Genomic DNA, 238,733 nt, shown 5'->3' with positions numbered 1-238,733 from the left:
TATCACACTCTGGGGACTGTGGTGGGGTCGGGGGAGGGGGGAGGGATAGCATTGGGAGATATACCTAATGCTAGATGACACATTAGTGGGTGCAGCGCACCAGCATGGCACATGTATACATATGTAACTAACCTGCACAATGTGCACATGTACCCTAAAACTTAGAGTATAATAAAAAAAAAAAAAAAGAAGTTTACGGATAAAAGAAAAAAAAAATAAAGTTTAAATAAAGTTTATAAATTAAAAAAAAAAAAAAAGAAAACACAACCATAAGTCAAAACATTAATTAACCTATTTACATCAAAAAAGCTTTCCAACACCGAGGTAATACTTCACACCCACTGGGATGACTACAAGTGAAAAACAAAAACAAAAACAACAACAACAACAACAACAACAAAAAACCACCAGAAAATAAATGTTTGCAAGGATGTGGAGAAATTGGAACCTCATACATTGCTAGTGGGAATGTAAAATGGTTAGCCATATGATCTAGCATTTACACTCCTAGGTAAATGCTAGCACTATATGCTGCAAATAATAAAAACAGGCACTCAAATAAGCACATGTACACACATGTTCATAACAGCACTATTGATAATAGTCAAAAGGTGGAAACAGCCCAAATGTCTATCAGTGGAAGAGTGGATAAACAAATTGCAGTATATTCATAAGCATATTTTTCAGTGATTAAAAAAAAGGATGAAGTACCGTACCTAATACATGCTATAACATGGATGAACCTCTAAAACATTAGCTAAGTGAAAGAAGCCAGACACCAAAGATCACATATTGTATGATTCCATTTGTATGAAATATCCAGAATAGATAAATTCATAAAGATAGAACACAGATTGGTGGCTGCCAGGTACTGGCAGGTTAGAGAGAAAGAGGAGAAACTGTTTAATGTGCAAAAGGTTTTACTTTAGAGTGAAGAAAATGTTTCAAAACTAGATAGATGCGGTGGTTGCACAATGCTGCAAATGAACTAAATGTCACTGAATTTAAAATAGTTAATTTAAAAAATCTTGGTGGAGGCACACACACACACACAAAAGCTTTCTATCCAGGGAAAAAATTAATGGACAGCTAATAGAATTAAAGAAAATTATTCATACCATTTAAAGCTGACTATGGGTTGATATCTAGAATATATAACAAAATCTTGCAAATTCACAAGAAAATGTCAGCAACTTCATTAAAATAATAGGCAAAAGATATGAATCAGCATTTAAATAAGGAACCAAAAGTTGATAAATATGAAGAAATGTTTAAACTCATTAATAATCAAAGAAATGCAAATTGAAACAACAGTGAAATAGGGAAGAATTAGAAAGTTGAATGATACTAAGTGTGGATGGGGCAATGTGACTTAGCTCATGTTCGCCAAAAGCCAATCTTGAGACATAGATTTATTTTCAAATAACTTATTAAGAAAGTCATCCCAGCATAAACTGGTAAGGAAGTTGGGGATGAAGGACAGAAAAATAGAAGAAACTAAAGAAAGATGTACTGTATTTCAGACAGAGTCCTAGCCTTAATCTGATCCTATAAGGGAGTTCTGGAGAGGAAATTATGCCTCAGCCTGAAAGAGTCTAAGGCAAAGGAGCTGGGCTTTCATCCTTATACTGCAGTGGTCCATTGACTACAGATGTACTGGGGGTACCTAATCTCCCAGACACTTCCTATTCTCTGGGATAAGTGGCTCCAGTAGCCCAAGGGCAATCCTTCAAAGCAGATATTTAAAAGAGGCAGCCATTGTGGAGTGCAATTTGGCATTTCTTTCTTTCTTTCTTTTTGAGACAAAGTCTCACTCTGTCGCCCAGGCTGGAGTACAGTGGCACTCTGTTGGTTCACTGCAACCTCCGCCTCCCGGGTTCAAGCAATTCTCCTGCCTCAGCCTTACGAGTAGCTGGGACTACAGGTGCGAGCCACCACACCCGGCTAATTTTTGTATTTTTAGTAGAGATGGGGTTTTGCCATGTTGGTCAGGTTGGTCTCCAACTCCATGTTGGTCAGGTTGGTCTCCAACTCCTGACCTCAGGTGATCTGCCAGCCTTGGCCTCCCAAAGTGCTGAGATTACAGGCAGCAATTTGACATTTCTCAGACAAATTATATTAAACAAATATATCTTATGACCCAGCATTTTTATTTTTTAGACATATATTCCCCCAAAATATAACATGAGGTTCATAAGGAGAATATTTAGTTGCCCACAGGGTGTGGCTTTTTCCACAGAACGCTGCAGGTCACTAATGTGATCCTACCTACTGAGGAGTCACATGGGCTGGTTTCGTCATCCCGACCTTTTCGCATCATTGGATCTACTGAATCATAAGAGCCAAGTGACAGAGCTGCTTGCTTGCAGCCTGAACCAGCTGAAGGAACTTTTCTTGCTTTAAGTCCCACTAAAATTTGTCAGTTTTTCAAAGTCACCTATTGGATTTGTCAGTGTAACACACCCAAATGTGCCATTGGTTGCCACCAAAAATTTTACATTTTTCTTACTGTAAGGCAGGCCAGTCCACTGAGGAGGAGATAACCTGTATACTCCTAAACTGGACCCTCTAGAAGATGCATTAATGTAAAAGCCCTCAGATTTTCTTCTTCCTGACATTCATGAGTTTTACCAAAGCTTTTAGGATATTCCCTGCTTTCTTAGCCCTCTCTGTAGTGGACCAGCATAATTTTCTTTGGAATGGTGAGAGGATCAAGGTTCTTCTATCAGTCAGAGTCTAATCATAAGAACGTAAACCACACTAGATATTTCAAACAAAGGGTAGTTAATAAAGGGAATTGATTACGCAGGTATTGGAACACCAAACAAGCAAAAATGAGAGGTTGAGGCAACCCACAGATTAATCTCTTTAGAAGGTACCACCTTAGACCTGGGGGAACAAAATGGAAGAAGTGATATTACCAGAACATACAGAAGAGGATACTTTACTTCTAGTGCTTAGACTGCTGAGGAAGTGTAGGCTGCACCACTCAAGGGGCTATGGCCAAATGGATAAAAGTGAATGATGGGCTTGGCTGCTACTAGTATCTTGATGGGGCATAGTGAGAATATTGCTGGGAATAACAAGCTGAAGGCTGGAATCAAATCATAGCTGTCTGCTGTAGCTGGAGAGTAAGCAAACTAGAACTGGAAACTGGAAGACACTACTTCTTACCTCCTCCACTTTATGGTTTTTGGAAGTGCCTCCAATTGGCAGAAGCTAGCTAGCAAGGGGCTCTGGAATGTGAAGTTTGCAGTGTCTAGTCACAGTGTCCTAGTGCAGAGTACAGAAAAATAATGGGCAAATATCTGACACACTTGCCGCAAAATGGTAAAGATGTATTGTTGTCCCTGCCAGATGAAAGCGAATGGTTTCTGGTATTTTTTAATCCCAGCCAAAGTAACCCAATACCTCCTAGATTTACTTGGACATCTCCAACCTGCTATAATTGGCCCTCTTGTTTGGTAGGAGGCTCTTGGACGTCACCTGTAACATAGAGATATGGTAGCACAGGAGGCAAAGTAGATAGGGGTGAAGGAATTTTTTTAAAGAGGACATAAAGAATGAGAAAAAACTCCTAGGACTACCTTTTTCAGCCATTATGTGTTACTATATTTTTGATATATGTAGGCAAATAGTACATGGCCATATTTTTAAAATCCACCCTGAGAATGTCTTTCTCTTAGGTGAACTTACTCCATTTATGTTTAATATGATTATTAATTTATTTGAACGTTTAATTTTTACCATCTTATTTTGTGTCTTCAATTTAACATGCTTTTGTTTTTGTTTTTATTCTTATTCTTTTTTAACTTATGCTACATCAATTTTTAAAATTCATTTCTATTTGTTTGAAAATTATAAATGTTCAGGCATCTCCCATTTAAGTCAATAATACTTTCCTGAAAACCAGATGTTACATATAAAAATGCTAAGTGAGGGTGTACTTCCTATAATTTTAAATGGAAATTATTATAATGGGTTACATGTCAACAAAAGTCCCCCAATCAAGTTCCTAAAACATAACTTAAGTGTCCATATATCATTAACACATTTTCATGTTAGAGAGGAAAATGCTTTAGAGTTGCTTTCTGATGAAAAACAATGAATATAAATGTTAACAAACAGTTGGTTTGATGCAATACTTTGGCCTCTCAATACCAGCAACATCTGAAACTCATATGACCCTTTGTCAATACTTGTGCTTTATAAAATGACTACATATGATTTCCACACTCTGCTAATTGTATTTGGAACGTAAATCAAATGATTACTTGCACATCTTTAAAAGGCACGTTTTTAAAGTGGTATTGAGTTTTAAGGCCATGAACATAAACTCTTCTTAGACAAATAGTGGATGAAAAATATTGTATTGAGAAATATATGTCTATAAAATTCATATTGTTTTTTGAGATGGAGTCTCACTATGTCACCCAGGATGGAGTGTAGTGGCGTGATCTTGGCTCACTGCAACCTCCACTTCCCAGGTTCGACCAATTCTCCTGCCTCACCCTCCCAAGTAGCTGGGACTACAGGCGCGCACCACCATGCCTGGCCAATTTTTTTATTTTTGTTTTTATTTTTTTAGTAGAGACAGGGTTTCACCATGTTGGCCAGGCTGGTCTTGAACTCCTGGCCTTAAGTAGTCCACCCACCTTGGCCTCCTAAAGTGCTGGGAATACAGGCATAAGCCACCATGCCCAGCCTATAAAATTAGTATCTAAAAGCAAGAAAGGCTGGGCGCGGTGGCTCATGCCTGTAATCCCAGCACTTTGGGAGGCCCAGGCAGTGGATCATGAGATCAGGAGTTTGAGACCAGCCTGGCCAATGTAGTGAAACTCCGACTCTACAAAAATACAAAAAAACTAGCTGGGCCTGGTGGCGGGCGCCTGTAATCCCAGCTACTCAGGAGACTGAGTCAAGACAATCGCTTGAACCTGGGAGGCGGAGATTGCAGTGAGATCGTGCCGCTGCACTCCAGCCTGGGAAACGGTGCAAGACTCTGTCAAAAAAAAAAAAAAAAAAAAGGCAAGAAAACATTCACAATACTAACAAGCAAGAAAGCAAGACTTTCTGTGGGATATATTTGCACATTCTTTTAGGAACTGCCTTTACAATTTCAAAATGCAATTTTTTTTTTTTTTGAGATGGAGTCTCGCTCTTGTTGCCCAGGCTGGTGTGCAATGGTGCCATCTCGGCTCACTGCAATCTCCGCCTCCCAGGTTCAAGCAATTTTCCTGCGTCAGCCTCCCGAGTAGCTGAGATCACAGGTGTACACCACCACACCCAGCTAATTTTTGTATTTTTAGTAGAGACAGGGTTTCTCCATGTTGACCAGGCTAGTCTCGAACTCCTGATCTCAAGTGATCCACCCACCTCGGCCTCCCAAAGTGCTGGGATTACAGGCGTGAGCCACCACACCCGGCCCAAAATGCAATTTTTATAAAGTTAATTTCAGGTGAAAATGGGAGACCTGGGTCAGAGTTTGCCTATAATGCCCTACACCTATTCTGTTGTGTTTCTGTCTGGCCCATGTTGGTGTATTGCATTTCCTTAGAGACCTAGCCTTGTACATTACCTGAATGTGCCCCTCGTGGCATGTGCTAGTCATGCTTTCCCGCCTACAAAAACCACATCACCTTGAAACCCACAAGAGAATACCTAGGGCTGGGCTCAGTGGCTCACACCTGTAATCCCAGCACTTTGGGAGGCCGAGGTGGGTGGATCACGAGGTCAGGATATCGAGGCCATCCTAGCCAACATGGTGAAACCTCGTCTCTACTAAAAATACAAAAATTAGTCAGGCGGGTGGCATGCACCTGTAGTCCCAGCTACTCAGGAGGCTGAGGCAGGAGAATCACTTGAACCCAAGAGACGGAGGTTGAGGTGAGCCGAGATTGCACCACTGCACTCCAGCCTGGGTGACAGAGTGAGGCTCCATCTCAAAAAAAAAAAGAAAAAGAAAGAAAGAAAAAGAAAAAGAAAAAATAATACCTAAAGTACTCCCCAGTCATGTTTCTGGCCTTCTTTTCTTAAACCTAAGTTTTCTGTAACCATCTTGGGGAGTTGTCCCTATCATCAAAGGAATGTCCCCCAATTGTTCTTGTTAAGGACTTTCTATCTGTCACCATCAGAGGGCGACTTTCAATAATTTCCTGGATCTAGGCTCCCTCTTGGGGTATAATTCCAAATTGCTCCCTAATATCATTTCATTCCTCTTCCATTAAATCTCTTGGGACCCAGGCATTTTCCCAGGTCCTCTATCATTAAAAACATGTCCGCAACCCATTTCTAGCCTCATCCCCAAATGTAGAGGCAGTTAGGTCCAGATTTAAATTAAAGGGACACCCATCTTTTTCTCTTCTATGACTAGTTTTAACGTTTCTGATCTCATGTCTTCCCCAATTATCATTCTCTCTTCATTCATCTGATGATATATCCCCAGTCTGCTTTCTGTCATCTCTAAAGCTATCCTTCTCAAGTCATCGTTTTCTGTTCATCTGAAAGATAGGTTGGCCTTGACTGCTGATCAAAGCCCTTCCACTGTTTCTGGGCAAGCCTGACTCCATAAGCAAAGGCACAGCAGATGCAGGCTCCCTGAAGTGATTTTTCTATCTTTGGGATGGGACTGTTTTTTTTGTTTTGTTTTGTTTCGAGAAGAATCCTCTTTCTCTTCAACTAGCCTTTGTTACATTGCTATCGTGGTAACAAGTGTGATTGGGTCATCAATAATGGACATGTCAGGGCCACGTTGAAAGCACAGAGCGGAGGGTGAGTAGGTAGGGAAATGCCTCATAGAGGCTGTGGATACACCATATAAATGATATTGATTCAATCTGATTTTTCCTTGGATCTAGTATGTCTTCTTTCAGAACAGGATAACAAGTAAGAAAATTTGGGATGGCTATCAAGTACCACCAACAATGACCAGAACTGATAAATCAAAACCAAAAATCTCACATAGTGTACATGGAACCTTTCAGCTGAGTTTTCAATCACTCATTCAATCAGCAGATATTTGCTGACTGTCTACCTTGTGTCAAGTACTACTGCTTCAGCCACTGGGGGTATAGTAAGGAACCAAGGTCCTTGCCTCATTAGAGGGTACATCTCATGACGGAGATGAATAATAAATAAACAAATATATGAGGGGTAAATCTAAGGGCTTTAAAAACAATAAAACATAATAGGCCGGGCCTGGTGGCTCATGCCTGTAATCCCAGCACTCTGGGCGGCTGAGGTGGGCGGATCACCTGAGATCAGGAGTTCAAGACCAGCCTGGCTAACATGGTGAAATCCCGTCTCTACTACAAATACAAAAGTTAGTGGGGCATGGTGGCACACATCTGTAATCCCAGCTACTCAGGAGGCTGAGGCAGGAGGATTGCTTGAACCCAGGAGACAGAGGCTGCAGTGAGCCAAGATCAAGCCACTGCACTCCAGCCTGGGTGACAGAGCAAGACTCCATCTCCAAAAAAAAAAAAAAAAAAAAAAAAAAGCAAACTGACAACAAAGACCATTTATCAATACCTAAAATTAAAATACTGAGGAATACTACAGATGGGCCAACTGCCTTTGTCACAGAGATGCTGATAAGAACTAGAAAACCAGGAGGATTTTTTTATTCCTTTTACCCTCCAATCTCCCACTAGCCTCTCCTTTTGTCAGAACCTAACAGGAAGTGCATTGGCCAGAGGCTGTAGGAAATGTAGTTTGCATCTCAGAGTGGAGATTAGAATGGGGGGCTTAAAGCTGAGAGACAGTAGGTGAATAGCTGTCAGAGGAGGCTACTCACAAAAAGTACAGAGTCCAGCGGGCCCATCTCCACTCTGAATTCAAACCTGAATTTCTCGATTGGGCTGACACATGCAAGAAAGGAGAATGAAGAGAGTGGAGGGCAAGAGCCTGAATAGAGGAGCAAGCCAAACCGATTTATATGAACTTTTAATATATACAGACTTCCCCCAAAGAACCAAAGCCCAAATAGTGATAAGAATTTCCTTCTTGAGAGAAAGCAAAGTGGGAGAGTGAGACAGAAGAGACTTCCTGAAGAGCTTCCTTCTCACCCCTAATCCCCATCACCCTAACTCTACTGATATTGATGTGTTTAAAGTTTTGGCCAGTGTTATAATTCAATGTATAGCTTGGTGTGAAATTTTAATATATGGGAAGATATACAGGGTAGTATGATTATGTATGATCCTGTATTGTTATTGCTGGCTATCACACCATGCAGAGTCTGGAGTTATTTGGAAAAACTAGAAGGACCAAGAAAATTTTAAAAATGTGAGGATGATGGGTACAAAAACGTTAGAAAGAATGAATAAGACCTTCTGTTTGCTAGCACAACAGGGTGACTATAGTCACTAATAACTTAATTGTACATTTTTAAATAACTAATAATATAATTAGATTGTTTGTAACACAAAGGATAAGTGCTTGAGGGGGTGGATACCCCATTCCCCATGATGTGATTACTTACTATGCTTTGCATGCCTGTATCAAAACATTTCATGTACTTCATAAATACATATGCCTACTATGTACCCACAAGAATTAAAGATAAAAAATTTAAAGAAAAAGTATGAGGTTGGGGAGAAGCTTCAAGATGCCAATAAATTAGTGGTAGTTGCTGGGGTCCACCTTTTGTGGGTAGACTCAATTATGACATTCAGTTGTGACTCAGTTGTGACACTACATCTCCCCTATCAGGGTAGAAACCTGTAATACTAACAAACTGTCTTCTTTGTTAGACAGAGGCATCTGAATTGATCATATCTATTTTCCTAAATCAGTCTGTCTTACAATTGAGTCCTTGATACTTGAACTTAAAAGCTAAGAATTTGCTACTTTTTTTTTCATATGATTGTTGGCCATGTGTATGTTTTCTTTTGTGAAGTGTCTGTTCATGTCCTTTGTCCACCCTTTTTTTTTTTTGAGATGGAATCTCGCTCTGTTGCTCTGTTGCCAGGCTGGAGTGCACTGGCGCAGTCTCGGCTCACAGCTTCCGACTCCCTGGTTCAAGCGATTCTCCTGCCTCAGCCTCCCGAGTAGCTGAGATTACAGGCACGCACCACCATGCCCAGCTAATGGGATTGTTTGTTTTTTCTTGTATATTAAGTTCCTTATAGATTCTGGGTATTATGCCTTTGTCAGATGCATAATTTTCAGTTTGCAAAAATTTTCTCCCATTCTGTAGGTTGTCTGTTTACTAAATTCAACATCACTTAGCATTAGATAAATGCAAATTAAAACCACAATGAGATATCATCTCACACCAGTCAGAATGGTTATTACTAAAAAGTCACAAAATAACAGATTCTGGCAAGATTGTGGAGAAAAAGGAATGCTTATACACTGTCCTCAAAGACCTAAAGACAGAAATACCATTTGATCCAGCAATGTCATTACCAGGTATATACCCAAAGGAATATAAATCGTTCTATTATAAAGACACATGCACATACATGTTCATTGTGGCACTATTCATAATAGCAAAGACATGGAATCCACCTAAATGCCCATCAGTGATAGACTGGATAAAGAAAATGTGGTACATATACACCATGGAATATTATGCAGTCATGAAAAAGAATGGGATCATGTCCTTTGCAGGGAAATAGATGAGGCTGGAGGCCATCATCCTTAGGAAACTAACACAGAAACAGGAAACCAAAAACAGTATGTTCTCACTTATGAGTGGGAGCTAAATGATAAAAACACATGGACACACAGAGGGAAACAACACACACTGGGGCCTATCAGAGGGTGGAAGGTGGGAGAAGGGAGAGGATCAGGAAAAATAACTAATGGATACTAGGCTTAATATCTGGGTGATGAAATAATCTGTACAACAAACCTCCATGACACATGTTTACCTATGTAACAAGCCTGCACATCCTGCACATGTACCCCTGAACTTAAAATAAAAGTTAAAAAAAAAGAGGAGGAGAAGACATGGGATTTCTCACTGCTGTCGGCAGAGAATGTCTGAATGGGGATGCATATCCACTGCTCCTTCATGTATCATCCCGCCATGTTGGAAACATTCAGAAATTTGCCATGTTGGGCATCTTCAGTCCCAGAGTTTTTCCTGAGACCACCTTCTATCCCTTGCTGTCCATCTTGTACATTTAAAACCTCATTTCCCCCCCACCCAGTTTTGTTTCTCCTTTGGTCCCCATTTTCCTGACACTCCAGTGCTAAATTGAATGTAAGTACTGAGTGGAGAGACAGCTTCCACTTTCGTAAGTAGATTTCCCCACATTTTTAATAGACAAATCTACAGAAAAATTGGATGGCCTTGATTCCTAATTCCCAGATTCCCAGCCTCCTGCTCTTCTCTGTATTCCTCCACTTCTGGCAGCTTCTTAGCTCCCTATTCTTGCCAGAGCAGCTATTGCTGCTGCTATATTCTACTCCTCATAAAATGCATTAGCCCTAAAAATCATTTTCCATTCATTCATCTCTGAATAATGCTAGCTTTGTTGAGTCTTGGTGTTGGTCAATACATGAGATTAATGAATTTATAAACTCTGCTCCTGCTTTCTTACCAGAGATGGAGGGCAGGTTGCTAGGCAAACCTCCCTGCCCAGTCCCCAGTTTCTATCTGGCTTTCATTTTTTGCTTTGCTGGGGAGATAACTTTCTCAAATTCCTACTTACATATTCTCTGGTATCTGAGTCTATGTAGACTATGTAAAATAACAGTTGTAGCATTCACTGTAGTCAGGATGTTGATTTAGGTTGGTGCAAAAGTAATATTTGAGGTGCCAATTACATCTCTTTCCCTTACCGGTTCTGAAGCAGTTAGTAAACACATGCAAAAATCTGGTAAGTTCAGAATATCAGCTTTCTGCTAGAAGTTGGTTTGGAGACTGGCTGGGGCCTGAACATACATTGGGCTTCCTAAAACATCCCCCTGAACTGGAAAGATTTACCCAGCCACTGATAAATGATAGGCCTCTCCTCAAGAAAGCAAGAGCTTCATGTGTCACCAGCAGGCTGTTTAAGAAAGAAAGAGTGGGCCGGGCACAGTGGCTCACGCCTATAATACCAGGACTTTGGGAGGCCGAGGGCAGATCACGAGGTCAGGAGATCGAGACCATCCTGGCTAACACGGTGAAACCCTACCTCTACTAAAAAAATACAAAAAATTAGCCAGGCGTGGTAGTGGGTGCCTGTAGTCCCAGCTACTTGGGAGGCTGAGACAGGAGAATGGTGTGAACCCAGGAGGTGGAGCTTGCAGTGAGCCGAGATCATGCCACTGCACTCCAGCCTGGGTGACACAGCAAGACTCCATCAAAAAAAAAAAAAAAAAAAAAAAAGGAAAGAAAGAAGGAAGGAAAGAAGGAAGGAAGGAAGGAGAGAAAGGAAAGAAGGAAGGAAGAGTGGCTAGGTATAGTAGCTCATGCCTGTAATCCCAGCACTTTGGGAGGCTGAGAGAGGAAGATTGTTTGAGGCCAGGATTTCAAGACCAGCCTGGGCAACACAGTGAGACCATGTCTCTTTAAAAAAAAAAAAAAAAAAGCTGGGCATGGTGGTGCATGCCTGTAGTCCCAGCTACTCAGGAGGCTGAGGTGGGTGGGTGCCTGAGCCCAGGAGTTTGAAGCTGCAGTGACCTATGATGATGCCACTGCACTTCAGCCTGGGTAACAGAATGAGACCCTGTCTGAAAATGCAAGAAAGAAAGACAGAAAGAAAGAGAGAGAGAGAGAGAGAGAGAGAGAGAGAGAGAGAGAGAGAGAAGGAAAGAAAGAAAGAAAGAAAGAAAGAAAGAAAGAAGGAAAGAAAGAAAGAAAGAAAGAAAGAAAGAAAGAAAGAAAGAAGAAGAAAGAAAGAAAGAAAAAGAAAGAATGAAAGAAGACAAAAATGGGGCAAACTACCCTTGCTTGGCATTCTGTGCCACTACCTTTTTTCATGAAGGGTAGATGCTTCTTTCCACACTTCCTTACTTTCCATACCAATACTTCCATAAAGGTAGCCGTTTCTATTTTATAAACAGTTAGAAATGAGAAAAGAGGACAAAACTGTTCAAAAAAACAGTTCCTCCCATCTTGTGCCCTTCCTCCTGCTCTTTGCTCCTGAGGTCACATCTCTCAGAATGCACTGTGCCACCCCAGCACCCTGTCCTCCCTGCCCAGCTGTTACCTGGGGTGTGAAGTCTCCATCTGAATGTGGAAAGTTATGTAGGTGAAGGGATAAGGGGGAGCTGTTCTTAGGCCCTGTCATAGATCAACACCCAAGGAGTAGTAGGCAGGGAGGATCGCCCTGAGTTTTGATCAATGCAGCCCCTGTATCTCTGAAAAAAGAAGACAAACAATGGGGATTCACATTCTCTTTTACCAGATGGTCTCTGTTTCTTCAAGCAAATCCTGGCATTTCCATGAACCCAAGCCTTGTAGGTTTTTTTCAGTCTAGATTTATCTGCCTTATAAGTGGCAGCATTGGATTGCTTATTAAGCTTTTGGTCATTTTTGCAAGTTTTAATCTTTTTCTATACCTTCAAAACTTGCTGCTTGAAGCTAAAAAATTTGTTTCCTTTTTCATAATAGCATCCCTTCCAATGATATCATCCCACCTGTGGCCACTTCCTCCTAGTTCTCTTTCAATCTCTGGCCACTCCTTTTCCATGTTCTTTACAAAATTCATTTATGATGCTCTTTTTTGGATGTTTACATAGTCTGGGGCATGGTTCTATGCTTTAGTCTCTTGTTAGTCCACCATTTTTCCTACTTGATCTTATCTAGTCCAATGGCTTCAATTAGCACATAATGCTTGAGGCTGACTTCCAAATGCATAATTCTACCCAAATGGCTTAGTCTGTTCAGGCTGCTATAACAAAATACCATAAACTGGGTGGATTATAAACAACAGGAATTTATTTCTCACAGTTCCAGAGGCCGGGAAGTCCAAAATCAAGGTGCTGGCACATTCAGTATCTGGTGAGGACCGGCTTTTTGTTGTGTCCTCACATGGCAGAAGGAGTAAAGATGTGCTTTTGAAGCCACTTCTATAAGTGCACTAATTGCCCCCACAAAGGCTCCACATCCTAATACCCTCATAATTAGGGACTCAGTATCAACATATGAATTTAGGGAGGCAGAGGACATAAACATTCAATCTATAGTACCAAACCTGTCTCTCCTGAGCTCCAGTCCCATATTTTAAACTACTTACTAGACAACATCCTCACCTCTGCCTCATACTCAACTGACCAGAAACAAAATTCATCATTTATCCCCCAAACTTGCTCCATTCCCTTTGTTCTCTAATTTGGTAACTTGCACCTCCATTAACTCAGGTAACAAAGCTAAAAATGTGATTATATTCCTTATCTCATGTATTCAACTAGTTACCAAGTTCTATTAATTCTACCCTCCTAACATCTTTCATATATCCTTTTTTAACCCTCTTCACTGCCACTACCTTGCTTTAGAGCAAGCTTGTCCAACCCATGGCCCATGGGCCACACGTGGCCCAGGATGGCTTTGAATGCAGCCCAACACAAATTCAAAAACTTTCTTAAAACATTATGAGTTTTTTTTGTGTGATTTGTTTTAGCTCATCAGCTATTGTTAGCGTTAGAGTATTTTATGTGTGGTCCAATACAATTCTTCCAACGTGGCCCAGGGAAGCCAAAAGATTGGACACCCTGCTTCAGAGCCCATATTAGGTTTTTTTTTTTTTTTTTTTGGTCATAAACTGCAGAAATGAACCCTAAGAAAATAAAGGATTTATTTGAAAGAATATTAGGAAAGCTCACAGAACTGAAGAGAAAATTGTGTAGTCTTGCTTTAGGAAGGACTAGATCTGGGGCAGCTCCGGGGACCTCAGCAGGTAGAGCTCAGAGCTCAGAGTCTTCCAGCCTGGGATACCACATGAGGTGGCTCAGGTGCAATCATCTTACAGCTCTGTGGGTCATTAGCAAACTTTCAAATTCTTAGTATAACCTGGTTGGCCACCTTTGAATCAATCATCCAGAGCTAGGATGCAGGAGTGAATGGCACTAATTGGTGATGGCTATAGACCCTTATAATTTCTCAACCCCTCCTCAGCACTGTCATAGACTTCTCAAGGACCTCTTTGCATCTTTCTAATCTATAGTTCTTCTGTCTTTCCAATCTATAGTTCACATGCCACTATTTTTGTATTTCTAAAATATATATTGTTCAATAAGGAGATTATACCTCATTTAAAATCTCTTGTTAGCGCTTCATTACTCAGAATAACCCACAAACTTCCTATCAAATAGTTCATTTTAGGATTTGGATCCTGTCTTCCTCTCTAGTCTCACCTCTCACTACCCTTCCCCTAAATCTTATGTTCCTGGCATATTGCAATTACAGTATTTTCAATTCCCCTAAATAAGCCAGGCTTTGTTGTATTCTCATGTTTTTGCCTCTGCTTCTCCCTCTTTCTCAAATGTCTGTCCTCTCATCACCTGGTTAATTCACACTCATCTTCCCCAGCTCAGTTTAGGCAGTAGTTCCAAATCTCTCTCAGTCTCTTCTCAGTATGGGTTAAGTCCCCTTCCTCATTGCTTCCATAGTACCCTAAATTTAGATCTAATTTGGCATTCTACTCTGTTGCAATCAACCGTTTCTTTGTCTCTCTTCCTGGCTAAACTGTGAGCTCCTAAAGGAGCTCAAGAATTACATCTGATTTATGCTTTGTTCTCATCACCTAGGAGAGTGTCTAATATGTCATAAATGTTCAGCAAATATATTGAAATAAGCAAACACTAGTTTTGAATGCATAAGATACAAAGCACTGGGAGGGGGGCACAAATATGTTTAAAATTTACATTTCCACTTTTAAGGGACTCACAGCTTAAGAGGCAGACAAGACCCGCACATAAGAAAAGTGAAAACAGAACTACAAGACACTATACAATGACATGCACAAAACCCAGTGACTATAGTCTAGAGTTTGGGATTGCATTAATCTAGAAAATCTTCTCTTTAAAGGAATGACCTGAGTAGTAACATAAAGAAAGAAGATTCAGGGCTGGGCATGGTGGCTCACGCCTGTAATCCCAGCACTTTGGGAGGCTGAGGTGGGTGGATCACAAGGTCAAGAGATCGAGACCATCCTGGCCAACATGGTGAAACCCCGTCTCTACTAAAAATACAAAAATTAGCTGGGCATGGTGGCAGGCGCCTGTAGTCCCAGCTACTCTGGAGGCTGAGGCAGGAAAATCACTTGAACCAGGGAGACAGAGGTTGCAGTGAACTGAGACTGTGCCACTGCACTCCAGCCTTGTGACAGTGTGAGGCTCCGTCAGAAGAAAGAGAAGGAGAAGGAGAAGGAGAAGATTCAAATGGCTGAAGAGATTGGGGACAGCATTTTAAGTATGGGGAATAAGAAAAAATGCTCACTGTATTTGAAGAATGCAGTGAAAACATTGGCTTAGGTAGAGGTAGATTAAGAGATGGTGAAGATGTGTGTGTGTGTGTGTGTGTGTGTGTGTGTGTGTGTGTGTGTGTGTAGAGAAGTCATAGGCTGGCAAAATAAGAGATTGGCAGATTTTGTTTAAATATGCCTTTAAGTTTTGGCCTTTTCATTCTCTGTCTCCAACACAGAACACCTCAGCATTCTAGATTGCCTATTCATCACAAATTCCCTCTGTCTCCTCCAGAATCCAGAAAAGAATAATTACGATATTTTCAAAATGGAAAGTTCCCATGCCAAAGACTTTGCCTTCTTCACCAAACTATGATTTCGTGATGTTCTTAAAGGTAGTGTACACCAGGTTTTTACATTCTTATTTTGAATGTAGTTTTAGTGTTTGTGTGATTTGTTTTTCAGCCTGGCCTGCAGACTAGCAACCCAAGACTTATACTGCCCAATTTGACAGCTCATTTTTATTTTAGTTTCACCATATACATGAATTGGACTTACAATTCCAGAAAAATTAAAGGTGAGAAAAGGGTGAAACGCTTATTACTCTATTTCCCTAGAAGGGAACTTTAAGGGTTTAGCTCAGTCTTGTCATAAACTCTAGAAATCATCTTTAGGGTTTGTCTAGACAATCAAGTTAGACATAAACCCTTGTCTATGGGCTTTCCACTAAACCTGTGGGCTTCATAGGAATTTGGGCTGATGTAGGTCTTTTCAAAGTTCTACTTAATTGTCAAGGCCCCTATAATGTGACTCCATTCGACCTACCTGCTTTTATTTCTTCCTACTTAACAACGACAAATAATCTTCCAATTAGACTACTTCATACACTATCCTGCGAGGTTCTGCTCAAGCTCCACAACCTTTAGGAAACATCCCAAGGCTCACTGACCTTTCTTTTCTCTAAATGGTTGGTTCTACCTTATCAGCTTGTATCTTCCATTTCTAATTGTCTATATCAAAAAGTATAGCAATCCTCCCATTCCCAATATATACACACACTTTTCCCAGCTTCTCAGGCCTAATCTATGAATGAGCATGGCTTTGTTGACAGGAGGAGAAAATTGGAAGATGGCTGCTTCTCCACCTTTAGCCTTCTACGGACATATGTGAATTAATTTTATTTCAGATCTTTTTATAGTTAAATCTCATCACTATCATGGAATTAGAATGTCACCTTTAAATCATTTAGTTAATACTTTCCATTTTGCAGATAAGGAAATTGAGACCCCAAGAGATAAAGTGACTTACCTAATATATTAGCATGTATTTGTCACTATTGTTTTACATTGGATAATCGCTTTCTCCCACCTCCCCCGTTTGTGAAATAAATTTAACTTCTAAGAGCAAGCATCATCATGTCTTGTGCATTTTCTACATCTACAATAGCACCTATCAGTCTTTTCTTGTTTCCCATACAGGCTCAAGAATGGGGCATGAGTACACACTGTGTGCTAAGGAAAGAATATTTGGATTGAATTGAACCCCTGCAGAACGTGGACTATTTAGAGACCTGAATTTGGCCTTGGGTGAATACCTGCCTTGGGTTGGCCAACTAGCAGTCAACAGCAATGAGCCAAAAGAGACAAACCAAGTATGTAGTCTTGTTTGCCCAACTAAGTTATAAACACCACTTTATATTAACTTATTGCATAGCCCACAGCACGTTGAATGGTGCTGGTCACAGAGTAGACTCTCATTAAACATATTTTAATTGACTGATTGTCCCTGGATCAAAAACCGGATCTTGGTCTGTATTTCATGGTTGCTTTTGTCAAAAAGAAAGCACCAGCTTGTTCCAGATGGACGCTGTTGGGCTAAAGAAGCGCTTTTCATATAGTTCTATGCCTTAAATTGGCCCTGAAGAAGAGTATCCGGGATTCTGTGCTTCCTTTTAGGTATCAAAGAATCATTTTGAAAAGTGCTACAATAAATATTATACTGTATTACTAATTATTAGATAACTTAATGAAAGGGCACAAACTTTAAGATGTTAAGTTGGGATGAATTTTGGTCTCTCCATCATGGGTCACCTACTCTGTTGGGACCGTTTTTAAGACCTCTGACCTGAGTTAATGGTGCAACTGGTGGCCAGCAACAGATGGAAGGTAGCTATGCTTGAATGGGATAGAATCATGGATTTGGGGATTATTTGTAGCACGCTATAGCCAGTTGACCTACAAACGACATAGCGTGGCTATTTCTACTTTTATTTTGGTCCTTATTCTGCTATCCTCATTTTTAAAGGAGAGAGGTCTAGTTGAGATAGTTGCATAATTCTTCTTACTTTGAGCTAATTTAACCACCCAATGGAACTATCTCCAAGGAAGAAGCAGGCCATTTATCTTAATCATTAACCAAATCTTACTGAGGAGCATTTTACATTATGTTCTGGCAGCAAATGGGTTTAAAAAGAATAGCAAAGAATAGAAGCTGCTTCACCCTATTTTCTGCAAAGAGAATTGGTATTAGGGTGAGGGTAACAGAGTAGAGTACAGAAATATTTGCCATTGTTGATTATTTTTACTACCCTAGTTCTAAGAAGAGAAGTCTTCAGAGATGTGGTTAGGAAGACATGAGAGCCAGTAATCCAAGCAAGGTCAACAAGAATTGGAAACTTAGTTGTGAGGTTCTATTAACTATATTCCTTCTCACAGATTCATTGGCTAATCATTGGCCAATCACTGGCAAAAACAGGGCAATTTCCATGTGGAAGAAGAATAGGCAGGTAAGTATTCAAAATAGTAGGTGGTTTTTAAGGGTATTGTGAGGATCTAACTTCCCAAAATAATTTCCTTAAGCAGTCGTTAGAGCACTTCTGTGAATGGTCTAAAATCCTTATTTTAGAAGAAACCAACTCAATGGATGTCACTGAGTCATCCAAAGGTCCCACTTGTTTAACTCTCCAAACTGAAGTCTTGCTTTTCCCTAGCATGCAGGCTGGATAATGAGTCTGATTTTTTTGCTACTTAGTCAATTACTGATGTGATCACCTAAATTGGACTTGTCTGAGTTAGGCTTCCAAACTTTGTTGAGGGAGACTGACAATATGCAGAAGTCCAGGCCTCTGAGCCAGAAAGTGCAACCGGATGTTCTGCCTCTTTTTCAGGTTTCAAAATGGCAAATCAAAGACTTCAGAAAATAGCTCAGCTAAACGTGAGAAAGGAATGGTTGTCAATAGCAAAGAGGTAAGGAGTGTTAGTAAGTGTTCAATGTTTAATTTTTCTTTGGAGCTGCTTAGTGTACTTAATAAGCTGGATATCACAAACTTCCCTATTGAAAAGCAAAAAGGAGTAAAAATGTATATGGAAAACAAGGTTAACTTGTCAAATGTTATTGAAGAGAAATAGAGCACAGAAAAAGAAGGAACAGGACACATCAGCAACAAATCAGGACATAAAACCCAGGAAGCAGAAACCTATCTTAGGGAGTAAGAGCGTGTCAAACCCTAACTTACGCAGACTTTACAACTACCTCTTGTAGCAAAACTCCACTGGGTATCTTGGTTGTTTTCCCATGTTTACCACATTCAAGTGAATTTTCCAGGCCAACTTTTATTTAATCAGCCACAGATAGTGAAATTCAACATAACAAAACTAAAAACACATTCCAATTTGGACAATCTTGTGGGTTTAGTCAACTGCTAGAGACTAATTTGGAACAGATATGCAATACTTCAAAAAACTTCAGGAGTAAAAACATTTTCACCAGGGAATTTCCCCCTAAAATTATTTTTTTTAAAAAACCTGTAAGAGAAAAGGTCTTCATACCTTTCTCCCAAATAAGTTTTTCCTAACTTCTATGATTCTAAATATGTCATACATTTCATAGTTGTGAAGCAGGTTTTTCATATTTCTGTTTTCAACAAATGAACTTTAGTTTTCCATAAGGTGGTAAAAAATTAAATGATTGAGTCTTTGGATCCATCCCACCATCTCATAGTTCATCCCACCCTCTCTAAAGGAATTTGTGGAGTGGCTTTGCTATGCTTCTTCCCGCTCCTTCTCCAACTGCCAAGAATTGCCAACTTCTGGCCTTTTCTTCCTGGAGCATAGCAGGGCCTCCTCTTAACTCATAGTTCTGTCCCATTCTGACTGCTTCCCTCTTCTCCATTAGCCCTCTTGCTTTATTAACTTTTCAGTGCACGTTCCCTTTCCTCTGTAAGGTGGGTAAGGCACCCACCTTACCATACTGCCTCCTGATGGGGGAGGTATAGCAATCTTTAGAAATGCTGAGCCAGGCTGGGCGTGGTGGCTCATACCTGTAATCCCAGCACTTTGGGAGGCCAAGGTGGGAGGATCACTTGAGCCCAAGAGTTAGTCAACACAGTGAGACCCTCATCTCTACAAAAAATAAAAAATAGGCCAGGCATGGTAGCTCACGCCTGTAATCCCAGCACTTTGGGAGGCCAAGGTGGGCGGATCACTGGAGGTCAGGAGTTCAAAACCAGCCTGGCCAATATGGCGAAACCCCATCTCTACTAAAAATACAAAAATTAGCCAGGTGCGGTGGTGGGAGCCTGTAATCCCAGCTACTCAGGAGGCTGAGGCAGGAGAATTGCTTGAACCCGGGAGGCAGAGGTTGCAGTGAGCCAAGATCATGCCATTGCACTCCAGCCTGGGCAACAGAGCGAGACTCAGTAGCAAAAAAAAAGAAAAATTAATAAATAATAATAATAGCTGGGCATGGTGGCACGTGCCTTTAGACCCAGGTACTCGGGATGCTGAGGAGGGAAGATCACTTGAGCCCAGGAGTTCAAGGTTACAGGGACCTATGATTGCACCAATGCCCTCCAGCCTGGGGGACACAGTGAGACCCTGTATTTAAAAGAAAAAAGAAAAAAAGAAAAGAAAAAAGAAATGCTGATCTGAACACAGGATAATGATGCACTCTTCTTTTTTTCCGATTTCTGACTATGCCAAGCCAGAAGAAGATAATTCAGAGCTTTTATATCCTTGTGTTCCTATCTCCTTGATTCATCCTTAGGCAGGGCTATGCAAGAGGAGAAGCAAGAACACTAGGTCAGCAGAAAGGGAATGGAAAAGGCTCAGCTCCTCTACTATCAGATATGACACTCAAATAATCCACTAACATCCAGGACTACCCACCAGCAAAAAAAATAAAAATAAAAATAAAAAAGCAAAGTGGTAGACACAAGTGTTACCAAAATTCAATTATTTTTTGCAACATTTCTGGAAGAATTTCATACTGCAGAGATGTTCAAAATTGTAACATGCACTGCTCTTCTTCCTTTCTCTGTGAGTAGGTCGGCTCCCAGCTCAATTGGCAGAGTTGACCCTAGGGCTCCCTTGCACCCACAACTTTTAGGTTAATGCCCTTTTGAAACTTGCTTTTCTCCTTAAAGATTTGTCCTGCATGTTGATTTTCACCTCATTTCACTCCTATAGCTATGGAAAAGGCATAAGAAAGAAGTGACTCCTTGGAAAGATTTGTCGCAATCTGAACTGATGCTGCCCTTGTCTATTTCCCCTCCTAACGGCTTTCCCTGACATTTCATAAGGCTGGCCCCATTTCCGCTGACAAGTGTCACGGTCAGGAGGTCTTAGAATCCAGGTCTCCTTGCTGGGGCCCTTGTTCCAGAAACCTAGAGTACAAAATCTGAAGCACTTCTAACTGTACTTCTCTAACTTACTTAGTGTAAGTTAGAGACCAGTTCTCCAGTGAGACTAAGGTGAGGTAAGGAATGGAATACTGTTTAGGATAGGTGCAACTTCAAACCACTAACTTTGATTATCCTCTTTAGATTTCTGATGCAGTCGGGCAATCAAAATTTGTTCTAGAGAACCTTCGGCATTACACAGTCCATCCAAATTTGGTAGGTAGAGAAAGCATTCCCCCAAGATCTCTAAGGGGAAGTTTCAGCAGTGGTGCAGATGCCCACTGCGAGTGTCCCTAATGCCTCCAAGTGTCCCCAGCTTCTGTGACTGTGCGTACTCTTAGGACAGGCAGGCAGAGCTGCCTCTAGGTTATGATGCCAGAGGCAGTGCTGAGGATTGGGGTGGCAAAGTGGGAGATGAGAACTGGGAAGAAAGTGGGTCCCCACAGCTGATTTTTTTTAAGTTGAGGAAACATATTTATGATCAGGAAAAAAATATATTTGTAATCCATTTTCTCCCTTTCACTTCCTTCCCCCCAACCCTCTGCCTTTCTCCTATTGAGAGAAAGGCAAATTTAGTGGGACCGTCCCTTCCTCACCCACACCTTAAGTGACATGCTATCTTTTGTGGCTGCTTTTACTTTTTTTTTTTTTTTTCTGAGATGGAGTCTCGCTCTGTTGCCCAGGCTGGAGTGCAGTGGTGCGATCTCGGCTCACTGCAAGCTCCGCCCCCTGGGTTCATGCTATTCTCCTGCCTCAGCCTCCCGAGTAGCTGGGAATATAGGCGCCCCCCACTACGCCTGGCTAATTTTTTGTATATTTAGTAGAGACGGGGTTTCACCGTGTTAGCCAGGATGGTCTCGATCTCCTGACCTCGTGATCCACCTGCCTTGGCCTCCCAAAGTGCTGGGATTACAGGCGTGAGCCACCGCACCTGGCCTGCTTTTCCTTTTTTAACATTGTGCTTGTGAGTGCATGTCAATGTGGTTGTGCCTGAGAAATGTTGACGTAAATATGGAACATTACGTGGAAGATGTAAATATGGGAAGGTGTTGCACTTGGCTGTGCCAACTTCTGAAGAATTCCTTAAGCGAGATTTGGTCCCTGGTAGCTTTCCCTCGTACCTTAGAGAGAGTTGTAGAGACAAGGCCAATTAGGTTTAGCCATGTAGAAACTTCTCTGCTTGTCCCATTATATTGGAAGAATTAAGTTACCTGACTCCTTTTACCATGGAAACCTTTCCATCACATTGCGCCAGCCCCTTAGTGTATTTCCAGGGGAATGCCCCAAGGGAAGAGAGGGACTGAGAGCTTCAGACAGTTTCTGATAAACACATTTTAGGGCTGCGTGTGATAACTCACTTCTGTAATCTCCATACTTTGGGAGGCTGAGATGGGTGCATCGCTTGAGCCCAGGAGTTTGAAACCAGCCTGGGCAACATGGCAAAACTCCATCTCTACAAAACAAAAACAGAAAAACCCACAAAAATCAGCTGGACAGGGTGGCATGTGCCTGTAATCCCAGCTACTTAGGAGGCCAAGGTGGGAGAATCACTTGAGCCCGGGAGGTCTAGGTTGCAGTGAGTCATGATCATGCCACTGGGCTCCAGCCTGGGCACCAGAGTGAGACTCCGTCTCAAAAAAAACAAAAACAAAACCAAAAAACCCTACAGATTTTGCAGCAAGTCTGTCCAGCTTCTGTTCTTACCCCACAGAGGCTAAGTATCAGCCAACCGATTTGTTAACCTGCTCTTGGCCTAATCTCTTTTTCTCTCTGGAAACCTTTCTGTCTGTTCAGGCCCAGTACTATAAGCCTTTGAAGGCCACTGCCCTGCAGAAATTCCTGGCTCAAAACAGGAAAAACACCAGCTTCATGTTAAAAGTAACACAGTATGACCAGGATAAGACGTTACTGATTATGACCAACAACCCACCTCCCTGCTCAATCACCCAGCAAGACAAGGAGAGTGCATCAAAATATTTTTCCAAGGAGTTACTGCTCAAGGTCATGGTAAGCAGAAGTCTCCTGGCACCCAAAATGTGAACCCTGACGAATTAGGAGTTAGCATTGAGAAGGAAGTTAACTTAACATGGAGAATAGTACTCAGAAAACCTCTTAATTTTTTTGTTTGTTTGTTTGAGATAGGGTCTCACTCTGTTACCCAGGCCGGACTGCAGTGGCACAATCATGGCTCACTGCAGCCTTGACCTCTTGGGCTCAAACAATCTTCCCATCTCAGCCTCCTGAGTAGCTGGGGCTACAGGTGTGCATCACCATGCCCGACTAAACTTTTTTTATTATTTTGGTAGAGACGGGGGTCTCACTATGTTGCCCAGGCTAGTCTTGAACTCATGGCCTCAAGTGATTCTCCAGCCTCGGCCTCCCAAAGTGCTGGGATTATAGGTGTGAGCCACTGCACTTGGTCTATCTCTTCCTTCTTATTCCTGATCCTATGCTTCACATAACAGCATCTGGAGAACCTGGGAATCAGAATTCAATAAGCTTGGGTGCTGAAACTTCATTGCAGGGAGAAAATGGGGTCTTCACTGGAAAGTGTTCTTCTTTGGCCAAAGATATTTAATTTGTAAGTAACAAAGGGTAGACTAGCCACTGACTTTCTAGTTGAGAATAAAGTAGTAAAAGATGAGTCAGGAAATGAGGAATAAAAACAGGGATGAATATCTAAATGGGAAAGGAGTAAAGAATGATGCTTTAGTACACATTACTTTCCAGTTTCAGAAGACGGAATTTGCCATCACAGTAGCCAAACCATTTTTTTTTTTTTTGAGACGGAGTCTCGTTCTATCGCTCAGGCTGGAGTACAGTGGCGCGATCTCGGCTCACTGCAAGCTCCGCCTCCCGGGTTCACGCCATTCTCCTGCCTCAGCCTCCCGAGCAGCTAGGACTACAGGTGCCCACCACCACGCCCAGCTAATTTTTTGTATTTTTTAGTAGAGACGGGGTTTCACCGTGTTAGCCAGGATGGTCTCGATCTTCTGACCTTGTGATCCACCCGCCTTGGCCTCCCAAAGTGCTGGGATTACAGGCGTGAGCCATCGCGCCCGGCCTACACAGTAGCCAAATCTTTGAAACTCCTTTATAGACTAAAGAAATTCAAATTCCATTCAACAAGCAATTGCTGAGGATACAGTAAGCTAAAAACCAGAATATAAAGATGATTACAGGACAGTTTCTGTCTTAAAGGAACTTGGAATCTAATAGGAGAAAGATCAATAAATGAGGTATGTTAAAGTAATAGAAGAATATACAAAATACAGAAGTAATGTAGAATACAGTATTTCTGTTGGGAAAAAGGGAGTGAGTAGGGAAGTGACCCATGACAAAAGAACAGGAAAATATCAAATCAGAGGAAAGAGCAAAAGCATGAAGACATGGGAAAATGAGGTGCATTCAGGAAGATGTAAGAGAGTAAATGGCAGGGCCAGGCGCAGTGGCTCACGCCTGTAATCCCAGCACTTTGGGAGGCTGAGGCGGGCAGATCACTTGAGATAAGGAGTTTGACACCAGCTTGGCCAACATGGTGAAACCCCATCTCTCCTAAAAATACAAAAATTAGCCATGCGTGGTGCTGCATGCCTGTAGTCCCAGCTACTCAGGAGGCTGAGGGAGGAGAATCGCTTGAACCTGGGAGGTGGAGGTTGCAGTGAGCCAAGATAGCGCTACTGCATTCCAGCATGGGCGACAGGGCGAGACTCTATCTCAAAAAAAAAAAGAAAAAGCAAATAGAGTAAATGGCAGGAGACAAAAGGATGTAATCAAATTTGCATTTTAGGAAGACTGTTTTGGAGGTTGAAGAAAGGTGCATTAGTAGTTGTGGAAGAGACAAAACCCAGAAAGATGAGTTATAATGTTACTAAAATAGTCAAGGTGAGAGATACTGAAGACCTGAACTAAATCATTAGCAGAGGAAGTAGAGAAAATTTAATTATGAGATATTTAAGAATCAAAATCTGGCCGGGAGCAGTGGCTCACGCCTGTAATCCCAGCACTTTGGGAGGCCAAGGCAGGTGGATCACGAGGTCAGGAGATTGAGACCATCCTGGCTAACCCAGTGAAACCCCGTCTCTACTAAAAATACAAAAAATTAGCCGGGCGTGGTAGCGGGCGCCTGTACTCCCAGCTACTCCGGAGGCTGAGGCAGGAAAATGGAGTGAACGTGGGAGGCGGAGCTCGCAGTGAGCCGAGATCGCACCACTGCACTCCAGCCTGGGCGACAGAGGGAGACTCAGTCTCAAAAAAAAAAAAAAGAATCAAAATCTAAAAAAGGTCATGATAGCCTCAAGAGCGGGTCTAATCTAACAAGAACAAATTAAATAAATGAGTTAAGTGAAAGTGCAAACAAAGGATTCTAGTAGAAATTTTATGCTGGGCATGGGATTACCCAAGTGAGACCCTTATAATAAAATGTGGTGAATTTGGAGTTAGTGTTTCCATAGTTCCTAGATGGATGACAGTGAGAGATTCTCCTTCAAGTGGAAGATAAAATGCTAATATCCAATGGCATGTACTAACAAAGGAGTTAATGAATTTACCGCATGTGGTCTCTTGGGTCTCAGAATTTGTGCCCTTTGAAGGTAAGCTCACTGGTAGTTTCTCATGGCAGTGGGTGGACCATACATTGAGAAAGGGATAAATGCCAGGCCAGGATTGCCCTGCTTAATGCGCAGAAGGAAATACAAAGCTATCATGTAAACTGGGTGTGGGAAGAGCTTTCTTCCAACAGCCTGCACACTTTGTGAACCCTCCAGTTCAGGTGCAGAATCTAATCATATTGATGAGCAAATTGTGGTACCAGTTAAATTGTACTAATGGATAAAGTTAAGGCTCAAAGACTGGCACCATGGTAATTTTATGGGGCTATCAGACTGGAACAAGCCCAAGAAGATTGAAACGTGTGATATCTACAATGCCTCTTTAATATTCATGCAGCATCCTTTCCTTCCCTTGCTGGACAAATGTGATAATCTTTTGTAAACCTAGAATCATTTACAAGAAAAGCATTCTTTGTTATGCCCAGGCATGCATCCAAAAAGACTGTGAGTTCTAGTAGGCAAGTTATGGAATGTACTAGATATATCTATTACAGTGATTGTCATACTAACAGCCCCTTCTAAGTGAAACTGACCCTACCACAGTCTCCTGAGTAAGGGAATATCCTGAGAAGTTCTATTTTGTACAACAGGACCGTGTCCCCACTCCTAGTTGAGACCAGAGGAGGATATCAGACCCAACAAAGCAAAATTCATAGGCTGGGTAGTGACCTGTGATGTGGATTGGTACCCTAAAACCAAAACAAACAAAAAACAAATCAAAACAAAAACCAACCAACCTACCAACATCCAGAATCCCTGAGCTAATCAGATTCTTGTTTCCAGGTCTCTGAATTGAGAAATGAAAAGATTGAAGCAGTAGGAATGAAAGCTAAAAGGACACATAAGAGTAAGGCTAGAAGACTCAAACCGGCCTGGCGCAGTGGCTCACGCCTGTAAGCCCAGCACTTTGGGAGGCCGAGGCAGGCAGATCACGAGGTCAGGAGATTGAGACCATCCTGGCTAACGTGGTGAAACCCTGTCTCTACTAAAAATACAAAAAATTAGCCAGGCGTGGTGGCACATGCCTGTAGTCCTAGCTACTCCGGAGGCTAACACAGGAGAATTGCTTGAACTTGGGAGGTGGAGGTTGCAGTGAGTGGAGACTGTGCCACTGCAGTCCAGCCCAGGCAACAGAGTGAGATTCCATCCCCTCCCCACCCCACCCCCCCCAAAAAAAGACTCAAACCATGAGGAAGAAAGGTAGTGAAGAGGCCATGAAGTCGAGTATGGGAAGGCTGAAGTTATAGGGAAGTAGGAAGTAGAAGTAAATAAGCAGAAGCTATAGGTAGAAAAAAACCCATATATATATACATATATATATATATACACACATATTTATGGAGTAAAGGTGAGGAGTGAACAAGGTAAAGGGAGAAGAAGGAAGCAGATAGGAAGAAAGTAGGAGAAACATGTGAGTGATATGTTTGCATTAAGACAGTGGTCCTTCACTAGTGCTGTCTTGGATTCCAAATAACTTTTCAGTTACTGTTTTTCTGATATGAGGTCCAGCTCTCCTAGGGTTTTGCTTATGGCTGGATAGTTATCTATATCTTAGTTATTAGGCACATGTGCTCTTACAGTAAAAAACCTATTATTTAAGATAACTCAAATGGATTTCTTTCCCTTAAAATTATTAGGTTGACACAAAAGTAAGTGCAGTTTTTGCCATTATAATTGCAAAACTGCAATTACTTTTGCACCATCCTAATACAAGAGCTTAAAGAGAATAAGTTCAGAATTGAAAAGACATGGTTCAGAAGCAGCAAGTATTAAAGACAAAAAGTCTTTAAGATTCTGATAGCAAAAGCTCAATATGTTAATTAATTAGTTTGGTCATTTATTCATTCAACAAATATTTATTGAACATCTACTATGTGCCAGGCACTATTACGGGTGCTAGGGATATATTAATGACTAAGACCCAGTCTTTGCTCTAATGAAGCTTAATTCTAGTGACTTAGACCATAAACAAATGATCACACAGATAATGTAATGTGATAAATGCCATGACAAAGCAGGATAAGGAGATGGAATGTGATGGATGTGAGTGGCAATGTTAGATAGTGTAGTTAAGAAGGCTCTGCTGGGCACGGTGGCTCATGCCTGTAATCCCAGAGCTTTGGGAGGCCAAGGCAGGTGGATCACGAGGTCAGGAGTTCGAGACCAGTCTGGCCAACATGGTGAAACCCCGTTTCTACTAAAAATACAAAAATTAACTGGGCGTGGTGACACGCACCTGTAATCCTAGCTACTCGGGAGGCTGAGGCAGGAGACCCACTAGAGCCCAGGAGGCAGAGGTTGTAGTGAGCCGAGATCACACCATAGCACTCCAGGTCTGGGAGACAGAGTGAGACTCTATCTCAAAAAAAAAAAAAAAAAAAAGAAAAAAAGAAAAAAAAGAAGAAAAGAAGAAGGCTCTCAGAATTGATGACTTTTTGTTGTTGTTGTTGTTTTACTGAGATGGAGTCTCACTCTGTTGCCCAAGCTGGAATGCAGTGGTGTGATCTCGGCTCACTGCAACCTCTGACTCCTGGGTTCAAGCGATTCTCCTGCCTCAGCCTCCCAAGTAGCTGGGAATATAGGCACGCGCCACCACGCCCAGCTAATTTTTTTGTATTTTTAGTAGAGACGGGGTTTCACCATGTTGGTCAGGCTGGTCTCGAACTCCTGACCTCATGATCCATCGCTTTGGCCTCCCAAAGTGCTGGGATTACAGGCATGAGCCACCGTGCCTGGTTGACTTTTGAATAGACACTTCCATGGGGCCAGGGGATATGCCATGCAGTTACTACACCTGGCATATTGTTTTCATTTCAGATTGCCGCACATTAGTTAGAATATGAACTGTAGCTTTCTCCAATGAGATTAAAAAAAGAAAAAGGAACCCAATGCCATGTCATATGAAAAAAAGTTCAACACATTGGCAATGTTTAGCCTGGAAGAGACAGAGCTTAGGAGGAATGTGATGAATTCCTTCAAAATGTTTAAGGACTCTATGGAAGAAGGACTAGATTTGTTCCTTCTGGACTATAGGGTAAAAGTTACAGGGAGATATCTATTGGCTGATCAAAGGTGAAATCTTTTTTTTTTTAGGTAAAGAAAGATTGAGCACTTGATAGTGAGATTATGGAAGGGCTAGGAGGGACAGACAAACAGACTGGATGACTTAAGATTCTTTCTGAAAGACTTTGATTCTATGACCTTTAGTAATGGTATAATTATTACTTCACAACATCCCATTCCATGGCCTTCTCATTAAGGAGAATGGAATGTGGATGAGGCAGCCATCTCCAAGAAAGGAAGGTAAAGTCCCATGGATCTATTTCCCAATTTATTGCCAAATACTTACTTCCCCAAGGACTTCACTGGTTGAATCCTTCCCCAAACTGGGTAACTTTCTCTGCCATTCACTTCCAAGGGCCAGTAGGCAAATTTAATCAATTACTTAGGAAACTGAACAGGTTTTGGACAAGTAATCTGGCAATGAAAAGAGTGTTTTCCCTCCCAGGGAACGGCTTCCTCTGATTCTGGTTTCTGAGTTCCCACTTCCCCCTCTGACAGGTTTTGTTGCATGATTGTAGGGGAATTGGAACTTAGTCCAGGAACTTGGTCCAAACTTAAAATCCCAAGGGACTCAGCTTACTCCCTCACTCTTCTTCCCTCGTTTCCCTACAGGAAAGTCATCATCAGCACAAACCCACTGAGAACCTCTGGCTGCCCCGCATGCCTCAGAAAAAAAAGTTAAGATCTAAGCTGAAACCAATCTTCCCTTTGATACTGTCGGATGATCCCACATCCAAGCGAGAACAATGGTTTAGGTGAAATCTTGCTTCTTCTTGTACTTGCTTTCTTTCCTATCTTTTCCCTATTCACGTTTCTGGTTCTTTGCCATACAATTTAATGACATATTCTTTGGTCGTACAAAGATAGTAAGACACGACTTTCCCTACATGACCCTAACCTCATTGACACATGAATCAAAGAGAAACAGTCATGCAAAACTAAGGTTTTGCACTGGCAATGGTTTCAAGATTGAGGGGAAATATTCCAAGGTCTGTGCTTTGAAGAAACAGGAAAAAAAAAAAAGTACCCTCAATACAAGTTAGGCGCTATATCACAGGAACCATGTGCTATGAGAACACATTAGACAAAAGAGGTTTTATGTGAAACTACTTACAAGAGCAGCCTATGTGTAGTTTAGAGAGGACAGAAGAGATTCTGGAGTTCCTCCAAAGGTTTACAGTGTTAAGTTCAGAAGCATCCCTTGTCACGGAACAATATTCCTACTTGGCACCAATCAACAGGCTCCTATCATTGTCTTGTCTTCTCTGAGAATGTAGCCAACTTTAAAGTGAATGGTGGGGCTGGGCGCGGTGTCTCATGCCTGTAATCCCAGCACTTCAGGAGGCCAAGGTGGGCAGATCACTTGAGCTCAGGAGTTCGAGACCAGCCTGGCCAACATGGTGAAAACCGTCTCTACTAAAAATACAAAAATTAGCCAGGCGTGGTGGCAAGTGCCTGTAATCCCAGCTACTTGGGAGGCTGAGGCAGGAGAATCGCTTGAACCTGGGAGGCAGAGGTTGCAGTGAACCAAGATCATGCCACTGCACTCCAGCTTGGGTGACAGAACAAGACTTGTGTCTCAAAATAAATACATAAAATAAAATAAAATAAAATAAAATAAAATAAAATAAAATAAAGTGAATAGTTCCATGAATCCCCCTGCCCTAGGATCTACTAAACAAAGAACTTTCTTTGTTAAGGTTTTCCACTGACAATGATTTCAAGAGCGAAGGGAAGTATTCAAAAGTCTACGCTTTGAGGACACAGAAGAAAATGTACCCTCAGCTCACCTTTGCTCCAGTCCATGAGAGAGATATGAGGAAAGATGGTAAGCTCCTCTCTTTCAAAGCAAAGGCTTACTGGACTGAGATTTGGGCTGGAGATACAATCCATGAGGATTATAGATGTGGCAAACTGGCTTCTCTCGTGGTAGTCCTGGAGACTATTTTTCCCTATAGCATGGAAGTTAACAACAAATAGAGGCTCAAAAGGTGCAAAGCTCTGGACCCTGTTTAAATCCTCAAATTTCAAGAAAGCTCTAGCAGTGTTTACTAAGCTATATCACCCAGCACTTTAATAGTTTTTGCCATATTGATGTATTATTTGCTGTTAATTTACTTAGCATTTTTTAAAAGGATTTTTAAAAAATCTTGTCCTAATTAATACTATATCATTGATATCATGGTTTTGATGTACAAATTATATGCTTTTCTGAAACACTTATATCAAATTTATAATAATGAAATTTTAAAATGTTTATCTATGTACCACCTAGAACCACCCAGTGGTATGCATATTATACTTTGAAGAAAAAACTGCTCTAAAAGGGCCAAAGGATAAGTCTGTGTGTCTTAGAGGTACAAAAGTCTCTGGGATTGGGGTAGGGAATGGGGTAGAAGGGGCTTGGAATAAGGTTGTATGGCAGAGGGTACAATGAGAATCCTCCTCACATATTATCATTTATTTAACAGTATTTCAAGGGTTCCTACTAAGTGTCTGACACTTACCAAGCACCAACAATATCACTTTCAATATGTGAAAGAGATGAAACAGATCATAAAAGGCCTTGACAGGCTGGGCGTGTCCGTAATCCTAGCAGTTTGGGAGGCTGGGGCAGGAGGATTGCTGGAGGCCAGGGGCTTGACACTAGCCTGGGCAACATAGTGAGATCCTGTCTCTACAAAAAATAATTTAAAAAAATTTAACAGGGTGTGGCGGCATGCACCTGTAGTCTGAGCTACTTGGGGGGCTTGAGGAAGGAGGATTGCTTGAACCTAGGAGTTCAAGGTTGCAGTTAGCTGTGATTATGCCATTGCACTCCAGCCTGGGTAACAGAGTGAGACCCTGTCTGAAAAACAAACAAACAACAATAACAAGAAATCGAAAATACCACAATGCCTTAAATATTATTTAAATAAAGGTTTGGGTTTTATCCAGTAGGCAGTTTGGACCCAATGAAGAATTTCAGGGCACTGAGTACACATTTGTGTATTAGATATATATAATTGGTGGGTCCTCAGACTTCACCAGCTCATGGTTTTAAGATAAGGTCCATTTCTCCTACTGGGTTTCTCTCCTCAAACAATTCCTGAGACTCCCTAAGGTATCCTTGCCTGTCCCACAAAGCCATTGCAGTGATTGCTCAACCCGTCTGCCAGCCATCCTCAGTCCAAATAGTCCTGATACCGAAGGCCTGGGGTCATATTATACCATCCCTTAACTGGCTTCTTCAGGCTTCTCTGCTCCTGCTATACCTATCTGCCACCACATCCCATCCCATTTCCACCTACTGATGCTCTTAACTCCGTAAATACTGCACAGCTAAAAACAACCTGTGGTATTAAACAAAACTTCATAGATATACAGAAAAGCTGAAGAACAGCAGAGAATGATTGATCTTGCTTTACAAGGGGCTAGTCTTAGGGTCAGCCCCAAATCTGAACTCAGGTCCTTCTACTTCTCAGCAGGTCTCCGGGGCATTACCCACCTTGAGAACCTCTGGGCCTATTATCTACACTGTCTCTGCCTAGGTTCCCAATACCCTTGGGCCAAGGAAGAGGAAGAGGATGTTTCCTTCCCCAAAGCCTGTTTATTTTCACCCCCAGAATAAATGAGTGCAGACTTCTATTTCCTTCAAAGAAAACTCCACCTACAAAGTATGACTTGACCTTTACAAGCCATATAAAGCAAACATAGTAGTTAATAGTACATTTAGTCAAGTCGGAGTTAAATCTTAAATGATACCATATGTAGGATATCAACAGTTCATCTTAAATCTGTATTTCAGGGAAAGAATTTCTCTAGGATGTAGAATGTAATCTAGGTTAGAATTTCTCTAATTTTGCAGGGGCACGATCCTGTTGAGTATAGACCCAATTTACATTTCTAAACAAGTTATGCCAGTGAAGCCAAAGGCAGACAAAGTTTCTTAGCTACACTCTTAGACAAGAGAACAGAAAGCCAGCATACACTCTGAGAAAAAGAGGAACATGAGTTAGGAATGAATGCACGTTAATTTAGTGAGTTTCTTAAGTGTCAATATGGTTTCAGATGGAATCATTGAAAGAAATAGGCTTGAACAAGGAAGACTCTAAACTGGCAATGAATTTTCCACTGGGTTTTGATGAAATGAAGGAATCCAAAAATTATAAAATAGGTTGGGAATGGTATTACACGGTCCAAAATCTACCCTCTAAAGACCAGCCTCTGGTCCCTCCAAGTGCGTCTCCTTTACATCTCACATTAAGTATCCTTCGAGTACTTCTGAAAAGCCACATTCACCAGGGTGCCTGTGCTTTGTCGTAGCTTCCAAGAAGTCAGCGAGTGAAAGGCCAATTTCCAAAGTGATTCGGGAACCACTGACACTCGCATCGCTCTTGGAAGACATGCCCACCAGAACCGCGCCCGGGGAGAGCGCCTTCCGCAACGGGAGGGCCCCGCAGTGGATTATCAAAAAGGCCACGGTCATCGGGTGAACACAGACCCCTCAGTCCTCCCGCCTCGCTCTCTTGAGACTGAGGGGTCCGCAGAAGTCGCCACCCAAATAAAACCACATTCCTGCTGCTGCGGGCGTGGGCTCCCGGGTCGCAAGCCGGGAGGGTCGAGCCGAAGTCTCCGGCGGGCCGCAAGAGGAGAAGGGGGCGTGGCTGCGTCCCGGGGGCCGAGGGCGGCCGGGGAGGGCGGGCCTTGGCCCCGAGTGAAGGCGCGGCGGCCCAACCGGCGTGAGAGCGCGGGGCCGGCCTTCCTGCAGCCTCTTCCGCTCGCCGGCTGCGGCGCCTGGGACGGTTGCGGTGGGTCTGGGCGCTGGGAAGTCGTCCAAGATGATTAAAAAATTCGACAAGAAGGACGAGGAGTCTGGTACGCGCGGGGCTTCCGAGGCCCACCCTCAGCCGCGGGACGCCCCTTCCCCCGCCCGCCGCCACCTGCTTTCAGGCCGGCGGGGCTGGGGGCGTGGGCGCCGCCGTGCCAGGGGGCCGGAGCTGGAGCCGGCCCCTCCCCTCCCCTCGCGGCTGCCCGGGGCCTGCCCGTAGCCCCTCCCCCGGGCGCCGGAGCCTCCCTTCGGGCCGCGCGCTCCCGCCCCGGCGCCCGCGCGCGCCCCGTTCCCGCCCCTCTTGCGGCGCAGCCCCTCCGAGCCGCCTCCTCCCCTGCGCGCGGGCCTCCGGCGGGGGCCGAGGGCGTGCGCGCGTCTCCGCGTCCAGGGGTGCTGGTAGGGTCGGACCCCTAGTGGGAGCACCCTGTTCCCGGGGCTGGGGTCGACGGCACAGGGTGTGTGTGGAGGAACGTTCAGGTGCCTGGTACCTTATCGTTTTCCTGGGGTCACCGGCTCTGTCCAGGTCCCCGGGGGCAAGACTGTCCCGTGGGACACAGCTCGTTGAATGCTCAGGTGTCCAGAAGTGACCTGCGTCTTGATGCCCGTCTTTGGTCCAGAGCAAATGGGGAAGATGCCAAGCATCCTCAAAAAGAAAAAAATTCTCAGTGTTTGGTAGCATCTCCCACAGTGTGAGAGGGGGTTGGGTTAGTCAACCTCCATGGCCTCTTGCACCTTTACGCCTGCATGATTCTCTGGGAAACTTCGTTTCTGCCTCTCCTTAAGTGTTAGAAACACATAAAATACTGCTTACCTAAGGAAATCAAAAGCACCCTACTACAATCTCATTAATCTTCGTTGTTGTGGAAATGACACATTTTTAACATTCATGGAAAAAGAGGGCAGGGAAAGAAGACACTCATTTTGGAGAGGGTTGCTGCGAAAGAGAAGTCTCAGCTCTTCGAGTATGGCAGTGACAGAGCCGGGATCAAAATGATTTCATTCAGTTCGTATGCGTATTAGCCATGATTATCACTGTGCCATCCAAGTGTTCACTTCCCAAGCATTCAGTACCCTTCTCTGGAAAGTATATAAGTTTGTGTAGAACAGCTGTTCAGGACATTTTTTTGTTTTGTTTTATAAATAGGTAGTGGCTCCAATCCTTTCCAGCATCTGGAGAAGAGTGCTGTTTTACAGGAGGTATGACTGGGAAGTATCTTGTGCCCTTTCTTTTCTATTCTGTTTTAGAGTGGTGGGCAGAGAATCCCTGGGCTGCTGTGATCACGACATGCAAAACAAGAAACGTAACAGAGTTTAGGGAATATAGATTTGAGGGAAAAGAAAGAGGGGTTACTTGTCACAGGAGAATTTGGAGCTTATAGAAATGCAAAGACATGAAGACTGTCACAGGTTGGGAATTTTAAATGTAAGAACAGGTGTTTAGTGCAAGGTTATTGAAATCAGTTATCTGTATTAATCTCATTGTATTAGTATGATATAGATAAGTATTGTGATCCTTATTTAACTGGTATAGCCCATAAAGTTGAAGTAGTCAACCTAAGGGAATGAGAAAGTATAGGATGGAAAATCAAGGCCACGTGTAATAATTTATCAGATACCTTAGTAAATTGAGAACTATAGACAATGTTCTTTGGATACCGTGATTAAAAATAGTCTGTATTAAAGTTGATTTGCTATAATCTGTGATAGAAAAGGTAGAAAAGTAGCAATGTTTTTTATGTTTTTTCATAGGCTCGTATATTCAATGAAACTCCAATCAATCCAAGAAGATGTTTGCATATTCTTACAAAGATTCTTTACTTACTGAACCAGGTATATTATTTTTATTTTCCTCAGATAAGTGTGTCCTGGAATAGAAATACTGAAGATTCAGTGAAATACTTTCTGGAAAGTATATTTATTTATTTTAAATTCACTTAATTTTAACATATACAACGTTTGGTTAACAAAATAATATGTAAAACTTGAGTACGAGGACTATGACATATACAGGTTGAGTATACCTTCTTTGCAATGCTCGGAACCAGAAGTGTTTTGGATTTCAGATTTTTTTGGATTTTGGAATATTTGCAGAATACATACTCACTGACTATTGCTAATCTGAGTATCTGAAATCCAGAATGCTCTGATGAGTGTCTCCACTGAGTGTTATATTGGCACTCAAAAAATTTCTGATTTTGGAGCATTTCAGATTTTGGATTTTGAGATTAGAGATGTTTAACCTATACTTCCTTTTTATTCATGAGATCCTAAACCAGTGATGCGCATAGTAGATTCTCAATAAATCCTTTGGTTTCAATTTAATGAGTACTAGTTAGAGCATGTTGTTTACATGTATTTGGAGATCTTCATGTTTTTCTGAAAATACAGTGCAAGATCAGGCAAATTCCAGATATTTTCTTTTTTATGTGTGTAATGATGTTTTAAAGCTTTGATTGTTAATATTCAGATTTTATATTTATTATCCCTATGCTACCATTACTAGCAGAATAATTCTGGGCAGTAGCTTAACCATTTTATGTGCCTTGATGTCCTTTTCTCTACATGGGGATTATGATAATACCTGTTACAGAGTTGTAATGACTAAATGAGATAATTAGTGTAAAGCACTGAGAATAGTCCTGAACATACAGTAAGCATTCAGGAATAGTTTTCCTTCCGTCATTCAGCAAATATTTATTGCGTAGCTGCTGTGTGCTGTGCACTGTTTTAGGTGTTGGGGATATAGCAGACAAACCAGCAAAAATATTTGCGCTCATGAAATGTAGATTCTGCTTGCTGCTGTTGTTATTAATTTTTCTTTTCTTTTTCTTTTTTTTTTTTTTGCCCCAGACTTAAAAAAAACTCATGAAATGTCTAGGGCCTTAGAAAATATGATTTTGTTTCATGGATTCATATTCCCTCAGTATCAGTGGGGAATTGGTTCCAGGACCTCCATTGGATACTAAAGTCCATAGATGCTCAAGTCCCTCATACAAATGGTGTAGTATTTGCATATAACCTACACATATCCTCCCATATATAAGTTGTCTCTGTGATTATAATACTTAGACTATAATCTCTAGATTACAATACCTGGTGCAATGTTAGTGCTGTGTAAATAGTTGTTGTGCTGTATTGTTTAGGGAATAATGACAAAAAACCATCTGTACGTGTTCAGTACAAACATAGTTTTTTTTTTCCTTGAATATTTTCAATCTGAGCCTGGTTGAATCCACAGATTCAGAACTCATGGTTATGGAGGGCTGACTATATATGTCTATACACATACAGACGGACACATAAAACATACATATATACCATATACCTCAGGTGGTTTACATATGGTGCTAAGATAACCATGGTTTCCAATTTGAATTCTAAGAGAATATATTATCTTTACTTTGTTTTGTGACTGAAGACCTCACTCAGAGATTTAATAAAGTTTTCTTGTTTACAAATGAAGACTAAGCAACAAGCACATAGATTTTTTTTATTTTTTGAGATGGAGTCTCGCTCTGTTACCAGGCTGGAGTGCAGTGGCGCAATCTCGGCTCACTACAACCTCCACCTCCCTGGTTCAAGCAATTCTCCTACTTTAGCCTCCTGAGTAGCTGGGATTACAGGCATGCACCACCACGCCTGGCTAATTTTTATATTTTTAGTAGAGACGGGGTTTCACCATATTGGCCAGGTGGGTCTCAAACTCCTGACCTTAGGTGATCCGCCCACCTCAGCTTCCCAAAGTCCTGGGATTACAGGTGTGAGCTACTGTGCCTGATCATCAAACACATAGTTTTAAATAAAATATATCTGTTCACAAACAACATAATCCCTCTGTGTCAGCATATGAGAAACATTTAAAGCATAGTCAATTGGGTTTAACTTTTCATAGCACACATTGTGTCTAAGTTGGCCAAATCCATTGTATAAACAAAAGTTTTGAATAGTCAAAGTTGATTGAGAGTAACATGTATTTTTATGTTGGTCATTACCTCTTCAATGAGGCAACTCATGTTGAAACATTTAATTATCTTGATAAGGAAATTACCAAGCACAGCATAAACACAATTAACTATATAAACAGGTTTGGGAACATAAATTTTATCTCTTTGCCTAGAACTTGGTAGAGCTTTATAGAAAGATACTTTTGAATTTCTATGAGAGTTGACATATCCATGTGTTTTCTGAGTTTCAAGTAAAAAAGTAGGATGTAAGGTTTTCCTGTATAACTAAAAAGCACACAGACTTCTGGGTATTCAGTAAATAGTTGTGAAAGAAAGATAAATCTCATGCTGATGAGCAGGCTGGATACACTGATTTAAGTAAGTATAAACTTATTGTACTTTGTCTTTTATCCTAAACTGTCAGTATTTTTCACCAAAATTTATTCTTATACCTATGGCAAATAGATTGAAGACTAGTTATATTTTATGTGGAATCTGAAGCTCTGAAAAGTGATTGAGTGTAACGTATTATATAAGATTGCTTTTAGTGAAGACATTAAATATTGAAATGGTAATATTTGAGGTAATCTATGATTTGAGATGTTTTGAAATACGTTATCTAACACTTTTTCACTGCTCAGAAAATGTAGTTCCCAGATCAGCATTTGCATCACTTGTTAGAAATGCCAAATCTCAGGCCAGGCGCAGTGGCTCAAGCCTGTAATCCCAGCACTTTGGGAGGCCGAGGCAGGTGGATCACGAGGTCAGGAGTTCAAGACCAGCCTGGCCAACATGGTGAAACCCCGTCTCTACTAAAGATAACAAAAAATTAGTTGGGCGTGGTGGTGCACACCTGTAATCACAGCTACTTGGGAGGCTGAGGCAGGAGAATCACTTGAACCCAGGAGGTGGAGGTTGCAGTGAGCCAAGATTGCGCCATTGCACTCCAACCTGAGCAACAGGGTGAGACTCCGTCTCAAAAAAAAAAAAAAAAAAAAAAAAAAGAAAAGAAATGCAAAATCTCAGGCTTTACCCCAGAGCCACTGAATCAGAATCTGCATTTTGGCAAGATCCCAGGATGAATTGTCATGCTCATTAAACTGTTTGAAGCTCTGATCCAAAGCATGTTTTTAGGGGCTTGAACCAATATTGAGCTACATAGCAGCCCCTTAAGCCTAGTTTTTTAATATGATGAATCTGGTTCCTGCCCTTTTGGTTGGTCCCCTTCTTGCCATTTTGCTGAGATTCTGAATAGATAGTTCCTTATATTTTAATATTTATTATGCTCCCATGACATGTTAGGCATTGTGCTGGGCATTATAGATATGATCTCTGCTCTTAGGCAGTGTAATAATAATGTCCTATTGTGAGTGCTGTAATTTTCTCCCTCCTTGTAAACTACAATACTTCAGGAAAATTTCAGATACTTTCTACTAAAAGTTTAGAGATCACTATGCCAGAACTTTTAAGCATGGTATGCGATACTGAATTATTTTAAATAAGGGGGGATAAATGGCTATGTGGGTTTATGCATTGAAAGCCAGAAAAATTGCAGAGGCAGAATGTTTACAAAGAGATTCTTTTTTCTTGAGTTCTAAAGGATTTTTGCAGAAATAGAAAATCCTGTGTGTGTATATGTACATATATATGAATATACACTTTTTAAAATTTAAAAATTGTTTTAAATTTTACTTAGGGTGAACACTTTGGAACAACGGAAGCTACAGAAGCCTTCTTTGCAATGACGCGATTGTTTCAATCTAATGATGTAAGTCTTTTTAAATTTTTTTTACGATGAAAAACCTCCTTTTATTTATTTTCCCCAGGGAACTAAGAGTGTTCTAAATTAGGGAGCATTGCTTGAAATGTTTTAAATTATTTAACTGCTTATAAAACTTATAAATATTCATTATAAGACGTGAAAATGGAAGAATTAAAGTATGCAGTGTAAAACTTTTCCCTGCAGATCTACCGTGAAGTCATAAAGACTGTTAATACCTAGCTTCTGGCATGACACTGTGAAGGTGGACTGATAAAGAAGTCAGTGCACATAGCTACCACATTTGTCAGTTCTTAGTCAAGTTTCTGGTGGGCCTGGGATTGCTGTTAGTCAGCAGTGCTGGCAGTTGAGAAGAAGAGCTGGATGTGGAGTGGGGAAGGGGAATAAGGAATAGAATAAGGAAAAAGAAAAATGAGTACAAACTAAACCTGCCTCTCATTACCTTAGGCCACCCTGACCTTCAGAACATACAGCTGCTGCTTTTTGTCTGTCTTCTAAGTGTTGTGTACATTTTTCTTTTGCCTAGCTCTAAGGCAGAACCATACAGGGAAGGTAATTCTGGGATATGTATTTTCCAGCTTTCCATTAACATAAATTGGCCAAATCCTGCAGTTTTTTGGTATGTATTGCATATCATCACATGTCACATTTTGTGTCAACCCCCAGAACCTCTTGAGATTTGAGTCTTGTTATGGATCTAAATAATGAGAGGTTTTAGGAGTAGATCTTCAGGAAGATCAGCAGTCCCCTGTAAGGCAGCTGTTTCAGGGGAGGCCATTATATACTCTACAGGCAAAGGAAGACTAATTTCCTCACATATGGGATAAAGGACTGATGCTTCTACTAGCAGAAGATGTCACAGAATTTAGGAGTTCGGGGTACTTGGCTTCATCAGAGTCTGTCCATATATCTTCATTCTACTTTTCAGGGCCCCATTCCTTGCCAGTCAAGGTCCTAACTTTAACATAAGATGTCCTGCAAGAGTGTGAATTCAATTTGCATTGTAACTGAGCCACCTGCAGGATATACTTTGTAGAAGTCTCAGCCCTGTAGCCACATGATATAAGGCTTTCTATGAAGGCAGTTATAGATTTCTGGCCCCCTTACCCAGATTTGAGTAGTGCTTTTAAAACTCCGAGCTCATCATTTTCTTTTCCTGAGAAAAGAATTATCCAGTGTACCTAGAAACAACTAATTAACCCATTATACAACTTATTTTTACTAAAATCTTCTATGGCATCCACTAGTTAGTTACCCAAGGCTTTGTCTTCTGTAGGTCCTTGTCTGCAGATGATGATTTTAAATATTTTGCCACTGCATGCTGTGGACTACTAGTAGCCCCTTTACCATTGGAAACTGGTCATTAATACCTTCAATCAAATCAGAGAAGCAACTTCAGGTTCATATCTTTAAGGACTTCTTTTAACCACTTCCTGTAGCAGAAATTCAGGGTTCAGACAGGGAAACAGAACCACTATGAGTATTGTGGAATTAGGTGTTTATTAGAGGAATTAGACTAGAAAACTAGGCAGGTTGAGCTGCTGGAGTAGGGTTCAGAGGGAGGCTGTTACATAAGTCATGGAAGGCTATTGCCTCTTTTGTGGCTTTGTTTTTGCAGCCAGGTGTCTTCCCAAGGCTGCTGTTACTCAGAGGGCTGGCAGTTGGGAAGAAAAGCTGGACATGTAGTGGAGAAAAGGAAGCAGAGTAAGAAAGAAAAAGGATGAGGACAAACTTTTGAAGCCTGTAGCACAGAGGTTTATATTAAGAAAAGAAGATATGAAATTGTCTTCTAGGAAATGGATTAGGGAAATGTAGGATTGTTCGATAGGACTAATAGCCTGTTGAAGTTAGTGCTTATGAATTTAAAGTATTACCAATGTTTTTCTCCAGCTACATGGTGAATGTTTTTCTCCAGCTACAGCCTGCAGGTTAAAGCACTGAAGGCTTAGAGATAGGATTTAATCAGGATTGAAGTTTTGCCAGGTTAGTGAACAGAGGGAGAAGCAAAAAAGTTGAGTGGTTGGAACATCGACTGTGGAATCTTCGGTTAGGAGGGAAGCAAGAACGGGCTGACAGGGACAGCAAAAAGTTGGTAGAACCAGTGGATTGTAGGTCAAGAGAGAGTGAAAGAAGTTTGGAGTCAGGAGTGTGAGTGCTTGGGAATGAAATTAGAAAGGGATGCTGTTACTGATAGGCTGTGGCAGTGGGTGATCATTGTAGGGAGGATGGCATCATTGGAGAAGAGGAGGTCGAGGAATGAAGAGGTCAGAGGTTTAGAGATACCATCTGTATGGATATTAAAATCACCAATACTTATTACTGGGATTGCACTGGAGAGACAGTGAACAAGGTACTGGTATTTTTTAAAAATAAGGGAAGTGACCTGGGGTTTAATGGACAACCAGCAATGGTAGCAGGTGACATAGTATAAAGGCATAAGCTTCCCCACCTGTAGGCCTGGTGGTATGAGGGTTATGGGAGAGAAAACAGCTGCTATTTCAGAGGGTTGCAGGAGGATCCCTGGGAGAGAACCAGGTTTCAGTTAAAGAAAAAGATGGGAACATTCAGAGAAGAGTTTGAGAATATAGGGGATTTTGCTGATGAAAGTGTCAGAGAATATAATGGCGCTGATTAGAAGGGTGGAAAATGGAGTCAGACGAGGTGCTGTACCCAGATGCAAGGAATAAGTCTGCAGGTTATGAATAATGACCAGAGTATTTTAGGCTTTTTGTAGTGACTGAGGTAAGTAGCCATGTACAGCATGATGTGATTAGTTTTAATGATTCCTTAGGCAAAAATACGGAATTGAGGGAGTGATTGTTTTGGGACAAAGAGAGGTAGAGATTTTGCCAGAAATACGTGGAGCTCCTTCCGTTACCAGCATTCCTTTACCAGAAGGTAATTACTGTCTTGAAGTTGGTATTCTTCTATCGTTGTTTATATTAATATATGAGGATTACATAGTTTACATCTGTAATCAATACTTTGCATTTTTGTGTGTCTTAAAATATAAAAATAACATCTTCTTCTTTTGCAATGTTGTTGTTGTTGTTTTTGAGTTGTCGCCCAGGCTGAAGTGCAGTGGCGCGATCTTGGCTCACTGCAGCCTCCGCCTCCCGGGTTTGAGCGATTCTCCTGCCTCAGCCTCTGGAGTAGCTGGGACTGTGGGCACGTGCCACCATGCCTGTCTAATTTTTGTATTTTTAGTAGAGACAGGGTTTCATCATGTTGGCCAGGATGGTCTCAATTTCCTGACCTCTTTATCTGCCCGCCTTGGCCTCCCAAAGTACTGGGATTATAGGCCTGAGCCACCACACCCAGCCTGCAGTGTTTATAATTAATACATTTTTAAGATTTACTGGCTTGTTACATGTACTTCTACTTTATTTACTTTCACTACTATATGGAATTCCAATATGTGAATATACAGTAATTCTATTTATCCATTCTCCCATTGGTAGATATAAGTTGTTCCCACATTTTACCTATTACAAATGATACTGCACATAATGTTTATGTACACAGTGAGACTTTTTCTGGAGTAGATACCTACAAGTGGAATTTCTAGATAATGCTTGTTTGTTCGTTTTTTTTTTTTTTGAGACGGAGTCTTGCTCTGTCGCCCAGGCTGGAGTGCAATGGCATGATCTCGGCTCACTGCAACCTTTGCCTCCCAGGTTCACGCCATTCTCCTGCCTCAGCCTCCTGAGTAGCTGGGACTACAGGCACCCGCCACCACACCTGGATAATTTTTTGTATTTTTAGTAGAGACGGGGTTTCACTGTGTTAGCCAGGATGGTCTCGATCTGCTGACCTTGTGATCCGCCCGTCTCAGCCTCCCAAAGTGCTGGGATTGCAGGCGTAAGCTACCGCGCCCGGCCTAAGCATATTTTCATGTACTTATTTGCCATCTGTATATCTGCTTTGATGAAGTGTCTGTTAAAATTTGTTACCACTTAAAAAAATCAGGTTGTCGGCTGGGCCCGGTGGCTCACGCCTGTAATCTCAGCACTTTAGGAGGCTGAGGTGGGCAGATCATGAGGTCAGGAGTTTTAGACCAGCCTGGTCAACATAGTGAAACCCTGTCTCTACTAAAAATACAAAAAATTAGCTGGGTGTGCTGGCAGGCACCTGTAATCCCAGCTACTTGGGAGGCTGAGGTGGGAGAATCACTTGAACCCAGGAGGGGGAGATTGCAGTGAGCTGAGATCGTGCCACTGCACTCCAGCCCAGGTAACAGTGCAAGACTCCGTGTCAAAAAAAAAAAAATCAGGTTGTCATCTTACTGAGTTATAAGTTTCTTTATGTATTCTGGATAGAAGTCCTTTATCAGACAGATGTTTTGTAAATATTTCCTCCCAGTCTGTGGCTTGCCTTTTCATTTACTGGACTATTATTTTTTTTTTAAGTGTAGTTTTACATGCGGTAAAATTCATCCTTTTTAGGGTATCATTCTATGAGCTTTGACAAACACATATAGTGGTGTTATCACCACCACAATTGAGGTTTAGAACATTTCCATCTCCTCAAAAAGTTCCCCCGTGTCTCTTTATCATCTGTTTCTCCTTGCCTCCCTCAGCCCCTGGCAATCTATCTCCTTTCTGTCCTTATAAATTTGCCTTTTCCAGGAAGTCATATGAATGATATCATACTGTATGAAGCCTTTTTTGAGTTTCTTTTCAGTTACTTAGCATAATGCATGTGAGATTCATCCATATTATTGTTTGTATCAGTAGTTTATTTTTATTTTGTCGTCGTATTCCATTGAATGGATGTACCTCTGTTTATCTGTTTGCCAGTTGAAGGATATTTGGCTTGTTACCAGTTTTTGGTGATTATAAACAACATTGCTATAAACATTCATGTTTTGATTTTTGGATGAACATACATTTTTATTTCTTTTGGATAAATGCCTGGGAGTGGGATTGCTGGGCCATATGTAGGTATGGTATGTTTAACTTTGTAAGAAACTACCAACCCATTTTTCTAAAATATTTGTAATCATTCCCGCCATCACTGTATGAGAGCAGCAGTTTGCTCTGCATTCTGGCCAGCACTTTGTATTGTCGTTTTTATTTTTGTTTTTAATTTTAGCTATTCTGATAGGTGTATAATGGTATCCCTTTGTGACTTAAATTTGCATTTTTCCAATGACTGATGATCTCAAACATCTTTTCATTTGTATTTTTACCTTCCGTATATCTTCTGTTGGTGAAGGATTTGTTAATATCTTTTGCCCATTAAAAAAATTGGATTGTTTATTTTCTTATTATTGAGTTTTAAGAGGTCTTTATGCATTCTGGATACAAATCCTTTATCAGATATGTTTCACAATTATTGTCTCTCAGTATATGGCTTATGTTTTTATTTTGTTAAAGTCTTTCAAAGGGCAGAAGTTTTAAATTTTGATGAAGTCCAGTTTATCAAATTTTTTTCTGTTACAGGTGATGCTTTTTATGTCATATCATAGAAATCTTTCCTTAACCGAAGGGGACAACGATTTTCTCCTGTGCTTTTTTTCTGGGTGTTTGTAGTTTTATATCAATTACCTTATGATCCATTTCATATTGATTTTTGTATATGGTATAAAGTAATGGTTGGTTTCTTTTCACCTCTTTTCTCTTCCTCCATCCACTGCCTCTTCCTTTTCTTCCTTCTTCATTTTCTCAACACATGGTTCTGGAACAATTGAATATCCATATGGAAGGAGAAAGGGGAGGAGGGGGAGGAGATGATGAAGATGATTGAGTTACATTGGCACGTTGGCACATTATTTTGTCTCATTGACCTATATGTCTGTTCTTACTTTAGCTCTATGCTGTCTTGATTAACTATAGGTTTAAAATCTATAGTAAGTTTTATAGTGCAAATCTTTCTATTTTTCAAAATTGTTTTGGTTCTTTTGGGCCCTTTGCATTTCCATATGGATTTTAAATATCTATATTATATATAGATAATATAGAAATATGTAGATATCTAGAAATAGACAAGGTTATATTATATATAATATAATCTTTTTATATAGATATAAAAATGCTGCTGGAACTTTGGTGGGGCTTGCATTAAATCTAAAGAGCAATTTTAGGAGAATGGACATTATAGCACTATTGAGTTTTCTGCTTCACAAACATGGTATATATCCCTTTATTCAAGTCTCTCTAACTTCTGTCTGCAGTATTTTATAGTTTTCAGTGTACAAGTCTTGCACATATTTTGTGAAATTTACCCCTAAAGTAGATAGTATGTTTTGATGCTTTTGTATTTGTATTGTTTATTGGTAGTCTCTAGAATTAAATGAACTTTTATATATTGACCTTTTTCTTGTGATCTCCTTAAATGTTTGTTAGAGTTCACTATTGCAGCTGTCTTCTTAGTGGGAAGGCTTTTCGGGGTTAATTAACTTCATTTAAAAAATGTATATATGATGCCATTCAGGTTATTTGTCTTCTTGAGTGTACTCTGGTAGTTTGTATCTTTCAAGGAATTTCAGTTAAATTGTTGAACTTGGCATAAAGCTCTTCATAATATTCCTCCATTCTTTTAATGTCTGCAGAATCCTTAGTGGTGTCTCTTCCTTCATTCTGATATTGGTAAATTGTATTTTCTCTCTTTTATTTCTAGGAAGCTTGTCTAGGGATTTATAAACTTTATTGATCTTGTCATAGAACCAGCTTTCTGTTTCATTGATTTTTTTAAAAATTAATTATTTTTCTCTTCCAAACTAATTGTGCGAAAAGAAAAAAAAAAGCTAAAAAATCAAACCAAAAGAAGGGGAAAAAAAGAGGAAGAGAAACATAGATCAAATAGGACAAACATAAATCTTATAATGACCTGGTAGATATAGACCCAAATATATCATTATCCACATTAAATGTAAATGAAGAGCACAAAGATCATTTACAAAAAGTTGATTGTATATTGAGCCATAAAGCAAGACACAACACATTTCAAAGGATTGAAATCATATAGACTGTGTTCTTTATTTACAATGGGATAGTGTTGGAAATTAATAAAAAAAGAATAACTAGATAAATTGCCATTTATTTTGATAGTAAGAACATTTTTCTGTTTTGTTTACAGCCATGATAAAGTAAATGGACTGGATTTACCCTGCTACTATAAATACCTAGAAAATCAAACAAAATTTATGACATAACAGTTTTCAGATATTGGATAATAGGCATCCCAGGACTGTGATCTGAAGAAGGGAAACTAGGTCAGCCCTAGGATTGTACTAGATCATGGCCCAGAAACAGATTACAGGCCTAGTTCTCTCTCAGAGTTGAGAAAACGAATGGAGGTTGGGAGCCAGGAAAGCTCGAATTTATGAAGCAGAATACCAAAGAAGAAGGAGCTGGAGAGAAAAAAGAGGGGCGGGGAGAGAAGGAAGGAGGAGAGGGAGGGATTCCATGATCTGTTGAGGACTATCCCTGGAGTCTTTGGTTAAGTAAAAACTGATCTGTGTGTGTAAAAAAGGAAACTACTCAAAGCTAAGGAAAGAATCCGAAAAACACAGAACTCAGAATAGTTTGTATTCCCACCAGTGAGAGTGGAAAGACCTTCTATTGCATAAGACATCTGGTATAGTTCTCAAAAGGAAACCATTCATAAGTAATTATTACCTAAGTAATGGGAATATACTATAACCTTACACTAAAACTTTAAAAAGCCTGTAAGTAAGCCTCAAAGTGAAAAAAAAACAAACAAACTAGTCCTGGTTAACCTTCCCTCACGACAGAATAGAGTTCAATACTATTTAAGATCATACACCAAAATAAACTTCACAATGTGCAGCATCTAATAAATGATCAGATATGCAAATAAACAGGAAATATTATCTATAAACAGGAGAAAAATGGATCAGCAGACACAAACCCAGAAATGGTAAAGGTGATGGAATGAGCAGATGATGTCATTAAAACAACTATTAACATGATCTATATGCTTAAGTTGTAAAGAAAGGCATAACAAGAATAAAGCATAAAATAGGAGAGATACAAAGAGATCCAAATACACTTCCCAAAAATTAAAAAAAAAGAAAAGAAATATATAAAATGAAAACTACACTGCATGGGGTTAATAGCAAATTAGAGATGTAGGACAAACAAACAAACAAACAAAAAAACCCAGGGTCATTGAAGACAGCAGTAGAAGTCCAAAATAAAGCAGAGAGGAAAAAAAGACAGAGTAGAAATAAACAGAGCATCAGCAACCTGTGGGGTAATACTTTGGAAGTTTTTTTATTGTTTATATTCAAAATTGCAATGGGTTTTTGACTTATCAAAATCAAATACTCATCTTTGTGTTTTCCCTACTCATGGGAAATTCGAGAGTCTTAGGATACTCTGATTCCTTATACGTATATGAGTATATCAACATATGTGTATATATACATACACACGTGCACATTTACATTAATATATTCTATGCCATCATTTTCTTGTGAGTCTTGTTTGCTCATTGTGACTTACTCCTGTCTTTAGCACTTTTTAAAAACTCTTCATTCCTTGCTCTATTTCTGAGTTACTCTGGAATGATTTTCCTTGTGCTTGAAGAATATACCTTTTAGAACCTCATTTTGGTAGATGTTAGATACTATATTCCATGCCAGTAAGATCCTTCTGTGGCTGTGAATGTTTGGTTGTCTTCATTTCTAGCATCTGTGAATTTCTCTTTATTTTGTCCTTGGCTACACATTTAAAATTTTTGTTCTGATTTTATTCAGCATTTCTGTGTATTTGTTTATGCAGTATGTTTTAGTGGTTAAGAGCACATTTTTGGCCAACATTTTGTGTTGTTTGTCTTTTGAATTTTCACCATTTTGGTGGGTGTGAGGTAGTTTCTGAAACGTGGTTTTAATTTTTCATTGGATAAGTAATTTTCATTTCCCTGATGACTAATAATGTTGAGCCCCCATTTTTTGTGTTTTAATGAAATTTTTTTCGTATCTCTAGTTTTCTTCTGCTTCTCACAGAACTTTTTTTTTCTTTAAATTGGGGTGGGGTGTTCCTGAAATTTTGATTCTTATTTTTTGTTTTCTTCTCATAGTAGCTTTGATCTGCCCCATGTGTGTGCCTATACTGGCTTTCTGTGTGTGTTTTTTTTCTGTTTTTAATCACCACGAGGATCCTCACTCTCTTTTCTTTCCTTAATGGGTTCAGTAGTATCAAGGTTTTCTCCATAGCTTGGACTCTGGAGCTGCGTCTGATGTATTTGGGTTTCTCTACTTAAAAGAAATTTGAGGTTACTCAGTAAGGGATGAGGCTGGACAGACTAGAGGAACCTGGTGTCTGGCTGCTGCCCATTTATCCATAGTGTATGAATAAATCAGAGATCCAGTTGAGTCGGGGAGAGTAGGTGGAGCATTGTTAGCTTAGTACTTACTTGGATCCAGGTATTCATCTAGAAATCTCATTTAGGGTTCAGGAGGAAACATTGGTATACACTGAACTGAGGAAAGTGCAGAGTTTGCACATTTTCCAGGAATGAGCCTTTAATTAATACTGTACGCCGTCTCTACTAAAAATACAAAAATTAGCCAGGTGTGGTGGTGAGTGCCTGTAATTCCAGCTACCCAGGAGGCTGCGGCAGGAGAATTGCTTGAACCCCGGAGGCGGAGGTTGTGGTGAGCCACGATTGCGCCATTGCACTCCAGCCTAGGCAACAGAGCGTAACTCTGTCTCAAAAAAACAAAACAAGACAAAACAAAAAACCTTTGTCTTTGGACTCAAGCTATCATAGTCTAAGTTTGTATCTCTCAGTAGAAAGATCCATATAATTGAATTTTTAAGTTTTTACCTATTGTGTCAATGCATCAGTTGTGTTTAGGAAATATTAGTATTCTGAATAGTTTCTCACCCAGATATTAATTTTTTTTTTTGGTAGATGAGACTCTTTTAAAGAATATCTTTCTAAAATATATATCTACTTGGGGTCCTCACTTCAAATAATTTAAAAAACCATTTCCTAATCAATAATCTGTTACCTTTTATAAATGATTTTTCAGCAAACATTGAGGAGAATGTGCTACCTTACCATCAAAGAAATGGCTACCATCTCTGAGGATGTGATAATTGTCACAAGCAGGTATGTAAATGGTCAAAATCTAGGATGAGATACTTATATATTTGCTGTTTGCTTTCTGTTGATTTCATTTTTTGACCATAAGAAAGCCAATAGGAATTTAAAAGAATATAATATCTTAAAGCATTCTTTTCTAAAATGAAGTTTTCATCATGTGAAAGCCATCCTTATCTGATAAAGCAAAGGAAGAAGTTACAAAAGATAATACTGATAGATTTGAGTGCATCAAAATTTTCATAAAAATGGATAAAACTAAAAAGTAAAAGATAACGTGCACTGAAATAAAATATTTACAACAAATACATCAAAGGCTAGCATCTGTAATATATAAAGAACTTTTAAAAAGAAACAAGTGATAATTCATCAAATAACCAATATAAAGGATCTAAACGTCTTTAGATAGTCGTTCTCACTAGTAACCAAAAAACATAAATTAAAAATTCAAGAATGAGGTATAATATTTTTTACTCATCAAAATGGCAAAAAAGCAAACAGGCAGCATTCAGTACTTGTGTAAGGGAGACATACTCTTGTACAAAGGAGACAGAGTAATAAATTGATTCAATTTTTCTAGAAAGTAATTTAGCAACATTTATTGAATAATTGAAAGGCTTTATCCCTTTGACCTAGTAAGGCCACATCTGTGGAACTATCCTTGGAAAATAATCAGACATAACACAGAAAAACTTATATATATTGATGTTTGTTGCAACACCATTTACAGTAGAAAAAAGGACAAACAACTTACGTGTCTACCATTGATAAAATTATTTAATTAACCATATCATCATATTATAAAATATTTTAAAATTTGGAGATATTTTTGAAACATCTGATATAAATAAGTCTTCATAAAGTGCTAAATGGGGGTTGGAGTCAATCTACGTATTCCATATAGTCTCACTTTAAAGAACATTTTATGTGCCAGACATGGTGGCTCATGCCTGTAATCCCAGCACTTTGGGAGGCCGACGCAGGTGGATCATCTGAGGTCAGGACAAGACCAACCTGGCCAACATGGTGAAACTCCTTCTCTACTAAAAATACAAAAAAATTGGCCGGGCGCGGTGGCTCACACCTGTAATCCCAGCACTTTGGGAGGCCGAGGCGGGTGGATCATGAGGTCAGGAGATCGAGACCATCCTGGCTAACAAGGTGAAACCCCGTCTCTACTAAAAATACAAAAAATTAGCCGGGCGCGGTGGCGGGCGCCTGTAGTCCCAGCTACTCGGGAGGCTGAGGCAGGAGAATGGCGTGAACCCGGGAAGCGGAGCTTGCAGTGAGCCGAGATTGCGCCACTGCAGTCCGCAGTCCGACCTGGGGGACAGAGCGAGACTCCGTCTCAAAAAAAAAAAAAAAAAAAAAAAAAAAAAAAAATACAAAAAAATTAGCCAGGCATTGGTAGCACGCTCCTGTAATTCCAGCTACTTGGGAGGCTGAGGCGGGAGAATCGCTGGAGCCTGGGAGGTGGAGATTGCGGTGAGCCGAGATCGTGCCACTGCACTCCAGCCTGGGTGACAGAGCGAGACTCAGTCTCAGAAAAAAAAAACATTTTATGTATATATATAAAAAATGTGGATAGAAGTTATACAGACTTATCTCTGGATAGTTGGGATTGTGGCTGATATTTATTTTCTTTTAAACTTTTTATAATTTGCAAATGTCCTAGAATAAGTATATATAATTTATAGTTCTAAGTGTGTAATGAACATTATTTTTAAAATAGTTGCCTTTTTAATTACTATAACTCATTGAAGTGAATCTGGTTTTGTATAACATAATAAATTGTAGAGGAGGGTGCTTGTGTTTAACCAGTAGTAGTATGGAATGTAGTTTCAATTAGGAAAGCTTTCAGCTGAAAATAACAGAAAAGCAGATGTAAACAGTGACATAAACAAGATGGGAGTTTATTTTTTCTCATATAATCGTAAGTCTAGAGGCTTGGAGTAGCTGGTGTTGGCTCAGTCATTCAGCAGTGTCAGGGTAGTGTCTCTTGAATTCTTTGGACATTCTCCATTGTTGCAAAATAGATGCCCAAATTACTGGCAATGTACCATATTCAAGGCTAGAGGGGTCCTGGGAAGGAAGCCAGGGAAGGCCACACCATCTGCCTCTTTCATCAGGAATCTAATATCTTTTCCCAAGGCAATTTTTAGATTTCACTTGGCACAACTGTGTTATATGACTATCCTTAGGAAGCCAGGAAAGTGAGTATTTAGTATTTTATAGCCCAAGTATTAGGGACAGAAAAGGGAGAAGGGGTTGAAAATGGATGTCGGATTAGTTAACTAATGGTGTCTACCACAAGTAAAAAAACAAACAAATGAACAAAAAAACCCAGAAAACCTTCAGTTAGATTGCTAGATTCACTAATATTTTGAAAATTTTAAAATAAATTAGTTGTTGACTGAGAGTTTTTTGTTTGTTTCTTTTAGCGCTGTCAATACTTGCCTCTGAGTTTTGCTAGGCTACCTTGAATTATGGTGTATTTCTATTAATAGTTCATTTTAAGTGATTAGTAGTTGTGGTAGGCAGGATAATAGTGACCCAAAGATGTCCACGTCCCAATTCCTAGGACCTGTGAATATGTACATTACATGGCAAAAGGGAATTAAGATTGCAAAACAGCAGATAGGGAGATTATTTTGGATCATTCAGGTGGGCCCTTTAAGGACTACACTTCTTAAAAATGGAAGTGGGATGCAGAAGAGGCGTCAGTAAGAGATGTGATGATGGAAACAAGGTCAGAGATGCAGTGTTGCTGGATTTGGAGATGGGGGAAGAGGGCCATGAGTCAAGGAATGTGGTAACCTCTAGAGACTGGAAAAAGCAAGGATTCACCCTTCTAGCCTCCGGAAAGGACTGTAGCCCTACCGATATCTTGATTTTAGCCCAGTGAGACAAGTGTTGGACTTCTAACTTTTATAACTGTAAGATAAAGAAATGAATGTTGTATTTTCCTCTAAGTTTGTGGTACTTTGTTACAGCAGCAATAGAAGACTAATGCAGATTTTGGTACCTGGAAGTGGGGTGCTGCCGTAACAAATACCTAAAAATGTGGAAGTAGCTTTGGAATTATGCAGTGAGCACATCTGGAAGAATTTTGAGGTGCAAGATAGAAAACGCCTAGATTGCCATGACAATAGAAATATGGATGTTAATGACTCTATTAGACTTAGAAAAAAGTGAGCAGCAGGATAGAGAAAACATTTATCATCTTAGAGAATACCTAAATCATTGTGAACAGATGGTGGAAATGCATTAAAGGTGCTGGCTCAGAGGAAAATGTTGGGAATTAGAGGAAAAGGGATCCCTGTTATAGTGGCAGAAAGCTCATCAGGCTTGTATACTGCAATTACATGGAAAGGAGGACTTACAAACAGTGAACTTGGATGTTTAACTGAAGAGATTTCCAAGCAAAGTGTTGAAGTTATGGCCTAGTTATGGCCTAGTTTCTTTTTGCCACTAATAGTAAAATTGAAAGTAGAGAAATAAGTCAAGAAGAGACCTGTTAAACAAAAAGGAACCAGGGCTTGATGATTTTGGAAATTCTTAGTCTACCCAAGTGGCTAAGGGTGCTAAAGTCAGGAGTTTCACGGTCAGGAAAACGTGCTCTAAAGAAAAAGCCAAAGGAGTCACTGCACAACCTTTTGCTGAAACCTCAGAAAGATGAAAAGGTCAGAGCATTCACTCACACAAAACACTGAAGAGATCAAGGGGTGTGACTCATAGATTCCCTTAGCATCTAAGTAGAAGCCAGAAATAGAGATGGGATTATCTAGGCAAGATCTGTGGAGGAGCCTCTTGTCTAATGGAGTGAGTCTCTGTACTTATACAGTAGACCCACAAGGTTTTTGAGAATTCTACGTCAGCAGCAACTCAGAGCTAGAGAGAGAGGATGAAGTGAAAGACTCAAAGAGGAGGCAAAATTCCTCTTCATCTGTGGACCTATGGAATTAGAAAAGAAATGAGAGGATGAAGTGAAAGAAGGCTATCAGAGCCCCAAATTCTATAGGCAGGAAACAAGCCGATGAAACTACTCAGCTTTAAATACACGCTGGTTACCCTTTATGAAAAAGGAAGGAAGACTCTGAGGGCAAAAGGGCAGTCCTGTAGGGTGGAACTGAGAACTTTACAGAATTCTGCCCGTGCAGAGACCTATTCCAGGTTGCCTAACTGGATTTCAGAATTGCTTGGGACCAATGATGTCTTCCCTTTCACTTTCTTTCATTTTGAATGGGAATATCTGTAACTATATCCTACGGCAGTCCCGTCCTTGTATTTTGGGAGCAGGGGATTTCTTTTCTAATTCCGTAGGTCCGAAGATGGAGAGGAATTTTGCCTCAGGATGGATTATACCAAGAGTCTCACCCACACCAAATTTAGATTTTGATAATAAGATTGAGATTTTTGAGTCCATGAGATTTAGATGAGATTTTGGACTTTGAATTGATGCTGCAGTGTGTTGAGACTTTGGGGGGATCTTGGAAGGGGGTGAATGAATGTATTTTGCTTGTGAAATGGACATAGCCCTAATGACACAGTGATTTTAGCCCAGTGAGACTTATGTTGGACTTCTAATCTACAGAACTGAAAATAATAAATTCATGTTGTTTTAAGCCACTAATTGTGGTAATTTGTTACAGCAGGAATAGAAAACTAATATTATAGATGACCTTTCTGTATGCATAGAAAATTTGTTGGCTTGGCAAGAAACCATGGAGATTAAAAAAATCTGAAGGCACATACTTCACAAAAGAATATATGCAAATGGCCAATAAGCACAATGTTCTTAACATTATTAGTCATCAGGGAAATGCAAATTAAAATCTTAGTGAGATAGGCTGGGCACGGTGGCTCACGCGTGTAATCCCAGCACTTTGGGAGGCCGAGGTGGGTGGATCATGAGGTCAGGAGATCGAGACCGTCCTGGCTAACACGGTGAAACCCTGTCTCTACTAAAAATACAAAAAATTAGCTGGGCGTGGTGGCAGGCATCTGTAGTCCCAGCTACTCAGGAGGCTGAGGCAGGAGAATTGCTTGAACCCGGGAGGCGGAGGTTGTGGTGAGCCGAGATCATGCCACTGCACTCCAGCCTGGGCGACCGAGTGAGACTTCGTCTCGAAAAAAAAAAAAAAAAATCTTAATGAGGTACAGCATACCCACTAGAATGGTTACAACAAAAAAGCTTGACAATACCAAAATAAAAAAGCCTATTCCAATATCGAACATTTGGAACAATTGAAACTCCCATACACTGTAGATAGGAATGTAGAATGATACAACCACCGTAGAAAAGTTTTGGCAGTTTCTTATAAAGTTAATTATATACCTGCCCTGTGACCAGTAATACCCCTTCTAGGTATTTACTCAAGGAAAATGAATACATATATGGCCACAAAAAAGACTGTACAAGAATGTCATAACAGCCTTATGAGGGTTCTTCAAAAAGTTTGTGGGAAATGTGTGTTATGAAAAAATATCCATGGAGTTTGTATTAGTCCATTTTCATACTGCTATAAAGATACTACCTGAGGCCAGGCACAGTGCCTCACACCTGTAATCCCAGCACTATGGGTGGCTGAGGTGGGGCGGATCACTTTAGGTCAGGAGTTTGAGACCAGCCTGGCCAACATGGGGAAACCCCATATAAAAATACAAAAATTAGCTTGATGTGGTGGCACACGCCTGTAGTCTCAGCTACTCAGGAAGCTGTGACAGGAGAGTCGCTTGAACCTGGGAGGCAGAGATTGCAGTGAGCCAGGATCTCACCACTGCACTCCAGCCTGGGTGACAGAGCGAGATTCCATCTTAAAAATAAATAAATAAATAAATATATATATACACATATATATATATACATATATATATACACATATATATATATACATATATATATACACATATATATATGCATATATATATATACGTATATATATATACACACACAAACACACACTATCCGAGACTGGGTAATTTATAAAGGAAAGGGGTGTAATTGACTCACAGTTCCGCGTGGCTGGGGGAGGCCTCAGGAAACTTACAATCATGGCAGAAGGGGAAGCAGGCACATCTTACATGGTGGCAAGAGAGAGAAAAGAGTGAAAGCACAGCAAAAACTGCCATTTATAAAACTATCAGATCTCATGAGAACTCACTATCACAAAAACAGCATGGGAGAAACTGCCCCCATGATCCAATCACCTACCTCCCTCAACACGTGGGGATTGCAATTCGAGATGAGATTTCGGTGGAGATGACAGAGCCAAACCATATCAGAATTCAAAATTTTTTTGCACTAAAATATAAACTCATGACTAACTTGTTAATAACATGTCCGAACAGTAACTAGCTTGAGACACTAATACATCCGTTTGAAAATAATCCATTTCAGAGCAACATCAATTCTGCTAAAATTGAAACAAGAACAAACATTACATTTATGGTGAACTTTGGGTAGAAGAATGGTGAAATTATCGATGTGTTACAAAAAAGCATGGCAATAGTGACCCAAAGAAATCAGCAGTTTACAAATGGATAAGTTGTATTAAGAAGGGATGAGACAATGTTAACCATGAAGCCCTTCGTCTTCAGCAGCAGACCATCTACATCAATTTGTAAAACTGATGATTAACAGCAGCAATAGCCAATGTATGGACACCTCATTTGGTTCAGCCTTACCCAATTCTGACTGATAAAATTAAAGTTGAGCAAACTATTTAATGGATGTCAAAACTATTGCATCTAGATTGGCTGCAGGCAAGAGCAGAGCTTTAAGTGGAAGTTTTAAACAAGTGAGATCAAGATCCTGAGACATTTCCTTGAGGAATTATAACGGGAGAAGAAATGTGGCTAGCAGTCCAATCCTGAAGACAAAGTATGATCAAAGCAATAGCTACCAAGAGGTGGAAGTGGAAGTGGTCCAGTCAAAGCAAAAGTGGACCTGTCAAAAACAGGGCAACAGTTTTTGGAGATGCTTGAGGGATTTTGCTTGTTCACTTTCTGGAGGGCCAAGTAATGATAATAGCTTATTATGAGAGTATTTAGAGAAAGTTGGCCAAAGCTTTAGTAGAAAAACACTTGGGAAAGCTTCACCAGAGAGTCCTTCTCCACCGTGACAGTGTCTGTTCATTTGTCTCATCAAACAAGGGCAATTTTGCAAGAGTGTCCGTAGGCATCCACCTTAGAGTTCTTATCTGGCTTCTTTCTTTTGCTTCCTAATCTTGAAAAAAATCTCTAAAGAGCACCCATGTTTCTTCAGTTAATAATGGAAAAATGGGTGAGCGTGGGGGATGTGGCTGGGTGGGTGCCGGGGCTTCACCTCCAAGGCAGTGGCCGGATCATGATTGAGGTGATTGAGCCCCTGGAGCCTCTAGTGCCTGTGGATTTTGGCAGTCTCGAGGCAGTGGTCCGGTTGGAGAAAGACATCATCTTCGCCCATGGGCTCCACCCCATGGACACCGACGGGTGGAGCCCATGGAGTCGGTCCTGGAGGGCAGATGTCTATACCTGAGATCTAACAATGTAGTAGAAGGCAACTGTGCTGAAGAATTACTACAAAACTCCCATTGCGTCGTGAAGGAGTATTTTGTGGCCCCCCAGGTAATATCTCTTTGCCAAAGCTGGATGAACAAGAGCCTTTCTCACACAGCCGAGTAGCTCATTCTGGAAAGGGGGTACTCTCTGAATACGTGGAAGCATGAGGACCATATTTTCTTACTGTGAACACTAATTTTCCTGCTTTTTCCAGTCACCTGAAAAAATGGATGCTTAAGCATTTCTTTTCTTTTTTTTTTTTTTTTTGTTTTTGGGATGAAGTCTCGCTCTTGTCCCCCAGGCTGGAGTGCAATGGTGTGATCTCATCTCGCTGCAATCTCTGCCTCCTGGGTTCAAGCGATTCTCCTGCCTCAGCCTCCTGAGTAGCTGGGATTACAGGCACCTGCCACCACACCCGGCTAATTTTTGTATTTTTAGTAGAGAAGGGGTTTCACCATATTGGCCAGGTTGGTCTCGAACTTGTGACCTCAGGTGATCTGCCTGCCTCGGCCTCCCAAAATGCTGGGATTACAGGCGTGAGCCACTGCGCCCGGCCAGCATTTCTTAATAGCAGACTCTTCTGAAGACAGAATTGGGAAATATCTGGCACCAACAAGGCAATGAGTTCCTGATGCTAACTGAAGTAAAAGGAAAGCAAAAGTCAGCTTCCAAGGAAATAGCTTCCAAGGTATTCACTTAACAGGCCTGTTCAGTATGGAAGACACTATTTATCCCCCTTTAACTCTCGCCAAAGGACTATACCAACTGCATGAAAGTGAACTTTTACATCTACTTAAATGGTAGATGGAGCACCTTGATCACTATGTGACAACCTTGGTTGTCATTTTTAGTTGCTATTTGAATTGATTTGAGCAGCCCTATCTTCACCGGACATACCTGAATTTGTTCCTAGGTACCCACTTTGTTCCTAGAAAAGGGCTAACTTTCTACTATGGTCTGAAGAGTGTTCAAAGTAGACTAGAGCTTGGGAACTCCTAACCTAGAACCATCTGCCATCCCACAAAGTGATTAGATGCAAAAGGGATACTAGTCATACCTAGTGTTTCTCTTTCTGAAAAGAGAACTTATCCTAAAAGTAGCCATGGGCCTGGGACAAAGTAGCCCTTTCCACCCCCAAAATGATTATTAGATTGACGTGAGTCCAAGATTGTGGAGTTTTTTGTTTTTTGTTTTAAAACAGATACCAAGAATAAATGAAACCTATTTAGGGATTCATTCTCTAATTAATAGATTCTAAGTAATAGAATCGGAGAGAGACTTTTTCCTCTAACCAAACTGCCAAAGTTGTTTTTGGCTAAGAATTTCCCAATGATCTTTGCACTGCTGCTCATTTCTTTTATTTTTCTGAGATAGGGTCTCTCTCTGTCACCCAGGCTGGAGTGCAGTGGTGTGATCACAGATCACTGCAACCTCCAACTTCTGGGCTCAAGTTATCCTCCCACCTCAGCCTCCTGAGTAGCCAGGACTACAGGTGTGTATCACCGCCTCCAGTTAATTTGTGTGTGTGTTTTTTTTAAATAGAGATGGGGTCTTGTTATGTTGCCTATCTGGTCTTGAACTCCTGGCCTCAGAGGATCCTCTGACATGCCTTGGCCTCCCAAAGTGCTGGGATCACAGGCGTAAACCACGATGCGTAGCTTGTTACTCATTCTTAAAAGTCTGTGTTTATTTTTCCCATTCCCTTCTTTTATCTGCAGTCCTTCTTTTTTCTTTAAGGCAGCTTAATTTACAAGCTTGGCCTTGAGTTAAAAGAGAACCCCGAACGTTGAAGTTGAAGTTCTCAAACCAACATCAGAGCAACTATCTTAATCCCCATATAAACAAAGTTATCTACTCCTGGCTCCTTAAAAAAATAATAATAATGTAAAAATGACTGCATTGACATGCTTACATTCCCAGCAACTTCAATTGTTTAGGGATGGACTAAATGACTGGTATCATCACTTTAAAATGTGTCTTGAACTTGATGGAGCTATGTCGATAAATAAAATTTATAGTTTTTGTGGGTTTTTTTTTTTTTGAGACACAGTCTCGCTCTGTCGCCCAGGCTGGAGTGCAGTGGCGCGATCTTGGCTCAGTGCAAGCTCCGCCTCCCGGGTTCATGCCATCCTACTGCCTCAGCCTCCCGAGTAGCTGGGACTACAGGTGCCCGCCACCACGCCTGGCTAATATTTGTATTTTTAGTAGAGACGGGGTTTCACCATGTTAGCCAGGATGGTCTCGATCTCCTGACCTCATGATCCGCCCGCCTCGGCCTCCCAAAGTGCTGGGAGCCACCGCGCCCGGCCTATAGTTTTTGTTTTTGTTTTGAGACGGAGTCTTGTTCTGTCACACAGGCTGGAGTGGAATGGTGTGCCCTTGGCTCACTGCAGCCTCCGCCTCCCAGGCTTAAGCCTTCCAAGTAGCTGGGATTACAGCTGTGTGCCACCACGCCCAGCTAATTTTTGTATTTTTAGTAGAGATGTGGTTTCACCATGTTGGCCGGGCTGGTCTCAAACTCCTGACCTCAAGTGATCTGCCCGTCTTGGCCTCCCAAAGTGCTGGGCTTACAGGCGTGAGCTACTGTGCTCAGCCGTTAGGTTTATTTTTTAATTCCATTTTTCCACAGATTTTTTGAAGTCCCCTCGTATTTGTGATAGCCCTAAACTGGAAACATCCCAAATGCTCATCAAAGAAGAAGGAACAAATTGTGGTATATTCATGCAATAGACTATTACTCAGCAATAAAAGGAAAAAATTGCTGATTCAGGCAACAACATGGATAAACTTCTAAAACATTTATGTTGGAAAGAAAACAGACACAAAAGAATATATGCTGGATGATTCTCTTCGTATAAACTCCAAGAACAGCCCCCAAACTCATCTGTGGTGATAGAAGTCAGAAGTCTACTGGGTTAGAGGAAATTGATTGGAAATGGGCATGAGGGAACTTTCTGGGGTGATGGAAATGTTCAGTATTTTTATTTTGGATGGAGGTTACATAGATGATCACAATTGCCAAAACTGATTTAGCATAATATTTCAGTTGTCCATTTTATTGTATAAATTACAGCTCGGTGAAAAAAAAAAGAGATGTAGTTAGTGTCTTAACTAACTAAATGTATATTGACAACCTGATTTTACTGTTCTACTCATTACAAGAAGGCATACCCTTATGTGATGGCACCCACCCAGTGAAAGTCTGGAATTGAGTCCTGAGAGAATTGAGGAATTGAGAATTGAGAGAATTGAGGAATTGAGAATTGAGAGAATTGAGAATTCTGGAATTGAGTCCTGAGGAATGATCCATCACTCACATTAGGAAGTACTCTGGGGAGTGGGCATCAGTATGTGAGAAGTTACGTCCCGGTTTCAGAAAATCAAATGAAAAATTCAAAGACCATGGTTTAGGAAGAAATAAATGGGTTGTAGAAACTGTTATCAGCTAGGCAGTTTTGAAATCAATTGTGCCGATAATGTGTGGATTCGGGTAGGGGGAGAAAGATACTTTGTGCTTCCTAAGGAAACTAAATGCTAAGTTCATCCACTTAGTAAGAAATATACAAGCCCGAAACAACTTTTCTATTTGAATGGTGCAGCTGTTCCTGAATAATTACTTCTGAAGATTTACTGCCAGGAAATGGTTTAGAACAAGAAAATGAGATACTATTATGACTTAACCACCACTGTAGTGAAACTCCTCTCAAAGATTTCCAGTAACTTCTTACTTAGTTAATTTTAAAAGTTAATTTTCTGTCCACATTTTACCTGACCTCTTTCCCAGTTTTAACATGGTTAAATACTTCCTGGAGTTGTACCATCTTTGGCTTTCAGAAACCATAGTCCTGGATTTCCTCTCCTCTTTGATTTCTCCATTTTATCCTATGATAGCTCAGAAGTGGCTGGTTTTCTTCTGCCTGTCATCTAAATATTGGTATTCCCTAGGGTTCATATCAGTGCTGTAGTTCTTTCCCAAACTCATCATGCTCTTTGATACCCTTTATATTTGTACATGCTTCTCCCTGTGCCTGGAATTATTCTGTTGCCTTTTCCACATAGCTCAAATACATGTCATTATAGGTACTGACTTCCTTCTTCTTCTTTCTTGACAGATTAGTCATTGTCTTCTCTGTTGTTCTCTTTTTTTTTTTTTTTTTTTTGAGAGGTAGGGTCTTGCTATGTTGATTAGGTTGGTCTTGAACTCCTGACCTCAAGCAGTCCTCTCATCTCAGCCTCCCAAAGTGCTGGAATTACAGGTGAGAGCCACTACCCCTAGCCTCGGTTGTTCTAACACTTGATTTTTTTTTTTAACCTCTGTTCTAGTATTTTAATATATTGTACTATAATTATTTGCATAGTTTTTCTGCCTTCTGAATTATTAATTCTTTGAGAGAAAGAAACACATATAACTTTGTATCATCAATACCTGGAAAAGTGCTTTGTATTATTAGACATGCAATAAAAGTGTTGCATGAGTTAAAAGATAATCCATTTTCTCTCTTCAAGCAAGGGAGTTGGAATCAGAAGGATTATTTATTTCCCTCTCTACCTCAGGAAAGCACTCACACAGGCAGAAGTGGAGAAAGGTGTGTTAATGTGTGTTGAGAAACCTTTCTGTCTCCTACTTCCCTTCTCTTTTTCCTGCCCAGTTTGCAAGCCAACTTTCCTGATTTATTTGGATTAACACTTATTTTATTTTAAAATGAAATTGGGGCAGACTTTTCAGGAAAGATGATGAAGTGATGCCACGTCTCAAAACTTCCTTCTCTAAAGCCTAGTGAAATGAACAACAGTGAATAAAAGGGAAAGCCAGGAGACTTCTAATTCTAGCCAAGATGAAATAAAGCTACTGGAGCCCATCTTTCCCAGTGATTACAAATAATAAATAATAATAATAATAATAAATAACAACCCTGGACAAAAAAACAAAAACAATTACCTGAAGCCTCCAAATAGTAAATATAGTAGGTGAATTAGGGAGAGAAAACAATACTTAATGAATGACCAATATAGCAACAGTGAGTTTCATGGTTAATTTTCATCTTTATACCTTGAGTTTGACCCAAGGGCAGACTGAATCAGGGAACTATATAGTAGGTGTGGTCAATAGAGACTGAGAAAGAAGCCCATCTCTCTGGCCTGAGCACAGTTTACAAAAAAAAAAAAAAAAAAAAAAAGGTTGGTGGTGACTGCAAGCTGGAGAGCTGGGGGAGAATCCTTGTTTGTTTGTTTGTTTGTGTTTTTCTTGTTTTCTTTCCCGTCCTGAGGTCAGCCCTAGTTGTGGAACAACTTTACTAGGATACGACAGCAATGTTGTGAGCACTTAAAACCCTCGGAAGAAACCTACCACTGAGAAAAGGGACGGCTGTTGGGTGAAGAGTGGGGGAAAAGCCACATCATTATTTTTTCTTTCTATCTTTTCTTACCTCTTCATCATGAAGGTGGGCCCACTTGCATAGTACAGGGAGCTGAAACTCTTGAGAGAACCCCATATTTCTGGCTGACGACCTGGGAAAGGTGTCTTTGACTGCCAGATGGTATGGGAAAAAAGATATGAGGAAAGACATGGAGGAATGGATAATTTACCAAAGCACTACATGTATGGACTATTCCTAAAGAAGCATAGCAAAAGCTTTGAAGTATAAACTGACATTGGAATCAATATGCACAGAAGGCGAGGCAGAACTTGTAATCTGAAACTAACTGGGTTGATTCCTTGCTAAAACAAAAAAGTCAGTAGTCCCCAGAGGCTTTTAATAGGATCCAGAGTCTCATGACATAATCAAAATATGCAGGATACAATCCAAAACCAGTCAACCAGGAAAGGAAATTGATTCCATTGAACCAATGTTAATCTCTACAAGTGTGTCATTTTGGGGTTGGTATCTGTTGATTGGAAAAAACTTGGAAATTTTCAAGGGAAAAGATAATCAATAGATACCCCCAAAATGACCCAGTTGTAGGGATTCTTAAATACTTTAAAGCAGCTACTGCAACCATGTACTATAAAGGCAGACACTCTTGAAATCAATGGAAAGAGGAATTCTCAGCAGTGAGCTATATATACAAAACCAAATGAAAATTCTAGAAATGACAGACTATAATATGTAAAGTAAAAAGATTCATTAGCTCAGACGTGGAGGTGTGGCTGGCAAGATGGCCGAATAGGAACAGCTCTGGTCTCCAGCTCCCAGCGAGATCAACGTGGAAGGCGGGTGATTTCTGCATTTCCAACCGAGGTACCCGGCTCTTCTCACTGGGACTGGTTAGACAGTGGGTGCAGCCCCTGGAGGTCAAGTTGAAGCAGGATGGGGCATTGCCTCACCAGGGAAGTGCAAGGGGTTGGGGAACTCCCTCCCCTAGCCAAGGGAAGCTATAAGGGACTGCACCTTGAGGAATGGTGCACTTCAGCCCAGATACTACGCTTTTCCCATGGTCTTCAAACCTGCAGACCAGGAGATTCCCTCTGGTGCCTACGCCACCAGGGCCCTGGGTTTCAAGGACAAAACTGGGCGGCCGTTTGGGCAGACACCGAGCTAGCTGCAGGAGTTTTTTTTTTCATACCTCAGTGGCGCCTGGAATGCCAGCGAGACAGAACTGTTCACTCTTCTGGAAAGGGGGCTGAAGCCAGGGAGCCAAGTGGTCTAGCTCAGTGGATCCCACCCCCACGGAGCCCAGCAAGCTAAGATCCACTGGCTTGAAATTCTTGCTGCCAGCACAGCAGTCTGAAGTTGACCTGGGATACTTGAGCTTGGTGTGGGGGGAGGGGTGTCTGCCATTACTGAGGCTTGAGTAGGTGGTTTTCCGCTCACAGTATAAACAAAGGTGCCCAGAAGTTTGAACTGGGCGGAACCCACTGCAGCTCGGCAAAGCCTCTGTAGCCAGACCGCCTCTCTAGATTCCTCCTCTCTGGGCAGGGCATCTCTGAAAGAAAGGCAGCAGCCCCAGTTAGGGGCTTTTGGATAAAACTCCCATCTCCCTGGGACAGAGCACCTGGGGGAAGGGGCGGCTGTGGGCACAGTTTCAGTAGACTTGAACGTTCCTGCCTGCTGGCTCTGAAGAGGACAGCAGATCTCCCAGAACAGTGCTCAAGCTCTCCTAAGGGTCAGACTACCTCCTCAAGTGGGTCCCTGACCCCTGTGCCTCCTTACTGGGAGATACCTCCCAGCAGGGGTCAACAGACACCTCATACAGGAGAGCTCCAGCTGGCATCTGGCAGGAGCCCCTCTGGGACAAAGCTTCCAGAGGAAGGAACAGGCGGCAATCTTTGCTGTTCTGCGGCCTCTGCTGGTGATACCCAGGCAAACAGGGTCTGGAGTGGACCTCCAGCAAATTCCAGCAGACCTGCAGCAGAGGGTCCTGACTGTTAGAAGGAAAACTAACAAACAGAAAGGAATAGCATCAACATCAACAAAAAGGACATCCACACAGAAACCCCATCTGAAGGTCACCAACATCAAAGACCAAAGATAGATAAATCCACGAGGCTGAGGAAAAACCAGTGCAAAAAGGCTGAAAATTCCAAAAACCAGAATGCCTCTTCTCCAAAGGATCACAACTCCTTGCCAACAAGGGAACAAAACTGGACAGATAATGAGTTTGACAAATTGGCAGAAGTAGGCTTCAGAGGGTAGGTAATAACAAACTCCTCAGAGCTAACGGAGCATGTTCTAACCCAATGTAAGGAAGCTAAGAACCTTGAAAAAAGGTTAGAGGAGTTGCTAAGTAGAATAACCAGCTTAGAAAGAAAATAAATAACCTGATGTAGCTGAAAAACACAGCATGAGAACATCGTGAAGCATACACAAGTATCAATAGCCAAATTGATCAAGTGGAAGAAAGGATATCGGAGATTGAAGATAAATCTAATGAAATAAAGTGTGAAGACAAGATTAGAGAAGAAAGAATGAAAAGGAATGAAAAAAGCCTCCAAGAAATATGGGACTATGTCAAAAGACCAAACCTACGTTTGATTGGCGTACCTGAAAGTGATGGGGAGAATGGAACCAAGTTGGAAAACACTCTTCAGGATATTATCCAGAAGAACTTCCCCAACCTAGCAAGACAGGCCAACATTCAAATTCAGGAAATACAGAGAATATCACAAAGATACTCCTCGAGAAGAGCAACCCCACAACACATAATTGTCAGATTCACCAACGTTGAAATGAAGGAAAAAATGTTAAGGGCAGCCAGAGAGAAAGGTCGGGTTACTCACAAAGGGAAGCCCATCAGACTAACAGTGGATCTCTCTGCAGAAACCCTACAAGCCAGAAGAGAGTGGGGGCCAATATTCAACATTCTTAAAGAAAAGAATTTTCAGCCCGGAATTTTATATCCAGACAAACTAACCTTCATAAGTGAAGGAGAAATAAAATCCTTTACAGAGAAGCAAATCCTGAGAGATTATGTCACCACCAGGCCTGCCTTTCAAGAGCTCCTGAAAGGAGCACTAAATATGGAAAGGAAAAACAAGTGTCAGCCACTGCAAAAACATACCAAATGGTAAAGACCATTGACACTATGAAGAAACTGCATCAACTAATGGGCAAAATAGCCAGCTAGCATCATAATGAAAGGATCAAATTCACATATAACAATATCAACCTTAAATGTAAACTGGCTAAATGCCCCAGTGGAAAGACACAGACTGGCAAATTGGATAAGGAGTCAAGATCCATTGGTGTACTGTATTCAGGAGACTGATCTCACATGCAGAGACACACATAGGCTTAAAATAAAGGGATGGAAGAATATTTACCAAGCAAATGAAAGCAAAAAAAAAAAAAAAAAAAAACCGGTTGCAATCCTAGTCTCTGATAAAACAGACTTTAAACCAACAAAGATCAAAAGAGACAAAGAAAGGCATTACATAATGGTAAAGGGATCAATGCAACAAGAAGAGCTAACTATCCTAAATATATGAAATATAAATGCACCCAATGCAGGAGCACCCAGATTCATAAAGCAAGTTCTTAGAGACCTACAAAGAGACCTAGACTCCCACACAATAATAGTGGGAGTCTTTTAACACCCCACTGTCAGTATTAGACAGATCAACGAAACAGAAAATTAACAAGGATATTCAGGACTTGAACTCAGCTCTGGATCAAGCGGACCTAATAGAAATCTACAGAACTCTCCACCCCAAATCAACGGAATATACATTCTTCTCCACACCACATTGGACATATTCTAAAATTGTCCACATAATTGGAAGTAAAACACTCCTCAGCAAATGCAAAAGAACAGAAATCATAAGAAACAGTTGCTCAGACCATGGTGCAATCCAATTAGAATTCAGGATTAAGAAACTCACTCAAACCATACAACTACATGGAAACTGAACAACCTGCCCCTGAATGACTACTGGGTAAATAATGAAATTAAGGCAGAAATAAATAAGTTCTTTGAAACCAATCAGATCAAAGATACAACGTAACATAATCTCTGGGACACAGCTAAAGCAGTGTTTAGAGGGAAATTTATAGCACTAAATGCCCACAGGAGAAAGCAGGAAAGATCTAAAATCTACACCCCAATATCACAATTAAAAGAACTAGAGAAGCTAGAGCAAACAAATTCAAAAGCTAGCAGAAGACAAGAAATAACTAAGAGCAGAGCAGAACTGAAGGAGATAGAGACACAAAAAATCCTTCAAAAAATCAATGAATCCAGGAGCTGGTTTTTTGAAAAGATTAGCAAAATAGATGGACTGCTAGCCAGACTAATAAAGAAGAGAGAAGAATCAAATAGACACAATAAAAAATGATAAAAGATATCACCACTGATCCCACAGAAATACAAACTACCATAACAGAATACTATAAACACCTCTATGCAAATAAACTAGAAAACCTAGAAGAAATGGATAAATTCCTGGACACACACACCCTCCCGAGACTAAATCAGGAAGAAGTTGAATCCCTGAATAGACCAATAACAAGTTCTGAAATTGTGGCAGTAATTAATAGCCTACCAACCAAAAAAAGCCCAGGACCAGACAGGTTCACAGCCGAATTCTACCAGAGGTACAAAAAGCAGCTGGTACTATTCCTTCTGAAACTGCTCCAAACAATAGAAAAAGAGGGACTCCTCCCTAACTCATTTTATGAGGCCAGCATCATCCTGATACCAAAACCTGGCAGAGACACAACAAAAAAAGAAAATTTCAGGCCAATAACCCTGATGAACATCGATGCGAAAATCCTCAATAAAATACGGGCAAACCGAATCCAGCAGCACATCAAAAAGCTTATCTAGTATGATCAAGTTGGCTTCATCCCTGGGATGCAAGGCTGGTTCAGCATACACAAATCAACAAATGTAATCCATCACATAAACAGAGCCAATGACAAAAACCACATGATTATCTCAATAGATGCAGAAAAGGCCTTTGATAAAATTAAACACCCCTTCATGCTAAAAATTCTCAAAAAACTAGGTGTTGATGGAACGTATCTCAAAATAATAAGAGCTATTTATGACAAACCCACAGCCAATATCATACTGAATGGGCAAAAGCTGGCAGCATTCCCTTTGAAAACAGGCACAAGACAAGGATGCCCTCTCTCACCACTCCTATTCAACATATTATTGGAAGTTCTGGCTAGGGCTATTAAGCAAGAGAAAGCAATAAAGGTATTCAGATAGGAGGAAGTCAGATTGTCTCTGTTTGCAGATGACATGATTGTATATTTGGAAAACCCCATCATCTCAGCCCGAAATCTCCTTAAGCTGATAAGCAACTTCAGCAAAGTCTCAGGGTACAAAATCAGTGTGCAAAAATCACAGGCATTCCTATATATCAATAATAGACAAACAGCCAAATCATGAGTGAACTCCCATTCACAATTGCTACAAAGAATAAAATACCTAGGAATTCAACTTATAAGGGATGGGAAGGACCTCTTCAAGGAGAACTACAAACTACTTCTCAAGGAAATAAGAGAGGACACAAACAAATGGAAAAACATTCCATGCTCATGGATAGGAAGAATCAATACTGTGAAAATGGCCATACTGCCCAAAGTAATGTGTAGAATCAGTGCTATCCCCATTAAGCTCCCATTGGCTTTCTTCACATAATTAGAAAAAAACTACTTTAAATTTCATATGGAACCAAAAAAGATCCCACATAGCCAAGACAATCCTAAGCAAAAAGAACAAAGCTGGAGGCATCACGCTACCTGACTTCAAACTATACTACAAGGATACAGTAACCAAAACAGCGTGATACTGGTATCAAAACAGATACATAGACCAACGGAAAAGAACAGAGGCCTCAGAAATAACACCACACATTTACAACCATCTGATCTTTGACAAACCTGACAAAAACAAGCAATGGGGAAAGGATTCCCTATTTAATAAATGATGTTGGGAAAACTGGCTAGCTATATGCAGAAAACTCAAACTGGACCCCTTTCTTACACCTTATACAAAAATTAACTCAAAATGGATTAAAGACTTAAATGTAAGACCTAAAACCATAAAAACCCTAGAAGAAAACCTCGGTAATACCATTCAGGACATAGGCATGGGCAAAGACTTCATGACTAAAACACCAAAAGCAATGGCAACAAAAGCCAAAATAGACAAATGGGATCTAATTAAACTAAAGAGCTTCTGCACAATGAAAGAAACTATCATCAGAGTGAACAGGCAACCTACAGAATGGGAGAAAATTTTTGCAGTCTATCCATCTGACAAAGGGCTGATATCTAGAATCTACCAAGAACTTAAATTTGCAAGAAAAAAACCACCCCATCAAAAAGTGGGTGAAGGATATGAACAGACACTTCTCAAAAGAAGAGATTATGAAATAAAGCTCATCATCACTGGTCATTAGAGAAATGCAAATCAAAACCACAATGAGATACCATCTCATGCCACTTAGAGTGGCGATCATTAAAAAGTCAGGAAACAACAGATGCTGGAGAGGATGTGGAGAAATAGGAATGCCTTTACACTGTTGGTGGGAGTGTAAATTAGTTCAACCATTGTGGAAGACAGTGTGGCGATTCCTCAAGGATCTAGAACCAGAAATACCTTTAGAGCCAGTAATCGCATTACTGGGTATATATCCAAAGGATTATAAATCATTCTGCTATAAAGACACATGCACATGTATGTTTATTGCAGCACTGTTCACAATAGCAAACACTTGGAACCAGCCCAAATGCCCGTCAATGATAGATTGGATAAAGAAAATGTGGCACATATACACCATGTAATACTATGCAGCCATAAAAAAGGATGAGTTCATGTCCTTTGCAGGGACATGGATAAAGCTGGAAACCATCATTCTCAGCAAACTAACACGGGAACAGAAAACCAAACACTGCATGTTCTCACTCATAGGTGGGAGTTGAACAGTGAGAACACATGGACACAGGGAGAGGAACATCACACACCGGGGCCTGTCTCGGGGTGGGGGGCTAGAGGAGGGATATCATTAGGAGAAGTACCTAATGTAGATGACAGGTTGATGGGTGCAGCAAACCACCGTGGCACATGTATACCTGTGTAACAAACCTGCATGTTCCGCACATGTATCCCAGAACTTAAAGTATAATAATAATAAAAAAAATCATTGGTTCATCTCAGTAGCAGAATGGAGATGTCAGAGGAACAGGTTAGTGAATTTAAAGATAAACCAGTAGAAATAAATCCCAACTGAAAAGAGAGAGAGAAAAAAGAAAACAAAAATAAACAGCCTCACTGGCCTGTGAGACTGTATCAAAGGGCCTAACATTTGTGACATTGAAGTCCCTGAAGAAGAGGAGAAAGGTATTGGTGCGAAAAAAAAATTTGAGAAAATAATGACTGAAAACTTACAAATTTGGAGAAAGATAAATTTACAGACTCAAGAAACTAAGTGAAACTTAGACAAGGTAAATTCAAAGGACTCTGCTCTCAGTCACTTAATGAAACTGCTGAACACCAAAGATGAGGAAAACTGTTGAAAGCACCAAGAGGAACATGATTCATTACATATACACATCACTGTGGGTTTCTCATCAGAAAATCTGGAAGTCTAAAAACAGTGGAACACCAACTTTAAAGTGCTGAAAGAAAGGAAGTGATGACTCAGAATACCATATCCACTGAAAATATCTTCCAGGAATGAAGGTGAAATAAAGACTTCCTCAGATGTAGGTAAACTAAAAGGTATTTGTCACCAGCAGACCTGCTCTACAGTAAATATTATAGTAAATGAAGTTTTTTCAGGCTGAAGGGAGATGACACTAGATTGATCCCACCAAAACAACATATGGATAGTACTTAAAGAAAACAACAACAGCTGAAAACAACTGTCAATCCAGAATTCGATTTCCAGTGAAAATAACTTTCAAAAGTGAAGGTGATAAAAAGGCAATTTCAGACTTAAAAACCGCTGAAAGAATTTATCTCTGACAGAGTCACATTAATTATAAAAGGGATTTTTTTCACCAGGATGAAAATGATAATGAAGATATGGATCTATGCAAAGAAATGAAGAATACTGGAAATGTTAAACTGAGTAGATAAACAAGAAATTTTCCTTGTTTACGTAATTTTAAAAGTTAATTGACTGCTTAAAGAAAAGAATTTAGTATGGAGTTTATAACATATGTAAAATAAAATCTGTGACAAAAATAGCATGAGGCAAAGAAGAGAAATGGTACTTTATTACTATAAAGTTTGTATCCTCTTTATGAAGTGTTTTAGCACTTGAAGAAAATCTAATAGGTTAAAGATTTACTGTATAAAGCCACCACTAAAATAACAATGCAGAATTATAGCTAATAAGCCAACAAAAGAGTTAAATAGAATCATAACATATATTCCACCCAAAAGAAGGTTGGGGAGGAAAAGAAAAGGGAACAAAATTCAGGCCAGGTGCAGTGGCTCACACCTGTAATCCCAGCACACTGGGAGACCGAGGCAGGTGGATCGCCTGAGGTCAGGAGTTGGAGACCAGCCTGGCCAACATGGCGAAACCCCATCTCTACTAAGAATACAAAAATTAGCCAGGTGTGATGGCACGTGCCTGTAATCCCAGTTACTCGGAGAATCATTTGAACCTGGGAGGCGGAGGTTGCAGTGAGCCCAGATGATGCCACTGCACTCCAGCCTGGGTGACAGAGCAAGTCTCCATCTCAAAAAAAAAAAAAAAAAGAAAAGAAAAAGAAAAGGGAACAAAAACCAGATGAGATGAATGGAAAAGAAATAGCAAGATGACAGACTCCAACCCAACCATATCAATAATTACATTAAAGGCACCTATTCTAAACACTTCAATTAAAAGGGAAAGATGGCTAGATTGGATTTTTTTTAAGAGATGGGGTCACTCAGTGCAGTGACATGATCATAGCTCACTGCATCTTTAAACCCCTGGGCTCAAGCGGTCCTCCCAAGTAGTTGGAACTACAGGCATTAGCCACTGTGCCCAGCTCAGATTGGATTTCTTAAAAAAGCCAAATCCAACTTTATGCTGCCTATAAAAACATACCTTAAATATAAAGAAACAAATAGATTAGAAGTAAAAAGATGAAGCAAGATATACCATGCTAACTGTAATCACAAGAAGCTGTATGTCTTCAGATAATGTAGACTCCAGAATAAATAATATTACTAGGGATAAAGGGGTCAGCTTACCAAGAGGACAAAGTAATATTGTTTATGGAGCTAATAACAGAGTTTCACAGTGCTTGAAACAAAAATTGGTAGAATTGAAAGGAGAAATCAACAGATCCACAATTAAAGCTGGAAATTTCAGTACTCATCTCTCAAAAACATAGAGCAAGTATACAGAAAAATTATTAAGGAAAAACAATTTGAACAAGAAAACTGAGACTCTTTGCTGATGACATTGTCTATGTAGAAAATTTGTGGAATCCAACAAAAGCTACAGGAAGTAATAAGTGAGCTTAGCAAATTTGCAGAATACAAGATCAATATGCAAAAATCAATTATGTTGTATATACTTGCCAAGAGCAGTTGTAAGTTGCAATTAATCCTGTTTACAGTAGCATCAAAATATGAAATACTTTGGGGTGAATCTGATGAAAGATGTATAAGATATATAGACTAAAAACTACAAAACATTGGTGATAGAAATTAAATAAGACCTAAATAGGGGCCGGGTGCGGTGGCTCAAACCTGTAATCCCAGCACTTTGGGAGGCCAAGGCAGGTGGATCATGAAGTCAAGAGATCGAGACCATCCTGGCCAACATGGTGAAACCCCATCTCTACTAAAAATACAAAAATTAGGTATGGTGGCGCGTGTCTGTAATCCCAGTACTTGGGAGGCTGAGGCGAGAGAATCACTTGAACCCGGGAGGCAGAGGTTGCAGTGAGCCGAGATTGCGCCATTGCACTACAGCCTGGGCGACAAGAGCGAAACTCTGTCTGAAAAAAAAAAAAGGAAAGGAAAGAAAGAAACAAAATGCTAGTAATTAAAAACAGTAGCAGAGATGAAGATTGCTTTCAGATTCATTCGTAGACTTAACACAGCCAAAGAAAGAATAAATGTACCTGAAGATAGGTCTATAAAAATGCCTAAACTGACACACAAGAAGACTTCCTAAAAAAGAATTTCAAGAGCTGAGAGAATATCAAACAGACTAGCATATGTAGAATTCCAGGAGAAGGGCTAGGCGTGGTGGCGCAAACTTGTAATCCCAGCACTTTGGGAGGCCGAGGTGGGTGGATCACCTGAGGTCAGGAGTTTGAGACCAGCCTGGCCAACTTGGCAAAACCCCCTCTCTATTAAAGATACAAAAAATTAGCCAGGCATGGTGGCATGTGCCTGTAGTCCCAGCTACTCGGGAGGCTGAGGCAGGAGAATTGCTTGAACCCGGGAGGCAGAGGTTGCAGTGAGCCGAGATCACACCACTGCATTCCAGCCTGTATGACAGAGTGAAACTCTGTCTCAAAAAAAAAAAAATGATAATAATAATAAAATTCCAGAAGGAGAAAGGAGAGAGAAAGCATTTGAGGTAATAATGGCCATTTTTTTCCCCAAAATTAATTACAGACAACAAAATGCATGTCCAGAAAGCTCAAAGAACACCACATGGGACACATACACATACCTCTAGGCATATCAGTGAAACTGCCAAAAAGAAAATTTAAATAGAAAATTTTAAAGGTACCCCCCCCAAAAAAGGACAAAACATTATACAAATAGAAACAGATTATAGTAGACTGTTTTTTTCAGAAAACATGCAAGCTAGAAGACAATGTTGTGTCAACTGATAATTTTATACCCAGTGAGACTATCTTTAAAAGGTGATAGAAAAGTAAAGACTTACTAATTTATGAGACAGCATCTTGCTCTGTTGTCCAGGTTGGAGTGCAGTGGCATGACTCCTGTGCTCAAGCAGTCTTCCTATCTCAGCCTCCTGAGTAGCTAGGACTACAGGCGAACACTACTATGCCTGACTAATTTTTTATTTTTGTTTTTGTAGAAAGAGGTCTCATTACGATGCTCAGACTGGTCTTGAACTTCTGGCATCAAGTGATCCTCCTGCCTCGGCCTCCCAAAGTGCTGGGATTACTGGGATGAGCCACTGTGCCCAGCCTAAAGACTTTCTTACACAACAAAAACTGATAATTTATTGGTAGCTGTCTTACTCTGCAAGAAATGTTAAAGGATATTCTTCAGATAGAAGGAATATGATACCAAGCAGAAACTTGGAGCTACACAAAAAGAACACTGGAAACAAGCCAGGGCAAAATCACATTCACTTTTTTCTTTTTGAAAAATTATTCTGGACAATAGCTGTATGTCTAAAACAAAAAATAGTAGTGTAATGTGTTTAAAGCATATATAAAAATATATTAGAACAATTGCACAAAGAATAGAAGGAAAGTATTGGGAATATACCCTTGAGAGGTTCTTATTCTAGCCATGAAGTGATACTCTTAGTTATTAAGTAAAGATATAAACCCTGGGGCAACAACTAAAAAAAATTTAAAGAAGTATAAACAATAAACTAGTAAAGGAAGTAAAATGGAATAATAAAAATAGTTGGTACCAAAGTTATTAAAGGAAAAAAGTGTTCAGTTAACCCAAACTCAGGCAGAAAGGGGGCGGGGGTAGAGGAGATGGGCAGAGAAACAAAGACCAGATGGAACAAATATAAAACTAGCCAGACCACAGACTGATTTGAGGAATAATAAAACTGTAGTCTCCTGCAAAACAACAACAAAAACAAAAACAGAAAACAAACTAACAAGACCACAGATTTCAATCCAGTCATAATCAGTAATTATATTAATAATGGATTGTCTAAACACACCAGTTGAATGACATGTATGGACTTCTCGTTAGTTGAAGACAATGAAGGCTGTATACTAATCAATGACTCAAAATCTCCCTAAATGATAAGAAACAATTTTACAACTACAGTTGTTCTTGGTAAAACTACATCCTCAGAGTTATTTCAGTTCAGAGAATACTGAAAAGTATGAAACCACTTTGAGTAAAAAGAAAAACTGCCAAATGCCAGTATGGTAATTCCTCATCCCTCCCCTGAACCGCACCCCGCCCCCCGAACCACACCCCCCACCCCCCGCATCCCCAAAGTCTTTGGGGCAAGCAGTGGCCAACCACTAAGGTTGTAGATAGATAGAAGAGGGAGGTTAGCAACCACCAGGCAGGAACAACAACTAGAAAGATTAAAGTTGTTGCTGTGGGTAGTGACTATCTGGGGCTGGTGTCATGAAGACGGTAAAAAGAATTGCCCAAGATGGGTGTAGGTAAAGAAAGACGGATTCTTTAAAAAAGTGGAAACATGTTGCTAGGGTGCAATGGCCCAGTCAGCAAGAGTGGAGCTGACTTCAGGGAGACAAAGGCTTGCCTGGGATTTTATAGGATGGTGCTCTTGCTGTGCTGAAGAGGGCTTTGTGCAGTACTGATAACACCAAGGTTGCAGTTAGCTAACTTGCATTTTTCTATTAGCTGATGGTCTAGTGATAAGTTGGGCATAGGAAGATTGTGAATTATTTGTGCAGGAGGGCTATGTGTCCTAGACCATGAAGAAAGGCCGACTTACAGCTTATCTGCGTTCTCTTTTTGCTTTTCCTTGGTCCTGCCAGCCTGACTTCTTTTCCCTGATTAGGACTCCACAGTTGTAATTCAGAAAATACTAAAAAGTTAGTGGGGAAGATAAGAGCATTTACTATAGGAAACGGATTTCAAAGTGTACTTGATTTAAAGATTTAAGCACAATAGAAAAGCCTGGGCAACATGGTGAAACCTCATCTCTACCAAATAAGGAAAATACGTAAATTACGTGGGCATGGTGGGCATGCTTGTGGTCCCAGCTACTCAGGAGGCTGAGATGAGAGAATTGCTTGAGCCTGGGAGGTGGAGGTTTGCCATGAGCCAGTATCGTGCTACTGCACTCCAGCCTTGGCAACAGAGCGACCCTGTCTCAGAGGCTAGACATACAATTTAAAGAGAAATACTCAACATAAAAGGGCAAATGTAATTTAAAAGGACCACCACAACATAAAGGGACAGTGTTCCAAACATACACTTCTCCAGGAGAAAAAAGGCAAAAAGGAAAAAAGAAGTGCCTTTTGGCAATCAGGTGTCAATGGGAAAAGGAAGGAAAGGTGGATATTTAGGGTCTTTCAAGGTCTAAGTGTAAGAGTTAAAGAAAGAGGAAAGAAACATGAAAAGCAGCTCAACAGTCAAAGATAGGTTTATTTTGGAGAATAAACATGAGAGGGACTTCTGGCCGATTTCGTTCAGGAGCGCTCTCTCTTATAGACTAAGAGTATTCATTAGCCAGGCATGGTGGCTCACGCCTGTAATCCCAGCACTTTGGGAGGCCGAGTTGGGTGGATCATGAGGTCAGGTGTTCGAGACCAGCCTGGCTAACAAAGTGAAATCCTGTCTCTACTAAAAAATAGAAAAAAAAAAAAAAAAAAAAATTAGCCTGGTGTGGTGGCAGGCACTCGGGAGGCTGACATCTCTCTGGCCCGAGGGGAAGTTGTCTCGGGGCTGGCATGTCTCTGGTCAGGGAGGGGTTTATTTTATGGTTGGAATGTTTCTGGTTGGAGATGTCATTTGTGATTTATGGTCATGCTGAATTTGGGGGAAAAAAGGCAAATCACTACATAACTACATATCAGAATCTATAGACTATATAGCACTGCAAGATGACTGTAGTTAACAGTTATTTATTATGTATTTTCAAATAGCTCAGAGAGGATTTTGAATGTTCCCAGTAAAAGAAATGATAAATGTTTGAGGAGATGGATGTGCTAATTACCCTGATGTGATAACTATGCATTCTATGTATCAAAACATCACTGTGTACCCCATCAGTATATACAATTATTATGTGTCAGTTAAAAATAAATTATTAAATCTATATGGTGAATTAAAGGAGTGATCAAAGAAAAACTCATTGCAGTAAATACCTTTTATCAATGAAAAGGAAGGAATAAAAAGTGAATTAAATTCTTAGCTCAAAAAAACTAGGTAAAGAACAACAAAGTAATTCAAAAGAAAGCATATGATAGGAATTAGTATAGATAAAAACAGAAATTAATGAGGAAAAAATAGAAAAACATATCTAATTATTAAATCAAAATCCTATTTTTGAAAAAATTAACAATATAAATAAACCCGTAAGCTAAGTTGGTAAAAAAAAAAACGGAGAAAGCATAAATATGCAAAATAAATGACAAGGGAGAAACAGAAGAAATGTAAAAATCAAAAGACAAATTTGTAGTCTTTGAAATAAATTTGAAACCTAGATTTAATGGATAATTTTTTAGGCAAATACAGCTTGTCAAAAATGACCCCCTTTTTTTTTTAATGGGGAAACACTAGAGGCATTTCCACTAAGATCAGGAACCACAGCAAGGATGTTCATTATCTTCACTGCTATTCAACATTGTGCTGGAGGTATTTAGCAATGCAGTTAGGCAAGAGAAACCAAGTTGAAACATAAGAATGAGTTAACAAAGAAGTAAAGCTATCTGTTTTTAGATGATGTGATTGAATACCTAGGAACCCCAGATAATCAGTAATAAAATGAACTCAATAATTTAGTGGGACAGCAGGATATAAAATTCATATATAATAATCAATAGTCTTCTTATTTCTCAAAAGAAGATATACAGACAGCCAACAAACATATGAAAAAATGCCCAACATCACTAATCATCTAGGAAAAGCAAATTAAAACCACAATGAGATACCACTTTATTTCTGCCAGAATGGCCGTAATTAAAAAGTCAAAAAACAATAGATGTTGGCATAGATGTGATAAAAAGGGAACATTATTACACTGCTGATGGGAATGTAAATTAGTACAACCACTATGGAAAACAGTATAGAGATTCTTTAAAGAGTTAAAAGTAGAACTGCCATTCGACCCAGCAATCCCACTACTGGGTATCTACTCGAAGGAAAAGAAGTCATTATATGAAAAAGACACATGCACATGCATGTTTATAACAGCACAGTTCACAATTGCAAAGACGTGGAACCAACCTAAGTGCCCATCAGTCAACAAGTAGATTAAGAAAATGTAGTATGTATATACACCATGGAATACAGCCATAAAAAGGAACAAAAGAATGTCTTTTGCAGCAACTTGGATGGAACTGGAGGCCATTATTCTAAGTCAAGTAACTTGAATGGAAAACCAAGTATCGTATGTTTAACTTACAGGTGGGAGCTAAGCTACAAGGACACAAAGGCAAAAGAATGACATAATGGACTTTGGGGCTTGGAAGAGGGGAAGGTTAGGAGGGGGTGAGGGATAAAAGACTACATATTGGGTACCGTGTACACTGCTTGGGTGATGGGTGCACTAAAATCTCAGAAATCACCACTAAAGAACTTATCTATGTAACCAAAAACCACCTGTACCCCTAAAACTATTGAAATAAAAAAGTAAAAAAAATCAATAGTCTTCATAGAAACAGCACATAGAGGACATAATAGTAGATAGAACCCCATTTACAACAACAACCAAAAAGATTAAACACTCAGGAATACATTTGACAATAAATGTACAAAACTTAGAAAAAATATTAAGCCCCTTACTCTTGTCTGAATGTTTGTGTCCCCCCAAGTATGTATTTTCAATTCCTAACCTCCAAGTTCATGGTGTTGGGAAGTGAGGCCTTTGGGGGTGATTAGATTATGAGGATGGAGCCCTTGGGATTGGAATTAGTGCCCTTATGAAAAGACTGCAGAGAGCTAGCTAGTCTCTTCTACCATGTGAAGACACAGCTAGAAGAGATGCCATCTGAACCAGGAAACAGGACCTTGCCAGTCACCAGATTTGCCAGTATCTTGATCTGGGACTTCCTAGACTCCAGAATTATGAAAAATAAATGTTTATTGTTTATAAGAAACCTAGTCTGTAATATTTTGTTATAGCAGCCCAAATAGACTAAGATATTCCTGAAAGACTCAAAGTATACTTAAACAAATATAAAGATACCTTGTTTTTTGAAAAAAAAAATTGTTTTATTTTTCAATTTTTTTCCTTGAGACAAGGTCTCATTATGTTGCCCAGGCTGTCCTCAAACTCCTGGCTCAAGCAATCCTCCCACCTCAGCCTTCTGAGTAGCTGGGGCCGTAGCATGCACCACCATGCCCAGAGTTATTGCCTGTTTTTTAATAGGCCAACTCAATGTTATAAAAATTTTATTCCTCCCTAAACTAATTTATAAATTCAATGGAATCCCAATGAAAATACCAACAGGAGTTAGGCAGGTTGGTACTAAAGTTCACGTGGAAAATATAATGTAAGAATAGCTGGGAAGTCACTGAAAAAGGAAAACCATGAGGGATTGGGTAGAGGGGAGAGGAAGCTAGCTCTACTAGTCAGTAAATCTAAGGCGTGTACAATTAAAACAGCATGGTACTGGCACATGAACAGACTAACAGACCGTGGAATAAAATTGTGTGGTGACTCTATAATGTGGTCACCTTGGTCAGACTGATCTATGTTTTTCAGATACAATCTGATACAAATGGAAAGTACAGAATTAGACCCATGGAATAGACTAAGACAGCATCCCATCTGTACCCCAAATGTGAATTAGAGACCCTGGTTCCTGGGGCCAGTGTTTTTCAGGTGTGAAAAGACAGAAGCATTTAACTCATTGGCCCTTGATTCCTGTTGGTTGAGGATTATCTTTAGCACAGAAATACCCCACACTTCAGGATTATATATTTCTGAGTGACACGTTGGCAACCACAGGCAGCTGACACTCCCATGTCAGAGAAGTCAGGGCCACAAACTGAGCCAGTTTGCATATTTGGAATGATGATCACTGTTAGGTCACTTTGGATTCTTCATTCTAGTGAAGGTAAGGAAAGTGCTACCGTACTCATAGAGGTCATTGACCTTGATTCCTGTCAGGAGCTAGGATCATTTCTGTATAATGGTGGCAGAAAGGACTCTGTCTAGAATTCATGGTATTCCCTTGAGTATATTTTGGTGCTTTCTTGCCTCTGACAGTGGTGGTAGGGGTAGAGAACAATCAGTGGTTCAATCAGGGTGCACCCAACACAGGGCTTACATCCTTTGGGATAAAGGTTTGAGTCAACTATTGGAGAAGTAGCCAAAACCAGGTAAAGTGCTGGCCAGTGGGGAAGGAAATGTAGAATGGGTGGTTTTAGGAAGGAGATGATGAATATCAATTATGGCCTTGGAATTAGTTGTAGCAGCAAGGATTGAACTATGTTCCACTCACCTTCCTTTATTTAGTCTTTTGTAGAAATAGTGATTGCTACCGTCTTGAAGCCTCCATGATAGATTAGACTTAATGGAGGACATGAACAAATTTGAGGGATGGAAAGGGTAGACTGTATTGGACACCTCTTTTGAGCCACTTCACATGGTCTCAGGCCTTATCTGTGATTCCAGCTGTGGCATCATGAGCAAGTCTTTTGGGGCTCAGCTCACTGGCATTGTTACTGCCTTACTTCAGGTATGCACTGAGTGTTTTTTGCCTACTCAGATTCACTTGCAGCTCACGTGTATACTCCCCAGAAGTATGGGGGAATTAATACTCTGGGGTTAACGTTCAGCCAGGGGCTAACAGTTAGTGGTTCTGAGATGTATTTCATAAGGCTCCTCGGAAGATTGCTCATTAAATAACCAGTGGCCAGCATCAGTGACCCACTCAAGGAAAGGTCTTTATATTGTTTTTACCTCCTTCCCTGTTCATTTCCCTGTCATTCACTTCACCGTCTGAACACCTTCCTAAATAAACTACCTTTATGCAAGCCTTTGCTGTCAGGACAGCCAAAGCTATGACAGAGGTATAGAACATGGGTTGACAAGCTATGGTACATGGCCAAAACCATGTAAATAAAGTTTTTTTGTTGTCTTTTTTTTTTTTTTTTTTTTTTTGAGATGGAGTCTCGCTCTGTCTCCCAGGGTGGAGTACAGTGGCATGATCTTGGCTCACTGCAACCTCCATCTCCTGGGTTCCAGTGACTCTCCCACCTCAGCCTCCCGAGTAGCTGGGATTATAGGTGTGGGCTGCCACACCCAGCTAATTTTTTGTGTTTTTAGTAGAGACGGGGTTTCACTATGTTGGCCAGGCTGGTCGCGAACTCCTGACCTTGTTATTCACCCGCTTCGGCCTCCCAAAGTGCTGGGATTACAGGTGTGAGCCACCGCGTCTGGCCAGTTTTTTATATTTTTAGTAGAGACGAGGTTTCACCACGTTGGTCAGGCTGGTCTTGAACCCCTGACCTCAAGTGATCCACCCGCCTTGGCCTCCCAAAATGCTGGGATTACAGGCGTGAGCACCGTGCCCAGCTGTAAATAAAGTTTTGTTGGAACACAGCCACACTATTTCTTAATGTATTGTGTATAACTGCCTTTGTGCTGCAGCTACAGAATTGAGTAGTTGTGAGGAGATCATATAACCTGTAAAGTCTAAAATATTTACAGAATAAATGTGCCATTCCTGTGCATTGATTTCCCAGTGCTGCTGGAACAAGTTACCACAAACTTAGTAACTTAAAAAATCTGGTGGCTTAAAACAACACAAATTCTTTTACAGTTCTGGAGGCTAGAAGTCTAAAATCAGTTTCACCGGTTTGATGTCAGAAGTATAGGCAGAGCAGGTTCCTTCTGCAGGCTCTAGGGCAAAATCTGTTTTCTTGCCTTTTCTAGCTTCTGGAGGCTACTTGCATTCCTCGAATCCTAGCTCCCCTTTCCCATCATTCCAGTCTCTTGATTCGTTGTCACATATGCTTCCTGTGTCAAATCTCCCTCTGCCTTGCTCTTATGGGGACACTTGTGATTACATTTAGGACTCACCCAAATAATTCAATATAATTTCCCCATCTCAGTGTCTTTAACTTAATCACATCTGCAAAGTACCTTTTGCCATATAAAGTGCATTTAAGGATCTAGGGAGTAGGACTTTGATGTCTTTGGGGGCTGTTGTTTAGCTTACCACAGGCTTCTGTCTGGTCCCTAAAGATTTACATCCATCCTACATGCAAAACACATTCACCATATTGTAAAAATCTTCCAAAATCTAAACCCATTGCATTAACTCAGGTCTAAAATCTCGTTAAATATTATAACTCAAAAGTCCCAAATCTCATAATCTAATCATCTAACTCCAGTATAGGTGAGTTTCTGGGTATGATTCATCCCAAGACAGAATTCCTCTTTATCTATGGACCTGTGAAACTAGCAAACAAGTTATGTGCTGCTAAAATACTGTGGTGGGACAGGCATAGAATAACAATTATATACATTCCCATTCAGAAAGGGAGACAATGAGAGGAAAGAAAAGAGTCACTAGCACCAGACAATTTTTAAATTTAATCAGGTAAACTTTTAGGTTTCAAGGGTTGGGAATAGTCCCTGTGGCACCCAGCTCCACTCTATGGGCCAGAGGGTTGTGTATGTATTGTGTATGGCTGTTTTTATGTTACAGCAACCAAATCAAGTGGTTATGGGGTAGTCATATAGCCTGCAAAGCCTGAAATATTTACTAGATTGTTCCCTGTCAGAATGTATGCTTGTTGAGGGCAGGAGTCTTTGTGTCTTTTGCTTGCTAAAGTATCCTAAGTGTCTGGAACAGTGTCTGACACTTAACAGACACTCATTGAAATGCTGAACTAAAAGAAAAAAATTTAAGCAATTTAATAGAGATGAGAGGGCAAAACTTTTGACATTGCTGAAGTAGTAACCCTATTTATAGATAAAACATTAAAAAAGAGAACTTTTAAAAACATAGCTACGTATTAAAATAAATCTACATATTAAAATAGCATACTGTATTCCAATAAAAATTGTAACAGAATGACTGACACCAACATGCATCTTGGTTAACTTGTACTGTGGAGAGAAACAAGTAATTTTTAAGACTTCTGGCAGAAAAAGCTAGTCATTTAAAAGTGAGAAAAACTAAGTCCGACTTCAGCCATTCATGGCAGTTTTCAGTGTCAGAAAAGAATGGGGACAGTATCTGCAAAGTTTTAAGAAACAGAACATGTGATACAAGAATAATACAGCTAAGCGAATTGTCATTCAAGTACAGGGACAACAAGCAGACTTCCACACTGGAAAGAATTCAGGGACCATAACACCTGTGAGCTTTTCTTGAAAAATAAAATTAAGCATTGAAGTTATATTAAATCAAAAGAGTGAATTCTGTAATAGAGGGGCTACAGGAAATGAATTACCAGTGAGCATTGAATGTATTCAATTATAGAAGTAGGGTTAAACTACTGTAGAAATTATGATTAAAGATAGAATGTAAATGTTATAATCCATGATAATACAAAAAGAATAATACTAACAAAAATTTGGAGATACACGGGAGGGCAGATGAGAGAGGAGAAAGCTTACGTGCATTAATTTTTTTGCTTTCATAGCTTAACTCTTTTATCTAAAGTTTTATGGCAGCGACAAAAAGAACTAGAATGTAAATCTCCCATATTTCAGAGAGAAAACACATTCACTTAGGAAAACAAAAGACACTCTTACATCTGTATTGTCCAATAAGATAGCCATTAGATACATATGGCTATTATAGTGAACATTAATTGAACTTTTGTAAAATTGAAAATTCAGTTCATTAGTCACACTAGCTATATTTCAAGTGCTCATTAGACACATTTAGCTTGTGGCTACTATGCTGAATGATGGAACATTTTCCATCATTGAAAAAAGTTCTGTTGGATAACACTGCCTTATAGGAAACAAAGAAAGTACTAAAAATAGAGATGTAACACAAAACAAATTCATAGAATTAACACCAGACATTGCCTATTAAAAGAAATACAGATTAGTTTAAAAATAAAATACAGCTAACTATATGCTACATATTGTGATGTATATAAAACAAGGCAAAGCAAAATTTGAATATAAAAGGAGGGGTGAAAGCATATAAGGCAAACACTACTGAAAGGAAGCTTGGGTGAAGGTATTAATAATTAGAAAATTGAATTAAATGCAAAAAGTTTTGAAGGAGACAAGAATGAGGTACTTTATCCAAAATGAGGAGGAACTGTCATGAATTATTTATTAATGTAACACCAAAGTACATAAGCCAAAAATCACAAAAAATGTAAATAGAAACAAAATAGTATCAGCCTTTGTTTTAAAAAGAAGGAAAAACCTAAGGGTAAAAAAGATATGAATAATATACTTGATACAGATTGATTAATACTTATGAAAACCTTACCTTTATAATAGAAAAGTCACCTTTATAAGTATTCATGGAACACTTACAAATTATTCAGCATTCAGCCCCTGAAAACCTGTTAATTCTAGAATGTGGAAATATAGTAGAGACTTATTCTGTCATTACAATGCAATCAAATGATACATTTATTTTGAGAAGAAAATGAACAGATAGTACCCAGATATGTCAAAATGGAAAAATAAAAAGAAAACCTCAACTTTTGGGACAGTATATAAGTAAAAATTGAAATTACAGAATATTTTTAAAATCTAATGATGAAAACCTATGAGTTCAACTAAAGCTATGGTCAGAGGAAAATTCATAGTCCTTGGCACTTAAATTACTGAACGAGTGTATTGTTCAGGGCTCCCCATTGCTGGCAGTAGAATCTAGTTCATAGATCCTCTTGGAAATCCGGAAAACCAAGCTTGCATCTGACAGAGCCAGAAAGAGTGCATCAGGGAAAAATGCCCACGCTACAAAATTTTTTAAGTGCAGGACACTTCCAAAAAAAGTCTTTTTTTTTTTTTTTTTTTGAGACAGGGTCTCACTCTGTCACCCAGGTTGGAGTACAGTGGTGCCATCTCAGCTCACTGCAACCTCTGCCTCCTGGGTTCAAGCAGTCCTCCCACCTCAACCTCCCAAGTAGCTGAGACTACAGGCACACCCCACAACACCAGTCTAATTTTTGTATTATCTGTAGAGATGGGGTTTAGTCATGTTTCCCAGGCTGGTCTTGCACTCCTGAGCTCAAGTAATCCTCCCACCTTGACCTCCCAAAGTGCTGGGATTACAGACATGAGCCACCACACCTGGCCAAATTGCTTTCCTAATTGAAAAAGAAATGAAGGACTATCAGTCAAAACTTCTTCCTCTTGGTTTCCTAATGGAGGGAGTCAGAGTTGTAGACCATTTTGGATTATGTGAGAGGAGTTGAGGAAGTGGAGAGATTGATAGCAGTAGTATAAATGCATGGGGAGCTAAAGAAGGGAGGGTAAAAGGTTAAAAACCTCTTTAAAGCATGGACATGGAATTTTGTAGCTAGTTCACACCTCTGCCTGTTTTTGAAGCTCAGCAGAAAGGTCTGAAGCCATTGATAATTTTAGAAAGCCATGCCAAAGAGAGATACCTCTTGAGTTAATTATTTTTGTTAATTTATTTTTAAAAGTTATGTCTAGTCTGATGGGATTTTAGGATTTGGGGGTATGTCAGACTAGGACGCTTTATACCATTGTCCTTAGTTTATCTTTTATGCTAATTATCAGTATCTAAAATTATGGGGAAGGGGTTGTTTTGTTTACGTGATTATCTTTCTTCCTCCCAGAATGATAAGTTCCATGAAGGCAAAGGACTTTTTGCTTTTTACTAATTTTGCTCATTGCTTTATTCTTGAATTAGAACAGTCTTCTACGCAGTAGTCTTAGCACATATACAAAGAATATGCTCCATAAATATTTGTTGAATTAGTAGCTGCATTAAGATAATTATGGGACAATTGGAAATTGGCTAGGGGTGAACTCCATGGGAGAGATTTTAATTGATCTTATGTTAACCAATTTGATTTTTCTTAGTCTGACTAAAGACATGACTGGAAAAGAAGATGTATACCGAGGCCCGGCCATCAGAGCTCTCTGCAGGATCACCGATGTAAGTTATCTGTTTCACTGAGTTACCAAATGGAACACTATGTTTATCTGCAGGTGGCCATGTAGATTTAGTAGGATTTCCTAGTCTGACTTTGTGAATTTTCAGTATAAGAGAAACATGATCACCAGAAAGGCTTTTGTGGCTCCAGGCTTTCTTTTGTCTTCAGATTTTTTTCCTTTATTTATGTTAGTCCATTTTCTCTCTTTATTTGCCCCCTTGAACTGTTGTAGTGAGGGTACATTGCTTGCAGGAAACAAAAACCCATTCAAATTTATCTTAAAAAGCTTTATTATAGGACACAAATCTCAGAATTTGAGGTGAAGCTTATAGGTAGACACCAGGGCAAGAAATTGGGCAGCTTTAAGAATTCAACAGCAGATTTTTTTTCTTTTTCTTTTTTGAGTCGGAGTCTCGTGCTTTCGCCCAGGCTGGAGTGCAGTGGCACGATCTTGGCTCACTGCAACCTCCGCCTCCCGGGTTCAAGTAATTCTCCTGCCTCAGCCTCCTGAGTAGCTGGGATTTGAGGCACCCACCACCACACCTGGCTAATTTTTTTTTTTGTAGCAGTTTGAACAAACTGAAAACTTTATTCTTCTGTGTGAGCTGAACTCAAGTTTCAGAATAATCATCGCCATGTGGGAGGCTTTTTGTTAAAATGCAGAAGAAATCTCAAAATACTGTATTTATATCTGCCTTCCACTGCTGCCAATATAGTAAGCATCTCCTACACAATCAACAATAAACAGCAAATGATGCAGTTCATAGAGTATTTTGCACTTGGAAAAAAATATATATCTGAATTGTAAAAAGAAGTGTTTGGATTTTGTATGTCTTTTTTATTATTGTTAAAATACTAAATGAAACTTCTCAGCCTGGCATCTTTTCCTCTATCTCAATAGCTTATCCTAGAGCCAGAAAAAGCCTTGAGGAGACAATGTCTTCTGGCTTCCAGATAAAACTTATCCAAATTTTTTGGCAACTCATCCCTAATGATTTTAAAATTTGAAAAGGCTTGTCTTTTTGTCTATCCTTAAAAGCAATATCAAGTATTATGTCCTAAGGGGGATCTAAGGAGTGGGGGAAATTTATTGTTCCTCCTCACCACAGTACAGTCCACAACCACTGGCTGGCCCACAGGTGGCTCAGCACTTCCCTAGTCAGGGTGTCCCACCTCTAGGAAAGCGCCAGCACTGAAGGTCACCCAGTGTCATTCTTTGTATGCAGTACACTCTTGGCCACCAAACAGTATTGTGAAATACAGATCATTCAGCCGCTACCACCATCACTACTCCTACAGGGCACAAGAAAGCAATCTCCAATCTCTTTTATAAATAAACAGTCCTAACTTCTAGGCTCAGAGATGATAGATAAAACTTAGCTGTTGCAATTATATAATTCCCTGACATGAAATTTTATTGGATTTAATATCTACATGATATAGCCATTTAAGAGTATAACTTGAGGAAAAAGGAAAGATCTACCTGATCAAAAAACTTGTTGGGGTGGCCTATCAGAATCTTAAACTTCCCCTTTAGCATCTATAACGAAGACATAGATGAAGTGCATTCATTCCATAATTACTGAGCTCCTATTATATGCCAGGCACTGAGCACCTGCTCATCAGCTCATTGACAATAGCCATGCTCAAGATCCACACTCCTCATATAACTTTCTGATTATAATTGATCTTCCCAGATAAGATTTCCCCAACAGGAGCGATAATCCAGTTCACTTGGTGGCTATAAGTATAAAAGAATGCACTGGCATTCTGTTATGTACATAACTTCCTATGAGTTTGATTTAATGTGACAAAACATGAATACCTTTGTGTGAACTGACAAAATCCACTTCTAGAACTGCAAAGCCAAGGACCGTATCCATGACCTTCATGCTACACCAACTTGGAGCCATCCTTTTTGACTTCTCTCATAACTCACTTCTATTCCAAGAACAACAAGTCTTCCTCCTTACTTCCTAGGACATTTGCTTTGGTGTCTCAAAATAATGGATAGTCAGGGACATTGGAGTTTGGATATGCCTATATTAAGAAGTCTTCCAAGTGGGGTAAATGAAGATTTTCCTAGGGTATGGTAAGACTGCAAGGAATACCCAGGCAATATCCTCAAATCTGTCTGAGGAGAGTTTTAAAGGAATAAATTTCCAGATCTTCAACTTCCCTATGAAATATTTTCTAAAACCAGGCCGATGCCCAGCTAATTTTTGTATTTTTAGTAGAAACAGGGTTTCACCATGTTGGCCAGGCTATTCACTGTGGTGATCCATCATGTACTAGACACAGGCCCTCTTATTGAAACATTTAAGAGAGAGAATCTGATTAGTCAGCAATAGGCCAGTAGCTTATATCCACCTGTGTCTGAGTCAGGTGTTTAACATTGATCCAGTTCATTATATCTGGAGGGATGAGATCATGTAGTATGTTAGGCTGTCTCTTTCTGGGAACTCTGAGTAGGAAGGGTAGGCCAGGCATTACCAAGCAAATTGAATAATAGCTATATACCCATGCTTGGGTATATTTTAGGTGTATGTTTGTAACCTTCTTAAGTTGTAAAGGTTGAGCAGGACCAAATTATACATCTGATAAATCTGGATTCTAGAAGGAGTAATAGAAATGCTTTAATATTTTTTGGTGCACTGTTGTTCTGTTGTGATTGTTTTTTATTTTTTGCATTACATTGGTAGCAGCGTGAGACTTGACCATGCTAGTGCTAGCAATAAAACTCTTTTTTTCATCTGAATATTGCTCTCAGTCTTTTTACTCATCTTTATCTGCCACCACCTTCCCAGTGCTTTTTCCCAGTTAAAGTTAAAAAGAACTGTATTTCCAGAGGATTTTATGTTGAGGGCTCACTATAGTAGTACACTACACATTTAATTCTTTATGTATCTCAGATAATCAGGGATTACGTTTGATTTCTAGGACTCTCTGGGATCTGTATATAATATGTGCCCTTCACATAGAGGAATCTTCATAACTTCAAAAGCAGGCTCCATCTCCATATAGGAATTTCTTTATGACTTTCCTGATGGGTTCAGCCTCTGCTTGTGTATTTCTTCCAAACTGAGATTCTCCATTTTGAGACAGTTTATTTCATTGTTGAACAGTTATTCTTCTTTATATATAATCTTAAATGTTCTTTCTTAAAGCTTCAACTTCGTTGTTTGGGTTCTGCCCTTTGGGATATTATTACTATATTATCATCCTTTTAGTGCATTCTGAATATTTGCACAGAAACAAATATAAGATTGGTTTTTGAAAATTATTTTGAAGCATAAGAGTAATTTTGCATAAGCATGTTTTTCCTTAACAATTTTTTCTTTTTGAATGTTATTAGGGAACAATGTTGCAAGCCATTGAAAGATACATGAAGCAGGCCATTGTGGATAAAGTTTCCAGTGTATCCAGTTCAGCACTGGTATCTTCCCTGGTAAGTGAACAAGCAGCTTCCTAGTTCTTAAGCATGGTACAGTTTTGAGTTGCGAAAACAAAGTATCACTATGATTGTCTCACAAATGAAACAGTTAAAAATATGTATACACCTCTATTACTTTATCCAAGTGTGTTTTATCTAGAGCAGGGGTCCCCACCCCAGGGCTTCAGACCAGTACTGGTCTGTGACCTGTCAGGAACTGGGCTGCACAGCAGGTGGTGAGTGGCAGGCAAGCGAGCATTGCTGCCTGAGCTCCGCCTCCTGCCAGACCAGCAGCAGTGTGAGATTCTCATAGGAGCTCGAACCCTATTGTGAGCTGCGCATGCAGGGATCTAGGTTGCCGGCCTCATATGAGAATCTAATGCCTAATGATCTGAGGTGGAACAGTTTCATCCAAAAACTATCCCTCTGCCCTCTGTCCATGGGAAAATTGTCTTCCATAAAACCAATCCCTGGTGCCAAAAAGGTTGGAGATTGCTGATCTATAGGATCATTGAGCAATTAAAAACATAAAATGTTCGTATGTTTGAAAGGTTTTGGAAATCTGAAAGTTATGTTGTACACATAATAAAAGAGGGGTAAGTGTGGGGTATGGGACAGGAAAGAAACCTAGGACCCTTTTCTTTCATTTAAAATCTTCTTTATGACCTGCCTTTATGACTTCTACTACTTGTCTCTTTGTCCTCTGCTTTTTCTGGTGCCCTTTGTCTACGTGTATCCTTCAATCCAAAGTTTCCTGTCCCACTTCTGAATTTCCTCCCAGGAAGTGGTCTTTTTTTTAGTAATACATTTTTCTTTCCGTTTTTCAGCAGAACACAATTTATACATTAAAACCTATCACATTGCATTTGATTAACGTCAGTTACCTATATGTGAATGTGTAAGACATCTAAATACAAGAGTTCCTGATTCTGGAATATAATTGGCTGAGTTTTATAGCAGAGAATATACTAGTACTCTCTTTCTTCCAGGGGAGTTTCCTGGAAGTAAAGCTTGTTATGATAACGTTATTTAAGCACCGTTCTGTTGACTGTCCATCCCTATCCTGTTCTTCCTCTTTCATTACTTCCTTTTACACACCTCTCCCAGCTTACATATACTCACCTTTGTAACAGGTATGGGAGAAAATACTTCTGGTTTATCAGTTGCTCCAGGAGTAAAGACACAAAATAGACTTATAAGAGCTACATAGTTTTCTTCCTCTTGGGAAATGTCTGTGATTTTCAAAGAAAACTAACTCATGTTTCTAAGCTTCTAGTGACCAAGCATTATTTATTCTCATTTTTTTTTTTCTGTATTTAGCACATGATGAAGATAAGCTATGATGTGGTTAAGCGCTGGATCAATGAAGCCCAAGAAGCTGCATCAAGTGATAATATTATGGTCCAGGTATTGTCATTGAATCACATTAGCTTGTCTCAGGATCAGCATTCTTTAAACCTGTATTGTAGGGGCAGTGTATCGATTCCCTAGATAAACATTAACTAAAGGCAAATTAAGCAGCTACTAGTACGTATTCTGAAGTAGGAATCTCACTAATTATGATTACTGCCATTTGAATACTGCCCTTCAGGTGTTTCATAGAAGCTAGATGACCCTTTGTAGGAATATTTGGGAAAGATTGTTATATTCAGTAGTAGATTGAGATGCTCGTGGCAGTCTTTTATTTGAAAAATAATTTGTGTAAAAAGATAATTCCAAGTTCTGAGGCCTTGATTATAGGCATTATAAAAATCATACGGAGCAGCTTTTACTTTATGAAACTTTGAAACCATTTTGTCAAAAAGAGCTCTTTTGATATTTATTAGGTTATTCTTAAGAGGAATAAGATTAAATTCTTCACTGGAAATTGTGTGTAAAGTACCCCATTTTATTTGAGAGGGCGTTTATGCCCTCTTGATGTTTATAACTTCTATGGTAACATATTCAGTTATTAGGAAACAGAGTAGTCATTTTTCCCTTGGGAAACACTCTCATTCTCCTGACTCTGATCATGTGTTTTTATACAAAGTGTCAAGATGATGACACTCTTGTAGCCTGCTTTAGGAGATTAATCCTTTAATTACTAAGATGGCCACAGATGATGTAAAGCCACTCGTAGAGACAGATAGCACCAGTAAAGCCCTGGACCCGAGAGCGTGTGTACTGAGGATGTGTGAGCCAGTGTTGAGCCTGCTAGAGCCATCTTCAGGTTGTATGTCACCTCCTTTATGCCTGCCAGTCTGAATTGACAGCTTCTAGGGGTAAATTAGAAACGTTTAATCTTTTCAGTCTTGCCTGTGTTTAGTTCAGTGTGAAAAAAATATTTGTGTACATGTGACCTGGGTATTTTAAAGAAATCTTTAATCTAGTTCCGTGTAATTCTATTTTTGTGTAAATATTTTGACATCTTTCTAATCCATGTGCTACCTTCTTTTTCATGTTCTTTAGTACCATGCATTGGGAGTCCTGTATCACCTTAGAAAGAATGATCGACTTGCTGTTTCCAAGATGTTGAATAAGTTTACTAAATCTGGTCTCAAGTCACAGTTTGCTTACTGCATGCTGATCCGAATTGCCAGTCGCTTACTAAAAGAAACTGAGGATGGGTAAGTGTCTTCACCTAAACCTGGGTTATTTTCCATTTGCGAAGTTAATATACCTTAGAGTTTATTTCCTTTTTGAATTTTTTTTGGGGCAGTGCTAACTTTACAGATGAGTTCAATGTTTTTCAATTTTTTAAAAAAATTATGGAATTTCAAGTCACACTTTTTTTAACCTTACTGTATGCTCTTGTATATGTACTTAATTATTAATAGCACATTAACAAACTGATATTGAACAAAAAATATATGCATTGATCATAAGATATATAGATAATTAAATATGAAAGTTGGCAGGGACATTAAGAATTATCCTATCCCTTTTATTTTTATAAAAGAGAATGTTGAAGTACTGCATTTAGTGATTTGCCTAAGATCATTCCACAAGTCTGAGGCACATAAGATGTGACCAAATATACTTTAGCAGTCTTTCGAAGGCTAGGGAAGGGCAGGAATGAGAAATCTTTTGAGGTATAGTAAGCTGGGCATGGATCTAGGGAGCAAAGAAGACCCCTTCCCCAGCCTGAAGGCTTATGGCTGAGCTCTAAAACAAAGATTTCTTATGTGGCCTGGCAAACTGAGGTGTAACACAGAGAAAGATCTCTAGAATCTGCCACTACTACTAATGCCCTGCTGAAAGGGGAAACCTGATCTGTTCCTCAGATCATTTGTAAACAGCAGATAACTGAATTTAATTAAAGCTGCAGCAAAGTCCTGACCCAGATCAACTATTAGCTGCTAAAAATGAAAAAGGACCTGCACTTTTCTAATGATAAGTATTAGTTACATCAGTGTCTACTGCACCTTTATAAGCAGTGTCTAGCAAACAATCAAAAAATACAGAGGCAGTGACATGTAACCCATAAACAAGAGGGAAAAAAATAGTCAGTAGAAGCTGACTTACAGATGACCCACATATAGAAATTAGGAGGCAGTGACTTTAGAAATTACTAGGCAGTGACTTTTAAACAACTTCTCTAAAGTGAACACCAAAGGAGTTTTGTAAAGTGAACTTTTGTAACTTTTGTAAATTACATCTTTCCACTAAAGAGTGGAAAAGATGGACAAAATGTGTAAATGGGTAAGGAATTCAATAGATAAATAGAAACTAGAAAAAAAATCTTGAACCAAAAAATACAATATCAAAAATAAAAATTTATTTGAAGCACTTAATAGCAGATTGGACACAGTGGAAAAAAGATTAGAGAACTTAAAGACAAGTCAATAGAAATTGTCCAAACTGAAGCATAGGGAGAAAAATAAGAAAAGAAAATAAAAGAATAGAACATCTGAAGCCTAGGGAATATATCAAAAAGTCTAATACTTGTGTAATGAGTCTCAGAAGGAAAGGAAACAGAATGGAATAGAATAAATCTTTGAAGAGATAATGGATATGTTAGTCCATTTTCATGCTGCTGATAAAGACATACCCGAGACTGGGCAATTTACAAAAGGAAGAAGTTTAATGGACTTACAATTCCACGTGGCTGGGGAAGCCTCACAATCATGGTGGAAGGCAAGGAGGAACAAGTCACGTCTTGAATGGATGGCAGCAGGCAAAGAGAGAGAGCGCTTGTGCAGGGAAACTCCCATTTTTAAAACCATCAGATCTCATGAGACTTACTGTCATGAGAACAGCATGGGAAACACTTGCCCCCATGATTCAATTACCTCCCACTTGGTCCCTCCCATAACACATGGAAATTCAAGATGAGATTTGGGTGGGGACACAGGCAAACCATATCAATGGATGAGAATTTTCCAAAATGAATGAAAGGGGCTGGGTGCGGTGGCTCATGGCTGTAATCCTAGCACTTTGGGAGGCTGAGGCAGGTGAATCGCTTGAGCTCAGGAGTTCAAGACAAGCCTGGGCAACATGACAAAACCCCATCTCTATCAGAAGAAAATACAAAAATTAGCCAGGCATGGTGACGCAGGCCTGTGGTCCCAGCTACTCAGGAGGCTGAGGTGGGAGGATCGGTTGAGCATGGGAGGCTGGGAGGCAGAGGTTACAGTGACCTGAGATGACACCACTGCACTCCAACCCGGGTGACAGAGTGAGATCCCCATCTCAAAAAATAACAACAACAAACCCAAAATGAATCCAAGATGGCCAGTGACACTCAAGTAGGATAAATAAAAACCACACCTAATCATAACCTAGTCATATATATTACAAGTAAAAAGTTGAAAACCAAAAGAGAAAGAATGAAAGAAAAGCTTGAAAGTCGCCTTTTTTTAAAAAAAAGACAAATTAGATTCATTAGATTCAGGGAAACAAAAATAAGAATCGTTGACTTCTCATTAGAAAAATGGATACGAGAGGATAATGGACATCTTAAAATTGTTGAAACAAATAACTGAAAATCTGGAGTTCTATACTCTAAAAGTATTCTTCCAAATGAAGGTGAAATTAAAACATTTTCAACCAGGAAAAAACAAAAACCCGAAAGGATTTGTGTCTGCATACCTGCATCATGAAGGATGCTAAAAGGAGTTTTTCCAGCTAAAAAGAAATGATAGTAGATGGATGCCAGGATCTTCAGGAGGAATGAAGGACAAGAGAAAGGGTAAATGTGTAGGTAAATTAAAAGGTAAATATGTAGGTAAATTATAAATATATACAATTTTTACTAAAACCAGCAGCAAATTATGGGGCTTATATATATGTAGAAGTGAAATATATGAAAATAGTAGTATAAAGGGCATGAGGGAGAAAAATGGACATTTGTAAAGTTTTTGTATCATGCAGTAGTATATTATTTGATGATACACTGTGATAAGGATGAATATTGTAATCTCTTGAGGATGAATATTATAACTAACAAAAAAATCTTTGTAAAACATATAGATCTTAAATGTCAACAGAGAAGATAAAATGGAATATTTAAAAATATTCAGTTGAGCTTCCTCCTTCCAATAATGGTGTAGCTTGGCCAGCTTAATCCTCCTGCAAATAATAATTGACATTAGTACAAAGCTATACCTTCCCAAAATGAAGATAACCCACAACAGTATGAAAATATTGGGGAGTGGTGAAAAGCAAGCAAAAACTGGAGGGAAGCAGTTGATGCCTGAAAGACAAAAGCTATACTGGGTGAAATTTGTGGGGTTTTTTTGCTATTCTCCTGAGGGCATTCTGTAATTCCTCAGTGTAGGATGACAGAAAGCTACAGTATTTCTGGACAGAGTGGTCAAAACAGTTTGAGGTTGGAAGAGTAACTGAAAACTTAGAGTGGAAAACCTGGAAAAGAGGGAGCCATAAAAGGAATGAGTCTCAAAATGAATTTTAAACTCTACAAAAATCACTGGCTGACCAACTGAACTACATATATACAGGAGAATACTCTAGGAGACCTGCCAAAAGCAGTAGTTGTAAGATAAAAGAATTGAATGGAGAATTCAGCTGCAACTCACTATGGAGGAAATAAAGTTTGGAGTTTGATCCCAGCCAAGCTTCTTGCTAAAGAAACTCCATGAGTTCTAGAGTCTTTACAGTATATCATTACAATGTTTAATAGATGGTAAAAATTGCCAGAAGTACAAAGAATTTGGAAAATGTGACTAGTAGCCAAGAGAAAAAGCAATCAATAGAAACTAACCCTGATATGATCCAGACATTGGAATTAGCAAACAAAAACTTTGTAGCATCTATTATAAATTTGTCCATGACTTTATTTATTTATTTATTTATTTATTTATTTATTTATTTATTTATGACAGTCTCTCTCACTCTGTTGTGAAGCCTGGACTGCAGTGGCGTGATCCTGGCTCACTGCAACCTCTGCCTTCCACGTTCAAGCAATCCTCTCACCTCAGCCTCCCAAGTAGCTGGGACTACAGGGATGCACCACCACACCTGGCTAATTTTTGTACTTTTTGTAGAGATGGGGTTCCGCAGTGTTGCCCAGGCCGGTCTCAAACTCCTGAGCTCAAGCAATCAATCTGCCTCAGCCTCCCAAAGTGCTGGTATTATAGGTGTGCACCACCACAGCCAGCCTTGTCCATGACTTTAATGGAAAATAGTTACCATGAATGAACAGGGGAAATGGAAACGACAAAAAGAGCTAAGTAGAAATTCTAGAGCTTAAAAATACTCTGTCAGGATTCAACCAGAGAAGTAGAACCTGGAGGATATAAATATGTAGAGATTTGTTTATTGATTATGTAATTCGGGGGCCAGCTAAGCAAATCTAAAATTCATAGGATAGGCTGTCAGGAAGGGAAGATTGCAGGGAGGCTGGAACTCAGGGGCACAGGCCAAAGTTGCTCTCCGTAGGTGAAATTTGTCATTTCACATTTTACTGTAAACAGCAAGATAAAACTGGGTCACATCTTCATTTTTGGAATTTTCCTCAAGTAAATATCCAACTTCATCGTTTACAAGTTCTGCTTCACAAATAACTACAGGGCACAAATTCACTAAGCTCTCTGCCAATACATAATAACAAGGATCTACCTTACTCAAGTTTACATTAATGTGTTTTTTACTTCCTTCTGAGCCCTCACTACAGCATCTTTTAAGTCCAAATTTCTGTAGGCAGTTCATAAGCCCTGACCAGCAGTGTCCTTAAGAACCAGATCGATTGATCTTTCTTTCTCCTTCCTTCCTTCCTTCTTCCTTCCTTCTTTCTCTTTCTTTTCTCTTTCTTTCTTTTCTTTCTCTCTCTCTTTCTTTTTCTTTCTCTTTCTCTTTCTTTCTCTCTCTCTCTCTCTCTTTCTTTTTTTTATTTATTTTAAAGTCTTGCTCTGCTGCCCAGGCTGGAGTACAGTGGCACAGTCTCAGCTCACTACAACCTCCGCTTCCTGGGTTCAAGCCATTCATATGCCTCAGCCTCTTGAGTAGCTGGAACTATAGGCATCCCAGCACTTTGGGAAGCTGAGGTGGGTGGATCATTTAAGATCAGATTTCTTATAAGTCTCTTCAAAACTAGGCTTCCTCCATCATGCTCCTCAAAATTCTTCCAAGCTTCCACCCAGTGCCTAATTCCAGTCAGTTCTACAATTTGAGGTATTTGTCGCAGTAACACTTCACTTACAGGTACCAAAATCTGTTAGTTTTTTTTATTGTTGCCATAACAAATTACCATTAAATGTAATGGCTTACAACAAGATCCATTTATTATCTCAGATCTGTAGATTAGAAGTCTGACACAGGCCTCATGGGGCTAAAGTGAAGATGTTGGTGGAGTGCTGTTGCTTACTGGAGGCTTTGAGGAAGAATCCACTTCCAATCTCATTTAAGTCGTTGGCCAAATTCATTTCCTTGAGACTGTAGGTTGTAGGTCTCTGTTTCCTTGCTGGCTTTCAGCTGGAGGTTAGTCTGTGCCTCTAGAGGTTGCCTGTATTCCTTCTCATGCTTTCAATGAGCAACTAAAGGCCTCTCTTTGAGTCCCTTGCATGTTGATTCATACGTGTCAGAGCCAGCAATAGTGTGTTGAGCTGCACTTTGAATCTCTCTGATTTGCCTTTCTGCCACATTTCTTCTGCCTCCTCTTTCAGCACATCTGCTTTAAAGTGCTCATGTGATTAGATTGCACCTACCTGGGTAATTTAGGTGACAATCTTAATTATATCAGCACAGTTCCTTTGCCATGTTGTAACGTAACATATTCATCAGTTCTAGGAATGAAGACATAGACATCTTTGGGGAGCCATTCTGCCCCAGCAAGTGCAATAACTGAATCAGATAATTTGCTGAATGGACTTAACAGCAGATTAGAGATGGCTGATGAGAGAGTCAAAGAGAGTTAGTGAATTTGAAGATAGAGCAGGAGAAAGTAGCTAGTTTGAAGAACAGAGAGAAAACAGATTAAAGAAAATAAAGAGCCTCGAAGAACTGTGGGATAAGATCAAGTGGCCTAACACATATGTAATTGGAATCTGGAAGCAAAGGTGATAGAATGGAGCAAAAAAGATATATGAAGAAATAATGACCAAATATTTCCCAGTATGGGTTTATTCTAGTAGTATAAGGTTGATCTAACAGTAAAACATAGCATAATATACCTCATTTTAAAAATACAGAAGAGTCTTAATGCCTTAATGGGTGCAGAAAAAAGCGGTTGATAAAATTTAATGGCAATTCATGATTGAAATCTCTGCCACCAGGACTGGAAGGGAACATGATTATTCTGACAACAGTACAAAAAAACTCCACTAAACTTTATACTTATTGGTGGACTATTAAAAGCTTTCCCCTAGAGATTGTGAATGAGACAGACAAAAATGCCTGCTATTTTTATTTTTTAAATAGTATTTTGCTAGAAGGCTTACTTTGTGCAATAAGTGAAGAAAATAAAATACCTAAAAATTTGAAAGGAGGACGTAACACTATATTTGGAGATAATATGGCTATATATATAGGAAATGCAAAATAAACTGTACATTATCTATTAGAGCTCATATGTAAATTTACCAGTGTTGCTGGTCAATATCCGAAGTCATTTTATTTCTTATTCCAGCAACCCATCAAAAAGATAAAATTTTGTAAAAATGGTACAATTTATAATTATATTGAAATCAAATCCTTGGGAATGTATCTACTAAAATTTGTGTATATCTCTACACAGAAAATTACACAATATTAAAGTATGACCTAAGTAAATGAGGCATATAACATTTATGGAATATTCAATATTGTAAAGATACATCTTCTTAAATTGACCTATGGATTCCACAAACCCCTAATTACAATCCCAATTGGCTTCTTATAAATAACCAAACAGAAATGCCTACATTTGTGTGTTAAAAGACATACAGTTGATCCTTGAACAACATGGGTTTGAACTGCATGGGTCCACTTACACATGGATTTTCTTCCACCTCTGCCACCCTTGAGACATCAAGACCTCCTCTTCCACCCCAGCCTACTCAATGTAAGATGATGAGGATGAAGACCTTTATGATGATCCACTTTCACTTAATGAATAGTTATATCTTCTCTTCCTTATGATTTTCTTAATATTTTCTTTTCTCTAGCTTACTTTATTGTAAGAATACAATATATATTACATATAACATAAAACGTGTTAATGAACTATTTTTGTTATCAACAAGATGATTAATAGTAGGTTATTAGTGATATTTTGGGGGAGTCAAAAGTTACATGTGAATTTGCAGCTACATGGGGGTTGGCACTGTTAACCCCATGTTGTTCGAGGATCAACTGTACAAGATGCCTATAGTACTGTTATTCATAATTGCCGCAAATTTTTTTTTTTTTTTTTTTTTTTTTGAGACTGAGTTTTGCTCCTGTTGCCCAGGCCAGAGTGTAATGGTGCCATCTTGGCTCACTGCAACCTCTGCCTCCCGGGTTCAATTGATTCTCCTGCCTCAGCCTCCCCAGTAGCTGAGATTGCAGGCACGCACCACCACACCCTGCTAATTTTTTGTATTTTTAGTAGAGACGGAGTGTGACCATGTTCGCCAGGCTGGTCTTGAACTTCTGACCTCAGGTGATCCACCTGCCTCGGCCTCCCAAAGTGCTGGGATTACAGGCATGAGCCACCATGCCCAAATTGCCACAAAATGGAAGCAGTCCAAATGTCTATCAGTGCCAGAATCAAAAAATAAATTGTGGTATATTCATATAGTCAGATAGTATACAATAATGGAAATGAACAATTACTGTTAAATACAATCACATAAATACATCTCACCAAGAAGTCATACACAAATGAATACATTTTATATAGTTCCATTTATGTTTATTTTAGACTTAACATAGGCACAACTAACCTGTGGTATTGAAAGTTAGTATAGTGATTATCTCTGAGGTAGGAGCACATTAATTTTGTAGTAATTCACGTATGATTTTCATACTGTCATGTGTAACACCAGATTAAAGGGATAGTAAATATTTATTTTTCCATATAATTTTTGCAGGTCAGGGGTTTGGGAATGTCTTAGCTGGATGGTTCTTATTTGGGGTAGAAAAGTTGATAATTCTGAATTGATGTTTACAAATAATTTTTTTTTAATTAGAAGCTCTAAAATTCCAGAGGATGACAACATGAGAAATAATGGTGTAGAAGGTGGTATTAGTTTATGGCCATACCACCTTAAACAAGCCAGGTCTCATCTGATCTTGGAAGCTAAGCAAGGTTGGGCCTGGTTAGTACTTGGATGCGAGACAATCTGGTAATACCGGATGCTGTAGGCTTTAAAAAAAAAGGAAAGTGGTTGGCCGGGTGTGGTGGCTCATGCCTGTAGTCCCAGCACTTTGGGAGGCCGAGGCAGGAGGATCACTTGAGGTCAGGAGTTCGAGACCAGCCTGGCCAATATGGTGAAACCCCCGTCTCTACTAAAAATACAAAAATTAGCTGGGTGTGATGGTGTGTGCCTGTAATCCCAGCTATTCAGGAGGCTGAGCAGGAGAATTGCTTGAACCCAGGAGGCAGAGGTTGCAGTGACCTGAGACTGTGCCACTATACTCCAACCTGGGCAACAGAGTGAGACTTTGTCTCAAAAAAAGTAAAAAAAGGAAGGTGGTATTAGATGGAAGTAAAAGTATGCTGTGTATGTGTGTTGTCATCTTGTATGGGAGGAAAATATGGTAATAATATAAAACTTTATTGTAATATTATAGATATAGCTAATATAATATTTAATTATATAAAGAATGTAAATTGAATGTAAAGCTTTCAAAATGTCGAAGAAAATGGAGTGAGGAAAAGTTGATTGAAAATTGATAAGGAAAAAATTGATTGAGGTAAAGCCTTCAAATAGACAACAGGAAAGAAATCGGTTAGAAGTAAGTGTAACTGTATGTGTTATCTCTTGCTATGTGGTATATTGGACCAAAAATTCACAGCTTATAAGTAATACTTACTATTCCCTAGTTGCTATGGTCAGGGATCTGAGAGAATCTGTCCAGTTTGATTCAAGGTCCCTCCCTCGTATGAGTTTATAATCAAGTCGTTGGCCTAGCCTGCAGTCATCTGGGCCTGGAGGATCCACGTAATTTTACTTATATAGTTGTTGACAAGCCTCAGTTTCTCCCTGGCTGTTGGCCAGATGCTTTAGTTTCTCACTTTGAGAGCCTTCCCTCCTTCCTTCCTTCCTTCCTTCTTTGCTTCCTTCCTTCCTTCTTTGCTTCCTTCCTTCCTTCCCTCCTTCCTTCCTTCCTTTTTTTATTATACTTTAAGTTCTGGGGTACATGTGCAGAATGTGTAGAACGTGCAGTTTTGTTGCATAGGTATACATGTGCCATGGTGGTTTGCTGCACCCATCAACCTGTCATCTACATTAGGTATTTCTCCTAACGCTATCCCTCCCCTGGCTTCCCACCCGCGACAGGCCCCGGTGTGTGATGTTCCTCTCCTTGTGTCCATGGGTTCTCATTGTTCAACTCCCACTTATGAGTGAGAACATGTGCGGTATTTGGTTTTCTGTTCTTGTGTTAGTTTGTTGAGAATGATGGTTTCCAGTTTCATCCGTGTCCCTGCAAAGGACATGAACTCATCCTTTTTTATGGCTGCATAGTATTACATGGTGTATATGTGCCACATTATCTTTACCCAGTCTATCATTGATGGGCATTTGGGTTGGTTCCAAGTCTTTGCTATTGTGAATAGTGCCACAATAAACATACGTGTGCATGTGTCTTTAGAGTAGAATGATTTATAATCCTTTGGGTATATACCCAGTAATGGGATTGCTGGGTCAAATGGTATTTCTGGTTTAAATCCTTGAGGAATTGCCACACTGTCTTCCACAATGGTTGAACTAATTTACACTCCCAACAGTGTAAAAGAGTTCCTATTTCTCCACATCCTCTCCAGCATCTGTTGTTTCCTGACTTTTTAATGATTGCCATTCTGAGTGCCGTGAGATGGTATCTCATTGTGGTTTTGATTTGCGTTTCTCTAATGACCAGTGATGATGAGCTTTTTTCCTGCCTGAATGTTCTCACAGCATGGCAGCTGGCTTCTCCCAAAGCAAGGGAATTGAGAGAAAGAGTGAGCCTGATATGGAAGTTGCAGTGTTTTATAACCGAATCTCAAAAGTGACAGGCCATCACCTCTCATGTATTCCTTTGGTCACACAGACAAACTCTGGTGTATATAATGTCTACACAAGGATGTGGAATTGTAGAAGTGGATATTTTGGGGGGCCATCTTGGAGGCTGGCTAGAACACAAAATATAACATTTATCATAATGAATGTAATTGAATTTACATATTAAAAGAGGCTCAGATTGGGTAAACAAAATGAAACAAGAGACCTTTATGCCTTTAGAAAAGACACAAACAAAATGACAGGAAACATTGAAAATAAATATATAAAAAATGTATACTAACTATACACTCACACACATAAAAAATGCCATGTAGCAATATTAATATAAGCCAAAATAGGAATCAGTGTGTAGTGCACTAAAAATGACAAAATGGGCCAGGCATAGTGGCTCACGCCTGTAATCCTAGCACTTTGGGAGGCCAAGGTGAGTGGATTGCCTGAGCCCAGGAGTTCGAGACCAGCCTGGGCAACATGGAAAAACCCTGTCTCTACTAAAAATACAAAAAAATTAGCCAGGCGTGGTGGCACGTTCCTGTAGTCCCAGCTACTTGGGAGGTTAAGGCACGAGAATCTCTTGAACCCAGGAGGCGGAGGTTGCGGTGAGCCAAGATTGTGCCACAACACTCCAGCCTGGGTGACAGCGTCTCTGTCTCAAAAAATAAATAAATAAATAAAAATGACAAAATGGAATTTTGTATTTTGACAAAAGTAATGGTCTAAAAAAATATAACAGGAATGAACTTGTATATGCTTAATATTAACAATATATAGTTTCAAAATATGCACATCAAAATCTTAATACAGGAAACTAAGTCCTCTTGATCTCTTCATGGAGACTTTAACACAACTGTCTCAGAAACTGAGAAATCAAGTATAAAAATGTAAGACTGTAACTGATTTGTATGTTACTGATAACAAAATTGACCTCCTATTTAGAACCCTGCATCTAAGAGAGAATATACAGTATTAATTCTTTCTAAAATTTTAAAGTGAAAACTGTACTTATAGAAAACTGCATAAAACATAATAGTTGTGTGTCCAATATATACAGTTGCTATGAAACACCCTTATAATGACCACATGTATTAGGAAGTAGCACATTTCTTTGTACCCCAGAAATGCTTTATATATCCTCCTTGATCATGATTATTTACCCCCAGAGCAAATTACTATCCTAATTTCATATCAAATTTTTCCTGGGTATGCATCCCTAAACAGTAAAGTTTAGTTTTGCCTTGTTTTGAATGCTCTGTCAATAGAATCATGTTATATTTTGTGTCTTCTTTTTTTTTTCTTCTAGTGAAAGTATAGAGATTTACTGCAAAGAGAAATGTACAAACTCAAGAAAGGGGAGTGTGGGCATACTCAAGAGAGAGTTCCATACAAGGGGGGTTTGGGGCTGCTACCTTTATGGGTTGCTTTAACTAAGGGGTAGAATATTTATGAAAATCTCTAGGAAAAGGTGGCGATGTCTCTGAACTGTAGTGCCACCCACTCATACCCAATGCGGGTGTTCTTGGAACTGTCATGGCACCAATGGGTGTGTGACTTAGTATGTTAATGAGCATATAATGAGGTCCTAGGTGAAATCTAGGTCAAATCCAGTGCCATATTGGGTCTGGTTGGTCTTAGCCAGCTCTGTTCACATGTTGTTCACTTACCAGCCCATAGCCTCTAGTCATGTGAAACTGCTGCCTGGAGTTTTCTATACTCAGGTGACCACCCAGTATTATTCCTGTCTCATTTTATCCCCCTCAGAGACTTCCATCCCTTATTCTTAAGGGTTGATGAGGGAGGAGGACAGTTTTCTATATCTGCTTCCTGCTGATTTAGGGGCATTGGCCCTGCCTGGCACCAGCATGGAAACCTCTGGCTGCCTGCTCTAAGGGTCCCAAGGGTGGGTCATCAGAAGAGTCTGCATCTGAGGCAGGGATTGCTTGGAATCCTTGCATGACCATCATTTTGACGTGGAACTTTGCAACCTAGAAGACATAACTTTACAAAGAGGTTAAACAAGCAAGGACTAAAAACCAATAATAAGAGGATAGCTACTAGAAGTCCTAGGGAAGGTAGGAACCATGTCACACTAGGTAGGTAGCCTTTGATGGGGTCCCAGATGGCTTGCATGATAGAGTTATTGAAATTATTTAGCTGGATAGCCCGTTGGTAAATCTTTTGAACTTGTAGTTCAGCTAATACTGAACTGTTAGTATAAGAACAGAAGATGGGGCTTATTGCAGCGCAAGCCCCTCCGAGCAGTTGATGCTTTGGCCCAGTTAGGGCCTCATGCAGTGGCTTAGTAATGAGCTGAAATCCTGGGATCCAAATCGTGCCATACCTAGGAAAGTTATGAGTTGCTTCTTCATTTGTGAAGGTCTCGTCTTTAAGATAGCCTCCTATTGTTTGACAGACAAGATCCGGTTTCCTGGGCTTAGGATGTATCCCAGATATTTTATTTCCATTTTAGAAATCTGGGCCTTAGATGGAGAGACCTGATAATCTTCTTTCTCCCAGGAAGTTTAGGACTTGAATGGTATTCTTATCTGAGTTCTCTTTAGTGGAACTATATACAAGGATGTCATCCACATCTTGGAGTACGGCTTCCCTTTCTACCTCTAGCTCCCTTAATTCTCATGCCGAGGCATTGCTGAACAAGTAAGGGCTATCCCTAAAGCCCTGAGGCAGTACTGTGCAGGTGTACTGCTGGGTAATAATAGTTTCAGGATTAGTCCACTCAAAAGCAAACAAATATTGAGAGTCAGTGTGCAGAGGGATACAAAAAAAAAAGCATCCTTGAGATCTTATACCATGAACCAGCCCTTGCTCTAATGTCCCAGCTTCCTACACTAGAAGCGGCAACCATTTCCTACAGGTTTGCTGTTAGGGCTGTTTGGTCCTTGGGCGAAGAATCCCCCTGGGTGTCATTTGGGCCTGCTGTCTGTCCCATTGTTTGCCATGCTGAGTCCTTTCAGCCTCTTCAGCCCTATCCCTATTATTGAATAACCTAAAAGCTACATGAAACATGTGAGTAATAGGCATTTGGGATCCCAAAGCCAATTTCTGCACTTTCCTCCTCATGTTCCTCCTGATGTCAGATGCTGATAGACTAATAAAGTATGTCCTTAGAAAAATTTGGCCAGCATCAATATTGGGTTCAATGTTAGCATATATTTTTTAGGGCCTTCACAAGGCTCCCCTGGAACACAGCAGGGTTTTCATCTTTTCTTTGAGTTATTTCCCTTATTTTATTATAGCTCACAGGCTTAGTGGTACCTTTTTTTCATTCCTTTCACTAAACAAGTCATCATGTGATTTTTTTTTTTCTTAGATAAGCCTGGCCCTGTTGATAATTCCAATTAGGGCCACTGTTAGGCACAGACATGGCCTTTACAGTATATTGTTCGGGGTCCCAAGCCAACAAGGTGTCAGCATAAGCCTGGGCCTGTGCCCAAATACACTGCTTTTCCTCAGGGGTACAACACATGGACAAGATAATATGAATATGTCCCCAGGTTAACTCAGATGAGAGTGAGAGAGCCCAGAACCCCTCCATAACTTTAGTTAGGTCCTCTGAAAATTGGCCCAACCTCTGTCTGCAGTAGGCTAGATCAGACATCGAAAAAGATACACCCAGATAGTCCCAGCACCCCCACTGGCCACCTCCCTAAGTGGGCATAACTTAGAATGGTCAAGAATGTAGGAAATGCACTGTGGGCAACCCTAGCAGGGCTCTGCTCCTTCTGTAGAGAAGGGTGTGAAGGTTGGTAAGGAGATGGACTAGCAGGAGTCTGGGGGTACATTTCCCAAAAGGGGGATCGTGCAGGGTATCTGGTGTCCCATTTGGTTCCCCTAAAGGGCTGTGAGCCTAACAAAGGCAGCAGTTCCCGCGAGGGTCAAGGTTCTGATAAAGAGCCGTGAAGGCTTGTATTAATACATATGCTACTTCAGTCCACTTCTTCTGATGTTTACAAAAAAGATTTAATTCCAAGATGGTATTGCATTTTACGGTCCTAGACTCTGGCCATTGCACCCCATTTTCTAAAAGAGAGTTACCCATAGCCTTGACTTGTCCTCGGCACGACCTGAAAGAGAAAAGAACAGTATAGTTTCCTCTTCGGAGGGACTAGTTCCAGCATTTACAAAATGCCAGGTGAATGAGCTGGTGGTTCTAATGTGGCTGTGGATGCTCTGGGCTAGGTGGCCATAAAGATGATACTGGTGGACTGCAGTGGAGTCCCCAGATGCCAATGGGACCTCAGCCCCAGCCAGTGTCCAGGCTCTTGACACCAGCTCCATGGTCAGGCCGGGGAGACAGTTGTCCATGTTCCCTTGGCTGGCTGCCTTGGTGTCCAGGTGTCCCTGGAGCCCTAGTGTTGCCCAGGCGTCCATGGCCCCTGGGGCTTTGCTTTCAAGGTTGAGTAGGATGAGTGTGGACCTAGTTTGAAAGCAGCAAGCCTGCCAAAATCCATCTGAATATTTATTACCAAGTAAAACTTCGTAGTAGAGATAATTCAGCATGGCCAAATAATAGCCACCTTGAAGGGCCCCCTTAAAACAATAGGCCTAGATTTGGCATTCCAGCGGACCTATTTTGCTGTGTCCAGAGTTCACTAAACTTTTGTGTGAAGTATGAGGAAGAAGCATGAGAAGAGAAAACCACAAAAGCAGGGTTTAAAGAGAGATGGGAAAGGGAAAACAGTTCCCAACCAAGGTCAGTGTCTTAGCGCAGCTGGTCCCTTGGGAGAACAGAAGACTTCCCAGGAATAAGTCATAATGCTCCTTGGCAGCTGTCCAGCCACTGGGACATGGGATTTTACCCTACTCACCCTCATTAGCCTCTTGCCCAGGAGGCCCATGGCACCTCAGAGCTCAGGTGTAGGTCAAAGCCTTCCCACCTCCATTTGTCACTGTCAGGGCGAACTGCGTTTTCCAGCTGGAGGAAGCAGAGGCACTACGGCTGAGGGGAGTCAGGCTGTAGGAACAAGGAAGAAAGTAGCAGTAACTCCAGAGAACGAGAAGACTCCAATTAAGGCCCCAATGGGACTTACCAACTGCTGGTGGTTCTGATGTGGCTGATGATGCTCTGGGCTGGATGGCCATAAAGATGATACTGGTAGGCTGGAGGGGGGGGGTCCCCAAATGCCGATGGGACCTCAGCGCCAGCCGGTGTCCAGACTCTTGACACCATCATGAGAAGGAATTCAAGGATGAGTCAGAAAATAGTGAAAGTACAGAGATTTTATTTCAAAGCAAAAAGTGCACACTCAAGGGAGTGTGGGGGTACTCAAGAGAGTTGCATCTTGTTTTGTTCATTTAGTATTTTCTTCTAAGATTTCACCCTTGTTTTTGCTTATAGCTTTTGTTCACTTAAATTCTATTTTATATTTCCTTGATAATTTCCCAGCTTATAACTTTTGAGATGTAACTCATAAACCATAAAACTCACCTTTTAAAAGTATATAGTTAATTTTTAGTATATTCACAAAACTATGTAACCACCACCACTAATTCCAGACCATTTGCATCACCTCACAAAGAAAGCACCCAACCCATTAACAGTCACTCTGCATTCTCCTTTTCCCTCTCGCCCTGGAAAATACAAATCCATTTTTTTGTCTCTGGATTTGCCTGTTCTGGACATCTCATATAAATGGAATCACACAATATGTGGCCTTTTGTTTCTGGCTTCTTTCATTTAGTATAATGTTTTCAAGATTCGTTTATATTGTAGAAGTTATCAGTACTTCTCTTTATGGCTGAATAATATTACATTGTATAAATATACCGTATTTTATTTATCCATTCATCTGTTGATGGACATTTGGCTCGTATTCATTTTTTGGCTATTAATGAATAATGCTGCTATAAATGGTCATGTGTAATTTTTTATGTGACAATACATTTCAGTTCTTTGGGGTACATACCTAGGATCAGAACTGCTAGGTCATAATATAACTCTGTGTCTAGCTTTTTGAGGAACTGCCAAACTGTTTTCCAAGGGGGCTGCACCATTTTCCATTTTATCAGTAGTGTTTGAGAGCCCAATTTCTCCACATCCTCACCAACACTTGTCATTGTCTGTCTTTTTTATTATACCCACCCCAGTAGGTGTAAAGAGGTTGTGTGAATCTAGTTGTGGTTTTGATTTGCATTACCCTAGTGATCAGTGATGTTGAACATCTTTTCATGTGTTTATTGCCAATCTCCATATCTTCTTTGGAGAGATGCCTATTTAAAATCTTTGCCCATTTAAAAAATTAGGTTGTCTTTTATTGTTGAATTGTATTAGTTCTTTGTATATGTTGGATACTAAACCCTTATCAGATACATAATTTATAAATGTTTCCTCCAATTCTTTGGGTCATCTCTTCACTTTCTTGATATAGTGTTCTTTCAAACACAGAAGTTTTACATTTTGATAAAGTCTAATTTTTCTGTGTTTTGTTTGCTTGTGCTTTTGGTATTACCCCTAAGAAACCATTGCCTAATTCAAGGTCACAAAGATTTACACCTGTTTTCTTCAAAGAGTTTATTATAGTTTTACATTTTACATTTGGGTCTTTGATCCATTTTGAGATCATTTTTGTGTATGCTGTGGGATAGAGATTCAACTTAATTCTTTGCATGTGGCTATCCAGTTGTCTCAGCACCGTTTCATGAAAAACGATTTGTTCTCCATTGAATTGTCTTGGTGTGCTTGTCAAAGAATTGTGATTTTAATTTCTAATTTCCTAATTACTAATGAGTTTGACAACTTTTTTCTGTGTTTACTATCCATTTGGATATCCTTTCTATTGAAATATTTGTTTGAGTTTTACCCAGTTTTTAACTTGGTTTTCTGCTTTGTTCCCATTGATTTTCTAGGAGTTCTTTATGTCTTCTAAATGTGAGTCCGATGTTGATTGTATGTGTTGCAAGTAGCTTTTCCCATACTCTAGCTTGTCTCTTCCCTTTCTTGGTGTCTTTTGATGAACAGAGCTCCGTAAGTGTAAGGTAGTCACATTTATCAGTCTTTTACTTTAGAAATAATGTGTTTGGTGTCTTGCATAAGAAACATTTTCTTACCCCAAATTCACAAATATATCCTCTGTACTATTTTCCATAAGCATTATAGCTTCAACTTTCATATTTTAGGTTTGTAATCTACCTGGAATTGTTTCATTTTTTTTTTCTTTTTTGGATATAGTATAAGGTAGCAATTTAATTTCTTTCTTCTCCATATGAAAACCCAATAATCTCAGCACCATTAGTTGAAATATGTGTCTATACCCACTACTGTGCAATATTAGCTTTGTTATAAATCAGGTGTCTTTATGTGGATTGGTCTATTTCTGGACTCATATTCACCACTGCTTTTTATTTCTGTTTATGTGCCAGCAACACTCCACCTTATTATAATAGCTTTCTTTATGTTAGTGTAGATGTATGCTAGAGAAAATCTTCCTCCCTTACTTTTCTGTAAGAGTATTTTCCAGCTCTTGTTTTGCATCATTACTTCTCTGTGTGTGTCTATATAATTTCATCAGGGATTACTTAACCTTCCCTTCAGTGGAGTTTGCCTCTTCCTAGGAGATTCTCACCAAGGCCATTAATAACAACCAAGGAGTTCCAACCTGGCCAGTCTTATTTTCCAGATATTTTATTCATTGGGACTTTAGGGCTATTTCCCAGTTGCAGTTAGTGATTAGCCATCCTGATGACTGGGCATGCTGCCAAAATGCCAAAATGAGTCTTTCACCTCTGGTCCTTTGCTTTACTTCCAGAAAACTGCAGTAGAAACCTGACCTGATGTCCAGTTTTCTGTGACAGTTTTTATGTAATTAAGCGCAAATGGCCAAGTAGAATTCATACAAAGCCTACTAGAGTAATATTCATTGGAGGAAAACTTATAAAGCCTGGAGTAATACCAGATGCACTTGTCCCCACATTGCCCATTCTTTCTATGTCAGTGTATAGAAGTCTAATGACATTTTCATACTATGAGATAGGGCTTACAACCTTGGGCTTTATAGTTTTTAAACTGCATTAAGTACAGAAGCTGAAGCTACTCACTGTTGTGATCAGGTGGGATACAAGAGCAGCATAATGTGGCATAGTTTTGGTGTAAGCCCAATTTTGACAACCTAGCATAAATTTTGAGGGGAAGTATCCCTTCCCTGGTATAATCAGAGGCTGTGACCCAGATCTTACAGGTATATGACATGGCATGCCAGTAGCAGGAATCTTTGTCAGCATTCACGGTTAGGGAAGTATTTAATATCAGCCTTCCCTTGGCATGATGAAAAGTCTGGCGTGTTTGCTATATTTTTTAAAAAAGATACCCCTTATCAAATCATAAAAGTTCTTTTTATTCCTAGTTTATTGATTTTTTATGATGAATAGATTTGTTTTTAATTTTACCATGCTTTTCCTGCCATTAGGGAAAGAATCATTTGATTTTTCTTTGTTATTATTATAATATTGTTTAATTTTAATCTGTTCATATTATTTTCTAGTTTTGTACTACCTTGAGAAATTTGGACTCTTTTTTTTTTTTTTTTGATCATTCTTGGGTGTTTCTCGCAGAGGGGGATTTGGCAGGGTCATAGGACAATAGTGGAGGGAAGGTCAGCAGATAAACAAGTAAACAAAGGTCTCTGGTTTTCCTAGGCAGAGGACCCTGTGGCCTTCCACAGTGTTTGTGTCCCTGGGTACTTGAGATTAGGGAGTGGCGATGACTCTTAACGAGCATGCTGCCTTCAAGCATCTGTTTAACAAAGCACATCTTGCACCACCCTTAATCCATTCAACCCTGAGTGGACACAGCACATGTTTCAGAGAGCACAGGGTTGGGGGTAAGGTCACAGATCAACAGGATCCCAAGGCAGAAGAATTTTTTGTTAGTACAGAACAAAATGAAAAGTCTCCCATGTCTACCTCTTTCTACACAGACACGGCAACCATCCGATTTCTCAATCTTTTCCCCGCCTTTCCCCCCTTTCTATTCCACAAAACCGCCATTGTCATCATGGCCTGTTCTCAATGAGCTGTTGAGTACACCTCCCAGACGGGGTGGTGGCCGGGCAGAGGGGCTCCTCACTTCCCAGTAGGGGTGGCCGGACAGAGGCGCCCCTCACCTCCCGGATGGGGCGGCTGGCCGGGCGGGGGGCTGACCCCTCCACTTCCCTCCCGGACGGGGTGGCTGGCCGGGCGGGGGGCTGACCCCCCCACCTCCTTCCCGGACTGGGCGGCTGGCTGGGCAGAGGGGCTCCTCACTTCCCAGTAGGGGCGGCCGGGCAGAGGCGCCCCTCACCAACCGGACGGGGCGGCTGGCCGGGTGCGGGGCTGACCCCCCCACCTCCTTCCCGGACGGGGCGGCTGGCCGGGCAGAGGGGCTCCTCACTTCCCAGTAGGGGCGGCCGGGCAGAGGCACCCCTCACCTCCCGGATGGGGCGGCTGGCCGGGCGGGGGGGCTGACCCCCCCACCTCCCTCCCGGACGGGCGGCTGACCCCCCCACCTCCCTCCGGACGGGCGGCTGGCCGGGCGGGGGGCTGACCCCCCCACCTCCTCCCAGACAGGGCGGCTGGCTGGGCAGAGGGGCTCCTCACTTCGCAGTAGGGGCGGCCGGGCAGAGGCGCCCCTCACCTCCCGGACGGGGCGGCTGGCCGGGCGGGGGGCTGACGCCCCCACCTCCCTCCCGGACGGAGCGGCTGGCCAGGCAGAGGGGTCCTCACTTCCCAGTAGGGGCGGCCGGGCAGAGGCGCCCCTCACCTCCCGGACGGGGCGGCTGGCCGGGCGGGGGGCTGACCCCCCCCACCTCCCTTCCGGACGGGGCAGCTGGCCGGGCGGGGGGCTGACCCCCCCACCTCCCTTCTGGACGGGGCGGCTGGCCGGGCGGGGGGCTGACCCCCACCTCCCTCCTGGAGGGGGTGGCTGCCGGGCAGAGACGCTCCTCACTTCCCAGACGGGGTGGCTGCCGGGCGGAGGGGCTCCTCACTTCTCAGATGGTGTGGCTGCCGGGCAGAGGGGCTTCTCACTTCTCAGACGGGGCGGTTGCCAGGCAGAGGGTCTCCTCACTTCTCAGACGGGGCGGCTGGGCAGAGACGCTCCTCACATCCCAGACGGGGGGGCAGGGCAGAGGTGCTCCCCACATCTCAGATGATGGGCGGCCAGGCAGAGACGCTCCTCACTTTCCAGACTGGGCAGCCAGGCAGAGAGGCTCCTCACATCCCAGACGATGGGCGGCCAGGCAGAGACGCTCCTCACTTCCCAGACGGGGTGGTGGCCGGGCAGAGGCTGCAATCTCAGCACTTTGGGGGGCCAAGGCAGGCAGCTGGGAGGTGGAGGTTGTAGCGAGCCGAGATCATGCCACTGCACTCCAGCCTGGGCACCATTGAGCACTGAGTGAACGCAACTCCGTCTGCCATCCCGGCACCTCGGGAGGCCGAGGCTGGCGGATCACTCGCGGTTAGGAGCTGGAGACCAGCCCGGCCAACACAGCGAAACCCCGTCTCCACCAAAAAAATACGAAAACCAGTCAGGCGTGGCGGCGCGCACCTGCAGTCGCAGGCACTCGGCAGGCTGAGGCAGGAGAATCAGGCAGGGAGGTTGCAGTGAGCCGAGATGGCAGCAGCACAGTCCAGCTTCGGCTCGGCATGAGAGGGAGACCGTGGAAAGAGAGGGAGAGGGAGACCGTGGGGAGAGGGAGAGGGAGACCGTGGGGAGAGGGAGAGAGAGACCGTGGGGAGAGGGAGAGGGAGAGGGAGAGCTCTCCTGAACATTTAAAGAAGTAGAGAAATTTGGACTCTTACATTCATAAAAATAGGTTATAGATGGGGTAAAGGCTTAAATAAACAGAACCTCAAATTTTCATCTAGTTAAAACTAAACATAAGAAAAATACAATCTTTTGATAGGAAAAATAAAATATTGATAGTTTTTACAACAAAAATTTAACGTCTTTTACGATTAAAAAATACATAAAGTTAGACAAAAATAGACTGGGAGAAAAATATTTGCTACACATACATTTGCTACTCATGGAGGACTAGTATCCAAATATATAAAGAACTCTTACAAATCAGGAGAAAAGATATCCTGATGGAGAAATTTGGGATTAACGCGCAGCTCCAGATGAGGAAATGCACCTGCCAATAAACAAAAATAAGCATCACCTCACTATTGATTAGAGAAATGCAGACTAAAACAAGGTGACATTATTTTTTCATCTATCAGGTTGAACAAATTTAAAGTGTTTTGTAGTATCTAGTGTTGGCTAGAACATGGGTATTCTCATACCACATTGCTGAGAATATAAATTGGTAGAAATACTTTGTAAGGTAATTTGGTAGTGTCTATTAAAAAGTAAACATGGCCAGGTGCGGTGGCACACACCTGTAGTTCCAGCTACTGGGGAGGCTGAAGTGGAAGGATTGCATGAGGCCAGGAGTTCAAGACTAGCCCCGCCAACATAGCAAGACCCTGTCTCTAAATTTTTTTTTTTAAGTTAGCCAGGTGTGGTGGTGAGCACCTATAGTACCAGCTACTTGGGAGGCTAAGGTGGGAGGATCACAGAAGGCCTTCAAGGTTGCATTGAGCTGTGATCACACCTGTAAATTGCTACTGCACTGTAGCCTAGGTGACACAGTGAGACCCGACTCTTAAAAAAAAAAAAAGTAAACCTGTACAGTGTTTGGAATCCAGCAGTTTCTCCCTTGCATATCTGCTGCAGAGAAACACTTGTACACTTTCACAAGGAAACATATACAAATATTTCAATTCCAGTATTACTTGTAATATCAAAATATTGAGAGATGTCTTTAACATCCTTTGAATTAACGATTGGACAAAATGTTTAGTTGTATTATGGGATGTTATAAAATGTTTAATCAGGAATTAATTATTGTTTCATGAAAAAAAAAACTGTGTGAAGTAAATATACAGCCAATGCCATTTCTGTAAAAGAAAAAACTACACACTGAATATAGTTTCTCCTTGTGTGTATATGTGTGTGGCGGGGGGTAAATATTTTTTTATATTGGGAAAGATAAATAACAAATTATCATTATAGTCATTATCTTTAGGGAGCTGGGAGAAGAGGACTGCATTGGGGAAGATTGTCAAAGAGGACTGTCTCCATGTTCTAAGCTTTTTTTTTATTATTATACTTTAAGTTTTAGGGTACATGTGCACAACGTGCAGGTTTGTTACATATGTATACATGTGCCATGCTGGTGTGCTGCACCCATTAACTTGTCATTTAGCATTAGATATATCTCCTAATGCTATCCCTTCCCCCTCCCCCTGCCCCACAACAGTCCTCAGTGTGTGATGATCCCCTTCCTGTGTCCATGTGTTCTCATTGTTCAATTCCCACCTATGAGCAAGAACATGCGGTGTTTGGTTTTTTGTCCTTGTGATATTTTGCTGAGAATGATGATTTCCAATTTCATCCATGTCCCTACAAAGAACATGAACTCATCATTTTTTATGGCTGCATAGTATTCCATGGTGTATATGGGCCACATTTTCTTAATCCGGTCTATCATTGTTGGACATTTGGGTTGGTTCCAAGTCTTTGCTATTGTGAATAATGCTGCAATAAACATACGTGTGCATGTGTCTTTATAGCAGCATGATTTGTAGTCCTTTGGATATATACCCAGTAATGGGATGGCTGGGTCAAATGGTATTTCTAATTCTAGATCCCTGAGGAATCGCCACACTGACTTCCACAATGGTTGAACTAGTTTACAGTCCCACCAACAGTGTAAAAGTGTTCCTATTTCTCCACATCCTCTCCAGCACCTGTTGTTTCCTGACTTTTTAATGATTGCCATTCTAACTGTTGTGAGATGGTATCTCATTGTGGTTTTGATTTGCATTTCTCTGATGGCCAGTGATGGTGAGCATTTTTTCATGTGTTTTTTGGTTGCATAAATGTCTTCTTTTGAGAAGTGTCTGTTCATATACTTCGCCCACTTTTTGATGGGGTTGTTTGTTTTTTTTTCTTGTAAATTTGTTTGAGTTCATTGTAGATTCTGGATATTAGCCCTTTGTCAGATGAGTAGGTTGCAAAAATTTTCTCCCATTCTGTAGGTTGCCTATTCACTCTGATGGTGGTTTCTTTTGCTGTGCTGAAGCTCTTTAGTTTAATTAGATCCCATTTGTCAATTTTGGCTTTTGTTGCCATTGCTTTTGGTGTTTTAGACATGAAGTCCTTGCCCATGCCTATGTCCTGAATGGTATTGCCTAGGTTTTCTTCTAGGGTTTTTATGGTTTTAGGTCTAACATGTAAGTCTTTAATCCCTCTTGAATTAATTTTTGTATAAGGTGCAAGGAAGGGATCCAGTTTCAGCTTTCTACATATGGCTAGCCAGTTTTCCCAGCACCGTTTATTAAATAGGGAATCCATGTTCTAAGTTTTAAAAGAGGAATTTAAATTTAAAAATTTAAAGGTGAATATTGTACAATTAAAATTTTTATTCAAAAGCAAGTATTATATTTTCATTTGCATTTAACATTAACAGAATGATTTTTGTAGTAACAATATCCAACTGGATATTGGAAAGCATTTTAGGACTATAGAGAATAGAGCCTTCTGTTAGTTTCTTGAATAGTATTTTTCTTTTCTTTTCTTTTCTTTTTTTTGAGATGGAGTCTCACTCTATCGCCCAGGCTGGAGTGCAGTGGTGCCATCTCGGCTCACTGTAGCGTCCACCTTCTGTGTTCCAGCGATTCTCCTTCCTTAGCCTCCCGGGTAGCTGGGATTACAGGCATGCGCCACCATGCCTGGCTAATTTTTGTATTTTCAGTAGAGACGGGGTTTCATCATGCTGGCCAGGCTGTTCTCAAACTCCTGACCTCAGGCGATCTGCCTGCCTCCGCCTCCTAAAGTGCTAGGATTACAAGCGTGAGCCACCACGCCCAGCTGAATGGTATTTTTTAATATAATAGAATTTATGATGGGTTAATATTAAAGGATAGGAATTATATGTAATTTATAAACTGCTTTTAAAATGCAAGAGTTTTTTATTACTGTTGAGTGTTGGCTAATAGCTATGGTTCTAATCAATCATAGTTTGTTGATTGGAATTGAAAGAAGTTACTTTTGGTGCCACTTATAGATAGGAAGGAAAAGATTCACATTTAGGATGCTGTAAATACTTATTTTTTAGAAAATTTTTCCATAAGTTGGCTGGGCACGGTGGCTCACGCCTGTAATCCCAGCACTTTGGGAGGCCGAGGTGGGCAGATGACGACGTCAGGAGATCAAGACCATCCTGGCTAACATGGTAAAATGCTGTCTCTACTAAAAATCCAAAAAATTAGCCCGGCGTGGTGGCGGGTGCCTGTAGTCCCAGCTACTCGGGAGGCTGAGGCAGGAGAGTGGCATGAACCCGGAAGGCAGAGCTTGCAGTGAGCCGAGATAGCGCCACTGCATTCCTGCCTGGGCAACACAGCGAGACTCTGTCTCAAAAAAAAATTTTTTTTTCCATAAGTTATTGGGGTACAGGTGGTATTTGGTTACACAAGTAAGTTCTTTAGTGGTGATTTGTGAGATGTTGGTGCACCCATCACCTGAGCAGTATACACTCCACCATATTTGAAGCCTTTAACCCTTGCCTGCTTCCCACTCTCCCCCCAAGTCCCAAAAGTCCATTGTATGATTTGTATGCCTTTGAGTCCTCATAGCTTAGCTCCTAATTTAAGTGAGAACATACAATGTTTGGTTTTCAATTCCTGAGTTACTTCACTTAGAATAATAGTCTCCAATCTCATCCAGGTTGTTGTGAGTGCCATTAATTCATTCCTTTTTTATGGCTGAGTAGTATTCCATCATATAAATATACCACAGTTTCCTTATCCACTTGTTGATTGATGGGCATTTGGGTTGGTTCCATGATTTTGCAGTTGCAAATTGTACTGCTATAAACATGTGTGTGAAGTATCTTTTTTATATAATGACTTCTTTTCCTCGAGTAGATACTGCGTAGTGGGATTGCTGGATCAAATGGTAGTTCTACTTTTAGTTCTTTAAGGAATCTCCACACTGTTTTTCTATAGTGGTTGTACTAGTTTACATTCCCACCAGCAGTGTAGAAGTATTCCCTGTTCACCGCATCCATGCCAACATGTACTGTTTTTTGATTTTTTTGATTGTGGCCATTCTTGCAGGAGTAAGGTGGTATCACATTGTGGTTTTGATTTGCATTTCCCTGATCATTAGTGATGTTGAGCATTTTTTTATATGTTCGTTGCTCATTTGTATATCTTCTTTTGAGAATTGTCTATTCAGTTCCTTAGCCCACTTTTTGATGGAATTGTTTTTTTCTTACTGATTTGTTAGAGTTTGTTGTAGATTCTGGATATTAGTCCTTTGTCAGATGTATAGATTATGAAGATTTTCTCCCACTCTGCGGGGTTGTCTCTTTACTCTGCTGACTGTTCCTTTTGCCGTGCAAAAGCTCTTTAGTTTAATAAAGTCCCAACTATTTAATCTCTGTTTTTATTGCATTTGCTTTTGGGTTCTTGATCATTAAATGCTTGCCTAAGCCAATGTGTAGAAGGGTTTTTCCAATGTTATCTTCTAGGATTTTTATAGTTTCAGGTCTTAGATTTTAGTCCTTAATCCTTCTTGAGTTGATTTTTGTATAAGGTAAGCGATGAGGATCCAGTTTCATTCTGCTACATGTGGCTAGCCAGTTATCCCAGCAACATTAGTTGAAAAGGGTGTCCTTTCTCAACTTTATAGTTTTGCTTGCTTTGTCAAAGATCAGTTGGCTGTAAGTATTTGGGTATATTTCTGGGTTCTCTATTCTGTTACATTGGCCTATGTGCCTGTTTTTATACCAGTACCTTGCTGTTTTGGTGACTCTGGCCTTATAGTATAATTTGAAATCAGGTAATGTGATGCCTCCAGATTTGTTCTTTTAGCTTAGTCTTGTTTTGGCTATGGGCTCTTTTTTGGTTCCATATGAATTTTAGAATTTTTTTTTCTAATTCTGTGAAGAATGATGGTGGTATTTTGATGGTTTTGATGGGGATTGCATTGAATTTGTAGATTGCTTTTGGCAGTATGGTCATTTTCACAGTATTGATTCTACCCATCCATGAGCATGGGATGTGTTTCCATTTGTTTGTGTCATGTATGATTTCTTTCAGCAGTGTTTTGTAGTTTTCCTTGTAGAGGCCTTTCACCTCCTTGGTTAGATATATTCCTAAGTATTTTATTTTTTTTGCAGCTATTGTAAAAGGGGTTGAGTTCTTGATTTGATTCTCCGCTTAGTTGCTATTGGTGTATAGAAGAGCTACTGATTTGTGAACATTAATCTTGTATTCAGAAACTTTGCTGAATTCTTGTATCAGTTCTAAGAGATTTCTGGAGGAGTCTTTAGGGTTTTCAAGGTAAATGATCCTATCGTCAGCAAACAGTGACAGTTTGACTTCCTCTTTATCGATTTGGATGCCCTTTATTTCTTGGGCATCCTTGTCTGATTGCTCTGGCTACAACTTCTATGTTGAAGAGGCGTGGTGAGAGTGGGCATCGTTATCTTGTTTCAGTTCTCAGAGGGAATGCTTTCAACTTTTCCCCATTCAATATTATGTTGGCTGTGGGTTTGTCATAGATGGCTTTTGTTACATTGAGGTATGTCCCTTGTATACCAATTTTGCTGAGAGTTTTAATCATAAAGGGATGCTGGATTTTGTCAAATGCTTTTTCTGCATCTATTGCGATGATCATGTGATTTTTGTTTTTAATTTTGTTTATGTGATGTATCACATTTATTGACTTGTGTATGTTAAACCATCCCTGCATCCCTGGTATGAAACCCACTTGGTCATGGTGGATTATCCTTGATATATTGTTGGATTCAGTTAGCTAGTATTTTGTTAAGGATTTTAGCATCTGTGTTCATCAAGGATATCAGTCTGTAGTTTTCTTTTTTTGTTATGTCCTTTCATGGTTTTGGTATTAGGGCAATACTGGCTTCATAGAATGAGTTCGGGAGGGTTGCTTCTTTCTCTGTCTTGTGGAATAGTTTCAAAAGGATTGGTACCAATTCTTCTTTGAATGTCTGGTAGAATTCTGTGAATTCTGTGAAAAGTCTGGTCCTGGACTTTTTTTTTTTTTTTTTTTTTTTTTTTTTTGAGATGGAGTCTCGCTCTGTTGCCAGTCTGGAGTGCAGTGGCGCGATCTTGGCTCACTGCAACCTCCGCCTCCCAGGGATTCAAGCGATTCCCCTGCCTCAGCCTCCCAAGTAGCTGGGACTACAGGCATGCGCCACCATGCCTGGCTAATTTTTTGTATTTTAGTAGAAACAAGGCTTCACCATGTTGGCCAGGTTGGTCTCAATCTCCTGAACTCATGATCCACCCGCCTCAGCCTCCCAAAGTGCTGGGATTACAGGCGTGAGCCACTGCACCAGGCCTGGGCTTTTTTTTTTTTTTTTTTTTTTTTTTATACTTTATGTTTTAGGGTACATGTGCACATTGTGCAGGTTAGTTACATATGTATACATGTGCCATGCTGGTGCACTGCACCCACTAACTCGTCATCTAGCATTAGGTATATCTCCCAATGCTATCCCTCCCCACTCCCCCCACCCCCCACAGTCCCCAGAGTGTGATATTCTCCTTCCTGTGTCCATGTGATCTCATTGTTCAATTCCCACCTATGAGTGAGAATCTGCGGTGTTTGGTTTTTTGTTCTTGCGATAGTTTACTGAGAATGATGATTTCCAATTTCATCCATGTCCCTACAAAGAACATGAACTCATCATTTTTTATGGCTGCATAGTATTCCATGGTGTATATGGGCCACATTTTCTTAATCCGGTCTATCATTGTTGGACATTTGGGTTGGTTCCAAGTCTTTGCTATTGTGAATAATGCTGCAATAAACATACGTGTGCATGTGTCTTTATAGCAGCATGATTTGTAGTCCTTTGGATATATACCCAGTAATGGGATGGCTGGGTCAAATGGTATTTCTAATTCTAGATCCCTGAGGAATCGCCACACTGACTTCCACAATGGTTGAACTAGTTTACAGTCCCACCAACGTGTAAAAGTGTTCCTATTTCTCCACATCCTCTCCAGCACCTGTTGTTTCCTGACTTTTTAATGATTGCCATTCTAACTGTTGTGAGATGGTATCTCATTGTGGTTTTGATTTGCATTTCTCTGATGGCCAGTGATGGTGAGCATTTTTTCATGTGTTTTTTGGCTGCATAAATGTCTTCTTTTGAGAAGTGTCTGTTCATGTCCTTCGCCCACTTTTTGATGGGGTTGTTTGTTTTTTTCTTGTAAATTTGTTTGAGTTCATTGTAGATTCTGGATATTAGCCCTTTGTCAGATGAGTAGGTTGCAAAAATTTTCTCCCATTTTGTAGGTTGCCTGTTCACTCTGATGGTAGTTTCTTTTGCTGTGCTGAAGCTCTTTAGTTTAATTAGATCCCATTTGTCAATTTTGTCTTTTGTTGCCATTGCTTTTGGTGTTTTGGACATGAAATCCTTGCCCATGCCTATGTCCTGAATGGTAATGCCTAGGTTTTCTTCTAGGGTTTTTATGGTTTTAGGTCTAACGTTTAAGTCTTTAATCCATCTTGAATTGATTTTTGTATAAGGTGTAAGGAAGGGATCCAGTTTCAGCTTTCTACATATGGCTAGCCAGTTTTCCCAGCACCATTTATTAAATAGGGAATCCTTTCCCCATTTCTTGTTTTTCTCAGGTTTGTCAAAGATCAGATAGTTGTAGATATGCGGCGTTATTTCTGAGGGCTCTGTTCTGTTCCATTGATCTATATCTCTGTTTTGGTACCAGTACCATGCTGTTTTGGTTACTGTAGCCTTGTAGTATAGTTTGAAGTCAGGTAGTGTGATGCCTCCAGCTTTGTTCTTTTGGCTTAGGATTGCCTTGGTGATGTGGGCCCTTTTTGGTTCCATATGAACTTTAAAGTAGTTTTTTCCAATTCTGTGAAGAAAGTCATTGGTAGCTTTATGGGGATGGCATTGAATCTGTAAATTACCTTGGGCAGTATGGCCATTTTCATGATATTGATTCTTCCTACCCATGAGCATGGAATGTTCTTCCATTTGTTTGTATCCTCTTTTATTTCCTTGAGCAGTGGTTTGTAGTTCTCCTTGAAGAGGTCCTTCACATCCCTTGTAAGTTGGATTCCTAGGTATTTTATTCTCTTTGAAGCAGTTGTGAATGGGAGTTCACTCATGATTTGGCTCTCTGTTTGTCTGTTGTTGGTGTATAAGAATGCTTGTGATTTTTGTACATTGATTTTGTATCCTGAGACTTTGCTGAAGTTGCTTATCAGCTTAAGGAGATTTTGGGCTGAGACAATGGGGTTTTCTAGATATACAATCATGTCATCTGCAAACAGGGACAATTTGACTTCCTCTTTTCCTAATTGAATACCCTTTATTTCCTTCTCCTGCCCAATTGCCCTGGCCAGAACTTCCAACACTATGTTGAATAGGAGTGGTGAGAGAGGGCATCCCTGTCTTGTGCCAGTTTTCAAAGAGAATGCTTCCAGTTTTTGCCCATTCAGTATGATATTGGCTGTGGGTTTGTCATAGATAGCTCTTATTATTTTGAAATACGTCCCATCAATACCTAATTTATTGAGAGTTTTTAGCATGAAGGGTTGTTGAATTTTGTCAAAGGCTTTTTCTGCATCTATTGAGATAATCATGTGGTTTTTGTCTTTGGCTCTGTTTATATGCTGGATTACATTTATTGATTTGCGTATATTGAACCAGCCTTGCATCCCAGGGATGAAGCCCACTTGATCATGGTGGATAAGCTTTTTGATGTGCTGCTGGATTCGTTTTGCCAGTATTTTATTGAGAATTTTTGCATCAATGTTCATCAAGGATATTGGTCTAAAATTCTCTTTTTTGGTTGTGTCTCTGCCCGGCTTTGGTATCAGGATGATGCTGGCCTCATAAAATGAGTTAGGGAGGATTCCCTCTTTTTCTATTGATTGGAATAGTTTCAGAAGGAATGGTACCAGTTCCTCCTTGTACCTCTGGTAGAATTCGGCTGTGAATCCATCTGGTCCTGGACTCTTTTTGGTTGGTAAACTATTGATTATTGCCACAATTTCAGCTCCTGTTATTGGTCTATTCAGAGATGCAACTTCTTCCTGGTTTAGTCTTGGGAGAGTGTATGTGTCGAGGAATTTATCCATTTCTTCTAGATTTTCTAGTTTATTTGCGTAGAGGTGTTTGTAGTATTCTCTGATGGTAGTTTGTATTTCTGTGGGATTGGTGGTGATATCCCCTTTATCATTTTTTATTGTGTCTATTTGATTCTTCTCTCTTTTTTTCTTTATTAGTCTTGCTAGCGGTCTATCAATTTTGTTGATCCTTTCAAAAAACCAGCTCCTGGATTCATTAATTTTTTCAAGGGTTTTTTGTGTCTCTATTTCCTTCAGTTCTGCTCTGATTTTAGTTATTTCTTGCCTTCTGCTAGCTTTTGAATGTGTTTGCTCTTGCTTTTCTAGTTCTTTTAATTGTGATGTTAGGGTGTCAATTTTGGATCTTTCCTGCTTTCTCTTGTGGGCATTTAGTGCTATAAATTTCCCTCTACACACTGCTTTGAATGCGTCCCAGAGATTCTGGTATGTTGTGTCTTTGTTCTCGTTGGTTTCAAAGAACATCTTTATTTCTGCCTTCATTTCGTTATGTATCCAGTAGTCATTCAGGAGCAGGTTGTTCAGTTTCTATGTAGTTGAGTGGTTTTGAGTGAGTTTCTTAATCCTGAGTTCTAGTTTGATTGCACTGTGGTCTGAGAGATAGTTTGTTATAATCTCTGTTCTTTTACATTTGCTGAGGAGTGCTTTACTTCCAAGTATGTGGTCAATTTTGGAATAGGTGTGGTGTGGTGCTGAAAAAAATGTATATTCTGTTGATTTGGGGTGGAGAGTTCTGTAGATGTCTATTAGGTCCACTTGGTGCAGAGCTGAGTTCAATTCCTGGGTATCCTTGTTGACTTTCTGTCTCGTTGATCTGTCTAATGTTGACAGTGGGGTGTTAAAGTCTCCCATTATTAATGTATGGGAGTCTAAGTCTCTTTTTAGGTTACTCAGGACTTGCTTTATGAATCTGGGTGCTCCTGTATTGGGTGCATATATATTTAGGATAGTTAGCTCTTCTTGTTGAATTGATCCCTTTACCATTATGTAATGGCCTTGTCTCTTTTGATCTTTGTTGGTTTAAAGTCTGTTTTATCAGAGACTAGGATTGCAACCCCTGCCTTTTTTTGTTTTCCATTTGCTTGGTAGATCTTCCTCCATCCTTTTATTTTGAGCCTGTGTGTGTCTCTGCACATGAGATGGGTTTCCTGAATACAGCACACTGATGGGTCGTGACTCTTTATCCAATTTGCCAGTCTGTGTCTTTTAATTGGAGCATTTAGTCCATTTACATTTAAAGTTAATATTGTTATGTGTGAATTTGATCCTGTCATTATGATGTTAGCTGGTGATTTTGCTTGTTAGTTGATGCAGTTTCTTCCTAGTCTCGATGGTCTTTACATTTTGGCATGATTTTGCAGTGGCTGGTACCGGTTGTTCCTTTCCATGTTTAGCGCTTCCTTCAGGAGCTCTTTTAGGGCAGGCCTGGTGGTGACAAAATCTCTCAGCATTTGCTTGTCTGTAAAGTATTTTATTTCTTCTTCACTTATGAAGCTTAGTTTGGCTGGATATGAAATTCTGGGTTGAAAATTCTTTTCTTTAAGAATGTTGAATATTGGCCCCCACTCTCTTCTGGCTTGTAGGGTTTCTGCCGAGAGATCCGCTGTTAGTCTGATGGGCTTCCCTTTGAGGGTAACCCGACCTTTCTCTCTGGCTGCCCTTAACATTTTTTCCTTCATTTCAACTTTGGTGAATCTGACAATTATGTGTCTTGGAGTTGCTCTTCTCGAGGAGTATCTTTGTGGCGTTCTCTGTATTTCCTGAATCTGAACGTTGGCCTGCCTTGCTAGATTGGGGAAGTTCTGCTGGATAATATCCTGCAGAGTGTTTTCCAACTTGGTTCCATTCTCCCCATCACTTTCAGGTACACCAATCAGATGTAGATTTGGTCTTTTCACATAGTCCCATATTTCTTGGAGGCTTTGCTCATTTCTTTTTATTCTTTTTTCTCTAAACTTCCCTTCTCGCTTCATTTCATTCATTTAATCTTCCATTGCTGATACCCTTTCTTCCAGTTGATCGCATTGGCTCCTGAGGCTTCTGCATTCTTCATATAGTTCTCGGGCCTTGGTTTTCAGCTCCATCACCTCCTTTAAGCACTTCTCTGTATTGGTTATTCTAGTTATACATTCTTCTAAATTTTTTTCAAAGCTTTCAACTTCTTTGCCTTTGGTTTGAATGTCCTCCCGTAGCTCAGAGTAATTTGATCGTCTGAAGCCTTCTTCTCTCAGCTCGTCAAAGTCATTCTCCATCCAGCTTTGTTCCGTTGCTGGTGAGGAACTGCATTCCTTTGGAGGAGGAGAGGCGCTCTGCGTTTTAGAGTTTCCAGTTTTTCTGTTCTGTTTTTTCCCCATCTTTGTGGTTTTATCTACTTTTGGTCTTTGATGATGGTGATGTACAGATGGGTTTTTGGTGTGGATGTCCTTTCTGTTTGTTAGTTTTCCTTCTAACAGACAGGACCCTCAGCTGCAGGTCTGTTGGAATACCCTGCTGTGTGAGGTGTCAGTGTGCCCCTGCTGGGGGGTGCCTCCCAGTTAGGCTGCTCGGGGGTCAGGGGTCAGGGACCCACTTGAGGAGGCAGTCTGCCCGTTCTCAGATCTCCAGCTGCGTGCTGGGAGAACCACTGCTCTCTTCAAAGCTGTCAGACAGGGACATTTAAGTCTGCAGAGGTTACTGCTGTCTTTTGGTTCGTCTGTGCTCTGCCCCCAGAGGTGGAGCCTACAGAGGCAGGCAGGCCTCCTTGAGCTGTGGTGGGCTCCACCCAGTTGGAGCTTCCCTGCTGCTTTGTTTACCTAAGCAAGCCTGGGCAATGGCGGGCGCCCCTCCCCCAGCCTCGCTGCCGCCTTGCAGTTTGATCTCAGACTGCTGTGCTAGCAATCAGCGAGATTCCGTGGGCGTAGGACCCTCCGAGCCAGGTGCGGGATGTAATCTCGTGGTGGGCTGTTTTTTTTTTTTGTTTTTTTTTTTTTTTTTTTTTGAGACGGAGTCTCGCTCTGTCGCCCAGGCCAGACTGCGGACTGCAGTGGCGCAATCTCGGCTCACTGCAAGCTCCGCTTCCCGGGTTCACGCCATTCTCCTGCCTCAGCCTCCCGAGTAGCTGGGACTACAGGCGCCCGCCACCGCGCCCGGCTAATTTTTTGTATTTTTAGTAGAGACGGGGTTTCACCTTGTTAGCCAGGATGGTCTCGATCTCCTGACCTCATGATCCACCCGCCTCGGCCTCCCAAAGTGCTGGGATTACAGGCGTGAGCCACCGCGCCTGGCCTGGGCTGTTTTTTAAGCCGGTCGGAAAAGCTCAATATTCGGGTGGGAGTGACCCGATTTTCCAGGTGCGTCCATCACCCCTTTCTTTGACTCGGAAAGGGAACTCCCTGACCCTTGCGCTTCCCAAGTGAGGCAATGCCTCGCCCTGGTTCGGCTTGCGCACGGTGCGTGCACCCACTGACCTGCGCCCACTGTCTGGCACTCCCTAGTGAGATGAACCCAGTACCTCAGATGGAAATGCAGAAATCACCGGTCTTCTGCGTCGCTCACACTGGGAGCTGTAGACGGGAGCTGTTCCTATTCGGCCATCTTGGCTCCTCCTTCTCAATCATTCTGGACTTTTTTTTGTTGGTAATTTTTAAATTACCATTTCAATCTCGCTGCTTGTTATTGGTCTGTTCAGGGGATCTAATTCTTCCTGATTTAAGCTAGGAGAGTTGTATTTTTCCAGCAGTTTATTCATTTCTTCCAGGTTTTCTAGTTTATGTGTGTAAAGATGTTCATTGTAGGTTTGAATGATCATTTGTATTTCAGTGGTGTCAGTTGTAATATCTTCTGTTTCGTTTCTTAATGAAGTTATTTGGATTTTCTCTCTTCTTGGTTGATCTTGCTAATGGTCTATCAATTTTATTTATCTTTTTGAAGAACCAGCTTTTTGTTTTATTTACCTTTGGTATTTTTTTGTTTGTTTGTTTGTTTCAATTTCATTTAGTTTTGCTCTGATCTTAGTTATTTCCTTTCTTCTGCTAGGTTTAGGTTTGGGTTTGGTTTGTTCTTGTTTTTCTAGTTCCTTGAGGTGTATCCTTATAATGTCAGTTTGTGCTCTTTCAGTCTTTTTGATGTAGGCACTTGAACTTTTTGAGCTTTTGAACTTTTGAGCTTTTGATGGAGGGCTATGAACTTTCCTCTTAGCACTGCCTTTGCTGTATTCCAGAGGTTCTGATAGGTTGTGTCATTATTGTTCAGTTCGAAGAATTCTTTGATTTCCATCTTGATTTCATGTTGACCCAATGCTTACTCAGGAGCAGGTTATTTAATTTCCATGTATTTGCACGGTTTTGAAGGTTCCTTTTGGAGTTGATTTCCAGTTTTATTTAACTGTGGTCTCAGAGAGTTCTTGATATAATTTCAATTTTCTTAAATTTATTGAGGCTCGTTTTATGGCCTATCATATGGCCTGTCTTGGAGAAAGTTCCATACACTGTTGAATAGAATGTGTATTCAGTGGTTGTTGGATAAGATGTTCTATATATTTGTTAAGTCCATTTGTTCGAAGGTATAGTTTAAATCCATTATTTCTTTGTTGACTTTCTGTCTTGATGACCTGTCTAGTGCTGTCAGTGGAGTATTGAAGTCCCCCACTATTATTGTGTTGCCATCTATCTCATTTCTTAGGTCTAGTAATACTTGTTTTATAAATTTGGGAGCTCAAGTTTTGGGTGGATATATGTTTAGGATTGTGATATTTTCCTGTTGGACAAGGGCTTTTACCATTATCTAATGTACCCCTTTGTCTCTTTTAACTGCTGTTGCTTTAAAGTTTGTTTTGTCTGATATAAGAATAGCTACCCCTCCTTGCTTTTGGTGTCCATTTGCATGAGGTATTTCATAAAGGCACCCCTGTACTTTATGAGAGTATGTGTTAGGTGAGTCTCCTGAAGGCAGCAGATGGTTGGTGAGTTGTTATCCATTTTGCAGTTCTGTATCTTTTAAGTGGAGCATTTAAGCTATTTACACTCAGTGTTAGTATTGAGATGTGAGGTACTGTTGCATTCATCATGCTATTTGTTGCCTGTGTACTTTGGTTTTTTTGTTTTTTGTTTTTGCCTTTTAACTTATATTTTTGTTTTATAGGTCCTTTGTGATTTATGCTTTTTAAAGAGGTTCTGTTTTGATGTGTTTCCAGGATTTGTTTCAGGATATAGGGCTCCTTTTAGTAGTCCTTGTGGTGGTGGCTTGGTAGTGGCAAATTCTCTCAGCATTTGTTTGTCTGAAAAAGACTGTATCTTTCCTTTATATATGATGCTTAGTTTCGCTGGATACCAAGTTCTTGGCTGGTAATTGTCTTGTTTGAGGAGACTGAAGATAGGACCCAATCCCTTCTAGCTTGTAGGGTTTCTGCTGAGAAATCTGCTGTTAATCTGATAAGTTTTCCTTGATAGGTTATCTGGTGCGTCTGTCTCACAACTCTTAAGATTCTTTCCTTTGTCTTAACTTTAGGTAACCTGATGACAGTGTGCCTAAGTGATGATCCTTTTGCAATGAATTTCCCAGGTGTTCTTTGTGCTTCTTGTATTTGGATGTCTAGGTCTCTTGCAAGGCCGGGGAAATTTTCCTTAGTTATTCCCCCAAATACATTTTCCAAACTTTCAGATTTCTCTTCTTCCTTAGGAACATCGATTATTCTTAGGTTTGGTCGTTTAACATAATCCCAGACTTCTTGGAGTCTTTGTTCATATTTTCTTATTCCTTTTTCTGTCTTTATTGGATTGGGTTAATTTGAAGGCCTTGTCTTTGAGCTCTGAATTTCTTTCTTCTACTTGTTCAATTCTATTGCTGAGACTTTCCAGAGCATTTTGCATTTCTGTGAGTGTGTCCAGTGCTTCCTGAATTTTTGATTGTTTTTTTTCTTTAAGCAATCTATTTCCTTGAATATTTCTCCCTTCACTTCTTGTATCATTTTTTGGATTTCCTTGCATTGGGCTTTGCCTTTCTCTGGTGCCTCTCTGATTAGCTTAATACCTAACCTCCTGAATTCTTTTACAGGTAAATCAAGGATTTCTTCTTGGCTTAGATCCATTGCTGGTGAACTAGTGTAATTTTTTTGGGGGGGGAGGTGTTAAAGAGCCTTGTTTTGTCATATTACCAGAGTTGGTTTTCTGGTTCCTTCTCATTTGGGTAGGCTCTGTCAGAGGGAAGGTCTAGGCGGAAGTCTGTTGTTCTGATTCTTTTGTCTCATGGGGTGTTGCTTGGATGTAGTACTCTCCCCCTTTTCCTATGGACGTGGCTTCCTATGAGCCAAACTGCAGTGATTGTTGTCTCTCTTCTGGGTCTAGCCACCCAGCAAGTCTACCCAGCTCCAAGCTGGTACCAGGGATTGTCTGCAGAGTCCTGTGATGTGAACTCCTGATCTCAGGTGATCCACCTGCCTCAGCCATCCAAAGTGCTGGGATTACAGGCATGAGCCACTGCACCTGGCCTCAGTTCTTTAACTTTATGCTCTTTCACTTAATATAATATTTTTGAGGTTCACTGTGTTGTAGCATGCATCAGTACTTCATTCCTTTTTATGACTGAATACTCTTCCATGGTACGGCTAGACCAAATTTTGTTTACTTGTTCATTAATTGATGGGCACTTGGTTTTTTCATTAGTTGATGGGCACTTGTTTTTCTTTCCCATTTTCATCTATTATGAATAATGTGGCTCTGAACATTCATATATAAAGCTTTGTGTGTACATATATTTTTCCATTTTCTTGCAAAGATTTCTATAAATAGAATAACTGGGTCATATGATGAGTTTATGTTTAACTTTTAAAGAAATTGCCAAACTATTTTCCAAAATAACCATACCATTTCTATTATGTATGAGAATTTCAGTTTTCTATGTCTTTATCAACACACTTATACATTGTTGGTGTGAGTGTAAATTAGTTCAACCATTGTGGTTGAACTTACCTATGTAACATGTACCATTAGCTATGAACAAACCTTCACATGTACCCCTGAACCTAAAATTAAAAGTTTTTTAAAAATCACGCATGGGTGTTAGATTTTGTCAATTGACTTTTGTTCATCTATGAAGATAATTATGTGGTTTTTATTCTTTATATTATTAATGTGTGTTAGATTTTTGTCAATGGATTTTTATTCATCTGTGAAGATGATTATGTGGTTTTTGTCCTTTATATTATTAATGTAATATATAATGTGATTTTCTGGTGTTAAACCACTTTTACGTTCCTGTGATTAATGCCACTTAATTATGTATATAATTCTTTTTACATATTACTGGATTCAGTTTGCTGATATTTGTTAAGAATTTTTGTTTTTGGTAGAAGGGAGATTGTACTGTAATTTTCTTGTGAAATATTTGTCATGCTTTTTTATCTGAATAGTACTAGCTTCATAGAATTAGTTGGTTAGTAAATGTTCTTTTCTCATTTATTTTCTGAAAGAGTTGTGAAGAATTGGTATTATTATTATTTTAAATATCTGATAGAATTAACTGGTGAGACCATCTGGATCTGTGGTTTTTTTTTTTTGAGGTGTGATTTTTAATAACTAACTCATTAGAAATTATTTAGATTTTCTGTTTCTTTTTGAGTCATCTTTAGTAGTTTGGTATTTCTAGGAATTTTTCCATTTCATCTAAGTTATCTAATTTGTTGTCATACAATTGTTCATAATAGTTCCTCATAATTATTTTCATTTCTTTAGTGTCAGTAGTGATGTGTTCCCTTTTTCATCCCTGGTTTTGGTAATTTGTGTCTTTCCTCTTTTTTTCTTGGTTAGTTTAGATGAAGGTTTGTGAATTTTGTTGATCTTTTCAAAGAACCAACTTTGGGTGTCACTGATTTTTTTTATTATTATTTTTCTGTGTTCTAGTCAATTAACCTGTGCTCTAATATTTATTATTTCCTTTCTTCTGCTTGCTGCAGGCTTACTCTTCCTAATTTCTTCATGTGGAAGCCTAGGTTATTGATTTGAGACCCTTTTTTGTTTTTGATACAGGTTTCTAAAATAAATTTTTCTCCAAGCATTGCTTTAGTTGAGCCCTATACATTTTGATTTGTTGTGTTTTCATTTTCATTCAACTTCAAATATTTTCTCATTTCCCATTTGATTTCTTCTTGATCCCTGAGTTACTTGGAAGTGTGGTGTTTAATTTTGAAATATTTAAGGATTTCCCTGGTTTCTTTTCTGTTGTTGATTTATAATTTAATTCAGTTCTGGTTGAACAACATACTTTGTATGATTTCTGTCATTTTAAATGTATTGAGATTTGTTTTGTGACTTGGTATTTAATTCGTTCTTGGAAATGATTAGCACTGAGAAAGAATTTGTATTTTTACAGTTACTGGGTTGAATGTTTTCTATAATCAGTTAGCTTGAGTTGGTTGATCATGTTGTTCAAGTCTTCTGTATCCTTGATGATTTTCTGCTTAGTTGTTCTATCAGTTATTGGGTGGGACTAGACATCTCCAACTATTATTTTTATTTTTATTTATTTTATTTCAATAGGCTTTTGGGGAACAGGTGGTGTTTGGTTACATGGATAAGTTCTTCAGAGGTGATTTCTGAGATTTTGGTGTACCCATCACCCAAGTAGTGTACACTATACCCAATGTGTAGTCTTTTATCCCTTACTCCCCTCCCTCTCTTCCCCCCAAGTCCCCAAAATCCATTGTATCATTCTCATGCCTTTGCGTCCTCATAGCTTAGCTCCCACCTTTAAGTGAGAACATGTGATGTTTGGGTTTCCTTTCCTGAGTTACTTCACTTAGAATAATGGTCTCCAACTGCACCCTGGTTGCTGCAAATGCTATTATTTCATTCCTTTTAATGGCTGAGTAGTATTCCATGGTGTATATATGTGTGTGTGCGCGCGTTTGTGTATATATATATATATAGAGAGAGAGAGGGCGCATTTTCTTTATTTACTTATTGATTGATGGGCATTTGGGCTGGTTCCATATTTCTGCAATTGTGAATTGTGCTGCTATAAACATGAGTGTGCAAGTGCCTTTTTCATATAATGACTTCTTTTCCTCTGGGTAGATACCCAGTAGTGGGTTTGCTGGATAATGGTAGATCTACTTTTTAGTTCTTTAAGTAATCTCCACACTGTTTTCCATAGTGGTTGTCCTAGTTCACATTCCCACCATCAGTGTAGAAGTGTTCCCTTTTCACCATATCCACACCAACATCTATCTTTTTATTTTTTAATTATGGCCATTCTTGCAGGAGTAAGGTGGTACCACATTGTGGTTTTAATTTTGCATTTCCCTGATCATTAGTGATGTTGAGCATTTTTTTCATATGTTTGTTGGCCATTTGTATATCTTCTTTTGAGAATTGTCTATTCATGTCCTTAACCCACTTTTTGATGGGATTATTTGTTTTTTTCTTGCTGATTTGTTTGAGGTCCTTGTAGTTTCTGGATATCAGTCCTTTATCAGATGCACCATTTGCAAAGCTTTTCTCCCACTCTGTGGGTTGTCTGTTTACTATGCTGATTATTTCTTTCGCTGTACAGAAGCTTTTTAGTTTAATTAAGTCCCATCTATTTATCTTTGCTTTTCTCGCATTTGCTTTTGGGTTCTTGGTCATGAAGTCTTTGCCTAAGCAAATGTGTAGAAGGGTTTTTCCAGTGTTCTAGGATTTTAATGGTTTCAGGTCTTAGATTTAAGTCTTTGATCCATCTTGAGTTGATTTTTATATAAGGTGAGAGATGAGGATCCAGTTTCATTCTCCTACGCATGGCTAGCCAATTAGCCCAGCATCATTTGTTGAATAGGATGTCCTTTCCCCGCTTTATGTTTTGCTTTCTTTGTTCAAGATCAGTTGGCTATAAGTAGTTGGGTTTATTTCTGGGTTCTCTATTCTGTTACATTGGTCTCTTTGCCTATTTTTATACCAGTGCCATGCTGTTTTGGTGACTGTGGCCTTATAGTATAGTTTGAAGTCAGGTAATGTGATGCCTCCAGATTTGTTCTTTTTGCTTAGTCTTGCTTTGGCTATGTGGGCTCTTTTTTTGGTTCCATATGAATTTTAAGATTTGTGTGTGTGTGTGGTTCTGTGAAGAATGATGGTGGTATTTTGATGGGAATTATGTTGAATTTGTAGATTGCTTTTGGCAGTGTGATCATTTCACAATATTGATTCTACTCATCCATGAGCATGGGAGGTGTTTCCATTTGTTTGTGTATGATTTCTTTCAGCAGTGTTTTGCAGTTTTCCTTGTAGAAATCTTTCACCTCCTTGGTTAGATATATTCCTAAGTATTTTATTTTATTGCAGCTATTGTAAAAGGGGTTGAGTTCTTGATTTGATTCTCTGCTGGCTCACTGTTGCTGTATAGCAGTGCTACTGATTTGTGTACATTGATTTTGTAACCTGAAACTACTGAATTCATTTATCAGATCTAGGAGCTTTTTGGATGAGTTTTTAGGGTTTTCTAGGTAGACAGTCATATCATCAGTGAACAGCAACAGTTTAACTTCCTCTTTACCAATTTGGATGTCCTTTATTTCTTTCTCTTGTTTGATTGCTCTGGCTAGGACTTCCAGCACTATGTTGAATAGAAGTGATGAAAGTGGGCATCCTTGTCTTGTTCCAGTTCTTGGGGAATGCTTTCAACTTTTTCCTGTTCAGTATAATGCCAACTGTGGGTTTCTCCTAGATGGCTTTTATTACTTTAAGGCACATCCCCTCTGTGCCGATTTTGCTGAGGGTTTTAATCATAAAGGGATGCTGGATTTTGTCAAATGCTTTTTTGGCATCCATTGAAATGATGAAGTGATTTTTGTTTTTAATTCTGTTTATGTGGTGTATCACATTTATTGACTTGCGTATGTTAAACCATCCCTGCATCACTGGTATGAAACCCACTTGGTCATGGTGGATATCTTTTTGATATGCTGTTGAATTTGGTTAGTTATATTTTGTTGAGGATTTCTGTGTCTGTGTTCATCAGGGATATTGGTCTGTAGTTTTCTTTTTTTGTTATGTCGTTTCCTGGTTTTGGTATTAGGGTTATACTGGCTTCTTATAATGATTTAAGGAGGATTCACTCTTTCTCTATCTTTTGGAATAGTTTCAATAAGATTAGTACCAATTATTCTTTGAATGTCTGATATAATTCAGCTGTGAGTTTATCTGGTCTTGGACTTTTTTTTGTTGGAAACTTTTTATTACCATTTCAATCTTGCTGCTTGTTATTGGTCTGTTCAGAGTTTCTATTTCCTCCTGGTTTGATCTAGGAGGGTTTGTATATTTCCAGGAATTTATCCATCACCTCTAGATTTTCTGGTTTGTGTGTATAAAGGTGTTCATAGTGGCCTTGAATGATCTTTTGTATTTCTCTAGTATTTTGGTTTTAATATCTCCCGATTCCTTTTTAATTGAGCTTACTTGGATCTTCTCTCTTCTTGGTTAGTCTTGGTAATGGTCTGTCAATTTTGTTTATCTTCAAAGAACTAGCTTTTTGTTTCATTTATCTTTTGTATTTTTTGTTGTTGTTGTTGTTTCAGTTTCATTTAATTGTGCTCTGATCTTGGTTATTTCTTTTCTCTTGCTGAGTTTAGGTTTGGTTTGTTCTTGTTTCTCTAGTTCCTGGAGGTTTGACCTTAGATCATCTATTTATGCTCTTTCAGACTTTTTGGTGTAGGCATTTAGTAGTATGAACTTTCCTCTTAGCACCTTTTTTGCTGTATCTCAGAGGTCTGTATATACTATTATTGTTCAGTTCAAAGAATTTTTTAATTTCCATCTTGATTTCATTGATGACCTGACAATCATTCAGGAGCAGATTATTTAATTTCCATGTATTTGCCTGGTTTTCAAGGTTCCTTTTGGAGTTGATTTCCAGTTTTATTCTACTGTGGTCTGAGAGTGTACTTGGTATAATTTTAATTTTCTTAAATTTATTGAGACTTGTTTTGTGGCCTGTCATATGGTTTATTTTGGAGAATGTTCCATGTGCTGATGAATAGAATGTATATTCTGCAGTTGTTGGGTAGAACGTTCTGTAAATATCTGTTAAGTCCATGTGTTGTAGGGTATAGTTTAAGTCCGTTGTTTCTTTGTTGACTTTCTGTCTTGATGACCTGTCTCGTGCTGTCAGTGGAGTATTGAAGTACACCACTATTATTGCGTTGCCGTCTATCTCATTTCTTAGGTCTAGTAGTAATTGTTTTATAAATTTGGGAGCTCCAGTGTTAGGTGCATATATATTTAGGATTGTGATATTTTCCTGTTGGACTAGTGCTTTTATCATTATATAATGTCCGTCTTTGCTTTTTAAACTATTGTTGCTTTAAAGTCCGTTTTGTCTGATATAATAGCTACTCCTGCTCACTTTTGGTGTCCATTTGCATGGAATACCTTTTTCCGCCCCTTTACCTTAAGTTTATGTGAGTCCTTATGTGTTAGATGAGTCTCTTTAAGACAGCGGACTTGGTTGGTGGATTCTTTTTTTTGAGACAGAGTTTCGCTCCTGTTGCCCAGGCTGGAGTGCAATGGCGCGATCTTGGCTCACCGCAACGTCCGTCTCCCAGGTTCAAGTGATTCTCCTGTGTCAGCCTCCCGAGTAGCTGGGACTACAGGCATCCACCACCATGCCCAGCTAATTTTTGTATTTTTAGTAGAGACAGGGTCACCATGTTGGCCAGGCTGGTCTCAAACTCCTGACCTCGTGATCTGCCTGCCTCGGCCTCCCAAAGTGCTGAGATTACAGGTGTGAGTCACCGCACCTAGCCCTCTTACATTCAGTGTTATTACTGAGATGTGAGTGAGGTACTATTCTATTCATCATGCTAGTTGTAGCCTGAATACCTTGTTTTTTATTTTTCATTGTGTTATTGTTTTATAGGCCCTGTGAGATTTTTTTCTTTAAGGAGGTTCTATTTTGGTGTATTTCAAGGTTTTGTTTCAAGATTTAGGACTCCTTCTACAGTTATTGTAGTGCTGGCTTGGTGGTGGCGAATTCTCTCAGCATCTGTTTATCTGAAAAGAACTTTATCTTTCCTTCATTTATGAAGCTTAGTTTCACTGGATACAAAATTCTTGGCTGATAATTATTTTTTTTAAGGAGGCTATCGATAGGACCCCAGTCCCTTCTAGTTTGTAGGGTTTCTGCTGAGAAATCTGCTGTTAATCTGGTAGGTTTTCCTTTATAGCTTACCTGATGCTTGTGCCTCACAGCTCTTAAGATTCTTTCCTTCATCTTGACTTTAGATAATCTGATGACTAAATGCATAGGTGATGATCTTTTTGTGATGAATTTTCTGGCTGTTCTTTGAGCTTCTTGTATTTGGATGTCTAGGTCTCTTGCAAGGCCGGGGAAGTTTTCCTTGATTATTCCTTCAAATAAGTTTTCCAAACTTTTAGATTTATCTTCTTCCTTGGGAACACCAGTTATTCTTAGGTTTGGTCATTTAGCATAATCTCAAACTTCTTGGTACCACCCAGTTGGTAGTTTTTTTATCCTCATCCTCTCCCACCCTACACCCTCAAGTAGGCTCCAGTGCCTATTGTTCCCTTCTTTGTGACCATGTGCACTCAATGTTTAGCTTCCCTTATAAGTGAAAACATGCAGTATTTGGTTTTCTGTCCCTGTGTTAATTTGCTTAGGATAATGGCCTCCAGCTCTATCGATGTTGCTGCAATGGACATAATCTCATTCATTTTTATGGCTGCATAGTATTCCATGGTGTATATGTACTACGTTTTCTTCATCCAGTCCACTGTTGTTGGGTATCTAGGTTGATTCCATGTCTTTGCTATTGTGTGTAGTGGTGCAGTGAACATAGGAGGGCCTGTGTCTTTATGGTAGAACTGTTAGTCCAAACTGTACCATTTTGTAAGCCCCTTGTCATTTCATAGACCTTGATCAAAGTGAAACATTCCTTGGGGGACTGGGCCGTGAGAAACATCCTGCCCGACTGCCTGACTTTCTTATCACATTCTGCTGGGAAAAAGTCCAAGGAACATCACTGTCACATCCTGCCAGAACAAGGGCCAAACCACCTCATCATGGGAACATCTTATCAACATCCTCCCGGGCAGCAAGCCATAACCCTCAGACCCCTCCCTCCCAGGCCTAAAATTGCCCCAGCCTGTAAGCAGAGGTGGGCCCTGGCATTAAGCTGGTGCCCCGCCTCTGCAGGTCTTATGCTGGACATAAAACCTGCATTGCTGTAGAGCCGCCAACTCTCTCTCAGTCTTTCTTTAATCCTCGCCTTCTCATCAAAACCTAAGAAGAACAATTCATATTCCTTCGGGTTCGTATTTAGTAATGGGATTGCTGGATTGAATGGTAGTTCTGAGGTCTTTGAGAAATCTCCAAACTGCTTTCCACAGTGGCTGAACTAATTTGCATTCCCAACAGCAGTGTGTAAGCATTCCCTTTTCTCTGCAACCTCACCAGCATCTGTTACTTTTTGACTTTTTAATAATAGCTATTCTGACTGGTACAAGATGGTACCAAGCATATGAAAAAATGGTCAACATCACTAATCATTAGAGAAATGCAAATCGAAACCACAATGAGATACAATTTCACACCAGTCAGAATGACTATTTTTATGCTTTCAACAGTTTCACTCTGATGTGTATATATTTGAATATTTTTGTATTTATTCTGCTTGAGACTTTTTGAGCCTCTTGGGTACATAAATTAATGTTTTTTCTAAATCAAACTTATGAGGTTTTCAGCCATGGTTTCTTCTTATGTTCTTTTTCCCCTTTGTGTCTCTCTTTTCCTATGAAAACTCCTATCATCCAAAATGTTGGTACCCTTGGTCATGTTACACAGGTCTCCAAAGCACTGTTCATTTTTCTTCCTTCTTTTTTTATTTTCATCAGCTGGTTTATCTCAGTAGATCTACAAGTTTTCTTATTCTTTCATCTGCCTGTGCAAGTCTGCTATTGAACTTTTTCTGGTGAATTTTTCATTCCAGTCATTGCACTTTGCAAATCTAGAATTTCTATTTGGTTTCTTAAAAAAAAAAATCATTTCTGTCACTTTATTGGTAGTCTCATAAGACATCTTGTTGTACTTCCCTTTAAATTAAATATTTTAGTTTCCTTTAGTTCTTTGAACATATTTATATTAGCTGACTTAAAGTTTTTGCCAGTAAGTTCAACATCTGGGCTTCCTCAGGAATAAATTCTATTGACTACTTTTTTTCCCCCATAGATGGGTCATAGTTAAGTATTTCTTTGTGTGTCTCATAATTATTTTGTCAGAAACATTATATTTTAAATATTATAATGTGACAACACTGGTAATCAGACCTTCCCTTTCCCTATCCCTGGGGTTTGTTGTTTTTGTTGTTGTTTGTGACCTTCCTGGACTATTTCTGTAGTCTTTATTCTGTATCTTGTATAGACACTGAAGTCTTTGTTTGATTAGCTGAGTCACAAATAATAATTTGACAGATTTTCTTAAATGCTTTAAACCAGTATGTCTCCCATCATTTTCCAACGGGTGCTGTGTATGTTGGGGCGTGCTTTCCATGCCCCGGGAGTTCACAGCTCTGCCTTAGCCTTCACTTCCTGCTTTGTGCAGAGCCTCAGAGTCAAGCAAAGGTTAGAGAGCGGAGCTCTGTCAGGTCTTTAGTGGCTGTTTGCTTAGCCCTGCACATGCACATGACCTTCTGTATCCCCAGAAATATTTTAGAAATTTTCAAAGCCCCCTAAGGACATCTCATTTCTCAAATTTTCCTTTTAAGTTTTTTGGCCAGCCTCTTGTTTGCCCCTGCTAAAATTGCTGCTTCTGGCAGCTGCAAGATTAACCAAATACTACTGATTTTTTTGGACAAACTCCCTGGGCATAGGGCTTTTCATGCTGAATGAGCTCTTGAGTCAGGTGAAGTAAAGATTAGCCTGTGAATAGGGCTTTTCTAGGAGCACCAGACAGGTCACATAGTGACAGTTCTCTGGGGATGAGATTTTGGCCCAGAGCTGCTTTTGTAGCTAGGCTGCTGGCATTCACAGTTACTGTGGTTCTGAGGCTGCTGGTTTCCAAGACTGCTATGGAACTGGGAAGAGGTGCATGGAAATTGAGAATGAGTAGGTTAAAACACCAGAAACTTCACCATTTTTACTAAGATTCAGCTACTTTTCTTAAATAGATGTTCAGGATTGTTGCAAATCTTTGATTAATTTTTTAGAGTTCTGCAAAAGTTGATTTTGACAATTTTGCCAGTGTTCTAATTGCTTTGTGATGAAATGAATTTTTAGAAATCCCTCATCCACCATTCCAGAAGTGCCTCTCAATCTGCCTGTGCTTTTAATCCCTATGCATATTGCCTCTCTATTTGATATCTAAATAATGGCCTATAAATATTTATTGGCAGCCATGAAAGTCCACTGTTTGATTTCATTGAGAGCTGCTTGCGAAATAAACATGAAATGGTTATTTATGAAGCTGCTTCAGCTATCATCCATCTTCCTAACTGCACTGCAAGAGAGTTGGCACCTGCTGTTTCAGGTTTGTTTTATATTTGATGGCTGGCTTTTATGTTCCTAAGTTTTTGCTTTAAGTTTCATAGGTCTACAGAATAGGTATTAAGAATGTTTTCTGAACACTAGCTCTGTGTATATATAGCCTTTGCATTCTGATAGCTTATATGTAGATAGTTTATTTTAGTTGTTCCTTACTTTATTACTTTTTTTAATGTTTCTATTTCTCCATATAAAACTTTTGAAAGAATTTTATTTATATGTACATAGTTTATTAATAATAGTTCTTTATTGCTTTTTTTTAAAGTTTCTGTTTCCTCGTATGAAACTTTTGAAAACATTTTACAGTTTTCCTTGGTGTTTAAAAAGCCCATTTGTTTTCAGAACTGTCAATATTTCTACCATTTAGTTCAGGTATTAATGGGTATTCTAATTTTTTTTTAAAAAGAGCAAACTTTGTTTCTTATTTAAGTTTTTATAACTGACCAAAAGTGCTTTTTCTTTTTTTTTTTTCTTTTTTTTTTTTTTTTTTGAGACGGAGTCTCACTCTGTCACTGAGGCAGGAGTGCAGTGGCACGATAGCTCGGCTCACTGCAAGCTCTGCCTCCTGGGTTCACGCCATGCTTCTGCCTCAGCCTCCCGAGTAGCTGGGACTACAGGCGCCCCAAAAGTGCTTTTTCTATTTTGATGTTACATTTTTCATGTAAATTTTTGATGCTGTGATAAAATGTATGCATATTTTGAATGTGATTCATTATGTACTATATTTTCAGCTATATGGTATATGATGAGATAAGGAATATTCACAGCATATATAGGTAATAGTCACTGTATCTATATCTGTATTTTACTTCTTCAACTTTTCTATAGTTCTCTTAAGCCAGGAGTATTCACGGTATGTATATGTAATATTACTTAATGTTACATATTATTATTATTATTTTTTTTTAGTTCTTCAACTTTTCTGTAGTTCTCCTAAGCCAGCCTTGAGATATGCAGCTGTGAGGACCTTGAACAAGGTAGGTGTTTCTTTGCTAATTATTGACTTATATCAGTATTTAATTGAGAAACATTAAATGTGAAGCATTTGGTTTTCTCTCCAAGGTTAGTATATGTGATTTATGGGCTTCACCTCTACAACACTTCACTTGTATTTGTGGCCTTGAGTATGCTCATTTTTATTATTATTTAGCTGAAGATTATAACTCATTTCTGACTTCTAAGCATTTTATATTCAAGAGCCACACTGTCCAATATGGTGGCCATTAGCCACCAGTGGCTATTTCAATTTAAATTAATTAAAATAAAAAATTCAACCCTCAGTCACATGAGTCACACTTCTTGTACTCACAGCCACATGTGGTCAGTGGCTGTTGGACAGTGCAGATCTTGAACATTTCTGTCATTGAAGAAAGTTCTCTTGCACAGTGCTGGTCTACAGCAGCCCTGTCCAGTAGAAACCCACTGTGAATCACATATGTAATATTAAATTTCATAATAACCACATTAAAATTTTTAAGGTAAAATTAATTTTAATAGTATATTTTATCATAATACATATAATATGTCATCTCAACATGTAATAGATATTTTTACATATCTCAAGTTTTTGACATCCAGTATATTTACATTTACAGCATACTCAGTTTGGATTAGCCACCTTTCAAATGCCTGGTAGTCACATGTTGCTGTTGGCTATGTTATTAGACAGTATAGATTTAGAGGATATAATACAGAAACACAGAATAAATTAAATAAGCATAGAAAATGTAAATGAAAGTTAAATGTAATAGAAGACTTGTCATAGGCAATACATAATTATAAATTAATTGTGTAAACAGTCGAAGAAAAGAGAAGTTTAGAGCAGCCATGGAAGAAACCTTTATAGAACAACAATTTAAATGGTTTTTTATTTATTTATTTTTTTTGGAGACAGAGTCTCACTTTGTCTCCCAGGCTAGAGTGCAGTGGCACGATCTTGGCACACTGCAACCTCCGCCTCCCAGGTTCAAGCGATTCTCATGCCTCAGCCTCCCAAATAGCAGGGATCACAGGCACCTGCCACCACGTCCGGCTAATTTTTGTATTTTTAGTAGAGACAGGGTTTCGCCATGTTGGCCAGGCTGCTCTCAAACTCGTGACCTCAGGTGATCTGCCCACCTCGGCCTCCCAGAGTGCTGGGATTGCAGGTATGAGCCACCAAGCCTGGCCTAAATTGTTTTTAAAGAGTTGATACAGGTCTACAATCCCTCATCTCTAATCTTGGGGCCAGATGTGTCTCAGAATTTGCTTTTAGTTAAATTTTAGAAAGGTTATATGGTGTTATCTCTTATTTACTAACCCCAGTGGGCCTGGGGCAGCATCCCACCATTAAAAAACATTAATATTTTTGCACAAAACATATGACTATCCTTGTCAAGTGGTATAAATTAAGAATTAAAGAGTTTCGCATTAGTTTGGGTCATGTTTTGCTGTTAAATGGATTTTCATCCCAGTGCTCTGCTTTCCAGAGTGTTTTCAGATTTTCCAAATTGTGGGTAAGGGATTCCATACCAATATTGGGATAGACAAAGAGGTGGGACAACATCAACAAAAACAAGGATGCAGGAGAATGGCAGACCATGTAGTAACCATAGATAATGCAGTTTGGCTGGAGTTTGCGTCTTGAAATGCAGCAGTATTTTTTAACTGATAAGATATTAACAGTCTTTGTCGAGCACTGACTACTATGCTAGATCCTGTTGTCAGTACTCCTAACATCTAATAGAATAGACGTATATGAACACACGTACTATAAGGAAATACAGGCCAATTATAATTTTTTAAAAATGGTAATGTTAGAAAGGTTAGAGGAACCTAACAAAAGAGAGTACGATGCTATACTCTGGCCGTTGATCATTTATTAAAAGATATACCTTGTTAACTGGAGCCATTCTTTTTGTTTTTGAAGCAATTACTTTTAACTTATCCTGTCCTCTTTGGATTGCCACTTACCTCAATTAAAATTTAAGTTCTGGCCTTTATCAAAAGCAATTTGCTTAATTTTTTTTCTTGCCCTTCCACAAGGTGGCAATGAAGCACCCCTCTGCTGTTACTGCCTGCAATCTGGACTTAGAAAACTTAATCACAGACTCAAACAGAAGCATTGCTACCTTAGCCATTACTACACTCCTCAAAACAGGAAGTGAGAGCAGTGTGGACCGGCTCATGAAGCAGATATCTTCTTTTGTGTCTGAAATCTCAGATGAGTTCAAGGTAAGAGTTTAAACATGATCATATTTTCTCCCAGTCTGTTGGCTGCCTATTTATTTTCTTAACGGTATCATTTGAGAAGCAGAAGTTTTAAATTTTTATGAAGTCTAATTTATCAATTTTTTTCTTTCATAGTTATTACTGTTCCCTAAGAAACCTTTATCTACTTGTTTTCTCATGCTTTAGGCTAAATGCTTTATGGTTTTAGATTTTACATTTTAGGCAATGATCCAACTTGAATTACTGTTTGTTTGGTAAGTTCAGTATTTTTTCCATACCTATATCTACTGTATTCCACCATAATTTGTTGGAAAGACTTCCTTTTCCCTGTTGGAGTGCTTTGGCACCTTTGTCTACAAAGCAAATACCCATATATTTTAGGTATATTTTTGGGCTTTGTATTATGTTACTGAACTGTTTGTCAATCCAGTACCAGTACCACACTAATATTGATTAATGTAGCATTATGGTACCTCTTAAGTAGTGCGGTCTTCCAACTTTTTCTTTTTTAATATTCTGGTTCCTTTGCATTTCCTATGAAATTTAGGACCAATTTATCAATTTCTACTAAACAAGCCTGCTAGGATTATGACTGGGATTGTGTTGAATCTATAAATCAATTTGGGGAGAACTGACATCTTAACATTATTTTTCTATTTCATGAATATGGTATATCTCTCCCTTTAGATCTTCTTTAATTTCTCTGAGCAGTGTTTTGTAGTGTTTACTCTAGAGGTCTTGCAAATCTGTTGTTAAATTTATATCTAAATATTTTATGCTTTTGATATTTTATTAAAATTTTTATTTTATTGTTTACTATTAATGAAAAACTTTTAAAAAATACTTCTCCATATTAACTTGGTATCCTGTAACCTTGCTGAGTACTTTTACTGGTTCTAGTCATCATTATACGTATTCCTTGAGATTATCTATATAAATAATTGTGCCATTTGTGAATAGAGGCAGTTTTACTTCTTTATATCCAATCCAAATGCCTTTCCTTTGTTTTTCTTGCCTAATTAAAAAAGTACTTCCAGAACAGGGTTGAATAGAACTGGTGAGAGTATGTCAGAGATGATTTTAAAAAAATAAATAAATAAATTTCAGTTAAAAGAATAAAAGTAGAAACATTTTATTGCTTCATTCTTTTTTTATACTCAGTCAAGTAATATAACTAACCCTATTTACTCTCTACTTAGTATGCATCCAGACTTTTAAAAAACAAACTTTACCCATGTATTCAAGCAGACAGTTTTGTGCATCTGGTGTAGCAGTTGCTGTTCTAGTTTTTTCAAATTGCATTTGTAGGAGTGAGTTTTTTGCTAAAGACGTGTATTTGTTATTAAGATACCTTGGCTTTGATTTTGAGTGCCTGTGGTAGTGGGATCTTCGTATGACCTCTTGAGCAGTACACAGGGTCAGTGGTCTCTATGATTCCTCAGTGACTTAGGGTACAGGCATTAGTTGAGGTTGTGGTGAAGTTTAGCTGGGGATCTGGACACATAGTCAGTCAGTCTTTGGGCTCCAGTAGTGGCAGCAGTACACCAAATGTGCCTATTTTTAGGCCCAGCTTACACTGGCTCCAGTGTTTGTGGGTACTAGAGGGCTATCCTTGGGCCTCAAGGTGGCTTGCTAGAAAGAGATACTGAGAGCAGTGAGCTCAGTGTGTGAGTGGGTTCTCCGGCCCCTGGCAGCTGGGGTGGTGTGGGTGATGGGCAGTAGTGATGTTGGAGCAACCTACAGGGACACAAGCAGTCTTATGTTGGTGTTGGCAGAAGCTGCAATGGGTTGGGTAGGCTGCATTTTCCGCATTTTCTTTAGGATTTTTAGTCTTTTGTTTCCTTAATTTTTTTGTATATTCAGGATATTAGCTCTTTATCTGTGAAAGATGTTATGAATATCTTCTCCCGGTTTGTCATTTGTCTTTTGACTTTTCTTATGATGTCTTTGGACATGCAAAAGTGTTATTTTTTTTAGGTAGTCATATTTGCCAACCTTTTATTTTATTTGACTTTGAATTCATAATTAAAAATTATATTCCCTTCAAATTTTAGAGTAATTCACTCATGTTCTCTTCTAATACATTTATAGTTTCATATTTTACATTTAGATCTCTGGTCCATTGAATTTTTTTATTATATATGCTATAAACAGATTCAATCTTATCCTTTTCCATTGACTACACAGTTAGTTGCCCCCCAAAATTCTATTTAAAGCCAGGTGTGGTAGCTCACACCTTTAATCCCAGCACTTTGGGAGGCCAAGGCAGGGGCATCGCTTGAGTCCAGGAGTTCAAGACCAGCCTGGGCAACATAGTGAGACCCTGTCTCTACAAAAAAATACAAAAATTAGTCAGACATGGTGGTGCACACCTATAATCCCAGTTACTTGGGAGGCTGAGGTGGGAGGATCACTTGAGCCTGGGAGGTTGGGGCTGCAGTGAGCTGTGATCATATTGCACTCTGTCCTGGGCAACAGAGCAAGATCTTCTGTATTAGTATGTTGTCACACTACTATAAAGAAACACCTGAGACTGTGTAATTTATAAAGAAAAGAGGTTTAATTGGCTCACAGTTCTGCAGGCTGAACAGGAAGCATGGCAGCATCTGCTTCTGGGGCAGCCTCAGGGAGCTTTTACTCACAGTGGAAGGCAAAACAGGAGCAGACGTCTTACATGGCAGGAGCATGACCAAGGGGGGTGTGGAGGAGTGTTACACACTTTTAAATGACCAGATCTCACAAGAACTTACTATCACAAGAACAGCACCAGCAGGGAAATCCGCCCCCATGATCCAGTCACCTCCCACCAGGCCCCACCTCCAACACTGGCGATTACAATTCAACATGAGATTTGGTTGGGGGCACAGATCCAAACCACATTACCTTATCTAAAAAAAAATTATTTTAATTTTTTCTGTAGACGGGAAAGCTGAAAGAAAATTTTTAAGACCGTCTTTGCCCCAGTAATTTCAGACATCATCTTTATCATATGTACTTGAGTTTGTATGTTCATACAAACTCAAAAAAGTTGCGTATGTACTTGAGTCTGTTTCTGGAGTGTCTTTTCTACTTATATATTGGTCTGTTTATTCATATACTACTGCTATACTCTGTTCTAAATATAGAAGCTTTGTAGGATGCTTAGCCCTCCATCATAGTTCTTTATTTTCATTGTTTTCCTGGCTATTCTTGCATGATTTTTTTTTTTTTTTTTTTTTGAGATGGAGTTTCATTCTTGCTGCCCAGGCTGGAGTGCAACGGCGTGATCTCTGCTCACTCTGCAACCTCCCCCTCCCAGGTTCAAGCGATTCTCCTGCCTCAGCCTCCCAAGTAGCTGGGATTACAGGCACCCGCCACCCGCCACCATGCCCAGCTAATTTTTTATATCTTTAGTGGAGACGAGGTTTCACCACGTTGGCCAGGCTGTTCTCGAGCTCCTGACCTCAGGTGATCCACCCGCCTCGACCTCCCAAAGTGCTGGAATTACAGGCATGAGCCACCATGCCCAGCCACATGTTTATTTTTCTAATGAACTTTAGTATCAAGTTGTCTAGCTTCATAAAAAACCCTGTTGACATTTTCTGTTGGGATCACGTTAAATTCATAAGTTAGGGGAGAATACATATCCTGATGATGTTGGAACATCCTAAGAACAAGGATGTCTTTTAATTTGTTCAAATCTGCTTTTATGCCTTTCAAGAATGTTTTATAAAAAATATTTTTATATTAGTTTTGAATGGTTTTAAAATGCTTATTTCTAAATAACTTACCTTTTTCATTGCTATTATAAATGTTTTTTATTCCATTTTATCTTCTACCTGGTTATCATTTATGTATATGAATATTACTGGTTTTGCATGTTAATTTTATATCCTGCTACCTTGGTGAATTATCGAGTTAGTTTTATTATTCATTCTCTAGGGTTTTCATATATACCATCATGTCATCTAAAAATAAAGATATTTTTGTTTGTTTTGTCTTCTCCGATTCTTGTTTCTTTGTTTTCCCTTATCTAATTGCATTGGCTAATATCTCCAGAATAATGCTAAATAATTGTGGAGATAGTGGCATCCTTGCATCACTTCTGACCTCAATGGGAATGCCTTTCAGGGTTCCATATTAAGTAATATGCTGTCATTAGGATTGAAGTATATATGTTTATGTTATGGACATATCCATCTGTTCCTTTTTTTTTCAAGAATGTTTATTAGGAATGGATGTTGGATTTTATCAAAGCCTTTTCAGCATTTTGGATATAATCCTTTGACTCATGAATGTGATGTTATTTTATCAATTTTCTAATGCTGAACCATCTTTACATTCTTGATAAAACCCATTTCATCATGGTGCATTATTTCTTTAAGGTAGTGTTAGAATCTATTAACTAATATATTTCTTAGAATTTTTACATCGGTATTTATAAATGATTTTAGTCTGTAATTTTTCTTTCTGTACATATATACCATCTTTATTAGGCTTAAGTATCATTGCTTCATACAAACATTATGGAGATTTTCTTTCATTTTCTATGCTCTGAAACTGTATATATGGATTTGGGGTTATCCGATTGTTGGTAGACAATTCTAAATTCTCCATGAGTCTCTTCTCATTTCTGCACATCTTGCAAGTTAGGCGCTAACTGCCCTCTGTTTCCTGCTACCATAACTGTATTCCCTTTCTATAATACAAGACATCTTCTAGCCTTAGAAGATAGAGATCATGTCTCCCTCTAAAGGAAAGGGAAGATTTCCTTGCAGCCCCAGGAAATACTAATAGTATTTAGAGCAAAAAGCCCTCTGGAGCAAAAAGTAAACATGTTTATGGTCCAATATAATAATGTTTTCCTTCGGAAAAAAGGACAGGCATACTTACTCCCCACTGTAAAATGTTCAGGTTCCATCCTTAGGGTTCTTATTCAGTAATGCAGCCTACTGCAAGACCAGGTATTATCTGGCTCTCTTTGCATTGCACTTTGGGAATTGGGGCTCAGGAGACCCACCCCAAAATGCTCACACTCTGGCTACTGCTACTGCTGTGAGTAGTTAACTGTCTTTCATCGCTGAGCCAGGAGTCTCTTGTTTTCTACCAGCATCCATGAAATTGTGACAGGTTAACTTGTTAGCCACAAGCAGGGTAAAATCTCACGTTCTTCACACATCTTGACACTGGTCTTTATTTTTATTTTATTTTATTTTATTTATTTTTTGAGACAGAGTCTCTCTCTGTCACCCAGGCTGGAGTGCAGTGGTGCGATCTCAACTGACTGCAACCTCCGCCTCCCAGGTTCAACCAATTCTCATGTCTCAGGCTCTCCGAGTAGCTGGGACTGCAGGCCCACGCCACCACACCTGGCTAATATTTGTATTTTTTTAGTAGAAACGGTATTTCACCATATTGGTCAGGCTGGTCTCGAACTCCTGACCTTTGGTGATCCACCCACCTTAGCCTCCCACAGTGCTGGGATTACAGGCATTAGCCACCGTGCCTGGCTGACACTGGTCTTTAAAATTGTGGTAAAATTCCCCTAGAAACCATTTTGTGAAGTAGTTCCTTGATAGCTTTCTCTATTCTTCTATGGAAGTCAGTCTGTTCAAGCTTTTTATCTTTATGGTTCACTTTAAAATCTTTGATGTGATCATTTGTCTGAGACAGAGGGAAGGGATCTGTTGAATGAACTTTATTTTTACATTGCTTTGTATTTTCCTTTGTGGTCTCCTTGGTTATCTTCCATGAAGAACAATTATTGTCATTTTAGGCAACTACAGGATCTTCTTAGCTTGTAGTAAGTAGGAAAGTATGTTTAGTAGCCATAATTATAAAGATGAATGTCTTTTCTCTGTTTGCTTTTTATAGGTGGTAGTTGTACAGTCATAAAAATGAATATTCTTTTTGTTTTTCTACAGGTGGTGGTTGTACAGGCAATTAGTGCTCTCTGTCAGAAATACCCTCGAAAGCACAGTGTCATGATGACTTTCCTCTCCAACATGCTCCGAGATGATGTAGGTAGACTACTTTTTAATCATAGGAAGTTGCTGTCTTAAATTCTTAGGATTGCCATGAAATACCATAGTGTTTTAAGATTTCCTTATCATCTCAGTATGCCTCTCAAGTAGTACACTAAGTCTGGTTACTGTCTTATTACTAAACATGCCATTGCTTTGCTTTCCCCACTTGGAGAAAAAACACTTTTGCTTCTTTCATAAAAGGTGGGAAATGAAATTTGAATATTATAAGCATAAACCTTGGAGTGTAAGCATTTCTCCAAAATGTGTCCCTAGAATGAATGGCAGTTTTATCTTCTTTTTTGCCAGGGAGGCTTTGAGTACAAGCGGGCCATTGTGGACTGTATAATCAGCATTGTGGAAGAGAACCCTGAGAGTAAAGAAGCAGGCCTAGCCCACCTTTGTGAATTCATTGAGGACTGTGAACACACTGTTCTGGCTACTAAGATTCTACACTTGTTGGGCAAAGAGGGCCCTAGAACGCCTGTCCCCTCCAAATATATCCGTTTTATTTTTAATAGGGTTGTCCTGGAGAATGAGGCTGTCAGAGCTGGTGAGTCATTGGGACACTGATATTGACGATGCTGATCTTTTGAAATACTTAAGAGAGTGATAATGAAATTGGAAAATGAAGTTGCAGGATTTATTGGATGGTGGGATTTTAGAGCATGCTTAGGGCCCAGATATCTTTCTTTGTACTCAATTTCCACCCTCATTTTTGCCTTAGATTAGACAAATAACCCTTCGCTTTCAGTAAGATAGGAATACTATGATGGCTCATCCGTTTTTTCAGTTATAGCCGTAAGCATGAATGTTTGTAGAATTTGTTTATGTGTTTCTATATATATATTTTTAAGCGACTTTTCCTCCCTAATCTTTCTTTCCCTTAGCATATGAATAGATCCAAATCTCTCCCATTAAAGATGTAAACTGTCTATGAGCTTTTCACTAGCTACTGACTCTATACTTTCCTTCCCCTCGGAGATAAACTTGAAGTAGCCGTTATTAGCTGCCTGCATGAATTCATTATCCATTTTTCTCTTTAACTCAGAATAATGTAGCTCTCCCTTAAAAATCCTCAAGTAATTTTATTGAAAATTACTTATAAACTAGTTGTAAAATCAAGTTAGATACTTTAATGTTCTTACCTTTGTTTACACTCAGTCCACTTGATGTGCTATTGACTGAACACTTCGTGAAACCCCATAGCCTTGGTTTCCACAATAGCCTACATGTTTCCATCACTCCTCACTCTTATTTACAGAGCTCCTCTTTCCAGCACCATTCCTTAAAATATTAGTTCTCTGTAAGATTTTGACTTCTCAACATCTACATTCCTCTTGGTGATCATTTTCAGAGCTCTGCTAATAGGCTGTGACATTCCAGTCATGTCTCTTTCCTGAACTTGTTTGTCCAAATAACTTAAAGCACTTCAAACTCAACCTGAAATTCAAACTAACCTCACATTCATCATCCACTCAGTTATCAAGATAGAATCTTGTTCTGCTGCCTTACAGCCCCTATCTGTTCTTTAGCAAAGCGCTTTCAATTGTGTCTCCTTAATATTTCTTCATTCTCTTCTATTTTCTTGGTGCTGATTGAGGCTGTCATCCGTTTCAGATCCCTAGCTATCTGACTGCTTCTAGACTCACATATATCCTGCCTATTCTTTACACTCTGCTAAAAAAAAAAGAAAAGGCGGGGGGGACTTTCAAATGTACAAATTTATCTCATATTTAATATCCTTTAATAATAATGTTGAGATTAAACCATACCCTAATTTTGTTTTATTGCCAGTCTCTCCCTTGTCTCTTCTTGCTCTCCAACATGGGTCCTTTGCTCAGCCTTGCCCAACTGTCCAGTAATACACCACACTTTCTTCTCTGGGCAGGGGCCATTCGAACGTGTTATTTTCTCTGCCTCTAATACTCTTATCCTGCCTTTTTCCTCTGGCTAACAGTACTTGGTCTTCAGATTTTAGCTCAAGTAATATGTATTAACTCTTTGTCTTAGTTTTCCACCACCAATTCGGATTTAGTTCCTTTCTGTGTATTCACATAGCATCCTGGATATATTTCTTCCATGGACTTACCTATGATGTCTTGTAATTGTCTCTCTACATACCTATCTTTCCCACTAGAGTGTAGCTCCTTGAGATCAGGGACATGTCTTTTATCTGTCCCAGTACCTAGCACAATTCCTGACAAAAGTTTGGTGAACAATGAATCTTTGTTGAATGAGAGGAATTTTAATAATAGAATTTCTTTTTATGCTTGGGGCTGGTTGTTTGAGATTAGAGCTTAATGACATCAGTGTGATATATAAGGGGTTGTGGTGGGGTGGAGATATAGCTCCTACAGAAAATCTATATGAATCTTTTTCCTCAATTTTTGGAAGATTTTCCTATTCAGAGCTCTCTTGGGCTTGCAGAATTCTATTTATGCTTAACAGTATCAAAGAAATAAGATCAAGAAACACTCAATAAAACAAGGGAGTTTATCTCCACTGAACATGGGGACACTTTTCTAATTTTTTTTCAAATGGTTATTGGTTAACTCTGAGAAACCAATATTTATGTACCATAATTGTATGCTTCATTATAGCTGCTGTGAGTGCTTTGGCTAAATTTGGGGCTCAGAATGAGAGTCTTCTCCCAAGCATCCTTGTACTCTTACAGAGGTAAGTTAAATAATGTCTTTTCTAAAAAAAAATAAGAATTCTATATGGTTAAACAGTGAAATCCTCATTCTACCATAGGGCGGATGCACTCTAAGCCCTAAGAGTAGAGTTATTGGAGCAAGTCAGGGGCAAATGGCAATTCCTTTCTCTTTTTAGTAATTATGTATACCTCCCAATCAATTTGATGTGCTATTGACTGATCACTTCATGAAAGCCCCTAGCCTTGGTTTACACAATAGCCTACATGTTTCCATCACTCCTCACTCTTATTTATAGAGCTTCTCTTCCCAGCCCCATTCCCTAAAATATTAGTTCTCCATAGGGTTTTATTTGCTAGGTACATGTCACATTTGATTTTGGCTTTCTCTCACATGATTTTGAGAAAGTGACTTAAATACATTTGCCTCAATTTGTACAACAGGGGCTTACTTAAAAAAACTGTTAGGTAATTCACTATGCAGAGTTAAAAATAATAGTTTTTCATTGTCTTCATGACTCTATTTGATGAGGAAAAGACTTGCTTTAGCAAACTGTGATTGCATCTTATAATTGAAGCAGATAAATTACAAGCCAAAGGTTGGCTAGTTTACGTAAAACAAATTGTCATTTGAGCAAAAACAGTGGCTGGATTTTGAATTTATCTTTTCAGTATCCTTGGAGAGTATAATACTCCCATTTCCTAATTACAGAGAAGTCTAAGTCTTCAACAGGGTCATGTAGTTACAGATGGAAGAAAAGACTCCAGACTGCTATTTCATGTTCTTGTGCTCCTCGTTATTTTAATGCCTACTTATGTAGTGCTTGTGATTCACAGTAGCAGTATTTCTTTAGTAATTCAGAGCAGTACCCAAGATTTGTGAAGACTTTAGGAGCCACTGTTGGCTATTGTTGAGCACTTTTTTAAAGGTAGTATCAGATGACGACCTGAGCTGTGTCCTTTAGATTTGGTAGTAGAGCTATTGGAAGTCTTTGGGGTACTGTGACATGACTATTCTGTTTCCCCTGGACAGGTGTATGATGGATACTGATGACGAGGTACGAGACAGAGCTACCTTCTATCTGAATGTGCTGCAGCAGAGGCAGATGGCACTAAATGCCACATATATCTTTAATGGTCAGTGAAAGCCAAGGATGTACACTTTTGTTCCTCAAATGGTGTCTTGGAAGCATATTTTATGATTTGCATATGAGCTAACTTCACTAGGCAAATGCTTGGTTTTTGTCTTTGAGTGCACTTCCATTTCTAGAGAAACCTGTGTTTATAGGATATTTTCTAATTTGGTAATGATAATTCCTATGCAGCAATCTATAAGAATATAGATTGGGCCCTTACATTTTTTAGGAACGTTGCTCACTTATTCCTGGTTCTCCTTGAACTCCCTCTTGGATGGGTTTACATTTTTCCCGTTTTCTTATGCTATCATTGTTCCCATATAGCTAAGTTGCTTTCTTTTCTGGGAGGTACATACATTTTGTTGAAAATGTGTATGCTATGCTCCCATGTTTCCTTGAATGAAATAAGTCAGTTTATAAGTTTATAAGGTAATTTCAAGAATATCCTTTATTTTTATATTTAGGTTATAAAGCTTTTGGTTATATTTTTCTCTTCCTTCAGAAAGCTTAGATAAATATTACAAACCTGGGCCTATTTGGATTCGAGGATTGGCAAGAGGTTATAATGCTGAGATTTCTCTATGTTTCACAGGTTTGACGGTCTCTGTACCAGGGATGGAAAAAGCCTTACACCAGTACACGTTGGAGCCTTCAGAAAAACCGTTTGACATGAAATCAATTCCTCTTGCTATGGCTCCTGTCTTTGAACAGAAAGCAGGTTCACTCTATTCATTTTTCTGTGTATAAGTAGTTTTGCAAAACTAAAAAATATTAGCATATTTTCTCTAATACTCATTTAATTGTCACTCTTTTTTTTTTTTTTTTTTTTTGAGATAGAGTCTCACTCCCGTCGCACAGGCTGGAGCACAGTGGCGCGATCTCTAGTCACTGCAACCTCTACCTCCCGGGTTCAAGCGAGTCTCCTTCCTCAGCCTTCCGAGTAGCTGGGATTACAGGCATGCGCCACCACACCTGGCTAATTTTTCTATTTTTAGTAGAGACTGGATTTCACCATGTTGGCCAGGTTGGTCTTGAACTCCTGACCTCAGGTGATCCACCCACCTCGGCCTCCCACAGTGCTAGGATTACAGGCGGGAGCCACCGTGCTCAGCCGATTGTCACCCCTTCTAAATCTTTTAGATTTAAGACATATTTTTATTAGAGTTTAAAAAAAACTCCTGGTTTTTACATAAAAGCAGTAAGATGAAATGCACTCCAAAATGAAGGGTTTTTTTTAATGCAAAGCATTACAGTATCTGAAGTCAGTTGCCACTGTGCATCTCAGAGCAGTAATAGTGCTGTCGCCTCCTATTTTTATTTTCTGAAGTTGATAATCTCTAAGTTAATTGATTTTGTTATTGGAGGTTCGTCTTAAAAGAATTTATGGGCGACAATCATAAAAAATATTCCCAAAGAATATCTAATCTTAAAACTTAAAAACAAAAACAAAAGAAGTCATAAATGTTTAGTGGTTAGAACACAAAACTGGGAAGAAACAATTTTATGCTTATTTTCAACATTTTCAGTTTTTCTGTTGATATAAGTAATTTTTCCTATTTTGATCATGAGAAGATTTTTAAAATAAATTGTTTTTCCTTTTCTGAGTAATTTTTGTACATTCCAGTCCATTTAAAGCAAACTCTATATTTTTAGGGCTTACTTTATGATTCCACAATATATGTTCACTAAATACATTTTAATTTGAGTGTCCCCCCACCAGAAGTGATAGATAACCTATAAGTATGATCTAGTAATAGCTCATTATATATCTGCTAGAAATGTCTGCTCTCCTCTCTTTCTGTCTGCATTGCTAGCTTGATAGTAGTGGGAGAAGTTCACTTACTTGCTCATATCTGTCTTTATAGAAATCACACTTGTGGCTACTAAGCCAGAGAAGTTGGCTCCTTCCAGGCAAGACATTTTCCAAGGTATGATGATTTGATGGTTAGACGTAATAATCTTTCCCCTAGGCATTGTAAATATAAAAAGTCTACCAGTCTTACTCAAATTGATCGGTTCTCAATATAGGAAATCTTCGTGTGGCTGAACACCATAGGGTATAGTTGCTGAGGCTACCTGGAGTCCATGAACTTTCCAGTTTGTAATTGCTAATTGGGAATGTTTTTCTTTTCTGTATCTCGTTGGTTAACAGGGAACTCATTGTAAAATAAGTATTTACTTTCTTTTTTTTTTTTTTTGCTTTTTGCTTTCATTAATATATAAGCTTACTTACTTGAAAGATGACTTCACTAAAACTTGGGGACATATTAGTTGAATGTTCAACTATTAGTAAGGCTATGGAAACTAAAGCATTTTTTTTTTTTGAGACAGAGTCTCGCTCTGTCACCCAGGCTGGAGTGCAGTGGCACAATACCGGCTCGCTGCAAGCTCTGCCTCCTAGGTTCACGCCATTCTCCTGCCTCAGCCTCCCGAGTAGCTGGGACTACAGGCGCCTGCCACCACGCCTGACTAATTTTTTTGTATTTTTAGTAGAGACGGGGTTTCACCATGTTAGCCAGGATGGTCTTAGCCAGGATGGTCTCGATCTCCTGACCTCGTGATCCGCCTGCCTCGGCCTCCCAAAGTGCTGGGATTACAGGCGTGAGCCACTGCTCCTGGCCAACTAAAGCATTTTTTAAGCATCCAGACTGAAGTCTTTCCCTGTCTTCTTCATAGCCTACGTTCTTTTTTCTTGATAGAACAATTGGCTGCCATTCCTGAGTTTCTGAATATAGGACCCTTGTTCAAGTCTTCTGAGCCTGTTCAACTTACAGAAGCAGAGACAGAATATTTTGTTCGATGTATCAAGCACATGTTTACCAATCACATCGTGTTCCAGGTAAGATAATGCCCTTGGCTGCTGTAGAGATTTAGTATAAACTGGTATGCTTTGAGACAAATATCCTTTACCTATAATTCTAGTTTCTATTATAGAGAATTAATTTGGCAGAATTTCTGGTTTTCTTGCTTAACACCAGAGCTATAGAGATCCCTTCATGTGATGGGTAACTTTTGATGGTTAAAATCTAAAGGACATAAAACTGAAATGTGTGATGAAGTTGGACAACATAAAGTATAACCAATTTTCTAAAATCAGCATTTAACATCAGGGTAGATTAAGTGGGCTATTCTGAGAACTTAGATTTGACAGCCATCAGACTTCTGCCATCTTGTTTGAGACAGCAGTCTCAGGAAAGAGAAAAAACTGATGAATAATATAAACAAAAGACCTCAAGAATAAGGCTCTCCCTGTTGCCAAAAGAAGAATCTTAGGAGGAGACCTACCCTGCTCTGTAGAGATAGAAGGTATAGTGGGTTCCAGAGCTGAGTAGTGGGTTATGAGTAGGAAGGATAACTTGTTATCCTTCACAGCTTTTCCATTTACTGACTTTTCAGTTTGACTGCACCAACACTCTCAATGACCAGCTGCTGGAAAAAGTGACAGTGCAGATGGAGCCATCAGATTCCTATGAAGTGCTGTCTTGTATCCCAGCCCCCAGCCTTCCTTATAACCAACCAGGAATATGTTACACTCTTGTTCGTTTGCCTGATGATGACCCTACAGCAGGTACTAACCCTCAGAAGGGAGGAGATACGTGATTCAGAATGCATTTCCTTGTGAGCTCTTCAACTCTTCAAATGCTCAGTTTAAGAATGTGATGCTTTTCTAGAATTTAATGATGAGTGTTTGTGTGTGTGTGTTTGTGTGTGTGTGAATATATATATTTATAAAATGGTTTACTGCTGCAGAAATATTAATTTTAAAACTAAATCTCTGAGTAAAATTTGCTGAACACTTAATCTTAAAAGAGAAACTGAGTGTGTATAGCAGTAGCACAAAAAGGAACTCAAGCTTTCTGTTGGAATAATGTGACCACTTGTGAGAGTTCATATACCTGGTCTCCTGTGAAGAATCTTGACCCTCTTCTCCTCAAAGTTTCTATCTAGTTAGATAGAACTTGGTTATGTAGTAGATTGTTGGCATTTTAAAATACATCATTTTTGAAGGTCCTGTAGCATAAGGCTGGTGTCTGAGAGCATGTCTCAGCCTAGTGAGTAGCTTAGCCAACCATGTGTGTCCACATTAAGAAGGGCTTTTAATTCCCTCCTTGACCCATATGCAGTCTTTGCAGGGTGGAGAAATAGCCCCTAAAAGACAGCCAACTAGTGCCAATAGTAGTATTTACTTATTTGGAGACTTGGGAAGGTGAATGTCAAGTATTTATTCTACTTGATTCCCCCCATCATCATTTTCCTCCTTGATTTCTTCTCTTCTCATGTTCAGTGCACAATATTCGTAACTGTTACCCAGTTTTCACAGAAATAAGCACACACATCACATTTATGTTTTGAACAACTTTTACTGCTCGTAAGTACAGGAGAAACAGAAGTTAAAAAATTAACAAATACTGGGAAAGTTACAGAGTTACAATAAATCATAAAAGCACTAGTAAATAGTTATCCCTGGTCATCATTCAGTTACATTTGGGGCTTAACCTGCTTTCTTTTAGCCCCTCTCCAAACTCCCTTCTTAGATGTTGGTTCCTGGGAGCCCCTGTCCAGTCTTATCTGTGTTGGGTGATAGACTAGGCTACTCAGACTCTAGCACGAGGTAGATTCACGTTGGCACCACTGCTGTGTCTGAATCCCAGATTGTTCCCTCTGGCCCTGGGTGGAACTCTACTTCTATTCTTTAGCCACCCTGGATCCATAACCCCCTGAGTAGGAAGGCACTTTCCTATCTGGCCTCCAATATTTCTCCTTTGAGCTCGAGGCTATCTGGCTTTAACCTTTAATTACCTCCTTTATCCCTTTGTGAGGTTTCTCTAGTTCCATTTCCTTGTAACTTCGCTTTCTCTCCTGGTCTGTTTTTCTCTCCAGTTAGATTTGTCTGAAATATGTCCACTAGCCAGTAATTAAGCTGGCTGTACTCTTAAGTAAAGCTAGTTTTATTTACCTTTTTCTAAACTAGTATTTGGGCCCAATCTTAATGTAGTCCTGTGGTTTCTACCATTGTCTGGAGAGACTCTGCACTTCATCAGTTCTTTTCCAGTAGCCATCCCTCCATGTTTCAAAATTCCTCCTGCTATTCTACCTCTCACCAATGTCCTGTTTTTTAAGGGATGCTATTACTTTGCCACTTAATTTCAGAGGGAAGTGAAATGCTGAACCCATTGAAGAATCAATCCCTTGCCAATTGAGAATACTAGCTCTTCCCACTTCCCCAGGTTCATTTTGCTAACTAATAACTCAGGTGGCTCACACCCCAGAAAGTATTCTTAACGGAATCTAAGAAGTATAATTTTATAATACCAAAATACACAAAACAACAATATAGAAATTACATATAGTATAGGAAAAAACCAACAACAACAACAAAACATTTCCACCAAGAGAGGAAAAAGAGGAGAGGTTTTCTTGCCCCTCTTCACTAAGGAGTTTTAAAACATAGATCTTACAAATTAGCCCAGAGATTTCAACATTTGGTCTGCTGGCTATGGACTCTTTTGCTTGATGGTTTGTTTGATTTTTGTTTATAAAAGTTTGGCATTTAGGGAATTGTTTAAAGTTTTGTTAGTAGTAAGTTTATATTTGACCCATCATATACCTACTTAAAAAACAAACTCCTTTCTATTTAGTTTTTTGTCAGAATTCTCAAATTTTTAATCCATGGCCAATCTAAAGTCTATGCTGTGCAATGGAAGAAGTGAAATACCAGGGCATAGATGGTAATAGGTATCTTTCACCCATTCCTTCCTTTTTGCATTTTCCCATCACAGATATTCCAAATTTTACCTGTCACCTCAAGGTCTTAAACATCAATATGTCTCATTTCAGAAAAATAATATTTTTCCTTATAATCGCAGTGAAAAAACAGAAATTCTTGGTTTGATTTCCTTCAACTTGAAAACAGTATAGCATAATAGAAGGGAATATGGGTTTGATAGACAGATGAGGATTTGAATGCTGGCCCTGCTACATACTGACTGTGTAATCGTGGACAAATTATTTGATCTCTTAGGACTGTTATAGGATGAAATGAAATGAAATGAAATGAAATGAAATGAAATAATAGGTAAGTTGCTTCACATGGTGCCAGACACATAGAACCTTTTGGTGTTTAATTCTAGAATTATCCACTTTCTTCCTTTATCCTCTCTAAAATCAAGTCTTCCAGAGTTCAAAAGACACATACCCTCTAATCTCTTCCAGAAAGTTGTTCCATCAATTATTCCTTTCTTTGATCTATCTTTAATCTTTCCTACTCCCCTTTACTTTATAAATGTATAAAAATCTACCCTATCTGAAAAAATTTGCTTTAACCCAACATCAATATATTACCATAACACCTTCTCGCAAAGGTTGGGCAATTTCTTGAAAGACTATGGACATCCTAAGTCTCTATGTAACTAGTCCTACTTATTATCTTTCGTCCTCCCAGAATTTGTCCTTTACCTAAAAAGTTTTAGAAAAGCCTTTAAGGCAACATTCCTTCTAAGCATTCATTCTCTTTCAGCAGCTCTGTTTCCCCTGAATATTTATTGCACCCGTAACAATATATATTATATACACAACATTCTACCAATTATTCCCCATGTTTGACCTTTTTAATGCAACTACCAACTTAACTTTTTATTCCACTACCTATTCAAAACCATTCTAATCTTTATATTGCTTTTATTTATCAGGTTTTATTGCATCATATTTCTTGTTATCTGGAACCATTTCAACAAATATTAATAACTTATTTTAAAACAGTCTTTAATAGAAAATATTCATACTAAGATCAGCTGTAACAGTACATGTATGTGAGTTTATTTTCTCTGATTTTCATTGGAAATATTGCCTGCCATATAATGATTCATAATTATTTTAATTTCTTGACTTTCTGCCTACACTTCCTTAAAGTGCCATCTTAAGCTACTGTAGTTGCCCTTCCATTATTTTTTGTTCAGTATTAACCATATTAACTTGGCATTCTGTACTAAAAACACAACTTCAGTTAAGTAAGATTTGCCTCAGAGTTTTTTACTTTAACTCACCTCCACTCACCCACTGGGATCCATATTATTAGGCTCAGTGAAGCTTTGCATTCTTCTAAGCCAAGCATTTAATCTGAATTTTAACTCAAATACTAAAAAAAGCAGTATTGGTAGAACATTTGATTCAGCCACCCTTTCCCCTTCCTTTATCACTAGAATTTGCTTCAGTCTGGCTTTAAAATCAATATTCCTGCAGTCTAACCCATTGAAAGATCTGCCAGGATTCTCAGTCTGAGATTTCCTTATTTACCCACTCATTTGTCACATACCCAGTCTGCCATTCCTCAAACTCACTGAAATTTCCCTCATTTCCTTTCAAGCCATCTTTCTAACCTATTTGATACCCCTTTTCTACCCCATCATCTTCAATGTCTCTAATTTTTGTTGCTGACTTGACTTAAATGATCCTATCTCTACAGAATGCAACTTAATCATGGTGTACCCACTCATTTCTGCCTTTTGCCTTAGGGGAAAAACAAAACAAAACCCTGCTCTATTGGTAACGCCCAGTCTTTGTTCATCTGTCCTTGAAATTGATTCACAATGTGAATATGTATAAGCTTCCTCATGACCCACCTCCAGTGTTCAAAACACTTCCTTCCTGTTCTCTTGGTGTCCAACATACTTACCTGCATCCTTAGCTAGTAGAACTGACATTCTGAGGATTGCTGATGAAGCTCATCCTTCAGACTCCGCTTCATAAACCTATCTCTATATGGGACCGTTTATTCTCCTGACTCTAAGCATTCATCAAGTGTTTCCCTCAAGGAGCTTTAAGGAAGCCACCAAATTCCCTAATGACAAGTTCTTTCTATATAGTTTTCCTCTTTGCCATTATTCCATACTGTGGATCAAGGGGCAACAATACCCACCCTACCAACTCTGACATTCCTAAATCCCAAAGTGGTTTAAACTGTATACTGTCCCCTTAATTTCAATCTTGTTAAACAGAGTAATACTTCCTTCTCATTTTGGCTCTGCTAATTTTGTTGGAGACCACATTAAACACATAGTAACCTATGTCCAACCCCCACACTTGCAAATTTTACATTGTTAATTGTTTGCTTTCAAAATCCTGACCTTCAGTGATTGCCAACACTGCCTTCCATATCAGTTGGGGTTGCTTTACCATCACCCTCTATAAGGTTTCTTCTTTTTCTGTTTTCCTATTCAATGAAGTAGTTACCATGACAGGTAAAGTGTTGTTACCCCACTCGCTTGTCGTCTAGGATTTAACTTCTATTCCCTAAAATGCTCCTACACTCAGCCATGATACCGAACATACCACTGACTTGCCCCTGAGATTTGCCAGTGCCCCCACTTTGGGAACTCTGCATTCCACCTTCCCCTATTCCATGTCAGCCCTTTTACTGATGCTAAGCCCTGCACAAATTCATAAGGTTATCTCCCCTCCTACCTGCCTCCTGTCCCTTCTTTTACCATAAACTTCCGTCATCAAATTTACATCCCAATAACTGCCTTAGAATGGCTGCCAGACTCTCTCATTCCATGTGGTATGCCAGTGTAAATTTGCACAGTCTACACACAGTGTTGCCTCCCACTGTCATCTTCCAGAAACTCCTTTTCATCTTCAACATCCAGTCCTGCATGCCCTGCCACCTCCAAGTCAATCCACAGACTCAGGAATCTGTCCTGAACTCTGACCCCTTCCTGCCCTGCCCCCCACTGATGACACCACTGCCAGCTTCCATGTCCTCAACCTGCTGTACTGAGTCCATCTGCTGTCTCAGTTCACCCCTAACCGTCCTGTATTCTCAGTTCTGCCTCTAAGGAACAGTGGTTTCCTCTCTCTGTTGTGTCCTCTGGCCTTCCATCGTCTCGCCATGCCCTTTATTGACACACGGTCCTCAATGTTTCCAAGGTGCCAACACCTCTACACCCTGTTTCTGTGGCCTCATCTCACCTCTCCTTCATTCCTTCCGTGTCTTACCCACACCATGCTTTCTCCTCCATGACCTGCATCAAACACTTCACCCCTTTGGGGCAAAAAGGAGGATTCTCTACGTTCACACCCACACTCTTGCTCTTGGCATGCCTCCCTTGCTGCAGTACATTCCCTGATCCTCTCAACAAGCTCACCTCCGTAAGCTGCTGGCCTCCATAACCTGCTCCAACTCATTCTTCTTGCCCATTGGGGAACACCTCTCCTCTGTCCTGCTCTCCCATATGCTGCAAACTCACCCTCTGCTCTCCCAGCTCCCAGCTCCTGGGCCCAGGTTGGTCGTTTCTCCTGCTTTCCTCCTCTACTGCATAGCACGGTACTGTCCCACCTGCACCATGCTGCGTTCTCTCAGCACCACCTGCGATTCTGCCACTGGCCTAATTCGTGTTCTCAGGTGTGTCCTCCCTTCTTGACCTGGCCCCGCACCCACTGCTCCACCAGATGCAGTCCTCTCTGTGTCACACGTACTGCACTGAATCCACACGCTCTGCTGTCCAAGCTCACGTCCCAGTGGCCCAGGCTATGAGTCCTTTCCAGGGCCCCACAACCCTGACTCCCCTAAACCTTCCTGATTCTTTTCTCATCCTTTCTTTCACACTGTGTAAAAACACTCTGGGGAACATCTGCCTCTGAATCTCCTACCTTGTTCCTATCACCATAGCAATTTTGTCTTTGTCACTCACTCGTGTCTCGCTCTCTGCCCGTCCTCATCTCCCACCCCATACACACCCAGTCTCAACCTGACTCTCCTGCCCTGCCTGAGACTCAGCTCCTCTGCTCCTCCTGGGTGCTGCTGTCAGTCCCACCCTCCTCCCACCTCCTCCCTCCTTAAGGCCCGTGTCTTCAAGACGCTCTCCTTCCACACTGTCTCCATTTCCCTTTGCACCTTCCCTCCCCGTGACAACAGATCCCCTGCTCTCTGCTCTCACCCGCACAGCCCACTTCCTCTGTGTCACTAGGCCCTTCTCTAGGCCTCACTCCTCCACCTTGAGTCTGGGACCGAGGCATTGGAAAACCCAGTTCCACCACCAGGGTACCCGGTGCCTTTTCGGCTACATCCATCTGCTCGCTGTCATCTTTGTCCTGATCTGTCGGGAACTGTGTTCCCACACCTGACAGTCTTGACCCTGATGCCTCCATCAGCCCCACTGCACGTGCGTCTTCCCCTCACACTCCACGTGTCTGCCCGGCTCTCCATCCTCCCGCATCCACCAGTGATTCTCACCCGAGAATGCAGGACCCCAAGGCGGCCTATCAGAAGCATCTTTTGGGCTTGGTTTCTTCTTTTGCTATTGTCTATGTTCCTTTTAGAGACTGCTATTTTTTTTCCCTTACTTTTACTGAGCTGAACACTGCTCACCCCTCAGATGATTGGATAGCCCTGCCTGGGGGTCCATGTCCAGAGACCTCCCTCCACGTGAAATTCACCCCCTACCCCAGATAAGAATCACTGCTATGGATGGCCACCTTGACTCCCTGACATTACTCCCTCATTTCACACCTAGACCATTCTAGTGCTTGCCATAGGTGGCATTCTAGTACTTGCCATTTAACTTCCCACTTAACACATCTCATCTTTTGTCTGCCCACCCCCATTAGGCCTGGAACTCTCTGCTTGGAACCACTTCATTCCTTCCCTATTTGCCCTTTAACACACCTCTGACCCCAAACACCAGTCTGCATTGGAAACTTGTTCTTTTAATGCCTCCCCACCCGATACGTCTTGTCCTCCCACCTGATAGGACTCTTAGGCCCTGTGTCAGTATCTTCGGCCTCAACCTGTTTCTTATGGGTGCTTACTATTGTCAGTTTTCCTTAATCCCCACCCCTTTTTTCAGATCCCTTACAAGATCGGCCTGCAGAAACTTCCCCCTTTGTTTCCCGAGTTCTCAGTTGTTTCCTAAAAACCAGCCATTTACCTTGACCTTTCGACCTACAAGAAACCACTTTCATTTACTTCTTTCGGTGGATTTAGACGGCTACCCCAGCCTGTATTCATCACCTGCAACATTAGATATGTAACCCACCAGCTCAGTTAAATAAGAAAGTTTCCTCCAACCCAGAACTTGGCTCGATTCTCCCCATCTGGTTCCCTACCTCCTCTCCCACTCACACCCCACTGCTCCCAATCCTTCCCTCCTTTCCAACCCAGTCAGTCCCAACCCAAATCCCATCCCAAACCCCATCCCCTTCACCCAACCCACCCTTCCCCACTGCATCCATAGCAAAGACCCTGGCCCAAGATTCACACTTCTGCAACAAAGTTCAAGGCTTTAAGAGCAGCCATTCCTTCCTGCCCATTGCTGTCCACCCCTTTCACACTTTCCCTTCCCCTGCCGAACCTTGCAGGCTGCCCTGAGCACTCCACATTCCTTTGTTCCTACTCTGGGACCTCCCCGTTCACCTCGCTCCAACTATGGCTGTCCTGCCTGTGGCTGTCCTGCCCAGCTCCCTTCCACCATGCTTTCTGCCCTCCATCCTTCCCTGGGGGCCCCTCCACCCTGTCTGTCTTCTGTAGGTGACTCCCCTGTTGGCGCTGCCTCATCGTCCCACTTCCACATTCTTTCTTGAAGCCTTTCCCCTTGCATCCACATTTCTTCTCTTTGCTTCCTTGGCCAAGGGAAGGTACCTGCCTGTCTGTGGCCAGTATTTCTCTCAGCCACCCAGGGCCTGTCGCTTCATCTGACTCAGTCATCTCTTCTCCATAGGGATGTGCTCACTACTTTGACCTGCTTTCACCGCTCAAACTTTTCCATCCTCTCTCTATCCCACCTTCTCTTCAAGAACTGTTTTCTGTTGCTCCTCCAGATCTTCCACTGATTGAGGCCAGTGCCTTCCCTTAGGCTGCCTTTTCCTTCCCCTCTTCCACTCCAGCCTTGTTTCCTCTTTTCTCTTTCTGTTCCATGAAGTGAGTTCCTACAAAACTCTACAGCCAGTCCCGCCACTTCCTCCTCTTCCTCCTTTCTTCATCTCCATTATTTCCATTTACCTTGGATAGGGTCCCAGTGAGCCCATGCACCCCTGCCCATCACACCTGATCTTGCAGTACCCATTGAAGCTATCTGGATCCACCATTTCTTCTTTCCCTCTTGGCCACACTACCTTTACTATACCCTTGTTTAGAATTTAAGACCTTCTTCTTACACAGGTCCTGCCATCCATCCTGTTCTGCCTTTCCTCCTCTCTGCCCTCTGGAAAAAGTTTCCAAAAATGAAGCCCCCGTATCAGCACCCAAACCTTCATCCTATCCAAACTCTGGGCATGCCCACTGTGCCCATTTACTACTGACCTAATCTCCCACTAAATCTAAGATGCTACCTGTGTTTGAAGGCCCCCGCTTCCTACTTCACTGCACCTCTGTAGTGAAGTGTGGTGTAGTGCATATTTTCAGTTGCAAGCTACACCTCCATCCTCTCAGGCTCCCTTGACAACAGAGGTTCAGACTCAGTGGTCACTAGGAATTGTCTTCTCTCCATTAGTTCCCTCTAACACTTGCAAGTATCTTTCTGCCCACATACTAGACTCAAAACACATGAGTCCATCCCCTCCCAGGCCCCCAGCCCCCAAGGTTTACCTGCCAGTACGTTCCATGCAGGTGCTGTCTGAATGTGCAGTGATGCCCCATTTCCTCCATTTACCCTGAGTGACTTAGGCACCTTCCCCCTACTTTCCTTTCCTAAGGATCCACTTCTGAAAAGCCTGGGATTTTGCCTCCCTACCGTAATCCTATGGGTTGGCCTTGATAAGAAGCATGATACCAACTTCCCTGAGATCTGATAAAACCCCATTTGGGGAACTCTGATTTCCTCCTTCCCCTTTTCTGCATCGGACCCTGTACGGACACTAAGCTCCCCACAACTTCATGATGTTCTTTCCCCTCCTGCACCACAAATCTCTTTCTTTTCCCATCAACTTCCCTGACCCCACTCACATCACACCACCTCCATGTGGCTGCTCCACTCCAATGTCTCACTTTTTCCACACAAGGTTCACATTTAATTCCTGCACCACTGTTTCCTCCCACTTTCATCTTCCAGACATGCTCCACCTCCTCTTCAACATCCAGTCCTGCGTGCCCTGTCTCCGCCAGGTCAATCCACAGACTCAGGAATCTTTCCTGAACTCTGACCCCTTCCTGCCCTGCCCCCACTGATGACACCACTGCCAGCTTCCATGTCCTCAACTTGCTGTACTGAGTCCATCTGCTGTCTCAGTTCACCCCTAACCGTCCTGTATTCTCAGTTCTGCCTCTAAGGAACAGTGGTTTCCTCTCTCTGTTGTGTCCTCTGGCCTTTCATCGTCTCGCCATGCCCTTTATTGACACACGGTCCTCAATGTTTCCAAGGTGCCAACACCTCTACACCCTGTTTCTGTGGCCTCATCTCACCTCTCCTTCATTCCTTCCGTGTCTTACCCACACCATGCTTTCTCCTCCATGACCTGCATCAAACACTTCGCCCCTTTTGGGCAAAAAGGAGGATTCTCTACGTTCACACCCACACTCTTGCTCTTGGCATGCCTCCCTTGCTGCAGTACATTCCCTGATCCTCTCAACAAGCTCACCTCTGTAAGCTGCTGGCCTCCATAACCTGCTCCAACTCATTCTTCTTGCCCATTGGGGAACACCTCTCCTCTGTCCTGCTCTCCCATATGCTGCAAACTCACCCTCTGCTCTCCCAGCTCCCAGCTCCTGGGCCCAGGTTGGTCGTTTCTCCTGCTTTCCTCCTCTACTGCATAGCACGGTACTGTCCCACCTGCACCATGCTGCGTTCTCTCAGCACCACCTGCGATTCTGCCACTGGCCTAATTCGTGTTCTCAGGTGTGTCCTCCCTTCTTGACCTGGCCCCGCACCCACTGCTCCACCAGATGCAGTCCTCTCTGTGTCACACGTACTGCACTGAATCCACACGCTCTGCTGTCCAAGCTCACGTCCCAGTGGCCCAGGCTATGAGTCCTTTCCAGGGCCCCACAACCCTGACTCCCCTAAACCTTCCTGATTCTTTTCTCATCCTTTCTTTCACACTGTGGAAAAACACTCTGGGGAGCCTCTGCCTCTGAATCTCCTACCTTCTTCCTGTCACCAGAGTAGTTTTGTCTTTGTCACTCATTCGTGTCCCACTTTCTGCCCATCCTCGTCCCCCCGGTACGAATGCACCCAGTCTCAACCTGACTCTCCTGCCCTGCCTGAGACCCAGCTCCTCTGCTCCTCCTGGGTGCTCCTGTCAGTCCCACCCTCCTCCCACCTCCTCCCTCCTCCTTAAGGCCCATGTCTTCAAGACGCTCTCCTTCCACACTGTCTCCATTTCCCTTTGCACCTTCCCTCCCCGTGACAACAGATCCCCTGCTCTCTGCTCTCACCCGCACAGCCCACTTCCTCTGTGTCACTGGGCCCCTATCTTGGCCTCACTCCTCCACCTGAGTCCTCGAGTCTCGGACCGAGGCGCTGGAAATCCCAGCTCCACCACCATGGTCCCGGTGCCTTTTCGGCTACATCCATTTGCTCGCTGTCATCCTTGTCCTGGTCTGTCGGGAACTGTGTTCCCACACCTGACAGTCTTGACCCTGATGCCTCCATCAGCCCCGCTGCACGTGCATCTTCCCCTCACATTGTACATGTCTGTCCGGCTCTCCATCCTCCCGCGTCCACCAGTGATTCTCACCCGAGGATGCAGGACCCCGAGGAAGCCTATCAGAAGCATCTTTTGGGCTGGGTTTCTTCTTTTGCTGTTATCTGTGTTCCTTTTAGAGATTGTTTTTTTCCCTTACTTTTTCTGAGCTGAACACTGCTCACCCCTCTGATGATTGGATAGGCCTGCCTGGGGGTCCATGTCCCCAGCCCTCCCTCGGGTGAAACCCACCCCTCAACCCCAGATAAGAATCACTGCTGTGGACGGCCACCTTGACTCCCTGGCCTTTACTCTCCTATTTCTAGCATTTAGTATTTTGGTATTTCCAGGTACACTTCCTACTCATAAGACCAGCATTTCCCTCCCCCTGCCCAACAGTCCTGGCACTCTCCACTTGGAACCACCTCATTGTCTGCCCCATTTACCCCTTAACACACATCGTGCCCAAAAGCCCAGTCTGCATGAGAGAGTTGCGCTTCTGACACCTCCACACCCCACCCTTTATGCCCTGACCCATCTAATATGACTCCCAGGCACTCAGTTAATACCTTTGGCCTCAATCTAATTTTCGTAGGCCCTTACTACTGACATTTTTCCTTCATCATCCCTCCTCTTTTCATATCACTGACCAGGTGCCCCCAGAGAGACTTCCCATTTGGTGGTCATCATCCTGTTTGTTTCCCAGAAACCAGCCCTTTACCTTAACCTTTTACCCTTCCTGAGCTACTCTGTTTTTTCTTCTTTTGCCGGACTCAGATGTCTTCTCTAGCCTGTATTCATCAACCTCAACACTCAACATGTAATTGTCCACCAGCTCAGATGAATGAGATGGTGTTCTCAATGCCTACAGCTTGGCCCACTTCACCCCACCCCAACCCCTCCCCCAGTCCCAGTCCCACTGCCCCTAACCCTGCCCCACCCATTCATCCCATACCCAAACCCCACCCCAAACCCCATCCCCTCCACCCAGCCCACCCTTCCCTGCCGGATCCGTAGTAAAGAGCCTGGCCCAAGATTCACACCTGTGCAACAAAGTTCAAGGCTTTAAGAGCAGCCATTCCTTCCTGCCCATTGCTGTCCACCCCTTTCACACTTTCCCTTCCCCATGCCGAACCTTGCAGGCTGCCCTGAGCACTCCACATTCCTTGGTTCCTACTCTGGGACCTCCCCCTTCACCTCGCTTCACCTGTGGCTGTCCTGCTTATGGCTGTCCTGCCCAGCTCCCTTCCACCACGCTTTCTGCCCTCCATCCTTCCCTGGAGGCCCCTCCACCCTGTCTGTCTTCTGTAGGTGACTCCCCTGTCGGCGCTGCCTCATTGTCCCACTTCCACATTCTTTCTTGAAGCCTTTCCCCTTGCATCCACATTTCTTCTCTTTGCTTCCTTGGCCAAGGGAAGGTACCTGCCTGTCTGTGGCCAATATTTCTCTCAGCCACCCAGGGCCTGTCGCTTCATCTGACTCAGTCATCTCTTCTCCATAGGGATGTGCTCACTACTTTGACCTGCTCTCCTCACCGCTCAAACTTTTCCATCCTCTCTCTATCCCACCTTCTTTTCAAGAACTGTTTTCTATTGCTCCTCCGGATCTTCCACTGATTCAGGCCAGCGCCTTCCCTTACGGCTGCCTTTTCCTTCCCCTCTTCCACTCCAGCCTTGTTTCCTCTTTTCTCTTTCTGTTCCATGAAGTGAGTTCCTACAAAACTCTATAGCCAGTCCCGCTACTTCCTCCTCTTCCTCCTTTCTTCATCTCCATTATTTCCATTTACCTTGGATAGGGCCCCAGTGAGCCCATGCACCCCTGCCCATATTGCTTGCTATTGTGGCTGTCCAGATCCACCGTTTCCTCTTTCCCTCTTGGCCACACTACCTTTACTACACCTGTGTTTAGGATTTAAGACCTTCTTACACAGGTTCTGGCCTCCGTCCTGTTCTACCTTTCCTCCACTCTTGCCTCCAAGAAAGAATTACCCTTGCCTCTACCCATCTCTGCCACCCTGACTACCACTGGATTTACTCTGTATTGCTGCATCCCCATTTGCTACCGACCTACTTTTCCCACTAATCCTATGATGCTCCACTAGGTATGAAGCCTGTGCCCCCCACCCCCATTGGAGCCTCATGACATCTGTGGATATTTTGCTTCGAAAGCTGCACCTCCATATCTTTCTCCCACTCTTGGATAGCAAAACCAAGGATTAAGTGATTACTGCAAATTGTCTTCTGTGCATTGCTTAGCAGTCCCTCCTCTGCCATTTTATAAGCATCTTTCTCCCCACATGCTGGACTCAAACGATATGAGTCCATCACCAAGTCCCTGAGTTCCCTGCCGGTGGTTTCTGTGGAGGTGCTGTCTTCATGTGCAGTGATTCCTGATGCCCTCTCTGTAACCCCAGTTACTTTGGCCCTTTCCCCCATTTTCTCCTAAGGGCCTCAATTTGCAAAAATGCCCAGGCTCTTGCTTCTTCGATCTGCTCTGCTCTTATGATCTGGCTTTAATACTGCTTATTTCAACAATTTGCACCATGAGGTCTGGCGCACCCCCATTTTGGGAATTCTTTGTTCCATCTTCCTGTTTTCCATGTTGGTTCCTCTATCAAAGCTCAACTCTGCTCCACCCCCCCCACCCCACCCCAATAAATTCATGAGGTTATTTCTCCTCTTACGCCCCTCCTGTCCCTTTCTTTTTCCATCAACATCACTGACCCATCTCACGACCCACATAGTGCCTTCTGACTCCAGACTGGATAAAGTGTGGACCCTTTCACCAGCCATCCTCTGCCTTTTCTTACACTGTTGTCTTTATGAAACCCTCTGATTGGTCTTCAGCATCTAGTCCATGTTCCCTACCACCTCAGGGTCAGTCAGTGCACTCAGGAGTCTTTTCCTTAATGTCTGCTCCCAGCCTGACCTGCCCTCACTGTTGTTGCCACTGCCAGCTTCTTTGTCCCTAACATGCTGTATTCATTCATCTACTGTCTGATTTGAGCTCTGATCATTCTACCTTCTCCGTTCTGCCACTAGGGAGACACTGGTTTCCTCTCTAGATGGCATCCCCCCGACCTTCCTTCCTCTCACCTTCTCCCTCACTGATACATTGTCCCAACATTTCTGAGGTGCCAAACCGCTGCACCCTCCTTCCACTTTGGTCTCCTCCCACCTCTCCCTCATTCTTTGCTTGTCTTACCTGTACCATGATTTCTCCTCCATGGGCTTCTTCATAGACTTTGTAAAGTCTCTGGATTCCCCATGTCTCTCCCTCCTTATTGGTCCTTGGCATAGGACCTCCCACCCCCACCCTTGTGCCCCAACCCCTACACCTTAGAGCTTCAGGCTGTCTCTTTCTCCTTGTGAATATTTTGCTTCACAAGCTACACCTCCATTCATTTCTGCCATTCCTGAACAGCAAAACCAAGGATTTTGATGCAAATTCTCCCTTGCTGGAACATATTCCCTGATCCTCTCAACAAGCTCACCTCTCTAAGCTGCTCGGCTCCATAACCTGCTCCAACTCATTCTTCTTGCCCATTGGGAAACACCTCTCCTCTGTCCTGCTTTTCCACGTGCTGCAAACTCACCCTCTGCTCTCCAAGCTCCCAGCTCCTGGGCCTAGGTTGGTCATTTCTCCTGCTTTCCTCCTCTACTGCATAGCATGGTACTGTCCCACCTGCACCATCCTGCATTCTCTCAGCACGATCTGTGATTCTGCCACTGGCCTAATTCATGTTCTCAGGTGTGTCCTCCTTTCTTGACCAGGCCCCGCACCCACTGCTCCACCAGATGCAGTCATCTCTGCGTCACACGTACTGCACCGAATCCACCTCCTCTGCTGTCCATGCTCACGATCCAGTGGCCAAGGCTATGGGACTTTTCCAGCACACCACAACCCTGACTCCCAGAAGCCTTCCCGATACCTTTCACACCCTTCTCTCTCACACCATGTGGAAACATTCTGGGGAGCCTCTGCCTCTGAATCCCCTGCCTTCTTCCTGTCACCACAGCAGTTTTGTCATCAGCACTCACTCTTATCTCCCCCCACCCTCCTCCTCACATCCACACAAATGCACCCAGTCTCAACCTGACTCTCCTGCCCTGCCTGAGACCCGGCTCCTCCGCTCCACCTGGGTGCTCCTGTCAGTCCCACCCTCCTCCTGCCTCCTCCCTCCTTAGCGCCCATATCTTCAAGACGCTCTCCTTCCACGCTGTCTCCATTCCCCTTTGCGCCTTCCCTCCCCATGACAACAGATCCCCTGCTGTCTGCTCTCACCCGCACAGCCCACATCCTCTGTGTCACTGGACCCTTCTCTGGGCCTCACTCCTCCACCTGAGTCCTCCAGTCTGGGACCGAGGCGTTGGAAACCCCAGCTGCACCACCGTGGTCCCATTGCCTTTGCAGCTACATCCATTTGTTTGCTGTCATCCTTGTCCTGGTCTGTCGGGAACTATGTTCCCACACCTGACAGTCTTGACCCTGATGCCTCCATCAACCCTGCTGCACGTGCGTCTTCCCCTCTCACTCTACATGTCTGCCCGGCTCTCCATCCTCCCGTGTCCACCAGTGATTCTCACCCGAGGATGCAGGACCCCAAGGCGGCCTATCAGAGGCATCTTTTGGGCTCGGTTTTCTCTTTCGCTATTGTCTGCGTTCATTTTAGAGATTGATTTTTTCCCTTACTTTTTCTGAGCTGAACACTGCTTACCCCTCAGATGATTGGATAGGCCTGCCTGGGGGTCCGTGCCCCCAGCCCTCCCTCGGGTGAAACCCACCCCCCCATCCCAGATAAGAATCACTGCTGTGGACGGCCACCTTGACTCCCTGCGACCACCTTGGTTCCCTGCACTTCAGTCTCTCCAGTTTCAGGCCTGGAGCATTCTAGTGCTTTCCTTTAACTTCTTAATCAAATATCTCAGCATTTCCTCCTCTGCCCCTCTCAAATAGGCCTGGCACTCTCCACGTGGAACTACCGCATTCCCTTCCTTATTTTCTCTCTGAAATACAACATAGGTGGAATCCCACTCTTTGTGAGAGTTGTTCTTTCAGTGCCTCCCACCCCACCCTTTGTGCCCCTCCCTGCCACCTGATAGGACTCTCAGGTACTCTGTCCTTACCTTTGGCCTCCACCTGTTCTTCTGGGTGTTGACTATTGTCCCTTTTCCTTAATCACCACTTTTGTGGTAAGGTGCCCCCCTCTAAGAGACTTCCCTTTTGATCCACATAATCCTTTTTGTTTGTAAGAATCCAGCCCCTTACCTTGACCTTGCACCCTACGTGAGGCTACTTTCTTTTTTCCCTGGATTCAGGGTCTTCCCTAGCCTGAATTCATCACCCTCAACCCTGAACATATATAATCTATCAGTTAAATACAGTGGTGTTCTCAATGCTGGGGGCTTGGCTCAACATACCCCACTCCCCACCCCCCACCCACCCTGATTCCCTCTCCCCATGCCCTGCCCCACTCCCACCATTCCCAACCCTGCCCTCCCATGCAACCCCCACCCAAACCCCATCCCCAACCCAGACCCAAACCCCACCCCGAACCCCATCCCCACCACCCACCCTTCCCCACCGGATCCGTAGTAAAGAGCCTGGCCCAAGATTCACACCTTTGCAACAAAGTTCAAGGCTTTAAAAACAGCCATTCCTTCCTGTCTATTGCTGTCCACCCCTTTTACACTTTCCGTTCCCTATGCCGAACCTTGCAGGCTGCTCTGAGCACTCCAAATTCCTTTGTTCCTACTCTGGGACCTGCCCCTTCACCTCACTCCACCTGTGGCTGTCCTGCCCAGCTCCCTTCCACCACTCTTTCTGCCCTCCATCCTTCCCTGGGGGCCCCTCCACCCTGTCTGTCTTCTGTAGGTGACTCCCCTGTTGCACTGCCTCATCGTCCCACTTCCACATTCTTTCTTGAAGCCTTTCCCCTTGCGTCCACATTTCTTCTCCTTGCTTCCTTGGCCAGGGGAAGGTACCTGCCTGTCTGTGGCCCATATTTCTCTCAACCACCCAGGGCCTATTGCTTCATCGGGCTCAGTCATCTCTTCTCCATAGGGATGTGCTCACTACTTTGACCTGCTCTCACTGCTCAAACTTTTCCATCCTCTCTCTATCCCACCTTCTCTTCAAGAACTGTTTTCTGTTGCTCCTCCAGATCTTCCACTGATTCAGGCTAGCGCCTTCCCTTAGGCTGCCTTTTCCTTCCCTTCTTCCACTCAAGCCTTTTCTCCTCTTCTTTCTTTCTGTTCCATCAAGAAGGCTCCCACAAAACTCCACAGCCAGTCCCGCCACTTCCTTCTCTTCCTCATTTCCTCACCTCCTTTATTTCCATTTACCTCAGATGCAGCCCCAGTGAGCCGATGCACCCCTGCCATCGTGCCTGCCCATCTGCTCCCCATCAAGCCCATCTGGATCCATTTCCTCTTAGCCACACTACCCTCACTACACCCATGTTTACAGTTTAAGACTTCTTCTTACACAGGTCTTGCCCTCCATCCTGTTCTACCTTTCCTCCTCTCTTGCTCTCTACCTTGCGTCTTCCAAACATGAAGCCCTCATCCCAGCACCCGACACCCTGACCCTCTCCAAACTCTGGGCATACTCTCTCCCACTGGGCCCATTTGCTACTGACCTAAACATCTCCCACTTAACTTTTGAAGGCCCTCCTCCTCAGCTTCACTATGAACCTCTGCGTATATTTTGCATTACAAGCTATACCTCCATCCTTTCAGCCACCCTTAAACAGCAGAAACGTGGATTCAGTGATTGTTGCAAATTGTCTCCATCGCATTATGTCCTAACAGCTCCTCTGGCCTTTGCAAACACACTTCTACCTACAATCTGGGATCAGTCTGCTTGAGTCCACTGTGAAGTCCCTAAAGTTACCTGTCTGTGGTTTTTATGCAGGTGCCATGTTAGTGTGCAGTGCTGACCAGCTTCCTTTGTTTAACCAATCACTTTGGCCCTTAACCCACTTTCTCCTAAAGGCTGCTGGAGCTATTGCTTCATTCTGCCTCTGTGGTCTGGTCTTAATACCAGGCATACCACCAACGTATCCTGAGATCTGCGGACACCTCAGTTTGGGACTCTGAATTCTGCCTCCCCTCTATTCACTTGGCCCCTTTACCAATGTTGAGACCCTCAAATTCATGAGATTCTCCCCCTATCATGCACCTTCTGTCCTTTTTTATGTCCATCAACTTCCTGGACCCATCTTGAGTCTGACATCATGCCTTGAGGACTTTAGAGCAGTTTCTGTTTTTCTAGTTAAGATGTACTGCACATCCCCCTACTGTTATTTTCCAGAGACCCTCAGCTTCATCTTCAGCATCCACTCCCTCCTCTGCCACTTTCTAAGTCAATGACTGCACTCTGCAGTCATTTCCTTGATGTCAGCTCCCTTCCTGCCCTGCCCTTGCTGCTGCCAACATTGCCATCCTTTTTATCCACAATATGCAGCATTGGATCCATCTGCTATCTTAAGGCACCCTTAACCGTCCTACATTTTTGGTTCTACTATGCTGGAGACAATTGTTTCCTGTCTCAAAGTCAATCCACCTGACATTTCATCAGTTCCCATGCCCTTCATTGACACTGTGGTGCCCAGCTTTTCCAAGGTGCCAGCATCTTCTACATCCTCCTTGTCTATTGCCATCCTCCCTCCTGTCCTTCATTCCTTGCTTATCTTACCCACACTATGCTTTGTCATCCATGAACTGCGTCACACACTTTGCCCCATCTGGGGTAAAGTCCCTGGATTCTCTGCATCCGCTCCCTCCCTCTTGGCGCCTGGCATGCCTCCTTTACTGCAGCGCATCCCTCCTGCTCTCAACAAGCTCTCCTCTCTTAGCTGCTGGGCTCCATTGCCTGCTCCGACTCATTCTTCTTGCCCATTAGGGAACACCTCTCCTCTGTCCTCCTCTCCCATGTGTTGCAAACTCATCCCCTGATGTCCCAGCAGTCAGCCCCTGGGGCGCAGGTTGGTCGTCTCTCCTGCTTTCCTCCTCTACTGCATAGCACGGTACTGTCCCACCTGCACCCTCCTGCATTCTCTCAGCACGATCTGTGATTCTCCCACTGGCCTAATTCGTGATCTCAGGTACCTCCTCCCTTCTTGACCTGGCCCCGCACCCGCTGCTCCGCCAGATGCAGTCATCTCTGCATCACACGTACTGCACTGAATCCACCTGCTCTGCCCAGCTATCAGTGTCCACATCCCAGTGGTCCAGGCTATGGGTACCTTCCAGCACCCCACAACCCTGACTCCCCAAAACCTTCTCAATTCCCTTTGCATCCTTTCTTTCACATTCTTGTGAAAACACTCTGGGGAACATGCGCCTGTGAATTTCCTACCTTCTTCCTGTCACCACAGCACTTTTGTCATCAGCGCTCACTGCTGTCCCCACTCCACCTGCCCACCCTCTTCCCCCACATCCCACGGGTACAAACGCACCCAGTCTCAACCTGACTCTCCCGCCCTGCCTGAAACCCGGCTCCTCCGCTCCTCCTGGGTCCTCCTGTCAGTCCCACCCTCCTCCTGCCTCCTCCCTCCTTAGCACCGATGTCTTCAAGACGCTCTTCTTCCACGCTGTCTCCATTCCCCTTTGCGCCTTTCCTCCCCGTGACAACAGATCCCCTGCTCTCTGCTCTCACCCGCACAGCCCACTTCCTCTGAGTCACTGGGCCCTTCTCTGGGCCTCACTCCTCCACCTGAGTCCTTGAGTCTGGGACCGAGGCGTTGGAAACCCCAGCTGCACCACCGTGGTCCCATTGCCTTTTCAGCTACATCCATTTGTTCGCTGTCATCCTTGTCCTGGTCTGTCAGGAACTGTGTTCTAACACCTGACAGTCTTGACCCTGATGCCTCCATCAGCCCTGCCACACATGCATCTTCCCCTCGCACTCCACGTATCTGCCCGGCTCTCCATCCTCCCGTGTCCACCAGTGATTCTCACCCGAGGATGCAGGACCCCAAGGCGGCCTATCAGAAGCATCTTTTGGGCTCGGTTTCTTCTTTTGCTATTGTCTATGTTCCTTTTAGAGATTGCTTTTTTTTCCCCTTACTTTTTCTGAGCTGAACACTGCTCACCCTTCAGATGATTGGATAGGCCTGCCTGGGGGTCCATGCCCCCAGCCCTCCCTCGGGTGAAACCCACCCCCCACCCCAGATAAGAATCACTGCTGTGGACAGCCACCTTGACTCCCTGGCCTTTACTCTGCCATTTCCAGCATTTATTACTTTGCAGTTCCAGCTACACTTCCTACTCAAAGACCTTAGCATTTCCCTCCCTTACCCCCATGTATGCCAGGCACTCTCTGCTTGAAATCACCTTGTTCTCCTCCCTGTCTACTCACTGAAACACACATGTCTCAAAATCCACTCTGTATGAGAGATTTGTTCTTTAAAATCCCTACAGACACACTTGTGGCCCCACCTACCCATATGACTGTCAGGTGTTATGGACACCCATCAGGTCCTTCCAGGGGCTTCCTGTTTGCCTCAGTCTCTTTACTTTGAACTTCCACCCTACCTGAAGCTACTCTACTGGATTCAGAGGTCTTCTCCAGCCAGTATCCATCACCCCCAGTAGTCAACATGTAATAGTCCACCAGCTCAATTAAGTAAGATGGTTTTTCAAATGCCTAGAGTTTGGTTTGCCTCCCCCCACCCCCATTCCCACCCCCACCCATATCCCCACCCCTTTCCCACTTGCAATCCCACTGCTCCCAACCCCCACCCAAACCCCATCCCAAACCCAATCCCAAATCCCACCCCGAACCCCATCCCCACCACCCACCCTTTCCCGCCGGATCCGTAGTAAAGAGCCTGGCCCAAGATTCACACCTTTGCAACAAAGTTCAAGGCTTTAAGAGCAGTCATTCCTTCCTGCCCATTGCTGTCCACCCCTCTTATACTTTCCCTTCCCCATGCTGAACCTTGCAGGCTGCTCTGAGCACTCCAAATTCCTTTGTTCCTACTCTGGGACCTGCCCCTTCACCTCACTCCACCTATGGCTGTCCTGCCTGTGGCTGTCCTGCCCAGCTCCCTTCCACCACGCTTTCTGCCCTCCATCCTTCCCTGGGGGCCCCTCCACCCTGTCTTCTGTAGGTGACTCCCCCGTTGCGCTGCCTTATCGTCCCACTTCCACATTCTTTCTTGAAGCCTTTCCCCTTGCGTCCACATTTCTTCTCCTTGCTTCCTTGGCCAAGGGAAGGTACCTGCCTGTCTGTGGCCCATATTTCTCTCAACCACCCAGGGCCTATTGCTTCATCGGGCTCAGTCATCTCTTCTCCATAGGGATGTGCTCACTACTTTGACCTGCTCTCCTCACCGCTCAAACTTTTCCTTCCTCTCTCTATCCCACCTTCTCTTCAAGAACTGTTTTCTGTTGCTCCTCCAGATCTTCCACTGATTCAGGCCAGCGCCTTCCCTTAGGCTGCCTTTTCCTTCCCCTCTTACACTCCAGCCTTTTCTCCTCTTTTTTCTTTCTGTCCCATCAAGAAGGCTCCCACAAAACTCCACAGCCAGTCCCGCCACTTCCTTCTCTTCCTCCTTTCCTCACCTCCTTTATTTCCATTTACCTCAGGTGCGGCCCCAGTGAGCTGATGCATCCCTGCCCATCACATCTACCCTTTCGTTACCCATTCAGGCTGTCCAGGTCACTCATTTCTTCTTTCCCTCTTGGTTGCACTACCTTCACAACACCCGTGTGTAGAATTTAAGACCTTCTTACATAGGTCCCACTCTCTGTCCTCCTCTGCTTTTCCTCCTGTTTTCCTCTAGATGAAGTTTTCCATAAATGAAGTCCACACTCCAGCACCAAACACCCCAGCTCTCTCCAGTCCTTGGCCATACTCTGTCCCATGTACCCAGCTGATACTGATCTAAACTCCCATTACAACTACGAGACCCACTGTGTTTGAGACTCTCCCTTGCCTACTTTATTTCATCTCTATGTACATACTTTCAGCTGTAAGCTATATCTCTATCCTTTTAGCCTTCCGTGACAGCAGAAGCTCAGATTCAGTGATCATTCTGAATTGCTTCCTCTGCATTGGTTCCTAACTACTCCTCCACTATTTGCAAGCATCTTTCTACCCACACAATAGACTCAAACCACGAGTCCATTGCCAAGTCCCTGAGGTTACCATGCCCAGTGCCATCTTACCATGCAGTGATGCTATTTCCTTCATTTAACCTGAGTCATTTGTCCCCATCCCCCACATTCTCCTGTGGACCTAGTTCCGCATATTCCTGGGCTCTTGCATCTGCTCTGATCCTACAGTCTGGCCTTGATGACGGTCATGAAACCAACTTTTCACATGAGATCTGTCAGTGCCCCAGTTTGAGAACTCTGCATTCCCCTCACTTTTCCACCTTGGCCCCTTGACCAGCATTCATCACCCCCACAGATTTGTGAGGTTGTCTCCTGTTAAATGCTTTCAGTCCCTTTCTTTTCCTATTCACTTACGTGACCCAACATGCATCCCATATGCCACCTCAAATGGCTGCCCCACTCCCACGTCTCTCTTTTTCTCCTCAGGATTCACATTAAAACCTTGCATCACTCATCCACCCATTTTCTCCCACTGTTCTCTTCCAGACACCCTCCACTTCGTCTTCAGCATCCAATTCTTCCTTCCCTACCCTCACTGCTGCCACCATTGCCACAGCCTCTTTATCCCCAGCATGCTGTACTGAGTCCATCTGCTGTTTGAAACCATCCTACCTTGTCTGTTCCACCATGGCGGACACAGTCCTTTCCTCTGTCGAACTCAATCCACCTGACCTTTCATCATCTCACCACACCCTTCATTGACACGTGGTCCCCTGTGTTTCCAAGGTAGCAGCACTTCTATGCCCTGCTTCTCCCTTGGCCTCCTCCCACCTCTCTTTCATTCCTTGCTTATCTTACCCACACTATGCTTTGTCATCCATGAACTGCGTCACACACTTTGCCCCATCTGGGGTAAAGTCCCTGGATTCTCTGCATCCGCTCCCTCCCTCTTGGCGCCTGGCATGCCTCCTTTACTGCAGCGCATCCCTCCTGCTCTCAACAGGCTCTCCTCTCTTAGCTGCTGGGCTCCATTGCCTGCTCCGACTCATTCTTCTTGCCCATTAGGGAACACCTCTCCTCTGTCCTCCTCTCCCATGTGTTGCAAACTCATCCCCTGATGTCCCAGCAGTCAGCCCCTGGGGCGCAGGTTGGTCGTTTCTCCTGCTTTCCTCCTCTACTGCATAGCACGGTACTGTCCCACCTGCACCCTCCTGCATTTTTTCAGCACAATCTGTGATTCTCCCACTGGCCTAAGTCGTGAACTCAGGTACCTCCTCCCTTCTTGACCTGGCCCCGCACCCGCTGCTCCACCAGATGCAGTCATCTCTGCATCACACGTACTGCACTGAATCCACCTGCTCTGCCCAGCTATCAGTGTCCACATCCCAGTGGTCCAGGCTATGGGTACCTTCCAGCACCCCACAACCCTGACTCCCCAAAACCTTCTCAATTCCCTTTGCATCCTTTCTTTCACATTCTTGTGAAAACACTCTGGGGAACATGCGCCTGTGAATTTCCTACCTTCTTCCTGTCACCACAGCACTTTTGTCATCAGCGCTCACTCCTGTCCCGCCTCCACCTACCCACCCTCATCCCCCTGCCCCGCCAGCACAAACGCACCCAGTCTCAACCTGACTCTCCCGCCCTGCCTGAGACCCGGCTCCTCCGCTCCTCCTGGGTGCTCCTGTCAGTCCCACCCTCCTCCTGCCTCCTCCCTCCTTAGCACCGATGTCTTCAAGACGCTCTCCTTCCACGCTGTCTCCATTCCCCTTTGTGCCTTTCCTCCCCGTGACAACAGATCCCCTGCTCTCTGCTCTCACCCGCACAGCCCACTTCCTCTGAGTCACTGGGCCCTTCTCTGGGCCTCACTCCTCCACCTGAGTCCTTGAGTCTGGGACCGAGGCGTTGGAAACCCCAGCTGCACCACCGTGGTCCCATTGCCTTTTCAGCTACATCCATTTGTTAGCTGTCATCCTTGTCCTGGTCTGTCGGGAACTGTGTTCCCACACCTGACAGTCTTGACCCTGATGGCCTCCATCAGCCCCACTGCACGTGCGTCTTCCCCTCGCACTCCACGTATCTGCCCGGCTCTCCATCCTCCCACATCCACCAGTGATTCTCACCCGAGGATGCAGGACCCCAAGGCGGCCTATCAGAAGCATCTTTTGGGCTCGGTTTCTTCTTTTGCTATTGTCTATGTTCCTTTTAGAGATTGCTTTTTTTTTCCTTTACTTTTTCTGAGCTGAACACTGCTCACCCTTCAGATGATTGGATAGGCCTGCCTGGGGGTCCATGCCCCCAGCCCTCCCTCGGGTGAAACCCACCCCCCACCTCAGATAAGAATCACTGATGTGGACAGCCACCTTGACTCCCTATGGCCACCTGGACTCCCTGCACTTCAGTCTCCCGTTTGAGGCCTGGAGCCTTCTTTTTTTTTTTTTTTGAGAGAAGAGTTTCACTCTGTCGCCCAAGGCTGGAGTGCAGTGGTGCGATCTCGGCTCACTGCACCCTCACCTCTGGACTTCAAGCAATTCTCCTGCCTCAGCCTCCCAAGTAGCTGGGATTACAGGCATCCACCACCACGCCCAGCTGATTTTTTTCTTTTTAAGTAGAGACAGGGTTTCGCCATGTTGGCCAGGCTGGTCTCGAACTCCTGACCTCAAGCGATCCACCCACCTTGGCCTCCCAAGCCTGGAGCCTTCTTGTGCTTGCATTTACTGTTGAAGATCATTGTTTTGAAGGGCCAGAATGCCCCTTTATACCTGTTTTTGTTTGTTCGTTTTTTTACTACTTCTTTCATGTGCTTTTTATACTTCTTACTTAGCATTTTTTGTGTTTTTCGCATTCTAACTAACCTGGTAGTCTTCCCATGGAAGCACTTTCTTTTGCACATTTCCTTTTCTTCTGCACATTTCCTTTTCTTCCTCTGGCATCCTTCCACCCCATTCTTCCCATGCCTCGTTTCTCTACTCCACACTCGCCCTCCGACTCTTGAAAAGGATTTCTCTTAAAGATCTACATTGAAACTTTGACCCTTCAGTACATGAAAGCGACCTATACTCTAAACCCCCTTCGTATCGGCCTGATAGCTTCCACACCCGTACAATATTTTCTGTTCTTATTTTAATATTTCCTATCCTTGAAGTTTACATACTGTGACACAGGTGGCAAGATTCCACCTTTAGGACTGCCTCCAGTTACTCCCCACTCCTCTTATCCCCATCATGCATTCTTTTTACTGTACTATAGTATTTTCATTATCTTCATACTGTTAATCCATGCATCTTTCCTATCTTTTCATTATTATTCAGGATGTTTTCATCTCATTTTTGGATTTTCTTAAAGACTCTCTTAGTCCTACCTGGAAGCTCATTTGGCAATCCATTCTGCACCTCTTTTTCTCTTCTTTGACACTTTGAAGCCCCTGTGCCACTATAATCTGTTTACCACTGTCTTTCTGGTGCAGTGAGCAGCCCTTTCTAGATGTGGATGTGCACCCTTCAATTCCATTTCCTGGTTCCCTTTCCCCTGTCTCAGCTCAGTTCCTCTACTCATTTCTGAACTTCTTTCCTCCTTTTTGGAATCACATTTAAGTATACTACTCAATCTACGGTGCCTCTCCACCTTTTTTGTTTTTGCCTTTTTCTAATATTCTACTCTGATGCATATAGTTGTCTTCTGACTTGCTTCTTTTCTACCTCACCCTTTTTCCCTTCCATATCTTTGGTCCATCTTTAATCATATAACTCTTTTCTTAATTTATGCTCTTGTTCTTCTGACCTCATTGTTTCTGGGTTTCCTTATTGTGAAGCTGATTTGCCCTGTGTTTACTTAAGTTACTCTGAAATGTTGCCAAATCCATGCAGTGCTCTTTTTATTTAGTGTCCATCACTTGTTTTCTTCCTTGTTCCATATGATACGATTATAGTGGCAAATCTTATTTTTTAGTATGTCATCCTCGCATGACTTTTCCCATCCTAAGGTAAATTTTAAATGCCTTTTCCCTTTATTCTGTTGTTTTTCTTTTTCTGCCTTGGAAGAGCACATTGTTAACCACCCATACACTGTGTGTCACTCCTGTGTATTCACTAAGATCTTGCTGTCAGGCACCTCCTTCTGTTTGCTATTCACTGCTCAGTCCCTTTCGGTATTTCTTCTTTCCAGCATACTGTGCTGAACTGCTTTAGTTCTCTGTTTGTTCCTTGGTAGGATGCCTGCCACTTGCCTTGTTTTATGTCCACTTCACTGAATGTGTTGCTAATCTTTCTGTCCGTTGCACTTTTTAATGCAAATGTACTTTCCTGGACACTGTCTCTCTTATGTCCAATTTTTAGTTATCATTTTATCTTGTCCCTTTCTTTCTCCCTTGAAGAACTGCCTACACAGTTTTCTTCCTGACTCGACTTTTCAAGTACAAGCAATTTTCATTATCCTGTGTGCTTGAATAATAATTTTTGGTGGCAAACACTTACATTGCATTATCTTAAATTTGAAAAAGCTCTTATCCATCTCCCTTTAAAAAAACTCAACCTATTTTCTCAGTCATCACTAAAACACTATGATAAAAGAAAACTTTTAAGTATTTTTCATAATATACACCATTTTAAAGGATAATGACCTAATTATTTAACATATCATCAGTTCATTAGCAGACATGTTTGTGTGTAATACAAAATGGTCTCCTACTATAATAAAGACTATAATTGCATTTGCCTTCTATACTGCAAGGAACAATGGAATGTTTTCAATATAAATAACAAATGCATATACATTTTTAAATAAAATATAAAAACAAGAAGTTTTTTGGAAATATTTACTTACCACCTGATGAGTTGCTTGAATTGTCCCGCTCATATTATGGAGAAGATGACAGGAATAATGCATAACACATTTAACATCCTTCAGCATAGGGAATGAGCCTATCAGCACAAGAACCACGGCAAAAATATGCTATCTCAAGTAGGCTTGGGTGCAAGCTAAAAGTTTTTGTTAGCACAAGAATGCTAACTCACTGCACCAGATTTTCTAAGTACATGGTGAGATGTATATATAATGTAAATCTTTTCATATTAACAAGTATTTAGGCTGTATGAGCAGATAGCTGGTGATATCTGAATTCCTCATTCTGGTCTCAATAATATTTGCTGTTTCATACCTTGCATATTCCAAACCCAGACTAAGTCATACATTTTTTTCCTCCAACCAAGCATCTTCTCCTCTCCCTTTTCCTTTTTCTTTTTTATATACACAGGTCTTCTCAGTTGCTTAACTTTCAGCCAATCCTAACATTATTTCTTAACTTCTTGGCCAATTTAACATCATACTTACTGCTATGTCCTTTTGTAACTCCCTTTGAATATCTGCCCTGCCATATCGTAAATATTCTACAAATCATTTACCCACTGACTCTATAATAAGTGAATGCTGAATTATTCTCTGGATGTTAACCTTATCATGATTCCCAACCAGTCCTCAACCAATAGCATTCATTTGTTCTACAAAGAATCCCGATCTATACCTGTCAATCCTCATGTTTTTAAGGTTTCCACCAATGGCTTCTTATCAGGGTTTATCTTAATTCATCTCCTTCTAACCTTCCCTAGCAAGCAGTCACTTAAGAAATAAATTTCCCACTAAGACTTCAAGTGCCAGCCTATCCAACTTCTATTCTTTTTCAGACTCCTGATCTTTTCTCATTCTGTATACAGTTCTTCTGCAATCTGACAGTTCTGTTTCTTTAATTTATACTTGATCTGTCTTATTGTTTTTCCACCTACTCAAAACTGCTTTCTAATTCATACAACGTCCCATTTATTGACTTGCTATCCTCTGTTTCTTTTTTCTATCATGAGCTTTGGCTTAAGTATAGAGCAACAGCCATTTTTCCTGTCAATATCTGTGACTATTCAAATAATGTCTTTCCATTTACAAACAACCTGAACATTTCCCTTCTACTCCTTTTCTCCTTTTTCTCTTTCTCCTTTGGCTGCAAACTCCTTACATTTTCTCCAGCATTCTTTCTTCATTCAGCTGTATCATTTAGTGGATATAAACATCTCTTTTGGATGATATGTACACTCTTGATATTCAGCACTATTCAACCATCTTCCATCTTCCTCACTTTGTACTTAATCTCTTTCCACCCTCCATTCAGTCTGGACATCCTGGGATCCCTGCTCTGACCCATTTTAAGTCCGTCGCATTAATCTTTCTCTAACCTCCCATTCTGTTGACTCCACCAATTGCTTCAAATCTTTTTCCAACAAAGCTTTCTGGGCAGCACCAAATACTCCAGTTCTTATTTGCTATGTTCTCACTCCCCCCTTTTCTCCCATGGTTGGTATCTAGCTTAACATACAACTCCACTGAACTTGTAATTCTGATTCTCAGTGCTCCTCATCCCGGCCCTCCTTATACCCTTCCCTGTTTAACATTTTGCAAAATTGCATTGCATGCTCAGCACCCCAACCTAAATCTAACATGTCTTCTCCTTCCTTAATTGTAGCTTCAATTTTTCTCAACTTTTTCCTTCTCTACTCTTTTTTTTTTTTTTTTTTGAGACAGAGTCTCACTCTGTTGCCCAGGCTGGAGTGCAGTGGTGCCATCTCGGCTCACTGCAGCCTCCACCTCCGGGGTTCAAGCAGTTTTCCTGCCTCAGCCTCCCGAGTAGCTGGGCTTACAGGCATGTGCCACCACTCCCAGCTAATTTTTTTGTATTTTTAGTAGAGACGGGGTTTCTCCATGTTGGCCAGGCTGGTCTCGAACTCCTGACCTCAGGTGATCTGCCCCCCTTGGCCTCCCAGAGTGTTGGGATTACAGGCATGAGCAACTGTGCCCAGCCTACTCACTCTTTTTTATACATATCTTAATAGTTGCTCTTACAGCCAGTTCTAACATAATATTTCTGTTCTGAGCAAATCTTAGTATCATACTTCAGCAAGTTCTTCCTAATTTCCTTTATTTGCACTGTCATATATATTAACATCAGTATTATCAGCTTCCATCGATAATCACAGTGATGGATACATCATTCTTCTCAAGGTATACTCTTGAGGTATACTCCCTCAATGCCACCCACCTGCTCCATACCAAATACAGATCATCTTCTCACCAAATAAACCACTTGCCCATGCTCTCCAGTTGCTCTCTCAAACCAGTCTTTCAGGTGCTATCAGTGGCTTTGAATCAAGATTCACCCTGATCTTCCCCCTCTACCCTTTCTTATCAACAAAGCTCTTTAATTAAAACTTTTCATTCCCCCAAAATGAATACACCCACTTCTTCCTATCTTGATGTTACATTTGCTTCAGATCTTTTTTAAAGAAACCAAATATTGCACATATAGTTGAGACTTCCTCGGTATCACTCCCCAAAATCATTTACCTCTCTCCCTTCCAAGAGAAAATCACTACATGAATCTGATACTTATCCTCATACATATTTTCATAATTTTACTACATATCCATAATTAATACGTAGTGCTGTGTTTGCAATGCTGTATAAATGTATGTATATGTGTTCTCAATAGAAAAAACTTCCCATCAAGACTTGAAGAGCTAGTCTGTTTTCTGGCTCCTGCTCGTATTCAGGCCTTCGCTGCTCTTCACCATCTACACCACTCATTGCAATCTTCAACAACACACATTTAACCCATTAGACTCCTTCTGAGATTTGACAGATTTCTCCATTCCAGTTCTTTTTAGTCCACAGCTTATTTGTCTTTTTGCAACTTGACCACTCAGAACCCTGCTCTAATTAACACAGTGCTCCCATTACTTAGATGAAAAATCCTTTCTTCTTATCCTGTTATGCTCTATCATATCTTACCTATCCATTTTGGCTACTAGCATTAAATTATCATAGCAGTGGATATAGCATTATACTCTTGAGGTTTACTTCCCTCATGATTCCCTACCAGTCCTCAAGAAATACAATTAATTTCCTCTACAGACAAACTACTCACCCACCCTCCCTAAATGGTCAATACCGATGTATTTAAAGGTTGCTAGCAGTACCTTTTTAGGAGAATTCATCTTAATAAAACTCCCTTAAACTTTCTTATTAACCAAGTTTTTAACCAAAAATTTCTACCTACAGCATCAAGAGCTAATCTACTAATTCCCATTTCTGCCTGGGTCCCCGAAGCTCTGTTAGATGCACCATTCATTACCATTGGGCCTTCCCACCCAATTTGACCACTTGGGCCCATTTTGAGATCTTAGCAGTTTCCCCTTTTAAAAATACATCTGATCTGCCTAGTTGCCACTCCATCTAGTCTTAACTTTTGTCTGTTTTATACGATGGTCCTTTACTCAGCTAGCCAGCTCTCTCTTCCTTCTTATTCCATCATAACCTTGATCCAAGAATGGTTCCTTTACCCCCCAGTCAATACCTGCCTTTCCTCCAGTCATCCCCTCACATCAGCAGGAACCCTTCACTTTCTTCTTCCATTCCTTTCTTCCTCATTTTGCCCCAGAGAATCATGCTGCTATATCTTCTGTGTCCCTCCTTCTTTCAGCTGTCACCTGTGTGTCATTCTTAGGGACTCAATGGGTTCTTCTGGATACTCCCCTCCCCATGGGCACTCGCTGCTCAGCCCACTGCCCTCTGCCCTGTGCCACATTCTCCACTGTATTTGTCTGTGCTCTCAGATCTGCCTACACTTTCATAGGATTCTTGCCACTGGCCTGCCCTTTATGCCCATCCCATTTAGCCTCTCTCACCTCTCACCATACTGACCAAACCCATTACTTCTAACATTTTTCCAACAAAGCTTCCTGGACAGCAAAACCTTATGCCCTGGCTCTTACTTTGCCACCTTCTTACCTTACTCTCTCCTTGTTAATACACAACTCTGACAAATTCCCAACTCTCATTTCCTAATATTCCCATTTAGCCCTCTTTAATGCCCTTCCATATCTGTTGTTTTTCTGCACTGCATGTTCTGCCCCCTACCTCATTCACACGTTCTCTTTCCCTATTTAGCATCCAACCTCCATCTTTTGTTCTCTCCTTCTTTGCGATTTTTGCATATAAGTCTCCTCAGTTGCTTCTCTCACTTTTGGCAAGTCCTAATATGTTTTCTTAATTTCTGAGTACATCCTTAATGTCCCTCTCAGAACATTTTTCCAGATTTCCCTTTGGAGGCTTCCCCTGTATAGCCTAACCTTTCATAGTGATGGATACATATTCTTTTTGAGGTTTCCTCCCCTCATATCCCCACTGTCTCCCTCATTCAAAACCAGTTTTCTACTCTTCAGATAAGCCTTCCCTTCCCCTTAGATAGCATCTAACCTGGCTTCTTTATTTTCCATCATGACCTTTCGCCCAAGTATGGTGCCAAATACCTCCAGTTAGTATCATTGACACTTTTTTTGGTCAATACTAAGTGATGCCTTCTCGTCTGGAAGCAATTTTAACTTCACTATTGTACACCTTTTTATTTTGCCTTATAAAAACTATATTCAGTATCCCTCCTTCATTCAGAGACTGTGTATGTCAGTTCCATAGATTCAGTACTGTCTTTTGGATAAACAGACCCCTCACACTCAACACTCACTGTTCAGACTGCACACTGGATCTGAGATCCACAGCTTCCTGAACAGTGACCCCTCATAACCTCAATTCTTACCTAGCCACGTTCTCTCCTTCCTCTGTCTACTTGAGTGGCTGTGACTGGATTAACATAAAATCACTCTACCAGAGTTGCTACTCTCCCTGTCCCAGTATTCCTCATCCTGTCATGCTTCAGTGCCCTTCCTCACTGGCCTGCTTACTGTGCTGCAAGTTCAGCCTCCAGCCTCATTCATTTATCCCTTCCCTTTTGTACCCTCCATCACCTCCATTCTCTCCATCTCTCCTCTCCTTTCATTCAAGTCTCTTCAGTTGCTTCTTTTAATTTTCAGCTGACCCTAACACAACAGTTGCTAGCAGAGGCTCTTTATCAGAATTGTTCCTAGCCTGCCTTTGTCTAAAGCAGTGGTTCTCCAACTGCAGCTGGTTAAAACAAGCTGCAGGGCCTTACCCCAGGATGTGGTTTGGATCTGTATCCCTACTCAAATCTCATGTCGAACTGTCATCCCCAGTGTTGGAGGTAGGGCCTAGTGGGAGGTGACTGGGTCATGAGGCCAGTTTCTCATAAATGGTTTAGCACCATCCCCTTGGTGCTGTTCTTGTGATAGAGTTCTTACACGACCTGACTGTTTTCAGTGTGTGGTACCTCCTCCCACTCTCTATCTTTCTCCTGTGAAGTGCTGGCTCCCCACCATTCACCTGCCGCCATGATTGTAAGTTTCCTGAGGCTTCCTCAGCCATGCTTCCTGTACAGCCTGTGGAACCTTGAGCCAATTAGACTTCTTTTCTTTATAAGTTACCCAGTCCCAGGTATTTCTTTATAGCAATGTGAGAACAGATTAATGCACCCTGAGTTTCTGACTGACTAGGTCTGGGGGAGGGGAAAAGAATTCATATTTCTAACAGATTCCTAGATAGTGCCATGTAACACATTCTAAGAAGCATTGCTCTTCAACTTCTCCCTCAACCAAGCCCTTTAATTAAAAATCTCCCACTAAGGCATCAAGAGCGAGTCTACTGACTCATTCCTATTCAGGTCTTTCCTTCTCTCCCATATACTAGTCACTGCAATCTGGCCTTACACCCACTGAATTTGGCCAGTTGGGCCCATTCTGAGATCTGGCAGGATTCTCCAGGCATCTTTATGGCGCTGTGGTCTTTCTTATTACCACGCCACCTTTTCAGAATCATTATCTAGTTTATTTAATGCTCCCCTTAGCTTTAACCCCTCTTCATGTCTTTTGGCCCAAATATGGGACTGTCTCTCCAGTCAGTCCTGCCATTCTTCAAATGACCTTTTCATCTGGAGTCAACTTTAATGTTTTCTCCTATTCCTTTTCTCCTTGTTACCTATCTTGCCCTAAAGATGTACGCTACCTTATCTTCAGCCTCCCTTCTTTTAGCTGCTGTCCATATTTCATTCAGATGGACTCTGTCTCCTCCTGAATGGCACTTCCTAGCCAAATTCTCTCTAGTGTCTGTCTCTCATCTGTAGAAAATCTTCACATGACAGAGTAACTTCTAAGAGTAACTTTAATACCGCACTTACATGATATTCATTTGTTTCTCCCCTTTGGTGATTTGCCCTCCCTTAATTATATAGAGTAAAATTTCATCTACCATCTGTACCTGGAAACAAAGAAGTTTCACCCTTGAGATGGGTTTCCAACATGATCTCCAGCCACTCCTCTTCCAATATTAGTCATCCATTCTACAAACTACTCAAAGATCTATCCTGGTGTCTTTAAGTGCTGCCCTATTAGGGCTCATCTTAATCCATCTCCTTCTAATCCTTCTCATTAAACTTCTCACAAAAGCTTCGCATTACTTTTCAAGCACTTGTTCTTCTTCCATTGTATCTACTGCTTTTCAAAGTCTGCAATTAAGAGCCAACATTTGACTGAATAAACCCACATTTTTTAAGGGTTTACAAGATTTCCCATTCTGGGAAACACTTTCCTCATTTTACCTGTCCATGCCACTCCACCTACGCTTACCTACTCTTTGTATAGTTCTCCCTTTACACAGTTTCCAGTCTCTCCTTATTTAATCTTACACTTATGGGGCCGTATCCCTCCAGTCAATACCTGCCAATCTTCAAATGACTCCGTCTCTTCTGCAGGCTCTTCCACTATTTTCCCCAGTTGACCCTAGTAGAACAACTGTTAGTCACTTGTTTTTTCAGCTATCATCTTGTGTATCATTCTCATGAATTTAGTCTTTTCTTCCTCGTCACCTCCACACTACTCTGAAAACACTTGCACTTTCAGTTCATTCCAGACCTTCATAGGGTTCCTGCCACTGCCTATGGCAAGAATCCATTCCATTTAAACTCCTTGACCTTTCACTCTATTGGTCACACTTGTTGCTTCAAACATCATTCAAGCAAAGATTCCCAGATGGCACTTCCTCATGACACCAGTTCTTATTTATCTACTTACTCTTTGTATTCTCTTTCCTTCTTTGGTTGTAACCCAGCTTAACTCACATCTCTCTACTGCATATGCAGCTCTGCCATCTTCTGGTGTTCCTCATTCTGGCCCTCTTTAATGCCCTTCCCTACCCATACATATATATGTATATGTGTATATATATATATACACACACACACACATATATATATATATATACACACACACACACACACATATATATATATATATATATATATATATATATATTTTTTTTTTTTTTTTTTTAGACAGAATTATTTCACTCTTGTCACCCAGGCTGGAGTGCAGTGTGGCCTGATCTCGGCTCACTGCATCCTCCACCTCCCGGGCTCAAGTGATTCTACTGCCTCAGCCTCCCAAGTAGCTGGGATCACAGGCACCTGCCACCACGCCCAGCTACTTTTTGCATTTTTAGTAGAGATGGGGTTTCACCATGTTGGCGAGGCTGGTATCAAACTCCTGACCTCAAATGATCCACCTGTCTCAGTCCCCTGAAGTGCTGGGATTACAGGCATGAGCCACCGTGCCCAGCCCCTACCCACACTTTATATTCCACACTCCAGCCTAAATCCTACATCTTTTCATCTTTTAGCTTCCAGCCTCCATCTTCTCTTTCTCTTCCCCTGTGATATTTTCATTCATGTTTCCCTAGGAAATGTCTGTCACTTTTAGCCAATCCTCACATAGCAGAGTAACTTCTAGGCAACTTCAGTGGAACACTGTGCAATAGTCTACGATATCTTAACTGTCAGTCATCCTTTCACTTGCCATCTCTCTCTTTTTTCTTTTTTTGAGACGGAAACTCACTCTGTCACCCAGGTTAGAGTGCAGTGGCGTGATTTTGGCTCACTGAAACCTCCAGGATTACAGGCATGTGCCACTACGCCCAGCTAATTTTTGTATTTTTACAAAAATTTTTAGTAGAGACGGGGTTTCACCATCTTGGCCAGGCTGGTCTCAAACTCCTGACCTCAAGTGATCTGCCAGCCTCAGCCTCCCAAAATGCTGGAATTACAAGTGTGAGCCACTGCACCCGGCCTTACCATCTCTACAGAAATAGATATAGACTTTTTTACTTCACTCTTCATAATCACCCATTCCCCATCTAGTAGCAATAATCCATTCTCTGGACAAACTACATGTTCACACTCTCTTAATAAATCAAGCCTAATATTTCTAAAGTTGCCATCTATAGCTTTTTTGTTGTTTTTTGTTTTTTTTTTTTAGATGGAGTTTTGCTCTTGTTGCCCAGGCTGGAGTGCAATGGGGCTTGGCTCATGTTAAATTGTCAGAGTTGTATATTAACAAGGAGAGTTGTGTATTAACAAGGAGAGTTAACAAGGCTCACCAACTCGGCTTACCACAACCTCTGCCTCCTGGGTTCAAGTGATTCTCCTACCTCAGCCTCCCAAGTAGCTGGGATTACAAGCATGGGCCACCACGCCCGGCTAATTTTGTATTTTTTTTTTTTTTTTTTTTTTTTTAGAAGACACAGTGTTTCACCATGTTGGCCAGGCTAGTCTTGAACTCCCAACCTCAGGTGATCCACCTGCCTCAGCCTCCCAAAGTGCTGGGATTACAGGCGTGAGCCACTGCACCCGGCCCATCTATAGCTTTTTATCAGCATTCATCAGTTTATAACTTTCCTATCAAGCAAGTCCTTTAATTAGCCATTCCCTCAAAAGCTTTAAGAGCTAGTCTGCTGCTGCCTCCTACTGAATTCCTTGCTCCTTAACCCTTTCTGTGTATTTCCCATGCAGCCGACCATTTAGACCTAGACAGGATACCCCATTCTAAATCTTTATTCCACACCTGCTCTGCCAGTAGGCCCTTCCTTATGTAATATTTTCTTTCCTTTGCTTCCAGTCTCTTATTTCATACTCTCTTATGACTTTTGGCCCAGCAATGCTGTCTTACCTTCCTGTTGATGTGTGTCATTCCTTAGTGACCAACTCCTTTTCATCTGAGGACAACTCTAATGTTGCTTTCCAGTACCATTCCTCCTTCCCTTTCTGAATTTGTCCTAGAGAAAAACTCCCTCCCACCATTTGTACAGCATTCCCACAGACTCAACACGATTTTCCAGGTAGGTGTGTATTGCTTATTTTGGCACTCACTGCCCAGCTTTCCTCGATGTCCTACACACTATGCTGCACCCATTGCTTCTCAGTTCAGTCCAGACCTGCATAGACTGCTGCAGTTAGCCTGTACAGATCCATCTCTTTTGCCTTCTTTCTAATCTTTTGCCCTAGTGACATACCCTTTTCTTTAATTATTATTCTAACAAAGCTTTCTGGAAATACCTCATAAGTGTCTCTTACTTTGTCATGGTCTCCCCCAGGTGGTTGAGACCTGGCAGCTCCCTCCCACCTTTCCCACTCTGCCCTTTGCCACACTGCATTTTCTGTACCCTGGCCCAACTCACATGTCCCTCTCCTGTCTTAGCTGCCAGCATCTATCTTTTCTCTAATTCGCTGGGTTCTTTTCATACAAATCTCCTTAGTGGTTGACTCTCATTTTCAGTGAATCCTCACAAGACAAGCTTAATTTCAGAGAACAGTTTTAATGCAGATCTTCAGGGCATTCTTTCCTGATTCTCTTTGGTATTTGCCTTGCTTTGTCTGTGTAACTCTCATATTTACATTATGGCAGTGCATTCAGTATTTTCTTGCCATGGAAAGGCCCCCGCATCTTGCCTCCTCGCCCCATTTCGTCATCCTCTCCAGCAGCTTCGACAGATTACTGCCTAGACTTCCTTAGATCCCTGTAACCTCTCATTGTATCAATCAAACCATTTAAGTAAAAAAATTCCCACTAAGGTTTCAGGAACATTATCTCTACTAACACCATTCCTATTTACTTCCTTAATCTCTTTCTCTGTATCAGGTCCTTATATGTAAGTGTCTTCTGTCTTTACCTCCACATAAAACTCAGCCCCTGTGCCCAGTCTGTGATCTGCCTTCATACCTGATGTTGTCTCTTTGTCCTCCTCATTTGCTGTAGCCTCTCTGCTTAATTGGAACCACACTGGGTTGCTATAATTAATGTCTCTCCTGACTCTTCATTCTAACTTGATCATGACCTTTTCCCCTACCATATTCTGTATCTCTTTCATGGTTTAAAAAAAATGCCTCACCTGACCTGTTCTGGCCTTGTGTTAACTTTCACTTCTTTCCCCTTCTCTCTGAAGAAAATCCTATCCTAATTAAACCACAGTCGTTCTTTTCTCAACCCCTAATGGCATTGAAATTGATTCTGCAGGCTTGATAGGTTCATTCTTTCCTATATGGGAAAACCCACTGCCATCGTCTGTTTTCAGCATATTCTGTTGAATCCATCTGCTCTCTGAATTCAGACCCATTCTTCATAGTCCCCACCAGTGGCTTAAATTAGGCACCTTATCTAGCTTATCTCTAACCTTTCAATCTCTTGACTGCCTCAGCTCACCAGAGCCTGTTGGAAAATCATTTGAAATACAAGGTATTTTACAATTTATTCCTAAACAAATTATCTTCTCAGCACCTAGGCATTAGCATGCCTCTTACTGTTTCCAGCTGCCCGGTGGACTTTCTGGCCTCTTTCCTTTTGCCTGTTTGTACATCTTCCTCTGCTTGCCAAAGCTCTTTTGCATCTTTTGAGAGCCAGTTAAACTATTATATCGTTTCACATTTTTTACAGTTTTCCCAGGCTATTTGTTAATCCCGCACCCTCACATGGCACTCTCTTAAAACTTAAAGGATCTATGGCATTGAGTTGTAAAGTCATAGATAGATCACACACACACACAGCCCACACACTTATTTAACTCCTAGACAGCTCCTAGAGACAGAGATCATGTCTCAGTCATCTTTTTATCCAAGTGTCTGGCACATAAGCTTATACCTTTACGTGTAATGTCAACATGTATTGACAGTCACTACATGTGTGGATGGATGAATGGATGGAATTTAAAGTCAAGACTGAGCAGATGAAAGTCTTATTACCCAATCTGTCGTATATGGTCTTCACATCTGAGCCTGTTCTTTCCTCTCCTTGCCTATCCCCCAAATAACTTTTTAACTCTCCCAATATCTAATATTTTTTGTACCTATAAGCTTTTTCCAGACCATAGACAAGATCCTAAATGCCTTTTCTTCATCCCTGCTTGCTAAATCCCCTCCTTCAAACATTTCAGAAAATACTGTCTTTACTTTTTATAAAGACTTCACTTTCCAAAAATGTACCCCCACCTCCATTTCTTATTACTTAACACCACTTGTGTGAAAACATACAACTGCCCACTTGCTTTTCCATTTAAGACACTGACTTTACCAATACTAGAAACTCATTACTGACCTACTCACTTTAGGCTGAAGGTTGACAGATAAAGCAAGTTCTCTCTGGTGATCTGTGGACCCGCCATCAGTCCACAATCTAAAGATAGTATTGAGATGCTGATGAGATTGGTCAATGTTAATCTGATGATCTGTATGCTTTTTACCACAGGTTTTTTTTTTGTTTTTTTTTTTGGTCAGGTCCTACAGCAGTGGTTCTCAAAATATTTATTTTTCAACATTTAGGCCCCTTTGATAGGCATGGCAAAAAGCCCCCAAAAGTACCTCTCTGCTGCTTTCTTCATACCAATAGAGAAACAGTCTGCCCATGTTATCATTTCTGTACTGCTGTAACCCACAGCGTGGAATAGACTTTACATTCATGCTTTGTGAGACTGCCTTCCTGACCCGCTTGTAGGCTGCTTTTGAGAACCACTACCCCAGACAACAGGGCATGTGTGTTTAACTGGAAAATGTGGAACACAGTGCTGAGTACAGATGGAATGATGGAAACGTCTCCCTTGCACTCCCCACTGATGCAGGTTTGCCTCCCTTCTCCTCCAGTTGCAGGCTCCTTTAGCTGCACCATGAAGTTTACAGTCCGGGACTGTGACCCTAACACTGGAGTTCCAGATGAGGATGGGTATGATGATGAGTATGTGGTGAGTCTTCCCAGCATAGAGACTTTCTTTGACACCTTCACAACACTAAGTGACTTCTGCCTTGAGAGAACATTTTTCTAGGAGCATCTGACATAAACTTAAGGGATTTCTATTCTTCTGAAACAGATGACAAATTAGGAGGACCTGGACTAACCCTCCTCTGTAACTGGACAGCACCAGGCCAGAGAGAATTGAGATTTACCACTTCATCATTAAAACAAACTCACCCTTTTTTTTCTTTATAATAGGGATAATTAAGAGATGAAAATAATGACATGATTTTCATTGAGATCAGTTTTATTTAAAATGATTTGGGGAGGGGGTTGGTTTTGTTTTTTGGTTTTTTGTTTTTGCTTCAGCAGCTGTTAGTTTATAGCCAGATCATGGATTAAAAAGCCTTCACAGAATGGAGGGAAAACTTTTTTTAAAAAATATCAACCTCTTAGTGAATGATCAGAGGGTACCGTGTGCCCAGAACTCAGTGGTCAAGTGTGGGTGCAACATGACTACTCTGTACCTCAGGGCTACAGATGTTGATCTGAGGCTCTTGCCAGATGTTCTGTTTTCTTGCTTTCCTTTGCTAAGGGCTACAACATTAGATTTATCCAGACTACAGAACTTAAACTATTTTGGTGGTAGAGTTTTCTCTAGGCTCCGGAGGACCATATTGACTAGTTCCTTTATCTTTGCCCTATAACAGAAAGGACTTTTCTTTACTGACTGCTTATTACCCACTAGCTGGAAGATCTCGAAGTGACTGTGTCTGACCATATTCAGAAAGTACTGAAGCCTAACTTTGCTGCTGCTTGGGAAGAGGTGGGAGATACCTTTGAGAAAGAGGAAACCTTTGCCCTCAGTTCTACCAAAACCCTTGAAGGTGAGACCCATTTTGCTATCAGTATATTGCCTGATAACAGTATAACACCTAACAGGCATATTTGTTACTCCAGAAGAACTCCTTTAAAAAAAAAAAAACTTCATAAATCTCTTACTTAAAAGGCCAGCACCCTGTCTTCATCATCTAATTGATCAGCCATTTTCTAGTCCAGTAGTAGCCTCCCTCTACACATCACCAACAACCCCCTTCACCAACAAACCCTTCCACCCCAGCTCCCAGCATACACTGGTGCAGAGGGAGATCCCTGTGCTTTACTTTCCTAATACTGTCTCATACATCTTCTCAACACAGAGGCTGTCAACAATATCATCACATTTCTGGGCATGCAGCCATGTGAGAGGTCCGATAAAGTACCTGAGAACAAGAATTCCCATTCGCTCTATCTGGCAGGTAAGAAGCTTCCATCAGATTTTCCTTCCATTTTCTTGCAAAGCTTAATAATAGGATATAGATGGGCATCTTATGCCTTGCTGTTGTCCCATCATCCCATTATATGAGTAACAATTTGATACCCAGTCAAAATGAATAATTTGTTTTGCATGCTATTCTTGGTTATTCTTTTAAGATGTACATTTGGCCCAAAACAAATCTCTCCAACAGATACCAAGGCCACCACCAACATTCCTTTTGAGTACTCCAAATTGGTATTTTTGAATACCTTCTATGTACCTGGTTTCATGGGAATATAAAAATATATATATTTGGAATTTATGTTTGTTTAGGATTCAGTTTCCACAAGTCTCTGGAAAAGCTAAACTAAACTAATAGAAAGGAGATGCAGGGATAGCATGATAAATTTCATTATCCAGTGCTTGTTTTGGGTTCTTAATATGGTTTTCCTTACTTTTTTCTCTCAGGTATATTCAGAGGTGGCTATGATTTATTGGTGAGGTCCAGGCTGGCCTTAGCCGATGGAGTGACCATGCAGGTGACTGTCAGAAGTAAAGAGAGAACACCTGTAGATGTTATCTTAGCTTCTGTTGGATAAATGCTTACTGGACAAGAGGAAACTGATGCACACTACATGGTCAGTGGGCTTTTAGGCTAGTGGCATCAGTTTCCCAGAATCAGACTTTTGAAGATGAATGACTTTGGAGAAGCAAATTAAACATTTGGCCCTGAGCCAGCAGATCAAGCAAATGTCTATCTTTGCGCATGGGTTGTTTTTTTTTTTTTTTCTTTTTATTCTACTTGGTCAGCTTTGGGACGATAGTGCAGCTTTGGGTGATCTTGAAAATCAAATACTATCCTATACTCCAGCTGCTTAACTTCATTTTATTCTTTAATGTGTACCTGAAAGCTCCTGGCAATGCTGGAAAATTTTTATCCCAGAGGGGTGGGGGGGAGGGGGGAGGGGAAGCCAGAGTCCACTTTTGTCACAATTCATTTTTATTAATAGAAAATAAACACTTATTCCAGTTTCAAAGTTGTTATACTTGAAGTTGCTAATTTAAAAAAACGAATTTTAAATAATCACTTAATAATCCTGCTTTGACTAAGACAATGAAATGTGGCTTTAAAAAAAAAGTATTCAGCACCATTTGCTCATAGGTCTTTCAGAGTTTGTTCTTAAAGTTTCTGGAACTTTCCTGTCTGTAAAGTAACAGGAATTACTGAGCTACATTGGAAAGCCTCTCTGGGACAGGCAGTGGGGAGTTAAGCAGTCATCATAAAGGAATCAGTGTACATTCAGCATGGTGACTTGACTACACAACAATCCCTTCCCCTCTACTGTAGCTCAAGAGAGACATGCTTCTAACCACTGAGGTATGAGGAGTCTCAGACTGTTATTTGCTGTTAGAATTGGTCTTCCCAGCTAATAACAGTACATCTCTGGCACAGATGCTATTGGTCCTTAATGTCCTGTGATTTTAGGAAATAGTTTGGATTTAGTTCAATTTATTCAGAAACCAAATGTGTTTAATTAGCTTCACTACTCTGGCAGAGTAAGGGTATGCTGGTTTAGTATCTTTATAAAATATATATAATGTATAGGTAAATCATAGTCTTAAATCATACCTAAAATACTGTATCATTTAAACCAATATCTATTTTAACAAAATGTTTATAACTAAAAACAGCTGATGAAACACTAAATCCAAAGGTATGACAAAGAGGACTCAGCTCTGTGTTGCTTAAAGAACTTTTAAAAGGCATGTGCCCATAACGTCATTCGAGGAGAGGGAAGGAGCCCCCCTTCTCCTCCTCCTTACTATAGAATTCCTGTTGGGGGTGGGCCAGAAATTAGCACTTCTAAATATTTCAGAGAAGTCCAAAGTGTTAAAAAAAAGTCTTTTATGCAAAAGAACGTCTTTCTGCATCAGTGAATAGTAATGCTCATCAGAATTTCCTAATAGCACAAAAAACAAAGCCAAGTCTATACATTTGATCAGATATCAAAGTAATGGGAGGTGGACTATTATGTCAACCTTAGTCAGAGCTCCTGCTGGCTTCTTCCTATACACTGTTCACCAATTTGAGTAAAGTGGACTTTGTGAGAGAATTATGTTTGATGGCCAGGACCTCTTTTGGGCATTTCTTCCTAAGTGGAATACACAACACATAAGGGAGTAGGGGAGGTAATACAGGGAAGCTACTCTTTCCAGCTCAGAAGGAGTTGATGAAGCCCATATATGCATTCAAGAAGCCCATGGGATCCTCTAGCTGTGGATAGTGGCTAATGTGGTCATCCAGAATCGACACTGTGGACCGCGGCAGCGTTTTCCTAGTGGAAGAGAACAGCACGCAGGTGAACTTGAGGCTGGAGCGGGAGGGATGTAAGCCAGTGGGAAGCCCCAGTAAATGACCCTGTGGACACACCACACTGGAAGGAGCCACCAAAGAGCTTATTCACCTTCTACTCTGAAATTGTATCTTAGGCAGATAAACTTGCCAATTCCATTTATACAAACTAGTTTTTAAATGTTCATAATCCAACAAACAACAACTTGAAAATATAACACTTTTGCAACAATTGTCAAAGCAAGATGACTTTCAGCTCCTTAGAGAAGGATGAAGCATCAAACAAGTGGATCACACAGCAACTCACTGCCCAAGCAGAGATAACCAAGGATCTTCCCTTAATCCCAGGAGGAGATGAGAGAGGGGGTATTTTATTTAAAATTATATGCAAGCTGTTTACTACTAGCTTGTATCCAGTAGGCCACAGGAAGGTATGGAACATTCTTATGTGACATAATCAAGATTTCATATTCTGATACCTTCCAAGTAAGTACCTAGAGAGAATAGCAACCAATGAGAAGGCACTTTTCCACAATGAGCTCTTCTCAATCTCTCCTTGCCATCTGCTCAGCCTAAACCAATGAATTGGCTTTACAATCAGACTAAAACAAACAAACACTTTGTAGGTATATCCACTTTCAACCTTTGACTCACATGAGAGCTTTTTGTACACCAAGGAATATGTAGCAGTCATGACAGTGAAAACAGACTATGTATAAATCAAGAGAACGTATAACTGAATGTCTTGATACTACAATTATGTTAGAATAAGATTCCTCAACTCAATCTTTTTATTGTTTCCTGGATGAACAGCCAGCGAGGTTAAAGACAATGGCTAGAGCCAATAGCCCTCAACAGGCAATTCTGTTTACCACTGTCAGGATGAGATACTAACAAAACATAGACTTCTCTCGGGGAGACTCACCTGTACAGCTCCAAAAACTCTGGATAGGGATTTACAGGATCCAATGGCCCATAGATAAAATGAACTAGAAAAGAGAAAAGGAATGAAATACTTAACAGCTCTCACATCTGTTCTACTCCCACCCTAAAATTAACTCCTCTCCGAAAAGAAATGTTTTCTTCTTCCTTTTTTTATTATAATAGGCAAGGTCTCTCTCTCCCTTGCTCAGGCTGGAGTGCAGTGGTGCAGTCATAGCTCACTGTAACCTCAAACTCGTTGGCCCAAGCGATCCTCCCACCTCAGTGTCCTCAGTAGCTGAGACTACATACAGGTGTGCAACACCACACTTGGCTAACTTTTAAATTATCTGTAGAGAAAAATTTTTCTCACTATGTTGCCCAGAGTGGTGCCAAACTCCTGGGCTCAACCAGTCCTCCCACCTCAGCCTCCCAAAAAGCTAGGATTACAGACGTGAGCATCCTCACCCAGCCCAAGAAAATATTTTCTATAAATAATTTTTTGTGTGATACAAAACCTAGCTTGTTTTATTAGGTAACCTCTAAAAAACTGCTAGGCACGTACCAGTTCATTCATTGGACACATCTCCTCCTACAGACAACCATTTGGTCCCTCATCCAGCTCTCCTGCACCCTGGACCAAATGGGATATGCCCAACTTTCAACATCCTCTAAGTCCAGGATACTATCATTCTTTAAGTCTCTCTTCAGTTATAACAGACCCTTGACATTTGAAATCAACCAATAATTTCCTGAGCACTAATCACTATGTGTGAAACACCATAATTTTTTTTTAAATCTGTAAGAATGAAAAGACAAATAAGCACAAACCACCTATAGCCTCTTGATTAGTAATCCAAACAGCCTTCTGTCCGAGCAATTCAGCATGTAATGTGGCAGTCACTGACAATGCACACCACAGAAATCAGTAATACCAACTACCTTTACAGTAATGTCTCAGCTTTTTATATACTTCACTCTACACACACACATCACTGTTCCAGATGTCATGAGTACAGTTGCCAGTAAAATAAAGGATACCCAGAAAATTTGAATTTCAGGTGAAAAATGATTTTTTTTTGGTGTAAGTAGGTCCCAAATATTGTACAACATATACTTAAATACTAAAAAAGCATTTGTTGTTTATCTAAAATTCAAATTTAACTGGGTATCTTATATTTTTATTTGCTAAATCTGGTAACCCTAATTGTATAAAGGAGTTGCGATTACTTTAACCCTATAGTCCTTCAGTTTCCTATCAATAATACAAAAATACTCACTGGGGATAGTTACAGAGGCAAGAGCTCCCACCCAGCGCCTTCTGAACTTCTTCCTCTGATTGATGTACTGTAAGAGACTGTAGGACAGGTAAGTCAGCATGTGCAGAACAAGAAACCTTTACTGTTACAGGGATTCAAGGGCATAACGAGCCACAAGGAACACAAGATACAATTTCTTAATCCAGAAGCAGTTTAGCATTCCTGGAAATGTCCCACTTAATTTATCCATTTCTGTTAACCTCTAGAGTTAACCACCATGTAGCTCTAGTAGTGATTATGCCTACTATCAATATAAGAATTAGTGGGTTTGTGTATTTATTAAGCAGGGAATGAGATCTAGGAAGGCTGACAGTTGGTTTGGATTTTATGTAACTAAAAAGCCCAGGTCTGAGGTTCCAATTTAGGCTCCACCACTACCTACCTCTCTGACTCAAACATATAACACAGATCTTTCAACTCGGTTTCCTCATTTGTTGGTTTGTTTTTTAAAAGACAGGGTCTCCCTATGTTACCTAGGCTGGAGTGCAGTGGCTAGTCACAGGTGCAATCATAGCTCACTACAGCTATAACTTCTGACCTCAAGAGATCCTCCCACCCCAGCCTCCCAAGTAGCTGGGAGTACAGGCATGTGCCAAAGGACCTGGCTAGCCTCCTCATTTTTAAAATAAGAGGATTGTAACACATGATCTTCTGTGTTGACATCTACTTCTTTTTTTTTTTCTTTTTTTTTTTTTGAGACGGAGTCTCACTCTGTGCCCAGGCTGAAGTGCAGTGGCATGATCTCAGTTCACTGCAACCTCCGCTTCCTGGGCTCAAGCAATTCTTGTGCCTCAGCCTCCTGAGTAGCTGGAATTACTGGCTAATTTTTGTATTTTTAGTAGACACGGGGTTTCATCATGTTGGCCAGGCTGGTCTCTAAACTCCTGACCTCATATGATTCGCCCACCTTGGCCTCCCAAAGTGCTCAAATTACAGGCGTGAGCCACTGTGCCCAGCCGACATCTACTTCAAAATTCTAAGTGTAGATGTTGATGAGCACAAAGCTTCATCTGACCACAGATAAAATGGAGAGGATTCCTCTTTCTCCAGCGTAAGACACCACTGCCACATTTTAGAACTCAAACTCATGTATTCTACTCATTCTGCCTGGCAACTCCAGGACAGTTATTTTTGTGAACCTCAAATATCTCATCTTACAAATAGTATTTACTTTTTGGAAAGGAAAATATAATTTTAAAAGACAGTCTTAATTGTTCTTCAGTTTTTTAATACTAAAATGAAATATTCAGGGATCCTGTTGGGGCTTAGGAGAGGGTGGGAGGATTGGCTCCCTCTAACATACAATCCCCAGCAAAGCCATCAGTAAAAACACTGGAAGCTACACTGAGCCAGGTGGCTAGAAGTCAGAGTCTTATCCCAAGTAGTTACAGCTATCACCACCTCTGGGTCCCTTGTGAAAGTGTCTACATTCTCATTTGAACCAAGGCATGGGAATTCTTTGTACAAGACAGAGAAAGAGAAGTCTGCCCTCTCACTCCCCGTTGCTGCAGAAAGATAGGCAAAAGGAAGAGCCTTGTACCTTGAGGGAGGCACTAGGCTACTTTCACAACCATGATTCAATACTTTGAAGCATTTAATACTAACAAAGAGTCCAGTTTCACTCTTATTTTCTATTTCTTTCTTCATATAGACCATGACTTTTTGGTTTGCCCCATAGGTCATCATCAGCCTTCCTGTGATAGGGAATAAGCCAGCAAGGAACAGAACAAGCAATCCCCACTCTCCACAAAAACACGTCTCTGGAAACCAAAGCAAAGGGTAACTTCTTACCTGTCAATGACTAAGTTCCCGTCATTGTTGCGGATCCCTGCCCACATGTCCCACAGCTCACTCTCAGAGGGCCGAGTATACGGCCCAAAGACTGGGGTGAGACTGAAAGAGTCCAAAACGCAGGAAGATAAGTGTGAGGAGAACTCAGAATGTTCAATATGGCTGGAACCTCAGAGGCCATGCAGTCTGGGCCATGCAGTCTGACCCATAAGTGATTTATGAATTCCTTCTACTTCCCTGGCAAGCGGCCAACACCTTTGCTTTAAAATATCAAGCCTTAGGATTTGGCCCAGAATTGTAATGGCAGCAACTTTTCACGACATTGCTCTAGGCCACAATCTTTGACAGTGACACTTACCCTCGAGAGAATACAAAGAAGTTCATCAGTCGTGTGAGGATGGGTGACAGCACACCTCCATCTTTGAGTAGCTGGAGGGGAATAAGTGGAGGTAAAGCTCAAGAACCCAGAGGAAGATCCTCACCGGGGCAAAAGGTTTTATACTAGGAACTAAATCTTTAGCCAAATCTCCTGCTACTGAATGGTTTGGTACTTGGCATTTTGTTTTGCCTACCCGCATTCTTCTCTCAAGGAAGACAAATCTATTTCTAATTCCATCTAAGATTACTTTTCTACAATTCACTAAATCCCTAAAACTTTAACTCTGATATATTCAAGTTTAGAGTAGGATCCTAATTTGTTCAAACATCAAGCTTGTGACACAGATCTTTCCATAGCTGTAATTTCTCCAAATATTTGTTGATCTCTTATTCTTAGGATTGGTTTTGGGTTTACGTAGGGGCCACTGCCTCTGCTTTAGTTGCCTAAGAAGGGAAAAAGTAACTTCATTAATAGAAATTCACAAGGAAGAGGATTTAACTACTGCCAGTTACAGGAGCTATGGCCCTTAAAAGGTCCCAGCATTATTTACGTCAGTACAAATCCTAAAACTAAAGGTCTATCAGTGAAGTACCAACCTTTTGGAGAAGGAGTGGACGGTGAGTCTCAGGAAAGATACCTGTAGAAGAGACTTATCTTAGTCATTTACCTACAGCTTTAATTTTTTTTTTTTTATAGAGACGGGATCTCACTGGGTTGCCCAGCTGGTCTCGAGCTCAAGCAATCCTCTCACCTCAGCCTCCCAAAGTGCTGGGATTACAGGTGCAAGCCACCTCACCCAGCCTACCTACATTTAGGTCAAAGGCAAGCCCATTATCAGAAACTACCCACCCTATTCACCATCACCTCTGCAGCCTTTACTACCAAAACAGAATTACAAATAACAATTTAAAACTGTCATCTAATTACTTCTCCAGGAATTCTGTGTTTAACTGGTCACAATAAATCCCACTGGAATTACTTTTCCCATCTTAAAGATAGTGAAACGGGGAGAAAATATATGGTCATCCAAAATGCTGATAACCAGGCTCTGACTCCCCTTAGCATTTCCCCCTATCACTCAGAACACGAGGGTTAATGATTTGGGCTGTAAGAATAAAACAAGAAGTTTTTAAATAAGTATAGGTCCTTTAAAAACCCTAGAGTTTTTCCTTTTCCCTTTCTCTTCAGAGTCAGTGGAAGAAAGCCATGAGCATAAGTGATAAAGGGAGAGACGGATTTCTCTCCCAGTCTGCTCTTAAGGCGTTCAGGAGACATTTGGATATTCATGAACTTGCAAGCTGGCTACCCAGAAAGTCTAATCAGGGGTTCGGTATTTTCTAACTGAAACTTGGCACTGCCATCAGTTAGGAGTTGGGGAATCTCATACAGTTAAGTCCTCACTTAACATCAGGATAGGTTCTTGGAAACTTCGGCTTTAAGCAGAATGAGGTACAGCAGGTCCTTGAATAACATCCTTTCTTTAAAACATTGATGAGAAAAAAAATTGGTTCCATTATAACGTTTCATTTAAAGTCACAGTTTCCAAGAACCCATTGATGACATTAAGTAAGGATTTTCTACACTAACATCATAGTAGTATTAGAAACACTTGTGGCTTTTTTCTGTATCTTCAATCCTACACTCTCATAACCTATTGCAGTTGTTTCAGATATGGCAAACAGTCTTTACACTCCTCACTCCTTCTGATATAGCTGTTACTAGGTCCTCCACTAGAACTTGCTATCTAATGCATTGAAAAAGCACATGTGACTATAATGCAGCTTTTTATTGACTATGTAAGTAAAGTCACTATCCTTTGTAATGCTGTTTGTTTCTTTATTTTAAAACATTCTGAGAAAGGGTCCATAAATCTTGTCAGACCACCAAAGGAGTTGATGGCACAGAAGAGGTAGAGATCCCATAGTTTAATTATGTCTACTTGAAATATTATCAGATTACCATTTAGGTGCCGCTGTATCTAAAGATGGCCCTTCTAGATTACACCCACTTTCTACCTACCGCCAAGGCAATTACCTCCATTTGACAGACAGAGACTCTTTATGGTAAGCCGACCAGATCGATTCTGCTTGTACCTAGAAGGGAGACGAGGAAACACACATGTAGCTGAGCAAACTTAAACCAGTGCACCGCTGAAAACGAGAGAAAAAGGATACAAACAGTCCAGAAACAATGTACTTTCCTAGCATCATAAGCTGAAGTCTGAAGCTCCACTGACCTGTAGAGAAGCTCCTGAGCAACAATATCTCCATAGTCATGAGAAAGAAGGTTGATCCTGCGGTTCTGGAGCCCCAGATGCCGCAAAAGCGCTTCCACGATGCTGGCCTGCTCAAATATGGAATAGTGATGTGGTCTCTGAGGAAAGGAAAGCCCACATACACAGGATGAAGTCATGAGGACAGCTCTCTCTGCCAGCCTGACCCTCATAGTCTGCGTCTGCCCCCACACCCCATCACCAGCCCCACATAGGTGCTGCTTACCGGTTTGTCACTGAAGCCAAAGCCTAAGAAATCAAGGGCAATCACCCGATGAAACCTCAAGGTCAGACCTTCCCAAATCTACAAGAAAGAAACGATGATTTGGGCTTTCTGCTCCTGCCCCTCCCTTTCACCAGACCTACAGTTGCACAGGAGCTTCAGCCCTATCTTGGCTTAACAGACTTCCATAAAGAGAAAACGCCATGAAACTACCACAGGTCCCACAGATGATCCTCTTGGAAAATGCTTTATTCCTGGTAATTAATCCCTGTTGAGGGAGGGTAACTTGGCAGTGATCCCTTCCAGAGTGCCAAGGAGTTGTTTATTCCCTTCAGTAAATAAGGAACAGTTCAACATTTAATGTTTTTTTAAAAGCAATTCAAATGTGCAAGAGCCTTCTGGTGCTGACAACAAAATCCTTGAGGTTTTTTAAATTTTTATTAAAAAAAAATTTTTTTTTGAGACAGACTCTCGCTCTGTCACCTAGGCTGAAGTGCAGTGGTGCAATCTCAGCTCACTGCAACCTCTGCCTCCCGGGTTCAAGCGATTCTCCTGCCTCAGCCTCCCAAGTAGCTGGGATTACAGGCTTGTGCCACCATGCCTGGCCAATTTTTATACTTTTAGTAGAGATGGGGTTTTGCCATGTTGGCCTGGCTGGTCTCAAACTCCTGACCTCAGGTCATCCTCCCACCTCAGCCTCCCAAAGTGCTAGGATTTGAGCCCCCGCGCCCGGCCGAGATTTTTTAAGACATAGTAGGACGTAGAAGTCTGACTTCATTACCTTGTACCAGTCGTAGCTGGATGTTGGAAAACCGTGTAAAAGCACAACTATCTCTGGACTTCCAACCACACCCACAGAGTCTAGGAAGAAGGAAAGTACAATCAATTATGCCAAATCCCTATAAAAATAACCTCGAAGATGTTAAAATCTAAGTAATCTGATACAAAGAACAAGCAACTGTGACCAAATTGACATTAAAATGACACAATTATTTGTAAAATGTAAGCTTAACTGCGTTAGGTGAGAACAGGCCTTTTCTCCTTTCAATCTGTATATTAAAACATTGTAAAAATCATGCTATGTGAAAATACTTGAAGGCACCTTGTTTACTTTCACCTAGGTGTTTTTAAACAGCATCTCCCCATTTCTCCTTTTGTTCTGTAATATGCAAATTTTTTCAGTGAAAAGTAAATTTTCAGTTAAAAGCATATGATCACAACACATAAACTACAAATTCTTTGTACTTTATCATGAATGGCCTCACAGAAATTCTCTAAGATACAGCAACTATTCCCAAGGAACACCTTTAGCTTATGCTGTTTGCTCAGCACTTTTTATTCAGCAGGAGACCCAATCTAACATCAAAAACATAATAAAACTATTACAAAATCCTGTCAACTATAAAAAGGGCTTAATCAACATAAACATGAACTTTTTTAATGCATATGACAATATGGAAGCATTCAGCATCATCTAAATTAGGTAAACATTTAGACAATATTAACCTTGCTAATAGTATGGGATTAGAACAGGTATATTCATATACTGCCAGTGACATGAAAATTTGGTAATAAGGTTTTCAAAAATAATTTAGAAGCAGTTAAAAATTGTATATACTTTAGCCTAAGAGTTTTGTTCTTGAGAATCTGTGCAAATAAAATCATTCCATTTATACAAGTAGTATAGTTTGAAAATGTAAGGAAAAAATAAACTGTATGGACATGAAGCTTTTACTTCAACATTAGTTTTCTAAAACAGTAAAACTGGAAGTAACCCAAGCCAACATAATAAAAATTGTATACTTACTTAATTGAATATAGCAAATGAGAGGAGGTCAGGAGCAATAATGAAAAACGGTTTATGACAAACATTTTTCGTTATTGCTCTTGACCCCCGCTCAAAACAAATCATTTCCAATCTGTTTCTCAGTTTCTTCACCTATAAAATGAGGTTAATGGCACCTATCTCCAAATGCTGTTGTAAAGATTAAACAATGAAGGCTGAAAACATAACTCAGTGCCTGGCATATGGTAATTACTTGATAAGTAGTGGTCATAATAATCATCATCACTAGCAAATTAATTTATATAATGGTATCAAGACTTAAATCACAGTTACACTACAAATAATCTACAGAAAAAATGAAATCAGGGATGGTAAGGAGAGAGAACCAATGGTGGTTATATCTATTAATATTTTATATATTACCTGACAGGTTGCTCAAAAAAAAAAAAAAACTAATATTGGAATACATATCAAGCTACAAAGAAAACTTATACTAAAAGGTAAGGTCTGCAGGTTGGAATCTCAGTCCCTACCCCCATTCTCCCAGCAGTTTTCTGCGCTTCTCTGCAAGCACACTACACAGAAAGAGAGAGAGATACTCTCCTCCATCATTAAGGAGCAACAAGAGACCAATAGCCACAAAATAAATACCTCAGCTGGGACTTATGTGACCGATACACGCAGGACTTCCAATAGTCCACTTCTTACCTTGGTAGAAGATACGCAGTCCCTTGTAAGTGAAAAACTTGCCTGAAGACTTCCATGAGTGAAGGGCAGGGGAGAGCTGAGGGGGTGGGATGTGCAGGTACGCAGCAAGCAGGGGCACGGCCAGCAGCCCCACCTGGACCCACCACTCCCTCATCCTGTAGGAAAAGCAGAGACCCACTGTAAGCAGTCAGGTAACATTGTCCACTCATCTACAAACCAAAACCTGGTAAGATGGGGTGGGAGATTGCTGTTACCATGCAATGATTACATTGCCCTTCACATAGGCACAAAGCTGACCGAGACTATAATCAAACCTCTGTCTGCCATAGCACTCACCATATTTGTTCATCATTCTAATCTTAAGGAAAAAAAATACATTATTTCAACATATAATCTTCTGCCTCTGCTCCCCGACTTTAACCCCTTAGCCCCTACCCTTGTGGTCTTCCCAATACCTGCTGAAGAGGACTTTATATAAATAAAAGGGACATGACTTAAATGCTGGACACTCTTTCGTTGACTTTTATCAAGGCTTCCCAGGAAAAAAATAACTTCTTTCTTATTTACTCCAAAAGCTCTACCATCTACCCACTACCCCCAACCAGTAAAATGTTCAAAAAATATATATGTGCTATATCTCATGTTTTAAAGAGTGTGTGTGTGTAGTAACTTATCACATGTCCTCAAGCAGAGAGCTACTCCTGATTTTCAGCCCTCCTGCCTAAATGAAGCCCCATTTAGTACTCCTTTCTGGATTTGGGCTGAGAAACTGCTCAGGGTAAACAGTCTGTGAAAGTAAGATAGCTGCACTGTGTATTCCAACATAAGCAGCTTTGTCATGACCCTGAATATCTAATCTCTTGAGAGGTCAAGGCGGTAGATTACATTTCTGCTTTTCTTAGCAGACTCTTTAAGTTTCCATTTAATTTCCTAAGATGCTCCCCCACCCCCAGATAAGGCATAACTCATACCCAGCGTGTGAGAATTGATTTTGTCTTTGGAAAAAGAGCACTGGTTGGTACACCCAACCCTCCCATGCCCAGGACTTCAAAGGCACAAGTCAGTTTATCCACATTGACAAGGAGTGCCAAACAGGAATTATAAACCGTTCTGTTTCAAGTCTATGACTTCTGATGGTCAACAGATCAAGAATTGTCAGTAGAATGGAAGTTCTCTCAAAACAGCCAGAATGGAAATAATACCCTCCAAAACTAAAATTAGAGTTGTCATAGAGCTGAAATAAATTAATTGCTAAAGCCCTGGGGGAAATGGCTTTCCGTCTGTACACACATTCTTCCCTATTGCCTGTAATCTACCTACCCGTTCGCTAACTTCCTCAACTTACAAGATACTTTTCCCCCCCATATCCCTGATACTTTTTGCTAAAATCTAAAAACAAGCCTGTGGTTTTACAGTGGTAAAATAACCATGTTTCTTAAACAATGTCAGCTCCCCAGGCTATTTTTTAGGCATTATTAGGGCAGTCATTTCTTTTTTTCTCCAAAGTACCTGTCCATAAGACGGATAGAACCATTTGGTCCTACTTCTCAAGGTAATACTAGAAATGGTTCAAAAAAGTGCCAGAACATGATGGTTATATCACAGTTTTCACCCAACAATAGCAGGCTGTATCCCAGTATCTCCTTGAAAGGTCAGATGACAAAAACCATTAGGTTTTGACGATCATTTGCCCAGCCCTATCTGTCCTGTACTTCAATGTATACATTTTCATGTGCAGATTTCATTACTCCTTTCCCCCAGTGCTTCTCATCGCATTCATCCCCGGGGTTCCAGCAGCTGAATCTCTGCAGTGACTCAGCAGAGAGCCCCGGGAGGGGCGGCCAGAGCGGCAAATGGGGAGGCTTCCCCGCCGCTGCTCAGGGAAAGTGGGGGGTTAAAAAACGAGGCTATCGACCAACATACTCCACTCCTGGACACCCCCCTCCACACCCTCCTCCTCTTACTCCAAGAAAGCAAAGAGGCAACCTCTCAGGGGGCCATTTTTTGTCTTATTACCTCAGTAAAAATGCCCCCATGAACTTTTAGGATTTTTAGAAGTGAAGCAACCTAGCCGTCAGTAGGCAAAATGGGTTAAGCAAACATTTTTTGGCCAAAATCCCAACTATTTGATGAGCCATGAGCGGAGACAATAAGCAAACTCCAGTAACAAACTTTCCAAAAATTTCTGAGCCTTGATTTCTTCATCTTGTAAACAGAAAAACACACTCCCGTAATAATACCACCCAACCTGCCGCCCACCTGATGGCGTCGCCGCGAGACGAACCACTTTGAAAACCCGCGAAACCAAGGTGAACAATCCCTGCGCAACATGACAGTTTGGTCACATCGCCGTTCTCACTCGCGCTTGTTACTGAAATCTGAAAAATACTTAAGGCGGCTGACGGGCACTGCGAGTTCTAGTCACTGCGGTGACTCCCGCCACCGTGATACCTGGGTCTTGAAATCCTAAGCTGCACCGCGGCGATCTCGGCACTGCGATTATCCCGTTCTTGAAATCCTAAGGTGCGCCACGGAGACACCGGGGTTCTAAAAATCCTACATCGCACCAGGGCGATGCTGGGGCCTATCCTTTAAGTCGCACCAGAGCGATGCTGGGGTTCTAAAAATCCTACATCGCACCAGGGCTTTGCCGGGATCTATAAATCCTAAATCGCGCCACGGCAACGGCGGAGTCTAAGAATCCTGAATCGCACCAGAGGGAAGCCGGAGTCTAAATATCCTAAATCAAACCAGGGCGATGCTGGGGGTTAGAAATCCTAAATCATGCTGCAGCAATGACTGAGTATAAAAATCCTAAATCGCACCAGGGTGATGCCAGGATCTAAAAATCCCAATTCGCATCAGGGTGAGACCAGGGTCATTATGGATCCTAAGTCATATCAAGATGACGCTGGGGTCCAGAAATCCTAAATCTCACCACGACGATCCCGGGGTCTAGAAATCCTAACCCAAGGAGGTCCCGCGTTCTGAACATTCCATTGCGGGCAGGAGTGACACCCCCTCCTCAAGTAGGCAGAGCGGGCGCGGAATGCGTGCCGCCTGTCGGTAGAGTTTTCGCCCAGAGGCAGCCCCAGCTCGGACACGGGCACACAGTCCTCCGCTCGCCTGCGCCCTAGTCCCAGGGCCGCCAGCCACACCCCCTCGTTCCCACCGCACACTCACCTGCGGAGGCGATCTCGGCGCACCATGGCCGCGTTATCCCATGCCGCCCGCCGCAGCGTTGCAGAGCACCGGGCGCCGCAGAGCCCGCAGCCGTGCAGAGCTGGCCAGCAGCGGGGGCGCAGCCCGCAGCCCACAGCCCGCGCAGGGCGGCGCCGCGCCGGGCAGCTACAGCCACTCCGGCGTGCGCTGCGGCACTGCGCTTGCGAGGCGCAGCTGCCGCAGAGGAGGTGCCGGGGTGTGCTGGTTGCCGCGGCAGCGCGGAGCGAGTGGGCACCGACTTTTAGAGCCCACCCGCGCCCCGCCCCTAGCCCGCCCATCGCCGCAGAACCCCTACCGCCTGCTCCCTTGCTCGCCGCAGAGCCCCTCCCAGCCGCTCTACCACCGCCATGGCCACAAAGATGGGGTGCCCCTCTAACAGTGGCTCCTTTAGGGGGCACCTTCAGGGGTGTCGAGCCCCCTCCCCAAGACCCCGCTGCTCCCTCGTTAACCGCCAACCCTGAGCCCGAGATTCTGCTGCAGAAACCCTCCCCTGATGAGTTAAGGCCACGGGCAAAAACAGCAGACCCCTGAGTGCCCCAACTCTTTCCTTAGACCACCCACAAACCCCACAGGCCGCCCACAAACCCCACAGGCTGCCCACAAGCCCCACAGGAGGATGGCCGCTCGAACTAAGGGGCAGCAGGGCTCTGGGGTGCCGGCCGTGGCGCCTGCTCCCATCCCTCGTTCGAAGCGTGGGTACTGAACCGTGAGAGGTGGCGAGCCACGAGGGCCCTATGCGCCCTAAGCTTAACTACCGGTAACCACCAAGGGCACGAGCAAGCGGCTAGGGAGCAACAAGCTCTGTTGGACCCACCACCAAGCTAGTAAACAGATTCATGGGATGGCCACTATGGCCAAAGTTGCACAAAGTCCGGTTTCTCCCGCTCCAGCCACCGCCGCTGCGCGGGGCAGGTTTCCTTTACAGCAGCGCGACGTGGTCAGCATGCCAGACGCCTGGCCACAGCAGCGCCCTCGCAGCCCCGCTCGCTGCATGCGCCGGTCCGCGCTGCACAGAACAGTGGGCACAATTAGGAGAGCAAAGCCCCCTTTATTTACGTAAGATAGAATCACAATGCAAGGGCCCAGAGGCACAAGAAAGAGGGAGGAATTTTTCTAATCCATAATCCTTTAAAAGGCATCCCTTACGCCTTTGAAAAGTGTAGAGTATCACGAAGTGTCTGTGTTCATTTTCTGACCGTAAACTGAAATACTGGTGAACAAACGTGGGGTGCGAGCGGGTGAGCGGGGCGGCCGGCCGGTGCCCGCTGCATCCAGAGGGGGCGCTGCAGGCCTCCCTTCGGCTGCGCACGGCCCGGGCCCTCCGCGGCTCTGCAACTCTGCACCCCGAAAGGTTCGGTGCTGGACCGCGGGGCATCCAACCCGGGACCGGGGGCGACCCACGGACACTGAGGAAACTACCGCCTATAAGCCTATCATCAGAACCTCTGGCACAACACAGGTACACTTCTGCAGGGGTCTGGTTGCCCCCAGAAAAAGCACTCATGAAACAAATGCTGATTTAGCACCTACAGGGCACTAAGAACCGGGGGTGCGAAATAAATGAGAAATAGCCCCGGCCCGAAAACAACACACGGGCCATCTGGAGGGGAAGACAGACAAGAACTGCCACTTTGTAAAATTTTCCTTTTAATTTCCTAGCGACGTTTGTGGCAGTTGACCCACTCCTCCCTAACGTGTAAGGCCCTCAGAGGCAGAGCCCAAGTATTATTCACCTTTTGTAGCCCCAGAGCCCGCCACGGTGCCGGCCACAAAGCTGGCCCCTAATAAATACTGCTTGAATGAGTACAAGAATTTGAGGGCGCACAGGGGAGGAAGTAATTAAGGGGAGGGGCGAAGGGTGGTCTTGAATGATGAATAGACATTTACCAGAGAGACAAAGAACATTCCAGCCGGAGGGGACGGCTTTCGCAAAGCACCGGAGGCTCAGGGCCGCGTGTTTGGGGAAAACGGTTAGTCCTTTGAGCCGGCAAAAAATTAGGATAGCAAGAGAATTTCATCGTAGGGAATTAGGAATTTGTTCTAGAGAAAATGAGAAGCCACAGATGGATTTAAACTCTTTATGGCCTTAATTGGTTACTTAACAAAATTTAAATTAGTCTCTTTACAAGTCAAAGATTACCTATTTTAACTACCACTACCTTTTAAAGACTGAATTACTCTGCAAAATCTAAATCGGTTCTTCCAAAAAGGTAAAGGCTTTCCTATTTTAATAATAACAATAACAAAAGCCTTTGCATTATATATTTTTCATATTTATTGTTAATGGAAACTTTGAGTCCTACAAACAAATTCCACACTTTCATTCTCACCAGGCCAGAAACACCAGCATCCAAGATGAAGGCAATTTTCTGTTTATGGACTGAGTACCCCACAAAAGATCTTATTCTGAAGGCCATGGAACATGTCTACCCACATGGATCAAGTGGGCAGACTGGAGGAGAAACAGTTTAAAGGCCCTGGGGGAAGGAGGGAGCGCCAGGGAGAGCTCCTGAAGACAACAGGAATTCCAAGTCTGGCACTCGGGAGAAATCCTCCCTTCAGACATTATTGATGTCTGGCCGAGGAGTTAGGAAAAACTTCCTTGAAGGAGGGATTGAGGTTGAGATGGGCATGGAACCCAGATCTTAGGCAGAGAAAGCATATTCCTGTTTGGAAGAACCCTGAGTACAGAAGTCAGCTCAAAGATATCAGCTTGGCCCAACCAGGAATTCGCTGTGGGAAGTCTAAGAGAGAAAATGCTGGCCATAATCCCCCAGGAGCCAAAGAGTTAACGAATCTTCTAAATGTGCCTGATTTACTTCCAGAAAGGAGCTTCCTCCGCAGGGGGAGAATTTGACCCAAGGTATAAAACACTTGGAGCCCTGAGAAAACACACAGCCACACATAAATTCAAAGTCGGCTCTGGCTTGCTCGAAGTTGCACCCTTTCAGTTCCTCTGGACAGATGCTATCCTGGACTGTGCAGGATATCTCATGCAGTAGTACTCCCTCAGCCAGTGGCTTATCACACATTCTTGTCACATTCCAAGTCTAACACAGTTCCGCCTCATGATAAGACCTCAGATCTGTGCAAAAATTCATGTAGAAAGCTCTGCATTTATTATCTCGCTGATTCACAACAGTGGTATGGGATCAGCAGAGATGGTACCACAGATTCAAGAACCATATTTTTCTAACCCCAGTTTGAGACCCATAATATGACAAGTGCAGGATATTTATGGAGACAACAAGACACAACCGGGACTGCCACTTTCAAGAGCCATCATTGTAGATTCAAATCAACTAAAACACTTCATAATGGGAGAAACTTGGTTGAACAGGAGCACATGTTAACGAAGGGGTTTTGGTTGAGAAACTTACTGAATCAGTAAGACAGGACCCTTAAAAAGGCTACTGTGACTGCAGACTGAGGGGAAGTACCAAAAATAAGCTAATCCTACTCTATTATGCTGGTTAGAACTCACAGAAAGCATTTTATTCTGTTCTACAGAGCAGATACATATTGAAACAGAGACAAATAGGAATGTGTTCAGAGAAGGTCAACTAAATGAATTGCAAACTGAAGGTGTAACAGTTCTCGTATTTTAAGCTCCTACCATGAGCATGGATCTTCACCCAACATATCCCTGATCCTCACAGTAGCCTGGCTAGATGAGTATTTTCACTCACAGATTTCAGAGAGAGATACGGCAGCTCGGAACGCTAAGTGTTAGGATGTGAAGGGGCTGGGAACTGAACGCAGATGTGCCTGGCTCCAAAGTTGGCCTTCTTTCCACTACTCCACACTGCCTCCCTGTTTGAAATAGATGGGCATGTTTGGTTTGAAGAAAAGAAGCCTTGTGGAGTAAGTAGAAGAAGGAAATGTGTTAGCAGTCCTCAAATATTTGTGGAAGCAGCATTAGACATTTTATTCTGTATGGCTCCAATGAGTGCAAATTGTAGAGAAACAGATGTCGATTCAACATAAAGAATTTTCCAACATAGGGGCTGTCTAGAGGGATTGGGTGGCTCAGCCATTTTGGTATGGGACAAATTCTCTGTCCACTGGGGGCTGGGTAACCCTGTGGCAGGTATGCGAGCTCTGCATGTAAGACAATGAATGACCTGCAAGGTCTTTTCCCATCTGATGTAAAATAAGGCTCCAAGATGAACTGGAACTTGGCCAGGGTGATCCTCTACTGAGGGGACAAATTCACAGCTCAGTCTTCCCTAGTTATGTCCCTCAGCCCAGAACCCTTGGTACAACATGCTGCTTTGTACTGAGGGCAAGGCAAATTGAAGACATTATCATCAATAAAATCACATCGAGCCCGCTCTCAACCAAATTAACCAATGTGGCCGGGCGCAGTGGCTCATGCCTGTAATCCCAGCACTTTGAGGCTGAAGCAGGCGGATCACTTCAGGTCAGGAGTTCGAGACCAGCCTGGCCAACATGGTGAAACCCCGTCTCTACCAAAAATACAAAAATTAGCCATGTGTAGTGGTGTGTGCCTGTAGTCCCAGCTACTTGGGAGGCTGAGGCAGGAGAATAGCTTGAGTCCCGGAGGCAGAAGTTGCAGTGAGATGAGATGGCGTCACTGCACTCCAGCCTGGGTGACAGAGCGAGACTTCATCTCAAAAACAAAACCAAACAAAAACAAATTAACCAATATATCCCTGAAGCTACTGGTGTGTTCCTCTTCAGGCCCATTTTTGAGTAAAAGTGTTTGGCTGTAAAAAGCTCAAAAGATGAGTGGCAGACGAGGGAAGCAGTGGAACTGAATAATCTCTTACCCAAATAAGATGAACCTAAATGACAGATGGTTGTTTCTCCAGGTGACAGTATTAGTGGGCACCCCTAAACTATCTTCACACACCCTCTGCATTACTCCACACATCCCATTATCCCACAGCTGGTACTTCTTCACCAGGTACTCCTGCCCCACTATCCCACACCTAGAGGACATTTTATCCACTCAAACAGATAAATAGGCTGAAGGATTCTAATTAAGTAATAGAATCTTGCATTTTTATAGCTCTTTACCCTTTCACATATATCATCTCATTTGTCACTCACCACAGTCCCCTAAGGAAAACAGCTACTTTCTTTCAGACAGGCAATTTTCTAGCTGCCTGGGAGCTAGGAGGAGGAAAGGGCTTCAGCACAGGCACAGTCGCTCTTTCTCGCTTTTTTTTTTTTTTCCTGTTACTACCTTCCCACATTAGATTATGCCTCCAGCCAGAATGAGTCAACCAGGAGCAGGTGCTTCCGTTTTCCTCGACTGCTCTCCTCACCTCACACCTTCTTCAGCTGTCCCCCTCCCTGAACCAGGCCCCCAGCCGCGCCACCACTGCCGCTCTCCGCCCTGGTGACCCCAGCGCCTGGACCTGGACCGACACCTGCAGCTCCGACCCGGAACAGCCACGCCCTCTACCACTCGGTCACACCCGTGTGCCTGCGACCTTTCCAACCTCCAAGGCTGGCTGTCCCACAAGTAGGAAGGCGCAGCCTCCCAAGAAATCGAGTCCCCACGCCCAGGAGGGCGGGTGGAGCCAGCTAACGGAATGACTAAACTCTGTCGCGGGGGTCAAGCCTCGGCGAGGGTTGTGTGACTTTTGTGTTCTCTACGACCCCGAGGTGCTGGGAGGCGACGACCGAGGCTCTCGCCCACGTGGCCCTCTTCTGGACCGGCGGCGGCGCACCTCGTATGGGCACCCACGCGCCCCGGGAGCCCTCCCCTCGCCAGCACAGCCTCACGCCTCCTGGGCCACGCGCACTTACCTGCCCCTAGGACTGGTGTGGCCCACGCACACGAGCCACACCCCCAAGGAGGGCTAGTCCCACTCCTGGAGCGGGCTGCGAGGGTGCACGGGGAGGCTCCACTCCTTCCCCGCCCGCCTCTTACCTGATTCAGGTAAGACCTTGCCTACAGGACTCCATGTTTCGGAGAACCGGTTGCGCATGCGCTTCCTGAGGCCAGAGGTTCTCGGCCTTCACCCTGTTCCCAGGGAGGACCCGGCCACGAATACGCGGCTCGGGGCTAGAGCGTCGCCAGGTCCGCGCACAAGCCCATCGCCCCCGAGCCCAGCATGTGCTGCCGCCTTCTCCCTGCCAGGCGTCAGCGCCACCTATTGCAAAGGGTATGAAATGGCAGGCCGTGGCTTCGACAATAGCCTCCGGCATTGGATAAAGAGAATAAAATTGTATTCGGCCTGATCTGAGTACTTTTACATAATAAAAGTGAAGGCCAAAGAAGTGACATTTTGATAGTTATTAACTACCTAGAGATCTTCGGCGAGCCTTCCGTATTTCAGCCCTTCCCCTAATTTCGCAATTACCCTAAAGATGGTGTCCATCGCCAGCCCTCTCTCTACCCCGTGCTCTCGATCCTTATATTTGCTGCTTTCTGCTGTTCACATGGCGAACACAGGCATCACATACTCAACAAGGGCCAGGTGAAATTCACTACCCTTTCTCACCTCCTCTTTCCCACACTACAAACTGACCCCTGTCCTAAGAACTGACGCTTCCTTCTCTAGTCTGTATCTTGGTTAACGCACTTCTGTCCACCCCTGTCTCCCACACACTGTCACCAACCCCTGTGGAACAGTGGAATGAGACCAAGGGGTCGGGTACCCTTAGATACAGATCCCAACAAGTTCCCTCCTCCCCATCCTTTTCATCTTACCTCCCAAGGGTCTCTTGAGTTCAGCTTGCTCCCCTCCATTCCTAATGCCATTTGCCCTTGTTCGGGGCATTATTTCTCACCTGGACTACTGCCTCCTAATTGGCTTCCAAGTCTCCACCATCACACATTTCTGGTCCATCATTCACAAACCTGCCAAAGTGATTTTTCTAAAATGCAAATCTGATCACATCTCTCTTATAAAACTCTTTACTGACACCCTATTGCTGGTGCTAAATTCAAGCTCTTCAGCTCCGCATGCAAAACACTTCAAAATCTGGTCCTTGCCTTGACTTCCTCTAGAATCTTCTATCTTACCACCTCCATCTTACCCACCCCCACCAAAACCTCATGATCTGACCAAACATTACTAATTATAGTTCCTCCCAAAACACCATGCAGTTTCCTTTCTCCGTGCCTTTACACATGTTCTCCAGGACCAGCTATGTCCTGTCCCACTTGGGCTACCTAAAAAATTCCTCCTCGTTCTTTAAAAATCAATGTAATTTTCACATCCTCTTGCAAGCCTTCCATGAAACTTTCCTATGGAAATGATCCCTCCCTCCTCTGTGCTTTCTCTGTCCCTCTGTTGCCTTATCACATTGTTTTGTGATGATGTTTGCAGACCTGTCTTGTCTCTCCTACCACAGAGCTGAGCTTCTTGAGGACAAGGACAGCATCTTACTCATTTCTATGTCCCTTTTGCCAACCCAACATTTTAATTTTCTTTTTATAGACAAGAGATCTCACCCTGTCTCCCAGGCTGGAGTGCAGTGGTGCGATCATAGCTTGCTGCAGCCTCAAACTCCTGAGCTCAAGAAATCCTCCTGCTTCAGCCTCTCAAATAGCTGGTATTACAGGCATGCACCGTCATGCCCAGCTCAACCCAACATTTTATAATAATGATGATAAGAATGAATAACAGCAAATATTTGTTAATCGCTTTGTGCCAGACTCTGTGCTGAATTTCTCATATGTACATTTTTAACTTCTGATGATTACCCTATAAAGAACTATTATTATCCTAATTTTACTAATGAGAAAACAGGCTTTGAAAGATTAAGGAGCTTGCCCATGGTCACAGAGCTGGTAAATTGTGGAATCAAGATTTAAATCCAGATCTATCTGCTCATGTTTATCTATTCATCAGTTTGGTAGAACTAAAATATTTGAAAAACCACTAGTCATTTTTTAAAGTATTAATGCTTACAGAGTTAATTTATCTTTTAAAGGGAAAACACATAGCTATTCTACTCTAGTGGATGGAAATAGAGTGTTCTAATTTAAACTAATGGTATAGAAAGCCAAATAAATACTCTTGATGTCAGGCTAAATGAGAAAATGATCCTACTTTTATCCCATGTAATCTGTTCTTATTATATGAATGTTACGAGTATTTTTGCTTAGAGATTGATATATTACAAGCCAGTAATAGATTTTTCTTAAAAACTCCTTTTGAAGAAGAGAGATCTAAATTGAAAGACAACCATAGAATGTTTAATGAGTTGTGAGAGATGAAGATACCAAGATATTGTGAGGGACGTGTGAGGTCTAAATGAGTTAATATGTGTAAAGCACTTGGTGGGGTGCCTGGCACACAAGAAGCACTGTATTATTGCTGCCGCTGTTCTTATTAAGAACTTCAAGTAGCTTGCAATCCAGTGGTAGAGATAAACGCATAAGCTGACAACAAGTAATGTGATAAATGATGTAATTTAGCTATGATCAAAATTCTGTGGGCATTCCAAGGGGACAGGGTCTGCCAGGGAATAGGGAGAGTGGCAGGAAAACAAGATGGCACCCAGAGATCCCACAGCTGCAGAGTGAGCACGTTGCTAGAACTAGAGCAACGCAACCTTTTTCAGAAACACTTTATTTGTTGGTAAATCTTTTACTACTAAAGGCTTTACTTCTTAGAATCCACAATGTTTAAAGTTTCCACAGTTTCAAGCACTCCTTTGCCTCTGGTGGTTGGGGGAAGGGGGCCACTGGGCAGAAGGGCAAGGCTTTCACCAAGATGATATGAGAATGGGGAACAGGGGGAAGAGGTCTCTGAAGCTTATGAAGATGTGGCCCAGTACTCAAAGGAAGTTCTGGCCTCATCTAGAAGTCCAACGAGGATGTTCAGACTCCAGGAGGGGAAGACACATTCCCATCCCCCAGGCTCCTGTCCCTCTCTAGTAGAGGAGAAACAGTGGAGCACAGACTTGGTGATGTGTACATTGAGCAAGAGGGAAGGGGTAGGCGGTGGAGCTGTGGCCCAACTTGGCGGGCACTGCCCAAAAAAGCCCACCTTTTTCCTCCAAACCCATGCCAGGTGTCTAGCACACTAACTCAGTGTTTCCTAAGCCAAATGACATGGAAGGCTGCTTAAAAGTCTACATTCTTTACTACAGGCCATTAACTTTATGTAGGCAAAACATATTTATGTTCCTCTGGTTCTTCAATAAACAGAGTAGAGAAACTTTCTGTGGGTAGTTCACTCTGGGCCGGTGAAAAGAGGGCAGCTATTCTGATGTGAATAACTAATAAAACATATACAGAGAAAAAAAAGTTCAAAATTAAACAGAGGAACACTGTTGCTAGAATTAAATAGATACAACTTTTTGGGAAGGCATTTTGGCAATAGCTATCAAACTTGACCCAGCTATTCCACTGTTTCACATTTATACTTTATGTATACTCCCTGACACATGTCTAAGAACAAACAATGCTGTATTATTTGAAAAAAAAATTCAAACTGGAAACAACCTAAATGTCCATCGACAGGGTGCTAGTTATGAGGTTGTCTAACATGTAAAGCTTCCCAATGTTACATGAAAAAGCAAAGTTCAAAATAGTATGTATATTGTAATCCTGGTTGTCTAACATATATGTACCATGTATCTAAACATTTATAGTTACATTTATAATATTGGTATAGATGTATACGTATTAGAAATGCTGGAAAGATCTAGGTGGGGCAAATTGGCAGCACAGGAACAAATTTAATCTGCAGGAAGATTTGTTTATTGGTGGTGGTTGTTTTTTCACTTAAATGGGAATGCCTTTAGGAGAGGCTCCCATACAGTTCCTATTTATTCCTCAATGTATTCCCTGTTATCTTACACTCTCTGCTTCCCTCAGTTCCTTCTGGCCCTCAGAGGCAAATGAGGAAAGAAATCATGGTGGTGGGGGCAGCTGAAGGGATGCTTTAGTCTTTCCTTTCTGTTTCAACACTGTAAGCAAACATTACTTCATAATTTAAGGGAGGGTAGACTAGGAACTTCCATCATTTCACATCCATGAGAAGAAGGAATAGAGGAAAATAAGGATTCTGGAAGAAGAGGCACTGAGTGGGAAGTGATTGCTATAGTCTAGATAAGGAGCAAGGAGAGTTCGAACTAGCCAGTGACAGCAAGGATAAATTGTGAAACTCAGGTTTAAAGCCTCTTTCTGAATCCCTTCTTGGCCACTGCAGTTAAAGGAATGCACAGGCTCCCTCATCCCTTCTTTCTCCACCATGAAACATTGCAGCCTGTGGTTGATCACATGGGCTGCTGGGCAGAGCTTGATCACATGGGCTGTTGTGCTCTATGGGAGTCTAACTCTGCCCATAGCACACCCAGAGAGTCTCATTCTCCTGTCCCTGCAAGTTAAGTTCTCACTCTTCACAGTGCTGGCACCAGCTGTGTAGGAAGCAGGAGCTGTCAGCACCAAAGGTACTAGGGAAATCAAACCCGAATGTCCCGGAGCCAAGGTCTACCAGAGAGTACTGTCCTGGCCCATGTCTACAACATAGGATCAGTGGTTTCCCCAGTTAACATCAAGATAATATTGAAAACTCTACAATCTGCAAAGTAAAGATTTACCTTAAAAGAAGAACAAGGAACACTTCCAAGTGAAACATTCTTTTGTTTTTGGCAGCAGCTAAAAGTCAGACTGGTGCAAGAGTCCTGGAGGCCGTATTTTATCTATTTTATCTACTGAAAATTCTTCAGTTGAATGAAATTACTTATTTAAACAGGTTTCACTGAATTTAGGCTGGTATTTCAGAGACTTTCTCCTCTGTGGTCTAAGCAGTGGGGAATGGAATATGGTACTAAAGTGGGGAGAATGAACCATGAATAAAGTCAGATCCATGAATTACTCCTCTCTTTGGCCTGTTCATTTCTCAAAAAAAAAAAAAAAAAAAAGAAGAAGAAAGGAACAAAACCCAGAATTTCTTTTTTTTTTTTTTTTTTTATTATACTCTAAGTTTTAGGGTACATGTGCACATTGTGCAGGTTAGTTACATATGTATACATGTGCCATGCTGGTGCGCTGCACCCACTAATGTGTCATCTAGCATTAGGTATATCTCCCGATGCTATCCCTCCCCCCTCCCCCGACCCCACCACAGTCCCCAGAGTGTGATATTCCCCTTCCTGTGTCCATGTGATCTCATTGTTCAATTCCCACCTATGAGTGAGAATATGCGGTGTTTGGTTTTTTGTTCTTGTGATAGTTTACTGAGAATGATGGTTTCCAATTTCATCCATGTCCCTACAAAGGATATGAACTCATCATTTTTTATGGCTGCATAGTATTCCATGGTGTATATGTGCCACATTTTCTTAATCCAGTCTATCATTGTTGGACATTTGGGTTGGTTCCAAGTCTTTGCTATTGTGAATAGTGCCGCAATAAACATACGTGTGCATGTGTCTTTATAGCAGCATGATTTATACTCATTTGGGTATATACCCAGTAATGGGATGGCTGGGTCAAATGGTATTTCTAGTTCTAGCTCCCTGAGGAATCGCCACACTGACTTCCACAATGGAACAAAACCCAGAATTTCTAAAACCATAGATGGGGTTCCTTCCCATCTGTAACCCACCTACCCCCATTTCCACTATCTCCATCGTACAACACTCTGCTTGTCATAGTTGTTCAAGCACTTTAAGGCAAATCCACTGAGTTCACACAAGTATCCATCAACTGATGAAGGGATAAAAATAAAATGTGGCATATCTGTACAATGGAATATTATTAATCAATAAAAGGGATTGAAGGACTAATCCATGCTACAACATGGGTGAACCTTGAAAAGTAAAAGAAACCAGTCACAAAAGAACATATATTGTATGATTCCATTTATATGAAATGTCCAGAATAGGCAAATCTATAAAGACACAAAGTAGATTAGTGGTTGCCTAGGGCTGGAACGGGGAGCAGTGAAGGGGAGTGATTGCTAATGGGTACAGGGTTTTCTAGGGAGGTGATGAAAATATTCTAAAATTGGTGGTCATGATGGTTACACAACTCTGTAAATAACAGAAAGCCATATAATTGTATACTTTAAGTAGGTGAGTTATATGGCATGTAAATTATATCTCAATAAAGTTATTAAAAAAGATTTATACCAAGAAAATATTAATTTAAAAAGCTGAAGTGGCATAATTTTGATGCTACTTCAATAATGATACATTCCTTCTTCTAAAAAATTTTTAGAACAAAGATTATATCATGAGTAAATAAAGACTTCACAATGAAAAAGGGATCAATTTATCAAAACAATAAAAAAATCCTAAAAGCATATACATATGATAGTAAAACTTCAAAATAACTGAAGCAAAAACTGATAATTTGTGGAGAAATAGACATATCCACAATTATAACTGGGGATAAATAATCCTTTCTCAATAACATAAAGGGGAAGTAGAGAGAAAATCCGGATATAGAATGCTTGAGCAACATAATAATCAACTTGAACTAATTGCTATAAAGAAAGCTTCACACAACAAAAGTAGAACACACTCTTTTCAACTACACATGAAATATTCACCAAGATAGATCATATTATGAACCATAAAATAGGTCTCAACAAATTTTGAATTCATATGACATATGTTCTCTAACCACAGTAGGATTAAATTATAAATCAGTAACAGAAAAATACATGGAAGTCCTCAAATATTTGAAAATTAAACAACAGACTTACATGGGTGGGCATGGTGGCCCATGCCTATAATCCCAGCACTTTGGGAAGCCAAGGTGGGTGGATCACTTGGGTCCAGGAGTTTGAGACCAGCCTGGGCAACATGGCAAGAGCTCGTCTCTACAAAAAATAAACAAAACAAAAAAAAGTAGCCAGGCATGGTGGCACATGCCTGTAGTTCCAGCTACTTGGGTAGCTGAGGTGGGAGGATTGCCTGAGCCTGGGAAGTCAAGCCTGCAGTAAGCTGTGATGGCACCACTGCACTCCAGTCTGGGTGACAGAGTGAGACCCTGTTTAAAAAAAGAAAAGAAAAGAAAAAAAAAATCTCTAAGCCTAGATGACTTTACTTGGTAGCTCTTCCAAACATTTCAGGAAAAAATGATCCCAATTTTTCATAAAATCTTCTAGAAATAGAAGAAGCAGGACATTTCCCAACTTACGAGGCCAGCATTATTCACTTGCCAAAAGCAGACAAAGGCATTACAAAAAGAAAAAAACTACACGCTAGTATCGTCATGAACACAGATGCAGGAATTCTCAGCAAATTTATGGCAAGTTGAATGTAGCAATATATAAATGGATGACCTAGTATAAACAAATGGTGTTCATCCCAGGGATCTTGAAATTGTTTTAACATTCAAAAATCAATTAATATAGCTCACCATATTAACAGACTGAAAAAGAAAAAGCAATCTCAATAGATTCAGGAAAGCATTTGGCAAAATTCAAACTCCATTCTTGATCAAAACTCTCAGGTAATGGGTATACAAAAAGCCCAGACTTCCCCCCTACACAATATATTCACGTAAGAACACTGCACTTTACCCCCTTTATTTATAAAAATTTAAAAAAAATTTTAAACTCTTAGCAAACTGAAAATAGAAGAAATCTTCCTCAATCTGATAAAGGACATGTATTAAAAACCTACAACTAACATTATTCTTGATACATTCTCCCCTAATACAGAGAACATGGCAAGAATTGAATCTGAATAGAATCTTCACAATTCTATTCAGCATTGTACTGGAGGCCCTAGCCAATGGAATAGTGCAAGACAAAGAAATAAAAGGCATACACACTGGAAAGGAAGAAGTAAAACTCCTCCTACTTACATACGACAAGATTGCATATGTTGAAAATCCTAAGGAACTTACAAAAAACCCACCAGAACCAATAAGTAAGTTTGGCAAGATTGTAGAACATGAGGTTAATATACAAAATCAATTGTATCTCTATTTACTAACAATGAATAATTAGAAATTGTATTTTAAACAATACCACTTACAATAACATCAAAAAATATGGAATACTTATAGAAAAATTAAATAAAATGTTACAAGATCTGTACACTGAGAACATTACTGAGAAAAATCAAGGAAGATCTAAATAAGTGAAGAGTTATACCATGTTCATGGATTGGAAAGCTCAATACTGTTAAAATGTCAATTCTTTCAAAATTGACCCGTAGATTCAACATAATCACAATGAAAATTTGGGCAGGCTTTTTTTGTAGAAAATAACAAGCCGATTCTAAAGTTTATGTGAAAATGCAAATGAGTAGGTGGGACTATAGGCTCATACCACCATACCCAGATAATTCTGGACTGACTCTAAATGGACTTGCTTGGACATATACCCTTCCCTGAACACTGGGACTCTAATGACCAGGCCTGGGTCACAGGAACCATGCTTGGAGCTGAGTAGCAACAGGGTGGTATCAGCCCCACACTGAATAGTGGTTCCTAAAAAGAGAAAAGAAAAAAGAGAAAAAAAAGAGGCCCTGATAGAATAAAGGCACTGACAAGCAAACACAGCTGATGACTATTATGATGCACTACTTTGGGAATCAGGACAAAAATATATATTTTTTAATCTTTAGAATAACTGAGCCCAAGGCAACATGCTTTGGTGCTCTTTTAACAGAGCATAACATAAAGGAAGAGAGATGCATTCCTTGGTCCACATATCAGTGTCCTCTGAGATGGACTGAAGAAGAGCTAAGAAGATGCGACCCAAGAGCTAAGAAGAGCTACAAAGATGCCACTCCTTCCTTGCCAAAACAGAACATAACCTGTAGAATGAGGTGGAGGTAAGATTGGGCTTGGAGGGGATTGGTAAAGTCCCTTAAAAAGAAATGGCATAGGAAGTTGGCTAAAGATGAGTAAAGGATTTCTGAGCCAAGTCAAGCTGCAGGATGGAACCATTCTGGGCCATGGGGTTGGCTGAAACTCTTGTGGGGTCACTTTGTGCACCATGAGTATTTGAGCTCCTGGATGGAGACATCGCATTTCTGAAGTGGCAGACTCATTTTGCCTGATGGTAAGTAATTTTAAACATTTTAATATCAATACAAAAGGAATCTATTATAAAGTAGAATGCAAACACTGAATGCATTTTTAACACAAAATACACATTTCTTGCTTGCAGTGATCCCTTCAGACTGCTTTCATTTTTCTCCTTTGCATGTTTTCAGTCTTCGCTCTTAGGAATACTTTGTTGGAAAAAATTTGAAAAAATGCCTCCTTAAAAAGTAAGGGCTGGGATCAGGGATGTTCTTGAGATTTTTACAGTGTCCAGACACTTTGCCAGAAGAGGAAACCAGGCAAGTATTCAGAATGAAAAGGTTTGGGATTCTGAGGACAAGGCTAACACCTGGTGGGGTTGGCAGAACCGATGTAAGCCTATGAATGAGGGACTGAGGTTTGGAAGCTGCTCACACAAACCTTAAGAGCAGCTGCGTTCCTGGGGAACATCTCATGTGCAAAGTATGGGATCCTGCCCTGGCTTGAGGTCTGGACTAGCATCTCTTGGTAGGAGTAGGAATCTAGTGTTCTTGGAGAGGCAGATTCATTTCTGGGGTCAGGGGAAGTTCATCTTAAAACCAGCTCTAGTGAACCAGCTTTTAGTTTCAGAATTGGTGGAAGAGAGAGATAAAACCCACAGGTTTCGAGTTCACAGGTATAATAAAACACAAGAGCTCAAGAAAGGGCCATAAAAATAAAAAGACATTTTAATACCACAAAAGCGAGAAGGACAAAATAGAAATGACTACCCTTCCCCAGAAAAAGTTCATTCACTGGCACCTGGCCTTATTTTTTTTCCTTTCATTACTGGCCAGAAAAAAACTTCCTCACAGACTACATCATCCGAGGGACCAGGAACCACTGAAGAACAGGCGGGGTGCTCCTCTCATGCATTCTAGGATGACAGGAAAATTACCCCAGGATGACTCTATTCAAAGATGGGCTGAACGAACAGCTTCTGGCCATCAGCACGAAACCTGCAGCCTGACCACAAGAGGTCCAAAGATACTCCCGTGTCTGTCTCTCCTGTTTGGGGCCCTCTGGAAATTTTAATCAATAAGTCTTGATTATCATAGAGGCTTTTAAAGCACAGAAAATGAGGCAGGTGGAGTGAAGTGGGAGAATTAAATTGGCAATATAGCTTCTTCGACTGAAGCAGTTGAAAAAATTAAATAATTACAATGCCAAAGGCAAAGAAGAAAAAGAAAAAGGAAAAAAAAATACAATCAGCCTACACCCGGAGCATTAGGTTCTGAAAATCCAATTTGCACATAAAAAGTCGAAGGGTCTTTGCTGAGGGGGCAGGGGCTGAGGACTCACTAGTGAGCAGGGGACCGTTGCCCTGGAGACAGGTCTTAGCTTGGAAATGGCAAATAGGAAAATTACAAGGGCTTCAGGGAGAAAGAGGGAAAGAAAGGCACGACTTAGGATGGTTGAAATCTTAGAACCCAGACGAGACTACATAAAAGCAACGTACTTAAAAGGACGAATACAGATTTAACTGCTCTAATAAATGAAGACAGGAATGAGGAGGCTATTTTAGTTAATATTTGGTGGTTAAAATGGGTGATCAGGCACTTAAGGACTTTAACAGAAGAGAGAAGGGAAATTTGTTAGGAGCAGAAACCGGGACACACTTGCCTGTTTCCTTGCCTCTACCCAAGAGGGTACTATTGAAATGCTCCTTCAGACAGCCATTGATAGAGAAATAAGAGTAAATATTATTTCACAGAGCATCCTCCTTAGCGCCTCTGACAATAATCTGAGGTGGCAGATGCAAGAGGGGGAAGTCTGGAGCTATTAGTGCAAAATGCACCCATATTAATTGGCCAGTTCCAAGGCAAGGCAATGATTGAGGGGGAACGGCTTGGGAAACTATGGCTAGGAGGTTTCAGGGTTAAGACTTTGCAAGAGTTGGTCTGGACACAACCCCCTGCAAAGTGGTTAAGGGTTTTGGTACTGAATTTGGATCCCCAAGAGGCCAGAGCTAGAGAAGGGACTCCTGCCTGGGTGACACGGAGCATGAAGAGCCAGTGAGATGGGGTCAAAGGACTCAGAGATAAGACAAAACCAAGGAGGGCTGGGCGCGGTGGCTCACGCCTGTAATCCCAGCACTTTGGGAAGCTGAGGCGGGCAGATTACTTGCGATCAGGACTTCGAGACAGCCTGGCCAACATTTTGAAACCCTGTCTCTACACTAAAAATACAAAAATTAGCCGGGTGTGGTGGTGCACGCATGTAACCCCAGCTAATTGGGAAGCTGAGGCAGGAGAATCGCTTCAACCTGGGAGGCAGAAGTTGCAGTGAGCCAAGATCATGCCACTGCACTCCAGCCTGGGCGACAGAGCAAGACTCTGTCTCAGAAAAAAATAATTAAATAAATAAAGAGAAAACCAAGGAGAACCAAGCCCAAGAGGATGAACACAAAGGACAAACGTGGAGCTAAAAACAGTAGCCAACAACAAAGGAAAAATAAATGGGATCATTGGATAACACAGGGAGACAGACCCTGGACAATTGCTGACTATGGACCAACACAGGGTTCCCAGTCAGCAGTGCTGGCCTCTGACCTGCAGCATCGGCATCACCTGAGGATTTGGTAATTTGCAAATGCTCCATCTTCCCAATCAGCAACTCTGGGGATGGAGCAATTTGTGTCTCAACAAGCCCTCAAAGTGATCCCGATGCACGCTAAAGTTTGAGAACCACCCCAAAAAAGCATCCCTGACTTGCTTCTCATGGCCGCTGAGTAGAAGCTTGCTGGGGAGCAGGGCTCCCTTGAAACCACTAGGTCAGCCTAGACAGGTAGACAAATGGCAAGACTCACTCAAGGGGAGACATAAGAAACCAAGCCTGGGTTTCACAGAGGCGTTGGACTGATGGTGGAAGAGATTTTAAGCAAGATTACCCAGCCCATAGAAGAGAGGTAGACAGGACTGGTTTAAGTAATAAGGCTCTGGGAAGAATCAGAATTCACTGATAATCTCTTCCCTATAGGAAAACTAGTTCTGGAAAACTACAAGTTTGTAAATGGAAGAATTAGCAAACTCAAGAACAAAAAAACAAGCAAATGTGACCTTATGATCTTAATAGCGAGCATGTCTACATATCAGAAGGCCCCCAGAAAATGGAAAAGGAACATTTTCAGCTTGGAGAGATCAGATAGTAAAGCAACAAGAAGCTTCAGACATCAGGAACCAAAAACATGCAGACATAGCTGGATGGGGTCAGGGCACTAATGGAGAAGATTGCAAATGACTGTAATTTGCAGAACTGTGAAGCCGTAAATTGCTCTGGGAGAGCTGCCTGCTATGAGTACAGCACTCTCCGCTCTCAAGATGAAGCAGCTGAAAGCTGTGGAATTGGTTAAAATGACTCCTGGAAAAAGAAACAAAGTTGTATATGAAGGCTAAGAGGTGGGGCCCAAAGCCATGAATATAGGCGCCTGGACCATGATCAGAGGTGAGACTATCTTCATGTTTCCGCAGTCCAGGGATGGAGTTTTACAGCTAAAAATTCAAGGGCATTAAAAACAAGCAAACAAACAAACTGCCAATTCTTGTCACCATTAAATTGTTAAAACTGTTATACAGAGACAGTGGAAGGACCTCAGCCTATTAGATCAGGGACTATATACAAGATACAGAGAGGGAACCAAAATTGTTGCTCTGGAAATGTTCTTAGCTTTGGAAATGACCAAAGGCAAACTAGGGACAAAATAGGGGCTTAAGAAAAGAGTAAAGAGACCCAGTACCCTTTCCAAGTTCTAACCCCACAAACTGTTGACACAGCAATAGGAAATAAAAGTGAACATGCACAGCCAAAATGAGGAAGAATAGAGGCACAGGAAATCCAAAAATGAGAACAAGGCAAGTAGGGGAGGCAGAGATAAATGACTGCCAGAGACCAACATCCACTTAAAGCTGTCCTCAGCCCTCTCTACATTTTTCATTTCTGGTGAGTTTTTAACAGCTTTATTGAGCTATAACTGTTGTACAATAAACCACATATATTTAAAGTGTGTAATTTCATGAATTTTGACATATGTGTATACCCCTGAAATCATCACAATAATCAAGATAATAAACAAAGCCATTACCCACTCCGCAAATTTCTTCATGGTCCTCTGTAATCCATCTGTCTTCCTTTTTCACAATCTGTTATTTGCTTCCCCCATCCCCAGGTAATCACTGATCTAATTTCTATCACTATAGGTTAGTTTTCCTTTTCTAGAATTTTATATAAATGGAACCATGCAGTATGTATTCTGTTTTGATTGGCCTCTTTGACTCAACATGATTTTGAGATCCATCATGTTGCTGGGTGTATAGATAGTGTATTATTTGTTACTGCTGAGTAGTATTCCTTATATGGAATCAACTATGTAGCCATCAACTACTTATTTATTCATTTACCTAGTGACTTACAGGAAGACATTTGGGTTGCTTCCATTTTGGATTGCTATAAATAAAGCTATTATGAACATTTGTGTACAAAGCTTTGTGTGGACATATTTCTCTTAGGTAAATACTGATGATATACTTTTTATTTATTTTTAGTTTTAATTGACATTTAATAACTTTACATATTCATGGGGTATGTAGTGATGTTTCAATGCATATAATGTATAGTGAGCCAATCAGGGTAATTAGCATATGCATCATCTCAAACATTTATCATTTCTTAATGTTGGGAACATTCAATATCCTCCTCTTAGCATTTAATACTACATAATAGGCCAGGCGCAGTGGCCCATGCCTGTAATCCTAGTGCTTTGGGAGGCCGATGCAAGAGAATGGCTTGAGACCAGGAGTTTGAGACTAGCCTGAGCAACATAGTGAGACCCCTCTTTTTACAAAAAAAAAAAAAAAAAAAATTTTAATTAGCCAGGTATGATGGCATGTACCTGTAGTCCTAACTGTTTGGAAAGCTGAGGTGGGAGGATTGTTTGAGCCCAGGAGTTTGAGGCTGCAGTGAGCTATGATCACAGCATGCATTCCAGCCTGGGTGACAAAGTGAGACCCTATCTCTAAGAAAAAGGGAAGGAAGGAAGGAAGGAAGGAAGGAAGGAAGGAAGGAAGGAAGGAAGGAAGGAAGGGAGGGAGGGAGGGAGGGAGGGAGGAAGGGAGGGATAAAAACTACATATTATTGTTAACTATGGTCACCTACAGTGGAATACAACACTGGAATTTACTCTTTCTATCTAGCTATAATTTTGTATTCTTTAACAAATTTCTTCCTATTCCCTCCTTCCACCTGCCCTTCCCAGCCTCTAATATCCCCTGTCCTACTTTTCACTTCTATGAGATCAACTGTTTTTTAGCTTCCACATACGAGTGAGAACGTGTGGTGTTTAACTTTCTGTGTCTGGCTTATTTCACTTAACATAACGTCCTCCAGTTGCATCCGTGTTGCCACGAGTGACAGGATTTCATTCTCTTTATGGCTGAATAATATTCCACTGTGTATATATTACCATGTTTTCTTTTCTTCCTTTTCTTTTTTAACTCCTGGCAAGCTGTGAAACTATGTTTTGTTTATCCATTCATCTATTGCTAGACAACTAGGTATGATGATGTATTATGATTTGGGTTTGATTTGTTAAACTTTTGTTAAGATTGTGTCTATGTTCATGAAATATATTGGAATATAGTTTTCTTTCTTATAATGCCTTTGTCCAATACTAGTATCAAGGTAATGCTGACCTAACAAGATAAGTTGGGAAATGTTTCTTCCTCTTCCATTTTTCAGAAAAATGTATTGGTATTATTTATAGCATTGGTATTATTACTCCCTTAAATTTTGGTGGAATTTATCAGTAAAGTTATCTTGCCCTGGAGGGGTTTGTTTTGTTGGCTAGTTAATGTTATGGGGGAAGAGGGTTTTTAGTCTATAAATCCAATTACTTTAATACATATAGGACAATTCAGGTAAGCTATTTCTTCTTGAGTGAGATGGTGGTTTGTAACATTGTCAAAATTTATTGGCATGTATTTTTTTCATAAATAGTATTATCTTTTTAATGCCTATAGGTACTCTGGTGATATCCCCATTATATCTCCTATAATATTTATTCCTGATATTAGTAGTTTGCGCCTTCTCTCTTTTCTTCCTGATTAGTATACTACATATTATCAACTTTATTGATATTCCCAAAGAACCAGCTTTTAGCCATCTGAAAAGAATGAGCTCTTGAAATGCCTGCAGTGGCTTACTCCTGTAATCCCAGCTACTTGGGAGGCTGAGGTGGGAAGATCACTTGGGCCCAGCAGTTCAAGGCTGCAGTGATCTATGATCATGCCATTGTACTCCAGCCTGGGCAACAGCAATACCCTAAAAAAAAAAAAAAATAGTTCCAGGACCTTGGACCATTAGTTAATATCTTATCATGAGATCATTCCAATCTAATGTCTAAAAAGACACAAATATTAGTGCAACTAAAGTATCTCAGGTTGCTAAGGAATTATGCTTGAACATAAATTCACCTTCCATCTGGATATATGAGTCCCCAGCAGGATCAACAGGCTGGGCTTCCTGATACTACAAAATCCAATTTTTCCTTGACAATCAAAAACCTGCTGATGTTCTTAGACCAATGCTTGAGTCAACTGTGTCCCTATATAATTTTCTAGGCAAGTTTGTGTCTCCCTAAATGCTGCCCTCTCTGTTGAAAACCAAAGATTAGCATGACTAAACGAGAAGGAAGGGAGAAGATACAAATTGCCAGTATTAGAAATAAAAGGAGAGAGATCTGACAAATATTAAAAAGGATACTAAGGCAATGTTACAAACAACTCTATGCCCCCAAATTCAAAAGCTTTGATAAAATGAACCAATTCCTTAAAAGATACAAACTACAGAAGGAATAGATAAGAATAGTTCTGATAATGCTATATTTATTAAATAAATTAAATTTGTAGTTAAAAACTTTCTCAAAAAACTCATGGCAAGATGTTTTTACTGTGAATTCTACTGAATATTTAAGGAAAAAACAACACATTCTCTACACATTCTCTTCCACAAAATAGAAAAGGACAGACCACTTCCTGACTTATTTTATGAGGTCAGCACTACCCTAAATACGAAAATCAGACAACAGAAAACTACAGACTAATATAACTCATAGACAAAAAAATCCTTCACCAAATATTAGCACATTTAATTCATCAATACATAAAACAGACAATACATATGACCAAGTGGGGTTCATATTAGGAATATAAGTCTACATCAACATCCAAAAATCAATCAATGTAATTAACCACATTAATAGACTAAAGTGAGAAAAATTATATGACCAATTCAGTAGATACAGAAAAAAGCTTCTGATAAAATTTAACATCAATTCATGGTCAAAATTTTTGGCAAACTAGAAATAGAAGAGAACTTCTTTAACCTAATAAATGGTATCTACAAAAAAAAACCCTATTACTAACATCATAATTAATGGTGAGAGATTGAATCCTTTTCCTCTAAGGTCCAGAGAAAGGCAACAATGTCCTCTTTACGATTCCAAGTAAACATTATACTTGAGGTCCTAGTAGTGCAATCAGGTAAGAAAAATAAATAAAAGGTATGTAGATTAGAATAAATAAATGTAACTTTCTTTGATCACATGCAATATGATGGCTTATGTAGAAAATCCCAAAGAATCTACACTAACAAATATCTTGGAAGTAATCAATGAGTTTAGCAAGGTTGCAGGATACCAGGTTAACATACAAAAGTCGATTGTATTCCTATATACAAGCGATGACCAACTGCAACCTGAAACAAAGAAACGAAAACAACAACAAAATGCCCTTTCCAATAGCACCTCTCACACTGCAAAAGAAAGAAAAAAAGACAGGTATAAATCTAACAAAATATGTCCAAGATCTGTACTTGGAAATCTAAAAAAACACTGAAGAAAGTAATAAAAGATCTAAACAAATGGAAAGATATATCATGCTTGTAGACTGGAAGACTCATATTTTGTTAAGATGTCAACTCTACCAAATATGGTCTATAGATTTAATGCAATACCAATCAAAACCCCAGCCAACTTTTTTTTTTTTTTGAGACAATCTATCACCCAGGCTGGATGCAGTGGCGTGATCTAGGCTTACTGCAACCTCTGCCTCCCAAGTACAAGCAATTTTCCTGCCTCAGCTTCCCAAGTAGCTGGGATTACAGGTGCATACCACCATGCCTGGATAACTTTTTGTATTTTCAGTAGAGACAGGATTTCACCACGTTGGCAAGGCTTGTCTCAAACTCCTGACCTCAAGTGATCTGCCCACCTGATTCTCCCAAAGTGCTGACATTACAGGCATGAGCCACCACACCCAGCCCCCACCAACTTTTTTGTAGACATTTCCAAGCTTATTCTAAAATTCACATGGAAAGGCAAAGGAATTAGAATTGCCAAATAATTCTGAAAAAGAACATTACCTGATTTCAAGATATACTATTACTATAACGCTACAGTAATAATGACAGTAATTATTGATATAGATCAAGCAGGATGTCAGGGGAAATCCCAGGATGGAATGTAAACTATGACAAATAAATCTAACTTTATTTTGTAATAAAATTATAACCACACTTAAGGGTGTGGAAGAAAAGGAACTGAACTAAGTAACTTTGGAAAGTGCATTTTAAGTGGAAGCTTTAAGGCTAAAGGCAAAAGAAACTGTATATCAACACTGTATTCTAGTTGGTAAATTTGCTTCTCATTGGAGTATAGGTGAACAATTCTGAAATTGCTTTACATGTATATGGGAGATGGGCAATTAAGTAGGTGAAGGGTGAATGGTGGGAGCCAGGTTCCCACTGTTGGGGAGGAAAGTGACAGAAAAGCAAGAAAGGTGGGCTAGAATGAGCTCTGTGGGACTGAATTGGAGTCAGAGGCATCAGTATGAATGTATATGTGTGTGTGTGTGTGTGTGTGTGTGTGTGTGTGTACTATACATACACACTTACATGGAGAAACAGTCTTTGGGTTAGTATACTTACATATATTACCTAGCTCTGTCTGCTGAGAGGAACTAAGCAATGACATCCTGGTAGTAATGAACAAAACCAGTGCCCAGATTTCGGGTTCTGCCAAAATCTAGGACAATTTGAGCAACAAAATAAATAACATTATTGGATTATAATCCAAATTACAAAGTAAATATACATGAGTCCCTACTGATATAAATAAGTGATTGAATAAACAATTTCATAAGTAAATAAATCAAAGCGAGGAGACAAATCTTTACATAAGAACCAAATAATATAGGTAGATACTCTCCACTCTATCAGGTAGAATTTAATTCCTTCTTCCTTTACTTAGTGACTCACTTCTAAAGAATAAAGTGTGGAAAGGGAGAAATATTAACTATACCATGAAGAAACCTGGCAAATCCTACTTTAACCAAATGGTCAAGGTTAATGTCACTAGTGATGTCATACAGCCATGATGTACCTCCTTATATGATGTGATGAGAAGGGCATTTTACCTCTGTGGCCTTCCTTCCAAAACCCCATACCCCAATCTAATCATGAGAACAACATCAAAAAAACTCAAATTGAAGAATGTTTTATAAAATACCTGACCAGAACCCTTCAAAACCGTCAAGGTCATGCAAAGACTGGGACAGTATCATACATCAAAGAAGACTAAGGATACATGATTTGAAAAAAAAAAAAGCAATGTGGTACCCTGGATAGGATCTGGGAACAGAAAGAAAACATTAATGGAAAAACTGCTGAAACCCAAATAAAATCTGAAGTTCAGTTAATAGAAATGTACCAATGTAGGTTTCTTAGTTTTGACAAATGTCCCATGGTAATGTAAGATGTTAATAATAGGGAATATGCTGGGCATGGTGGCTCACACCTAGTAATCCCAGCACTTTGGGAAGCCAAGGCGGACAGATCACCTGAGGTCAGGAGTTCAAGAGCAGCCTGGCCAACATGGAGAAACCCTGTCTCTACTAAAAATACAAAAATTAGCTGGGCACAGTGGCGAGTGACTGTAATCCCAGCTACTCGAGAGGCTGAGGTGGGAGAATCACTTGAACCCAGGATGCAGAGGTTGCAGTTAGTGGAGATGGCTCCACTGCACTCCAGCCTGGGCAACAGAGTGAGACTCCATCTCAAAAAATAAATAAATAAAAAATAGAGAAAATGATGAAGGACTTATGAGAATTCTGTTATCTTTGCAACTTTTCTGTAAATCTAAATTTATTTCAAAATTAAACCTGTATTTTTTAAAAATAAAGGTAATATGAAGACATTTTCAGGATGGGTGCAGTGGCTCACACCTGTAACCCCAGCACTTTGAGAGGCCAATACGGGCAGATCACTTGAGCTCACGAGTTCAAGGTCAGCCTAGGCAACATGGTGAAACCCCGTTTCTACCAAAAATACCCCCCAAAAATTAGCCAGGCATGGTGGTATGCGCTTATAGTCCCAGTTGCTTGGGAGAAGAGGATTGCTTGAGCCCGGGAGGTGGAGGCTGCAGTGAGCCATATTCATGCTACTGCACTCCAGCCTGCATGACAAAGCAAGACGCTGTCTTGGGAAAAAAAAAAAGACTTTCAGATAAACACAAAACTGAAATTATTTGTGTCTGGCACTATTATACTATAAGAAATGTTAATGAAATTTTTCAGTCTGAAGGAAAATGATACCTGAAGGAAAATTATTCCTTCTTGAAGAAAGGAAACTTAGATCTCCACTGCCCTACACACACAAATCAGAAATGGTAAATATGTGGGTTAAAATAAATAAATTTTTCTCATTTCTGTAATCCCTTTAAAGTATAATTGTTTAAATACCAATAATAACAACGCATTGTGGGATTTAATATGTAGAAGGAAAACGGCAAGAGCACAAAGGTCGGAAGGGGAATATAGACAGATACAGCGGCATACTTAATGGGATAGAATATGATTTATAACATGGTGTAATAAGGTAAAGATGGATATTATTATACATAGAACAGCCACAGAAACATCAAAGAGCCATAGCTAGTAATGCAATAGAGGAAATAAAATGAAACACTAAAAAATAAGCAATTAAAACAAAAGAGGGTGAAAAATGAGAAAAAGAAAAAAATAAGATGAACAAATAGAAAAGTAATAGCAAAGTGGTAGACATAAGCTAAACCATATATGTAATTAAATATAAAGAAATAAAAATATTCAATTATAAGGCAGAAATTATCACAGTGAATAAAAACACCAGACCCAACTCTGTGATGGCTACAAGAAACACACTTGACATAGACAGAAAGAGACTAAAATAAAAAGAGGGAAAGAGAAATAACATGTGAAAAGTAATTATAAGAAATCTAGGGTGACTATATATCAAATTAAGTATACTTCAGAATAAGGAGTATTGACAGAGATAAAGAAGGATTGTATCAATTTTCTATTGCTGCATAACAAATTACCAAAGCCTAGCAGCTTAAAACAATCCCATGTATTAATTTGTAGTTTTGTATATTGCAAGTCCAGTGTGGCATGTATCAGCCAGGTTGAATTCTCACCTGGAAGTTCTGGGGGAACATCTGCTTCCAAATTAACTCTTGTTCTTGAAAGAATTCAATTCCTTGTGGTAGTATGACTGGGTTCCTCTCTCTCTCTCTTTTTTTTTTGAACAGGGTCTCAATCCCGTTGCTCAGGCTGGAGTACAGGGATGCAATCATGGCTCACTGCAGTCTCGACTTCCTGGGCTCAGGTGATTCTCCTGCCTCAGCCTCTTGAGTAGCTCCAACTACAGGCATGTGCCACCATGCCTGGCTAATTTTTTATACTTTTAGTAGAGACGGGGATTTGCCATGTTGCTCAGGTTGGTCTCAAACTCCTGGGCTAATGCAATCTGCCTGCCTCGGCCTGCCAAAGTGCTGGGATTACAGGCATGAGCCACTGCACCCAGCCAAGTAGTTCATTTCTTTGCTGGCTGTCAAGGAGGAGTAGCTCTCAGTTCCTAGAGGCTACCAACAGTCCTCCACATGTGGTCCTTGCCATCTTCAAGCCATCAACAGGACATTGAATCCTCAAGCTCCAAATTTTTGACTCTTGTTCTGTGACCAGCTGCAGAAAACTCTCTGCTTTCATATACTTAGGACAGACCTACCCAGATAATTCTTTCAATTTTTTTTTTTGAGATGGAGTCTCACTCTGTTGCCCAGGCTGGAGTGCAGTGGCGCGATCTCAGCTCACTGCAAGCTCCGCCTCCCGAGTTCACACCGTTCTCCTGCCTCAGCCTCCGGAGTAGCTGGGATTACAGGCGCACACAACCATGCCCAGCTAATTTGTTTGTATTTTTAGTAGAGATGGGGTTTCACCATGTTAGCCAGGATGGTCTCAATCTCCTGACCTCATGATCCGCCCACCTGGGCCTCCCAAAGTGCTGGGATTACAGGCATGAGCCACTGTGCCTGGCCAATTATTTCAGTCTTAAGATCACTAGTGCCCATATAACATAACTTAATCCTGGAAATAAACTCCATCATATTGAAAGTCCTAGAGATTATTCAGTTCATGTACCCTAGAGACGAAGGACATTTTGTGGGTCATTCGAGAATTCATCCTGCTGAAAGGACGTTTCATAATGATAAAATAATCAGTTCATCTAGACACAGCAAAACTGAATGTATTTGCACCTGATAACAGAGCTTCAAGATATATGAAGCAAATATTAATGGAACTAAAAGAATTAGAGAAATTCACAATTATAGTTGGAGATCTCAGCCTTTCTCAGGAATTAATAGAACACATAGACAGAAGAGAAGTTAAGATATAAAATACTTGAACAACACTATTTACCAAATTGACCTAATTGACATTTGTAGAGAATATTCCCAATTACTTTAGAATGCTCTTTATTTTTTTCAAGTTCACATGGTACATTCACCACTACAAACTCTATGTTGGGCCACAGAACAAGTTTCGATAAATGTAAAAGGATGGAAATCATACAGAGTGTATTCTCTGACCACAAAGACATTAAAATAGAACTCATAAAGCTTGTTATAGCAATTCCACATGGCATAGAGACACTCCAATTTTATGCTTGGATGTCAACATGACAGTAATTCTGTGGTATGATCAAATAAATATGAATTACTCACATAGGAGTAGAAGTCCCAAAGTGAGTGGTGGAGAGGATGGCTCTCTCTGGGACAAAGTCCAGAATACAGACAGAGTGAATAGCAAATGTGCAATGGTTTATAAAAAGAAAGTCGTCCTGCTACCATGAGATTTAAAAGAGGTTCCACCTAGCATGAAATTTCAAAGAGGCAGCAAGAGGGCACATGTGCTTATGAGACCTGAGGGTGAGTGAGCTTTATCAGGGTACTGCAGGAGGCAATAAACACAGGCAGGAACTAAGACTTAAAGCTATCTAGCACTGAATCAAATGCCAACGGGAGTTCAAGTTTCTTTTGTATAATCTTCACAACACCATATAAAAGGAAATTAAACAAACATAAATAATTTGGGATCAAGGATAAAATCATGAAGAGAATGAAAACATATTTTGAATTAAATGACAAGGAAAATACAATACTGCATATGAAAATTTCTGGGATGCAGCCAAGGCAGTGCTCATAGGGAAGCTTATACCTCATCCAAAGGAAAAAGATCTGAAATCATTAACCTAAGCTTCCACCTTCAAAAACTGGAGAGAGAAGGGCAAATAAGCTCATAATCCATAAAAGTAAAGAAATAACAAAGAGCAGAAATTAACAAAGGAGAAAAGAGACAGATAATGAAAACAATAAACAAAGTAAAAAGATACTTCGTTGAAAGCATCAAAAAACCCAACAAACCCTTAGCTAGATTGATCAAGGGATAAAGAACACATATCGCTAATAACAGGAGTGAAGAAGAGTTACCACCACAGATCCCACAGACATTAAAAGG

General features: G+C 41.2%; 3 protein-coding genes, 3 long non-coding RNA genes, 1 other non-coding gene and 1 pseudogene across 16 annotated transcripts, besides 10 other annotated features; 4 read left to right on the top strand and 4 right to left on the bottom strand.

Moving 5' to 3' along the window:
* The first annotated feature begins 14,750 nt into the window (after positions 1–14,750).
* On the top strand, positions 14,751–33,540 carry TSGA13 (testis specific 13). Of its 2 annotated transcripts, NM_001304968.2 has the most exons (9): positions 14,751–15,352; positions 15,640–15,739; positions 16,823–16,995; positions 18,511–18,589; positions 21,166–21,237; positions 22,816–23,028; positions 29,307–29,449; positions 30,395–30,522; positions 33,000–33,540. In NM_001304968.2, the coding sequence occupies exons 3-9, from the start codon at positions 16,973–16,975 to the stop codon at positions 33,167–33,169; spliced, it is 828 nt and encodes a 275-aa protein (NP_001291897.1). In that variant the 5' UTR covers positions 14,751–15,352; positions 15,640–15,739; positions 16,823–16,972; the 3' UTR covers positions 33,170–33,540. The 2 variants fall into 2 exon arrangements, with proteins under 2 accessions (NP_001291897.1, NP_443165.1); NM_052933.4 differs by lacking the exon at positions 14,751–15,352 and having other exon boundaries at positions 15,638–15,921.
* Positions 25,313–25,869: an enhancer, noted in NCBI's record as "NANOG hESC enhancer chr7:130361154-130361710 (GRCh37/hg19 assembly coordinates)". NCBI's record gives its function as "activates a minimal SCP1, AML or CMV promoter by ChIP-STARR-seq in naive H9 embryonic stem cells {active_cell/tissue: H9 hESC(naive)}" and the evidence as "EXISTENCE:reporter gene assay evidence [ECO:0000049][PMID:30033119]".
* Positions 33,063–33,172: a silencer, noted in NCBI's record as "silent region_18648". NCBI's record gives its function as "represses an Ori minimal core promoter by ATAC-STARR-seq in GM12878 lymphoblastoid cells {active_cell/tissue: GM12878}" and the evidence as "EXISTENCE:reporter gene assay evidence [ECO:0000049][PMID:35858748]".
* Positions 33,263–33,852: a silencer, noted in NCBI's record as "silent region_18647". NCBI's record gives its function as "represses an Ori minimal core promoter by ATAC-STARR-seq in GM12878 lymphoblastoid cells {active_cell/tissue: GM12878}" and the evidence as "EXISTENCE:reporter gene assay evidence [ECO:0000049][PMID:35858748]".
* COPG2 (coat protein complex I subunit gamma 2) lies at positions 33,435–195,945 on the top strand. Of its 2 annotated transcripts, NM_012133.6 has the most exons (24): positions 33,435–33,551; positions 34,649–34,701; positions 35,254–35,334; positions 39,145–39,216; positions 49,235–49,314; positions 85,118–85,193; positions 88,547–88,639; positions 89,945–90,031; positions 91,073–91,230; positions 137,790–137,923; positions 138,847–138,914; positions 140,962–141,150; positions 147,051–147,146; positions 147,459–147,702; positions 149,753–149,828; positions 150,839–150,942; positions 151,534–151,659; positions 152,807–152,869; positions 153,641–153,780; positions 154,338–154,509; positions 193,524–193,621; positions 194,360–194,498; positions 194,811–194,909; positions 195,377–195,945. In NM_012133.6, the coding sequence occupies exons 1-24, from the start codon at positions 33,515–33,517 to the stop codon at positions 195,505–195,507; spliced, it is 2,616 nt and encodes an 871-aa protein (NP_036265.3). In that variant the 5' UTR covers positions 33,435–33,514; the 3' UTR covers positions 195,508–195,945. The 2 variants fall into 2 exon arrangements, with proteins under 2 accessions (NP_036265.3, NP_001276962.1); NM_001290033.2 differs by lacking the exons at positions 193,524–193,621; positions 194,360–194,498; positions 194,811–194,909; positions 195,377–195,945 and having other exon boundaries at positions 154,338–155,396.
* Positions 34,123–34,232: an enhancer, noted in NCBI's record as "active region_26657". NCBI's record gives its function as "activates an Ori minimal core promoter by ATAC-STARR-seq in GM12878 lymphoblastoid cells {active_cell/tissue: GM12878}" and the evidence as "EXISTENCE:reporter gene assay evidence [ECO:0000049][PMID:35858748]".
* RNA5SP246 (RNA, 5S ribosomal pseudogene 246) lies at positions 99,270–99,388 on the top strand (annotated as a pseudogene).
* Positions 99,985–100,185: a silencer, noted in NCBI's record as "peak6720 fragment used in MPRA reporter construct". NCBI's record gives its function as "represses an SCP1 promoter by STARR-seq MPRAs in K562 erythroleukemia cells {active_cell/tissue: K562}" and the evidence as "EXISTENCE:reporter gene assay evidence [ECO:0000049][PMID:32103011]".
* On the bottom strand, positions 105,207–109,725 carry LOC124901746 (uncharacterized). Its single transcript, XR_007060524.1, has 2 exons — positions 106,074–109,725; positions 105,207–105,329 (listed from the first exon to the last, which is right to left on the bottom strand). It is a non-coding gene; the product is annotated as an uncharacterized LOC124901746 (long non-coding RNA).
* Positions 124,006–124,592: an enhancer, noted in NCBI's record as "NANOG-H3K4me1 hESC enhancer chr7:130261863-130262448 (GRCh37/hg19 assembly coordinates)". NCBI's record gives its function as "activates a minimal SCP1, AML or CMV promoter by ChIP-STARR-seq in naive H9 embryonic stem cells {active_cell/tissue: H9 hESC(naive)}" and the evidence as "EXISTENCE:reporter gene assay evidence [ECO:0000049][PMID:30033119]".
* On the bottom strand, positions 155,283–158,730 carry COPG2IT1 (COPG2 imprinted transcript 1). The gene has a single exon (NR_024086.2). It is a non-coding gene; the product is annotated as a COPG2 imprinted transcript 1 (long non-coding RNA).
* Positions 195,718–216,008, bottom strand: MEST (mesoderm specific transcript). 8 transcript variants are annotated; one of them, NM_002402.4, is made up of 12 exons: positions 209,844–210,098; positions 206,661–206,815; positions 204,948–205,027; positions 204,170–204,247; positions 203,908–204,044; positions 203,706–203,764; positions 202,268–202,308; positions 201,651–201,721; positions 201,293–201,394; positions 199,463–199,539; positions 198,187–198,250; positions 195,718–197,244 (listed from the first exon to the last, which is right to left on the bottom strand). In NM_002402.4, exons 1-12 carry the CDS (start codon positions 209,867–209,869, stop codon positions 197,127–197,129), a joined length of 1,008 nt encoding a protein of 335 aa, NP_002393.2. In that variant the 5' UTR covers positions 209,870–210,098; the 3' UTR covers positions 195,718–197,126. The 8 variants fall into 8 exon arrangements, with proteins under 8 accessions (NP_002393.2, XP_016867707.1, XP_011514524.1 ...); XM_017012218.3 differs by lacking the exon at positions 209,844–210,098 and adding an exon at positions 208,920–208,981; NM_177524.2 differs by lacking the exon at positions 209,844–210,098 and adding an exon at positions 215,788–216,008 and having other exon boundaries at positions 195,886–197,244.
* Positions 196,933–198,132: an enhancer, noted in NCBI's record as "BRD4-independent group 4 enhancer chr7:130143892-130145091 (GRCh37/hg19 assembly coordinates)". NCBI's record gives its function as "activates an origin of replication core promoter dependent on BRD2, P300/CBP, MED14 and CDK7 cofactors, and independent of BRD4, by STARR-seq in HCT116 cells {active_cell/tissue: HCT116}" and the evidence as "EXISTENCE:reporter gene assay evidence [ECO:0000049][PMID:35650434]".
* On the bottom strand, positions 205,979–206,072 carry MIR335 (microRNA 335). The gene has a single exon (NR_029899.1). It is a non-coding gene; the product is annotated as a microRNA 335 (primary transcript).
* Positions 211,061–211,270: a silencer, noted in NCBI's record as "silent region_18646". NCBI's record gives its function as "represses an Ori minimal core promoter by ATAC-STARR-seq in GM12878 lymphoblastoid cells {active_cell/tissue: GM12878}" and the evidence as "EXISTENCE:reporter gene assay evidence [ECO:0000049][PMID:35858748]".
* Positions 211,206–216,141, top strand: MESTIT1 (MEST intronic transcript 1, antisense RNA). The gene is made up of 2 exons (NR_004382.2): positions 211,206–211,341; positions 212,216–216,141. It is a non-coding gene; the product is annotated as an MEST intronic transcript 1, antisense RNA (long non-coding RNA).
* Positions 215,017–215,236: a silencer, noted in NCBI's record as "fragment chr7:130126788-130127007 (GRCh37/hg19 assembly coordinates)". NCBI's record gives its function as "represses an EF-1alpha promoter that drives an FKBP-Casp9 reporter gene in an ReSE screen in HepG2 liver carcinoma cells {active_cell/tissue: HepG2}" and the evidence as "EXISTENCE:reporter gene assay evidence [ECO:0000049][PMID:32094911]".
* Positions 215,324–215,373: an enhancer, noted in NCBI's record as "active region_26656". NCBI's record gives its function as "activates an Ori minimal core promoter by ATAC-STARR-seq in GM12878 lymphoblastoid cells {active_cell/tissue: GM12878}" and the evidence as "EXISTENCE:reporter gene assay evidence [ECO:0000049][PMID:35858748]".

This window comes from Homo sapiens, chromosome 7, assembly GCF_000001405.40.
Source record: "Homo sapiens chromosome 7, GRCh38.p14 Primary Assembly".
NCBI lineage: Eukaryota > Metazoa > Chordata > Mammalia > Primates > Hominidae > Homo > Homo sapiens.
The sequence above is the reverse complement of the archived record's forward strand: the minus strand, read 5'-3'. Positions and strand labels throughout refer to the sequence as shown.

Coding starts and splice junctions, on each gene's coding strand:
- TSGA13 (NM_001304968.2), top strand. CDS start 16,973: ATGAGCCAAAAGAGACAAACCAA. Junction 18,590..21,165: donor TGGTTGTCAATAGCAAAGAG/GTAAGGAGTGTT, acceptor TATCCTCTTTAG/ATTTCTGATGCAGTCGGGCA. Junction 21,238..22,815: donor ACACAGTCCATCCAAATTTG/GTAGGTAGAGAA, acceptor CTGTCTGTTCAG/GCCCAGTACTATAAGCCTTT.
- COPG2 (NM_012133.6), top strand. CDS start 33,515: ATGATTAAAAAATTCGACAAGAAGGACGAGGAGTCTG. Junction 39,217..49,234: donor GATTGTTTCAATCTAATGAT/GTAAGTCTTTTT, acceptor ATGATTTTTCAG/CAAACATTGAGGAGAATGTG. Junction 194,910..195,376: donor CCATTCGCTCTATCTGGCAG/GTAAGAAGCTTC, acceptor TTTTTCTCTCAG/GTATATTCAGAGGTGGCTAT.
- MEST (NM_002402.4), bottom strand. CDS start 209,869: ATGGTGCGCCGAGATCGCCTCCGCAG. Junction 201,395..201,650: donor TTCTTTGTATTCTCTCGAGG/GTAAGTGTCACT, acceptor GGACTCTTTCAG/TCTCACCCCAGTCTTTGGGC. Junction 199,540..201,292: donor GGGAACTTAGTCATTGACAG/GTAAGAAGTTAC, acceptor CCTGTCCTACAG/TCTCTTACAGTACATCAATC.